Source organism: Xenopus laevis, chromosome 4S (genome assembly GCF_017654675.1).
Source record: "Xenopus laevis strain J_2021 chromosome 4S, Xenopus_laevis_v10.1, whole genome shotgun sequence".
In the NCBI taxonomy this organism is placed as follows: Eukaryota; Metazoa; Chordata; class Amphibia; order Anura; family Pipidae; genus Xenopus; species Xenopus laevis.
In genome coordinates, this window is record NC_054378.1 from 63,460,731 (window position 1) to 63,749,088 (window position 288,358).

The 288,358-nt window shown below is 36.2% G+C and overlaps 1 protein-coding gene across 6 annotated transcripts; it reads right to left on the reverse strand.

Annotated features, from left to right (window-relative positions):
- Positions 1–16,966: 16,966 nt before the first annotated feature.
- LOC108715516 (leucine-rich repeat-containing protein 7) lies at positions 16,967–214,183 on the reverse strand. Of its 6 annotated transcripts, none has more exons than XM_041561335.1 (27): positions 213,512–214,164; positions 166,314–166,414; positions 119,022–119,224; positions 114,802–114,919; positions 110,263–110,341; positions 108,076–108,165; positions 106,835–106,891; positions 87,662–87,725; positions 87,226–87,300; positions 84,030–84,174; positions 82,826–82,898; positions 77,708–77,837; positions 72,720–72,835; positions 66,708–66,777; positions 65,783–65,882; positions 64,040–64,161; positions 56,281–56,481; positions 55,158–55,280; positions 52,784–52,895; positions 51,606–51,771; positions 49,500–51,150; positions 46,797–46,931; positions 40,088–40,204; positions 35,475–35,729; positions 31,016–31,108; positions 28,382–28,456; positions 16,967–18,427 (listed from the first exon to the last, which is right to left on the reverse strand). In XM_041561335.1, exons 2-27 carry the CDS (start codon positions 166,411–166,413, stop codon positions 18,320–18,322), a joined length of 4,578 nt encoding a protein of 1,525 aa, XP_041417269.1. In that variant the 5' UTR covers position 166,414; positions 213,512–214,164; the 3' UTR covers positions 16,967–18,319. The 6 variants fall into 6 exon arrangements, with proteins under 6 accessions (XP_041417269.1, XP_041417268.1, XP_041417270.1 ...); XM_041561334.1 differs by having other exon boundaries at positions 52,784–52,898; XM_041561339.1 differs by having other exon boundaries at positions 18,349–18,427; positions 28,382–28,439; positions 52,784–52,898.
- Between the last annotated feature and the right edge of the window lie 74,175 nt (positions 214,184–288,358).

Consider the following 288,358-nt stretch of genomic DNA (forward strand, 5'->3'; position numbering starts at 1 on the left):
CTAACACCAGTAGCATCCTCGAAGTATCCATCATAGTTAACAATTCCACTATCACCCCCTCTCCCCAGGCCCGGTGCCTTGGGGTTATCCTAGATTCTGCCCTGTCATTCACTCCTCATATCCAGTCACTTATTAAATCTTGTCACTTCCACCTAAAGAACATATCCAAAATACGATCATTTATCACCCAAGACGCTGCCAAAATTCTTATTCACTCTCTTATCATATCGCGTCTAGACTACTGTAACTCTCTTTTAATTGGCCTCCCCCTCCAGAGACTGTCACCTCTCCAGTCCATAATGAACACTGCTGCGAGGCTCATACACCTCAGCAACCGCTCCTCCTCTGCCTCGCCATTCTGTCAATCCCTGCACTGGCTTCCGTTACCTTTCAGAATCAAATTCAAATTAATGACACTGACTTTCAAAGCACTTCATAACTCTGCCCCACCCTACATCTCTGAACTCATCTCTATATACTCACCCACTCGCTTACTACGCTCCTCTACTGACCTGCTACTCAACTCTTCTCTCATTACCTCCTCACATGCTCGCATTCAAGACTTTGCAAGGGCTGCACCCCTCCTCTGGAACGCTCTCCCACGGTCTGTCCGACTTTCTCCCAACCTTTCTACTTTCAAGAAATCTCTGAAAACGCACTTCTTTCGAGAAGCCTACCCTCACTCTGCTTAACTACCAAACGCAATACCACATTTCTCACCCACTCAATTCGATCTTGCCCACTCCCACACCTTGTGTATTACTCCCTTCCCTTTAGACTGTATGCCTATGCATAGGGCCTTCCTCACCTTTTTGTACCTGTATTGATTGTGATGTTTGTTACTCCATATATTCTATGTATGTAATTCATGTGATGTAGTTGTATAATCACATTTACTTTACAGTGCTACGCAATATGTTGGCGCTATATAAATACATGTTAATAATAAAATAATAATACTGCACGCAACAATTTTAGTGACCAGAAATCCCAACCAGTTCTACTATTTTCCAAAATTTTATCCTGGCCCCCACTGACTTTCATGGGTAACACCTAGGGTTGCCACCTTTTCCGGAGAAAAATACCGGCCTTCCTATATATTTATCTTTTTTCCCTATTAATAACATTGGGATCAGCCATCATTTTTACCGGCCAGGCCGGTAAAATACCGCCCAGGTGGCAACCCTAGTTACACCGTCACCAGGTCTGAGGTGGCATAAAACACTGGGCTTCATTTTTGGTGAAAAGTAAAACACAAAACTTTATAAATATCGTCACTTTCCATTTTATTAAGTTTCTTGCATTCTGATTAGGGATGCACCAAATCCAGGTTTCGGTTCGGGATTCGGCCTTTTTCAGCAGGATTCGGATTCAGTCATCAGTTATAAGGAGCTTAGTGATGTAATTTTTGTCAAAAGACTCACTAAAACGTGTGTATTATAATAAAAATAGTACCCCTTGTTGGAAAATATGAGGATATTCCTTGGTGACTAATATCCTTATAATACACAAAAGCCATGAATATCTTGTAAATTATATCCTTATAAACGGTGAGTAGTGATGTCATCAGTTATAAACGGTGAGTAGTGATGTCATTTCTGTCACATGACTCACTAAAATTTGTGTATTATAATTAATAAAGTACCCCCAGTTGTAAAATATGAGGATATTATAAGTTACCTCGGAGTTCCATGACCTGTATAAAAACACTCGGCCTTCGGCCTCGTGTTTTTATATGGTCATGAAACTCCTCGGTAACTTATAATATCCTTATATTTTACAAGAGGGGGTACTTTATTCACTATATATTTTACAGAAGGGGGTACTTTATTCACTATATAATCTACGGTTTGGCGCCCAGAGGTAAATTCCTCTGTCGCCCCCTCCCTCCCACAAGATCACACTAATTTGCATCCTATTCATTAAAATTAAGCAAATTATCTGGCAAACGCCACTTAATTTATGCCACCCTAGGCCCGCCAGTGGTGATTCTTGCCCCTAGGTCACCCGGAGGTAACCGCTGCAATGCCACCCTCTTTCCCCACCACACTTACCTTTGTTGAGTTGGAGGGGGCCCGGCCTATATCCAGGGCCAGATTTACATAGCGGGTGCCCCTAGGTCTGCTGCCGTTCATCGCCACTGCCCCTCTCCTTTATTTGTGCATGTCTGCAAATTTTCTTCATTGGGTCCGGAGCACTGAGGATTGACGCACAGGAATTTTTTAAAAACTTGTTTCCTGCACATCCCCATTGTTTCTGAACCAATGTGGATGTGGTTTGGCGGCGTGCCTCCCCCTAAAATCCTGCTGCACTAGGCCCGAGCCTTGGTGGCCTTTCCACAAATCCGGGTCCGGCTAGGGTTGCCACCTCTTCTGGAAAAAAATACGGGCTTCCTATATATTTATCCTTTTTCCCTATTAATAACATTGGGATCAGCCATCATTTTTACCGGTAAAATACCAGCCAGGGGGCAACCCTATGCCCGGGCTACATCGCTATTGCAAGTGCCCTCTGCACCAGAAGAGAAAGTTCCATTTTTATCAGGAAATTTGGCTGTTAAAGAGATACTGACACCAGAAAATAACTCTTTTTATATCTTTCATAACATTGTATTTGAATGCTATTTATAATTTTGCCATAAAAGTATTCCCCTGATGCTTTTACATTACCTTTTTTACCCCCATGCGTACCCCCACTTGCATTTTTCTCCTGTCTCATGGCAGATGCGCCCCTGAGGCCCTGGTTTTTGTTGCCTTGCCACAAATCTGGGCCTGGTTTTTGTAGAAAAAAAACTAGGGAAAATCACACCCTATACCACTTTTGTACCAACCATTGCAGCAAAGAGAGAAAGCTTTTTACTAACCTATGGCTTTTGTGGATTCTACAGTTTACAATACGCCTATATGCAACTACTTGCTGTAGGTGTTAGCTCAGGTACTTCGCCCTATCCTTTGTGCTAACTTAGTGAGACTGGGACTGCTGCCATCTAGTGTCTCCAATCGGGAATATGTTGGATTGTGTTTTATTTCTATCATTTGATAAACAGGCCATGCGTTCTGCAGCAGCGGGAAGGACGGTTACTAGGGTTGCCACCCGGCCCGTATTTTACGGCCTAGCCGGTAAAATACGGCAATGTAGCTCCTCCTCTGCGGCCATGTTAGGCCATGCGCAATGGCGCAAAATTTAAACACTATTTATTAGGGCTGTGGGACCTTGCCCGTGATAGGATCTGTTTCCTGAGGTTGATTGATTCTTGTTTCGACCCCTGCCTGGCTATTGACTATCCTGAACTTCTGATTCCTGACCATTGCCTGTTATACGACTACCTCTTTTGCTAAAATCCCTTCTGATTGATTACCCGGTTTGACCCTTGCCTGCCTGACTACGCTTATTCTCTGCCTGCCTCGACTCGGCCTGATCTAATATTTTTAAGTTACACGGTTTTCCTGTTAATATTGTTTCTTATAGAGGGGTACAATTTGTTTCAAAATTTTGGAGGGCATTCTGCTCCTTGGTGGGGATTGAGTTGTCATTTTCTACTGCTTATCATCCTCAAACCAATGGTCAAACTGAAAGGGTTAACCAGTCCCTTGAACAATTTTTGAGGTATTATGTGTCTGATAACCAGTCCTCATGGGCTGAACTATTACCCTGGGCAGAATTTTCTTACAATAATGCAACTCATTCTTCAACTGGTGAATTTCCATTCTTTATTGTTAATGGTTTACATCCCAAAGCATTTTCTTTTTCTAGTTCATTGTCCCCTGTACCCTCTGTTAATTCTTCTGTCAAACAGTTGATAGGTCTTGTAGAGAGGCACCCAAATACCAGGTAGGAGACTCTGTGTGGTTGTCTACAAAAAATATTAAGTTAAAGGTCCCTTCTCTCAAGTTGGGTCCCAGGTTTATTGGTCCATAAACCATTACTAAAATAATCAATCCTTCTTCTGTTCGTCTCAAACTACCTGATAATTTCAAAATTTCTAATTCTTTTCATGTGTCTCTTCTGAAACCTGCCACACAGGTGCATCAACAGTCTTTGCCTCCCCCAGTGTTGGTAGAAGGTCAGCCTGAATTTGAAATCCAAGAACTCCTTAACTCTCGCCTTGTGCGGGGTAAGTTATTTAGTCAAATGGAAGGGCTATGGCCCTGAGGAGAATTCTTGAGTTCCTGTTGGTGATATTAGGGCTGACCGTCTCAGGAAGCAATACCATCTGAAGTTTCCTGAGAGACCTGGGGGTCCAGTGGCCTCCCCTAGAGGGGGGGTAATGTGAGAAAAACAACTTACCCTGATGGTCCAGTGGTGCGGCGGGGATGCTCGCCACGCCGCTCCTCCTCTACCGTGCGGCCATGTTAGGCCACGCTGGCATGTTTTCCCCTGCGCCGGTTCCTTAGGGTGCACGTGGTGCGCCTCTTCTCTATTTAAAGGCGCAGGCGCACCGGCGTGATGACGCCAGCACGCAATGGCGCAAAATTTAAACACTATTTAAAGCCCATTAGGGTTGTGGGACCTTGCCCATGATAGGATCGGCTTCCTGAGGTTCCTGAGCTTTAAGCTATATGTTTGCAACCTGATTTTTCTTGTTTCGACCCCTGCATGGCTATTGACTATCCTGAACTTCTGATTCCTGACCATTGCCTTTTATACGACTACCTCTTTTGCTAAAATCCCTTCTGATTGATTACCCGGTTGATTACCCTTACCTGCCTGACTACGCTTATTCGCTGCCTGCCCTGACCCGGCCTGATCTGACTTCGATTTTGTCTTACGCCTTGTATTGTGACCTTCAGCCCAAAGACTCTGCCTTACTGTTGTGCCCCTCTGCTTGTCTAGAACCCTTCGCCTTGCACCTCTCGTTTTAAGACCTGGCGGCATCTGAGTACCTGAGGGCTCCTCTCTGGGCCAAAGGTGGCTGCTACAGGCAAAAGCACGAGCCGAGACCAGGGTGCATCGGTTCTAGATTTAGATATAAATATTAGTGATGATAGCTTGCAGTGTCCGCCTTAGGCTGAATGGACCGATTGCGGCCAATTGGGCCCTGCACCATGGCAAGAGGCAAGGGCATGCTTTTACTTCCTCCCCCACCAATGATCACTTGTGCACACAGTGACAGATCTGCTGGCTCCAATCTGATCACTTTATTCTAAAGCCCACCTCCCGCCTGTGAATGCGAACTTCTTGTGTCCATGCTCGGCTACGTGAAGCAAGACTAAGCAGGCAGCATGAAGAACAGAAAAGCTGCAGTAATCAAATTACTTTCTCACGGATAGTGATTTCAATTTCCCACCCATGCAATTTTTGGGTCCTGTTCAGTAGGGGCAGGAAAGAAAAGATGCCACACCCTTTGACCCGCTCCCACCCTAAACATTTAAGCGTGGAGCAGGAGAGGGGGGATGCATCGGGGTTGCTGCTTTAGGCGGCAGCAGCCCATGGATCGCCACTGCCTACAAATTCTTTTCAGCAAATTATAGTGCATACGCATTCAGGGTGGTTTCCTTGTTTTGGTGCAGTCACCTGATTGTGCTTCTGTAAAAATAAGCCTCCAATACTGCTGTGCAACTCTTTATTTACCACTGACCTACAGGGCGACAGTACACTTTTCACCAAGCTTTTTAAATTTTTTTCGTTATTTGGGCACCCATTGGGGTTAGTCATTTTCCAGGCCCTAAATGGGCAATATACTGTCATATATTTTTATTTTCTATTTGTCTCATGACAGAATTAAGAGTTGAATGTATAATTACATAGTTATATAGTACGTAAGTTTGAAAAAAGACACGTCCATCAAGTTCAACCTTTTAAGTCTATATATAACCTGCCTAACTGCTAGTTGATCCAGAGGAGGGCAAAAAATTCCATTTGAAACCTCTCCACTTTTCTTCTTTCCTGATTCCAAGATGGTCGGACCAGTCCCTGGGTCAACTAGTACTATTAGCTTTCTTTCATAACCTTGTATTCCCTCCCTTGCTAAAAAGCCATCCCACCCCTATCTAATGTATCAATCTGTACCACTGATTCAGAGAGAGAATTCCACATCTTCACCGCTCTCACTGTAAAAAAAACCTTATCATATCACCCTTTAAGCGCTTCTTCTCCAAAGTTAACAACCCCAACTTGGTCAGTCTTTCCTAATAGCTAAGATTTTCCATACCTTTTACCAGCTTATTTGCCCTTCTCTGTACCCTCTGTGTTCTGTTCGAGCTCTGGAGACCAAAACTGTACAGCATATTCTAGATGGGGTCTTACCAGTGCTCTGTACAGTGGAAGAATGACCCCCCTCCTCCCGCAAATCGATGCCCCTTTTTAAACAGCCCTTGATGCTGCTGACTGGCATTGCTTGCTACAGCAAAAAAGATCACATATACTGCTCCCCCTAAGTATGTTCCCCTTTGTAGTCAACCTTGGCTTTTAGAAATCTTGGGTTTATTAAGCACTTTTCTTTTGGTGTATGGCAAAAACTTTCATATCATTACCAACAGATTTCCTGTAGTTCCTGATATACATTATACAAGCATACATATTTGCAAGAATTCTACAGGCCAAAAAATCAAATGTTGATCAGAATATGTTTGTGTTTTTAAATGTGTTTATTGTACCCAGAGAGAGAAATTATTACTTTTTATAAATGCATTAGAGGACATTACAAAGAGCAGGAGATCAACGAACCAGAGTCTATCCCTTTTAGAAATCAACTTTATTTAAAGCATTGTGTAAGTGGTTCTTCACAGTGAGGTTGTAGAATGGCTTACCAGGCAACTGGCTGTGTGTGTCAAATTATTTTATAATTAAAATGATTATAAATCTTAAAATAATTATATATTCTTTCTTGTTTTTGTTTGTTTAAAATGTGTTTGACTATTGTAAGGTAATGTAAGGTATATTATAGTTTTACTGGTACCATAATATTAGACTCCTGGGGGTCTTCCACCATTATAGTTGTGCCTTGTGATTTCCAGCACAGTTGTCCCCAGTAAGAGCAAAAAGAAGTTTGCGGAGGCTTTACTTTAAGTAGTAAACTTGACTGTTGATAAACCACAAACAAGTGCTTTTACAATAAGGTGACTTTTATTTTTTTGTACAATATACTTTTTCTTTTGTATACTTTATTTAAAACACTTGAATACTGAAAAAGGTAGGTACACCAAAGCCGCAAAATGGCTCTGCTATACACTGCACAGCATTGATTTAGTCCCTGTATTTTTTTGTATATACAGAAAGCATCTGCAAAATTCTGCTTAGAGCACAATATACAATTATTGACTGAATAGTCCAGTACATACAATTCAAATAAAAGTTATACACCTTGCCATGTGCAAAATAACAAGAAATTTGATTTCACCGAAGTTTAAAATAAAATCAGTACCCTCTGCACATACAGTGAAGCAGCTTTCAAGTTAAATAACTTTTTTTTTATACTTCGTAAATATGTAATACATTCACATTTTAATAAAGTAGTAAATGATTATTCATTCAGTTTTATTTACACCTATAAGGTAAGTAAAAAACGTACATTTTTCAAAATTAATATAGCATTTTGAACACAAAAGGACAGCTTTTTTTTAAGCTCAAAATCACAATGGCCTTAAGAAAAATACAGCCAGCTCCATCAAGGTTATACAGTTCTTTACATGGTTTTATTAATATATTATATATATTTATATATTATGTATGCATATAAAAGTTTGGCTAATCTCTAATAAAGCTCACTGTGTAATTTATATTGACTACAGCGCTCCCAAGTAGAAAAACAGCAATATATATATATATATATATATATATATATATATATATATATATATATATATATATATATATATATATAATATATATATATATATATAAATAAATGTTCTTTACTGGATATAAGGAGTATTATAACAAAAATAACACTATGGCTACCAATGAACTAAAACACAACAGCTAGGTAATAACATTGTTATAAGCTCCTGTAGCTCCAAATAAAACTGGTAACTGCCATATTAACAGGTTTGTGTGGAAACACAGGCAAGAAATGAAGATCACAGTTACATTAACTGAAGTCGAATCAAACTTTACTCATGTTGAGACTCAAACAGGACCGCTAGCACTGCATCGCATACAACAAAAAAATAGAATCAGATTTGTAATTAAATATTTGTGAATGGAACCGTCACTGCTTGGCTATCTTCTGTGATGGCATTTTTTGCACCTATGCTGAAGTGGCTATTACAATATATATATATATATATATATATATATATATATATATATATATATATATATATATATATATATATATATATATATATATATATATATTTGACATGTAGGTATTGTTGGTTTATCTGCATAAAAAATGCTGATATATATGATAGAAACAATTTATATTGTAAGCTATAAATGTTAGCTCTCTTTTTTTTATTTTCGGATACTGTACAATGCATTTAACTTAATGGCAAGTGCATAATGGGATTATTTTAAACTCAGATTGTCAAAGAGCAGCTTTGGGCCATTTAAAATATATTGCAGCATGCTGCCAAATTCTACACTTTCACGCATACTCCTCATTTATAGAGCCTCTTCCAATCGCATTCTTCCTTTTGTGGTCACTGAAACAGACTAATGGCATTGCAATATTTAGGTATTCTTGTACAGCAAACCTTTTGTGCAGCCAAAGGCTACAGAGAAATATCTTCAGAGCTGCAGACGGAAAATGGCTATGGAACTGTAGATAATACATCATTATATACTTAATCAGCATACATGCCTCTTGAAGGAGAGGCTCATTTCTATAATGAAAGCAACATCAGTATTCTCTCCAAAGACAATGGCAACATTTCATCACCCCTTTGCTTGAATTGCTAGGGTCTGTAACAATAATAGCAAGCCACTTTCAGCAGTTGTAGTCAATGGGAAGCAGTCCATGGAGATTTCCAGCATGCTGATTGCTGTACCTAAGCATTGATGATTAAAGCACACGGTGAATATCTCTAGTGGTGTATGGATATGAAGTTTGACAGTTACCTGTTGAAGCTCTGAGCATGAAAAATAATCTTGCAAATTCATCTGGCAGATTTCCTTCCTGATGTCAAAACTTCGCTTAATTCTAACACTTTAGTCTAGTGAATAAGATGCCTGTTTTGAAGAGCAACAATTTACCCTACACAAGTACATGTTTATCTCATTTCCTTTGCTTCCATAAACAATATGATGTGTGATACCTATCACACAGCAATCAGTAGTACATTTCATTTTGCTCACTTTAGTAAAAAAAAAAAAACTGTGGACATTATTTCATTCATGAAAGATTGTATTCGAAAACAAATAAAACTTATATTACTAGACTGTTAGGTCTGTGGCATACATGTAGAACAGCCAATTTCCTATCTGTTTCAGTGGGAAGTGGTAACAGACATAGTAGGGTGTTTTGATTACTATGATTCTCTATTTGACTACCGTGGAAGTGTGAATGCTTCCATATTTAGCATTGGCGAAACTGTGGACCCATGTCCTATGTGATGTATCTCTGCTGTTGAACAGTAACCTGTGACACGCCATCTGTTGGATACAGATGGCTATCATGCACCACTCGTGTTACTTAGGGTGTTATTTACAGGATTTGTGGAGAGGCCACCAAGGCACGGGCCTAGGGCCCTGGTTATCTATTAAAGACTGAATGCCAAAAAGTCAAAAAGTTTTTTTTTTACTATAAAATACGAATTTTTAGTAGGAAAAAAAAACTTGGAATTTTTGAGACTTATTAAACCTTGTGGATGGAAAATGTCAGAATCTGAAAATCCAGCATCTCAGACCTACTGTGGTTGTATATGAGTCAATGGAAGAGGTCGCTATCCTATTTGGATGTCTCTGTGGTCTGCGCTGGAATTAACCAGAAAATCTGACTTTTTTGGACTTTTCGGGCAGAAATCCTTAAAAATTCGAGTCATTAGGGAAAAAAACTCGAAAAAAATCATACGATACAGATTTTCGCTAGATTTTTCCGTGTTTATTCCCGATCCTATTAAATTGTGATTTTTTTAAATCATAAATAAGGTCCAACTGGGGATTCTAGTTTGGTCAGACTTTTTTTGATGAAAATAAATCAGATAAATTCAGACTTTGATAAATAAGGTGTTTGGTTAACGATTAAACTGTGCCAATACACGTGTTGCTAGTATGGAAATATGTTACATTCAGTTCGTGGAATGGTCACTTCTTTGACACTCCTGCTACTGAACAGTAATGGCTAACCTATAGAATGCCTGCTACTGTGTAGTAATGACTAAAATGTGAAACTCTTGATCTTGCAGAAAACTGGATACCCTGTTACATCTCTGCTGTTGGGGGGGGGGATGGGTATTCTGTAGCACTTCTGTTGGGTAGGGTTAGAGAGTTCTTGATGAACATGTGACTTTTTGTAACATGAATGATTATATCTGAGCCATTTCTGCTATTGAATAGCAATAATTTTCCTGTTCTTCTGGTTACTGAAATATGGTAGCTAACCAGTGACACTGTCATGTAGGCACAAACTAACCTGTGGTATTCCTAAAACTGGATATTATATATTTATGTCTAACCCTTGACGTTCTTGCCCTTTGACAGTAATTGCTACATAATGGTGCTCTCATCAATGGAAAATAGTAGTCCTTCTTTTAGGTCCCACATAAGGACAGGGCCCCCCAAAATTGTAGCAAATTTAAAGATATACAAAAATGCATTCTGTATCACCTGTCTAGAATGGCAAAACAAATTAACTTTAAGGCTAAACTTCTAGCAAATATGCCTTCTCCCCAAATGTCAGTGTAACTGTCCTCTGGACCTCTCTATCTACTGCATTCTGCCCTTGGCTGATCTAATTGAAGTCCATTAATGTAACTGTACTGATTTGTCATTGTTTGATGTCAGAACCATCTGTCTAGAACATCAAAAAGAATTAATTCTAAATCTCTAATTAACCTCCAGGCTGGACTACTAGCAAATAGATATTTCCCTTAATTTCAACCATATTTCTCCATCCACTGCTCTAGGCCTTCTATGGGGCAAGTCCTACAATTTGGGGACCATGGTAATAATGTATAATTTTGTCCTTGTTTGATATAATTGAAATTAATTTAACTGTACTGATATGTTAATTGTTAGTCCTCATTTGATATTCTCTCCATCCTCTTTATACTTTAGCATAGTTGAAACCATAGGCTTAAACAACATAGTAAAAACACACCATTTAAAAGCTTATTTGGGAAAACGCAGTATTTTGCTGTAAGAAAAACAATTGCAAAGTCATTTTCTCTTCTGCTGACATTGTTACCATGGGAACCACTGCAGAACTAAAATAGATGGAGGAATGCAAGAAATTATTACTTTTTTATGTTGAAGCCTGTTTGAAAGCAGTATCTTAATATGAATATTTTATGCGTTACAGGAAAAATGTCATATCTTCCTTATCTAAATTACAAATATGATTCATTAAAATATATATTTTTCTGATTATTATGAAATGAAGATGTTGATGAGCACTTTTCTCTTTACAGGCAGATGTGCTCATTTGGCCTGGCAGTTGAAAGGACAGAAAAACTGGCAACACGTGTTGGGCCAAGCTAACAGGATCAAGAAAGAATCTGATTGGAAATCGTCTCATTTTCATGAGAAGATGTTGGTTGGCTTAGGCAAAACTGGTCATTACTTACAGTATTTGTTAAGGTATGGACATAATTGCCTCATTTATTTGTGTAAATTGACCTACAGTCATATACTTTGCCTTAAAATCTTTGGACTTTGGTGAGAAACCCATTTGATTTTGATACATTTTACTATATTATACCTGAAAGGCCAGGTTTGCTGCTGCTGTATCAAAAATAATGCAGTGCTTTAGAATTTAGTTAGTCCATACTACATTGAAGACAAATGTTATCTGACAATAGCTGGAAGGCTCCAAACTGACACTTTTTATTTAGCATTATTCCAATATGGAGTGCATTGTTCTACATTTATATGTTATTCTTTCTACTTTCTACCTTAACATATCTTCTTGAACCTTGTCCTGTCAAAGCATGGTCAAACCTCATGTCACTACAAACTAGCTGATGATAGTTTAGTAGAATTTGTCTAAATAAGCAGACACTATGGGGCAAATCCACTAACCTGCGGAGTTGCGCTAGCGCAGCCTTCGCCGCTCTTCACCAGGCGAAGTTTCAACAGGGCGCCGCTAATTCACTATAATCCGAAGTTGTGCTCAGGGAGGCGAAAGGTAGCGAAGTTGCGCTATCGTTAATTCGTCAAGTTACGCTAGCAATGCTAATTTGCATACGGCGCCAAGTTAAAGTACAATGAAAGTATATGTTGCAGCATATACATTACACTACACAAGCCTGGGAAAGCTTCATAAAAATGTACTATCTTTTTCAACCTACCACCCTTAAAAAAGGAAAAGACGCCAGCGTTTTTTGGGACTTAGAAAAAATTTCTGCTTTTTTTGAAGCAATCCCTATCTACTCTATTGTACTTCGCCTGGTCTGTGGTGGCGAAGGCAAGTCTGGTGCAAGAGGTAACGTTCAGTAAAATGCTCAAGTTAGGGAATTAGCGTAGTTACGTCCCTTCGCCATAGCACGACTTCGCCTGGCATAAGGGTGAGAAGTAGAGTAGGTCCACTTCGCTAGCGAATTTCGTCAGCACCCATTAGTAAATCGGCAAAGTAACGAAATGACGTCACGCTGTCGAATTTGCGCTAGCGTTAGCCGCTTCACGCTTTAGTAAATTTGCCCCTATCTGTCTATATGTGCCTAGCTTTAGGATCAAGTTAAATAATGATTCTGATTTGACTTACCCAAGGATTTCCCATGATATGCAAAATGAAGTTGATTTTGGTTCTAATCATTCTAAGTGGGTTAGACCTTTACTAGCAACTAGTTGCTGTAATGACATGTACCTTCTGCCTCCCCTGTGCATTTTAATCTAATGCTTCTGTTTGCTGGGCTTAAGTGAAAAATCCAAGTGCCATATCATCAGCACGAGAAGAGCTTTGCTTAAAACGTTAAAGGGCAAAATTGTAATTTTCAATAACCATAAAGCTGCCTTTCGTACTGTATAATAATATTCCCCTTGTGACATTTTCATTCACATTATATAAATGTCTGTCTTCAGTACCTTCTAGCACAATGTAAAGACAAAAGACTGTGTTAGATATGTTTTTATATGTTAAAGGGGCTCCTTGAGCTTTTTTCTTTGTTCATTTTTATTTCAAATGAGTGTGCAGAATAATATTTTCATACTCATATTAAAAAAAGCAACCACAGACAGACAAGTGTACAGGTATAGGATCCATTATCCACAAACCCATTTTCCAGAAATCTCAGAATTATGGAAAGGTGGTCTCCTATAGATTCCATTATAATCAAATAATTCAAATTTTTAAAAATGACTTCCTTTTCCTTGTGATAATGAAACAGTACCTTTTACTTGCCCCCATCTAAAATATAATAAATTTTTACTGGATGCAACACAATCCTATTGGATTTAATTATTGTTTAAGTGATTTTTAGTAGTCATAAGGTATGGAGATCCAAATTATGGATCCATTCTGGATAACAGGTACAACACTGCTTGTTTACAGTATTACAAAAACAGTACTTAAATTTATAAGCTGTAGGCATCTCTATCCTTTTTAAACTTTAGCTAGTCAGACTGGTAGGATCATTATCCATCTGAATTAGCATGGGACCTCAGTGATAAACATGACTCCAAACAGAGTGCACTGTTCTTATGTTGCCTATGGAATTGTTTGCTGCTGCCAAAATAGGGGAAAAGTAGAACTAAAACACAGTAGCTATTTCTAATATAATATATTTTAACTGCAATAAGATCTGAAATAAACATTACCTAGAGACATCAAACTCCCTGTTTTAGGCTAAGGTCACACTGGGCGATTTGGGGAGATTTAGTCGCCTGACGACTAATCGCCTCGTTTTTGCGCCGACCAATCTCCCCAAATGCCTTACCCGTCTTGCGCCGGCTAAAATGAAAAATCTCCAGCGGCATGGCACACGCGTCGCTTCGTATCCTGAAGTCAGCCGAAGTTCCCCCCCCCCGCCAGCGCTAGGACACTTGCACCGGAAGGGACCTCCCAGTGCGACGGCCATGTCAGTAAGAGCGCATGCACATAACACGCTTCTGACTTCATGCACATGTGCATAACGAGCAAGTTGCAACATTCGCTCATAATGCGCATGTGTGTGTCCCAACATGGCTGCTTGAACTGGGAGCTCCCTACTAGTGCGGGTGGCCTAGCACTGGCAGGAGACAATTTAAAAAATCAAACAAAAAAACTACTGTTACCCCCAACCGGAGTGTGGATGTTATTTGCTTGCAACTTCGGTTGGAGATAATATATTTTGCTAACAGGTGCCCTTTAAAAGAAAAATACAGTAAAATATTACTATAATCTAATGCTTTTGAGCTTTGCTTGATACATTAACTGCTAATTCGCCATCAAAACAAGAACTGTAAGAACTGTATACTGTAAGGTGCATGTTAGGTCTCATTTAATTCCCTAGCACCCTACTTAATCTTAGATTTTGTGTGATTTCAGTCATGTGCCCTTTATTACTAACCAAGGCATGCATTAGACCACTAATCAGATAATTTGTTATGTTACTTCTGAAGCAGAGGAAAGTTTAGGATCACAAGACTTGCTATGAGATCTGGTGCTGCTCTCTGGGTAAACATACTGTATTAATTGTTCATGTATAGTTCCTCAAAGAGCTCTTAACCTACAATACGAATCAGTTGCTGGATGTTGTGAGTTTTAGGAAAGTCAGAATTTTTTTTTTTAACAAAATTGATACCTGTGTCAAAGTAGTCAAATACATTTATTTTATATGGGTACTGGTGATTAGCACAATTCTGGGGAAGCACTGAGCACCAATACCCATAGGAACTCCTGATGTAAATCACCCACAGGTAAAATAGTGAGACATAGGGGCAAATTCACTAAGCGCCAAAGCGCCTAACGCTAGCGTCAATTCGCTAGCGTTGGTCATTTTCGTTACTTCGCAAATTCACTAACGAAAGCTGGCGTACATTCGCTAGTGTTACTTCACACCCTTACGCCTGGCGAATTTGCGCAACGGACGTAACTATGCAAATTCACTAACGCGCGCATTGTACTGAACGCTAACTTTTACGCTAGACTTCCTTCGCCAACTCAGACCAGGCGAAGCGCAATAGAGTAGATAGGGATTGCTTCAAAAAAAGTTCAAATTTTTTCTAAGTCCCGAAAAACGCTGGCGTTTTTTCTATATTATGGGTGATAGGCTGAAAAAGATTGAAAAATTTTTTGGGGCTCCCCTCTTTCCCCCCTACATTTCCTAACTCATGGCAACTCAACTATACAGTGGGCACATGTGTAGGGCAAAATAAAAATTTTATTTGATGTTTTGAAGGTTTCCCAGGCATTTGTAGTGCTGCTACATATTCCTCCATTGAAATTTGAATTTGGCGCTGTATGTAAATTAACCATCGCTAGCGTAACTTTGCTTCGCTTAGCGAATCAACGCTAGCGCAACTTCGCAACCTTACGCTACCCCTGACTGCAACTTTGGATTTTAGTGAATTTGCGGAGCGCTAGGGAAACTACGCCTGGCGAAGTGCGGCGAAGTGCGGCGAAGTTACGCCTGGCGCAACTACGAATCTTAGTAAATCGTAGATTAGTAATTCAAATGTGAATACAAATGTTTTTATGTTACTTTTAATGAATATTCAAAATAATATACTAAACTGTAGCTTTGTTTTTCTTTCTAATAGTGCCAGGTTCAAAGTCGAATAATATATTTCAGTTTGTACAACCTATTCAAAACTTAATTCAGTTTGCCAATAGACTTTCTTAAGGTTGATAAACCTGAGTTGTGAACATATATACATATATCCTACTCGGAAGATGGTCTAAATTGGGGACCCAAGAAATTAATAAAGGGCAAAGATAAAAGAATATGTGAAAAATGTTTTAGGAAAAAAAATCTGCTGTAACTGTTTTTGTCCTGCGCACGATTAAACTGTACTTGTCACACCCAATTCTATTTTATATAAATCAACCTTGGCCTTTATTTTCTCATGGGAAGTATATATAAAAATTAGCTAAGCCCAAGGCAATTGTTATTGTCACCTTTTAAGATGGACTGTCAGAAAGCAGAAGCTTAGAAATGTGCAAAAAGTGGTGACAAATGTGTCCAGGCATTTACACCATGTCCATTTCTCATGTTCTTCTTCACCTTCTTAAAGCCAACATGAAAAGCTTTTGAAATAATGAATACAACCAGCATTGGTCTCTGTCTAACTACTACATTGTATCCTTGAATCAGAATCACTTTTATTAAAAAAAAGTTCACATAAGCGTTTAAAAGCATAAATACTGAGGATGAAAAAAGCCAAGAAAACAAACCACATGTCATCAAAAAGCTAACAGTCCTTCTTGACACGTTGCCTTGCCACAACAGAAAAATTTTACAAATGTTATAAATATTGGGTAACTTGATTTTAGCTGTGATAGGAGTTTCACATTCATTGGAGTTCCATTTATATTGGGAAGTAGTCGTATAAACACAGAAGTGACAATGAAGCTACAGTATGAAGCTACAGTATTAGTTTACTGTCAGAGTCACATTTAGTAGATTTCTCTCAGGGGAGGGCTGGCCTGATATAGTAAATGGTAGTGGCTGCGGCTTATCTGGTTGGCAATGTCATATTATCTGGCAACTGACAACCAACAATACACTTTACTGCTCTAAGGGTTAGGCCACACTGGGCGTTTATAGCATGACTCTGTTCCGGCTACAATGAAAAAAACGCTGGCACTAATCACACGCAGCGATTCGTTTTCCGAAGTTGCTAGAAGTTTCTGAGGCAACTTCGGAAAACGAATTGCCGCATGTGATTAGCGGCGGCGTTTTTTCATTTTAGCCGGTGGAGTCAGGGAAGACGTTTGGTGAGATTGGTCGCTGCAAAGACAAGGCGATTAGTCGCCAGGCGACCAAATCTCTCCAAAACGCCCAGTGTGGCCTTACCCTAACACTCCGTACAAGCCAATCACATCTATACCATGAAGTTGCAAATTACATTTCACTATGGCTTAGTAGTGATTGCCAACTCAGAATTTGGTGGAGTGATGTATCAGCATTTTCATCAGTAAAGGTATACACAGTGGGCTTACAAGGATAGCCCATGATATCAGTTGGCTGTAGGTTCCTGAGTGAGGTAACAATCCTAACCCTTTCCAAAACCAGGAACGATTTATTATCTCACTTTGGCACCAGAGTTTTTCCACATCTCTGACCAGTGTACCATAGATTAGAGGGTACTGGTGATTAAGGAAACTTCACTTAACTTATCTACAGGCAATCCAAATTGCTTCTTGCCTGCCACTGACATACGTACATTCAAGCTACAACTGACCTCACCATCCCTGTCTATGTTTAATATCTATGTCTGCTTTACAAAGCTGCAACATATTGCAGAAAACTTTCCAATGAAGGGAAGCCCAATTTGTTACTATTCAGCTGTTCTTGAACAAGAATGGTCTGATGGAGATGCTGGGCTTTGTAGTTCAACAAAAGATTGAAGATCACAGGTTGGATATTCTTGCTATATTCAAAAGAGGTTATGTATATTATCTAAATATACAAAATGGTTATTGCCCCAAAGACAATATATATTTATATTTTCCCATTGCTTTTTCACTTATCAGCCCACATACCCATCCAACTAGCTGAAATTCTTTAAATCTCTGGAAATAATTCAACACATTTATAATTTCATAAGGCATATGTATCTTTTTTTTCTTCTTATATAAAAAGGGATTAAATCAGTATATATATCTACATCTTTAATAAATACTTTCTTATCAATCAAATCCTTAGTTAAGAAAATATGATTCTGTTTTGTAATCATTTTTTTTTAGAAGTCAAAATATGACTTGCAGATCCTACTATGATTTATTTATTTAATATATAAAAGGCATATACAATTTTGAGGCAGTGTTTCATGGCGATTATAATAATTTAATAGCTTCTGTGTGCTTCCATGCTTGAAACCATATGAAATCCACTTTGGGAAGAAAGGTATTTATTTAAAAAACTGCACCAATGTACAGCCTCTGGCTGACAATTATAACTAATACAGACCTATGCGATTTCCAAATGTATTTTGTGAAAGTCAGTAATAACATATATTATACATTTGGCACTAATCTTTGCCATTGATCCAGCAATTGGCAAAATGTTTTCTTATGTATAAATTTAAATTAAGGATAAGAGCTGTCTAAACATATCTTTTACATTTATAAAAATATTTAGACAGTAAGCTCACGTTGAATAACTAGGTCTACTGTGGTCTGAAAATTCTTCAGCAGTGAAACTGCTTTTTCATGCTCCAAATGTACAAAATTGTGTCCGTTGGCCTGCAAAACACAAAAGCAGGGGTGGTTAATCTTTTCATTTTAATTGTTAAATTATTTTCAAGAAATGCCAATAATAATAAATGCCTGCATAACTTGTAGTATGAAATGCAGTGCTACTTATGTGATCTTCTTAGGCGTCTAGGCCCTGATACTCTTCATTATAATCTGCAGAATATAACATAAAATACCACTTTAAGGGACTATAGCAAGTTCTACTAAAGGTTAAGAATGGCGGGGTTTGGAAAATGAAACCAATATTATCAACAATATTTTTAACACTACTTTGTGTACACTCTTTGCCACTCAGTGCCAATTTCTGCACAGTAAACTGGTGGCATCTACGTGAATTCAAGAGAAACCATCACCCATTTAAAGAAAATTTTCAATGTAAAAATTAAACTAGTTATATCGGTAGGCTGTGCAAAATAAATATTTTTATTAGTTAGTAAAAAATGTCATCTATAAAGGCTGGAGTGAAAAAATGTCTACTGTAATAGCCAGTAGTGATGGGCGAATTTGCGAAAAATTCGCGAAACTGCGCCGGCTTCTCATTTTTGACGCCGACGTCCAATTTTTTTGACACCGGCGAATTTTCGCGCCTGTTTCGCAAATTAATTCGCTGGCAGCGAATCGTGCAAATTTGCCGCTAATTTGCGACTGGCGAATAAATTCGCCCATCACTAATAGCCAGGAAACCACTTCTTTCTTTGCAGCTCTCTAACCTTTTATCAGTCAGTGACCAATCAGTGTCTTGAGGCCATATGGGACATAGTTGTTTCTTTGAATCTGACCTGCATGCTAAGAATCAAAAGCAAACTATGGGGCCTATCTATTAAGACTGAAATTTTTCTGGTCAATTTTTTAAGGGGAAAAATCAGAATTTTTAGGGGGAAAGAACTTGAATTTTTTCAGTTATAATGTTCCAAAGCTGCAAAATAACCTAAAATACTCCAGCTAAAACCTGTGAAAGTCATGCAAAAGTCAATGTCAGACGTCCCTTCTACAATTGGAAGATTTTTTTTTGCCTCTGTGATTTGCCTTCGTGATTTTCGAGGGTTCTGGGCTGTTTGACACTTGTTTTCAATTGAAAATCCAAAAGATTTGTGGTTTTTGTGCGACAATTCGAAAAGCTCACAACTTTTTTGCAGATCCGTACAATTGTTGTTCTCTTTTTTTAAATTAAGTCGTATTATGGTTGGGAAGTAAGACAATAACAGGCTTTATGATGCTTTGTGTATAGAGTGTGTTGATTCAGCCTTAAAATTATCTGCTAAATGGGTTTAAGGATTTTCTCTAATATCTAATACACTGTTGGCATCAGGAAGGGAATCTCACAACCCCATATACTTTATCACTGCCCTATATGGTTATATTTACTTATGCGTTAGAGGTCTTTTGGGGGATCAGTTTTAATTAAATTTATGTAATGCTGAGTAACATATGCTTTTCCTTAAACTCAGCTAATATGTTGATAAATACTTTCTGCACCCCCTGAAACCCAGTGTGATTGTGTTGCCACCAATAAGGACTCATGCAGTTTAGTTACCTTCAAGTACAAGGTACTGTTTTATTATTATATTGAAAAAGGAAATCATTTAAACAAATTAAGATTATTGGCTCAAAATGGAGTTCATGGCAGAATGTCTTCCAGAAATTTGGATCTTTCTGGATATTAGGTTTCCAGGTTAAAGATCCCTTATAGTTTCTTTGAAACCATTTTCCTTACTGACTGCCACTGATAGCTGTGATTCTTTGAAACCATCTAGAGTATTGTGATGTTATGAGAGATCCCAATCATATCTGACTTATGACTTTATCTGACTTTATCAGTACTAGTAGAAACAATAGAGTGTCCCGAGATTATAGTGACAAATACCAAGCACCAGATTTGTTTTGTGGTTTGCTTGAAATTAGATGGCAAATTAGGAGGCTATTTAATTGACAATGGAATAATACATTTACTTTGGAAAGCATATATATCTGTAGGCAGTGATGGGCAATGAGATTTATACTTTGTTAGTCTGGAATCATCAAACCAATGCACTTCACCATCAGCCAACCCTCATTCCTTTTTGAGATATCAGTGTTCAATGTGTTTCTACAACAAAATAATGTCTCATCTACTATAGAAAAGAAAAGCAGTTTGGTATGCTTTGCTTCCTAACTCTAATTCTTAATATACCTAGCAAAGATTAGTTACCCTTAGTTTTCTTATAAATACTAATGCACAAATTCACCCACATCATTAAGGGAATGAGGTATTATATAAAAACATATGAATGCAGGAAACGGTGAGTCACACTGATACACCTGCTAAGGTACTTTCAGGAGATTAGTTGCCCGGGGATATTGCAGATTTCTTGCGGGCGTCAAATCTCCTTGTCATTATCTTAAAATAGTCAAGGTAAATTCTAACTAAAGAAATCTTATAAATGTTAATGTAAGATACAGTTACATAATACTGTGTGCATGTACTAGCTTAGGCAATAGGCAACTAAAGATGCACCCATTTTGTCATTATTATTTCACACATATGTGTATTTATACATATGTAAATACAGCAGTTTACATCATGCCTGGGTATTTAGTAATTCAAGTGCTATATTAATTCAATAATTTAAGCATTTCATTTGTACCTGTTGTGTGCCACATTTTCCCAAGCAGCTAAACTTAAAAAGAGAACTAGAGTTTTAATTTTTACCAAAGCATCATCCTTTCCTAGACAGCCAGCTCAATTTCTGGAGTCACTGTTCTAATCCTACTGATTAGATTCTGGTCTCTGTGCTAATCAGTAACTACACGAAAATGCCCACTGGTCAAGCAATACAGGCTCCTGAGGAAGCACTCTTGGTATTTTTCCAGGTTGGAAGTTGGAAGTCTCTTCATGCAGGGGTTAGGTGTCAGATAGTCATTGCCTGTAAGATCCAATATATCTTATAGGGGGGCTCTTTTTGCCTAGATGATGTATTACAGCTCACTTTATTAAAATCCCCAAAATTCCTGTCTCTCTACATGCAGGCTTTGTGCAAAAGGCAGTTATTTTGCTACATTTTGTTTGTACTGGAATCAGTTATTTAAGTGAGCTCTAATACATCTGCTAGGAAAGCAAGCCCCCCCCCATAAGATATATTGGATCTAATTGTCAATGAATATCTAACACCCAACTGCTGCATGAAGACAGAATAAAGAGAAACAGATGCTGATAAACTTGATTATTTCAGAAACAGTAAATAATATTTAATTGATTGTATTTACAACGTTTCTTGTTTCAGTATGATGAAGCTTCTATTAAATTTTCATTTTCACAATAGTTCCCCTAGCACCAAAAACTGAAAGTGTATCAAAGTAATTAAAATATAATGTAGTGTTGCACTGCACTGGTAAAAGCTGTATGTTTGTTTCAGAAAGACTACTAGAGTTTATATAAACCAACTGATATGTAGCTATGGTAAGGTCAGGCGATTGTTACCGCATACATTGTCAAATTGTTCACCCAATAAATTAACCATGAAGAATCATTGGAAAACGAAAATAACAAACAATAGCACTAGCACATATGTGGAATATACTCTCCACTTCTATTTGGATGTTCACATAGAGGCTGAATTTTTCTCTAAAATCATGAACGTCATGAAATTTATTAAAAAATCTGAATTTCAGAAATACGAATGAAAAAAAGGCTGAACGATGCACCAAAAAATATGAATACCTCTAAAACCTCTAAAAATTTGAGTTGCAGACAATAGCTTACAAAAAAAACAAAAACCACTAAAAGTCTGAATTTATTAAAAATGGTCCAATAAGATCAGCACAGTTCCCATTGACTTCTATAGGACCTCAACAATTTCTACTTTACAAATTTTAGTATTAGAGGTATTTACATTCATTGTGAGACAAGTTCTGTAGACAATACACCTCATAAAGTAAAAAGATTACCAAAAGTCAATCCAAATGGCTTAATTACCTAATGCAATACTTACACTTAGGTGTGCTTACAATTGTGCTATCAGGTGCTGTCATACATAGTTAACCTTTGACAAGTCTTATTGTTGCCTTACAGGCTGATGACAGGTAATTTATGTTCAGCTGGCAAAGTAACAGTTTAACATCATTACAATTACTCTTGGCCATTTTTTTTTTTACAATTTTTTTGTAAGTGAAAACAAGAACTGCAGAAATAAGTGTGTTAAAAAAAACTAAATATTTGCAAAGGTTGATGCAGAATTACTATTTATTTCATGAACTTTAAAACATATAAATAAAAAATAGTAACTGTGGCATGGGCAAATGTTTGGACCCCTTAGGAAGTCAGTATATAGTTTCAGCCCCATCAGTTCCTATTGTAGGAATTTTTACTGACTCTTACTTGCATATCACGTCTTGTTCATAGATCTTCAGTCATCTTGCATGAGGGTAATATCTACCCACACATTATCAGTGATGTTACAGTGAGACTGTGAAAGCCATTCCAAACTTTCATTGTGCTTTTTTAAGTAGCTCATGGTGCTTCTGGGGTATGTTTAGGAGCCATTCCAATTGAGCTTCATGACTGACTGTTTCACATCGGTATCCAGAATTTGCTGAGATTTCTTCCCTCTACATGTACAATATTTATTGTGCTACTGGTTGCCACACATCCCAAAGCATTATGGAACCACCCCCTTTGCCACCAGTTGGGAATGTGATTTTTTTTTTATCAAATGCGGCTCCTTTTTTAAAATAAAAGTTTGGTGCTTGTTCATCTGTGACTTCATCAGTCAACAGTATTTATCTACAAAAAGCCTGTGACTTGTCTAGATGCTGTCTTGCATACCTCAGATGTTGACACTTGTTTGTGCAAACAACACTGCATCGTGGAGTGGTACAATACCTGTGCCTGTCAAACCTTCCTGCAGGTCCTTTGTAGTCAAGAGTTTGCCTTTTCCGTCTTGGTCATTACATAAGGGTTGTTGATCTTGCCTTGACTTTCACAGTTCCCCTTAACTGACATTCTTTGATGACATTACAGATAGTGGAAAATATGAGCTGGAGGTGTTTTGCAATCTTTTTGTAGCCTTTCACCTGCTTTGTAGGCATCAGTTCAGCTTCATTTTCAGATCCTCACTCAGTTGCTTAGAGGAGTCCAGGGTTGTTGAGTGACAGCCCAAAGTTTGGGGGGTCAGAGATTTTATTAAGCTCTGCAATTGTCAACAGGTGACCCCTCCTAATAAGGCCGAATTAAGTTATTAGGTCTATTGAAAAACAGTGTTAATCATGGGACAAGTTGAAGGGTGTCTAACATTTTTTGTATATATTATAAGTTTGTGAAATAAATTAAAGTGTACATTAACACTTGCAAATACTGTATGGTTTTTTTTAGCACACTCATTCCTGCAGTAGTTGTTTACTACTTTGTAATTTTGCATGGGGTGCCCAAAATTTTACATTTAATTGTATTATGCTACAAGCAGAAAGAGAGTCACATCGCTGCTAGCTTCAGCCTGAATAACATGCAGAATCCTTTTTGGGTTCTTGAGTTCTTTTGGGTGTGATAGCAGGAATAGGGATTTGGTTGTTGTACTTCCTTGCTTCATGTTTTGGTATCTACTTCATCCATGTTGCTCATGGGTATGCACATGTACTCACAGCAAAACTAGGTCAAGGCCATACTCTAATCATTAGTCTTTGCAAGACAATGTTCCCAGTGGGCAGTAAAATTCAGTTCAAGTATATTTTCAATTTCTCTTTTGTGAGTTTCATTGCATTCCATAGTTAATGCACTGCTGATTTAAACCGTTGGGGATTTTGTGAGCATTAAAACTCAGTGTTTTTCATATATATTTTGAAATGTAAAATGGCTTGCATTAGAATAAGGGAGCACAGGGCTAGTACAATGTATTTTGGCACACAAAATATCCACTGCCTTCCTGTGCCAGCAGCCAGCCAGAGAGAACCACTGCACTGCCAGCATTAACAAATGCAAACCACACCAGCACTGCCACTTCATTCCACTTCATTCCACTTATACCGCCCACCTAGTGAGTAATGTCAGGAGAAGCATATAGCAGTGGATTTGTTTTTATTTAATTTTATTTAATTTTAGTTTTACTTCACTAGATGGAAGTAACTTAAGCTATTTCTACAAAGCCAACCTATGTAGTTACACAAGATATGGTTAAATTGATTTAATTTTCATGTTACAGAACAGGTCTTACATAATATACAAATATATGATAACAGTGAAGTGTAGACTATAGTCTATCCACAAGATGGCAGCCAAATCAACACATTTTTCAAAATAAACCACGTACATTTACACAACAATTCATTTAATTGATCCTATCTCTGTTATCAGTCTCCTATAGGGTTAATGTCACATTTGGCAGAAATGCCCTAAACCACCTATGCTGCTTTTGATTGACTAATCTGAAATCGCCGGTAAGAAATATACCAGCAGAGAAGCAGCTCTGTGTGACATTAGCCAAAAGCTGACATTAATAGAGAAAATCAACTTTTAGCAATAAAAATGGTAAGCCTTGTTTTATTATAGGCCATGCAGCATTAATTGTATAGGGTAGGATCACAACACTTAAGCTGGCCATAGACATACAGATGTGATCGCATGAATCTTTGTTTCGTACGAATCTCGGACCATGTGTGGAGTGTCCCGACATTTTTCGTGCCATGGTGAAAGGTCGTTCAGTCAATCGGACAGGTTAGAAAATTTCTGTCAGCTACCGATAATATCTCTGCATGTATTGCCAATCTGTCTATATCAGTGGGAGACTGTCACCAGCTTTTGTCGGTCATAACTTTCATACAATTGCTATCAGGGCAGAACATCATCTGATCTGTTCTTTTACTACTTTATTTGATCTGAAATGTTAGTTGCAGGTCGGAGATTGGGACGTCCAATTATTCGTCCGATATTGCAGGTATATCTGCACGTCTATGGCCAGTTTAAGGGGTCCATTTACTAACAATCAACTTGTGGTTTTTTTTCACAAATGACAATCATTTTGTGGTTTTCCTATATTTCTAAAAACCTCTAAAAATGTGAGATTTATTAACTGAAAAAAACACAAAAACCTTTAATGCCCGCCAAGTGTTGTCACGAATTGTCCGAAAAACTTAAATTTTTCAAGGTTTTTCAAAGTATTAGTGTTTTTGTTTTGGATCGTTCAGTGCTTTTTTTGTTTTTTACAATTGGAAGTTTTAATAAATTCAATGACAGTCATGCTTTAAAGGAGAAGGAAAGGTTAAAACTAAGTAAGCTTTATCAGAAAGGCCTATATAAATATACCAGTAAACCCCCAAAGTAATGCTGCTCTGAGTCCCCTGTCAAAAGAAACAGCACATTTCTTTCCTTCTATTGTGTACTCATGGGCTTCTGTATCAGACTTCCTGCCTTCAGCTTAAACCTCATTGCCCTGGGCAAGAGCATGCTCAGTTTGCTCCTCTCTCCCCCCCCCTCCCTTCTCTACTGTAATCTGAGCCCAGAGCAGGGAGAGACTCAGGCAGGAAGTGATGTCACACCACATTAATACTGCAGCTCCTATCCTAAACAAACAGAGAGTTTCTAGAGCTTTTTACTCAGGTATGGTAAAACATTCTACAGAATAAATATAGCATTCTAGCTTGCACTATTGCAGCTAATCTATTGGCAATAAAATTCCTCCATAGCTTTCCTTCTCCTTTAAGAGTTTGTGGGTGTAGTTGTGGTTTCAAAAGCCTCTAAAATATGACCTATAATAAATAAGCCTCCACAAACAATGGAATAATTGTTAGAACTAATGTTATATTACTCCAGTGTAAAAAGCTATAGTAACCAATTAGCTCTGATCAAATGCAAGGACTAATGAAAACAACATTCTGGTTATTTATTTTGTTTACCACTTTAAAAAAAATGACACAGAAATCTTTAACACTCTGCTCAGAGATACTGTATTTATATATAGTGCTAATGATTAACAGTAGTCCAGACTAAAGGACATCCATGGATCCATGAAGAATAAATAACACTGTGTGTGTGAGACCTTAAAACAATTATGCAAATAGCTTATTACTTAATAGTTGGTGCACATGAAATGTTTTTCCTTAGGGAATGGTAAGAGGCAGTGCACATATTCATTCAGTCTTTACCCATAGGTACTGAGACCATTGCCCAATGCAGAGAACACAGTTCCAGACCAGTTTTTTGTGCTAAGCATTAGTCTCTTTTCCAGTCTATACACACCCCCAGGGAAATCTAAAATCAATTAAAACGTGCATGCTGAATATATATTGAACCAGATACATAGAGAATGGATCAAAAGGCATATGTGTGAACATACCCCTAGAGCTTAGCCATTGACAGGGTGATTTGATATTTAAAGGATAATAAATAGAACCTAATCCCCACTTAAAGGAAAACTATAGCCCCAAAATGAACGCTTAAGCAACAGATTATATCATATTAAGAGGTATATTAAAGAATCTTACCAAACTGGTCTATATATTTAAATAAATATTGCCCTTTTACATCTCTTGCCTTGAGCCACCATTTTGTGATTGTCTGTGTGCTGCCTCACCTGACTAGAAATACAACAACTCTAACTATAACAAGAAGAAGTGTTGGAGCAAAAGACATAACTCTGTCTGTTAATTGGCTCATGTGACCTAACATGTATGGTTTATTGGTTTTTTGTGTGCACAGTAAATCGTACGATCCCAGGGGGTGGCCCTTATTATTTTAAAATGGCAATTTTCAATTTATGATTAACCAATGGCACATACTACTAGAAAAGTATATTATTATGAAAATGGTTTATTTACATGAAGCAGAGTTTTACATATGAATTGTTTTATGCAATATATTTTTATATAGACCTACATTGTTTTCCTTTAACTGAGTATTGTTAAGTTTCTCAGTAATAATGTTTATGTGGGTACAGATACTGGATCTGTTATCCAGAATGCTAGTGACCTGGGGATTTCCTGATCTTACCCCAATTTAAATCTTCATAACTTAAGTCTGCTAGAAAATCATGTAAACATTAAATAAACCCAATAGGCAGGTTTTGATTCCAATAAGGATTAATTATATCTTAGTTTGGATCTTAGTTTTGCTACTACAGAGAAAAAGGAAAGAATTTTTACAAATTTTGATATTTGGATAAAATGGAGTCTATAGGAGATGGCCTTTCCGTAATTTGGAGCTTTCAGGATAATGGGTTTCCGGATAACAGATGTCATACCTGTACTTAAATTTACTGAGAAGGTCAAACTATACTTTCTCTTGTTTGTGCAGTTGGCAGTGTTGGTCTTTTTTGTTTTTTAAAGGCATACATGAGTAATATACACTATTTCCCACCCAAGTGGATCAGTTTTTAGTATTCACTGCAATAAAGAGTGAGCTAATCTTCCAAGCAGCATGTGTTTTTATATGTTATTTTCATATAACCTTGACACGATTCACTAGAAGTTCTATCAGTCGGGGTTGTTTCCTAGCAACTAACACTCACGAATGTTAATGTTCTGATGGGATTTATAATGCTGAATTTACTAGCAATTAACCCATTCTGGCCTACTGTTTATCTGAGTCCAAACTATCTTGCAGGGGCTGTACATCACATTAATATGCTGTGATTGTCTGAGCTTAAATAGATTACCAATAATCCGTAAAATATGGACTTAAATGCGATACTGAAAGGTCAGTATCCAATGTTTAACTATTTCAGGAATTGCAATGGCAAATTTCTGTATATTTTACAGAACTCTCAAACTACAGACCCGACTCTTTACAGAGCACTTTAAGGAGTCTATTTACTGTACCCTGCCATAGGGAATTACCAGCAACAGCTCAGCTTCCAGTGCTCTGCAAGGAATCAGTTCTGTATCTATTGCAGTTCTGAAAATACAGGGAAATTATATTCCTCCACCAGCTTAGTACATAATTCAGTATGGCTTTATATATTGTTAAAGTAAACAGCTTACCTTTAAAATCTTGTCTCCAGGCTGTAGGACACCGGCCGCTGGTCCATTAGGCTGAACCCTAGTAACAAAGATACCCTATAAGTCAGAATTAACAGAAGTTAGGATCCTTTCACAAGCATTCTAGACTAGCATACCCTCCAATATGCCCCTTAAAAAGATTCTGTACATGGTGTGCTGTGCCTAAATCTATGCAGTCCCACATCGGGTGCATTTTGAAAAGGCTTCAAGGAATACCTGGAGAGAAATCACAAAACTGGAGTACACTGTATCCAGAGTATTAACCCATAACAGCAAGAATGTTTCTTTTACATTAGTCTTGCTGCAGTAACCCAATCATAGCTAATTGCAGGCTGGTTGCTATGGGTTACAACCGTGGGCTAAAGAGATTTCAGCACACCATGCACAGCTTCTTATATTTTTATGGAACTGTACTGATTTAAAGGGGGAATGTTGGAGGGTATGACTAGAGATGTGAATTGATATTCAAGATGGATGGTGCATCCTGAACTGCAGCAGAAGACATTCCAAGAGTATTTTTTATAGAGAAATACTATGTGCTCCTACAAGAAAAGATATTATTGAGTTTTTATTACTAGACAAACACACATTATTCTGTTTTTCTGGTGTATGAAGTAAATACTGCACTTTTTATAAAGGGCTTCTTCAGACCCACATTTCTGCTTGTCCTGCTTTAGCTCATCATTACTGTTGACTAGATTCAAATGCATGGATCAGTACCATAGTACTCATATAGTCAGATCTCTTGGATATTATTCCCGAGAGTCAGGAAAAAGAAGAAGTAAGCAGCAAACTTGTCTTAACTGGATTGTGCTGTATCACATGCTTGAATTAAGGCAGAATTGTGGATCTAAATAAACCCTAACCACCTTACCTGTTTAAACCAGAACACACCTGAATTCACATGCCTGAATTCCATGGCTGCTTAAACACAGGTGGAGCATGGATTTGAGTTGCTTACTAATCAGCTATCTAGCATGTGGAGTCCATCCATGTTTGGGATCAAGTTGCAACTCTCAGGCTGCAAATAAATAGCAGGGATTAACCAGTCCAAGGAAGATCAATTTCCAAATTCAAAAAGCCTGACGTTGAATCTTTTGCATATTATAACATAAACATTACAAACCAGGAATACTGAATATATTAGATATAGGATATTCAAAATATGTATGCCTTGTTTAAATCAGCTTTGTTATGGTAATACCTAGGCCCGGGCCTAGGGTGGCAGGGATCCATGGATGTCCAGGTCTTTTTGCGTTGCTGAGTTCACCAGTGCTTTCTTACTGTTCAGGATGTACCAAACTGTAGATTTTGCCACTCCTAATATTGTAGCAATTTCTCTCTTGGGTTTTTTTCTGTTTTTGCAGCTTAAGAATGGCTTGTTTCACCTGCATGGAGAGCTCCTTTGATCGCATTTTGTCTGTTCACAGCAAAATCCTCCACTCCACATACAAGCACGCCCCCCCTAAATCAACTCCAGGGCTTTTATTTGCTTTTATTTGCTTCATTGATAATGACATAACAAAGGAATTGCCCACCTCTGCCCATGAAATAGCCTTTGAGTCAATTAGTCAATCCAGTTACTTTTGAGCCCCTGAAATGAAGTGATTGTGTTAAAAAAAGGCTTTAGTTCCTCAAATTTTTATGCAATCTTTTTATTAAACCCACTGAATTAAAGTCTTAAAGTCTGCAGTTCAACGGCCTCTGAGTTGTTTCATTTAAAATTCATTGTGGTAATGTACAGAATCACAATTAGAAAAAAAGTTGTCTCTGTCCACATATTTATGGACCTAACTGTATGAGCAGGATTTTTTCTTATATATTTAATTTCTACTCTATAATCTTGAAGGTCCAGAGAATGCCTAGAATGCAACAATTTTTATTGCAACTACCTAACTGCTCAGGACAGAAATAGATAGTTTTGGAGCAACAGACCCACATTGACATTGTGGTATAGGTGGGTGTAGCTATTACAAATGCATCAAAGCCCTGAGGGATTTTGTTGACGCTAATAAGTAGATCTTTAAATTAAGATACTAATGGAGTTTCAGAAGCAAATGAAACAGACCAAAATACTGTACTAGAGCTCAGGTTATGGATTATGTGATTTATTGTCATACGGCAGCAAAGAACAATCCAGGTCAAAATTTCATACCAGAGGCCATGTCTGATAGATATTTGGCCTTAAATTAGTAAGGGCTCAGAACAGACAATTATAGCAATACAAATGTTGATGTAAGGGTAGTTGGCATGATGTAGCAGATATAAAAACATGACGTTCAGAAATGGAATGTGAGAGGTAGTTAAACAGCTAGCAATTTCAAATAAAGGCATAACTGATTATCCAAACAAAGGTTCAATAGAAACATTTTTCTGAAGCCATAAAAGTTTTTAAAGAATTGGCACATCCAGCCCAAAGAAATGTAATTGCATGTGCTTCTATGGGCTTTATATTTGCATGGTAATGCAGAATTTAAAGCATTTAAATATAAAGAATTTAAATCAAGGCTATAGTTATAGTCACTTGGATCCTTTGTATAAACTAGAATCTGTAGAAGAAGTGGCGTAATTCGGGTCCCTCTGAAGGACTTCATGTCTGATTGCAGATTGACTTACCTTGTCAGATGGCTTGAAAGGATTCCCTTGCCCACTTAACCCGCCACTGATGCTAAATCCAAGCCCTGGGTTTTTTTCTATTCTCACACAGTACTATGTAAGAAAACAGAATAAAAACAAATTACATTTATAATGCTGTCTTAAGAAAAATGATTCGGTGTAGCAGGTTTCATCTCTACAGTACTGTAATTAGTGATAATCAAACTAAAAAGGTGTGTGATAAAATACCTTGACATCAAATGAGTATAAGTATAAATACATGTATTATACAAGATTCCAAAGGAAGGGATCACCCTATTTATATAAGTAATTCCTCTTTAAAGTGGACCTGTCACCCCAACATAAAAAGCTGTATAATTAAAGTCCTTTTCAAATTAAACATAAAATCCAATTACTTTTTTTTATTAAAGCATTCATAGCTGTTGTAAACACATTTAAAAATCTTAACTGTCAATCAAATATTGCCTGCCCCTCCTCTATGCCTTAGTAATTGGCATAGAGTAGGGGCAGACAATATTTGATTGACAGCTGAGATTTTCAAATGTTTAAAACATCTATGAATGCTTTAATAAAAAATAGACTTTGGATTTTACGCAACAGCTAGGGGCACATTTACTTAGGGTCGAATATCGAGGGTTAATTAACCCTCGATACTCGACCGTCAAAGTAAAATCCTTCGACTTTGAATATTGAAGTCGAAGGATTTAGCACTATTCGTTCGATCGAACGATCGAAGGAATAATCGTTCGATCGAACGATTAAATCCTTCGTATCGAACGATTCAAAGGATTTTAATCCATCGATCGAAATAAATCCTCCGATCAGAAATTCGCTAGAAAGCCTATGGGGACCTTCACCATAGGCTAACATTGATGCTCGGTAGGTTTTAGGTGGCGAAGTAGTTGGTAGAAGTTTTTTTTTTTAAAGAGACAGTACTTCGACTATCGAATGGTCGAATAGTCGAACGGTTTTTAGTTCAAATCGTTCGATTCGAAGTCGTAGTCGAAGTAGCCAATTCGATGGTCGAAGTAGCCAAAAAAATACTTCGAAATACGAAGTATTTTTTCTTCTATTCCTTCACTCGAGCTAAGTAAATGTGCCCCCTAGTATATGTTGCTGTTTGAAATAAATTATTAGACAGTTTTGCTTACTAAATCTTTTATTCTTTGACCCAGTTCTCAAGTTTTAATAATTTACCTAGATATTTTATATAAATATGCTAGTTATGTAATTATTTTGGTACAAAATGTGCAAAAAAATTCCAAAATGTAGATCTTAATTTTGTATGTTTTGGCAATATGTTCGTCAGCCAGCAGGTGGCACCAACCAATAAGGTTGGCCTCTGGGTGGAGTTCCCCTACAGGAATATATAAAAGGGAGTGTCTGAGCTGGACACTTTCTTTTTTGGCCTATGAAGATCTGGTGGTAGGGCAAGCAGTAAGAAGAACAGTGGGGGCTGTGCCTAGATAGGATTAGGGTAAACAGAAGTTTGGTTTGGAGCTGTACATAGCAAAGATATATCTGGGCCCCAACACAGAGGAAGTAATTGGGTTTACCAGATATGGGTTGCAGATTTACATGTTTAATTTTAGAGACACCAATTTAAGTAAAATGCAGAAATATCTCTACATCTAACATTACAGAATTTATTGTAAAAATCCATGTGCACTTTTAATATGATATATTTTTCAGTTTCCAGAGCTCTGTTCAGAAAAAGCAAATCCAAATATTTAATTACATGTATTTTTAAAGTATTGCACACATTGTTTGGGCACTTTAAAATAAAATGATTGCAGTTAATATCCAATTTAATATCTGCTGGGGAAAAAAAGAAAAAGAGTCTCTATATTTTGGTCCAAAAATAAGTTTGCTATCCTGTCAAATAAAAAAATATATGAAGATATATATCAACATAAAACCGTCACCTTTATTACATTCCCTCTATTACTATCAGTGAGCAATAAAGCTCAAATGATACGTTGGCTGGATTGGGAGGTCTATTGGTTTACAATTACACATGTCCAGCATTCTACTGGACCTAAGGTGATTTATTGTGTTTATAAAAACATCAAATAGGCTGCATAGCTTGAAGCATATGGCATTAAAAATACAAAAGCTATGGAAGGGCTAAGCTATGAAAGAGTAGCTTTAAACACAAACACTTTTTTACTGTATGTTTAATGGGTATAAGAGGGTAAAAAAGGTTTCAGATTAGAAAAAGTTATATGAATCTGGTAACAAATAATTTCATATTCATGCAATAAAAAAAAAGACAAACATAATAATGAATTCTCTAAAGTTAGTTTTGATATATGGCAGGTTTTTCATATGCAGGATAAAGTGCTTTCAAATATAGGCCAATGTGCAAAATGTACAGTTTTAACAAGAAAAAGAGAAAACAGACAGTGGATCTCATTTTAGAAGTGTAATAAATCAAACCAGAGTTGCAGAGATCCATTACACAACCTGGTACTCATTAGTGAAAGGGAAAGCGGAAATATGCTTTTGCTTGCAGTTTTGAGAAAAGTAGTATTAGAATAAGTTAATATGAATATATGTGCAAATATAGACAACATACCTCAATTATCTTGAAGAAACTTTTTATAAGCCAATAAGTTGTAAGAGGTTACCTCTGCAGGCTGATAGGACCTGCTGCTCTAATAGCCATACACACACATTTTTCAAGCTGCCAGAACTGTATGTTTGAGTTCTCCTTCTGAGTAATTTGTCAAATGCTGTTACAATTCCACCACAGTTCACCGGGTAAAAGCTTCCTGATGTGTATTTATAGGGTTACAGCTGATTTTAGAATCTAACAGGCCCACAGAATCAACTACACTGCAGGCCACTAGTGCCAAACCTCACAACAATATGGCTGACCATTCCCAGAAATGATCCATCAATTATCTTGCTACTTGGCCTGTATTTGACCATGTTTCATGCAATCAAGTGTACAATGCAAATGTATGTAGCCTTTTAGAGTAGATTAGAGACTGTCAAAGATACAAACCAAATGCAGAAAGATTGGTTATGTTATTCAAGAGGAGTTGAGTTATATGTGAAGGGGCAGTGTTGGCATAGTGGTGACTTTGGAGGATATGTTTCCAGGGTTATGTTTGAACCGGAGGTAAAATAAACAGAGGGATGTCACATATTTAAGTGCGAGATAACTGAAAAAAAAGTTATATATTCTGGGAATGTTTATTCTTTGCCTCTGATATCCCAGAGAAAGAGTTTTAATTCTCCATCAAGGGAAGACAGAGTGAGGGAAGAATATTGGAATTATACATTTTTGGTACAAATATGGGGGATTCAAAGATATTGTGTCATTTTGATTCATAAACATTTACCAAAGGATTGATACCTGCATATCATTCTAGTCCAACCAAAAACTGCTCAAAAACTGAAAACTGAGCTGAAAAGTCACATGCAATTAAGATTGGATTCACAAAACAAATTTAAATATATATCAGGATTCTTTAAAAGTTAAGGAAAACATACTGCACCAGGTAATTCAACTAAAAGTGTTACTGACATTAAGCTAACCATAATCATATTACAGTTCATAATCACATTAAGGGGGTTATTTATCAAAGGTCGAATTTCGAAGTTATGTGAATTTTTAATTTTTAATATTAACTCTAATAAATTTGAATGTACTCACAACTCGAATAGGAAGTTATTCATGAAAAAACTTGGACGTCTAACATTAAATCGAATAGGAACAACACAAAAATTCTAATTGAATGCAAATCGAGTTTTCCTCTGGAAAAAAACTCGATTTGTCAGGAAGGCTATTAACATCTCAAATGGTTCAATGTACCTCTGCCCTTGACTTCTACATGAATTCGGCAGGTATCGAATGGTTTCCATGGTCAAGGTGTGATAAATTTCACATTCAAATCGAGTTGGTGTTTTTAAATTCGAAATTGTGAATTTTTAGAAAATTAATATTTTCCATTCGAACTTTAGTAAATCTGCCCCTAAAAGTCTAAGCAACTTTGCAATACACATTAATCACAAATTTTCAGTGAATAGCACTTGGATGGTTGTAATATTAAATTTGAGAAAGGCTTTACCCAGTGTATTGTTCATAAACCCTAGAAATAATCAGTAGGCTTTTCTTATATAAAAGAAAAAAAAGTAGCTTTTGCAATTAAACATAATATAAATATTTTTTCAGAACTTTGTTATAGCTTGTACATAGGATATAATTGGTGCATATTTATAACAGCTTGCTGAAGCAGAATTCTTTTACTTTTATCTGTTTTTAGTCATTAATATTTACTCATCTTAGTAAGGAAACTAAGCACAGAGACAGCATTATGTATTTTAAACAGTATTAGTAATTATTGCCCCCATCATTTAATATAAATAAAGTATCATTTATATAAAGCTTATGTATCAATATGCAAACCATAAATAGAATACATGATCATAAAACTGGAAACTTTCCTACCTGCTCAGGGTATCCATCCATACTCCTTTGCCCTTTAGTCTGGATCAAACACCTTCCTGACTGAGGACCTCGCTGAGCAGAAGGGATCTGAATAGGAAGTGGTGACTGGTACTGCTGGATGGTGACTTTATTCATACCACCTTCATAGTGCTGCTGCTCTCTGGATCTATGCTGCAGACTCTGGGATCCCATTAACGTCTGTATATGGCTACCTGCCTGTGGGTAATGTAACCCGTTGGGCAAAGCTTCAGGAAGCTGAAAAGAAGCAATTATTACAACTTATATGTTCGACTAGAAGACAACCTCCTGAAGTTTGCCGCTTATTAGGCCTCTAGAGATTTACTGACAGCCTCTTGAGGCATTCACTGATACCAAAATATAAAATTGCTGGTTCGCTACCTTAACACCACAGTTTGTTTGTGCTAAACGCGCAGTACAAAGTGTTAAAGGAGTATGCATTAGGGATGCACTGAATCCAGGATTCGGTTCGGGATTCAGTCAGGATTCTGCCTTTTTCAGCAGGATTGGGCCGAATCCTTCTGCCCGGTGTAATTATAAAAATATCTGGAACGGTCTAAATCCTAAGACGGACGAATGGCTAGTGTCAGAGGGTTGATATTTGTCACCCCCACCCTCTATGACGCCATAACGCTATATGGCCCAAGGCAGGATGGACTTTAAGAACTAATGGTCTACTGTGGACAATGGTCACGCATATAGCTTATACTAGGCCATACAAACAAAAGATCATCACTCTGTTACTTAAATTCCAGAGTGTTAGCATAACGCCAGTCTGTCTGTTGGGGCCCCTTACTGCTGAAGTGCTGCTCAGATTACTGGAAATACCACAATGGCCTTGGTTAGCCGATAGCTGATTGCGAGGCTGTGGACCGTTGGAGCTAGGCACAGTATGTTACCACATTCCTTTGATAACATGTAAGACTAAGTAAATCATTTAGACATTAATTGTACAAGGAGGAGACAGACTATGTATGGTATTTCCGTGAAACCCTTGTCACACTTATTGTAAAAGCCTTCTGAAAGCTATATAATGCCTGGACCAAGAGGTGTGTCTTTGGTAAGTCCTTGGCTGACATTCTGTGTGTTACTCCAACAGCTTACCCAGACAAAACTGTTATGTTGTATTATGTATGAATAAATTGCCTGACTATTTCTAAAGGTTTTCCTTTACTGAGTTTTGTCTTACACGAGGTCAAAATGGTACTACTAAAAATACCATCACCGGCCGAACCGAATCCGAATCCTAAATTGCATATGCAAATTAGGGACAGGGAGGGAAATTGCGTGACTTTTTGTCAGAAAACAAGGAAGTAAAAAATGTTATTCCCCTTCCTAATTTTTTCCCTTCCATATGCAAATTAGGGTTTGGATTTGGTTCGGTATTTGGCCGAATCTTTCGTGAAGGATTCGGGGGTTCGGCCGAATCCAAAAAAGTGGATTCGGTACATCCCTAGTATGCAAGAGCTTACTTAAAGGGGTTGTTCACCTTTAAATTTTTAGTATGATGTAGAGAGTGATATTCTAAGATGATTTGCAATTGGTTTTCATTTTTTTATTAATTTTTTTGAGTTATTTAGCTCTTTATTCAGCAGCTCTCCAGTTTGCAATTTCAGCAATCTGGATGCTAGGGTCCAAATGACCATAGCATAAATAAGAGTCTGGAATATGAATAGGATAGGAAAGGGACTGAATAGAAAGATGAGTAATAAAAAGTAGCAATAACAATAAATTTGTAGCCTTACAGAGCATTTGTTTTTAGATGGGGTCAGTGACCCCCCATTTGAAAGCTGGAAAAAGTCAGAAGGAGATGGAAAATAATTAAAAAAACTATGCCATTCTATAACATACTAAAAGTTAACTTAAAGGTAAAGCACACACACGCACACACACACACACACAGGGGCTGATTCACTATGGGTCGAATATCGAGGGTTAATTAACCCTCGATATTCGACTAGGAATTGAAATCCTTCGACTTCGAATATCGAAGTCGAAGGATTTAGCGCAAATTCTGCGATCGTACGATCGAAGGCTTATTCCTTCGATCGAACGATTAAATCCTTCGAATTGAACGATTCGAAGGATTTTAATCCAACGATCGAAGGAATATCCTTCGATCAAAAAAACATAGGCAAGCCTATGGGGACCTTCCCCATAGGCTAACATTGACTTCGGTAGCTTTTATCTGCCGAACTAGGGGGTCAAAGTTTTTCTTAAAGAGACAGTACTTCGACTATCGAATGGTCGAATAGTCGAAAGATTTTTACTACGAATCCTTCGATTCGAAGTCGTAGTCATAGTCGAAGGTCGAAGTAGCCCATTCGATGGTCGAAGTAGCCCAAAAAACCTTCGAAATTCGAAGTTTTTTTACTTCGAATCCTTCACTCGAATTTAATGAATCGGCCCCATATATATATATATATATATATATATATATATATATATATATATATATATATACAGTAATAACTGTATATATACAGTAAATTGGCAAATTAAATAAAATTAACAAAACAATATAGATTGTAATGTAAATAAAACCTAGCATTGCCATAAGCACAATTAATGTAATTTCACCAACCTATATAGATCTGCAGGCATAAGGGCAATATGTTCTACCATATCAGCTTTAATGTACTTAAGGATTTGTTTTTTAAATAAATAGCAATGCTATCCAGTCTTCACACTATTCAGCTAAGCATCTGTACTGTATGGAGGTACACCCTGAGGCTTTCTGCAAAGCTATTATTGCAAATGCTTGTAAAGTTTATAGCTTGTGGAGAATTCCTCACTGCATTCTCACAATGCATACCTCCAGCTGAGATCTTATTGTTTGGACCCTCTCTCATCTCACATGTAATTATCTGGCTTGTTCTCAGACAACAAAGAATAGTTTTATCACTGTCATTGTCCTAACTAAGAAATAATAAAGACTTATAATTCATGAATGTCATGAAAAAGTAATAATGCAAACCCCAAGCTGTTAAAGAACTAAGAATGAGAATTGCTTTCTGTAGAAATCCAATCCAATGTAATCCTATTCTTTTCTCACCTGCTGTGCACTATACTAAAATGGCATATTGGACATTGCAGATTAGGCATTAACCAGTCCTGCAAACCTTTAAAACCTAGAGGAAAGAATGAAGAGCAAACATGGCAATTGTAGATTTGAAAAGCCTTGAGAATTTCATGCTCCAAAAGGTTTAGCTTTAATAAAATTATTTAAAAAGCAGTATTTCATGGACTAGCCTTAGCTCTACTCTACCCCTACATAACTAGTTAAGCCAGACTTTGTAGTCACACTAAAGCTGGCAATAGATGCAAAGATCCGATCGTTCGAACTTCCCCATTTCCCGACCTGCCACTAACCATTCAGATCAAATAAAGTAGTAAAAGAACAGATCAGCAGATGTTCTGCCCCTGACAGCAATCGTACGAAAGTTATGTCCGACAAAAGCTGGTGACAGTCTCCCAATGAAAATCGTACGATCGGCAATATATGCAGAGAAATTATCAGCAGCCGACAGAAATCTTTTAACCTGTCCGATCGACCAAACGACCGATCTCCGCCGAATGAAAAATGTCGGGATTCTCCACACACGGTTCGTAAATCGTACAAATCCTCAATTCGTGCGATCGGATCTTTGCGCCTATGGCCATCTTAAAATATGACTTCAAGTCATCTGGTGACACCCCTGCTTCAGGCTCCCTTCACTATTTACAACCCATACCAGATATTTGTGGGGGCGCAGTTGGGGGAAGTATACTTATACTACTTATAATTGCAAAAAAAAAGACCTTCCCTCAGCTGCCTCCAGTAATGTCAAAGGCCGACAACAAATAGCTTGAACTACGCTGTCTAAGGTAAGCCTTTGAAGCACTTCTAGTCAAGGAAATTAAGGGGTTTAAGTCTGAATGCTAAAAAATCTAAAATTTTGAGGTTTTTTTTTTACTATATAATCAGAATTTTTAGTGCAAAAAAAACCTAAAATTTTTGAGATTTATTATAACCTGAGGCTGCAGTCCAAATCCTGAAAATCCACCATCTCAGACCTGCTGAGGTTGTATATAAGTCAATGGGAGAGTTCCCTATCCTATTTGGACGTTTCTGTGGTCTGCTCTGGAATTAGCCAGAAAATTTCAGGATTTTCGGGCAAAAATCCGAAAAATCCTGTTTTTTTTCGTGAAGAGGCCTGAAAAAATCTTAGGATTCTGGAAAAAAACTCTCTCAATTTTATTGAGTATTTCCCCAATCCAATAACATCTGGCTTTTTTAATAATAGATAAGGTCAAATCGTGAAATAAAGTTTGGTCGGACTTTTTTAAAATAAAATATCAGAAAAAATTTGGATTTTGAGAGATGAAATATGCTTTGTTTTTAAACTAGGTAATTACAGGATGGTGTAAAAGATATGGGTAAAATACAATGATCATATTATTGACAGTAAATTATGCCCGGACAGCCCTGATCCTCATTATTTCTAAATACTGTAAATCTGAACAAATCTGTAGAATAATTATGAAAGGAAAAGTCAGCCTATTTATTCTTTTCATTTTAATATGACTGGAATTTAACTTAAAAGCAATAATACCTTTTTAGTGTGATTTTCAGGTGGTACATCTCTTCGACCAAGCGGATAAGGGTTCCATTGACCCAAAGACATGTCTTCCTGTCCATTGTCTAGAATGTTGCTTTGCTGTGATGGTGTCTAAGTTATATAAATAGAACAAAATTAGAATATTTTTTTTCATCTGTTGAACAGTTTATGATTTCTAGCATAAAAATGTCCCTAAACAAATTGTTATCCAATTACTACCATTGATATAATCATAAAGTTAATGTGCATTGCATTTATTGTTTTTTTTCTTGTCGTTATCAATCCTTCAAACCATCCTGATATATACAATGTGGGTAATATGTGAGCCTTATCTCACATGCTCCTGTAAAAAGGTACCTTTAATATGCCTTGTGTCTGTGCCATTAACATAGTCATTGTTTACAGGACATTTCATACTGCAATGAAATGTAATACAGGTATGGGACCTGTTATCCAGAATGCTTCAGACCTTTGGTTTTCCATATAATGGATCTTTCCATAACTTGGATCTTCATTCCTTATGTCTACTAGAAAATTATGTAAATATTAAACACGTCCAATTGGCTGGTTTAGCTTTTAATAAGGATAAGTATCTATCATTTAGAGCATGTTCAAGGTACTGTTTTATTATTACTGATAAAAAAGGAAATAATTTTTACAGTATTATATATAATGGAGTCTATGTGAGACAGCCTTTCCATAATTCGGAACTATCTGGATAACGGGTTTCCGGATAACAGATCCCATACCTGTAGTTAAAATTTGAGTACTTGTATCAAAATTAATGATTTTGTTTTTTTTAGTGTGTATTGATTGTGCATGTATTCTTTCAAATCTTTATTAAATTTGCAAAAGCAGTTATGTTCTTTCCTTTGGTATCTACTCTGTTGGTGCTGCTTTTTAATATGAATTCGCAATCATAATATAGAAGAGGACAGAAGAGAACTACACACTCAAATATTGCACAGAAAATATGCTATTAATTTCAGTTTTCTATTTGTACTTTTTCCTATATAAAAACTGAATAATGCTCATACACAAAAATAACCAAGTTACAGATTTGTAACAGTTGAATTTAACTGAGGGTGTGTATTTTTATAATGCTGTATAATTTCTTTAATGAATTATTAAATGAACACCATATCACAAAACTAAGCTCCATTGGTTTTCCATTTACCTAAACATGCTTTCAAGCATTTTGCTGAATCATGTGCCAATTACAATTAGCAAAGGCATTCATTTTTTATCTTGTTGAGTCATGTGCCAATAACAACTAGCAAAGGCCTTCATTTTGTATTATATTTCTTTGCATTTGCCTTTTGAATGAACTTGTTCTATTGCAGTGACTGGCTATAGCAACCAGTAAGTGGTTTGAATGACAGACTGGATGACGAAAAGGAGAGGACCTGAACAAAAATTAAAATAAGGACAGATATAACAATACAAATCTAGCCTTGATATCCTTCTGCTTTTTGATGCTAGAGTTTGCTATTTATAGTAACCAGATTGCATGTTAAATATGGTTCATGTTCTAGTTCCCTCTGGGGGGGGGGGGGTTGCTAGACAATGTCTGTGGTCAGAATATAAAGGGTGAAAGCAGAGCTAAACATTTTAATATGACATCACTATTTTAATACAGTCCACCCATGAACAAGTGGTGAATTAGGTAATCAGACTTAAAGGAGAAGGAAAGCTACCAAAGCAGTTTATTGCCAATAGACTAGCCACAATAGTGCAAGCTATAACAATATTTTTACTCTGCAAAATGCTTTACCCGACCTGATTAAACAGCTGTAGAAGCTCTCTCATTTTTTTTAAGATAGCAGCTGCCATATTAGCTTGGTGAGACATCACTTCCTGCCTGAGTCTTTCCCTGCTCAATCATAGCTCTGGGCTCAGATTACAGCAGGGAAGATAAGTGGGAGGAGGGAAAAAAGGAGCGGGAGAGTGAGAGAGGAGCAAACTGAGCATGCTCATGCCCAGCCCTGAAGGTTTGTGCTGAAAACAGGAAGTATTATAAAGAAATCCATGTGTACACTATAGAAGGAAAGAAATATGGTGTTTCTTTTGACAGAGGACTCAGCAGCATTACTTTGAGGTTTTACTAGTGTATTTATATAGACCTTTCTGATAAAGCTTACTTAATTCTAGCCTTTACTTCTTTAAATATTAAACACCTCTGCCTTAAAGAACCACAAATTGCATTTCTATATATTTAATTGTAATATTATAAGGTGAATGAATAATTATAATCTGCCACGTTATTAATAAGCAAAATTATATATTTTGAGCATTAGTTCTGCACGCTTCCTTTATTTATTTAGATATAGATATATATTAACCTTTTATCAGCATAACAAGTAACTAAGGGCTTTATTTTGCATCTTACTGCACCTGCTTTTTATGGTGAACTCAACAGGCAATGAATTGATCGATTTTCTAAAGCTTTCCCTTTTATAATAGGTGGTTTTATATTTACTATTCAATTACTACCTAACAAATTTCATTTCAGACAAATTCTGGTAAAGATTAACTGTATGTTTTAATTTTTTTGAATATTGATCATTTTGCTCAGCGTAGAAAACCACATCAAAATACTAAATTCATATTGCACTACAATTAAAGCTGTATTTATAATAAAATGTTTTTTTCCTGTTTCAAGCAAAAGCATGAGTCATTTTAAAATATGAACAGTAAGTTGCAATTTACTTAATGTAGTTTTATGAACAAACAAGCTTATTTTATCGTTATATTTAGAGGCTTATTTATTAAATGTTTAAACCACGACTAAACTCATATCCACCATTGTCATCATATTTATTAAAAGTTCTTTAAAAATGTACAAATGAAGAAAGCGCTGAACAATTGGAAAAAACCCCAGAATACTTCGAAAACCTCTAAAAATTCAAATTATTTTAACAAGTCGTAGCAAACAAAATGTGAAATCCTCTAAAATTCTGATTAGTTTAAAAATGGTCCAATAGGATCAGCACACCTTGCATTAACTTCTACAGAACCTCGACAACTTTTACCTGGAGAAGTAAACAGCCTGTTAGCAAGGAAGTGCCTCCAAAGAGCTACTCCAAAGTAGCTCTCCATCTTCTTCTCTGCTAATTTACTGCAAATGTTCTCTGCCCCTGTCAGTTACTGAGCTTACGGAATGACTCAAAATATACAGTATGTATAGCGCAAAAATCATTCATAATTCATTCACAATGCAAATAGATGTTCACCAACTGAAAAATGTTGCTTTTGCAAACATGTTGCCCCTCACATAACATTAATATAACAATTGTGATTTATATAGCTTGCAAACATTCACAGTCTTTGTACCGTACATACTCGAGTATAATATACCTCGGCTTATACTCGAGTCATATATCTGCAAAAAGAAAAAATGTGCTATCATGTCGGATTTAGAAAGGTAGCGTTCGTATATGTATGTATACTGGGGATCTCCTCCGTAGTTATGCAGAGTATGCAGCTGTACGATCGCTCTGCGACATTTCTGTGCATTTAGCATGTTGAGGCTACGTGGTTGTTCCTAATGGAAAAACCTGTGCATAGTGAAGTACAGACAAGGTCTTCAGCCAGCCCGCACTGGGCTTGTGCTTACAGGATATGCAGCTTTACCATCGCTCTATACAGATAAATCTCGGGTGTGCAGATTTATGAACGCTTTGTACAGCTGAATCCAGGGTTTCGCAAAGTTCAAACTGCAGTGTATTGAATTGAAATAATCAGAGACTGAAAGTGCAGGGAAAGAAACTCCACGAGGCAGATAACCCTCTCCCTGTAAAGAAGGAACAGCAGCCTTCACACGCTGAACATACTGAGCCACAGAAACTGCAGGACCCAGGATTCAGCTGTACAAAGCGATCATAAATCTGCACACCTGAGATTTATCTGTATAGAGCGATCGTAAAGCTGCATATCCTGTAAGTACAAGCCCAGTGCAGGCTGGCTGATGACCATATACAAACGCTACCTTTCTAATTGAATGTGTGTAGATCCAATTGTATCAACCATCCGACTGATACCAACGGTATTACATGATAGCACATTTTTTATTTTTGCAGATATAAAGAAGCGCAAGAGTGCACTGCCATTCTATATCCTATATTTATCCCAAGGGACTAGTGAGTCCCACGATTTAAGTGGGTGCTGCCATACCGATTCCAACAACACAAAGAGCGGAGTCTATCTATACACCAATACTTGAAGAAAGCATTTTAGGTCTTCAGCAGAACACACGCTCCTGCGTAAAGATGAACCACCCCTTTAACCTATCCCTCTAACCCAGCTAAACATACCGTGGAGGTGAGTGTGTGCGGAGTGAACTTGCTGTAACTTTCTCACCCTAGGCTTATACTCGAGTCAATACATTTTCCCAGTTTTTGTAGGTAAAATAAGGTACCTCGGCTTATACTCGGGTCGGCTTATACTCGAGTATATACGGTAATAAAATTTCACAATCATAAACCAATTAACAAAACTGTAGAGGAAGTGTTAAAAGTTTGCAATGCACAATTAAGGTTTACAATGCAATAAAAGCCTAATGAAGAATATTACATTGCAACAGGCCAATTTTTACTTTTGCGAATTTTATTACATAAAAAATAAATGTCACAATATAGGGCTGATTAGTAATTACTACATGGCAGCACAGAAACCAGGGCAACTAGCATCAGAATTTAATAGCCCTGTAGTATCAGTTTATATTAAAGGCCATTATTTACCCAGTATATTGATTTAAAAATAAAGCTTCTTTGTCACTACTATCCCCGCTATTACTTAACAATAGTCTAGCTAAAATATCAGGTTTTAAAATTATTTTTAGAATTTGAGATTTCTAACACTCACATTGCTATAAGTTTTAGCTACACTTGGACAAATAAAAAAATATAGAAATTATAAATGGTGAATGTTCAAGAGAAGACTGAAAGGGAAATGAGTCTCTAGGGAAAGGAAATCAGGCTGAGACAAAACATGTTAGTGACACGTGTGTGTTTGTGCATTAGTTCATTGAGTAGCTGAAGATGACATTTGGCTGCATGGCCTTAATGTACAAAGTCTCATTATAAATGGTAGAACACCAATGCACAAATAACATGTGGTTTCCAGGAAAAATGCACTTATTCAATTATTGAAGCTTAGTGGATTTGCCTGCTTAAGATTTTTCATACTTAAATTAAATCGCTAGCTCAAGGCACTAAAGAACTAAAAATAAATACTAAAATAAAATGTTTTTATATGGTAATCTTATTTATCATCTACTAAACATTAAATGTTTAGATTCAATTTTATTTAAACTTAAACATGACGTTTGTATTCATCAGCACTGTTTTATTTGCTTGTTTTATATTATATTTGTCAGTATTATTTTTGCATTTAATTCATCAAGAAATGTAATTTTTATAAATCCAAACAGTGTAAAATTTTGGAAAAATTTTAAGATTGTCATGTGTTTATATAATAAAAATGTTCATCATCGTCATCACGAGAGATTACTCCCTCCTTCCCAGAATGCATCTTACACATACATACGTACAGTGCAAACAATTGTAAGACTGGGTTAAAACAGTGGATGTTAACATCATAGAAAACAGAGATCGAAATATTGGCACAACAATAATTTGAGATCACACACATTAAGGACATCTAGCTTTTCAAAATGAAAAAGGCAAAACATTAGGGGCGGATTTATCAAAGGTCGAATCTCTAAGTTATGTGTTTTTCTTTAACTCGAATAAATTTGAATTCACTCACAACTCGAATGGGAGGTTACTTATGAAAAAACTCAAACATCTAGGGGCAGATTTATCAAGGGTCAAATTTTGAATAAAAAAAACTTTGAAATTCTAATAAAAAAAGACCAACCGAAATGTATTTAAAAAAAAAATCAAAGTTTTATTTTTGGGTGAATAGGCTGCCCAATTGATTCCAAATAGATTCTAGGAGTTTCCCCATAGGCTAAAACAATCGTCAGGTTTTAGATGGCGAATGGTCAAAGTCGATGTTTTAAAGAGACGATAAAGTACGATATTTCGAATATTCGATTTTTTTATAAAATTTGAATTGAATTTGGACTATTCCCTAGTTGAAGTAAACAAAAAATAGCTCAAAATTTAAAATTAAAAAAAAATGAGCTGGAGAAAAACAGGCTACATTTTAACAGTAAAATGTATTCTGCTTTAAATAAATTACCCATTATGACATCCTTAAAATTTGTTAATTGCTCCAATAATAATTGAAAAGTTAATATTGTCACTAAGGCTACATTCACATAAGGGGCCTGTCAGATTGTGTCTGTATTAATGTAGAGGGAAGACTGGTCAATTGATTGGCCGTGCTGTGGGCACATAACAATCCAGATTGCATGGCAAAAGCATTTAAAATGCCTATGTACAAGAAGCCAAAGTGTTAATTCTATTACAAAAATTAGTAGTAAAAGCAAAAGCTGGTAATTTCATCTGTGGAATTGAAGGTATAATTCCAGCTATATAATAAAGTAATATCAGATACTGTATAAATATGTAAAAAGCCTTGGTTTTCCAAATAGTGACAATTTAAAATGGCTAATGTAAACTTTGCATTAAAAAGCTAAACATACTGTATTTCCACAAGAAATATAACAAGAGGGAATACACAGAACAAAGGCACATTTTTTTGCTTTATCCAACAGTTCTAGCCACATACTTACATTCTGGAGAGGTATGTCTTGAAAGAAAGGTCTAGGTTGCATGGTTAAAGTCATGCTTTTGCCAGCATGCATTGCTGGGAAACTTCCTGAGTGCAGCATGCCAAGATTAATAGTGTTGTGCTTATAAGCAGCATTCTGAATGAAGGAAATAATGGGGTGACAAGGTATGAACACACATGCTAAGCGTACGTGTAAAAATAACAGAAAATAAAAAAAAAACTACACCAACAAGGCTTATTCCACATAGTTTGGTAATGTTGAAGCACACTCTGGTCCTCACATAGGCGTACAATGCTCATACTACAGAAATATGTATTACAAAAGACTTAAACACTTACATAACTCACATAGAGAGATCCATTCTGTTTATTGGCCTAAAAAATCATGATATACTGTACCTTTTAGTACTTAGCTTGATATAGATGTTGATTTATATGTTAAATATTTTTGCCTGACTGAAAATGACAGATGAGAGATGCAACTTTTGAATTCAAAATACTAGAAGCACAAGTTGTCTTTCTTATTTTGGTAAAAATGCATTATAATAATATGTCATATAAAATTCCCTGTAAATGAATTTGTTGATAAGTATTATATGTTTAACAATTCAGATTGGTCTATATAAAAAACTTATTTCAGTATTTTCCAAAGATTGTTGTGCTATCCCTCCCTGCTATTTCCTTATTTATAACATAGTAGGTTTGCTTCTTTTATACTTTAATACTCGACACCCAAACATTGGTATCAATAGTTGTGTAGAATATACCTGAAGTGAGCGATAGCATAGAAAAATTTGTACTAAAAGGGATCTCAACCCCAAAAAATACTTGATGTAAACTCACTCAAAATACATTTTGAAGTCTATTAATTTTCTGTTTTTGGTGTTTTGTTTTTTTTTTTTACAAAAATCCTAGCTGTTAAAGAGAACTAAACCCTAAACATGAATATGGCTAAAATGCCAAATTTTATATAATGAACTTATTGCACCAGCCTAAAGATTCAGCTTCTCAATAGCAGCAATAATCTAGGACTTCAAACTTGTCACAGGGGGTCACCATCTTGGAAAGTGTCTGTGACACTCACATGCTGAGTGGGCTCTGAGCAGATGTTGGGAAGCTAAACGTATGGGTTGTCACAAATTATCAAGCAGAAAATGAGGGTTGTCTGTAATATAAGCTGATGCTATAGGGCTGATTATTAAATTCTCATGCTAGTTGCACTGGTTTCTGTGCTGCCATTTAGTAAGTATCTGTATTAATTACTAATCAACCCTATATTACAACATTTGTATGCTATGTGTAATATATGTTGGGAGTTATACCCTAAGCTCAGTAAGTGACAGCAGCACAGAGCATGTGCAGTGAATCAGCAGAAAAGAAGATGGGAAGCTACTGGGTCATCTTTGGAGGCACAGATCTTCCCTTCTAAAGGCTGTGGTTGCCTTGGGCTGGTACAGAAGCTCAAAACATAAAGTACAACATTTCTAGCTACTTCTTTATTTAAGCTTTAGTTCTCCTATAAGCCACATATATAATAAAAGGCATGTACAGTAAGTTATATTACGTATATAATACATACTCTTAAACAGATGACCTGTAAATGCCATCTGCTAATTAATTGCTACATGTGATTGTCACCTTTAGCAAACTTTTACTACTCAACCCCATACAACTGTTATACTTTGAACAGTACAGTATTGAAGTACTAAAAATGTAAAAACAATGTAGGCTACAATAACACAGAACTACAGATCTTCCTCCAGCTGTGAATGTTTGTGTTTTGCATGCACCGTAGCATAAATGGAGCAGCAGCAAAACATCTACATCTGACATTTTTCTAATGCACATGAGAAAAATATATATAATTCTTTACTGAATATCCAACCAGGGGCTTTTAGTTGGTGAGTAAATAGTTGTTGATCATGGAAATATTAGTTCTACTCCAATAATAGGCTCAAAAATAGGTAAAGTAATGCTAGAAATAGTTAATGGATTTTGGGGGTATTAACAACACAACCTGATATATTATAAGGTACCAGAGCCATACTGTGTTCCCAAAGAGTTCTAACTAAAATACTTGTAGACCCCATTGCAGTTTGGGTGACGTTTATTAATATAAAGTGATTGTGTTGCCATTGCTCAATAACATCAATGCATTGAGTGGGCCCCCAATGTGAGAGTAACACAGGAGTGCCCATACTTTACATCCATAAAAGCATTGTTGGAATTCTGTCCCATGGAAAATATTACTTAAATATTGCTTTATGAGAAAATTAATGAATATTAATGAATATTCAACAAAAAATGCTTTCTTATGTAACCTTAACATAATAAATATCTGAATAAAAAGCATGAAATAGGAGGGTGATTTAGACAAGCTGTTTGTTGGCAGTGTCTTGAGATCTACTGATCACCAGCTAAGGGTCTACTGGTAGATTCCGATCTACCTTTTGGGCACCCATGGTGTAATACAACAGACGCATTTGGTAGGTTTGAACGTGAAGATGTTCATTTACAGACCACAACTAAAGAACCCAGCCTGGACACTGCATATTATAACAAAGGCCTATGCCTCTCTAGCAGCTTTATCTGTCTAACATCATATTATTTGCATATTTTAGTACCTAATTTTTGTACATGGCATACATTTAATTGTGATTAATATAGATATAATAATAGTTATACCAAGAGATTTTTAACATACCCTGTCTAACCTTCTAGCTTCTATATGTCTAAGGAGCTGTTGTCGCCAGTCTGCAGGCATCTTATTGCAGCTTTCTTCTATTTTTCCAGCATTTTGCCTTGACTTTATATCACTGTTTTCAAATGATTTATCACCATAGTTAACCAAATTATAATCAGAAGGAATCTTTTCAAGCAGAGCTGCCATTGTGGGCCTTGCAGAGACGGGTCTTGTTTGAGTAGTTCCATAGGTCTCTGTACTGTAGCTTCTTGCAGATAATGGCCTTCTTTGTGTAAGAGTTTTAACTGGATAACTACTAGTTTGAGTTTTCATTTCTGGGTATATGTTATGATCATCTTCATACCTTCCATTCCTTTTCAAAAACTGTGATTCAGCAACTGACATGCTATTTTGGCGGTCCATAGCCCCTAGAAATGGAGGCCTGCCATATCTGTCGGTCTGTGGAGGTTCATGTGGCTCACTGACTCTCCTATACATTGCCATTTCGGTGGCACTTGCTAAGGAATCTGCCCTTTTCAAAAACCCTGGCCTTGACCCTTGATTTGAAAATTGGGGTGGAACTGAGTCTTCATTGACTGATGGCTGAGAAAAAGAAAAGATCTGCTCCAAAGGTGGATAACCTCGGTAGCCCCTTGGGCTGATCAAATCCTTTGCAATTGTTTTTGTCTGTGCAGCATATTCTGGATTGTATGAAAAAGGTGGAGGTGCTCTTTTTTCTGGCTTTACCTCTACTGCTCCTTGGGGGTTAAAACTTTGGTCAAACTGATATACTTTTTTAGTTATATGCTTTTGCTGATGCCCCCTGCTGCTTCCGTAGCCAAGCAATTCATCATCCAGCATCGGTACTGACTGACTGCGTGACATACTCTGCTCCTGGACCATGCCCAAGTCTTGTCTTTCATGACGTCCTTGCATTACATTTCTTGGGTCATATTGCAGTGGTATGTTATATACTTTCATTGCACCTATGTCTATTTCATCTATGCTTTGTGACTTTTTAAACCGGCCAGTCTTCAAATCCTTCATTAATGGTGCAAGCCTCTCAGTACTTTTGCTCACTGAGTTTTTGGCAGACTCTGGACGACAATGATTATGTGAAAATACATTCCCCATACTCCTACTGGTAGTTGAATCATGAAACTCCCAGGTTGCCCCTGATGAAAATGTATTTGGAGTTTCAAGAGACTGCTGTTTATGTTCTTTCCTTTCGGGCAATGGGCTACTGACAGGGGAGCTTTCTAGTTTAGAAGGAAAAGCAGTCCTGTCTTCAAAAGGACTTGGAGTTCTAGTCCAGTTCTGCCAAGGATTGCTAGAGGACACATCTGATTCTTGGGAATTTCTTTGTGCAGACTGTTCCAGTTCCAGAGGAATACCCACTATTCTGTCTTGTCTAATTAATGGCCTGCGCCCATGGGCAGATGTGCTTCTTGATTTTGCATTTAGCATTGGGTTACTGCTTGGATTCGCTACTGTATTTTCTTCTGCAACAAAACCAGTGTTATCATAGTGTGAGCTATCATTCCAGTTCTCAGTAAAGGAGTCATTAAGTGCTTGTCTATCATTTCGCTGTTGTAAATTCCCAACCGGTGCAGGCTCTCGCTGACTAAGTAATGGCTTTGTTTCAAGAGGCTGTGGAAATGACTGGGTAAGTCTAAAAGAAAAATGTACATAAGTAAAACTCTTTATGATTTAATTAATAAAACAATAAGGTTTTTTAATTGCAATAATTATATAGGAAATCGGTAATTACATTTCAAAACTGGGAAAATTCAGTAAAAAAAAAACTATTTTAGAGGAGGGGCGTTTGAAGAATCTGCCAAATTCAAGGGCCTGTGCTTTTCAGATGGCAGTGAGCTGAGACCCCCTGTGCACCCCTTAGAGTTCTAGCTCTTGCCACTGTGGCATAAGTAAATGACCCCTAGAAGGCTAGATTATTCCAACCAAGAGAAGTTTTGATGATTCGGCAAGCTTTTTTTAATAGATAATATGGTTTTCTGTGATTTTCATAGTTAAAATATTTATGAAGCAGTTCTTAGGATGTTGTTTTGCATATTAGTTAATATGGCATTTGTAATAAATAGATTTTTCTGTAATTCCTTGACTGACCTGTTACCCCACATAGAACTATTTACTGCTTCTTTAGCTGTGATCTGCACTTTGACCCGAGCATTAGATGATCCTGAAGATGCTTGAGAAGGGGAGTAGTCTGAGTAGGTGCCTGAAGAAACACTATTGTGATGATGTTTATCTACCTCTGACTCATCCGTAGATTCTGTGAAAAGTAAAACAATAACTTTGAGTTTTTGGTCCAATGTTTCTCAAATTCAGAATTTATAAGAAAACTTCCTAGATTATTTATTTAGATAAAAAATGGCCGAATATATTTTCTTTTCCTATTTGGCCTACTTAATGTACTTATATTACTTAGGGCCCTGAATTTTCACATAGGAATCAAGTTTAATGAATATTGTACCCTCTATTTTAAAATATAAAGGATATTATTAGTAGGGATGCACCGAATCCACTATTTTGAAAGAGTTGGACGAGTTCCATCAGTAGTAATATGATTTTCTGTCACACGAATTACTGAAAATTGTTTATGAATTCATTATTATTATTTATAAACTGCTACCATGTTTTCTATCTGGAATACATTTTTTTTTGCAAACATCAAAATACTTTATTATATTTTAATGAGTTGCTATAGTAGGTGTTGGTAAATGTACATATTTATATTAAAAAATTTAATATGCTTGAATGATCCAAAAATTTGCCTAAATAGTTTTATACATACAATAGATAACAGGAAAAAAAGGAAAATTGTTCCAAGCTAAAATGGCATTATCATTTGGACAGCAATATTTTACAGCCCAATCCGTAGAAACTATCCCAATAAGAGTTATACGATACTGTAAAATATAACATGTCAACAAATGATTTAGCAGCAGTGCTTACAAAAGGAATTATGAACAAAAAGAAATCATGCATAAGAAATATGCTAAACATACATTTAAGAAAATAAATGTTCTTCTGGAATTCAAATGAATCTCTAGTTTATATGATGAACTTCTCTCTTGCTGCAATTGCACAACAATACATTATAATAAGTATTTTCATTACAATCAAATTGTATTGCTTGGTTTAAAAAATGATGGATAATTTGCAGAATGATGGCAATAATTACAATGGTGCCATGTTTTATTTAATTTCACTTATTATATACTAGATGTTCAGTAAAAGGGTTACAAGTTAGAAATTCATATGGAGACATAAAAAAAGATTACCTTTTTTATCTTTTCCCAACAATACCAGTTTGGGTGGGTATAATGGAGTCTCAATTAAGGATGGACGAAGCTCTGCTATTCTCATCTCATTTGGACGATGCCCAAAAGCTTCCTGCTGGATTACATTCACATTAATAGCACTTTCAGTAGCTAACATTAGCCAACAGCTAGCATATACTGGCATAAAATAACATTACTGACTGTTTTAGTCTATCCAATTAGTTTCTCTAATTGAATGGCCGACTGGATTTTGCTCTCAGGAGTGAAACGCCGCAATCATTTTAACACTATGTACTTTGGTTCTAAAATTAACAACATAGACATGAATACATTTATATCCAGGATGTGCTATTAATACATTACACAGGATGTCACTGCAAAACATTTTAATTTAATGTGACAAAATAATAAAAGTATCTGAAAAAAACTGAAATCATAAATCTAAACGCAATGCTGAAATAAGCCATTATAATCAGGCAGTGGTAGTATGCAATAAGATTTCCATACTTCATCTTTATTTTTAAACGAAAAAATGCAATGTCAATTGTATAAAATGACAAACACATCCATGTCTGCGGGCTTAGAAATAACCTATCCTTCCTGCTGTGACTCTGATGCAAGATAGCATCTTAACTAAAATGTATTGTAAGACTTGTTGCATTATGGCATTATAAATTAAGTGCTATCCTTTTCTGCCATTATCTGTAGGTACTGATCACTGTATAATGCTGTCACCTTTTAATAAAGCCCTAGTGCAGCAGTTGCAGAAAATCAGAGGTAACATTAGGGGGCAATGTTTATTACAACTAGATTTTTTTTCTAGTTGAGTTTTTTACTGAAAAAACCTTAAACTTTTCAAAATTTTCAACATTTATTATGCCCAGAAGCTGCTAAAAGTCAGAATCCTAAAATACTGTTGAATTAGTGTAAAAGTCAATAACAGCTGTCCCTTTAACCATTTGAAGATGTTTTTAACCTTCATGAATTGTGGGAATTATGGCGTGTTTGACGTTGGTTTTCGCTCAGAAACTCGAATAATTCAGTGACAAACTCGAAAAAGTTAATTTTGTTGAATGACAATTCGAATAAGTTGCACGATTTGCTGCACAATTTTTTTTTTTCAGTTTTTTCCCGACCTCTTTGTAAATAAGCTAAATTCATGGATGGGAGTTAGGTCAAGTTTGTTTTTATTAAAAAATGGGAAAAAGTTGAGTTTTAATAAATAACCCCCTTAGAGTTTTTTATGTGAGGAGAGCAGTGACATCTAGTAACTGCTGAATGGAAAGTGAAAGTAATTGTCTGCCCTGTCTCTAAGGAATAGAGTAGGGTCAGACATTATTTGATTGACAGCTGAGATATTTACATGAACTTACAGCAGCTATGAATGCTTTAATAAAAAATAGAAGTTTGATTTCATGTGTAATTTGAAACCTGGATAAATAAGAATCTTCATAGACAAGAATGGTGTATGTTGTTTTCCTGAGATGTGTATTGGCAGAAAGCTGTGTTTTCTTGAAACACTTTTTAAAATGTGAAATAGTTTTGATTCCATTTGGCAATATTTTTCCGGTGTATTCAGTTGTCGTCTATCAACAACTTTGATATCTGTAACAGTGCATCTATTACGTTAAAAGCAGGTCAACAGACGTGCTTACATCCCTTTCACAAATACTGAGGGGGTTATTTATTAAAGTCCATCCGTTTTTTTCTGGTTGGACTTTTAAAGGGGAAAACCACAATTTTTTCATAGAAGAAAAAATCAACGTTTTTGAGATATATTAATTTGTTGTGTTAAAATTTGTTGAATGTCCAAATAACTGGAACTGGAAGTTCACGTAGAAGTCAATGGCAGATGTCCTGATGACATTTTGAAGATATCCTGATCTGTGATGGGTTTTCGTTCAATAATCTGTAGATTTTGTGGTTTTGGGCATCACATCCTAAAATTTTCGTGAAAATAGTGGGGGGAGTCCATGCGGATTTGGTTGTAGTGGTTTTCATAAAATAGTGAGAACATTTTGAATTTTGATAATTATCTCCTAAATGTCCAGTTGACTTTGACTTAATTTTGTTAGATATTGAATGCAGCATCCGTCAATAGCCTATCACCTCAGTGCCCCCAAATGTGGATCAAAGTTTAAAACACTTGACCAATGTGGGTACCTGGGGCTTGGAAATGGACAGAGATGGATAAACACAGATTTTTTTGTGATCAATACTTATAAATAATGCTGCAAATTTAACTATTCAAGGACTGTAATCATTGCAGTTATGTTAAAATAGTTACTACAATAAACATTTTAACAGAATGAATTCACTTTTTTATTAAAACAATGTTTTATAAAATAACTTTGACCCTGGTTAAAATATATACCTCTGGTCTCTCTGAATGTTCCTCTTTTTCCTTCCTTTTTGCAACATCCACAGAAAAGCTACGGATATTGCCAGAGTCTGATATTTGGCTTTTTTGGAACTCTTTATGTTCCCGATTTGATGCCTAAAATTTCAAAACATATGAGTTTAGACCTACCTTATTTTATTTCCTTTATACAAAAAAATTAGCAAATGTTGAAGTTAAGTTAAGACTGTTGTCTGTCAATAATCTGACCTGGACTTGAGGCAGGTAGCATAACCATACAAAGCATTAAAGAGATACTGACATCAGAAAATAAACTTTTTTATTATCTATCATAACATTGTCTTTGAATGCTATTTCTAATTTTGCCATAAAAGTATTTGCCCGATGCTTTTCTTATCCCCATGTTCCTGTATGAGAGTCCGTTAACATTAGAAACTATAACTGACAGGCTGAGAAGGGACAGTCAGGTTGACAAAACAGTCAGGTTTAGGAACTTCAAGTAACAATTACTTACAAAAGCAGAACTGTCAGTGAAAAACTATCAACATGACCTATAGGTAACTTTTAATGTAGATGAATATTTTGAAAAGAAAATGTTTAGTGTCAGTATCACTTTAAGTAAAGATAAACAATTAGCCTTTTTGATTCAAGTATATTTGAGTTTAAAGAATTTTCATACAATTTCCCCCCAAAAAATTAATCCATACTACTAACATCTCATTTTAGTGGGTAACACTCATATACACACATTCTGTATAACATATATATGATACCCGGTAAAATTTAGGAATGCACTGAACCCTACTTTTCTGGGCTTGGTTGAATCCCTGAATCCAGTGGTACAGATTCAGTCAAATACTGAAACATATCCGATGCATGTTTTTTTCAGTTATATTGGGTTCAGATTTGGACAAATCCAGGATTCAGTGCATCCCTAGTAAAAGAGCCTGTGTCAGCATGCTTTGACATCAGAGAGTGGCACCTGCTTAACCTTTTCCAGTGCTTTTGGTGAATATCAAAAGTGTCCACAGCAGGGATTTCTCTGACATACAATTTGAAAACCATGAGTACATTGCGCATTGGAAATTTGAACTTCTTAGAGAGTTTATGTGTATTTGTGTATAAAATGTGAAATCACCTCAGACTTCATGTCCTTTGTCGATACTGGCCATTTATGCTCATATTTTTCCTTGAGATTTTGTTCAGCACTTGGTGTTGGCATGGAATTTTCCAATGACGATCCAAGGCTTCCTTTGACGACCAAATTTTGCACTGATTTAACCATATTTTTTAAATCTTCAGGATATGGTGTTGGATAGCGTTTAAGGTTAATTTCCACCTAAATTAAGACAAGAAAAAAATCTATAGTGATACAGATTAAATATAATGCTGACTTCATACACACTGTCTGTCAAATAAATATTTTGGTGCATATTTCTACTCTTTCAAGCATATAGCTTTCATCTTATTATAGGTCATCTTATTTACACAGTGAACAGACAAACGTTTTCTACCCTCTGAAAAACCCACACAACTTTTCTTTACTTTTAACTCATTGCTCTCCCTTTTCCAACTTCTTCATGTATTATGCTGAGAATGTCAAAAGCAAAATTAAAGCTACAATAAAACCATCCTAGCCACTCATCTCCCTCCCTTTCCATGACCCAGTCTTTTTGTGCTCTTTCTCCCCTGTCACTGGAGAGGAAGTCTAAGAACTTAATGATTTATGATTACTACTTGCCTACTCGATCCCATTCCTTCCAAACCTCTCTGTAATCACATTTGTTGGTGCTTTTGCACTCTCGCACTATATGTCAGATTAAAAATCTTCCTTGAATTTGACATCAGTACTTAGAAAACATGGGGGATCATGTGTTATCACTACTGTCTTGCAGATCCTGAGTTTGATTGTAATCTGACCATAATTCACATGTAGATTGTATGGATTCTAGAAACAGGGTCCAGTATTAGAATTGTTTCTTAAAAATGTTATTGCTCCTCTGCTTAGATCTGTTATAAAGTGGACTTTAAATTTCAAACTACACTGAGATTATGTTGTATGTTATGCTACTAGCAACAGAAAAAAACAAACCGAATGGGTGAATAACATGGCAGAGATTTCTTCCCCTTGCCGCATCCATACATAGTTCATTTAGGTAAAAAAAAAGATATGTCCAACAAGTTCAACTCCAAATGACACCACTCGGCAGGGCATTTCACAACCTCACTGCCCTTACCATGAAGAACCACCTATGCTTCAAATTAAAGTTCTGTTCCACGTAACGGGTGGCCTCTGGTTTGCGGATCTTTTTTTTTACCAGAAAACAGATTCTTCCTTATCTCTCCATATTGACCTCTTACGTGCAGGTCAGATTTAATTGTGCATTTCTGAAGATTGCTTAATTGATATTAAAATCTGAAAGATTTACTGTCCAAATCAACACAACTGATGGAAAGGGAACCCTGCATGCTACATTTTCCTCCAACATACAAATTCACCCAGTAATGTAAAGCGGAATAGACTGTTTGATTAAATTTTACATTACAACATGGGGCATCAGATTTTGTAGCACACCACTAAATTTCTGTCGTTTGCAAATATTTGCCTCGAGATTTTGTGAGAGCGATGTCTGTCTGACTAAAGCCTCTAGTGTGCAGTTCACTAACTAATTTAATATAACTGGTTTCTGGATTTATAAACAATCTGTATTATGAATAATGTGTGTAAAAAATCTTATTTTTGAGTGAGTTGCACCATTTTTCTGAAATAAATAACTTTCTCCTTGATTGTTCGATAGTCGAAGTACTGTCTCTTTAAGAAAAACTTCAACCCCCTACTTCGCCACCTAAAACCTACCGAACCTCAATGTTAGCCTATGGGGAAGGTCCCCATAGGCTTTCTAAGCGTTTTTTGATCGAACGAATTTCGTTCGTTCGATGGATTAAAATCCTTTGAATCATTCGATTCAAAGGATTTAATCGTTCGATCGAACGATTTTTCCTTCTATCATCGATCGAACGAATTGCGGTAAATCCTTCCACTTCGATATTCGAAGTTGAAGGATTTAACTTCGACAGTCGAATATCAAGGGTTAATTAACCCTCGATATTCGACCCTATGTAAATGTGCCCCCCAGAGTATATAAACACCCAGAGTATATTAATGCCTATCAGGTGCTGAAAGTAATATTTATTTACTTTTATAATGTAAATGCAAATTGGGTATCAGGCTGACATTTGACAAAGTTAAAGCAAATTTTATATATTTAAAAAATCACCTAAGCCTATGCAATTTGAATTTTCAAATAAAAACTATTACAAAATAATTTGCTTATAAAGCATGGGTAGAATAATAAAGTATGCTGGTTAACACAGATGCCCAAATATACATATTCTAGGCTCTCAATTGCTTTGTTATTTGTAGGAATACTAAAAGAACTGACACTTTAAAAAGTTTATATCCAAGCACCCTGCACTATACATAGTAATTAACTTGAATCATTACATTTTGCAAGAAACATCAGCATAAAGTTCCTCCTACAGATTTACTCTTGCACTGTTATTTAGAGAACAAACATAAGAACTGAAGTTTGGAATAACTTTCTGCATGAATTATTGTAGAGTTAGCAAATGCATTACAAAACCTTCTGCTCAGCCTTTTTTTTTACCAATGCTTTTCAGTTAAGTTTTTGGGATCTATCACTGAGTTACTTTGCTTGTCCATATGACTTCTATTTACAGTAGGTCATATTTATCAAAGTGTATAAGATATTTTATGCCAAAAATATGGCAGATCTCTTCCTACTCACTGCAAAATGCAAATGCCACTGGTAATGCCGAAGAAGGTAATTATAAAAAATGCATCACCATTAAAATAAATCTAGATGCAGCTCACACCTTTGCGTTTGCTAATAGAGATGCTAGAGGATTCCTCTTATGGAATTCCCATTACAATACACTTCATAAGAGCATACTATCTAGTTGTAGAGTGTTTACATAAGCAATCAGTTAAAAGCAAATAATTCGTTTTTATATGAGAAACCAGAGAAGCCCTGTACCGTCACCGGTAAAAGCTGCATTATTAAAAGGGTGATCGCCATAGATATTTTCAGCTTAGGTGTCAGATATTCTCAACCCGGCATTTTCTCTTCAGATTGCTTTCTCCTCTTGAAATTCCATGAGAGTATGTAACAGCCATTCTTTACTTACTTGACCTCCAATCAATTCTATACAATTTCTCTCTGACAAAAACAATTCCTTTATGACAATAACCTACTTTAACACATTAGTCTTGGAGCCCAAGCAGTGATTCTACAGGAACTACACTTGTTACATTTTCTATTGACCTTAATCCTTCTGCTCATTTTGACAAAGCTGACACTGCACATTTTATCCCTGTACAATATCTCTGACCATATTTTATGTTGCTGAAAATTCTCTCTCTACACTGCATATTTTTTCTGTTTTTTTCATCAATGAATTATTTTAAAGGCAAAGTAAATCCTCAGATAAAATGATGTGTGCATACATTTCTTCCTTAAGCACGTTTGTAATTCATTTTCATTTTTTAAATAAAAGCATTGTACAGTATTTCCTCTTCCAGCTCAATAACTACTGCCAGGATGGCAGCACAGAGGTTAATTCACTGTTCAAGTGGCTTCACCAATTAGGTAGCTCACTGCACAGAAAGCTTTCTATGTTAGCTTATTGCTAACTGTGCCAAGCTCAGAACACAGAGCAGCTTCCATCAGTCTAGCAGTCTGTATTACAGACAAAAACCCAAGTTTGCTGCCAATTTGGGTAATGTCAGTGATCTAATGATAGCCAGTATTATCAGTGTGATACAGCTTCTTCTCATCTCCTTTGTTGATTGTCTTTGTATTATCACAAATAGAAGATCCATTTTCAATGAATAACTCATCTTACAAAAACAAAAATCATTTTCAAATAATAATTCCTCTTTCTTCATTCTGTTGTGCACAAGTAAACATATACTTTTTCTTTTATAAATCAAAGTTTAAAAAGTCTTCTGACTTGACATTACTTTGGATTCTGCCTTTTATGTTTTACATACCCTTTAAATATTTTCTCTGCAAAGCCATTTATACATGAAGTGGTAAAGACATAACTTTATTGCAGCCTTCTGAATATTTATTAAAGATAAGTAAACCTGTTTTATATGGATCATGTAGGCTTACCCCATCCTTAGCTTTTCTCTTCCATCTTTCTTCTTTCATTCAATAATATCCACTTTTTGCAACTAAAACTTTGTTTTCCTCTCCTCTTCTGTGTTCTCATTTTCCTCAGCACTGTATAGTATCCTTACCCTATACCCAGTCTTCCACATCTCACATCATCACAAAATGCCCTCATCCTTCATTATTCCACATATTCTAAGCACACTGTTCCCATCCTTCACCATTCCTATCCATAACTATATATTATAACTAACATATATACTCATATAAATCATGTTGTCACGGTTTTATTTCAGTATTTTTGCTTGTACAAAGAGCACTAATTATCTGCACTAATAATATCATAAGTTCAACATAAAGACTTCAGACGACTGACAGGAAGCCAGATTTTATTTCATTTTAAACACAACCTTTCCCACATGGACATGCCATTCTTTCCCTGCAATAATAAAACCACATCCTGAGCTTTGTGGGTGCAGGGAAACATTTCATTATTTGTCATTACAGCAATTCACAAAGCAGCATAACTGCCAGCTATATCCTTTAAAAGAGCACGCACAGCTTGATCTTAGCAGCCATTTCCTGCAAAGAAAAACTATTTAGAAATTGAATTATTCGATTTATGTTGTGAGATGGCTTATAAAGTACATTTAATACATGGTCAAAAAACATATTCTGAGACAGCATGCTTATGTAAAACAGTTACTGTGTTGTGCACTGATGCCTTATCAAAGGTAGGCTTAAATTCTACTTGTGGCCTTAGTGAGTTCAGCACTTCAGGGGCGCTGGCTCATCCATAATGATTAAAGACAACATATTGGTGTGCCATAAATGCATTCTTCTTCTTCAAAAAGTTGTCATGCTGAAACTCAAGGAGCCCATGGGTTCTCCTCCCAATGACAACTTTTGTATAACTTACTTGTGGCTTTAGACAAATAATTGTTTTCTCTGGCAACGACTGGATTAATTGGTGGCCAAAGAACTCTGTGTACATACATATAATTTAATACATATAAATATGAGAAATATGTATTTAATATAAATGTAATATTAAGAGCATGATAAAAAGTCACTCACACTCCAGCAGTCCCCAGAATCCCAGTATAATAGCAGGTCCCCACTAAGTACCATTAACTACATCAATAGGAACACAAGTTACCATCCACGTTGGCAAACTGCATACAAATTGTGCCAAATGCTTTTGTCTTTAAATTTTGCTGTGTCAATAACTAAATCCAAATGGTGTATTTAATATCCAAATGTTCCAACCATTAGGCCCCTTTAGTCAACTCAAATTAATAATACTTATTATTAAATGACTTATACACACTATGGAAGCATATGTTTGTGGGGGACAGAAGAGCAAATCCTTAATAAAGTGAATATTTCTCTGGATTTTCCCATTCTGTGGCATGTATGTACATTTAATAATGCATTAACTTTACCTGGCCTTAAGTCTGTGTGTATCGGGGGAATAAAGCATGAGCCATAAAATTATATATGTAGAAAAAATTTAAAGCAAGCCAAATAAAGAAAACGGACAATGTAATACTACTTTCCCAGCTGACTAAAATGAGGGGTCTTTTTTCTGGAGAATGCTTTTAAAGCATCCTCCAGCTGAAATAAGTAACCGTGGCCATGGGCAATTACTAATTTTCCTATGTATTAAATTGTTCCTGGTTGGAATGTGATGCTCATTGCAAAGGAACATTTTTCAATTCTTTTTGAACAGTGTCAATGCTCACTTGCATTTCAGCACACTTGCTCTTATAAATGAGCACTATAGTGTGCATTTATAAAGCCAGTAAATCTAGGTACAAATTGCATTTAATTTGCCATCTAATGATATAATAGTTGGGTTACTGAATTTATTAAACTGTGAGTTGTATAACAAAAACTTCAACAATAAATTAAAAATCTGCAAATTGTCTATAGTACATCCTGCTTATGGTTAAATGTACAAAATTTAGAGCAAATTTAGATATAAATTAGCAGCACCCTCATTCACTGACTAATTAGCTAGGAAGTTGGAATGGGTGGAAGTCAGAACACAAAGAGCCAGCAGCATCCCAAATTATTGAATTAAATCATTTTAATGTGGAAAAGGGGCCCAGGGGCATATCTAGAGACCCATATAGCCTGGTATTAGATTAAAATGGTTTACATTTAGCTTTGTAAATGTAGAGTCAATGGGGCTCCTGTAGCACACATTGAAAAGCCACAATAACCTTGTACAGGTATGGGATCCGTTATCCGGAAACCCGTTATCCAGAAAGGTCTGAATTACGGCCCCCCGAACATTCTGGATAACCGGTCCCATACCTGTAGTTAAAACCAGACCCAAGGGTGTACAAATATAGTATAAATGGTGTACAGCCACAGTGCCCACAATTTTCCACCAGCACTAACAGAGACACTATAATGTCCTAGATACACAAATACAGAGCCTATTGCAAATTCTACCAATAATTACACAGACCCTATAGTGTTTTTGTAATATAAATGTTATGCCTTCAGTACCTCAGTAGTACAAATGCAGATGTAGGGAATATTGTCCTATCAATGCAGTATCCAGTATGTACATCACTCAACTGTTCTTTACTTGTTAACACAATTTTCTCTTATATTTCACTGTGTCTTATTTCTTCCCTCCCATGGTTTCCCACGTTTTTAAAAAGGAACTAAATTTCCCCAAACAAATTAAAAGTGAGTATTTTTGAAATGTACATGATTTTTTATTTTACACTGCTAAAAGCATGAATTTGCAATAGGAGCAACCTCTGCTGTTCAGTGTGTTTCTCCATCAACCAAATGAGTCTTATGTTTCTGATACAGTATCTCCTGATGTTTTTCTGTTCATTCCTCTCACACTGTCAGGCTGCTAGATTTGTTAGCCTGTAGGTATTTTCAACATTATTCTCCCCAATACTTACTTGACTGCAAGTGTTTCTGGCAAATGCTTTACAGTCACCTTCTGTCTCTCCATGCCATCATTTATCCTTTGTTTTTAGCTAGCTCCCTGACCCAATTGCCTTTTGTCTCCCTATTAGTTATTGGTGTAAGACATATTTTCTTTAAATGTTCCCGTTCCATAATTTTTTTTTATTCATTCTTAGTTTAAGAACCCCTAATGTGACCTTCAGACATTTTTTTGTTTCCCAAATTTTTAAATCTCACAAAAAAACTACCCCACTGCCTCTATCTTTCTGACATCTTTACATATCTTTATGGGCTGGGTTAACCTCACCCATTGGTCTGCCACTCATGTCCAATGCCTTTCTAAAAATGGGGTGTAACAGAGGCAGTTCTCTTCCCTCAAGATGACTGCTCCTTTAGAGTTGAATTACAATTTCCTCCCGTTCTGTGTCTTTTATGCTCCAATGCAGTAAGCATTGCCATAGCAAATGTGTCATGCATTCCAAGTTGTTACCATCAGTTTGATTATGTTGTTTATGTGACTGATAAAATATTCCTAATTTCTGCAATTTACAATTTTTTTGTTCACCTGGGATAAACCTTGACCTGTTTGCTTTCATTTTTTGGAAATAATGAGAGATAACAGTTTAATGGTTGCTACAAATTGCTAGACTTTGTGCTACATAACCACCTATTTATTGTTAACAATTGTGTATGCGAGATCTATACAGCTGTTCCAAACATATTACAGTGAAGCATGAATTTACTGAACCTGAGGCTTACTTTAAGTTTTCCTGGGGCTTCTTCTTCTTTCTTTTCTTCAAAATCAAACGCCACTGTCATCCGTTGCTGCCGCTGTTCCTCCCAAAGTGTGGGATTGAAACTGTCGCTGTCAGACTGGAAATCTACATTATAAGAGATTGTCACAAAATCACTAAGATCCTTCTCAAATTAAAGACAAAGAAAGTAAGAATTAAGGAAAAAGCTATCAAATTTGGCATTCCTTTCAATTATGTTATTTACCTACTAGTTAAAATGATGTTGCTATCTGTTCAATAAAATGGCTAATTTGGCATGACACATGATAGATGTAAGGATCTGTTTCCATGTAATCCATTTGGCCATTGACTACTTATATATGCTCAAGCCATCGTTGAATATAAACCCTTTACAGAAAAATCTTCTTGGTTTTGGACAAATTTAAATAGGAAGTTGCTTGTTCCAAGGCCAGCAAACTGACATAACTCAGGCCATTCTGCTTATATACAGTTTTACATTTAATCAACAAAAATGTCTGAAAAACCCCTAATAAAAAATTTCAGTTCAGTCATTACTGACTTTAGAGATCCTGTATTACAGTACATAAATACTTATTTTAATTTTTTTAGGCAAAAGTATGACCTGGTATAAACAAAGTCTTTATATAAATATATATGTTATTATTATCTCTTTTTATATTATGATTATATTATAATTTTAATAATATATTTATTAATTTAAAAGCACAAAATGCTAAATGAAAAGCAGTGCTGATCACTTTTTAAATATAATCTTTGATATTTCTGATGCTTTTCAGATAAACCAAAAGGTAGGTCCCATGCCCATTAAGCAGACAATTTATTTTTGATAAAGAACTCTTAGAGGATGCAAACTAAGTTGTTAAGCATTATATATAAAGCTCATTAGCAGGTTTCGGTTTGAGAAAATGTTTCAGAGTCTGTATAAACAATGTATAGTGCAACGTGTTCTGTTTTCTGGCTGCTAATCTGCAGACATGACAAATTCACATTAGTTACAGTCATTATGCATACATTTAATAATATTTCCAAACCTCTCCTAATGGTATTAATAAAAAAAATGTTGTTTGAAAACAGTTGCATACCAAACTGAAAACAACCAATAACAAATCTAATTTCTGATTGGCTGCTATGGGCAACACCACCCATGTGGTGTTTGTTTCCAATGTTAATAAATAAGCCCCAAAGAGTCTGTTATTTTCAGGATAGCTTTGTTCACGTGAACCATGCCCTGATCAAAAGAAATATGTGAGAACTGTAAAGGTCTATAAATCTGGAAAAGAGTATTTTTACCCAGTTTATCAGTCTACAATAGTAATGTTGCTACCTAATGCAATAAAGAAGTAGAGTAATAACAGCAATAACAGCACAGCACTTGCAGAATACCTGAAAAAAACTGTTGACGCAAAAATAAATGCTGTTTCTCTGTTTTGTAACAAATGTTCTGATATTCCTTCTAATTACTGTGTAAAAATGTTTTACAGAGATTATTGCTGCTAAAGGAAGTTAAGCTAGCTACTAAATTCCACACAGTGTTATAACTAGAGTGCACCGGGCACCCCTGCAGAAAAAAAACTTCAGAGGGCCTGGTGCATTGCAATCTCCAACAGTCAACTTCATGCCCCACACGCCTACTACAAACCCCATGTGATAAAATGAGACATGGAAAAGAAATCTTTAAAGTCATAAATACAATAAGGGACAGATATATGACATTTGGCTTTTTTACCTTCATCACCACGTGGTTGTTGGGGGAACATGTAATTTGTTAATACCCTCTGTTTTGTATCTGGGTGAGCTTCGGTTTGAAGAGGAATGAGTGCTTTGGACTGTAAAAAACAAAGTGCAGTTGCAGTGTAATTTATCTTTCAATATTGGAGCCAAACACAATAAATTATCTTATGCACCTCTTTCACCAACTACAAAGTTAAGCAAAGAATAGGTAATATATAATCAAAATAATGGAGGAACGTATAATTATTGTATAGCATATGTTTTTATTTCTAAGCGATCCATTAAAGGCCTAAAAGATGTGCCATGGCTTTGAGGTTTTGTTATGTACTGCTATTTTCTTACGAAAAAGGTTTATGTGGTTTAGTATTAATGCAGGGAAATGGAACAGAAAAAGTTTAATGGCTTATGCCAGGTTTGTGCTCTGTCCAAGTGTCTTTTTTGCCCCCCAGTCCATGTGAATTTGACAAAAATCATGAACTTCAGATTCGTAAGTTTGTTAATTACAATATATTTAAAGCTTACATTATTCAGACTTGGACAAAGGATCTTTTCCTAATGAAGAAAACAATGCCTTAATGTTCCTAATCAACCCCACTTGGCCACTCGCAACACATTTTCTTACCTGAACTTGTGAGTTAGCGAAGTGTTGGAACTAAGGGGAAGCAGGCAGAAGTGGTATGTTCCTAGTACCCCCTCACAATAGCACCCTTGAGGTCATCCTACCCCTAGTTCTGGCCATGGCCATCAACATGTATTTATACTGACAAATGTATTTATGCTGATTAATATTAATTACACTGTACTATTATATTATTAAAGACAAAGACTAAATTAGTCAGATATGAATATTTGCTAATATAGAGCCATAGCCATATAATTGCCTATAGTGATCTCAGTTATATATATTTGTAAGCTATTACCTGATTGTCAGAAAGCCACAGAGCAGCAAGTTCTTTAAGTTTAGTGAAACTGAATGGCAAATTCTTCAACCTGCAAATGAATGCCATAATATGTTACTCGCATAATTCAGAACATTTTATGTGCAGAAAAAAGTCTGCATTTTATACAGAATAATTTACTGTTATACCAAAACCCTACAGATGTACTGAATTCCACAGGGAAAAAACTTTCAGTTTTAGAACAGGTTATATTTAGTGATGGGCAAATTTATTTGCCAGGCATGGATTTGTGGCAAATTTCCGCATTTCCGCAAATGTTTTTGCCAACCTGTGGTGAAAATTTGCCACGGGAAAATTCGCTGCAACAAAAAAAATTGCCGCCAGTCAAAATTGGTGCGTGCATAAAATTTGTTGCACCAAAATTATTCAGACACCCATTGACTTTAATGCATTAAATACGTATAATAAAAAACCCTCCAGTAATGACACACAAAGCAGAGAGTTGCAGTTCAAACACGTTCTCTTTATTGTCATGGCCTTTAGTTAAGCAGCAGCACATTCACAGTGCTCAATCTCCCAGCTTTCCATATGACACTTCCCGTAACTGCACACTGCCGGGGGGCTGAGGGGGACACAAACTCGCAGGCACCCCTCTTGGATCCTGACTGGCTCACTCTCCGGACCTAGCCTTTCCTCTTATGCCCTGGCTTGGGAGATCCCCACTGAGAACACTATGCCCACTCACTCCTTGTTGGGGCCATAGCTGCCCATGCTAGTTACCTTGCTCTCTTACACTTTCTAGAGCAGGGATTCCCAACCTTTTTCATTCAGATGTAAAAACAGTTGGGGAGCAACACAAGCATGAAAATGTTCCTGGGTGGTGCCAAATAAGGCATGTGATTGGCTATTGGTAGTGCCTATGTGGATTGTCAGCCTACAAGAGGTTCTGTTTTGCAGTACATATGGTTTTTATGCAACCAAAACTTGCCTCCAAGCCTGGAATTGAAAAATAATCACCTGCTTTGAGGCCACTGGGAGCAACATCCAAGGGGCTGGGGAGCAACATGTTGCTCCCGAGCTACTGGTTGGGGATCACTGTTCTAGAGTGTACTATTACACCACTAGGCCTCACACTATCTAGGCTTGGTACCTCTTGCAGGAGATGACTCTACTGCAGAGCCCACTGCTCATCTTTCTTCCCATGATGCATCTCTGTTTCACTTCCTGGAATCTTCCCTTTTATAACTTGATATTCTCCACCCTCTGGGGACATTCCCTTACTACTGTTATCTTCTGGCACCCCTTAGTGGCCAACCTGAAGATATATGTATTAACCATTTATTACACATTTGTATTATACATTTAACATTTCACCCTATTACATGGTAATGTGGAATGTGACATCAGCACCATGCAATTGTATCAGCGCTGATGTCTCCAGCATGAGTTTGTATCAGCACTGGCATGAAGGTGACAGAACAATGATGTCAGAGATTCAGAGGTGGTGGGAAGAGACACATGGTGCTATAATGTATTTACATATAACATGAATCATTTTTTGCATACTCAGGGGTCTTTAAAAAAAAAAGCAAAGATCTTTTTGGACCTCTTATTCTCTAAAGTATTCCTTAAGCGCCAAGGCACTTAACTCTTCATGAGTGTGCCACTATATCCTCCACATTCTGCACAGAATGCTATATAGCAACCTTCTGCTTAAGAAACTCTTTCCCCTAAGCAAAATAAACACCACTTACTCCTGATAGTTTTCCTTTCAGTATAACAGTACAGCTAATTTCTCAAGGGAAAGTTGTATTGTATTTAGGGGGATGGGAGACTAAATTGCGATACTGGGTGGAAAGGTGCTCAGTTTCTGCATCAGTTTCCATGGTAATGGACTGAAAAGCTCATGCAGAAACTGCAGATGCTTCCAACCCACGCTATCCTATTCCTTCATACAGGAAGAAAAGCTGCAAAACCAGTGAAGGTTGAAACAAGGTGCCAGTATGATTAGATATGGTGCACAAAAGAGGATAACTACCAGTGAGCAATATCAACTGGCTGTAAAATAAAAGAAAGGTTCAACTTTAAGTTAACCTTTACCATGCTGGAGATGGAAATAACATAAGCCAAAGCTTTCTGCTTTTTGTGGGGGAAGGGACGGGAAACCTGGAGCTGATTTTTTTTACCTTTTTATTCTATTACGCTCCAAATGTTAAAATGCCACCTGACTGTTAGGTTCTGTGCCACAACAATGATTATCAGGCTATTTGTATTGCTATCATTATTTTTATTGCTCCTCTTTCTATTCATGTCCTCTTCCATTCATATTGGCATGTGATGTTGAAACACATGCCTGATTTCAAGGGTTAGCGTGCCTAGCAAATAAATAGTGATGGGCAAATAAATTCACCAGGCATGGATTTGCAGCGAATTTCCACGTTTTACCACCAGCGAATAAATTCGCAAAACTGCAGTGAAAATAATCTGCCATGATGCAGTAAATTCACAGATTTTGCAGTAAATTCACAGATTTTGCAGTAAATTCACAAATTTTGCGGTAAATTCACAAATTTTTCGGCAAAGCAAACCGCCACAGATTCGCCCATCACTATAAATAAATTTAAATTAAACAGAGACCTTAAAAAAGTAATACAAAATAGTACCTGATGCAAAATGTCAGAATGGAATTTCCTGTCCCTACAGTCGTATTTCTTAAAGGATAAGTAAATTTTAAAAAGAAGTGGATGTTAAAGGGGAACTATTGTGAAAATGAAAATGTAATATTGGCTTCCTCGTACTGAAGTCTGAAACTTTCTAAATACAATCAATTAAAAAATTTGCATTGTTTCTGAAATAATCACATTTATATTCACTATCCCTCTCTCAGCATCTGTTTCTCTTGATCCTCTCTTCATGCAGCAGTTGAGTGTCATTGACAGTTAGATCCAATATACTGTATCTTATAGGGGGGTTCCTTTCCTACCAGATGAATTAGAGCTCATTCAAATAACTTATTCCAGTACAAACAAAATCTAAAACTAGGCAAAAGGAGCCCCCCTATAAGATATACTGAATCTGTTAATGAATATCTGACACCCAACTGCTGCATGAAGACAGAATGAAGAGAAACAGATGCTGAAAGAGGGATAGTAAAGATTAACTTGATTATTTTAGAAACAATGCAAAATTTTTAATTGACTGTATTTAGAAACACCGTCGGACTGCCGCAGCCTCAGGGGCCACCCAGCCATAAAGTAATCTGCTATTAAACCACCTTTGCCGCACGTGCGCTCATGTGCATACATTTGGCTGACGCGACCGGGGTCCAGGAGGCAAGGCGGAAGTGCAGCGAGCCTGTGCCGGCCAGTGGGCACCGCGTGTGCGCCCATCAATACCTTCTGCTGGTGCATCCAGGATGTAAGGAGGTAGTGCAGGGAGCGGTCTGGGCCAGCGGGGCCCAAAAGAGCCGGGGCCCACCAGGTTTTTTCCTGGTGTCCCACCGGCCTAGTCCGACCCTGTTTAGAAAGTTTCATAATTCAGTATGCTACAGCTTATATTACATTTACATTTTTTCGCGATAGTTCCCTTTAAATTTATGAAGGTGATATGCTTCGTACTTTTGCAATGTACATTCATTATTTATTTATTTTTAATTCCAAGATACTAAAGGATACATGTACTGTTAACATGAATGAATTTTGTAACAACAGCAACACCTGCTGGTCATTTTCCAACCGGTCTGACCACCAAGCAATCCGAATTAAAATGTACTCCAACTCAGAAGTCAATAGCAGATGTCTCGTTGACATTTTGAAGATATCCTGATCTGTGCTGGGTTTTTTTTCAATAATCCGAAGATTTTGTGGTTTTGAGCACATAATCCCAAAAAGTTATAATTTTCAGCAACAAAAAATTTTACTATTCAGATTTTTTCACGATTTTATCGAGTTTTTTCCCGCACACGAAATTTTCGTAAACATTTATTGATAAATAGTGGGGGGAAGTCTATGGGGATTTGGTCAGATTGGTTTTCAGAAAATAGTGAAAACATTTTGGATTTTGATAAATAACCCCTTAATTAAAATTTTTCCAAGTAACAGTGGCCAAGGTACAATAGAAGTCAATGGGAACTGCGCTGATCCTATTAGACCTTTTTTTAACCATTCAGACTTTTAGAAGTTTTCAGAAGTTTTAGAGATATTTGTATTTTTTAGCGCATACTGTTATTTCATACTTTTTATGCCTTTATACTTTTAATAACTTTAATGGCATTCACAATTTTAGAGATATAGGGGGAATGTAATAATAGTTGCAAAGAGAAAAACTATTGTAATATTCTTCGTTAAATGGTTATTGCAGTGCAAATTATAATTGCACCCTTTTAAGATGTGCTAGAAGGTGCTGTAATCTTTTGGAGCAAACAAAACTTTTTCAGTAAGAACTTTTATTACATTCACTGCTGCCTGGCGCAAACGAAAAATTCACAAACATTCTTCCACTGTCAAAAATTAGTTCCACAAAGGCATACATCCCCTTACCGACTTTAATTACATTCCCCCAATAGAATTTAATTGTGGTCGCAAAATCTTTGATAACCTCTAAAATTCTACCTTTAATAAAAAAGCCTCTACATGTGGTAAATCTTCAAAATATAAATAAAAATATATAATATAATATCAATGTATTGTGAGGATTATTAAAACACTGGACAAGATAATATTTCATGAGAAAAACATATCTTTTCCAAATTTCAAAATGTGCACTTAACTTATATTGCATTCTCCTAGGATAAACCACAAGATTAGATTTTCTCATCAAACTGACTCTGGTCCATTATTTGTGATTTATTTTACTAAATGATTTTGAACCAATAAATAGTTGTGCTTATGTTTGCTTCCTTTGCTAGGAGAGTATAATCACACAAAAAAGCTTATAAACTTATAAACACAGCTCTGTCGAATCACTTTTATGTTTAGCTTGCTGCGCTAAATGTATGATCCTCTATTATTTCAATTAATGACAGTTTGCATGGCTTCATAAGTGCCACGGTCGGCACCCAACACCAGAAAAAATGCCAAGCACCCTGGTCTCGTGCTTCACCTGTAGTGTGACCGCCTTTTGCCTCGGGAGGAGCCCTCAGCTACTTGGATGCCACCAGGACTTAAACTTGAGGTGCAAGGCTAGAGGTTCTGGATAAGCAGAGGGGCACGACTGTTAGCAAAGTCTTTGGGCAGAAGGTCGTGGTACAAGGTGTTAAGCGGAATCGTAGTCGGAACTGGCCGGGTCGAGGCAGGCAGAAAGTGAGCATAAACAAATCAGGCCGGGTCTGGGCAGGCAGAGTTCAAAGCGAGGTCAGGCAGGCAAGGGTCAAAACCGGGAGATCAATCAGAAGGATATAGCAGAAGAGGTAGTCGAAATTCAGGCAATGGATCAGGATACAGAGGTCAGAATCGTCAGGAACAGCAGGGGTCACAACAGATAATCAGAATCAAGCTCAGAATCAAAATAGCAAAAGCTACAGGTACCAGGAACAAACCTATAATGGGCAATGACAATCTGTATAATGGGCCTTTAAATTTTCAAATTTCACGCCATTGCGCGCTGACGTCATCACGCCAGTGCCCATGCGCCAATTGATACAGCAGAGGCTCACCGAGCGCGCCCTTAACAATCCGGCGCAGGAGGAAGCAGATGCGGCGGGCGTCCCAGCCGAGGGGGCGGCAGGCGACCACCAGGGTAAGCCCTTACAATAAGATTCAAATTAAGTTCTCCTTAAATTTCTTAAACTTTACATTTTTAATCACATATGTTACTTAACATTTCCTACAACATTTTGAATGATTGCTTATTAATTTACCAGGGATGTCATTAATATACAAGCAGTTACAAAGGTGTTTGGATCAGTTTTGTACTAACAGTTAAACCTGAGTCATAAATGAAAGGTTCCCTTTGCTGCCCTTCATAGGTGCAGTATAGGGCACTGTAAACAGTCAATTGCTTATCACTGCATTGAAGCCCAGTAATTTTTTATACCTGTTATCGCTCAAGTTTAACACTCTTAATTTTTGCATCTGTCCAATATCTTCAGGAAGAAACTCCAGCTTATTAGTACGAAGTGACATTACTGTGACATTCTTGCAGTTCCCAATCTGAAAAAGCAGAAAAAAAGAATTTTGAATCCTTATGCATCATTCTGCAGATTCCATAAAAGAGTATCAGACCATTAGCAGAACATCCATTTCTCTCTATATTAGGATCACAATATATCATAAGCAGCACATTTTGTGTCCTAGAGTAACGAGTAGGACATTTATGGCTTAATACAGATATAACAAATGGCCCCAGCTATTAGAACCCTTAATAAATCAATAGCTTAAAATAGTTGGGCAGCTATTTAGAAATCTTATTTTCTATATAAATTTTGTATTTATAACATTTTATAACATGAACATGTTTTGGAAGTTATGCTGTTACCAAAAGGTCAACCATGAGCACACCTCCCCTAAGTTACCAAAGAAGGAGTTGTGTTCTTAAATTGTATGGGTGGGTTTGTTGTGAGCTGATTGGACAAATGTTTCAACTAACAGAAAATAGATTTTCATGCTGCAGTATGTAAACAATATAACATTTCTGTATAATAATAAGAATAGTTTTCAGTAATGTGTCTGTTATAGAACGAAAAGAGGAATTGAGATTTTGAAATAAGAAAACAAGTTGTGCTGAAATGTTTTATTTGAATAAAATTTTTATTGGTGGGTTTTTTGTGAACTAAAGCAAGTGTGTATGTACCAGTTTTGTATAGCTACAAGTAAGTAGCTGTTGATCAGTGGATACCAGCATACACAGTAATTGCAAACGTTTCTGAATATTCAGAATTATTGATATTTCAAGAGTATTGAAATATTCTTCCATCTTGTCATTGTGTTGAATAATAAATCTACTAGTCACATGGGACAGTTTTTGATATATGTACAGAATTAATATGGGACCCCTTAAAGGAAAACTATACCCCCAAAATGAATACTTAAGCAACAGATAGTTTATATCAAATTGAATGACATAGTAAAGAATCTTACCAAACTGGAATATATATTTACATAAATATTGCCCTTTTACATCTCTTGCCTTGAACCACCATTTCGTGACTCTATCTGTGCTGCCTCAGAGATCACCTGACCAGAAATACTACAACACTAACTGTAACAGGAAGAAGTGAGGAAGCAAAAGGCAGAACTCTGTCTGTTAATTGGCTCATGTGACCTTACATGTGGGTTGTATGTGTGCACAGTGAATCTTACGATCTCTGGGGGCGGCCCTTATTTTTTAAAATGGCAATTTTCTATTTATGATTACCCAATGGCACATACTACTAAAAAAATATATTATTATGATAATGGTTAATTTACATGAAGCAGGGTTTTACACATGAGCTGTTTTACTCAGTATCTTTAAATAGAGACCTACATTGTTTGGGGGGTGTAGTTTTCCTTTAAATATACAAATAATCATCACACCCTTGTTCAATAGTATTTTTGTATTTTTTGATAGTCAGGTGAAATTCTTCACACCTAGATACCAAAGCCCAAATTCAAGAAGGGGGTGTTGATAGGGATGTGGAGGTGTGCCTAAGTGACCTTAAATTAAAATATTTTGTGTATTTCCTTAAAATTTTTATTAACCGATTAATTCAGTCAGTCGTGGCTTGAGATATTGTTGAGCTTCCTTGTTAAATGTTCTTGATTTTTTGTGCAGTTCAGATATCCCAAATAGTTAAGAAATGCAGTAGCTCCTTCTATTCTGGGTGCATACAACCTCCATATTAATAAGGAAGTTTAACAAACACTCTACCTGTCTGAAAAATGATTTTTAATTTTTGTTATTCTACACAAATTTTAGACTAAGACTGAGTGAGTAAGACTTCAAATGGTATCTTTATAAAGATAAAGGGTCACTTGACTGTTTTATGAAAACAGTCTTGTTGATTCTAGTATGATAGTCAAAGAATTAACTTTCTGAAATATTCTTAAAGGAGTACAAAAGGGTTCAGCACTGGGGGGTTGTTAGCCTCCCCAAGTGATTATAATCATTTACCCGATATCCCAGGTTAGCAGAAAACCACTGGCCTAGGGTTCTTCTTAGCGAGCACCATGTAGTAATCTTCTTCCTGTATCCCTGTATATTCTTTCTTCGTGTGGGTGCACATGCACAGTAGAGTGAAAAGCTGACCTTAAACATACTGTGCATGCAATCTTCCCTGGCCAGTGAAGAAAGAAGTAGGGAAAAAGATGTCTCTGTGGTGCTTGCTAAGTTTTCTGCTAAAAGAGCACTGGCCCAATGCACCCCTCCAGTATGTGGAGTCTGAAAAGTTAAGAATGAAGAATATAGTTCTTGGCTTATAAATAAAACAACCACTAATTGGCCACTTTATTGTATTTATGTATCTGTTATTAATATATGGTTGTTTCCATATTTCTAAATTAGAGGAATCAATTTATTATAAGCAATAATTATTCTTATTTAAACTAAAATGGATTTAAAGTGATTACACTGGCCTATATCCTACATAGCCTATAGAGAGGGGAGTCTAAGCAACAAACAAATACTTAGCAGCATTGTGTTTGAATTTGCACAAGAGGTTGGTATGTGTTGATTCCCTTTCAATTGAGTAGAATAATATTGGAGGCACTAGGCTTTGCTAGGATCTAGCCCTGTTTGTTCACAAACTGAAACACTTGACTCCTTCAACTTCTAGACCTTTTCAGTCAAAAATGGGGAAATCAGTATTTAGGGTATGCCTTAATGTCTCGAAGACTAGACCTTTTGTGAAAGTTTAGTAAGTAGATGACCACAATCTTGTTATCAAAGTTATCAAATTTTGAACTGGAGAATTCAGAATTATTTCGGGAAGTTTTACCTGAACCCCTATTATCAACGCTATGCTGTGAGGAACATTTTCAGGAATATACAGTATGTTTTTGACACATTTATGAGAGGTTACCAGAGTAAATTCATCATATTTGACTGCTCTGCGCAGTTGAAAAACATAATTAAATCCCCAGTTTTTTTCCAGATTTGTTGCAGTGTGAAAGAGAATTTGTTAACTATGAAAGCACTGTTTTTCTTTTAAAAGAGCAGTATGCATCATTAACATTTGACTGATACATCAGCCCTATAGCCTTCAGCTACAGTACATGGGTTCTGCCAAGTTTTTAAAAGCAAGACATTCCCAGAGCACCTATTCTAGTACATTCTAGTAGGCAAAAGCACCGAATATACACAGAATAAAAGTTGGGAGACAGCTTAATACAACTTGAGCAATCAACAATATGGCTCTGACATCTGAGTGACATAACGATTTAAAGGCCAACTTTTTGTCAGGTTGGAAAGTCTATAATAAGGGGAAAAAGTTCCAAGTAAAGCTATGCCAGCTATGTTAAGAATAACAGTTAATTAGCAAGTTTGTGAAAGAAGCAATGAACAAATATATGGGTTGCTTAACAGTTCTAAAATGTTATGAGCATGTGTCATTGAAAAGAAATTAACAATGTGCTTTTTGCAAGATGTAGGATCTCAGTTCGAATTCAACAATGATGAAGTATGTTCTTGAGAGGAAGAGCTGATTTATGAGGTTAGATAAGGAAGATGACAATAGAGAAAAGGGGTGCAGGAATCAGGCATTCACAGGCAATAGTCAAACACAAAAATATCCCAGTGGCTTTAATGACTCTTTCAGAAATGTTTTGATAGATTGCTGGGTAGCAGAATGAGCAATACATCAGACTGATAAATCGCTCACATTTACAAAGCCAATCAGTATTGCATCCCCTATGAAGTTACCTCACTTAACTCTGCTGCTAGTTATTCTCTTTGGGAGTTCTGTCATCACAATTATATCTGGACATTAACCATGTATTTCTCTGATGAATGGTACAGACACTAGCCTGAAATAATACCACCAACATATGTAACGGAATTATCAAACTCTTCATTGCAGACTGGGCAAGTGACCCTTGAAACTCATTCAAAATCTTAGAAACCTATATTATTGCTGTGATCCTAAACAGATTAACAACCTTTGTTTCTGAATTGTAATGATCATTTGTGAAGAGAAAATAAGAAACGGAATAGTTTTTTTTCTCCCAGTGTTGCTAACTTTTGTCAGTTCAGCTAGAGACAAAATACACCTCTACTACTTTGTATTTCCTGCCTGTGAGATACAGAAGAGATGCCATTGTAGAATTGCCTTACATGCTCAAGGAAAACAAAATTATTTTTAAACACTGAACAGTTTGGTAAACTTTCTTGATGGATTGTAGCTCAGATATGGCACACAGAAACTGAGAAAAGTTAGTATTACAAGAAAACATAGCATTGAAGTGTTTAAATCAGGAAATGCATTTCATTTAAACTAAACTGTGTATCCAGCCGAAAGCCATTTTATACATGGGCCTGAAATCAAAGACAAAACTCTGCCCCTGTGAAGCCCCGAGACCATTGACTGAAAAGAAACCATAGGCCAAAAAATGCATTTAGTAAACTCATAAAAAATATATTAATACAATGTTTAATAAGTGCGAGATATGTTTCTTACTTATGTCAAAATGTGTCAAAATTGCTGGCATGAAGTTTTTGTTAAACTCCAACTCACTGCATCCTCTAGCAGCAGAGGGCTAAGCTGTAATTCAACAACATCTGTAGGAATCCAGGTTAAACATTCTCTGTTTCACAGGACTCCCTTTTTTTCAACTCTTTCCCTGCATTGTCCTATTATTGTATTGTGAATTCTACCTACATATCAGTAGATCAATAGCCTCTAGTATAATAAACTAGCTGTTTTTGTCAAAATACGGTCTCCTGATTTAAAAACAGCACTGGAAAAAAGGTTTTTGAACTTCAGATACATTTTGTCTATAGCAAATCCCATTCTTCTTTGCCAACTGGATATCGTGTTGCTTAATGTGTTTTTCCATTCAAACACCCAACCACACATAAAATGCAGTCTTTTGTGTACTCATACTCACTTCCCTGGGCAACTCTGTGAGGAAATTTTCATCAACTGCTAATGTTCGGAGACTATGCAGGTATCCTATAGTGGGCGGCAAAGACTCCAGCTCGTTACAGCTGCAATCAAACTCTTCTAATAAAGATAAACTGAAATTTTAGAAGAAGACTTATTAATCAAAGCACAATTTGTAGCGTGAATTATGCAGTAAAATCTATAACACACACACACAAAGAAAACTGTACCATAAACTGTACAATACAATTTATTTGTAAACACTGATTTGCAAATCTTGCAGATATGTCAGTTTCTCGCGATAAAGCCATTATTCTTTTAGCAGCTAACTCATCAATAAAATCAATAACCAGGACAAGCAGGCAGAAAGAAACAAGGAGGTGTTTAGTATTTGCTATCATTTTAAATTTACATAAACATAAAGAGATGATTGTGCCTCCAAGTTAAGACAGGAATCACAACACACAACTATTATCTACAGCAAACAGTAGGACAAGAGGGCCAGTGATGAGGACTTTACCTGTACTGCCCATAGGAAAGCCAGCTACAAGGCTGGGAGTGGTACATACAACAACAGACACATCGGTGGAATATGCAATGAGATGAAAAGGAGTAAATTAGCCATGACATGTGCATGAAGACAAAAATAACATATATGCATTGTATTGTGTTCCTTATTACACTTACTGGAATAATATATTTATATGCCATGCTACTGAGAACATTTATTGTAACAGTCATGAAAATAAACACTATATAGCCAGAAATATGTGCACACCCCTTAATGGAATTGGCAATTTTAGCCACATGCATCATTGCTTACACCTTAGTGACTGCACTGTACAATAACTTTCCTGTCTATTCTTTCTGCTTTTTGGCAACCGTTTACGGCCCTTTCCTATTACAGCAGTCTAATAAACCCATGCTCAAAGTACAGTCTATCTAAAAATGTACTGACCACCTGTGGTAAGCAATTGGAGCTCCAAGTGCAACTGTGTATCAGGCCTGATCAACCAACATCAGGGCCAAACTTTTTACATATCAATAAATATATCAATAGATTTACATACACAGGGCCAGATTCAGTTCAACTTGATAAAAATATCTCATGAAAACTCATTAGAAGTCTATGGAGAAATTTGGAATTCAATTGGGAGATAAGCTTTCGATTAAATTCAGATGACCAACCCTACATATACTTTGTTTTAGCTTAAAGATGTTGGTTAGGCAAGAATACACATACATCTGGCCATATAATTGCTGGTCACAAGATTTTGCAGTAACTTTTTACTGTATATCAAGAATTTTCAGAAAGAAGCACACTCACTGTAGTGAAACTACAACTTCCAACACTCCCTCACAGCTTTTAGTTGGTTTTGGGTTTGCATTTCAGCAAATATCGAGATGACTACAGGACAGTTATCTATTTCATTTTTCGATTATTAAGCCAATTATCAAGAAAGCTCTAAAATATGGTAAAGTGTTTTCCTATAGTTTAATATTAAAACCATTTTTGACTTTTTTTGCTTTTTGTGTGTAATAAGACAGTTTGTACTTGATGTTATCTAAGCTAGCATAGTAGTATACAATGCTCCACAGTATCTATAAAAACCCCAGGTGCACAGGCATCCTGTATAAGAGACCCCATACCTCTTTAACAATATTATTGTTCATCAAAACTCAACAATAAAAATATATGCATATATTATATAGGGAATAATGTAAACCTTATTGGAAAATATAAAAAAACGAAGCAATATTCTATTACTAACTGCAGAGAATAAAAAGTGTCTATAAAAGACTTGGCACACATTTAGTTAACAAAAAGCCACAGCCTATTCTTATGGTTGTCACTGCTATGATCTCTACAGCTTTCAGGTCTTTGTTGTTTGGTATATGATTTGAAAAAGCTCAAGTGCAGTGTGCAATGTGCAATTCCAGGTGCAATTTTATTAACTTCAGCCATGCATTGACATATGCCTGACTATGGACAACATATTAAAACGAGTACAGTTGTTTGTGTGCTACAATGTCAATTATTTTGAAAATCTAAGCTGTTCAGATATCATCTTTTACAATACTCAGCTTCACAATTATGTCTGTGCTTGGTTCTTTAGTGATATGTTTGTTGCATTTACTTATGTAAACCAGTGTGGGACCCTTGGAGCTACTGGCACTTTTAAGGGCAGGATTTGCAAGGATTTGCAAGGATTTGCAAGCACAGGATTTGCAAGAGCAGGTGGATAAATAGCAGCGCTAAGCGCAACTATGCAATAGTGCATGGAGCAGCATAAGATGTAAGTACCTGTATACAATAGATATGCATGGCTGTAACTGCACTTGCAAGTTGTAAAGGACCCCAATAATAATGTCTACAGTCCTTCCCTTTCCCTTACTTAGTGTTATGGGGTATGTATGATTGCTTACCAGTTTAAATTATTGCCCTATATTCCCACATGTGATAGTCTAAGGCTGTAGCAGCCCCAGCAGATATTAAAGGTAAGGGCCACAGGTTACAGGAGTATAGGAGTTAGATGAGGAGGGAGGCTGACAGCTACTCCCATTCTCTGCCCAAAAGGAGGTCCTACAGATCTTAGTCATTTTTAGTTAATTAATCCCATATACCTGATGAAGAACTGTCAATCATTTTGACATTTTTATTTATTTATACTTGACAGCAAAAACCTTTAAATTCTTAGCAGACTAAGTCCCCTTACATGTGAGCATATTCAGCTTATTACTGTCCACAGAGACTGCGTTTTACACAAGCTGCGCCATGTAGTTTTATAGACAAAATCAATTCTCTGTTTTATTGATCCACTCTAAGAGAAATCTTGTCATTACCATAGCTTTAGGAACCAGGATATAGAATTCAGGAAATTAAATGTTCATTATGCCCATTTAGCATATACCCATTTATAAACTGCATTTTATATGCCATGGCAGAGTGATCAATATTTCTTTTTGAGATAGAATTGTAGGAATTTATGAGGCCCATATGGCAGTCTTAATCTCAGATTATAGAATAAAATAAAGCAGGTACACACATTGAGAATACAAATCTGAAAGTATATGCTCAAGCTTTTAGACTTGATTTCATAAGGACTGACTAAAGCAGCCATCGTGGCAGGAATAGGAAGGACAGGGCAAATAATATGATTATTTTATTTTCTAATTTTTGATGAATATGAATACCTTTTGGTGAAATGATGCATTGCTTGCCAACATACAAATAAGGTATTTCCAGATTGTGTTTTGCAGTTTCTCTGTACTATTGTTTAGTACAATAGCATTGGGAGAGGTTTAATTACAGTTCTAACTAAATAAATCTATTGTGAAACTTATCCACAAATGGCAGCTATGCAGACTTAACTAAAACTAAACTAACTAAAAACATCCGTGTGACATGCTTCATCAAAACTTTAAATTCTGCCTGCAGTGCCACAGCACAACAATAAAATCACTTGTCTGCTTTGACTATTTGCCTATTTTTACTTTTAATTTGATACATGTAAAGCTGTCAACACAGCTAAGCTCCGATTTTTTCTAGTTGGACTTTTAAAGGGGAAAATGAACATTTTTCAAAGAAAAAAACACTCAATTTTATTGGGATTTATTAAAGTCTGATGGTGTTAAAAATCCAATGAAAAAATGACTCCAACTCAGACTCAGTTTAGGCTAATTTGGTGGTTTTCAGAAAAAAGTGAGAAAAGATTGGTAAATAACCTCCTCTGAGTTTCTACATGGATAACCAAGCCTATGATTAAGGGAGTTACTCCTGAAACGCTTTAGGTGTTATATATAATAAAATCCCTACAGAAGTGCCGTCTGTTGCTGAGTTTTTTTGATGTGGATGCAGAGGGGACACTGAGGATTGAGCACCTGGCAAGGGTACAAGGAAGCTGGAACGGTGAACCTGAGCAGTCTCTTTGTTTTTTGTTTCTCACTACAATTTTTTTAAGCTATGCCAACAAATATGCCCAATTTTATAAGTATGTATTATAAATTTTACTATTCATTAATAAAATATAAAATATGCCGTTGTTATGGTTACAACAATTTTGCCTTTATGCATACTACAGAAAGCTTCTTTATTGTGCAAAACACCTACTGCGGTCCTCCTCTTGCTATTTCAAGACACAAACTACTTAAATCTTTTCCTCTATTTTTCAACCTCTTCCCGGCTAACTATTATTTTGCTAGATCTGAACAGTAACTTGGAACTTCCACTTTGTTCTCAACAACAGAAAAGAAAAAAAAATTCTCCCATCCATTCCCTGATTTCTGCTTCCCCATCAGGGGATGTAGAACTGGATTATGATCATCAAATGAAAAAGAATGGACAGGAGAGTATGGAATAGAATGAGGAAAGCATAGAGATAACAGTGAAGGACTTTGAAATAAACATAGAGAATAAAATTTTAAAAGAACAATGTAGCTTTTTATTAAAGTCTGTGGCACAACACATTAAAGAAAGTACCGGTCAATAAAACAAACATATTACAAGCTACACCCAAATAAACCATCTTGCAGTTTTTTTCTAAACCAAACATTTAATTCTTTATCTATAAGATGTTGGTGCTCAGTCTCTAACATATTTTAAATTAGCTATTGTAACACAGAATTCAATGTTATAATGTTGGTGACTTTGCCTAAAAGCTGCATTATGTTCATCCTAATCATTTTTAAGCACTTACAGAACAGCTCATTCAGTGCTTTAGGGTGTTTGTCTAACCACTGGGACACTTCTGGATTCATTTGACATGGAGTCCCAGCACAAAAAATTAAACCAATCTTCTATTGCTCAATGTCAAAGTAGTTTTGAGTAAATTAGACACAGTTTAGTAATTTGTCTAATAAAGCAGTAATAACAGTGCCTTTCAGCCCCCACCTGCACTGTGACTTTGCACATTATGTAGGGACTTATAGATTCAAGGAGAACACTGCCTGGTACAGCGCTGCAACCAGAAACTCAAAGTAAACCCACAAGATAATAAAAAAAAACAAAAAAACTGTTGTTCCTGTTTTGCACAAAATAATAGCAAATGAGAACATCCCTTTACTTTAAACAAATGAATTACTTTCAAAATTGAAAAATGAACAGTAGAATTAATATACTCACTTTCCAATTGTATTTGGTAATGCTACAAGTTGATTGTCATCTACTTTCAGAGTTGTAAGCTTTTTCAAGAAACCTAAAACAATAAAACAGTGGCAGAAATAAGAACTACACAACAGATCATAAAGACATTTCCTACATTTTCCTGAAGAACTGCTTGGATGAGCAGTGAAACGTCTTCAAAAATTATAATAAGTTTTTTTGTATTAGATATACCATGACCTGGATGAATAAAAATCTTTATAATCACATTTTCCTACAGTTAAGCTGGATTGTTAAAGTGTTGAGCCTGGATTTTTTGTGTTGAGTTTACATTTCATATATTGTTCATATTCATTGTAGATTTTCTTTACAAACAAGAATAGAGTTTCCCTGTAATCCCTACTTGTATTCCTACACACATCCTGTTTCTATCTGCTGGAGTCACTGACCATGCCTCTAAATTTGCATCTAAATTTCATTTTGCCTTGAGGCAAGGTAAATAACTTAAAAAAAAACACAAAGAATAAAAAAAATTAAAAAGTAACTCAGTGATATAAATGGGCTTCCCATGCCATACAAAATATAGTTCAAATAAATAACAAGTGTGCAGATAAATTACAGTTCTACTGAGCAACATAAAAAGCTAAAAAACAGAGTTTACCAAACCATTCTAATGTCAGGAATCACTTAAGTAGAAGACATATTAATTGGGCCCAACACCCACTGTATGTCACCCTCAGTCCCTTGCTGCAAAAGACAGAATTGTCTCTACATTAGCACAAGAAGGGGGTATCAGTCATTGCAGAATGTAATGTGTTTGTAAGGTGGAGGACAACACAAATAAAAAAGCTATAGGGCAGGTTCAGAAGCTTCCGATGATCATGCTCTGAAGTGTCCATAACATTAATAGATAGTAGGCCTTTAACATCTCATATGCATATATCTAAGACATTTATCCTCAACTAACATAACAAAAAACAGAAATGACCCCAATCAATAAAACCACATTTCTGTTATATTGTGTAAATTGCAAGTTCATTCCATCAGTCATCGCAGTCATGTAGACATAAGGCATTGAAGGAACTAGTTATGCGTTAAGATCACCTGACAAACTTATTTCTGGAGCGTGTGAATTCATTAATTAAGAACCATTTCTTAATCATTTTTACTCATACACAAAAATATAAGTTTAATGATGTACTGTAGTTCATGCATGTGGACTTACCTATGGAATCAGGTAACTGCTGTAATAAATTAGAGGAAAGCAAGAGATCTTCAAGGGATTCACAGCCAGATATATCTGTGTCTACACTTTCAATCCGATTCTTTGAAATGTCAAGGTATATTAACTGCTTTAACTTTCCTGTAGCCTTGGTGAATAAATTGAACACTGTTAAAATATTATAATTTTGCAATTAATTCAATATAGTTGTACTATTTTCTTTTGACTTTATCCTCATATCTTTATTTCTAATTTACCCTTCTATATTTATTTTATTCAGCTCCCCATTCCTTTTTCTGTTTTTCTTAATAGCCTTTCCAATTTTAGTTGGTACATAACCCAATTAAATGCATAACCATCTTAATTAATTGTGTCTTCACAGAAATGTGCCAATTGAAATTGTTTATAAACAAGAATTTCAAATAAGTTTGAGTTTTGAATGGAATGTGTCAAATGCTAAAACATTTGCGTGTGTGATTTAAAAATTATTTGAATAAAAAAATTAACAGGATTCTTTGTGACTAACTAAAACTATTAGACCCAATGAATATGGCAACTAGTGGCTCCAGATTGAACTTGATCACTGGATAAAACTTGTGCCCATATTCAGCAAGGCAGAGTATTTAACTCTGCAACTTTCTTACTACAAAATGTGGTCATAAATTAATATATATATTCAATATATTGCTATAAAATATTTATTAGAGATTCCTATTATTGTGCTACCACCACAATAGCCAAAATAAATATTGATAAATACTAAATTTATCCATGTATATCTACTTTTAGATAATACTCGATAATTGCATTAAATTAAAATACCAAGAGCAACTGGATATACTGAAATATTGAACAAGGTAGACCTCACTGGAATTGATCATGTAAAAACTGACCTTTTTGTCCTTTTTGTCTATTAACATGAAAATAACGGAACATGAATTTGGCACAATTGTAGAGTGCAATATCATGAGAATAAAAGGGCTGGTTAATTGGGCCTTCATGTACTGTAGCACACTGTTGTATCATTGGTGTGTAGTACTGAAACATGTTATGTGCTCATAACTTTATTTCTGGGACATACTTTTATGTCACTATTATACAGCATCTCTGAAAAACGACAAATTTTTATCTCCTGATTTTGGGTTAGGGCCAAGCTCTATATTTTATACATGTATAATAAAGAATAAATTATAAAGTAATGGGGAAGTTTCAGAAAAACCCCCCCAAAACACTAGAACAATTCAATAGAGAGACCTATTCACTGCAAACAGAGTTTTGTTTAGTTACCATTTGAATTTGAACATTCTATTACATTACAATAAATGTAATCCATTTATTCAGATTAGTTTTGCAGTTTTTGGAAGCACACATGGAATTATTTCACAAGCAGAACAAATCTTTTTTGATTTTGATTAAAGGAAGAAAATGAAGCAGATGACATGAAATGCAAGGATGCTGGCTGGAGTGCAAGTCTACTAATAAGAGGAGCCTACTCTAATTTATGTTAGATGAAGGAAATTAGGACAGGAAATGAATCTCTCACCCAGAGTAGGCAAAGCATAAGATTACATCAGCTCTCTAAAGCATTTTACAAAATGCAATTTAAGTTATAGCAGCCTACATTACCTGCTCTAACATTTGTAGGGGGTTATTTATCAAAATTTCTGATGGTTTAAATAAAAAAAGTCTGACCAAACTAGAATCCACGATATGACCTTATTATCACCAAAAAAAAATAGATGGGAAAAAACGCAACTTTTTTGGATAATCGCACAAAACCGCAACATTTTCAGACGGTCACGTGAAAAATCAGAATTTTTGGGATTTGATGCCAAAAAAGGCTGATTTTCTTGTGAAATCTGTGGGAAAAGCCTGAAATGTTCATTTTATCGTACAAAACCCAGTCTCTCTTTTTTCTTAATCCTGTGTCTCCCACTGGAGCAAAGGGCCTCAACAAATGGGTGCCACCGGTTTCTGTCCTGGGCGATTTTTTCTATCTCAGTCCATGATGTCCCTGCTTTCTTTATTTCCTCTTCCACACTTCGTCTCCAAGTTGTCTTTGGTCTTCCTCTTTTCCTGCTGCCTTGAGGATTCCACTTTAAGGCCTTCTTCTCAATTGATTTATCCTTGTGAAGGGTATCGCCAATCCATCTCCACTTTCTACGTTTGATCTGTAAGTCCACTTGTTGTTCTTGGGTTCTCTCCCACAGCTCTTTATTTGAAATTATATTCGGCCACCAGATGTTTAATATTCTTTGGAGGCAGCGGTTTATAAAAGTTTGGAGGCTTTTTGTTATCTCCACTGTCACCTTCCATGTCTCACATCCATACAGGAGGACAGTCTTCACGTTACTCTGGAATATTCTCAGTTTAGATTTCTTGGAAATATCTTTGGATCTCCAAATTTGATACAGTTGTACAAAGGCTGCATTTGCCTTCTTAATTCGGCTTTTGGTATCAGCACTGGCACCACCATCCATTGTCATCAGGCTACCCAGATACTGGAACTCCGTCACAGTTTCTATGTGTTTCTCATGGACCTGGAACTTCTGGTTGGGGTCTACCTTGCTGTTTAATCACATCTCTTTGGTTTTCTTGCAGTTTATTTTCAGTCCCACCCAGTGCAGACAATAATATCTTCAAATTGAAAATAGGACCTCTGCCATTGACTTCTACAGGACCGCGACAGGTTGAAGATGGTGTATTTTTGGACTCTGACTTTTTGCAACCTCAGGGTATGATAAATCTAGAAAAATTAAAATTTTTACCAATCGGACTTTAATAAATAACCCCCGTAATGTATTGCCTTTATAACTTCCTTTAAATGATAATGAAATATTACATGTAAATCAAAATCAACTATCATCTGTGCTGTAATGAGGGCTGAAAGGGTATAAAGATGAAAACTTGAGATTGCCTATTGTAAATCAATTAGGAAATAACTGAAAATGTATGAATTTTTGGGAAATTTGAACATTTGCAATCATTTTGCATTTCAACTGTCCCTAAGAGATATGCATTGAAACGTTATACATGAGAATTAGAAGTCCAGATTTATAAACCACCGTGTAGGAACAATTTACACTATTTCATATAGGCATGCACACTTCTGTATGAAATTTTGTTTGAACAGCTCCTGAGACAGACAGTAAATGACATACTTAGCACAACACACAAGCTAAGTCAATAATTTGATTACCCCTTGCAGTGTCTGAAGGGAATTGTTGTCTATCCATAATTCCCTTAAATTTTGTATTAATTCCAGGCCTTCCGGCTGAAAGAAAAGTAAAATAAAATCCACTGTCACTGGCAACATTTAGAAGTTTCGGTGTGAAAGATAAAATATGTTTATAATTGGTAAATACATCCAGTAATAAGGAATTGTTTTGTGTATTCTGCAATAAGTGTACAAAGACGCACCTAGGACATTTATAGTAGGTGAGGACTACTCGTCCTATACACTGTAAGGATACAGATACCCATTAACAGTGCTTGTTGAATCCTCTGTAATACATGCATAAATATATATTCACACTTCATATCACATATCCCATCCTTACTCCATCCTTATTTAGTTTTTAAGTGAATAATCTAAACTGATAGCAGCAACAGTAGTAACACATCTGTTTCCTTACCAGTTCTGTAAACTCATTATTGCCTAGATCAAGCCTCTCCAGCTGGGCAAGTTTGCTCATAGACCTGTAACATAATAGAAAAAACTTTTATACTTACATAACCATCAAAGACTTGTGGGCTGTTTGATACTAAATTATTTAAATATAAAACATGAAAAAGATTAATGAGGTACATTAAGCACAGAAAAGCACAGAAAAAGTAACTCATGAGAGGCCAGAATGATGGAAATAATAAGTGCAAAATCGTAATTTGCTATTCCCATGTGAACATTAAATGAAAACAATCGAATATGTTTGCACCAGGTTTAGTAACCCATACAAAACAAATAGCAGATATTTACTGGTTATCTGTTTGAAAGCCAATATTTGATTGGTTACTATTGGCAGATACATTTCCACTACAGTTAAAATCTCAGCAAAATGTAGGTCTTAGTTCAAAAACTGATGGTTATCCACGGCATCTAAGAATCATCCAATAATCATCTATATAATCCTAAATGCAGACAACAATAGGCACAGAGAGAGGGGAAACAAGAAGAGAAAAAGAACTAGTTTGAAGAGCAACATATTTGTGTAAAGTGTAAATATTTGTAAAGAATTCATAAAAATGTCAGATAGTAAATGTTCACGATTCCTTCTGTTTCTATATTCCCATTGTTTTATTCAGGGTAAATCTAAAGAGATTATAATAACAGAGGATATTTATTTTAGTTTTATTTTATTTTACCATAGCTTCTATGATTGTTTTACTGATACCGCTGGTATTTTCAGCCTTGAATAAGACTCCATTGTTCTTTCTGAGCACACTTTTTCTAAACTCCTTTCACAGCCTTTCTGGTTTTTATAACAGCAGACAAAAGGGATATGTGCAGTGTGCAAAGCGCTATTTAATCATGTCAAACCATTGCACTAATAGAGCTTATTAATGTAATGGAGAGTGCACATTGACAGAAGCATCAAATGTCATCAAATTTGAATTTCACTTGTAATACAGCAATGGCATTTCTCAAATTAATTTAAATTTATTAAAAAAAAAACAATTCCCAGTTTTTGATTAAATTGCCTTTTGCTTTAATAATAATATTATATATAGTAATGCTGACTGCAAATCAATCCTATGGAATTTTTAATACTTGACCCTTTCCATCTTGTAGTCACTCATTTATCTATGCTGCATGTAGCCATGTAAACAAGCTTGACTCAGATAGAAGAGCCTTAGAACCTAAGAAACTTATGGGGAATGCAATAAAAGTTGCAAAGAGCAAAACAAATTGCCCAAATAAGAATAAAAATGTGCCTTTCGCAATGTATTATTATGTATTAATGTAATATTCTTCTTTAAACTGTTATTGAATTACAAATGTTAATTGCACATTGCAAATTTTAATTGCACATTGACCACATTTAAGAAGTGCTTGAAAGTGTTGTAATCTTTTGGAGCAAACATAACAACTTTTACAGTAAGAAGTTTTATTACATTCATTGTGCACTGATGCAAATTATGAAATTCACAAACCTTCTTCCACTGTCAGAAGAGGTCACTAAACAGTTTCCGGGTTCGCAAAAGATATTAAATTTGTGCAAAGGAAAATTTGTTTGTGCAAAGGCATCATTTTTTGCATTGCTAATATTTTTTCCATTACTGACTTTTATTACATTCCCCAATAGAATCTATGGTATATAAACGATGGTATTTGCAGGAACTGTAAAGTCTATTTTCAATGGCACTTAGGGTTAAAGGGATTCTGTCAGGATTTCTATGGTGTAGTTTTTATTTCTAAATTACACTGTTTACACTGCAAATACTGTAATTCACTCTACCATGTGGACTTTCATTCCTAACCTAAGTGTATAGGTATGGGAACTGTTATCCGGAAAACCATTATCCAAAAAGCTCAGAATTATGGAAAGGCCATCTCCCATAGACTCCATTTTATTCAAATGATACAAATTTTTAAAAATTATTTCCTTTTTCTCTGTAATAATAAAACAGTACTTTGTACTTAATCTAAACTAAGATATAATCAATCCATATTGGAAGCAAAACTAGTCTCAATGTTTACATGATTATCTAGTAGATCCAAAGTATGCAAAGATCCGTTATTCGGAAAGCCCCAGGTCCTGAGCATTCTGGATAACAGGTCCCATACCTGTATTTTTGTTGTTGTTGTAATATTGTTGTGTAGGCAGCCATCTCAGGTCATTTTGTATGGTCGCTGTCAGAAAGAGCCTATAGTGCACAACTGCTTTCTGACAGGCTATTGTTTCTCCTACTCAATTTAACTGAATGAGGTGGTGATATCATTCCAACTTGCAGTGCAGCAGTAAAGAGTGACTGAAGTTTATCAGAGGATAAGTCACACAATATGTCTAGCCCCATGTCAGATTTCAAAATTAAACATAAAAAAATCTGTTTGCACTTTTCAAAAACGGATTCAGTGCAGAAAACTGCTGAAGCAGCACTATTAACTGATGCATTTTGGAAAAACATGTTTTCCCAGACAGTATCCCTTTAAATATTTTAAAAGCCTTATAGCATAGTGCTCCAAAGATCCCATATTTGGAAAAGAACTCTAGTTTCCAATCATTCTGGCTATTAGATCTCATACATCTACATTAACGGAATAGTAACACCAAATTTTTTTATTCTAATGCCACTATATTTCTAATACAGGTATAGGAGCTGTTATACAGAATGCTCGGGACCTGGAGTTTTTGGGATAAGGGATCTTTCTCTAATTTGGATCTTTATACCTTAAGTCAACTAGAAAATGATGTAAACATTAAATAAACCCATTAGGCTGGTTTTGCTTCCAATAAGGATTAATTGTATCTTGCTGTTTTATTATTACAGAAAAAAGGATATTTTAAAAAATGTGGAGTCTATGGGAGATGGCCTCTCCGTAATTTGGGGTTTTCTGGATAACTTATTTTCCGGAATGCTCAGGGCCTGGGGCTTTCAGGAATAAGGGGTCTTTCCATAATTTGGATCTCCATACCTTAAATCTGCTAAAAATCATTTATCATTAAATAAACCCAGTAGAATTGTTTTTTCTCAAATAAGGATTAATTATATATTAGTTGAAATCAAGTACAAGGTACTGTATTACTACAGAAAAATACGAAATACGATTTAAAATGTTGAATTGTTTAGTTAAATTGGAGCCTGTGGGAGATGACGCAATCCCATTACTGTACCATACTCTTTTCCCCATCTTGTACTGCTTTTCCATGTAAACATAGAAACCCTTCAAACTCCATACTAAGTAAGAATCATAATCCAAAATCACAAACAACCTGCACCTTTTCTCTTTTCTTACAAAAATTAAATAAAAAATGGCATCCCGGTAATGTAAAATGACACACAAAAAACTGGAAATATATGCTGGAACAGTGCATTTTGTGGCTATACAGGTTACAGTTATCTTTTCAATATTTGTGTATTACTATAACATGCCAAAAGTATTATCAATAATAAATCAATAAATCATTACAATCCCAAGTAACTTTTGGCTTCACTGAGGAAATATAGAAAACCCTACATGGAATAGATCAAAACATTTCATGATCAAAAGATAAAAGGCATGAAATGATCACAAAAGCAGTCTATCTGTCAGCGCTGTAACTTTGCACAGTGGTAACTGCGAGTGAGGTGTATTAAAAGGTCAGAAAATTCTATAAAAAAAAAAATAAAAATATATATATATATATATATATATATATATATATATATATATATATATATATATATATATATATATATATATATATATATATAGTCATATGGTACACCGGCACTCACCCTCACTGGATCAAATCCCGGGTGCTCCTCAGAAGGAAATAGATAAATTTTTATTGGAGTATTACAAACTCTCCCACATCAACGCGTTTCGGTTCTCTCTGACGACGGTTCAGAGAGAACCGAAACGCGTTGATGTGGGAGAGTTTGTAATACTCCAATAAAAAGATACCTCTTAATCACTATACCCGTGAGTGCTCCTGACTGCATTTATTTATATATATTATATATATATATATTATATATATATATATATATTATATATATATATATATATATATATATAAATTTGTAGCAGTGAAGTGAAGCTAGCAGAATTTATTTTTAAAAGTTATTTTAAGTCCAGTTGTCAAAAGTCACCTAGCACCAAAATATGGGGTTTCTATGCTTAGCTAAGTTCTATTTTCAATAGTTCAAATGGATCATTGCAATATGGCAATCTACATGTGGTATTTTAATAATGCATTCAGTGCTATAGAATAAACCTTTTCTCCTTTGTAATGAAGGTGAAAAATACAGTATCTTTTAAGTCTTTGTCTGTAAAAAACAGATACATTTCTACAAAGGTTGTGGGTGGCTTTATAAATTTGAATACAACAAATATTTAAGCATTAATATTCTTTTAAATGGGCTATAATTCAAGTTATTATACTTAGGGGTAGATTTATGTAGATTTGACAGTCAGTGTTCAGAAACTACATGTAAGTTGTTGAAATCATGCTTGGTTTTTTTTTGCTTTGGCTCACATCTAATTTTTTTTTCTTTTTAAGGATAAGTAAACCTTTAAAATAAGTGGATGTAAAATGGATGAGGTGAAATTCTAAGTATTTTTGTAATTTACATTCATTATTTTTTTTTTAATTGAAAGATATTAAGGAATTCATGCACTGTTAATATGTATTCATTTTGTTTCAACAGCGCCATCTGCTGGTCGGTTTCTGACCATTCTGACCATCAAGTAGTCAAGGAAGTTGTCAGGAGAAAGAAAGAGGCTGCACTTCTGCTTAAGAAAAAAATTAGAAACCTTTCTAGAATCTTTCTAAGCAGAAGAACATCAGAGCAGCCTCTTTCTTTCTCCTGACAACTTCCTAGACTAGGCTGTTGTCAGCATGGTAGGAAACTGACCAGCAGGTGGCACTGTTGTAACAAAATCAATTCATTTATTCTTTAAAGGAACAGTAACACCAACAAATTAAAGTCTCTTAAACCAATGAAAATGTAATGTACTGTTGTGCTGCACTGGTAAAACGGGTGTGTTTGCATCAGAAACACAACTTTTGTTTATATGAACAAGCTGCTGTGTAGCCATGGGGGCAGCTATTCAAAGCTGAAAAAGTAGAAAAAGCACAGGGTACTCAATAGATAAGTTCTGTAGTATACATTGGGATTCTTTAGAACTTATCTGTTATCTACTGTGTATTCTGTGCTTGAATTGATGCCCCCATGGCTACGCAGCAACTTGTTTAAATAAACTACAGTTGTGTTTCTGAAGCAAACACACAATTTTTACCAACACCCGTTTTAGCAGTACAGCGCAACAGTATATTATACTGTCATTTCTTTAAAACACAATTTTTTGGTGTTAATGTTCCTTTAATATGTTGGAATGAAAAAATTTATATACATTGCAAAAGTGCTTAAAATATCACTCTCATAAGTTTTACAAACATTTATTTTTAAGGTTTACTTATCCTTTAAAGGATAACTAAACTCTAAAACTTAATATGGCTAAAAACGCCATATTTTACATACTGAACCAGCCTAAACTTTCAGCTTCTCAATAGCAGCAATGATCCAGACTTCAAACTTGTCACAGGGGTTACCATCTTGGAAAGTGTCTGCAACACTCACATGCTCAGTGGGCTTGATTAGCTGTTGAGAAGTTAAGCTTAGGGGTCGTTACAAATTATGAAGCAGAAAATGAGGTTGGCCTGTAATATAAGCTGATGCTACAGGGCTGTTTATTACATTCAAATGCTATTTGCACTGGTTTCTGTGCTGCCATGTAGTAATTATCTGTATTAATTGCTAATTAGCCTTATATTGTAACATTTATATTCTATGTGTACTGTATATTGTGCAGGGTTGGACTGGGCCGCCATCCCAGACCTGCTCCCTGCACAAATCTTCCAGCCGTGACCTCCCTTTTTCGGGCAGGTCGTGGCAAATACAGAGCATGCACATGCATGTGCGTTCATGTGTGATCTGGCGGTGGGGCAGCTCAGCAGGGGACCGGAGGGGGGCCCTGTGACAGCACCCCCGGTGGACCCCCAGTCCGACCCTGATATTGTTGGTCGGTCCATAAGCTCAGTAAGTGACAGCAGCAGAGAGCATATGCAGTGAATCAGCAGAAAAGAAGATGGGGCTACTGGGGCATATTTGGAGGCACAGGTCTTTACTGCTAAAGGGCTGTGGTTGCCCTACTTCTTTTGTTAAGCTTTGGTTCTCTATTATTATTATTATTATTATTGCAAGCCAAAGTGAAATTCACTCACAATTTCTGCAATTGTTTGCAGAATGCTGCACCTCAGTTACAGTTATGTTGTGTAGAAATGCAAAGCAGGACTGTATGTTGTAAAATTTAGTTTGCAGTATGCTATTCAGTACTTGAGCCCAAACATGTTCCTTTACAACTTGTTAATGCGCCCATTCAACCTGCTTTGATTATAACATCCAAATGCATTTACACTAGGGGGCCGATTTATTAACATTCAGATTTAAAAAAATTTCACAAATTGTATTGTTTTTCTAAATTTACTATAAGATTCATCATAGCGAAATAAACTTTCTAAATACAGGTAATTAAAAATTCTGTACCGTTTCTGAAATAATCAAGTTCATCTTCACTGTTCCTCTCTCAGCATCTGTTCTCTTCATTCGTAGTGATGGGCGAATTTATTCGTCAGGCGCGAATTTGCGCGATTCGCCGCCAGTGAATAAATTCGCGAAATGCCCGCGAAAATTCGTGGAAAAAATTCGCCGGCGTCAAAAAAATTTTGGCCGTTTCGCGAATTTCGCGCGAATTTTTTGCCGAATCTAAACGGCGCAAATTCGCCCATCACTATTCATTCGCTCTTTATGCAGGAGTTTGGTGTCAGATAATCATGGACAGTTAGATCCAATATATTTTATAGGGGTCTCCTTTTATCTAAATGATGTATTAGATCTCACTCTATTAAAATCACCAGAAATCCTGTCTCTCTACATGCAGAATTTGTGCAAAAGGAAGTTATTTTATTAGATTTTGTTTGTACTGAAATCAGTTATTTGAGTGAGCTCTAATTTATCTGCTAGTAAAGGAAGCCCCCCTATAAGATATATTGGATCTAACTGTCAATGAATATCTAATACCCAACTGCTGCAAGAAGACAGAATAATGAGAAACAGAAGCTGAGAGAAGGATAGTGAACATAAACTTGATTATTTTAGAAACAATGCAGAATATTTAATTGATTGTATTTAGAAAGTTTCTTATTTCAGTATGCTGAAGCTTATATGGGGATTTATTTAATGGTTCGAAATAATAAATACTCTTTTTCCCTCAGCACCATTTGCTATTATAAGCTTGTGAGTTACTAACTTGTGAAAGGTGGACTGCTTCCTTAGATCAAAATATTTTAAGGTGAAATACATTGGCAAAGTGAGGGGGGAAACAAAGGGGAGTGCTTAAAGGAGGAAAAGGTTAAAACTAAGTAAGCTTTATCAGAAAGGTCCACCTAAATATACCAGTAAACCTTTTTCAAAATAAACACCTTCTATTGTGTACACATGGGCTTCTGTATCAGACTTCCTGCCTTCAGCTTATAACTCTTTGCCACGGGCATGAGCATGTGCCATTTGCTCCTCTTCCCCCCCCTTCTCTGCTGAAATCTGAACCCAGAGTTACAAGTGAGCAGGGAGAGACTCAGGCAGGAAGTGATGTCACACCAAGCTAATACTGCAGCTGCTATCCTAAACAAAAAGGTATGGTTTTATTTATGTTTTCAAAAAGTCAAATGTTTTAATTTATTAAGTGCAAAAAGCATGAAGAACTCAGAAGTAAAGTAGTGCCTTCTAAAATATATTTTTTTAACCTCAACTCACATTTTAAAAAAGCACTACACTAGTATCTACTTATTTATTAAAATATCTGAATATAAAAAGCACACATTAATAAAACATGGTGGAACAAATACAAATACAACAACAAAAACCAGAGAACCTCTAAAACCTTGACATAAATAAAGGTTCACAGTTTGATCAGGACACCCCCAATGACTGCTACATGACCTTGCCAGCTTTTAAATGACAAATTCCTGTATTCAAATTCTTTGTGCTTTTTACAATATAATTTTTTTTGTGGTTTATGGTAATTATTCTAAAGAGCCCACAGACAGAGAAAAATTAAGTCCCACATTCTGACACTCTAAAGATTGAAAGGAAGGCAGACTTTAGGGTAACGCTTTTTAACACTGACTTTTTTCAGTTATCCAAAGAATGAAATGCTACTAATTCCAAGAGGCGTCAGAGTCCCTTTATGTGTGGGTGTTGAATGCAAAGTCGTTTTAAATGAAAATATACAAGTGGATGTATTAAAGATGAAAAGAAAAGAAAACAGCTGTAGAGAATATGCTGTAAACCATTACACTTCACGTGCAGAATAAAATTAGGCTATTTTTGAAAATCTAAATCCCATTAAGACCATAAAATGACTCTGTTGATGCAGAGATTCCCAAAAGAAATACCACTTTCATCTTAAATCCTAGTTATCACAAACTACAGGGTGTATATGCATCTGTACTTAAAGGCTGACGTTTAAAATTTTGTGTTCTCTAGCATTTAATATTTAAAGTAAAAAGTAGGGTTGAATGTTGAAATGGTTTGATCTACTGCCACATAACCAGTCATCTTAATGTTTAAGGTATGAATAAGCTTATACCTTTTTGTATTGTCTACAAAAACAATATATATAAATCTACTATAGCTATGTCAATTTGTCATGTATTAATTTGGTTGGTATTGCATTGTTTATCATTTTAGAGACATCAGATTGTAGAAAAATATAAACAACTGCAAACATATTTCTCTAGAGATTGATACAGTTAATAACTTTAATACTTTATTGGATCATAGGTCAATCCTCTAGCAATTAAATAAATCTAAAATGGCCTCATGTTAAAATAAAAAACAAATGGCTATGATGAAAAGTCACTACTGTATCTATAATAAGCCAGCAATTGACCAGATGCAATTAAAGAGAAAAACTTATTTCATGGGTTGTCTAATAAATACTCCATGACACCCCATTCTTTGGGGAAATCAGAAAGTCAATTTGAGCTAGTATAAAAATTCAAGAGTTTAGGCTCAAGGATAGGAGATTCCTGGAGTAATACATCTCTGTGAAAAATAGACAAAAAAGAATATTCAGCCCTAATACTCAGAATGTCAGAAAAATGTGGGAATCAAAACGCAGCATGTACTAAAAGAGTTAAAATGTTACATGAGTCTTCAAGCAGTCTTGACATTACAAGTAACACCTCCTCATGAGTTCCCACTTGATTCGGAAGTTGTGTCTTGGTATAGAATCTAACTATCACAGATGGTGTGAATCTCACCCTGGTTGTAGCTACATACATACCCCTGCAGCATATTGACTAAGGCTGTTCCATTTCTGCCAGTAGTAACTATGTATGCAACCACAATTGACAGTTAAGTTAGTGAATTCCCACCTGGCAGCATGACTACTCGCAATAGTGGAAGCCTTGATTCATCCACAGTTATGCAGTTTACTGACTTTCTAATGGTCTAATTGTGTTCCTCAGACAAAATATCCCATCTTACTCAGGAAATAATTAAATCTTTGGCTTCACCTGGGCATTCAGTCTCCATTCCTCTAACTATTTGACTAAATACCTGTTTTTAGAATAATTAGTATACCTTTGTTAAAATAGTTATTTCAATTGATAATCATACATTCTTATTACTGGTACTAGCATGACAGAGCATTTCAGAGACAGCAGCTTCAATCCATAACGGTGGGCTGGGGGTGATTCCATCATGCCATAAGCTGGAGTAAAAGATTTAAACAAAAAAATGAGGGCAGCTTAGGGGTTTTTTTTTGTCAAAAAATAAATTCCAATCAATTATGTGTTAGAGTATCACTCTAACCTAGTGAAAGGAATGAAAAGTATATATGCCTTGTTGCTCTTTTAAGGTGGGATTTTGTTAAGATCATATTTTCCCTATTATGGTTTTAATTCTAGGGTTTAACAGTTAGTTTTCTAAACAGTTCAGTGTAAAAACAAAAACTGGGTATGTAGATAGGCTGTGCAAAATAAAACATGTTTCTAATATAGTTAGTTAGCCAAAAATGTAATATATAAAGTCTGTAGTGAGCGGATATCTAACTTCCTGCTTTGCAGCTCTGTAACTCTGAGTTAATCAGCGACTATAAGGGGGGCCACATGGAACATAACTATTCAGTGAGTTTGCAATTGATCGTCAGCATGCAGCTCCGATCTGGCCCCCTGAAGTCACTGATTGGTTAATGCCTGGTAACCAATCAGTGGAAACCAAGAAAGCTGCAAAGCAGCAAGTTGTGTTCTGGCTATTGTGTTAGACATCCAGTCACACCAGCCTTTGTACATTACATTTTTGCCAATTTATTCCATTCTTAACACACAGGGGCAATCTCTTTGCACACTGCTATACAATACCATAGAATACACAGAACTTACCTCACATTGATAAGGTTGATATGTTTTAAATGCATGTATAAGTATGTTTAGGTTTGGGGACAGTGGAAAACATATTACCTATACCAGCACAAACTCCTGAGACTTGCTTGGAAAACAATCATCCTCTCCTGGACGTTGCCCACCACGCCCCCCCCCCCCTTAAGCATTGAAAATCCCTAATAAACTAAAAACTCCCTCTTTATAAGCGGAGGTGCTTGAGCAGAAGCTGCCCAGACAAATTGGAAAAAGTCTGGGGCTCATGGTCAGATACACTTGACTCAGTTACACCTCAGGACAATAACCGACTGGATATTAAATGACTGTACTCCAATATGTATTGATTTACACACTACACACACACACTACACACTAGTGATGTGCGGGTCAAGAATTTCCAAGCCACAAATCTGTTATCAACTCTGCCATTATTACTTTCCCTAGTGGAAAACCTTAGTCTTTGGTGTTCAGGTGACTCTGAGGAGTTGTATTGTGTTACTGTAATCAATTTTTGTGTTAATCAGTTGACAGTGCAGGGCCTTTAAAACTACAGGTAGCTATCCCTAGCTTCAATTCCTCTAAGAAGCTCACACAAACTGTAACATGTATCTTGCTAAGGGGCACTGCCTTTAGGAGGGTATATAGTAATTAGGCCAAAAATTCTCTAATTGTGGACATACTGCACTTTCAAGTGTATATTGTGGGCACATCCCTTCAAGATCATATGTTCCATTGTGTTATTCACATTGCCTTGTAAAGAAAAAAAATCACATGAAGAATAACATAACTTATATCATTTCAATGCAGGAAAATTTAGTCTATAAAATATCCTTATACAAATCTAGAGGGAGTTGGGGTAATCATAACTGGCAATATATAACAAACATTTAATTAGTTTAACTATACAATATCAAAATATTTATAGCACTTGCAGGCAAAAGACTGCCCTTGAGGGAAAAAAGAAAATAAATAAATAACTTCGCTATCAATAATTAAAATAATAAAAAATAACAAAATGTTATTTTAAGACAGATTTTTGTTATTAAACTAGCTTTATACTACAGTTATTAATTTTGTGCCAAGAAAAATATTGGTACACGTGGCTTAAGCTCCTAAAACTCATTACATAAAAATGTATGTGCTGTTTCATGCCATCTTCACTTCCTCTACTATCTCCATTTAATAAATGACTAGCACATTTCACTCACACTCTATCAGCAGAACAGAAAACAAAATTCAGTTCACCAGATGACCTTTTTGTGCAAATTGCTTCCTGGAAACTAAAATTCACATAGTAGTTTTTATTGTTCCTCAAGTTCCAAAACGTGTAATGAAAATGGCAAGTGACCTAAGACTTTACACTGAAAATATAATAACCAGCTACATATGCTATCCTTTTTTTAACTCATCTTTATTCACTAAGTGAATTAACTTGGCATTTGAACCAGGATTAAATTAGGGTGGCCACTGTGCGATGCACAGGCAAATATACAGACGCATGCAGAGAAACCAAGATCTACATAAAAGTTTCTAAAGGAACACTATTTGTAGCAACTACAGCCCCAACATACTTTCACAATTAACAGTAAATATTGTGCCACTGAATACCCTGTTCACACATTGCATTCAGCATTGGCATTAGCAGGAAGATAGTAATTCATGTGATGGACCATGATAATTAAACTTACAGCGAGCGACTATGGAAAACGCATTGATGCGTGTGCTTTAGCGCAGGCGACTTTTCATTATAGCCTATTGGAAAACACGCTGAGGCAGTTCGGGAGATTGTCGCTCAGAAGACGAGGCAATTAGTCGCCAGGCGACAAAATCTCCCCAAATCTCTTTGTGTGAACTAACCCGAAAGAGTGGAGCACTGTGTCAGATGCCTGTAGCTTAGCAATGATAAAGAGTTTAAATTCTGCAATGAACAGGAACATTTCACAGCAGGAACAATCAACCAATGTAATATAATAGGTTTAATGGTAGCAGCAACAGTGGTAGCAGCTTATAAACGTTTTTATTTATACTACTGAATATAGCATCCTGCTATGAACACAACTTGTATTGGAACATATCAGTGATCTGATAACTCAAGTGATCCAATTTAACTTTTGGTATGAGAATTGGTTTGTTCTTACCTGAAACAAGATATTAATTTAGCTATCTATTCAGTTGCACAAATGAAGTCATTTCTTAAAATGAGAAAAATGTAATTTGCTGCTCTGAATTGCATTTTTTCCAACAGGTGTTAAAATATGGGATTCTGCACATGAATATGCTGAGCTGTTATATATAATACATACATTCCAAAGATTGGAGGAGAAAAATTGTGGGCATAAAAGAATAAAATGTTAAACGGAAATTTGACTACTGTTGTAATGTAATGAGAAGATGTCTTCTGGGGCATTAACCAGGCATTAGCTGGTTAAGCAATTTCATGTATTACTTTCACTTGATCAGCAGCTACCAAAATGTTTCCCATAGAGAAAGGCTCATAATAGGTATAATACATTACTGATAAATTATCATTATATAGTTGGCACTCTTAGGTATATCCCACAAATAACCATTTTAAATTAACATTGACCTGGAGAGTGAGTACCACCTGCATCAGATTTACTCTGAACTGATAACTACACATTTAAGTTTACATGGAACTGTAGAAAAAACAATGGCAAGAGGTTTTATAGAAACACATTGCTGACATTTTCATTAATAGCAAAAATCAAGAAATCAGCTGTGCTCAAATATTTACTAAGTGAGTAAGTTTCCTGAAGTTGAAATTCCCTTTAAAACAAATTTTGTTCTGCACATGACTCATCCCACACATCCATCTATAAACATACTGTATATGCAGATTGGTTGATTTCTAGTATATCAATTTATTTTTACTTCTTAGTGGGACAGGAATTTTGGATATCTGTCCTGCTAAAAATGGTGGGTTAACATTCCTGTTCAAGTAAGTAGTGAAAGGAGATCAAGAGTAGTCACAAGCTGGCAATGTCCAAATATACATAAATATATAGTAACAGTTATATTGCATAAAATATGTCCATTAAGAAATGCTTTGCAGAGATGGGAGTGAAAATACTTCACTTTCCTTCGCAGAGATTTGACCTCTACACATGTAGGATGAATTAAAACACTGATGCAAGCCAAGCCTGCTCTGCCAATTTCAGTGTCCAACTTCTTTTATAAGCAAATCCCAACAACAATGTTCCTACATCTAATTAAAAGTCTTCCAAGAGATTGAGGAGGAAAATGCTGCTTTAGCCGTAAAGGGAGGACCAGCTTCTTAAAAATACTTTTTGGTTTTGGAATAAGATCTTGGACAGGTAAGTGCCCATGTGCATTTTGCCACAGAGAAAGAGGAAGATAGAGAACTTGTATTATGCTATTAAAAGGAATTAAGATAATAAAAGGGGACCTTTGACAAAAATTGTAATTTAATGTAAGCTTCTGCTCGCTGAAATAAAAACCTTTCCAAATATCGTCAATTAAAAGTTCTGTACCGTTTATGAAATAATCAAGTTAATCTTAAACCTTTCCCTCTGTGCAACCTATCTCTCTTCATTTTCTCTTCATACAGAAGGTGACATCATTTTTTGATTGACATGTGACAATACATCATTGGGGGGGGGGTTGCACCCTTTGCCTATAAGATGTATTAGGGCTTAAACTTTCAAAATAACTGTCTGTGATGGAAATTCTATTCCTCTGCATGCAGGGTATGTGCGAGAGTTAGTTATTTTGTTAGCTTTTGTTTGTGCTGGAGTAAGTTATTTGAGCTAGTTCTAAAAATATCTGCTAAGAAACAGATCCCCCTAATAGACGTATTATACCTACCCGTCAATCAAATTTTGACCCAATCCTCAGCACGAAGAGATCATTATGAATGAAAAGTTGTGGTGTTTGAGATACTGAAGAGTAACTTCATAATTTCTGACACTACAGAATTTTTAATCGATTGTGTTTAGAAAGTGACTGATTTCAGGGAGATGAGACGTATATTACATTTTCATTTATGCACTACATCCCCTTTAAACTAATGGAAGCACTGGAGTCCTGAAATACAAACGGACTATCTTAAAAATCCAAATAAATTAACGACCATGACCCTCTATTTACACAGGTAATTATTGCATCCTTTTCCACTGAAATTAAGACTGAGAACTGTTGTGTTTAAGCTAAATCAAAGTTTCTTACATCTGTAATTAGGGTGGGCTGTTAAAAAGTGTACAACCTATAACTAATGTCTGTAGCTTGGTTTCCTCTTGCTTTAAAGGAGAACTAAAGCTTAACTAAAGAAGTAGGGCAGCAATGTTGCACATTATTTTCTGTGCTTCTGTATCAACCCAAGAAAACCACAGCCCTTTTCCAGTAGAGATTTGTGACTCTAAAGATGCCCCAGTAGCTCCCCATCTTCTTTTCTGCTTATTTACTGCACATGCTCTGTGCTGCTGTCACTTACTGAGCTTAGGGACTGACTCAAAATATACAGTACACATAGAATATAAATGTCACACTTTAAGGATTAGTCATTAATACAGATAATTACTACATGGTGGCACAGAATCCAGTGCAATTAGCATCAGAATTTAATATTCAGCCCTGTAGCCTCATTTTATATTACAGGCCAACCTCATTTTCTGCTTGATAATTTGCAACAACCCCTAAGTTTAGCTTCTCAACAGCTGCTCAGAGCCTACTGAACATGTAAGTGTCACTGACACTTTCCAATATGGTGACCCCCCTGTGACAAGTTTGAAGTCCAGGATCATTGCTGATATTGAGAATCTGCATTTTAAGCCTTATTTATTTATAGGGTTTAGTTCTTCTTTAAAATACTGCCAGGGGTAACTCTTAAACTGATGCACTGCCTGTGGCAATGCTCAACTGTGACAGGCAGAAAGTTTCATTATATGCATAGAGCAATGAGAACAGTACACAAAACACAAAAAACTGCTAATAGTTTAGCAAATATATAGAAAGTTAAAGGTCTAAATTTTTTCTCTAATAGAATATGGTTCTAAAACAGCAAAGTGAAACCCAGAGCCATAATACCCATAAAACTCTCTAATCTTCCCAGCTGCAGTTTATAAATGAGTCCAATAAAAGATTCCTAGCACCTACAGCCAAAGAAGCACTTTTAATCTAATTAAGCAATAAGTAAAATAAACCAATTACAGTATAAATGTAATGGGAAAATGATGGTCCATTTACAGAGTTCATTAATATTTATATATTTTGTAAATGGAAATAACAACTGCAAAATTACTTACGGTATTAATTTAATTGTAAATTCATTGCTATTTCCCTCATCAGACACATCTGGTAGTGCAAACTATTGAACAGAGAGGGATGAAGTAACAGCATTACTAAAACATTTAGTAAAAATGTTAAAATGTTAGCATTTTTGCCAGCAGTAGAAGGCAAAAATAAACTTTTCTGAAGGTATAAATTGTTTGTTAACAATCATTCATATTTCTGTAAGCAAAGTGAAAGCAGAGCAAAACATGTAACTCCCTTTCTATTTAACCCTGTCCTTAACTGTTTCACCCTGTATAATTTCCATAAATCCTTTCAGCCCAAGAAGCACCCGCTTTTAGAACTCATTATGGTTAATGGCAACAGGAAGGTGTATTTGCTGAAACATAAGACATTATGAGGCCTATTTATTAACAGTCTCATTTTAATGGTGTTAGAGGTTTTTGAAACCACAACTAAACTCACTTTCTCTAAAACCAGGAATGTCATGAAATTTATTAAAAGATTCTAACTGAAAACGCATGAAAAGGAAAAGTCACAGAAAATTTTTAAAAAAGGACTGTTTCATATTGTTGCAAAAAAGTCAGCATCAAAACCACTAAAACCATGAAACTTCCAGCTGTAAAAGGAACATCTCCCATTAACTTCTACATGATGTCGACAGGTTTAAGCTGGAGTATTTTCATATCAGTTTTGTCACATAATAAAGTCGCTTTTATTTCCTGCTACTTTTTTGAATTTATGGCGTCAAAAAGCTCAACTCGAGAAAGTCTCGGTTTAACAAATCAGCCCCTAAAGATTGACGTTTTTATTGACATTATGGGACCTATTTATTAAACTGCAACTTTTTCTTGGCTGGCTTTTTGTCACCAAAAACCTGAAAAAGTAATTGGGGAAAAAAGCTCAACTTTGTCTGGATTCATTATGCAACAAATATGCCACTATTCAGAATACGAAAATACTGCATCTAAAACATTTTGAAATCATGTATATGTTCAATGGCAAAGCTTTCTTTGATTCATGTTTTTTTAGATTTTCGAGTGCTTTTGATACTGTTTTGTTGGGGCAAGTTGAAAAAGTTGTGGTTTTTCACAACTTTTCTGCGACTTTTTTCAGTTTGGATCTTCTAATAACTTTCATGACATTTGTAGTTTTAGAGAAACTGCATTTTGTGGCATCAAAAAACCTCTAAACAACTAAAATTCGAACTTTGATAAATGGGCCTCTAGGTATTGACATTTGTTTTTGGCATTTCAAGAGATGTTTTGTAAAATCCCAGCAAAAATGTTTTTGGGTGTATTACAAAATAGTTTTTCTGGTGATGACCAGAATTCTATGAATAGAATTTCATAGCATTTAGGAATATACCAAACCATTTTGCTAATATCTGCCTCAACAGGTATCACATGGATTTCAACAAATCTCATGCACTGCAGTCTAGTGATTAAGATTAGTGATGAGTGAAATTTTTCACCAAGTTTTGCTGTAAAAATGATGCCCTTATACTTCAATGGTACAAAAAAAATGTTGCGCGTCAAAAAAGATTTGTCAGTGTCACATGTCAAAAAATATTTACACCATAGACTTCAATGTATTTTGGCGATTTTTCAAAATTAGTCAGATTCACCAATGACTAATTAAGATTCAATTAGTTCACATAGATTGTATAGGTCACATAGCGTGCGTTTGTGACAGTTCCCTGTTCTACTCATAAAATTGTGGTTTTGCCACATACATATAACTAGTTACCGTAATTGCAGAAGCACTACTTCAGGCATGAGGTGAGTACAAGCCCCTCAGTGGGTTCAAGTTGTAATGCCCTATTGTCTCGAGACCAACCTTATCCAGTAGTGTAGTGTAAGAGATACTAAATAGTAGAAAACTAATAAATGTTGGTTAATTTAACCAAACAGCACAATCTGAGTGTTTCAGTGGCGTATTACACATCCTGTTGGTGGGCATTGTCAGGCCTCCTCATCATCTAAAGTTGAATCATTTCTGATCAATTGTTGTAAACAAAAAACAAGCATTAAACATATTTATGTTGGAGAGGACTATGGCAAAGCTAAGACTGAATGCTTCGCTGAATTACTTATTACAAGAAGCAAGGCGCAGATTGGTCTTCTAGAGATGTTGCCATCAACAAACTGCAAACCTATACGAATCTTACTTGGATCATAACATAATTTGGCACCAGCCAACTCTCTGCTATTAATACTGGGTAAACTCTCCAGAAAAAGAAAAATGGGTGAGACAGGCACTTCATTTACTGATGTTATGTATGCTGTAGGATAGCCTTGCAGGTTATTAGAGATAATTCTGTCTGGAGAAATTCTTTACCCATAAAGTTAAGCAAAATCATAAACCGTATTGTAAAGAAAAGTCAAAATAATATGAAAACAAGCACTCCCCTTGGGAATTTGTGTACAAGTGCTGGAACATCCAACATCTACTGAACCACAGTCTCAGCTGCTTAAAAAAACTTGAAAATAAAATAAAAATGAATGTCAAGAGACAGTAGGTATCTTCTAGAGGGACTTAAAAAAAGGATGAAGAAAAAATGAAAGCACAAAAAGAAGCAAATAAAGGATGGTAAAACATGGTAAGGGGGCATGCACATAAGGGATGGGGGAGGAAGGGCATGCTATGATGAACAAAAACTGTGAAAGAGAACAATTAATATACATATATGAAAAAGAGGCCATCATTTGGGGGTTACCTGTAACTTTAATGAGTAGATATGGTATAGAGAGGTGGTACAAATTATACATATCATTTTTGGAAGAAAGGAAAATAATTAACAGTATAGACACATATGAATTTACAAGGGTGTATTCAATTTTTAAAAAAAGAAAATCAGTATTTTAATTGGTATTTTACTGCAGTGATGGATTAAGTCAAGCTCATCCAACTTTTAGGGGGTTATTTACGAAAATCCAAAAATGTTTTCTTAAAATTACTTTGTCCCAACTCCCGTGCTAATTTTTACAAAATGAAAAATCTGGAGCAGGCAATGACTTGATAAAATTGTAAAACAAATTCAAATTGTTCGATTTTTTTTGATTTGACAAAAACAGATTATTGGACGAAACCAAGGGCAGATCATGGTATCTTCCAATTGTAATCGGGACATCTGCCATTGACCTCTACATGACCTCGGCAGTTTTGAGATAGAGTTATTTTTTATTTGGACTTTTAACAGCCTCGGGGTTTAATACATCTAGAAAAATTCAAAATTTTTTTTCTATGCAACAATTGTGTTTTTCCTCTTTAAACTCAGACCTCAACTTTAATAAATAATCCCCATAGTTTTGCTATGAAGCAACTGCTCTATCAAGACCAGAATTAGCTAAAACTTTACTGTGGTGTATTAAAAATGAAAAAGAAACTTACTTTGGTAATGTTTTCAAATGATTTTCCCTTAATTCCAATATCCGCAATTTGCTGAGCCTAAGAAGAAATTATGCCAACATTAAAAATTAAAAAAATTCAGTTGTGTAAGTTATATATTGCCAATGCATGAACTGACTGACAGGATTTTGTTTTCCTGGTGATTTTAACTTAGTTAGTTGCATACATGAGTGACTAGCTCCCTCAGCTTTCCCTCTATCATCCATTCTCTACAGGTTGTCATGGAAGTAAAATATAATATTGACATACTGGAAGTAATGCACTGCTAAACCTCCTCAGTTCCCAATGTCAGCCATTCGCTACAGATTGTAATGGAAATTAAGAATAATAATTTTGGCAATAATGGAAGCATTGCATGTTGTCTGAAAACTGTTATTGTGTATTGTGGTTTTTGCTGACAATAGCGCAAGGGAAACCAAAGTGCATCCCACTGATGTGACGTAGAAACAACTAACAGTATTAACTGACACTACAAATCACAGCAACAAAACACTCCAAATAACACTGCTTTCTTCTATAAAAGTGTCACTGTAGCTTTCCGAGGTGAAAGAGCTAGAGAGAACTTTAGAAAGATAAAATTAGAAATGTATAAAAAAAAGTGTGGGGAAAAAAGCAGAGGGAGACATGAGGAAGGGGGGGAAGAAGAATTGAAATATCGGCTCGTAGACAGAAGAGAGGAAACAAGAAGAGAATGGGGAGCAACATTTAAATCAGAATAGAGGAAACATTACAATGGAAAGGGGGAGATGGGAAGGAAATGGTAAAAGAAGAAGGAGCAGTTTAAAAGAAAGAAGAAAGCCCAAAACAGACACATCTTGTGAACTGGGGAATTGTACATAATGTATTCAGTGCTTTTAACAATACTGTAGGTTTTTAGGAGGTTTTGTGTGTCCTGATTCAGTTGGAACATTGTGATACAGGGGATGTACAATTTTTTAGTATTGCAACTTTGAGGCAGTTATAGCTACCAGAGGAAATTGGAGGACAAGTATAATTATAGACCTATCCTCACTGTAAATGCAAATCAATAAATTACCATGAAAAAGTGGCTCAAGGCCCTGTGGACTAAACATGAAATCATCATTTTTGGCAAATAGAGTTTTTAATCTTGTGATAGCACAGTAATATATTGGCAAACAAAAAACTGTTTTTTCATGGGATTCCAGAAGAGAAATTGACCGATATTCTTTATTTATGCCACACAGATCATTAATATTTGTTACCTTCCAAAGTTAGCAGGAAGATATTCAAGAAAGGCATCATTAAGGTACAGCTGAGTCAAGTTAAGAAGCTGAGTAAAACCATCGGGGAGCCTGGGAATAAAAACAAGACACATTTTTACAGTGTTCAGTGAAAACTTTACTTCTCAGGTTCAGTTTGTCAAATTATGGATTCTGATGACTTCTGGTATCAAAATACAAGAGAATGAATGAATGTTTCTACATTAACTGTGTTGAAATACTATAGCACTTATTGAAATCAGCTTTACATTTGTTGTGCCAAACTTTAGATCTTAGATAGATAACCTTAAAAATGTACATTTCAGTTTATACAATGCAAGTTTCCTTAGAAATATTTAACAGTGTTTCTTCAGGTATATTTAGTCTGCATATCTTTCATCCTCTAGTTTTTGATCATTTTCATTTATATTATTTACATTTTGGACCATTTGACCAAGAAAATACATTTCCATAGAAAGTACATTTTCTAAAAGCCTCTACTTTTATAAGCCCCACTCTGGATGCTTTTAAGCTTAGAATGTGATTGTTAGTCCTAGGAAAGTTAACAAAATATGTTTTCCCCCAAAATCCATGAATTATAAGACCATTTGTTTCTATGTAGATATTATTAAGGATGTAGCCTCTAATTACCTGATATAGAAATTTTAATATTATACAAAAATACCCAGCAAAAATAAATAAACTTTATACAATTACATTACATTAATAAGCATTTCAAATATGCAGTGCTACAACAATAAAAAGTACAATCTATAAATAAACACTGATAGCTTTATGAGGCAAGCTGTGCCTTAATGAATAGACTGAAGAGATGCTTTTTAATGTTACATAGCAACTTTAGTGCAGCCTGCATTAAATTATCAACAAACCACTAATAAACAAACCCACACTGGATATTCTGACATTTATCTGTGAAGGTGATGCAGTAGCATGTTTAATAAATGCTGTTTATTACAGTGAGCTATTGCTAGAATGGCACTGATTACTTATTATTTTCAGTGCTATTTACACTTAGGGGCCTATTCACTAAGTTCGAGTGAAGGAATAGAATAAAAAATACTTTGAATTTCGAAGTATTTTTTTGGCTACTTCGACCATCGAATTGGCTACTTCGAACTTCGACTACGACTTTGAATCGAACGATTCGAACTAAAAATCGTTTGACTATTCGACCATTCGATAGTCGAAGTACTGTTTCTTTAAGAGAAAACTTCGACCCCCTAGTTCGCCACCTAAAAGCTACCGAAGTCCATGTTAGCCTATGGGGAGGGTCCCCATAGGCTTTCCAAGTTTTTTCTGATCGAAGGATAATCCTTCGATCGATGGATTAAAATCCTGCGAATCGTTCGATTCGAAGGATTTAATTCCTTCGATCGAAGGATTTATTCCTTCGATCGTTCAATCGAACAAATTGCGCAAAATCCTTCGACTTCGATATTCGAAGGAGTTTAATTCGCCAGTCGAATATTGAGGGTTAATTAACCCTCGATATTCGACCCTTAATACATCTGCCCCTAAGTTAATAAAACTCCAAAGCCACAAAGCCCAAATGGATTTTGCTGAAAGAATGAACTAAATATATGGCAGAAATACACATTATCTCCATTTGTGGAAATCAATATTTCAGGTGCTGATAGTTATTATTAGAATACAAAGTCTTATTAAATGCAATGCCGGTTGTATTTAGCTCATGTGACATTAGGGCATTTCTAACAATGTATAAATATATAAGGGGATCATATAATAATCTCTTTAATGTTTTATTTACCAGTAGGCCTTTCCAGCTGAAGCAAGGTCACCCATTCCGATTAGAAGAAAGAAGGTTCCGCCTAAATATTCGGAAGGGGTTTTTGCAGTGAGAGCTGTGAAGATGTGGAAATTCTCTCCCTGAATCAGTTGTACTGGTTGATACATTAGATAGCTTTAAGAAGGGGTTGGCTAGCTTTTTAGCAAGTGTGGAAATACAGGGTTATGGAAGATAGCTCATAGTATAAGTTGATACAGAGACTTTTCCGATTGCCATTTTGGAGTGAGGGAGGAATTTTTCCCCCTCAGGAAAAAGAAGAGGCTTCAAATTGGGGTGTTTGCCTTCCTCTGGATCACCTAGCAGTTAGGCAGGTTAAAATAGAGTTAAAAGATTAAACTATGTTAATTAAAAAAAGGGCTTACTTTGATATGGGATTCACGCTGGCTTCAACTATGGTTAAGCATTTGCAGCATTTGATGTTTTCTGGGAATTCTTGAATTCCTGTAATAAAAAAGCATAATAAACAGCCTATTACAGCCCTTAAATAAAAGTATGTATTACAGTTTTCACAGAGAAATACCACCTTGATTTGTATTTTTTCAAATATAACTGTTCTATACTTACAATACCTTTATTAATTGAAGAGGTCAAAGAAATTGAGGGGGTTATTTATTAAAGTCTGAATGCCAAAAACTCAAAAAACTCTAATTTTTCAAGATTTATTATACCCTGCGGATGTAAAAAGTCAGAATCCGAAAATCCAACATCTCAGACCAAACGAAGTTGTATATGTAAATGGGAGAAGTCCCTATCCTATTTGAAAGTTTCTGTGGTCTGCACTAGAACTAGCCCAAAAATCCAACTGTTTTGTACTTTTCGGGCAAAAATCTAAAAAATTCAGGCTTTTAGGGCCCGAAAACTTGAATCAAATTCGGTTCAAATTTGACTAAACTGAAATTGAAAAAAAAATGTCAGGAAGGCTAGTAACTTGTTCAAATTGGTCCCTGTACATTTCCCATAGTCGAATTTGAATTTGAAAGGGCCAGTGTTTAATAAATCTTGAAACTCCAATCAAAATTTAAATTGAGTTTTGACCATAAAAAAAAAAATAGAAAATTCCAATTTGAATTTTCAATTCGACCCTTAATAAAGCTGCCCCTAAGGTAGTTATTTATCATACACATACTATTTGAGATAGTAAACAAATGGATTGGATTACTTTCGTACACAAAGGAAATATGTATATCTTCACACGAATATTTTCAAATGAAGGTAGCAAGTGTATGCTTGTATGTGGAAGTTTAGTTTTGAGTAAGTAAACATGGAAATATTTGTATTGTATTATGTTATGCTGCCATTTTTTAGATAATATCTGCCAGTTTTGCTTACCCCAACCACAATGAGATATAACCTTAACACCTCTCTGCCTACTATATTTACTGTGGCAAGGTACACGTTTGAGACCGTGTCAGTATAAAATAATAATGAGTTGGACAAGGACTGAACTATTTCTAATTGTGTGAAGTTTTTCACCAATTTAGTATTGAACACTAGGTGCAATGTTGTTTATGTCAATAGAAAGCGATGACAAGCTAAACTGTAGCAGGGTAAAATAGCATAGGAATGATGAACTCATTTTGCATGATTAAACTCAATGAACATGAACCACCTGGCTAACATAAGCCAACAATGTAGCTTGGCTACATAATGTTTTTCATTTTGTGCGCCTCCCCATACCATCCTAGGATATTATTTTAAAGTACATATCCATACAATATCTGCAATGAACTAGCATACCATGAATAATCGCCTCAGACTAAAATTGAGCATATGCTAAAAATAGCCACATTAAAATTTACACTGCATCGTCGGTAGTTAAAGAAATATGAGATCATGAGGAAGAACAAAGGGACATATGAATCATGTTTTATGACAGATCCAAATATGAACAGAAGATAGTACTATACACCCTATCCTCCTTTAATCATTAAAGCTTTGATATTTTAGGTCCTACATTGATTTATACTACAATATATACCTCTTCTCTTTGGATCTTTAGCTTTAGCTTAGATTAGATCAATTGGCTAATTAAACGTGGGTCTCTTCTTAATTACCATAAAGCAATTTGGTATTTCATTGATTTAACTTCTAAAGTGTCACAACTGAAGCAAGTTTTTAAAATTTGCCAGCCTCTGTGTTTGCTCTGTAACGTCTTTAAGGTAAAGAAGTATTGTGTCACTCCATGATATACTGTAACCCTCTCAGCATTTTTCTTCATACAATCTCATCCCAAGAGTCCAGCTTCCTAAATGCCTCCCAAGTGAGAGTTGTAGTTTGTTCAAGGCAGTCGCATATCTGTGTCTTGGTGTCTTTGCTTTTAAGATGAAGAGGAATGGAAAAACCAGGGGACATGAATGGAAATTAAGAAACTCAGATATGGCTGTGAATATCTTGTAAACCTTAAATTAGTTTTGCACTTTATATGGACATTTTTTTGCAACTGGTTATGTCTTGTGGGCTGTGTATTTTCAAGCAGCTAGTACCTCCGCTATTCAATTTGCATTTCTGTTTTCTCTACCACAGTACTTATTCTCCTATTATCTTGCTAGGTCTTATCAGAATGTTTTGGAGTAATTTTGACTGTTAGGAAGATACTCCAGCATACAGGAATTGTACGGAATGGATTTGGAGCTAAAGTTCCCACTAACTCTCAATGTATGTAAAATATTTTGAGAATAAGCACCCTTTTTCTCTCACTGTATAATGTATTTATGATGTTGAGTTTCATCTAATTGTGCATTAGCCATAGCACTCTTCATTTGATATTATCTTTAACAGAAGGGGTGAGAGGAAGTGTTTGACCTCTGCTGGTTTTCCTGGTCAGCAGTAACAGTCAACCCACCTTTTCCATGTGCTGTACCACTTAAAGGAGAGTTTAACCGTTAACTAAAAAAAAACCCTACCCCCATGGACCTTCTATCAGTTCAGGCAGCTAAATCGGTCATTAGAGGTGTCAAGGAGAGCTGCTACCTTGCTACAAGGCTCACCTGGCAACAGGGGCTCATCTGGCCCCTCCGCCACCAGAAACCGCAGCAGATGCTGCCGCCCCCCGTGTTCTTACCGTTTTACACCTGAGGGGGTTCAGGGGGGTCCACAAGGGCTGAAGAGAGGGCCAGTACGCTGGTGCAGAGAGCCTAACTGTGCTCTCTGTGCTAGAAGAGCCGAATTTCCGGTTTGAAAATTGGAAATTCGGCTCTTAAAGTACCAGGAGCGGCATTTTTGCCACCCCTGGTACCTAGTGGGGCACTGCTGCCTGAGGTAACAGCCTCAACTCGCCTCATTGGCGAAGCACCCCTGCCTGGCAAGAATGGGAAGGTAGTTATTGATAACAATTTGCAAGACAGCAGTAAAAGGACTGCAGATCAAGACATCAATTCAGGGCACAGTCAATCAAGACACAATTCTTGGAAAGAACTAGAATAGCTGTCTGTCTTAAAGGGGAACTATCGCAAAAATGAAAATTTAATTTAAGCTTCATCATACTGATAAGAAACTTTGTAAATACAATCAATTAAATATTCTGCATTGTTTCTGAAATAATCAAGTTTATCTTCACTATCCCTCTCTCAGCATCTGTTTCTCTTCATTCTGTGTTCTTGCAGAAATTACAAATTCTGTACCATTTCTGAAATAATCAAGTTTATCTTCACGATCCATCTCTCAGAATCTGTTTCTATTCATTCTTTCTACATGCAGGCGTTGAGTGTCTAACAATCATTGACTGTTAGATCCAATATATCTTATGGGGGGCTCCTTTTGCTTAGAAGATATATTAGAGCTCACTCAAATAACTGATTAAAGTACAAACAAAATCTAACAGATCCTGCATGTAGAGAGACATGATGAAATTTTAATAGAGTGAGCTCTAATGAATCTTCTAGGCAACATTTCTTTGCATGAAGAAAGAATAAATAGAAACAGATGCTGAGAGATGGATAGTGAAGATAAACTTGATTATTTCAGAAATGGTACAGAATTCTTATTCAGTATGCTGAAGCGTATATTAAATTTTTATTTTCGTGATAGTTCCCCTTTGATATTAAAGGTAAATATAATAAATGCATTTGATTTGGTCTTTAAGGAAAAAAAAGTATAGTACTATTCTTAAGCAGTACTATTAACTGAGGTATTTTGAAGACATGACAGTAATCCTTAAAGAGTTCTGAAATTTTAGCAAAAAAAAATAAAATTACATATATGTTTACAGTGTACATAGTTTTGTTTTTAATGTACCCAGCTTGCAGTGAAGTGGTCCATTAAATAAGTAAATAATTAGAACTGTAGCATGTGATATGTGCTATTTGTTTCTAAGTCTCTTACAGTTGTAACAAGTTTCTGGAACACATGTAATTAACCCCTTGCCCCTAAATTGCCTATGAGATCACAAGAATGCCTATTCCTTCACAATGTTACTCAGAAGCATGCACAAGATGCACATCAAGGTTACTTTGATACATTGCTCAGCAGCATCTGTGGAATATTAGCAACTATTGTATCAAATCAAACAGCTGGCATTAATGAAACTTAGGGATTCTGCTCAGCAAGAACAAAGATAAGAAATGTATTGACTAAATGTATCAATTTAGAACAGTCAGAGATTAAGTGACCCCCCCCAAGCTGCTTTAGAAGGTGAAAATGTTACTTTACACTTCAATATTAGAAAAAAAGGTCAAAAATAGAAAATAATTGGAAAAAAATCTTTGTTTATGGTGAACAACCTGAAACCAACTGAACTGAAAAAAAGTGTCTGAAGGCATACAAACCCCTTAAAGCTAAGATCTACAGTATATAAACAGGTCAAATATGCTGCTTAGTCATCTAATGAATTTCTAAACTCATAGAAAATGGTTCCTAGAAAAGCATTTTCCTTGCAATTCCTTGTTGAATCAGGTATCACTTACCATTCTTACTGATATCCAACTCTTTCAGATTCACTAAACTTGCAATAGTCGTTGGCAGATTTGAAAGATCATTGTCTTGTATACTCAGCTTCCGAAGAGCCTGGCAACTGAACAATTGCTGTCAAGAAAAAGCGAGATTAACTAAAAATGTTGAAAATGTTAACCATGAAAGTCTATGACACACAGGCATCCTGACCACTGCTTGTCATCCAGCAAAAAACAGCAGTTATTCAAAAAAAGCCTGTGTCCATCTGTCACTGCTTGTAATGTTAATCTATGAAAAGTGCCCTGTCTGTCAGAAAGTACAGTGACAGATTCTACACACAAAATTTTCTTTTTTTTTTCTGTTGGATGGTGGCAGCCGTCAAAATGCCTGAGAGTTGTAAAACAGAATGCAATGTGTATTTTAGAATAGAAACAAAATACATTCAGTATCGCTACTGTGAACCTATACAGGTTACTAGGATCTGGTGAGGCACCTTTGACTTTAAATACCCCAGCATGCCCCCAAACTGATGGTACCGCACAGGTGCCATTAACTAACTCTTGGAGATATGCTAAGATATAATTTCATGCTGCTTTTATAAACAGCACTGAAATGCTGTTGTTATCACTTGCAATTTCATGCACAAATGAATTTCAGAAACCAATTACAGCATGATCAGAATAAACAGAATTTCTAGACTCTAACGTTAATATTTACCTGGAATGGTATTGGGCTTTCAGCTTTGCCTATAAATAATTATAACTTTCTGGCTTGGCTGAAGAAGGCATGAAATTGTATTATACTCATCTCTCTTTTCCAGGTTTCATAAGGTAAAATGGTATTTGAGTTTAGTATCAAATATCTAATGAGTTTGAAAACAAATGTATGTGATCTTTTATCATTAACATTATCACATTAGAATACCCTCAATGTATTTTTTAAAAAAACAATATCTGATGATCTATTCTTAGAATATGATTCTCTGTGGATATTAATAATATAACACACAGACAAGATTTCTATCTTCGTATTGGCATACTTACAGGGGATTGCCTTGCTACAATATGCACCATATGTTCATTAATTTGGTAGTAGAGGTGCTCACCCAGCCTGTTTATATTATGAATAAACCACTGCCCTAAAATCAGAAATACTATTGTAGGGGGGCAAAGGTTGTGCTAACTTTATTTGAGGTAGTCCACTGGTAGGACTTTGGCCAGCTTATTGTTGGGCCTGTTTTACTGTTGAGAGAGGGAGCCGTTTCCCTGGGAGTTCAGTATTTTGTCAGGGTTCCCTAGATTTTAAAAAGAGTAGCAACCACATGTTCTCTTTAGACTCTATTCACTAGAAGAGGTGGTGTGCTAAAGAGTCTGGAGTGTAGATAGGCTTCAATAGGTGAATTATGTGCCAGGAAAGATTTGTAATAGCTTGCCTGTAACTGGCAGGATATGGGTAGTTAGTAGAGCAGCCAGATGCTCTAACGAGGAGGCCAGGAGAGGTTAGTAACCTGCTCAGGCAAGAAAATTCCTGTAGTAATACTCGATAGTAAGCTTTGCCTAGCACTGGGGACTAGTTCCCTGATCTGTGAGTACTACTTCTGGGGTGTTGTGAACACTACAGCTGTGATTGTGTAAGCGTACCATCTAAGAAATTAAAGTGCATTTATGAGCATTTATGATATGAGTGATGATTGTACTATCCAACCAGAACCAACTAATAGTGCTGTTATTACTGCCATTTAAAGAATCCTTCTGCCAGAGTAAAAACAAAATGGCCTGGGTAAGGTATAAATACCATATGTTTCCTTTTAGTAATACTGTATGTTACTAATATTTAAGCATATTTTAATAAAGTGAACAAAGGACTGTTTAAGATGGTGCATCTTTCCTTTATTTTATCTCCAGGGATGTGGCTGATTATAATTAGCATCTTTTTTTTCATCCCACAAGCCTAGACATAGCAACACATACTATGGGGCAAATTCATCAAGGGTCGAATATCGAGGGTTAATTAACCCTCGATATTCAACTGGAAAATGACAATCCTTCGACTTCGAATATCGAAGTCAAAGGATTTTGCGCAAATAGTTTGATCGTACGATCGAAGGAATAATCGGTCGATCGAACGATTAAATCCTTCGAATCTAACGATTTGAAGGATTTTAATCCAACGATCGAAGGATTATCCTTCAACCAAAGAGACTTAGCCAAGCTTATGTGGACCTTCCCCATAGGCTAACATTGGGTTCGGTAGCTTTTAGGTGGCGAACTAGGGGGTCGAAGTTTTTTCTTAAAGAGACAGTACTTCGACTATCGAATGGTCGAATGGTCGAATAGTCGAACGATTTGTAGTTCGAATCCTTCAATTTGAAGTCGTAGTCGAAGGTCGAAGTAGCCCATTCGATGTTCGAAGTAGCCAAAAAAACACTTCGAAATTCAAAGTATTTTTTCTTCTATTCCTTCACTCGAAGTTAATGAATTGGCCCCTGTGTGTAGTATAATAATGTTTTTTTTTTTTCAGCCAAACTATTTCAGCCAAACTATTTCCTTCCAGCCTTGTAATACATAATTTAGTTTTCAGCAAGATGTTCTCATCTGTATAGCTGGGTAACACTATTACACAGAAGACATGAAGCACATTAATGACTTTCCAGATGATGCTACAAACATTCTGTTTATTCATCACAGCAGAAGGATAATAGTTTGTCTCTAAACCCAGGCAGGTGTATTTCTATTACACTTCTGTCCTGATTAGAATGAATTTGCCTCTCTACATGCATCCTTGGTTCAGTTTATTATGGGCCAGAGAACATAAACAATGACAAATAGATCTAACTAGACATTTTCTGGCTCATGTAATCACAAAACACCGTCTATTACCATAAGAAAATACAGTCTGGGGCATGACTAAGGACTTAAAATGTGTATTCCTAAAACAATACTTTAAGGTTTATATGATTATATTTGTAGATACTAAATAAAACACCGTATTTAAAGTGACCCTGACATCTGAAATACATGTGCACCATTATACACCATTTTAGTACACAAAAAATCTGCTTATATGTTATGGTTTTCACTTTCTCTGGTTGTTGTTTCTAAGAGCAATTATCAAGAAAATAATTAGTGGACTGATGCATCAAAGGAGATGTTGGCTGGGTTGGCAGCTAGAGCTTCCCACTCGTAGCAGCCAGTATTGAATTTGTTGTACTGTAGTTTGGTGGATTTGTAGCAGTTTCACTAAACCATAAAAATGCCATATTTTATATACTGAACTTATTGCACCAGCCTAAAGTTTCAGCTTCTCAATAGAAGCAATGATCCAGGACTTCAAACTTGTCACAGGGGGTCACCATCTTGGAAAGTGTCTGCGACACTCACATGCTCAGTGGGCTCTGAGCAGCTGTTGAGAAGTTAATCTTAAGGGTTGTCGCAAATTACCAAGCAGAAAATGAGGTTTGTCTGTAATATGAGCTGATGCTACAAGGCTGATTATTAAATTATCATTCTATTTGCACTGCTTTCTGTGCTGCCATGTAGTTAATATCTGTATTAATTACTAATCAGCTGTATACTGTGACAATTATATTATATGTGTACTGTATATTTTGAGTTTGTCCCTAAACTCAGTAAGTGACAGCAGCACAGAGCATGTGCAGTGAATCAGCAGAAAAAAATATGGGTAGCTACTGGGGCATCTTTGGAGACACAGATCTTCACTGCTAAACGACTGTTGTTGCCTTGGGCTGGTACAGAAGCCCAGAACATAAGGTACAACATTTCTAGCCTTCTTCTTTAGTTAAGCTTTAGTCCATTAAGGTGCCTACTTGGTGGATGGTAGAGTGATTATGTGCCATCTTCTTCTCTTTGGTAATCTTCAGGAAGTAAGTGCCATATCTACGCATGCACAGATGGAGCAATTTTTTTGCCTCGCGAAAACTGTGCATGCGCCGAAACGCACTAAAATTGGCAAATCGCCGGTCTCATGCCGAAGATTATCGAAGTGGCTGAAAATGGTGCCCTTGAATTATGTTGGACAGAAACTGCACCTAGAGGTGAGTACAGATTTAGGGGCATTTGCCGAGTGTAACACTTAGGCTGGGGGGAGGAGGGAGAGGGGGTCTATGTAAGGTAGGGGGGTAGGGGTTTTTTAACTTTAGGGTTTAGTTCTTTAGTTAAAGGCATTGTTCTGCCATAAGTTGTATTTTGGATATTGAAATGTACATAAAACTAACCTTAGGTAACTCTTCAATTTGATTAGCATCAAGATAAAGCTCTTCTAATGTTCTTTCCAAACTGAACACCTCCTTTGGCACCTGCTGAAGGCTGCAGTGGGAATAATCCAAAACTGATATTATCTCCTCTTCACCCCGAAAACACCTACAGGGGACCAGCCTCCCAATTATTTTCCTCTTAGTTGTCATCTCCAGGCACTGCACTGAATAAGAGAAAAGAGAAATATTTTACTCCTTAATCAGTTATATTCAATTGAACATGAAGGCCATATTGAATACACATATTGATTACACATATTCCACTGCCCTTTAATTTTCCAAATAGAAATACAAACAGGCAAAAGGTGTTAAAAAGAAGGTGCATGGTTATCATATTAATTTGTATATAGGGAGTTTGCTTCCCCCAAGCATGCCAATGAAGGAGGAACCTGCACCCATGGCATCAGCCCATGCAAACTTCTTTCTTCACCTTGTGCCAGATTAAAAAACCTACACACCACCCACACTGTATGTAGTGCCACCAATTTCTGGAACTTCATACACATTTAGACATGTTTTCAGGTTTTTTTTTAAATATGACAAACAAGAAGGTTGGATAATTATGGACCAAGTTATACTATTTTTGTCTTTGAATAATGTGTGATATTCAGAGCAAAAAAAATGACTTACATGGCCCAAATACCCATGGTAATAAAATAACCCATGTAAAGTATTTATGCCACATGCCAATAATGAATATATCACTGACAAGAGATGGATCCACATTGCCTTACGCATTTCTGGAAAAAATCCCTTAATCATAGCCTGTGGTTAAGGTAATTTTTTCCCGATATGCGTAAGGCAATGTGGGTCCATTGTTGGAATAAATACTCCTTATTCATTTTAGCTGGAGTGCCGCCTATCTGTTTTCATATATCACCTTTTAAGCTACTACTATACAAATATTTAAGGTGTTTAATGTGGTGGTCAAACAACATATCATGAGAGCAGATCACCTTGTTTCTTTGCTCAAGTCCAGAACTAGTGGTAGGCAGAAGAGGCACTTGCCTAGGGCGCAAAGATAGAGGGGCACCAGGCACATACCTCTTCTGCCGATTTCCCCTAGTTCGAACCTTTGTGTCCCCCATCTGTGGCAGCAATACCTCTATTATTGCCACGTGAGGCCTCACCTTAATGTTCTCTTCCGTGCACGTACACACGTAGAAGGAGGGGGTTGCCTAGGGCGCCTGCCTGGCACTGTCTTTGCTACCTTTCTTATGGCCTTAAAACATATATTTATATGTATATTCTGTATATGTAGTTTCTTTTTACTCAATATACAATATACAGATAACATGAACAAACACAACTATCCCATCAGGGACAAAGCATGGTTCTTAAGTTTGTATTGAAACAGCCAAGCATTCAATAAACAAAGCTGCTTAAGATTATCCAGGTATTTTACACCGATATATATAGTTAAGTGCCCCCATACCCCCCCCACCCCCCACCAGCCAAGTCAGTTTGCCCTTACTGGCACCTGGAAATGTATTCAGCCGAGTGTCAATAACATGTATTGAGCCTGCAAGTGGGGTGTTTACTATCATTCCTAAGAGCAAGAGAGTGGATGTGCACATGTATGTTCTATTGATCTTACCTTAAGCAATTATGGCACCTGGGTAAAGCAATACTTTTGCTCATTTCTATACACTTGTAATAGATGTAAATTAGCAGGAAGACAGAACTACAAGTGCTTCCTTAGAAACGTCAACCTAATCATAGTTACTTGCCTTAATGAAAATAACCCTCAAGCAATCATTTGAACTACTTCTACCTGTAGGATGCACGAGGATGTCTCTAGCGATATGTCACTGCTAGCAAAAGCATTAAACAGAAAAATTACATGACTCACGTGCTGACTCTTTTAGAGGAAATCTTTGTATCATTTCAATGGGAGCAGGTGCACAATCTATATTTATTTAGGACTGTAAGAAAAGAAGGTTAACTATCATCCTTGGGCTCTGTTCTCATTTCTGTACTGAACAAGCTTGTGCTTTTAAAGATTTAAATTGCAGTCATCTTTTGCCTATTTCCTGCCTTTATTAATAGCTAGAATGAAAAGTGGCACAAGTACAGGGGTGAACTATAGAACATAGGTGCATAAAGTGCATAGTGAGAGCCTCGGGGAAGGGTAGACACAGCCACAATTGCAAAGCAGAAAGAGAAATTGGTTATTAGGTTCAAAGAAATGCAAACACTATAGCAATGGCGTAATGCATAAAAACACGAAGTGCATAAAAATTAACATTGAAACAAAAAGGTCATTTTGTTAGCCAAAAAATTCTGGTGCTGCCTTTCAATATTTTGGCTGGCCTTTCAATACATAAGATAAAATCTGATTTGGTGGGAAAAATGTGTTGAGCTTCCTCAACTGACAAGGGCAGTGTCAAGCATATGGGGAAGTACCCCACCAAAGTTATCCCTTAACGCACCCCCCTTTTTTCCTGTATTCCATTCATAGCCCCCTTTCTCCTTCGAGGACACTGTAATGACATACATTTTGGGATTGAAAAGGCTACAGCTTTTAATTACAGTTTTAAAATGCAGATACAAAATAACATATCGATTTTAGAAAAACAACTGGTTAACAAACTATTAACCTGAGGAAAACATTGTTTGCAATGAATGCTTGCAAAGAATAAACTATTGTACACCCTCCTGGTCTACCTGACAGCCCCTCAACCTCATGAGATCAGATGGGCAAGTGAAACAAGACAACCAATTTTAACACCCTATTGCAGGACCCATGTCAGCCAAGAGCCTGCACCACTACCAGTTAGCTATTTAGCCATAACAATCCCTGGCCATAGGCCCCCAAGGCAAGCATTCCAATGCCAGCTGTGACAGAATAAAAGTCCTAAACACTTCAGTTATTTGTTACACATGGACACACCAATTAGCTAAGGATGGGTGGTTGGAACATGGCTTCAATCCCACAGAATAGAGTTGAGCTCCCCATCTGACTCTCCTACCTCGATTCGCCCCCTCCTCCTCCAACCCTACATCACTTCCTCTGTGCTCTTCCTAGTCCTGTCACTATACTCCTTCCTCTATGCTGCACTCTAGTCCAGAGTTCCTATTCCTGTGAAACTAGGTGGGAAATTGTGCAAAGGGAATATCAAATTTGCAGCAAGTCATATTTTTTTTTTGTGTTTACTGTCAAAATAACACTACTTAGGCAGCCTTTTTTAACAGCATGCACAGTAAAGGTCATAGCCAAAGGACCCTATCCAGGTTATTTATTTAATGAGACATGGAAAATATTTTGTTAAAAGAACGATAAAATAATACAAGGACTAATTTCATCTTATATACTGACCACACAATGTTATTAATTAAATGAGGTATTCGTATTGAATATCGAATTCCCACTCTGCTTGATTTTAGGTGCACATGGTGTTTTTCACACATGTTCACAAGTTTTTACATTCATGAAAATGTTTTTTTTTCTGATGTATGAAAGCACTTTTGTAATTCCAGTCATGCATTTTTACCAAAAATTTTAAGGAGGTTATAGAAATTTTATCCTAGGAGCATTGCTAATGAAAGAACCTCAACTTGTACATAAATTCTCCCAATGGACTCATGGGAAATTCAGTTTTCATGAGAATATTTTTTTTCTACTTTTAAAATTAGAATTTTTTTTTCTTAGATAGTACAGTACATGCCTGAAAGTGAAATGCCTGTTTCCCAGTTTACACCTGGCACAAATACATGGAAAGACCACAAGATCAAGATCTGCTAGATGTAAGATACGTCAAGATGAAAAAAGTCTCTGGTTTGATAAATCAGCCGCTTAATGCTGAGACTATATAATATGTTACAGTCTTAATATTTACTGAACAATGCAATTTAATCCAAAACTATGCCCCAGCCAGTGCACGAGTAATTATAGGGCTAGAGGCAAATACAATTATACATCCAGTGAATCAGAGGAATCTGAGAGATAGCAAGATCTGAATGATTATAGAATAAGGCCCAGATGTATGGTTACCACATTCCAAGTTAATACATGTTGTTAAGTATTTTACTGGGAAGAAATGCCATTCAGCAGAGATTTCATTTTGTAATCAAACATGTCCCTGTTGTAGAATTTAATTTGGCAGGTATCAGTAAAGTAATTCATAAACAAACGCATGCAATGAAGCATACACAAATTGTACAGAGACAGTAAAAAAATAAGCAAATGAAGCATTTACCATTTATATAGGTAATTAGGAGTTATTACTGCCATTGGCAGATGTATGTGAGGCATGATAAAGTAGATGTTTTTTCAGATAATGCCAAGACAAGAGATGTATACTTTTTTCATGATCCTATCAAGTTGGATAAGTATATTGTAAATGGCCAAATGAAAGGGTAGCTTGTAATATTCTCTATACCCCAAGACATTAAGAACAACATTTGTGTACCTTTTGGGGCAGGACAAGAAATATCTTGAAAATGCAGCTGGTTTCCAGGATCAAACTTTGAACTACTGGAGGAGCCAAATCACAGGATCCCAAAGTTGCCTTTTCAAAAGGATTGCACACTCAGTTTACAAAAATTATATGATATATTTATTACATGGAAAAAAAGAAAAATTTACAAAGAATACAAAATCAAAGGTAAGCCCAACAAGTTTCGACCATATTGGTCTTCCTCAAGGACACAAATAACAAAATAACAAAAAAGAAAAAGGCATTTTTCTTTTTGTTTGTTAGTTTGTTTGTTTTTTTGTTATTTGTGCCCATGAAGAAGACCAATATGGCCGAAACGTATTGGGCTTACATTTGGTTTTGTATTCTTTGTAATTTTTTCTTTTTTTCTTTTTTTTTTGCAATCCTTTCCTGGTTAGTTACATGTTAGATTTGGAAACCCACATTGGGAGTCTCCCTATGGATTAGCACCTCGCACTATATTTTTAAGGGTGTGCTCTCTCTTCTTCTCTAATTTCTAGACAATTTAAGCCTTGTCTCAATATTTCTTTGGAAACCAGAATCTACCAGGGCTCCTCCCTGGAGAGTCGCCACAGAAGCCACAGCCTTCTTAGCCAGAATGGAGCCACCAGCATAATTCTCATTTTGTCTTATGTACTCCAGAACCTCCAGAATCAGAATTATTTAAGGAAAGGCATAGTACTGTAGGAATCCATAGGGTTAAGTTCCCCTATGGCCCTAAAAGTAATGCATGGTGGGAAATTCCCTGCCTGGCCAGTTCAGTGCTGGACCTAAATTGGATAAGGGAGGAGTAGTGAGTCCCTTTGTCCCTAATGCAGTGTGTCCTTGCAGATTCCTGGCTTGGCCATAAGATGTCACTGTTGCGAAACATCTTCATATAGCTGAACAGCCATGAACTCAGTCAGTCTACTTCCTAATTTCATTCCAGTCAGAAGTGCAGGAATTCAGCTAAGATGTAAGGGGCCTAAGGAATTTGAGTGGTCCTGAGGGACTTGAGGTATGGGGCCCAAGCTTGGTGAGCTCAGCTGTGGAGGGGATAACAAGCCCCCCGACAAGAGATGCCTGTAGATGGATGACAGTAAAAGGGGCTTTTTTGAGCTTGAACTGCGGATAGTGTTGGAAGCTGTGCTCCAAAGATTAAAGCAAGTTTTGTGTGCTGGGATTAGGAAAGCTTGGGAGCCCAGTCTGAGGATTGAATCACTGAGGATGTCTGTGTGAGCCTCGAGTCTGCCTGAGGGAGGGTAGTGACAGGCTCCAGTGTGTCCCCTCTTTGAGAAAACAGGCATTGTTCCTATGCCTGCTACGTGGGATCTGCTGCCACTATCCAAAGGAGAGATATAGGGGGCAGGTAGCGCTACCTGGGGTAAAGAGCTCTTGGGACTGTGTGTCCACCAGAAGTGGAGTGTGGCACTGTGTTCTGGGAAGAGACTGTGCCAGGAGTTGAAAGACCACATGAGTACCCCAGGGCAGGATTTATGGTGTATTGTATAAATGTTGTATGGTGTATTGTATAAATGTATTTTACTTGCATTTTGCCTTTTCTTCTTATATAAAGTTCTATTTGTTTTACTGCAATGGTGCGATTAATCATTTGTTCCTAGTGGGGCAATCCGGTGGTGTATCTTCAGAGCCCACTAGGTGGAGGCTTGGTCATAGAGAGAAATTCCCAGTACCCTTTCATTTAGCAAAGGGGATTCAGGACCTGTGAATGGCAATAAATTAATTGTGTATATCCTATTGCACAAGGGGGTGGCCAAGATGGGGTTACAATACTTGATTGTCAGATAAGTATATTAGCCTTAGCTGGCTGAAATATTGGTTCAACCTACTGCAGCAATGACAGGCTCCTAGATACACCATATATTACATTCTGTCTAGGGATGGGCGTTTTTTTTTTGCCTTGTTTTTGCAAAAATGACACCCATAAACCTGTATGGTGTCCTGCGTCAAAAAAAAAAAGACTTGCGTCAAAAAAATTTCGCAGCGCAAACATTTTCTTTGATGCCCATAGACTTTAATGGGCATCTGCATCATTTCGCCGGCAGCAAATTTTGGTCGAAACAAAATGGATCAAATTCGCCTAAAGTGTCTTGAGAAATGACCCTTCAGTTGATCCTGAAAAATCTGAACTGTCTCCCCTGATGCTGAAACTGACCTGAGAATCCTGCAGTTGCTAGGTCCCTCAACTATCTGGTTCTCCAACTTCGCGTCCAAACCTGATTCTAAAGAGTACGTGGTTAGGACAGTCCAGTGCTTTTTAAAAAAGGAAGCATCAGAGAGATTGGACTTGCTGATCCACCAGTTCAGCCCCTCTTTAAGACACTTCACTCTATCAATGAGATTAGCTGAACATCATCTTTCAAATGGGGTTCCCACTCATGTGCCACTGAGCTCATCTGATCAGACCTATGGCCACCATCATTGAGTCCAACATCATTACGGGAACTTTACCCGAAGGCCTGCTAAACAACAGATGAATCAATTTCAACATCATCTCCAATGACAGGGTTACAGAACCCTAAATTGTATATAAGCTCCCCAAAACCAATTCTAGATGAAGAAGTTAACAGTTTTTCCCACAGTTTATCTTGCAAACACGATCTTACAGAATGGAAATGACCATGTCTGTATTCTGGATAGCTTTATCCCTGGACCTGGACAATTCAGGTTTGGCACTTCACACCTCTTTATTGGATTTTTAATCCAAGGAAGAGCAGTTTGGAAACTTTCACCACGGGAGCATCCCGTCATTTACTATCCCTTAAATGGATAGAGCTTATTGAATTGATTGTAAGTAAATTAAGAGTGAACCATAATTCTATAAATTCTACCACTCTGAGCCTTCCTGCTGGTAAAAGACTGTTCTGCAGAAGGCTCTTCTAAATCCAAAACACCTCTAATTGTTTTGATCAAATGATGAACTAGGGCCATATGAATGCAGAGGCGATTATCATCAGATTCCTTCTTTGACTCAGCTGAGAACAACAGAGTGGGGCAGGCTCAGCTCTTTGTCCAAATCTGAATCAGAAAATAGACCACCAGTAAAGGTACTGCCTTTAAGCACCTCAGAAAAATTAGAAAGTCCCACTGAATTAAAAAGAAAGAAAAAAAACCCATAAGGACAAACATAATCTCTTCACAAATTGAAATTAGGGAAATTGTTTTATTTCTTTGATTAAGGTATTAGGGGAGGGGATTAACCCATTTGTTAGGATGACATGGAGGGACAGAAAAACAGGTTTTCACAAAAAAATAGTATATTAGCAATACAATGCTTTTCACAGTGACTCCAGTATAATCCTTTTTCTTGTAAGCTACAACAAAAGCTTCATTCCCCACTCGTTGAATCAATGCTTAGACTTAAAGAGTTCTTTCAGCCACTCTGAGTAATTAAGCAGTGATTGGCCAGTGTACCAACGGGACATTGGGGACAATCTGTTTATGGATGGCACTAGCTGCTATAGCGTGGCAGAGATGCCACGTTTACATGAAAAGAGCTGGGGAACATCATATAGCTAATTATTTCAAAATAAAGGACCACATTTCGTTTGATGAAAGTTATGCTGGTATGGCCCAATGAAAATGGCAAATTGTAACAATAAAACATTCTATGAAAAACAATAAGCTAAATTTCAACTATCCCTTTATATTTAAATAAGTGCATGTTTTTTTCCAGGGACTTTCCAAATCAATAACATACTGCTTTTGATCTTCAATTCAAATAGGAATTACCTGAATTTGACTGCTCAGTACAAACAAAATGGCACATTTAAAAAGCCAAAAGGGCATTATAAATGTGCAAATTCATTAAAACAGAGTTTTTGGCTCTCTTTGAAGGTTTAAATCAGTGACATTATAGAACAGATTTATCTAAAAATCGAGTTGGCATTTTATCTCCATTTGAGAAAATTACAAATGTGAAAAAAGGCAAATACGAAAACATGAATGTGAATATACAGGTCAGTATTTTCTGAATAGTAGAAATACACTGGCACACACGGCAATTCAAACAGGGAAATCCCTTGTGTCTTTATTTGCAGAGAAGCAACGTTTCGGGGTGGTACCCCTTTGTCAAGCATAAAAATTGTGAAAAGTGAGCAAACATTTAACAACCCACAGGCAACGTGATTGGTTAATTACCACTGTGTGCGAAAGAGAGCTTACACAAAAGTCCAAACCTATCGCCACCTACTGGTGACCACTATAATAATAAGGCTATACTGACTGAAGGCCTGGGTGTGCGAGCCGACATTTCTATCTTGATCAGTATTTTCTGAAACCTTGAATAGTTGGAAATGGCACAATATGCAATTTTTTGTGCTTATAGAAAAGAGAAAAAGTTGTGTGTGCTTTTTTTCTCAAACTCAAAAATGAGTGAATAGGCCTCTATCTGTCTATGTGCTATGTATGCACTTCCTGTATAGACAGTTAAGCCTGGGGTTGCTCACTCTCTTTCAGAGAACTGTTGAGCCAAAAACCAAAAGTTGAGCCAAAAGTACATTTTAAAGTAGATTTCCTTCAACCAATGAGTCCCTTATTTGATCAAGAAAATTGCTAGTCACAGCTAGCTGCCTGAAAAGTTACACAATGATTTTTTTAACAGCTACATTTATGTTCTATTGACAGGAAATTGTTATTGCTATTTCGTGCTGGAAAATGACACAACTACAAAGTTTTATAAGCATTAATATACAGTATCAGTTATATTGTTACTGAAAGGAAACTTGCCGTAGCCAAGAATATAAACTATTTACTGTATCCTGAAAAATGTAAACAGCAAATCTGCAGAAACATTAGTTCTGGTATTCACGGTACGGTATTTATATCTAATTCCACAAAGTATGGAACTTGGGGAATGTGAACCCCACTGTACAATCGGTATCATTTTCCAAGTCAGAAACTCATCAATCAGTAAACGGGTCATAGGTAGCAGTGATGAGAAAATTTTTTCGCCAGGTTTTGCCAAAAAACTACGCCCATAGACTCCAATGTGTGAAAAAAATTGCCATATTTCAAAAAATTGTCGCCCATAGACTACAATGCATTTGGCAAATTTGTCGCCACTGCGAATTTTCAGTGAAGCAAAACGGGTCAGATTCGCTCATCACTAATAGAAATCATTTAAACAGAGATCCCAAGGTAAAAACAGCAACACCAAAATGTGCATATTCCATCAATTCTATAGGGCACAAATATTATTGTTACTGTGCGTGTGTGGCCGTATAATTTTTTTTTTAAAGGGGTGGGTCACCTTTATGTTAACTTTTAGCATGTTATACAATGGCTAGTTCTGAGCAACTTTTTAATTGTCTTCATTTTTTCTTTTGTATAGTTTGCCCTTTTCTTCTGATTCTTTCCAGCTTTCAAATGGGGGTCACTGACAATGGGAAAAATAATGTTTACTGATCAGATACAGGAACTAAGATTTACTTATGTGTATGTATTTATTATACAAACGCAAAATTAATGCAGTACACAGTATTAAAATCCATGCAAAAGTCCATGCAAATGACTGCATTCTGAAGGAAAGGAATGATCCTAAGATAAAATGAAATGCTTTTGAACTGAAAGCCAACATCTAAGGCAAGTGGGTAGAGTGATGGCTGAGGAGCATATAGAGATACACAATAGCACAGGACAGATATTGATTAGGATACATAAACACACTGAATGAATTGCAGCAGCAGGCACATTCTAAACATGCTATTATTTTTTTTATGTGTTTTACATTTTGTTTGTGATAGTATCTTCTGCCTCATTGCTAACATGGTAGCAGAAAATATTGATAAAACAATGTAAATGATGTCTTCAGGCAGGTGATAAAGCACTAAGCCAATTGTCCCCACTGTTATCATGAAAATGTGTAAAAAGACATGTTTTGCCTTTAATTTCTCCATAGTGTGAGATGTAAGCTGCAAGGGAGATGTAACTAAACAGAGAAGGGTTTCTCTGTTTAAAGGATTTTGCTGACTGTTACCTGGAAGCTATAGTATTCTGGAAGGAACAGATGAGATAGATAGTCCATTAGAATGGTCCAGTTTGCATACTGGAGATCACTTTCCACAGGATGGCTGTCCTGAGAGTGTTAGTCTCTCTGAGCAGGGTACAGAACAGGAGAGGTTATCTGTCTGTGTTAAGAACTTCCAGAGGAAGAGCGAGACTTTATCAGGTGACTGTAAGTCAAAAGTGATTGAGGAGAGCTGGAAGCCAGGCCAGAGGCTGGTGAGCTGATATCCCAGGAGGGGAGAGTTTACAGGGCTTAGTGAGAAACCCAGAATATTCAAGAGTGTGGAAGCCACCCTGTATGATGACAACCCCAGTGGGGATAAGTTGTTATTGCATGCTGTTGAAACACTAATGAACTGTGTTTTTGTTACCGTTCTGTTGTGCCAAAATAAACCTGTGTTTTTGCCTGAAGACCCTGAGTCCCTGTCAATATGTTCCTGATCCTACACTTACCTGCCTACGATAGCTAATTTAGTGTGCAGCTTATCACAATTTCTTGTCATTTATTGTATTTTTATTAAGTATTGTTACGCTTTGTAATAAAATATAAACTGTCATCAAAGATTGAATACTAGGTTGATGTACTAATAATCTCGAATTTTTTTCAATATTACACAAATGTCACCAGAAAAACTTGAATTTATCAGACTATCAAAGAAAAACAAGCTGTAAAAGGGTAAAAAACATGTTCCAGTTGTTAAAGGGGCCATCTGCCATTGACTTCTACAAGATTTCAACAAGTTTTAGCTTGCGTATTTTCTGATTTGAATGCCAGCTTCCCCTTTAAAAACTCGACCTGAAAAAATTAAGGGTAAATAAACAGACCCCCAAATGTGTTGCTATTTAATACGCACCAATGTTGCTGTCATTTAGACGTTTTATAAAGGGACCTAGATCAAATAGCTGTAATTCACCTGGTGGTGGGAACCTTCATTCTCTACATTACAGCACACAGGAAAAGGTGCTGAGATTCTCAAGTATTAACCTAGGCAATAATATGTCAAGAACGTCCAATGTTTGTGGACTAGAAACCTGCTGCTCACATATATCAAATAAGTTAGCATTACTTTGTGATTAATATCTTTAAATACATCATTATGAGGTTAATACAGTAGGGATACCCCTACTTCAGGAATACTAACTTGTCTTTCAGTGGTTTTATAGAGATGCAGTAATGTGCAAACATTTCATTTTTTCCAGTGTTTTAAAAACCATTTTGAAAACCTATAACCCCCCCCCCCAGAAATGCAGGACTTCATCATATTGTCTCCTCTGTTCAATCTCTAATATATGCTAAAGTAAGGTTACCAGATTAATCAGGGACCTGTCAAGGAAACTGACTATATTACTATGAGACTTTACAAGATGTTGGGAAAGAAGAACTCAAAATACATTTACACATATCATTAAAACCAAGTATGTTTTAGGTACTTAGGCAAATGCAATAGTGCATTGTTGTTTATGTACTGTTCAAGTTTACAGAGTTCAGTAAATTGGTAATTTAGAGCAGAGTAAATGAAAATCGAATCATAATAAATTCCTCTATGTATTCATTAAATGTAGTATAATTGCTGATATAAGTGATATATATATATTCAAATTTGATTTTTATATGGTTAAACAGGTTTCTTTTTCAGATGCTTCTTTAAAAATGTATTGCAGTTCAAATATTTATAGAGGATGTGGTTTTTTTCAAGGCCTTTGCTTTTTGTAGGAAAGCTATTACTACTGTTGCCTACAGAGAGCTTTAGTCACTGGTAAAAACTCCCCCTATACCACTGCCATAAAAAAAGCTGTATAATTCCCATACCCAGTCTTACAAAACAAAGGAAAAAAATACATTCTCATCTGAAATAACCTTTTAATCCAGTTCCTTTCAAAAACAGAAGCACACATTCAGAAGGAAAAGTCTTTTTTTTCCGATTTCTTTTAAAACCCATATCGTTTGTGCTTTATTTAAAGAAATATTCGAGCTAATGCTTTATTACAAAGCACATATGTAGAAGTAGGATTAAATAACAGAACTATGGAAGTGTATTAAAGGAGAAGGAAAGTCATCTTGCACTTGGGGGTGCCAAAGGTTAGTCACTCCCTAGTGATTGTATTTACTTACTTGAAACCCCAAGTTGGTGCTCAGCAGAAAACTGCACAGGTCAAGGGTTCTTCCAGTGAGCACCACGGAGCGATCCTCATCCGTCTTCCTCTTTCTTTGCGTGGCTGCGCATGCGCAGTAGAGCTGAAGGCCAAACTTTAACTAAAAAACTCTGCTATTTTATTCTACTGCGCATGTGTCTGCCCCCGGGAAATTTGAAGAAAGAAGAAGGAATAACCCCGGGCCGGTGCAGTTTTCTGGCCCGGGGTTCAGGTAAGTAAATACATTCACTTGGGGGTGCCTAACATTTGGCACCCCCAAGTGCAAGACTACTTTCCTTCTCCTTTAATCTCTTAGAATTTGCTACATGACTTCCCAAGGCAATTTTTGTAAAAAAAATCTGCCAGCAATTGAATAATTTCCTACTAGTACAGATGTGCATCACACTGGTGCCATGTCTGGTCTCTCATGATAAGATTTTACTAAGTGCCTACTACTGCACATACATCCGAGGCAAGTTTGCAAGTGAGGTGGACCTAATGGAAATGTCTGAAACCTGCTGCCTTTGTCTACTACTCATACAACTCATCCCCCTATTCCATCACTTTATTTTTCCAGCTGTAAATATATTTTGCCCATGCATATATGGCTAACTTTCCAGAATTTTTTATATTCCTTCACTGATTATGTTGTCTTTCCTAATCTTTTATAACCTTTGAGTTAATTCTACAAAACAATATACAATATTAAATGATTTGCTATAATATTACTATACATTTCCATTTCCATACAGCAAAAAGTGCTACAAGTGTACATAAAGTGGAGGCCACAGGATATAGTTAACAGTTGACAAAATAAAAACCCACTAGCCCCATTCCCCTGAAAATTTCACAAATCCACAGATAAATGTGAATTGGAAAAAATTAGCAAAATACATTGAAGTCAAAAATTGTTTATTTTGTGCAAAATGCATTGGAGTCATAGGGCTTTTTTGCAACTTTTATCATGCATTATCTTTTGTAATCAATGGGCATTTGTCTCACATGTTTTTTTAATTGTAAAATTTAGTAGCGGTTTTCTAAAGAAATTGCAGATGACAAAGCACAATTTTGCCCCAAATTCATGCCTGCTGCAGAATTTCCCTTATGATTAAAAATTTCACTCATTTTTGACTGAATTTGACTGAATTTTTGTTGAATTTGTAAAAATGAACAACATATAAATCAGCAAGAGCAAGAAACATGTTTTATCTTAATAGAAAATGAAGGCATTTTAAAGTGCATTCTTTCTATGAGGCTAGGGAGGGCAATTTAAATTGACCTTATCCTGCCCTACTCTGTCTTGATATAATAAATTACAGTTCCCTACAAAGGAAGGGAATTGTTTTCTCAGTTTCCTGAGAAGCAGCCTATATATCAATATGAGCAAGATACAGAAACTTTAGAAATTATTTGTTTATGCTAAAGCATGTTTTGTGTAGTACATGGTTCTACTTTAGATTTAGTATCCTTTTAAATAAGTGTTGTTGTTTTTTCAGATTATTTTACATTTACACCATAACAGAACATAAACAATTAACAATAACGATGAATGAACTAATCTGGGAACTGCACTTTAATGCAAAAACATAATTACTTTTTTCTGTGTTATATAAATATATGTTGTCTCAAGCTCTTGTTTTTTTATACCATATGTAAATACTTTTCAATCACATAATTTCTCATGTTTAACATATTGGGGCAGAATTATCAAAATGTGAGAATAGAGCTCAACATAAAAATATCATTCACTTTCTATTCCATCCCATGGGATTATTAGAATTTAATTTATGAAATGGTGAACTCTCACCCATTGATAGATACAATACTACATATCCCATAGGAATGAAAAAAAAGTGAGTGAATTCTGTGGTGAGCTTGAATTTAACATTTTGATAAATCTGTCCACTGTGAAAATAGAGTCCTTATTAAAATGTATTTAAGCATGTTCTTACTTCCTCCTTAAAATTCTCTGCTTGAGCTGCATGACCTTGTGTTATGAAATTAATCACAAAGTTTTAATGTATATAAATGATTCTCACAGATGCTTAAAACAGGGAAACTGCAAGTAATGGAACTGGGAGTAGTTTTAATAAAGTTCAACAGAAACATTAACAATGGGTATATGACTATGAAGATTTTCATTCATCCAGGTCATGGTATATCTAATATAAATAATTAAAAAAAACATCAGTTCATGCAACTCTCACAAGTAACACCTGTTTCTAGGAGTTGCTTGACACATTGGATAATCCTATCACAGTAACTACACAGAATCAACACCTCTGTGAGTTTCAGATGTCACCTCTCTGAAGAGTTACAATGTGACATTGTGATTGGATTAGTGGAAGAGTTTATATGACGAAACTTCCCACACTAGTCAGTTGAACTGAAGGAGCTGCTCGGATGAGTGGTGAAACGTCTTCAATGATTACTCAGCAAGTCCAGTTGTTTTTTGAATTACTTATATTTGATATTAACAATAGGTATATCATGGTGAATACATAACCTGGCAATGTTGCTTGGGGTTAAGCATGAATGTAAAGGTGCTGGCCATGAATATCCTAAACTGAAGTTAGTCAGATTTCCATGGGAGTAGAGTGAAGATGTTTGTAGTTGGACATAGCAATGGGGGTGCTAGTGAAGGACTTCAGATGGGGGGGTTATAGTAAATAAAAGTTGTTGGGTAATACTTGATTCAAAACGTTATATAGCAGATCTAGTACCAAATATTACACCACAGCATGTTCCATTAAGAAAATTAAAATGATAAAACATTAGACACCCCTTACTAAAATCTACGTTGACTTCTGATAGCCTTATAAATTACTGTAGGGGCTAAATGACCTACAGTACTGTATATTCAGAGAGTGATTGAAATGTTATGTTTATATATGTCTCAAGTTTACTTTCTTACAAACATAATGGTATTTGGATTATTTGTCTGCACCAGAATTACAGTGTTACCTCTTCACTTTTATATTTACCCTCTTTAGTGCAAACTAGATGAACACTCTCCTGACGACTCTGTATAATCTCTCTTTCAATTTAAGTGCTCACAGTTTCTCAACTAGCCCATCTCCTGCCTTGAAATATAAGCAACAGGAAAAAATCTTTGCTAACTGTAACTTAATGTGGACATGAATGTAGTGCAGTTCTAAATGTTTCCATCAAGGTTATACTTCCTTCAGTGTTGCCATGGATCACATTTTATTCATCATACTCCAGAATAGTGTTTTTAATTTTTACAACATAATAATACTCAAATAGAAAATTGAATCTTTATTGTCTTTTTCAGAATTCGACCAAACTTCAGTATATTAATAGATCAGTGATCAACTTATGATGAACTATTGAGGAAAGCATGACATTTTATCTGACAGCTATTTAGCTACACACCTTTGCACCAACTTGTCTCAATAACTTTCTAACTATGTCTAATTAAGACTTATTTTCTTGCTGCTTAAAAATTTAATAACTGGATAATCTAACTAGAAATTTGTAGGACATGTTTCCGTGTGTTAAATAATATGCATATGGCTTTAGAACATTATTCTTTGAGCATGTTTCCCTCGTGATTAATATGCCCTAGTTTTTAAGGCAATTATATTGATGCTTCTATTATACTAATGTTCTGTTTTCACATGCACTGGATTTTTAAGCACTAAAGGATTTTGGAATGTCATTAAAAAATCCACATTGCTGTAAAAAGTCAATTTATGTCCAATTATGCAGTTTCAGAACATAATAAATAACTGTGACAAAATGGAAAATTGTTTTGTATAAGTTGATTGTTAGTCATGGTTTGCTATTTTACCTACAAAATCACTGAACAGCAGAAGCACTTCTTGTAACCTAATTATCTAATGTTTGCACCTTAATTATAGTTATTTTAAATATGCAAAAAATATGCAAAAAATCAACTACTTGTGTGCTGCTTCATACTTCCAATTATTATTGTCCCTCAGAAAAGCTCCTGTGCAATAATCCATTTTTCCTGATCAAGAACACCAGTGTAGTGTAATTGCTCAGAATCTTTTCCAACAGTGATGTTGTGTGATGGGTAGGAAAAAACGTGCTTTTAAGGCATTCAAGTTAGCTGGGAAAGCCGAATCATTTATAAGGTACAAGGAGGCCAATAAATCATGCAAAGAAGCTATAAGGCAAGCTAAAATTGATATGGAAAATGATATTGCAGCAAGCAGTAAAAAGAATCCAAAATTATTTTTTAAATATGTTAATAGTAAAAAAATTAAGCAGGAAGGGGTGGGACCTTTACTATTAGAGGGGGGTCAGCTGGTTGATGAAAACAAAATAAAAGCGCAGATTCTGAACTCATATTTTTCATCTGTCTACACAAATGAGGAACCAGTTAATGAAGGTTTCCTTCTTAATAGTCCCAATTCTAGTAATACAACTAATGATGCATGGTTCACACATGATGAAATTCAAAAGAGACTAGAACATGTTAAGATTAACAAAGGTCCAGGGCCAAATGGTATTCATCCCAGGGTACTTGGCAAGCTTAGCTCTGTGATTGCCAAACCTCTTTACTTAATTTTTCAGGATTCACTGAGATCTGGCATAGTGCAGAGAGACTGGCAAATTGCTAATGTGGTGCCTCTATTCAAAAAAGGATCCCGTTCTCAGCCTCAAAACTGTAGGCCAGTTAGTCTGATGTTAGTGGTAGGAAAGCTTTTTGAAGGGTTAATAAAGGATCAGATACTGGACTTCATAGCAAATAACAATACTATGATTTTTTACCATCATGGTTTTATGCAAAATAGATCTTGCCAGACTAACTTAATTTATTAGGTAAGTAGGGACCTCGATTCTGGGATGGCAGTGGATGTGATTTACTTAGACTTTGCTAAAGCATTTGATACAGTGCCACACAAAAGGTTACTGGTTAAATTAAGGAATGTTGGCCTGGAACATAGTATTTGTACCTGGATAGAGAACTGGCTAAAAGATAGACTACAAAGAGTGGTGGTAAATGGAACATTTTCTAATTGGACCAGTGTTGTTAGTGGAGTACCGCAGGGCTCTGTACTAGGTCCCTTGCTTTTCAACTTGTTTATTAATGATCTGGAGGTGGGCATTGAAAGTACTGTTTCTATTTTTTGCAGATGATACTAAATTGTGCAGAACTATAGGTTCCATGCAGGATGCTGCCACTTTGCAGAGTGATCTGTCTATGTTGGAAAACTAGGCAGCAAACTGGAAAATGAGGTTCAATGTTGATAAATGCAAGGTTATGCACTTTGGCAAAAATAATATAAATGCAAGTTATACACTAAATGGCAGTGTGTTGGGAGTTTCCTTAAATTAGAAGGATCTAGGGTTTTTTGTAGATAACAAGTTGTCTAATTCTGGGCAGTGTCATTCTGTGGCAACTAAAGCAAATAAAGTTCTGTCTTGCATAAAAAAGGGAATTAACTCAAGAGATGAAAACATAATTATGCCTCTTTATAGGTCCCTGGTGAGGCCTCATCTGGAGTATGTAGTGCAGTTTTGGACTCCAGTCCTTAAGAGGGATATAAATGAGCTGGAGAGAGTGCAGAGACATTCAAATAAATTAGTTAGAGGGATGGAAGACTTAAATTATGAGGGTAGACTATCACGGCTGGGGTTGTTTTCTCTGGAAAAAAGGCGCTTGCGAGGGGACATGATTACACTTTACAAGTACATTAGAGGACATTATAGACAAATAGCAGGGGACCTTTTTACCCATTAAGTAGATCACCGTACCAGAGGCCACCCATTTAGACTAAAAGAAAAGAACTTTCATTTGAAGCAACGTAGGGGGTTCTTCACAGTCAGGACAGTGAGGTTGTGGAATGCACTGCCGGGTGATGTTGTGATGGCTGATTCAGTTAATGCCTTTAAGAATGGCTTGGATGATTTTTTGGATAGACATAATATCAAAGGCTATTGTGATACTAAACTCTATAGTTAGTATAGGTATGGGTATATAGAATTTATGTGAAAGAAGGGAGGGGTGTGTGTATGGATGCTGGGTTTTCATTTGGAGGGGTTGAACTTGATGGACTTTGTCTTTTTTCAACCCAATTTAACTATGTAACTATGTAACTACGATGCATGAGCCAGTTATCTAAATTGTTCCTTTAACCAAACAAACTAAAATCAGTGTTAAGTCTATTGATGTCTATGGACAGTCTACAACATTTCTATGGACAGTGTACAACTTTGTTTTATCCTTTGTTTTATTTTCATGTTGCCACTTGTTAAAAAAATCAAAATACATTATTTTTATTTTCAGAGAAGCAGTGAAGTGAATCAAATGAGATTGTGCAGATTGTAAAATAAATATCAATCCTGTTTACTTTCTTCAATGAAAATATATTACAATCAAAAGAAAAGTAAACAAAGTTACATATTTAATATTAAGTAATTAGTAACAGCAAAAAATTATTAATCTCTCTATATCTCTCTTTCCCTGTATAACTAATTTCTTGAAACGTCTTCAAGAAAAAAACACTCCAAGTCCATTTGATTTGACTCATTTCTACAGATATAACATGACCTGAATGAATGAGAATCTTCACAAACACACCATATGTATCTGCCTGTAACCATGTGTCATTAGATAAACAGGTATATATACAAGTCAATTGGGGAGGGGCATTTTGGTGCTGTCTCTTTGGGCTACTTTAAAACATGGGGTTCAAAAACATTGTCTCTGCGCAATTACCCTTGTTAGTCTAATGCAGTTTGTTTTTGAATACCATGGTAAATGTTGTTCTTGATTATCACAATTCCCACTAAATACAAATAGTTCCTCTAAATACACACATAAATTCCTGTAGTTTTGTCTCAGCAAAAGTCTTTCACAAAACGCCAAAAAATGCTTTGAGTGCAATAAGCCTAAAATCCAAGTATGGTGTATAAATCCTGTCATTATATACCTACAGTAGAACCCCCATTTAACTTTTTCCAAGGTACCAGAAAAATTGATAAAAAATCCATGAAAATGGAAAATTAGGTGAGACCACAGATAAATGCAGGAAAACCAGGGGGTGTAAAGTTGAGATTTCAATGTAGTCCACTTCTGTAGTATATCATCTAAAATAAAGCTCAATTTTTAGAGATCTTGATCAAAAGTCCTCATGAAATTTCCTTCAGAATTGGATTTATGGTCAGATTAGTGCTATTTTACGTGTGTGATTAAATTGTGTCACAAAAGGCTACCCGTCTGCAAATTTTTTTTATTGGCCTAAATCTTGCAAAGTGATATTCATTCTCATGCATTGCAGGTCTATGGGACATCATAACATTATTCTGATTGCTAAGGGTCTTATCTATAAATACCACCAAAAAAAGGTTGCAAATTGACCCTATAGTCTTTCCATCTCATTATGGCCCCTTGGATTGTGGTTATTCATCCTGTGCCATCTCTTCAATGACTTCATCTGTACTGATTTATAATATGCCAAGAGACCAGGATCACCTTAGGTACGCAACATTTTGACAAGACTAACAACAATAGCGAGAGTTCTATTATGGAATGCAGGGCTGCCACAAAAAGCAAGGACAGCTGTGCAATACCATTTTTCTTTTTTTTCCTCTGTAACAAAATGTATGACAAAAAAATAATAAGAAAAAATGTATAACTATTAATATTACTTGACCGATTTGCAGAAACATAACCTTTTGTTTAATACCTTCTTTTCCTGCTACAGCTGAAAGGAATGGCACTGAGTTCCTTAATTACTATAACACCCATAATCCATATACTTTTTAAAAATAGCAAGTTGCAATGAAAAGTACAGAAATGTATTTTCTTCTCAAATCTGACAATATAAGCTTCTGCTATTTACTGTTGATCACAGCATGCCTATGTTTTAAAACCAAAGGTAACATTTCCCCAAGGACAAGTTGAGTTTGAAGACTTGAATTGCAGTTTACGTCAATAGCACATTAACAAAATAGAAGGGGTTATATGTGCTCTTTTATATTGTTCAATGTTTTTATTTTTTTTATACCATTTCTTTTTGCTTTCAAGTATCCAATCACATATGGGGTGCCGTTTATCCTAAATACATTCTGTATACATAATTATCCCTAGCACACAGAATGAATGTTTTTCATGGTATATAAGTATTTGTGACCATATATAGAGATAAACAAATATACTGTACAAAAGACTTATTTCTAATAAAGAATGAGAACAAACTCTGGTTTGTGCACAAAAGTATGTCATTATATTACAGACTCCATTCTGTACATTTGTATAATCAATCTGTCTCACAAATGTACCATTCATGTAACTTACAGAATGAATTATATAAAAAAAAACTTGGACAGAATATATAATAGTGTAACTAACTAATCTATGCCAAGATAGATTTGAATGACAAAATAGATATTTATGACAGAAAGCAAGATTTTATAGTACAGGATTCATTCTTTCAACAAAATTAAAACATTAAAAAGCAGGACAGCGCCCATAGTGTCATTTGCCTTTATTTTTTAAAGGTTTTAAAACTTCTGCACTTACATAAGTAAAACTTCTGAGCGCATATCATACAAGCCAGTCTTATAGTGCAGATCATGGAGGTGAACCTTTGCAATACAAAGAGAAGGGTTCTGCCGGCGTCTCCCTCTCCCGTATGTTCCACCTGTACATCCACTCACTGCTGAGACCGGAAGTGATATCACACTTGACACGTTTCGCTGAGGTTAGCTTCTTTTTTCTTTACAAAAAAAGGAATATCCTGGAGTTGATATTGATATGCTGTTTGGAAATCAGGAATCTTGTAAGTTGCCAATCCCACCAGAGAGTGGAGAAGCCACATGCGGATTTTTACTGATTGAAGAAAACACCATTGCACCTTATTTTAATTCATTTTACCTTTTGAAGCAAGCACTAAAAGCACTTTCTTTGACTTAATTATAATTTTATTTTGGAGATAGCACCTTGTAGAAATCACTATAGCACTAAAAAACACAAGAAAAATCTGTGCATAGACTTTCTATGGTTCAAGGCCCACACAGATTAGTGTTGTAACACTTTGGTGATTGCACTAAATATTAACAATATTGCACTAGGTTCTGTTATTTGTTTTTTTCCATAGCCTGTGGTGCTGATATTTAATTGTATCTTGATAGGACGATTTAAATGCCTAGTGCCACCCTACTGTTGCACCCTTGGCATGAGCCTCTTCTATGTACTCCTAGTTCAGGCCCTTACTGTATGTCAAGATCCACCCCATGCTTTTGTGGCTCTTCACATGTTCAAATAAATACTACGTTATTTATTTTTTAGCGCTGTCTACTATGGAATAGTTTGCATCTTCTTAGAGCTGCACCAAAAGCAGCATTCATCTATCTATCTATTTGGGAGATAGAATGTAAGATAGAGGGCATTCAATGCAATGCATGTTGTTATCCAAAGAATGAATACTGTGCTGACATAGAAACATCGGGCTCTAATGATACAGTTATAATAGATACCCAGCATATGTATTAGATCACTGCATATCATGCCCTACATGTCCTAGAATTTATAGATAAACTTTCTTATAGTCAAGGTCTTACTTGACCTTGACAAAAGTTAATTATAAAAAGTGATGACTTTCAATGCTGTGATAAATATGCAATAAGTAGTATTTCATCTTTATGAGTGTATGAAATGTCTATATCTATAAAAAAAAGAGAGATTTTAATGGCTATTTCAGCTAAACCCAATGAAATATTCTTTTTGCTGTTGTAGTGAATTCAATTGGGCGTGACACACAACTAAAAGGTTACATTATTTATACATATATACATATTCTAAAGCTTTTTTTACTCAATAAGGAAGGTGCTCTTTTATATAGAGGTAAACAGTGATCCTATCATTAGCAAAAATAGTTTACTACTCTTCGAAAGAAATACTCTTTTGCTGTTCCCCTGTTAATTGTAAATGGGATAACTGATCCTAAAAAGAGTTGGTCAGTTGGCTATTTTTCTTACAATGGTTCCTTCTCTGCAGACCACACTTTGGTTCTGTACTCTGAAGCTTTATCTTGAGTTCCTCTGCAACCCCCAACTTAGATTAGCTAGGGTACTGTTAGCAAAAGTAATTTTTGAAGGGCTGCAAGGGCATCTATTATTTTACAAAAGGATTTGTAAATTGGTTGTTGTTAGGTTGATCCATTGAAGCAAAGGCAACAAATTATGTCTTACATATTGGTAGTTGTTCATGCATACTTGTTGCTCTACACTACATCCTATATAGAAAGCATATGACAAGAACTCACTGTCTTCGGGAAAAATGACTGCAATTAGCTGAGACTGCTGGAAAATTTTAATATATTTAATAAAAAAGTCTTCCTTTTATCTGAAATAACATGGGTTGTTCTTTGGAATGCACCATTTATAGACAAGATATACAAACATTATCAAAAGACTTGAGTTCTGACGATTAAAGCCTAAAAAATATTATTATTAATATAATATTATTTAATAGTGTTTTATGTTTAATGAAACTCCTGTTAGCTAGGCCAAAGCATAGATTATGCTTAACACACACACCCATATATATATATATATATATATATATATATATATATATATATATATATATATATATATATATATATATATATATATATACTCATATCCGTTGCTCAACCCCAATAATATGGCCTACATATTCATCATGATTATTGGCCCAAAACTGAAAAACCACAACATCAACCAAATCACTTGTGTGAACCAGCCCCAGTCAATGGCACATAGTCTTGCATTACACCCTTTAAAGAACAGATCAGTCTAATAGATATTAATATTTTGCTTGCTTGTTTACTTGTAAGGACAAAGTGAACTGTTTCAAATGAATACTGACAGTAGACACATCATTCCAGACCTGTCAAGTTATAAAACATGATAGTAACTGTGACCAAGATTAACAAATTACAATAATATTTGGAATAGAATACTCAGTATATAATAAGGTAAACTGACTTAATATCTCAATAAACCAAATAAAATATTATTTTCTTTTGATTATCTTTCTTGTTACATTAAATGCCTTTTTTAGCACTCCACAGGGACATATATCTTGATTGTTCAGTGTGTGAAAAGGAGCTGTTTAATTGCTGTCGACTTTTGATCATGTGTGTGAATTATCACCACTACAAGTGTTAAACGTAATGAAATCATTGTATTGTACAAGAGTCAAAAACAAAAATGGAGAAGTGGTACGTGGGACTCGGTACTTTGGGGCTTTTCTATATATTTAAAAAAGAGAGTGGGGTCAGTATACATACTACATTTCTTGCTCTCTTCTCAACTAACATAGTGGTTTATATATAAAATGATGAATGATTTGCTAAGCTTCTTAAGTATGTCACTCCTTATAATACCACCTTTTCAAGTCAGTGGCTTGAGCAAAATGATTTATTTCTGTCTTCCCTGAGAATACCAAACATGCTTCCATTATGTGTATGATGACTCTTGCAATTTATTGCTTTTTAACTTGATCTGGAGCAGAAATAAAAGTCATACATTTACTGTGAAATTCTTTATAATATCCCTATTTATAGAGGAAGTTTTATATATATATATATATATATATATATATATATATATATATATATATATATATATGTTCAAGCTTTCCTTCAGTCCATATACATGTACAGGTATGGGACCTATTATCAAGAATGCTCGGGACCTGGGGTTTTCCCATAATTAGGAGTTTTCTGAATGGGTTTCCAGATAACGAATCCCATACCTGTATATAGTTTGGATCATTTTTTTAAAGTGACATTATTTTTTGATCTGCTTTCAGATTTTATCTCCAGCATACGTCAGTTTAAATAGGCAACTTTGAAATTGCTGTCTATTTTTGGAAAGATTTATAAATGTCTCAGCACTGATTCTGTTTTTGCCATCAATCATATATCAAATACAGCAGGAAAATGATGTTACAGAAAGGAATATAATTACACCCTTTGACTTTTGATCCATGAAATAAGTCAGATATAGCACGTGTCACTTTTTTCTGGCAGCATTAGAAGTTAACTACTGTGTCAATATTTTTTATGTTTTTGGTACATACACAATAGTGCTCATGGGGAGGCCGATTGACTAATTTTCGAGGTCGAGAAAAAAACATTAAAAAAACCTAACAAAGCTCACCAAACTTTTTTTTCCTCAAACTCTTGCTTAAGAAAAAAAGGCGACAATAGATTCTGGCTTGTGTTTTTTCTCAGTGATAGGTTTATTTTAATGAGGCTTACATTTTTTTTGAATGACCTGGGAAAATATAGTCGTTAGAAATTATTCCCATTTGACTTCTATATTTAACCTTGCCAGCTTTTTGGTGACTTTCTTAAGTCTTTTTCATTAATAACCCCAGACTATTTGTGGATTCAGAAAATACTTGCACATGATTTTACTGTCCACATTTTTTTTAATCATGGAAAGAACGATAGTTATGATAAATCTGCTCCTTACTGTAAGTGGCCAGTGCTGATGTGCACAATAAACAATCAAATATCTAACTGTGGTTCAGTCTAATACTGATCGAGTAGAAAATCCCATCAGCTAAGTAATGGATAAGGCCATGAATGTTATCTCCTGTTTGTACCTGCTCCTTATAGGATTTTATTTTGATCAGTAATTGGGTTGGCCAGATTTTGCCCACCACTTTGTGGAGTCAAACTGAGCCAAACTGAGATTTTCTCAGTAGGACATGAGTATAAACAGCCGTATACCAATTTGTAATGCATCAAATTATATACATATGGAATCATAATCTAATTATTACAATGCAGGCCAGTTAAGCCTTATCAGATTCCTACTTTTTGATCAATGTTCAGGCTACAAGAACTATTGTATTAACAAATAAATAAATAAATAATCCTTCCGACAAAAGCAAAAAAAAACACAAAAAATGTATGTGCAACTACCATGAGTTTATTGTTGCTGCTCCACTGATAGTTGTGATCCTTAGAAATCACAATTTGCACATGAAGGGGGTTATTTACTAAACGGCAAATGCAGAAAATCACGAAAAATTCTTAATTTTTTTTATAAAATTGAAGTTTTAAAAAATCACACATTTTCAGAATTTTTAAACCCCGAGGATGAAAAAGTCTCCGGCATCTCAGACCTGTCTAGGTTGCATAAAAGTCAATGGGAGAAGTCGCAAGGATTTTTTAATGTGCACTGGGTTTCATGCAATACCCCAAAGTTTTCAGAGTTGTTTGGTAAAGATCAGATTTTTTTGTGTGAAAAATCTGAAAAAAATCTTTAAAATCATATAAAAATCCCACAAAATTGTGAAAATCAGATTTTTCCAGCAAAGCAAATTTTTGGGAAAATGTAATAAAAAATATGTGTAAAGAAAGCAGAAAATATTGAGATAAATTCAAACTTTGATAAATAACCCCCAAAATATTAATAGGAGGTTTTTGCCATAATCAATTAAAAACTATGTCCCTAAAGGTTGTTTCTCCTTAGTATCAATGTCTACTCTCCAGCTAAGTGCATGTAAATTGGATTCAAATTACATTCAGGCGTCACCCTCAAAATGGAAAGAGAACATTCTGTTCACTTGCAGACCTAAAAAAAACTACAATTATTTAGAAGCAGTTAACCAAATAGCTCAGTCTTAAACAAAACCTAAGCTTTTAGAAATATTGCTTATGTTTTGTAGAGCACTATAAAATTTACTTCTGAATTACACATTTCTGTAAAATGCATTATCTTCACTCTTTCCATACCTCCCAACTGTCCCTTTTTCGGAGGGACAGTCCCTCTTTTGACAGCTCAACCTGCAGTCCCTCATTTGTACTGGAAAGTCCCTCTTTTCTATGCACTGAACAGCCAGAAAAAGAAACAAAGTTTCTCACTTAATTGGCTTTTAGCAGAGAGCCCAGAACAGCTAACAGGTGCAAATAAGATACTTTGTAACAATTTTGAGACACAAAAACACAGTTTAGATAAGGAGAAATATTTTCAAACTTTCATAACCTGCCAAATTTTGTAAAACAAACATGGTAATTAGGGGGTGTGGCCAAAAAAATTGCTGCGCTACGTGCGGAAAAAACATTTTTGTCCCTCTTTTTACTTCCAAAATGTTGGGAGGTATGCTCTTTCTCTATAGCATTGTACAGAGACTTTCAGTCCAGTAATGCTGGCCAAAATCATGTTGATTTTCAGGATTATTTAACCACTGAATATTATCTGATAGAATGACCTATAGGTAGATTGTTAAAAGGCCAAATTATCTGCAGGCTAATTGCTCTGATTGCCATACAAAAGAGTGGGCCCTGTATGGAGCATTGGATTATAGATAGTCCTGGCATTGTATTATAGTAGTGGTAAGCTGACTGCGAGATCTGCAATTTCCATGTAATTACTGCGCATGCAGTTATTCTTTAAGACTACTTATCAATGTTTTAGTTACTGGCATCATCTTCAATGCCTCGCCCATTTTCCTACAGCTGCACCTGCGAAAGTGAAAGTAAGATGGAAGCACCAAAACATTGTCCATGACACACACTGTTTGCATAGTATCATTTGAAATAAAATATTTTAATAGATGGAATGTTGTTCCCCACTGAAATGTCAGTGTTCTTGCCTCTGTTTTGTTGCATGTAGACTTTTGACAATTGACAATCGGGCAGTCAGAGGCTTAAAACACCCTGCAGCAGCCACAGTACAGAAGTCAGAGAGTGTGGATGTGTTTGTTTCGATATATATAAAACATGAGCATAACAATATGGAATAAGCATAAGGAGATACAATCAGTACACCTTAAAGGATAACCACAATGCAGTGTTCACATTAATATTACAAATATTACACACCACATGTTTAAAAAAAAATTGTTTTTCACCTCTCTGTTTTACTATAAAGATTGCTTCAATAAATCTGAGGTTCTCCCCTTGCTTATCATGTCTTGACAAAATGTCTAGGTCGAGATAGAGCAGTGTGTTGCTTCATAATGAAGCCATATAATCAGTGATAATGTCCACAGCTGTTCCAACATAGGTCAATTGACACATGTCAATAGACCACAAATCTGGACTTGGTAAAAATTATCTATAATAAAAGTTTGTAAACAGTAGAAGTGTACATTTAATGGTGTTAGATAAATTCCTATTTCAACAGCCTGTCCAAGTGACCTGCTTGCTTCAAAAGCAATCTCCCTCTTTGCAATGAAGCTTTACAATTACAAATTGGAATAGCCTACGGTCTAAGATGAGAACACCATTTTCAATCTGTTACCTGAGTTGCCATCAGTCATTTCAAAGGACACAAAATTATCCTGGAATTTGTCATCATTAGGTTTAAGGGTGATTTTGTAGCTTTCAGCCATCTGCTAGCTCAATAAAGGGCCCCTAATGTAGAATACTATCTCCAATAAGTTTGTAATCAGTTATACACATTATAGTAGGTGCAAAATTAAAGAGAACTGATACAACACCAATTAAAATGAGGTTTTGATTGCTTGTGTATTTCATTTATATGCTCACATTATTATTCTCTGTCTCGCTGATAGAAGTGGCTTTGTTGTGCATAGTAACAGCATTTAGAATGCCATAGCTAATATTGGCATACAGAAAAATGCATGCAAGTCTTATAGTTGCTCATATGTAACTTATGTAAGGACTGCCATTATCATTTTTGTGGGTTTGTAAGAGACGGAGAGCACCATTAATTACTACCTTAGGAGATATCTGTTACTGTTTTTTGCACATTGATAAGGATTTATACATAGAAGGACTACACATGATTATCTTACCAAACCTACAGCATTCCTAGTCATTTCATCTTTGCTGAAAATTTCAAGAGCTTAATATAAATAATTTAGACATTTGATTGAATCCAAATTAGGGGCGGGAGGGAAATCACATTACTTTTTTGTCACAAAACCAGTAAAAAATATTTTCCCCTTCCCAACTCTAATTTACATATGTAAATTAGCATTCGGATTCGGTTTGGTACTCGGGCCAATCTTTTGCGAAGGATCCGGGGGGTTCGGACGAATCCAAAATAGTGGATTCAGTGCATCCCTAGAACAGACCATACGATAATGCATATTAGACTTTTGTGGTATGTGATTCAATTTGTAAAGCATGTATTGGGTTTTACAGTCCATTCCCTATTTTAGTTTTAATTTCAGAAATATTCAGGTGAGACCAAGTGCATTCTTTGTTTTCCATACAAAATAAAAAAAGCTCTGGTTTGCATATTGCAAAACAATTCCACATCAGAGGTGCGGTGTAATTTACACCAACATTTTACACTTTAATGGACCTGTCAATGTCCCTTAGATTGAATTGGAATTGCACGTGTGGTAAGGAATTTAGAATGTAAGCTCCGTTGTGACAGGAACCCATGTAATGAATGATGAACAAAGAGCTGAGTGATAATTCATTCTTATTAAAAGTATAATATTTTCACTATTTATATCTGGGATATAGAATTAGTGGATGTCAGATGGCCTTGTCTGTCCACTTTTACACACCAAGGGTAAGAAGAATTTCACTGGCACACAGGAGTTGCAGTAGCAGGGCAAGCCCTTGCAATTTTATTATGGAGTAGTGCAAAGTTTCGGGGTCACGCCCCTTTGTGAAGCATAGTGTGGACATGTGCAGACATAATTTAAAGAGTGTTCAATTAACAAATTAGCATATTTAACAAACTTTGCAGTGAAAAAAATTTGCATTGAAAATTTTTTTTTCGTATCAAAATACCATTTAAAATGCAATGTTAAGGTGAAAAAATATGCATCCAAGTACCAATTAACAATACAATGCTAAAAGGTTCATAGTGAAAAATACAGTTAAAAAGGACAATGCTAAAAATTATTTCAGTAAAAAAAATGTTAGTCCTTTATTTTGACTTCACCTTTGGGAGTGTGTGGTGTGCGGCTTCTCCAAAGTTCACTTGCACTTTTACACACCACCAGTTATTTTAAATAAATCTGTACTTATCTTAAGAAACATATGGTTTCTTCAGAACATGCACAACACAATCTCCTGCTTATCTCTAGTGTTCTTCTGATGCTTTAAACCCTATGGGGCATGTTATTGACAAATGAAATGCTTCACAGTGACTTGCCTCTGGTTTCAGAAGTGATAGCAAGAGCTAGATAGAAAGCAGTGGAACATATTGTCACAGAGCTTGATCCAGCATCTCCCACTCAATGACATATTCAAATTTGCTTGTATTTTACATTTCATTCTGTTTATGAATGTCAATGCAATGTTACCGTAACTGGTGCAATGCATCCAGCTTCTAATCAGAAATCATCTTGGACACAGTACTAAAAAAATAAATGATGCCGAAAACAAAAAGGAAAATTTAAGGTTAATGCATTGTAATATTAGGCAGATACAGCTAGCATTGAAAGGCATTTGTTCTCTAGTAAGTCTGTAGTTCGCAGAGGGGCTAAAACATATGGTATCCCAAAACCCAAAGCAAACCCTAAGGTTCCAGTCTCAGCTCACACTTCTGCTTATAGGAGCAGCCTTTGGTTTCGGGAGAGAACAAAGGGGGAAGCTCTGGGCAAGTGAGGGAACCGTAATGTATACAGAAACGATGGGGAACATGGAGCATGGTCAAGGGACAGGTCGGGTCAATACCAAACAGATTCAGGGTACAGGCAGCCAAATGGCAAGGGTCAAGGTAAGGCAGTGGTCAATTAACAGTATTAGACAACACCCAGGAACTATGTAACATAGAACTATACTGGGCAATGACAGAGCAGATCACCTGTGGCCAGATTGGCAACAGGTAAAACAAGCCATGCTTACTAAAAATTGCTAAGCATAGCCATAGGAGTGAACCACATACAGCAGTGGTAAAGCAGACAAAACAGAATCACCAGGTCCCTGGTTCAACTCCAGGCAGGATATTACAAGGGCATCTGCATTACAAAGATAAACCTGTTGTTACTTATTTAGCAGAACAAGTTGATCACTATGCACTGAATATGTCCAAAGGACTGATTTATCAAGGTTTGCTACAGATCTAATCACCTGTAGCAACCAGTAATCTGGTAGCATTTACTGGTTACTTGTTAATAAACATACATCCCTTTAATGGCAAAGGTCATTCTATTAAGCTCAAACAATGCTTCAATCACTTAGCTTGGGAAATGAAGGGGCCAAGATTGGTGCAATCCCATAGCCCAAACTGGCTTAATATGTGTAGGTGGTAAATAATTCTGGTTGTGAATAGATGTGCACTGGATGGTTGTAATTACACAACTTTTATTAAGTTAACACCTCTTTTTGGGCTAGAATTCTATTACACATTATTAAAAATTAATGTACATCTTTATAAATATGTGATGTTACACAGCATGCCACAGCATGTATATTGTATTTTAGTGCCACTTTAAACAGCTATACATCCACCTTCAAACACACCTTGAACGTTCTCCATGAGCAATTAAAATTCACAAAGAAATACTTGTCTAATGAAAAATATTACATTGAAAATCTGTATTCTTAATCATGCAAATTGTTTTTGTTTATGATTTGTATTACATTCCCCTCAAATATAAAAAAAAAATGTTATACAGGACAGGCCTGGAATCTATACACACCACCCTTATTTAAGGGATTCAGAAGGCCTCATTGGTTGAGCATGCTGCATGTATTCATTATGTATACTAGGAAGGTAGCCTTTCTGCATACATATGGTGAAACTTATTTCAAAATTTGGTTATTAAAGGGTTATAAAGTACTAAATTCTTAATCCCAGTAACACTATTTTTCATCCTTAGATCTATATTTTCTGCCTTTACATTTATCACACTTTTTGTCAATGGTGTGAGTTCCAAATATACACCGTGATTTAACTACTGTTAAATTAACAAACATGTTTATGTCACATTATTTCAGACTTCAGACATGTTTATTTGTCGCTGTAAGAAATAAAGAAGAGGTCCTTGTATCTCAGTGAAAAAAATTGAAGCCAGTGCTAATTCATTCCATTCAGGTCCAAGTGCCCTAACTACAGCTATTTATGACCAATAAAAGTGTTTAAGGTTGACAATTAATAACAGCAATCATTAGAATTGCCTGTAACTCACCAGCCTGTGTGGCTATATGATATAGGCATTCCATTTTTACATTAGCCAAAGGACAACGGCTTACAGAGAATTAACTGCCTACATTTTTACTGCAGGACATGGTGCCATTTTTTAAATGTGATAAAGCTATGAGAAATGTATGTCTTCATTTAATTAAACATAATTAATTTGCATGCAACATAAAATGTGTTTAATATATCCACATGTAGCAAGCTTATACTTCTCCAATAACAGGCCTTGCAAGATTCTTCTTGTTATTTTCTCACTGCTATCTCCACAGCATCCTCACAAGACATGGAACGTAAATACAGATAATAATTAATCTACAAATACTATCTTTTTTAAGACTGGATGATATACATTATTACCAATACATTTTAAATAATATTCTCCAGGTATGTTTTTTTAACTCATAAAAATGATGAACACGCATTTTGTAATTGTAGAAGAAAAGATCTGGAACAGTGCAAACTGTACTTTCAACAAATCCTTTCCATGCACATGCCAATATTCTGCCATTTTAATGTATTACTCTCTAAGGGACAACCCATATAATAGGAGAGGAAAATGACATATCTATTAAAAGAATAACATTCCCAGGAATGTGTTAAGGTCAGTGCAGAAAGGCCTTTGCCCTGGGGATCTAGAATCACATGGAGCTGTCATAGACCAAAAAAAAAATTACAGTTGAGAGATATTTAAGACTTGTGTGTGTTTATTCTGAACTCTATAGACTATACATACACTGCCAGCACCATACAAGTTGTTCCTATATTATATTCTCCTGCAACTACATAAAAATATCTGCTGTGCTCCAGTGGGATTATATAGCAATTCAACTGACTCTAAAGCTAAAATGTATACTGATTAGTTACAATTATCACAAAGGCAGTAGCCTAGAGCAACCAACCAGCTTTGATTGGTCAAAAGCAGATTAGTATAATATGACATTTACTACTGTAAGTTACTACATAATGCAATTTAACACTCTGTTAATAAATTATACGAAGGTAATGATTTTGCTGTATGGTAGAGGGCCATTATTTTGTGCATTGTTTCTACTATAAAATATTTTAGAAACATTGTGCGTGCATGTTCATAATGATAAAGCATCAGGTGCTAGTGTAGTCAAAGGGTTATTGTTGTTTTTTTTTTTGCTTTTTAATATTTCAATGTAATTATCATGCTATCCTAGTCAAGGTCAGCCTATAGTTCCTAGAATCATCAGAATACACAAAGACCCATATAAAACATACCATACAAGTAATACAAAAGTGTATAAACAATTGCATAAATAATGGACTGTACTTTCATGAATAAATTATTTTCCAAGCTGAGCCTAGAATATTTCTATATGTAACCACATTTACACAGTTTTCACATTATGACTCACTAACTGTTGAAAAAGATTTTTCATTCTTTGCTGCACATGCACATTTTTGAGTTTATTTTAGGCAATTAGGGTATTTTATTGGTAGAGTGGCTATAAGAAAAATATTTCAAAATATTTTATAGTTATGATTCAGAGCTATACAATACAGTTAATAATCTGCTAGGTGCTTAAAAATAAAATATGTAGCTAGTAATAGAAGGAATAATTCATTTGTAAACGTTCTGTAGACATTATTAAAACTAAAATATGGAATCTTATATAACTCATGTTCTTTTATGAAACAAGTTAAAGGTAACTTAATAAAAATGTGATTTATTTTGACAAATTCTCACAGAAGTAATTAAAGCAAACTACTAGCTTCATTATCTCAAAATTTTTAATTTATATATGCCAAGAAGTAATTTGTTCCAGTAACCTACATCAACCATCAGATGTTTGTATTCATTTTTATAACTATATAGGATCATATAAACAGCTGGATAGTTGTTATAGGTGTCTAAACCAGGATAATCATGCCCCTGTTGCTACAAAAGACCAATATATTACTCAACAAACATGGGGAATTCTAAAAAACGAGCCAAACCTTTGCAAAATCCACATGATGAAGTACTTGCTAAGATTACAGAATGATTGTTATACAGCAAACCAGTGTATTAAAAAAAAAACATTTGCACTTAAAGGTGAAAATGGAATAGCTTAGGAACATCTAAAACAAAAAGGAATACTGCATAGAACAGGGAACAAGATTAATAGTGTTGCTTAGAATGAAATGTTGTTGTTGTTGACAAGTTATTTGAACACAAATAACTAGTGGTGGGAAAATGTGACTCATTTTGATCAAATTAGCGAAACTGAGAAAATTTGCCAAAATGCATTGAAGTCACAAATTGACGGTGACAAATTTTTGATGCCCAGCAAGTTTTTCACCCATTAGAGTCTATGGGTGTCATTTTCATAGCAAAACTTGGCAAAAACTTTCGCTCATCACTACAAATAACCTGTTGTGTCTTCTTTTTGCTTATTTTGTATTTTCTATGTTAGGTTTGTACAGTGCCTGTGCAAGCTATACTACATTTCCCATATAGGCAATATGCTGTCCGGGTGAAACCTTCCAAATTAGGAAATCCAGACAGGACATTGAAAATAATGATATGGCCATCAGCCAATTGCTGATCACATGTCATCAGTACTGCCCCTGACATCACCGGTCCCACCCTGATGTCACGGTACAGCCCCCATCTTGCCTCCAACGTCATCAACCAGCCCCCCTGCCCGTTTTCTGACCCCAGAAAAGTTGGCAACCCTAGATTTAGATGTTATGCAAATCTGTGTTTTGTAGCATCTGAGTACATGCTGTATGTAAATATGCCAGTATGACAAGCATCCTCTCTGACTATCCAATTTTATATTTAGGGATGTCCAACTTATGGCTCTGTAGTTGTTCATAATTTTTGCATATATCACCTAATACCAGTGGAATGTCTAGCTAACAGGAGTTGGGGTGAATTTTGAATACTCCTGTTTTCTATAGCCTCTGCAAAAATATTAAATCTTTTCTTTCAACCTTTTTAGTAATAACATCGTTAATTTCGATGTGTCATGTGGCAGTAATAAAAAAACAGGACCATCTGTGATCTGACATTTGCATAAACTAGTGTAGGCTACAGATTGTTGGATTCTCACAACTCCTTCATTAATATATCCCCTGGTGACAAAATTATTTGCTTTAAAATTTGACCATGCTTTGATGTAGATTGCGAAGCTGCACAAATTAATCTTTTAACATAACACAAGAGGAACAAAAGTCTCTGTTATCTAGTTTTTTTAACAAAATCCACAGGATATTTGTCATAAAATCAAATTTTTAAAATTTAAATTAAATAAATTTAAAAAAAACTAATTATACCTAAGTTATATGTCAACATACCATATTTTATGTTAGAGTAAATCTAGTTTTGAAACCCATCTTTCCTTGGAGTGATTAATAAAGGCGCTCCAACCAGAAAAGTGTACCTTGGGCTGCTGTAGCACCATTAACATAGCAACAGAGGTCATGGCTTGTAAATGGGGCATCACAACTAATGACAGGTATGATTGGTGCAACTAACAATGGCAGAAGTGGCCCATTTTGCACCATTTACTATGCAAGAAATCAATGAAAAAGAATTCAAGCAAAACAGCACCAAAAGTTTCCTTAACTTAATAGCAATACCGTACATTTTTAATGGCATTGGTCATTTAAAGGAATTATTCAGTGTAAAAATAAAAACTGGGTAAATAGATAGGCTGTGCAAAATAAAAAATGTTTCTTATATAGTTAGCCAAAAATGTAATGTATAAAGGCTGGAGAGACTGGATGTCTAACATAATAGCCAGAATCCAACTTCCTGCTTTTCAGCTCTCTTGGTTTACACTGACAGGTTGAGACTTGAAGGAGGGGCTACAACATATCTGTTGCTTTTGAATCTGAGCTGAATGCTGAGAATCAATTGCAAACTCACTAAACAGAAATGTACCATCAGTGTCGGACTGGGACACCAGGGGCCCACCAAAAACCTTGAGACCAGGGGCCCACTCAAAGTATTATTTTCTTCCTTTCCTTGCTCAACCTCTATTTTCCTAGACTCTTTTCTTTACATACTATAACCTATTATTTCATCTATTTAGCCTCTTTATTCTCATAAAAATAGGGAATAGCCATGAAATAGGCCAAATGTTTAGAAGCAGGAGGGCCCACTGACACCTTGGCCCACCGGGAGTTTTCCTGGTATCCCGGTGGGCCAGTCCGACACTGTGTACCATGTGGCCCCCCTTCAAGTCGCTGACTAACTCAGAGCTATAGAGCTGAAAAGCAGGAAGTAGTGTTCTGGCTATTATGTTACACATCCAGTTACTCCAGCCTTTATACATTACATTTTGCCTAACTAACTATATTAGAAACATTTTTTATTTTGCACAGCCTATCTATTTAACCAGTTTTTATTTTCACATTGAACTGTTCCTTTAATGTCCAGCATTTTCCCATATTTCCTAAAAGGAAGTACAAATTCAACTTCCCTATCCATCTATCCATTCCTGCTGTAAATGGACAATCCATGAAAGGGACACAGAGAAGTCATTATGAGAGTGGAACATATTCTGAGCATTGCATCTTCAGTGCATTTTCTCCTTGCAGAAGGTAATTTAAAACAACAGCTGAAGATCTTAGTGAGAACTGTCAAGCATGACAGCCAACATAACACGCACCATAAATTGTGAGAATTAGAGTTTCTCTAATGATCAAACATACTGTGTTACATACAGAACATATACTGACAATAATAGCAGTAATACATAAACATAATGCCTGTACCATGTGTTCATTCCACACAAACCTGTCCTTTTTCTTTTAAGTCCTATTTGTTAGATTTTTTTCCCATTATAACACAGTATCCTTGGAGTGAGAGCAAATCACTGTACCTTGTTCATATCATATTTAAATAAAGGGCTACCATGCCCCAAATTAAAATAAGGGCTACCATGGTAATAGGTAATCCTAGAGTGCTACTATTTTGCCACTTTGGCACCCTTTGTTAGAATCACCTCTTCTTTTATAACCCATTTCTCGGCTGTACATAAAAATGGGGTAAAAACCAGTATACATATACTCATACCAGTGTGCAGCTCCAGGAAACCCTCACGAGTGGATCAATACACAGATGAGCAATTGTAACAAATCCAACTGTACTACTCTGCATGCCAGGAAAATCATTGTTGAAAGCCATTGATTTGTAGGAGGTTATTTTCAACTTAGATACTAATGTATTCAAATCCAGGCTTGAGTATCCTCAAGGATTTCCAGAAGTTCAAATTTTATCACAGTTAATAAACACTTTTCTGACAGTTCATCAGAATGCTTTCTATTACTTTCTATTGCTTTGATCAAATGAACACCATATGGGGAAATAGAGCTATGGGCATCCCCACAAAACACTGTTTCAATTATTGATTTGGAAATTATTTGTATTTTTGTACCAAACCATTAAAAAGCCTTTGATTTGGAGGAAAACTGAAAAAAGCTTATTGCTATTTATGAAATAAAACTTGTTTATTACATGTATTAGTCATTGTCTTTGTGTTGCCCACAGATGTCTGCACCATTATTGTCAGTGCTGCTATTTGTCTTCAAGTGTCAGGCTACTTTATCATCCATGACCAGGATAGGATATTATTTTTGACTATCAGTTACCTGACAAACTGCTAAAGAGCCAACAATAAATTGTCCTAGTGAAGATGCTGTCACGTACAATAATAACATAATTATGCTTGACATAGCAAAAAGAAATTAGACGGTATAACATTTCCATCATACTTCCCATATTTCAATATTATTCCGACACAATTTAAGAATAATACAGTATCTTAGAACTGCTTGCAACTGCAAACGTGCACATGTTTGCTTCTGTAGAAATAAGAAAGACCCAGACTCAACAAACAAATGTAAAAAGCAGTTAATTGCCAATAAATAGAGCAACAACTAGGGGCAGATTTATCAAGGGTTTGAATAGTCATAATTCAAATTGGAATTTGCAAATGTCAAAATTCACGCATTCAAATTTGAATCCCTTTATTCAAATGTAAATTAGAATGTGAGATTTATCAAACCGTGACCATGGAAACAGTCGTAATTAGAATATTCGCCACTTCAAATATGCTGAGTTCATTTCCAAGTCAATGGCAGAGGTCCGTCGAGCCATTGAGAGATGTTAATAGACATTCGAGGTTTTTTTTGGAGAAAAACTCGATTCGTACAAATCGAATACGAATCGAATATGATTACAATTTTCAGAACCATCTAACCGAATATTAGACATTCGAATATTTAATAACCTCCCAGTCGAATGATGAGTATAATTGAATTTAAAAAAATTCACATGCATTGTAAATAAATAATGGGCCTCTTAACATGCAATTTGATAGATTTATACTGGAAAAGTTTTGGCCTAGTAATTGTGCAGAATTTTAGAATGTAAACATTGATGCTATTTAAATATACATATGTTCAATTATCCCTTGCTTTGCTGAAAAAAAAATAAGAACCAGGTTGTTGGGCTTTTGGATAAGATTTATAAAGTAGTTTACCTTAAACTATTAAGTAATGATTCTGCAAGACTACCAGCATTACTACATCTCCAATTTTATACAATATTTACTGTAAATATGTATGAGAAAATCTTCTTTGAAATTCTACATAAACTTTCATGCTCTTATATTTTATCACTAAGAGGGAGCTCACTTAACATATCCTATTTGTGTAATAACCCATTTAAAAAAATACTGTAATATATATATATATATATATATATATATATATATATATATATATATATATATATATATATATATATATATGTATATATATATATATATATATATATATATATATATATATATATATATATATATATATATATATGTATATATATATATATATAAAGCAAAACCAACAGGACACTTATGTCATGTCCAAGTGTGTCTGTAGTATGACTGCACCACTTTGCTTAATTGCCCTTATATAACAAATAATAATAATATAAAACATAACTTTCTTTAGTTTCTTTAAAAAAATTGGGTTAAAATGATTGTCTCCCATAGCCCCATGTGTGGGCATATACTAATGGGACAAACATGGCTGCAATTACAATGGGTTGCAGAGTCCCAAGATAAGAGAGCTGTGCAAGAGCAGCTGTCACTATCTTGTGACAGGAAAGGTTTGAATTCATGTAGGACAACATATTTATGTAGGTAAGTAATTATTTTTGACTGGGGGGTGATCAAAATGTGAGCTTAGAGCTCATCTCAGAAAAACTCACCCACTTTCTATTCATTCCTATGGGATTTTGTAAATGTATTTATCAATAGGTAAAAGTTAGATAGATACTTCTAAAAATCCCAAAGGAATGAGTAGAAAGTGGGTGAGTTTTTCTGTGGTGTGTTCTAAGCTCACATTTTGATAAACCAATTTTAGGGGATGATTTATCAAGGTTCAAATTTCAATTTAGGACACAATTATATTTTTCCACCAAAAACTCATAAATTGGAATTATATTTTCAATAGGTAAAAGTTAGATAGATAATTCTAAAAATCCCAAAGGAATGAGTAGAAAGTGGGTGAGTTTTTCTGTGGTGTGTTCTAAGCTCACATTTTGATAAACCAATCTTAGGGGATGATTTATCAAGGTTCAAATTTCAATTTAGGACACAATTATATTTTTCCACCAAAAACTCATAAATTGGAATTATATTTTCCAAAACCTTAAATGTATGGTATTTATTAAGCAGATAAAAATCAAAAACTTGAATGTAAAAAATCTGAACCTAAAAGCTGGCAAGTTCATGTAGAATTCAATGGGAATTGTCCTAGACAAAATTTCAAGACAATCTTTTTTTCATTTGAGTTTTTCGAGTTTCTAAACAAATTTTAAATATTTGTAATCAATACTTTTTTGGATATGCCCTAACCCTGCAGCCAATAATTTTAATACAATGCAGTAACACACAAAAATCCTCCTTAAAATCACTCACCCTTTAACTGGGTGGGTCCAGGTGCAAATGCCCCGGACCAGTCGCTTAAATTGTTACTATAAGCATTCAAGTCAGGTTACTCACCGCTCCAAGACTCTGGCTCGGGTGCGACGCCCCGAACCCGTAGCCTCTGGTTTTTGAAAGTGCACGCAGCTGTTTCGAAGTGATTGTCGGCTAGACCTCACAAATTTTAAGCCTATACTCCAAACATTTGAGGTATGTTCGAGTTTTTTCATTACTGTGTTCAAATCACTTTTTTATAAATAAGCAAACATTTGCGTTTTTTAAATTGTGAGTTTATTCAAAGTACAAAAAAAATTCTGAACCTCACAAATTCAAAATAGGCCTTCCTAATGTAACCTAATCTAAATTTCTCACTATTTTCTTAAAACCACTTCGACCAAACTCCAGTACACATTTTTTACCGTATTTACAGTGCAATAAATTTACTTGAAAAAAAATCTGATGTGGCAAGAGACAAAATCCTGAAAAAATCAGAATTGTACATTTTTTTCAAATTTGACACCCAAAAACTCAGATTTTTTCGCCTGAAAACAAATTAATAAGATTATTGTATAAAACCCAGTGCAGATCATGATATCTTCCAATAGTAAAAGGGACATCTGCCATTGACTTCTACATGACCGGTTTGAGATGGAGTACTTTTTTATTCTGACTTTTAGCAGCCTCTGGGTTTAATAAATTATGAAAAAGTTTTTTCTCTCAAAAAAATGGTGTTTTCCCGATTAAAACTCTGACCAGAAAAAAAATCTGAATTTAATAATAACCTCCTTAATGTTATATGTTATAAAGAAACATTTGTTTATAAATGTTATCAGCTCTTGGATCCTTGTGTTCTTTCATTGTTAGAATAGACATAAAACAGTGTCTTGCCACATCTACCATAGAGGGCATTTGTCAATATTTGGATGTAATCTATATGTTTCATGTGTACACCTATCTATTGTACAGAACTGCAGCATATGTTGTGAATTTAGAAATATTTATTTATAATAATAATGTTAAATTAAAAATATTAAGGATATAAACATTATGGTCACAGTACCCTAACACCGCATAGTATGTGCTGTATCATGTGGTACAGATGGAGGTGACTTAGCTTTAACAGCACAAACCTCATCAACATGAAAAAGCAAGCATGTCTGGAAAATACTAAAAGAGTTTATCATGTATAATGTGCCAAATTATTTAATGGTGAAACACCAGATCAACACTGGGATCTAAAGTTTCTCGTACTTTGAATTAAAATATGAATTACCTAAGTATTTTCTTAACTAAATGCAAAAAAAAAACCATATTGCTGCTGGATAAGGAAGCTTGTAAGAGAAAAAAACAAGATGGTTGTTATGTGCTCTTTTCATTGATTTTGTTTCATTACTGCCTTATTTATGTTTATGCTCTTCTGTTTTTCTTTTGAGCTCCTTATCATTGATTGTGTTTCCTATTTCTTTCTTATTGACAAGAGCATCTGTCAGCATACTGAATATTATACAAAAAAACCATAATGAAAAGCTTTTGCAGCTTGTACACATTTCTTTGGCAGTGGTCTGCTTTACTGTGCTTGCTGTATATTCCAGGATTGTAGGAATAAGTTATTTTAGATAATGTCTATATTGTATGTAATGTATATATTGTATAATTGCACTATATGGAGTAAAAAGCTATTTTCATTCACATACACATATAGCTCACCATCCCTTTCCATAAGCATTCTTGTAAAAAAAAGTATTGTGAATTTTTATTTTTAAATTAAATAAAAAACTAGAATGGCTTTATGCTAGCTATATTAAATATCAAGTATTTTGTAATGTCTTACTATAATAAAATACATAACTAAATAAAATTCAACATAAATATATTTGTTATAGCAGAAAATCAATTTATCATATTGCATAAATGTATAGTGTATTGTTATTTTATGCAATTTCAAATGCATACTTTATTATAATATAAATGATATTATGACTTTGCATAAAGTTAATATTCCAAACTACAGCAACTGGGTAATTCAATGGTGCTAAAAGCTGACCGAAGTGCTAAATAGTCTGCATAATTTTCGCCATGAGAAATATCCAGTCCATATAAAAAAAACCTTTACTTATGATAAACACATGGAAATATGAAATGTACCTCACTTTGTGATCCAGACAGCAGGAATAACGTCTTATTTTGGCCATACACAAATTAAGGGGCAGATACAGTGTTGCATTAGAGCTCACACAGTAAAATTCTGTTTTTTCATTCATTCATTCCTTTGGGATTTTAGATGTATATTTATCAGTGGGTGAGACTTCACAATTTGATGAATACACATCTAAAAATCCCTTAGTAATGATAATTATATACATATAACTTCATATATATGTATGTATAAATTACATATCAGTACCATACATCATTATTTCATTATTCTGGTGATATCAAAAGGTTTTCATTTTTAACTGGTGCTGAGGAAAAATTGGCTCTGTGCGTGCACCTCCAGGATATTCAGAGAAGTACAATTTAAAGGCAGAAGGAGGCACCACGGGATCTACAGTAAATAACCTGAACTTTTTCACCTGTTCCTTTGATTCACAGCCAGTTGGAAACCTGGCTCAGTCCTTCTTTACCTAGAGGTGCAAAACATCAATTATTTATTCTGGAAGGGTGTCAGTTGGCTCTATGGTATTGAATGGCATTTACCCAGAAGCTATATCAACATGGTAATAATCACGGTCTTCAAAACCTTCACAAGACTGCAAAGTCCATGGTTATAGACAATTAAACTGCTTGGATTTTAGTTGGAGTTTTTGGAAAAAGAGAACCATTTAAACAAACCACCTGGCTATTGAGTCATTTAGTGCTGAACTGCGCTGATGAAAACTAGTATTATTACATATGAAATTACTGAGTACAAATAACTGAAACAAATCTTGGTGTTAAGAGCAAGACCAACCTAATAAAGCTCAATAAACTCAAAAACATTGGCTGTGCTGCTTTATCTTTATAACAAAGGGGACATATTTATTAAATCCCTGTGTGATTAAAGTGTACTGTAAAAATATTTGTTGACATTTGCTCCATGTATATATTTGTCCCTGCCATGTATTTGAGGAATTTAAGGTGATAAGTTCTTGAAGTAGGACCAGGCGTGTCTCCAACATATATAACCTCTATCTCAGTTTTTAAATACTGTATATTGCCATTTTTTGAAATAATTTTTTATTATTTTTATATTAGGCTGATTATAATAGAAACATTGAAATAGATTTACCATTTGAGTGCATTAAATAAATAAATTCTAGCTCTGTACTGTAACTGAACTGTACTGAATTTTGGATTATTTTGGATTATATCCTTAAGAGGGATATAAATGAGCTGGAGAGAGTGCAGAGACGTGTAACCAAAATGGTTGGAGGGATGGAAGATTTAAATTATAGGGGTAGACTTTTAAGGTTGGGGTTGTTTTCTCTGGAAAAAAGGTGATTGCGAGGGGACATGATTACACTTTACAAGTATATTAGAGGCCACCTGGACATTATAGACAAATAGCAGGGGGCCTTTTTACCCATAAAGTGGATCACCGTACCAGAGGCCACCCCTTCAGACTAGAACAAAATAACTTTCTTTTGAAGCAACGTAGGTGGTTCTTCACAGTCAGGACAGTGAGGTTGTGGAATGTACTTCCGGATGATGTTGATTCTGTTAATGCCTTTAAGAATGGCTTGGATGATTTTTTGGACAGACATAATATCAAAGGCTATTGTGATACTAAATTCAATAGTTAGTATAGAAATGGGTATATATAATTTATGTGAGGGAATGGAGGGGGGTGTGGTATGGATGCTGGGTTTTATTTGAAGAGGTTGAACTTGATGTCTTTTTTTAACCCGATTTAACTATGTAACTATGTCCTTCTTTATTACATAAACAAAAAAACCTTAAAAATAAAATCATGCATAGTCTTTACAAAAGAGTTTAATGGGGGAATGTAATAAAAGTCGCAAAGAGAAAAACAATTTGCACAAAAAAGAATAAAAATTTGCATTTTGCAATGTAATATTCTTCCTTAAGATGTTATTGCATTGCAAATTTTAATTGCGTATTGTGAATTTTACATGCACACTTTTAAGAAGTGCTTGAAGGTGTCGTATTTCTTTGAAGCAAACATAACTACTTTTTCACTGGAGCAAACTATATAATTCTCAAACCTTCTTCCGCTGTCGGAAGTGGTCGGTAAACAGTTTTACGGTTCACAAAAGCTATATTAAATGTGCACAAAGGAAACTGACTTTAATTACATAAGATTTTACTGTGTTCATTATTATTTAGTGCACATAACTGACAATTGCATGTGCTATATGTTTGCTCATCTTCCAAAGTATCCAGCTATGGTTTATCTTCAGTTCCTCATCTGATGCACCATGAACCTGCCAACATGCTACATTGGCAAAGGACTTTTTTAAACAGATCAGATCCTGTGACAGAATCAGAAGATGGTCTTTTCACAACCCAAACCAAACTGGCATACAGTAGAGAGAGAGAGAAAAAAACTGTGACTTTACAGGACAGGCTTGTCTACACATTTATCAATGTTCTACACCATCTAGGTTATTGATGTTAGTTATTGTCTTTTAATAATGGCTGTCAAAATTGCACAATTTTCACATACACAAGGCAAAATCAATAATGCCACTTCCATGCTGTCCTTTATGTTTTTTTGAAAAGAAAAGTTAGGTGCATTAAAGTCTACATTTGGATAGTGATGTGATTTGACCATGTTTTTTCTGTATTATAACAGATTCACATATGCATAGAGAGAAAAATATTCCTGTTTTATTTAACTTATTGGCTTATGATGTTTAGAATACTTCTGTAATATGTTGAATTATTTAATCAGATACAGATGGACTAAGACTTTGTTGTGGGCATTTATAAGTGGCAAAAACACTCACAGAGATTCACATTGCAATATGATTATTAAATTGCAAATTTATAATTGCACATAACACAGGTTTTTGTTGTGCAAAAAAAGTTGTATTTTTTTATTTTAGTAGGAAGTTAACATACACTAAGCACTGGTGCACAGCATAAAACAAAATACAGATACACATATCTACCTAGACTCATATTTGTTACTTTGTAACATTACCAGTATTACCTTATATTTAATAGTTGTAAATAAATAGTTGTGAGTGAGATTAACAACTGTTACAAAGTTTTTAAGTATCCTCCTCTCTTAAACAAGGGATGTTTTAATATATGTGTATCTGTATTTCTTAGTATTTCTAAATGTTTAGTATTGATGTATTTTGAGTTATGCTATTGGATGCATTGTGATGATGACAAGGATGACATGTCAGCCAATTAACTTTTCCCGCCATCATGGATATTTAATGCATTTTTCATTGTCTTTGAGAAAGGCCTCGGAGAGGCTGAAACGTTAGTCTTTTGTTAATAAAACATTATTTAATTTTTAAGTCCTGAGAGTGCGGACCTTCTTTATTGAATAATTATTTCAAAAATTTGGGACACTGCACCCAGGCAAGTTGAACCTAGTGACGAGAGTGCTGACTCCCCCAAAGTTCTTGTATATATATATATATATATATATATATATATATATATATATATATATATATATATATATATATATATATATATATATATTTATTTATTTTTTAAATCCTGACATCTAACAGCAAAACTCTTACCTGAAACTTACCCAATAAGCACACAGGGTAACATAAATATCTGCAATATGTCCAAACCATACCCTTTCAATTGTGGAACGTTAATGAGAAACCAAACCAAAGCTTTTCCATGGGGGAATATTAATGATAGTGAAGGTAACATACTGAAGGCAATATCCTTGTGAAGTTGTGCTAAAAGTATGTGTACATCTAGTATAGATTTTATAATGCTTTGCTTCCAATGCTACCATTTCAAGACAGGCTGTAAAGAGTATATACTGTATGTCTCATTGCGTAAAACATAATCATGGACAACTAAAGATCTGCTACAAATCTCTCAGTGTGTTTTCATAGTTCCTGTAATCTAATCAAAACATAAATAAAAAAATGAGAAATCTACCTATACTCCTTATATACATACAATAAGTTAATACAATAAATGCAACATATTTTCTGAACAATTACAGTATCTGTGAAAATCATATCCATCCATATAAAGCCACTACCTAGTGACTACACACTAGACTATTTAGATAAAATATGCACAGCTAGGTATTACAGAAGATAATATGAATTCAATTATGTAAGTTAGTTCAATTTAGTAGTGCTGAACTGGAAAAATATGAATATAACAGCAATGACAATAAACAAAATGTTTACCCATCTAAGAAGGGGGAGGGCAGGGGCTTGAGCAAAACTCCCCTATATATAGGGGGAAAAACAGTTGCCTTTTAATGGAAATAGTTTAAATTAAGTTAAATTAACCATTATGACAAGGAAGAGTTGCAAATGAGACCATCTGGCCACATCAGATTTAATACAGGTAATTTATTCTAAGGAATGGAATCTGAACATGAATGGAAAATCAATTTACAACACTATTATAGATATAAAAAAAATACAAATTTTTCTGTTCCACAGATATTTATTTCTAGTTAACAAAAATGTATCATATTTTCAACAGAATTTCAATTTGCCAAGCTTGATACACTTAGGGGCAGATTTATCAAGGGTCGAAGTGAAAATTCGATGTAAAAAAAATTCGACTTTCGAGCTATTTTTGTGTACTTCGACTATCGAATAGGCCAAAATTTGATTTGAGTTTGAAAAAAATTTGACTATTTGAATATCAAAATTTATGTACTGTCTCTTTAAAACTTCGACTTCAACCATTTGCCATCTATAACCTGCCGAATTGCTGTTTTAGCCTATGGGGGACCTCCTAGAACCTATTTGGAGTCATTTGGACCACAGCCAAAGTTTTTTGAGGCAAATACGAATCGAATGCGATTGAATGCGCTAAAACTATGTTTCAAACGATTTGAATACAGCCTATTCAACCGAAGGTAAAAACTTGTTTTTTTAAATAAATTTCAATTGGTCTTTTTTTATTCGAATTTTGAAGTTATGGGAGTTTAAATAAACTCCCATTACTTCGAAATTCAACCCTTGATAAATCTTTCCCTTACTGTAAGCAATTAATGTATATATATATATATATATATATATATATATATATATATATATATATATATATATATATATATATATATATATATATATATATATATATATATATATATATATAGAAATGCTTTGGCTGTCCACACTCGATCTCCAGTAGAGCAGAGGTGCACGATCAATGTTCATAATATGCAGTAGTAATGGATCAGCACACTCATTTTAGAAGTGACTAAAGTGTTTTTATTGGTAACACAGCATTGTTATCCGACGTTTCGTGTTACCAATAGAAACACTTTAGTCACTTCTAAAATGAGTGTGCTGATCCATTACTACTGTATATATATATATATATATATATATATATATATATATATATATATATATATATATATATATATATATATATATATATATATATATATAAGTTAAGCCTTCAAAGCTTGTTGATTGTATCAAACTTATGGGAACAATTGCAGAGGGATCATTCTAACTTACACTCTTCTTCAGGTTGTTTCTTCAAAGGAGCAAGCATCTCCTGTACTCCTGCATTTCCCTGGTATGGTGCAGAGTCTTTACACATTCTTAGGTTCTCCATTCTAAAAGAGATGCACAATCATTGAGAGGAATGTACCAAAAAAATTAGACTGCACTACAAAAAATTATTTTTGTTCGTCCAAATATCTAAAAATACACACCCTGGGGAAAAGTATTCAATTCTGGAATAACATTGGCAGAATAGAGTTCACACATAAATAAAACAGCAGAAGTGGACCTTTCCAGTCTTCATCAAAATTTGTCTTCAATGTAAAAAAAAAATCAAAGCCACTGGAATTTCAATCAAAGTATCATCAGTAGCATAAATAATCTGCACAAAACAACATAAAACACCTAACAATTAGGGATGTAGCGAACTGTTCGCCGGCGAACTTCGACCGTTCGCGTCCGCCGAATGTTCGCGAACGTCGCGCGACGTTCGCATTTTGAGTTCGCGTTCGATTCGAATACAAATCGTTCGACCATTCGACCATTCGAATTCCTTCGACCGCTAAAAATCGAACGATTTCCATTCGTTCGAACGATTGTAAGCATTCGAATGAATGAAAAGCATTCGATCGAATGCTTCGATCGTTCGATTCGAATGAAAATCGTTCGATCAAACGATTAAAATCCTTCGATCGTTCGATTCGAACGATTTTAGCGGGTGTTCGACGTTCCCGAACTGTTCGCGAACGTTCGCATTTTTTGCCGGTGTTCGCGAACGGCGTTCGCGGACACCAAATCGGCAGTTCGCTACATCCCTACTAACAATCCCCAAATGTGACCAATGGGTGTCCAGAATGAAAGCTTCTTTTGAGCTACATAGAAAACAAAGAGCATTGACATTTTTTATAAAAGGGAGACTTGAATAGTCATTTATTTTAAAAATTAACAGAACGAGAAAAGGAAAACGAATTACAGTCTACACATACAGTATAAACAGCAAATAAAATTTTAAAATACTAACATAACGTATTATTAGATGTAAACTGTTCAAACATCTTATTTAGTTATAAGGACAGGATATCATATCATGTAATATGAATGCCCTACTTACTGCTTATACATTTAAATAAGTGACCTGAGTAATTATAATATATATATATATATATATATATATATATATATATATATATATATATATATAGACACACACACACAGGGGCAGATGTATCAAGGGTCGAATTTCGAGGGGCTAAATCCCTCGAAATAGGGGAATAGAATCGAATAGTCTAATGGGCGAATATTTGCCCGGCGAATAGTCGATCGATCGAATATTCGATCGAAGGATTTTCATTCGATCGAATGCCTTTTTATTTGATCAAAAACTTATAAAAAAGCCTATGGCACTTTCCCATAGGCTTTTAAAGCAATTCGGTAGGTTTAATCTGGTGAAGTAGGCAGTCGAATGATTTTTAAGAGACAGTATTTCGCCTATCGAATGGGCGATTAGTCGCAGCGTTTTTTCGCTCGATCTATTCGAATCATTCTACTCAGACGAATTTAGGCCAATTCGATAGTCGAGTTTTTTTCCCTCTATTCATTCACCCGAGCTGTGCCCCACAATGTGCACTTTATCAAGTGTAACAAAAACATAACGTGCAGAATTTCACAGCATATTGTTTATGCTATTTGAGTGCTGTCCTCCATTTCTAAGATTCAAGCTTACTGTTCGGGATATCGGTGACCCAATAGGGGAATGTTGCACTCCTGCATTGGGATTGAATAGCAGTGCGTTTGGAGATCCTACAATTCCTGGTGTTCAAGTGTGTGTTTATATACAAAGCTCTTCCTATTTCAAAAAATGGCACCAAACATGACATCGTGCATATCAAATTTGACATGCATGACATCATGTTTGGCGCCATTTTTTAGAAATGGGAAGAGCTTTGTATATAAACACACACTTGAACACTTGTATTCTATCCTTGATAAAGGCCCAAATGAGGGCCGAAACATTGGATGTATATATAAATATATATATATACAGACACACAGGTATGGGCTCCGTTATCCGGAAACCCGTTATCCAGAAAGCTCAGAATGATCGACTCCATTTTATCCAAATAATCCAAATATTAAAAAACAATTTCCTTTTTCTTTGTAATGATAAAAAAGTACCTTGTACTTGATCCAAACTAAGATATAATTAATCCTTATTAGAAAAACAACCAGTTTGGATGATGTTCTAGTAGACTTAAGATATGAAGATCCAAATTACGGAGAGATCTGTTATCCGGAAATACCTTCACACATATGAAGAGTTCCCTTACTAAACCAGGCCACTTGTGGACTGCCAGTAAGAAAACACATAAGTTTGGGTCACCCCTGTACTCACGATTCTTCTGGGGGATTGCTCAGCCTCTTGGCTTTTTTCTCAAGTTCTCACTCGGACTCAGTCAGACTGATTCTCTGGTACTTGGTCTTGGCTCTCTCTGCACCTTGCAGTGGCAGGCAGCACCCCCTCCCCTCTTGGAGTTCCTTACTGTGCCCTTCTCTCTTCCTTACAGCCTCTCTAGAATTAAATACCTTTCCACAGGACAGCCTTCCAGTGGAAAGTGAGCGCTAATCCTTGAGCTGGACTACTGGATCGGAGTACCTGGCTTGCCTGTTACTTCCAGAATACTTCAGCTTCCAGAACCTGGGCACCAAAGCCTTTAAACAAAGCACCTTTCTTGGAGCGTATTTCTCCCACTATGGAGAACTTAAAGGAAAACACACCTTTTCCCACATAATTTTGGTCAGCGCCGATTCTGGGGCTGCTGCCGCCTGAGGCAGCAGCCCAGATGCCACCCCCCTCCTCTCCCGCTCCGCGCTTAAAAATTAGCATCGGAGCGGGTTTCAGGGGGCAGTATCGCTAGTGCATTGAGTGCAATAGCGCTCTTTGCACTAGCGGAGCTGAATTTCCGGGTTAAAACCTGGAAGTCCGGCTCTTAAAGTTACAAGAGGCGGCTTTTTGCCGCCTCTTGTAACTGGCCGCTCGCTGCCCGCCTGAGGCAAGGGTTTCACCTTGCCTCATGGCAGAAGTGGCCCTGATTTTAGTCACTCAACCACAAAATATAGTTGTTATTAGATGTATAAAACAGTTGTTTTAATGTTATCTTATGTTCTTAAACTACATTGCAGAAGGTTTTATATATGCCTCTAAAAATAAATGTTTATATGCTAAAGTACATTCTTCTGCTTTTATTACAACCGATCTGATGACAGCATCTAAAATTCACATTTTAAACCAACTGGGACATTCATTATTATTCTGGGCATTATTTTTACAGCAAATTCAGAAGAAACTACATTAAGTTTATGCATAGTATTAGATGTCTACTTGGCTTTATTACTATGTATCTTATAAATTATTTATGTTTAATAACTGACTGTTCTCACTAGGTGACTAGATACTTAAAGGAAAAAAGCTGTTTGATGCACTGAAGAAAGAAAGAGAAGGCTGTTCTATCTATTACCCTCTTCTTTAATCAACACTACGTAAAGCATACATTTTTAAAAAATTACTTTTTTCATCTGCTGTATATCAAGTGCAATAAGATGTCTTCACATTAGTACATTACATAATATGTCCTAAATAATATGCTGCATTGCTGCAATGTCTTACTCAAACCACTTTGCCCTAGTTTTTATATGTCACATGATAAATGCTTTAGAAGAATGGCAAAGCCTGATTCCATTATTATATATTTGCAGAAAATGTTTAGATATGTTGGTTAACCACACAGCATATTTAAGGGTTAGTTCTCAACATAATAATTACTGAGCTTTTACACAAATACAGCAAAACCAAAGAGCTCCTGGTTTTCCAGTGGTTAAAATTAAAATTAAAATTGACTGTTCTTTGAATATTAATACTGGGCTTGATTGTGGCCCTTCAATGAAATCAGTTGTTAACTGTCATCATATAAGAAAACAAAGATGGGAAGCTTCATGTCCTGGAAGATATCTTATGCTATGCCATGGTCTATGTAAACGTGGTATTTCCAAAAATAGAAGTACGGCATTTTGTAAGTTTTACATTAATGGACAGATTTGATCCTGTAATTATTTCCTATACTACAGGTATGGGACCTGTAATCCGAAATGCTCGGGAACTGGGGTTTTCCAGATAACAGATCTTTATGTAATTTGGATCTTCATACCTTAAGTCTACTAGAACATCATGTAAATATTTAATAAACCCAATAAACTGGTTTTGCTCCAATTAGGATTAATTAAATCTTAGTTTGGATCATGTACCAGGTTCCGTTTTATTATTATAGAGAAAAAGGAAATTATTTGTAGAAATTTGTATTATTTGATTATAATGGAGTCTATGGGAGACAGCCTTTCTGTAATTCAGAGCTTTCTGGATAAATGGGTTTCCGGGTATACGGATCCCATACCTGTATTTGCATTCAAAATACAAACAGCACAATGTTAAACTATATTTTGACGAATGTGGGGTTTCTGTTTAGGTATAGAACATGATCTGCATTATATTATGTACATAATAAAACTAAACTTTAGCTATTGTATTACTTCATTTGATTTATATCTTGGTCTCTTTCAAAAGTTAATTTCAGGTTTTAACCTCAATTTAATATTTTAAAACAATAAACAATTCATTCAACATTTATTTTAAAACATTTTGCACTAACAGTATGGAATTTAAAGTATCTGTAAATTCATATACCACATATTTTTACTATATTTACAGTTAGATTCCCAAACTATACAGTGTGATAGAGAACCTTGCGATGAATTGCAATCCTCCCTCTCCCTCAGTTGGGAAGGGAGAATAACAATAAAGTCAAACTTTGAAATGATAGATACTCTATATAGATTTAATTTATAACAATAAGTTGTACATCAATAAACTAAAAAAGTTGATAATCAGCCTACTCAAAAGTTAACAAACGTTTACTGCTTATAGAATATCTATTCATTAGAAAGTGATCACCATCAATTAAAATAATTAAAGTTTATTGATGTAATAAATAATTTTAAAATATCAATACTTCATCTGGAGTGCGCAGGAACAAAAAATGAATAGCGTAGGGGCCGAATTACTAACATTCGGATTTCTATTTTTTTCATGAATCATATTTTTTCTCTAAAAATTTGGTTTATTTCTCTCACTAAAACGTTAAAAATTAGGAATTTATTAAGGGGTAGATCTATCAAAGGTCGAGGTGAATTTTCGATTGGAAAAAATTCGAACTTCGAGCTATGTTTGGTGTACTTTGACTAGAGAATAGTCCAAATTCGAATTGGATTTGAAAAAATGTAGAAAATCAGAATATGGAAATTTATCATGTACTGTCTCTTTAAAAATTTGACTTCAACCATCCGCCATCCAAAACCTGCCGAATTGCTGTTTTAGCCGATGGGGGACCTTCTACAACCTATGTGGAGTCAATTGGTGGACTTTGAAAAATCAAAGGTTTTTTTGGAAAAAACTCTGAATCGAACGAACTCTGAATTCTGAAGTACCCCATGTCATGTGACTTGTGCCTGCACTTTAGGAGAGAAATGCTTTCTGGTAGGCTGCTGTTTTTCCTTCTCAATGTAACTGAATGGGTTTTTACTATTGAGTGTTGTTCTTCAATCTACCAGGCAGCTGTTATCTTGTGTTAGGGAGCTGTTATCTGGTTACCTTATCATTGTTCTTTTGTTTGGCTGCTGGGGGGTGGAAGGGAGGGGGGTGATATCACTCCAACTTGCAGTACAGCAGTAAAGAGTGATTGAAGTTTATCAGAGCGCAAGTCACATGACTTGGGGCAGCTGGGAAATTGACAATATGTCTAGCCCCATGTCAGATTTCAAAATTGAATATAAAAAAATTTGTTTGCTCTTTTGAGAAATGGATTTCAGTGCAGAATTCTGCTGGAGCAGCACTATTAATTGATTCATTTTGAAAAAAATTTTTTTTCCCATGACAGTATCCCTTTAAACCTGCCGAATTGCAGTTTAGCCTATGGGGGGAACCTCCTATAACCTATATGAGCCGTTGGCTACTTTTTTAGAAGTCGAAGGATTTCATTGTGCGATCGAACAATTTTAATTTTAAGTAAATAACCTTCAACCTCTATCGTACTACCCCTATTCGATGGTCGAATTTCAACGTTTTTTCACTTCGAAATTTGACCCTTGATAAATCTGCACCTTTATATCTGTTTAAATTGTTCTGTTTTTGTTGGTTGTCATTTTTGCATTAGATTATATCAATGCAAAAAGTAACATTTGTACACAATATTTTTAAACAATGGAACAGAATACCATCTTCGACCAAGTATCATAAAAAAAGAAGAATATCCAAAATGATGCAGTCCATTTGAATATTTCACATGGGGGGTTGTGAATATTATATTGTTCTTGTTTTATATATTATAACCTTATTGTATCCAATACTGCATACATAAAAACTTGAACTGAAAATATACTTTTTTATCTTCATTATCATACATATGTTTTTCCTGAAGCACACAAATTCTACTTGTGATGTTCCTATCAACCTGCCTGCAACAGCTTGTTGTGCATATCTGAATTTTTATTGTGTGAAATGTTTGTGTAAGTATCCTTTTGTGTGAATGTACAGTGTGTGCCTTTTTTTAGGATCTGTATAGATATGCTTTGATTGTGTCTACAGCTTTTTAAATGTACTTTTTTATTTTTTTAAGTTTTTATTTTAAAATTTTCAACACATAAAACATAGACACTTGTATGTATACACAGAGCTTCACATTCTCCTGAATATCTAATATTACACAGAGTGTAATATTAGAACCGCAGGGAAAGTCATTAACATTTTAACATATTACTAAGCAAGCAAGCAAAATACCTCAGGACTATTTGTATCCGGGTTTAATATCCAGAGTAACCAAATGTCAATAAATTTGTCTTGACATCCCGAGCTATGTATGTTTCCTTGTAAAATGGCAAAGCAGCATTAACCAGCGCTTTCCAAGCCTCTATGGTAGGTGCCAGTGGTCTGTTCCATTTGTTTCATTTTTTTGGCATAGTACAAAAGAGTTTGAAGGAACACTCTGCCTTCCTTGGCAAAGTCATGTCCAGTAGATAACCCCAGTAGTGCAGCTGTTGGAGAAAGTTCGACTTGAAGCACCATGACTTTAGAGATAAAAGCAAAAACCTGTGTCCAGTATCCTTGAATTGCAACACAGGACCATGTCATGTGGAACCAATTTCCAGTTTCTGAACCACATCTAGGGCAGGTTTTAGACCAATCCGGGTTTACCAAGTTGAGCCTCTCTGGTGTCATGTAAATGCGATGAAGAAATTTAATTTGTATCAGTTTGTCCTTGGCTGATACCAAGGGCAGTAGCAGATGTTGTAGCACAATCGCCCAATCATTTTCTGTTAGTGTAGGTATGTCCAAGCTCCATTTGGCCTGGCAGGGTAGAAGCCTTTGGTTATTTGGGAGCATAAGGACCTGATATATGGTTGAGAGAGGCTTAGGCATGGTCTCAAGCTGGAGCTAAGTTTCAAGCACAGTCACCTCCACTTTAAGACCTCTTGCAGTGAATTGGCTTATCGCTGCATGATGGAGCTGGTAATTAGTGATGGGCGAATTTGCGGTGTTTCGCTTCGCCGGTAAATTCGCGAATTTCGCGCGAAATTCGCAAAACGGCGAAAAATCCACAAAACTGTGCCGCCCACTCTTTAACAGGAAGCCGACTATAGTGTACCCCGGTTCTAGTGTCAATTTGAGGATCCGCCACAGCGTTAAAATCTCCCATTAAAATTACTGGCCTTGATGCCATTTCTGCTGTCAAGGCTGTGATCTGTGTCAAGATATCTATATAAGCCATGGGGGGGTTATATAAACTGATGCCAGTGTAAAGGGTAGTCCGGCAATTGAAGCATGAACCATGACATACCTCCTACATGGATCTTGCTTAAGGGAGTGTAGTTGAAAACTTACATTCTTACGCACAGTACTACCGTTCCACCAAATATTCTGAAGAGAGCTCAATAGGATCAAGCAAGTCCTTTAGGAGACCCTCTATGAAGGTGGTGGGGATCTGGCCTACTGCCCCCTTTGGGAGGCCCAGTATACGGACATTGTTGCGTCTATTGCGTTTTTCTGCATCCTCAGCCCGTTGCGAGAGGTGGGCTACTTGGCGCTGAAGATCTTGTACAGCAGCCTGGTTTTGGTGTGCAACGTCTTCCACTTCACCCAGACATCTCTCTGCTTCAGCAACACGGTCTCTAAACTTCTCCATGTCCCCTCTAAGCAGGGAGATGTCCGTCTGCAGTTTCAGCTTGAGATCATCCATTTTCAGAGACAGCGTCGTTTTTGACTCTCTGATGGCCTCCAGCACAGCCGCCAACTCAGCCGACATATCAGTAGGTTGTTGCTTGTCTGGATTAGCTTTGCCGGCCTTCGTAGATTGCATGGCTGCGCCTGCAGCACCTGTGGCCAGTTCCAAAATGGCGTTGTCACAGGAGATCTGCGGTGTGTTCTGGATGTGATAAGGTGACCCTGACTCATGATCAGCCCGCAGGACCTCCGTTAGTCGGTATAATCTATACGATATTCCGGTATTAGCAGGAACAGAGCTCCACTAAAACACGTCTGTTCCCTTTACCTACATAGCCACGCCCCCCAAATGTACCTTTATATGGTCTAGTAACTATCTCCTTTAGAATCATTAAGTTCTGTTATACACTGCTTGCCTGGCAACCACATCATAATCACAGTATTGACTGGACATCAGGGAAAATAACTTGTTGACCTTTTTGTCAGTCATTCCTACTTCTTGTCCTTGACCCTCCATTTCTCTCTGTGCTACTACCTTAAACTTTTGCTACTTACTTTTAAAAATCATCTGCATAACTGATGTCATTACTGACATCTTTTATGAACGTTAAATTAAAAATTCTTCTTCCCTACATGCTTTAAATATTGTAGTTCCTAAGGGAGAACAAATTTCCCTTCAGTTCAGGCAACTTAAACCATGAAATCTTTGGATTTCAGAATCATGTCTGCATCTGCCAGTGGGATAAATAGAGGACCACATTAATATTGCAATGGCCATGAAAAATGTCTCCCTGCAATGCACATGCTATCTTCCAAGCACTTAACAAATTCATCAAAATTTCCTCTGGTTATTGCATTAGTTAGACAATAACATAATTTACTCCTCTTCTGAAGCATACATTAAGGGGCATATTTATCAAGGGTCGAATTTCGAGTTTATGGGAGTTATTCTGAAAAAAAAGGACCAATTGAAATCTATTAAAAAATTAGATTTGGACTAACAAGTACATTATGCATTTGTAATTATCAAGCGCTATCCTAAATTTTGCCTTTCATAACATTTAAAAAGCAATGGCTTTATTGCGTGAATTAATCAATTTCTGTACCATTGTTTTTAAAATGAGGACAACTTATTAGAACTTCTTACCTGTGCCAAGTTTGCACAAAACAATCATGTCTTTTTAATTCATTTTATATTAATTACACTTATGAACTCCCCTGTTGTTTTAAATTATTTTGTAACTATTATGATGAGCAAAGATAATACTAACAATTAACAAACTATCACCTTCACTTTTGTATTCAGAAACAATAACATGGGTAGGTATTACAAACCAATAGCAGCTGCTAGTAGAAATAGAAAATATATGTCTTTTTACTAATGGCAATAGAATATATGTGCCATAGGAGAAAATCAAACCCACCTGTAGCCAGATACATAAAAGTAAGGACATAGGCTTTTATTAAGGGGAAGATTTATCAAAGGTCGAGGTGAATTTTTGAATGAAAGAAATTCAAATTTCGAGTTATTTTTGTGTACCTCGACTAGGGAATAGTCCAAATTTGATTTGAATTTGCAAAAAATTAAAAAAATGTACTGTCTCTTTAAAAATTCGAATTCGACCATTCGCCATCTAAAACCTGCCAAATTGTTGTTTGAGCCTATGGGGGACCTCCTAGAACCTATTTGGAGTCAATTGGTGGACTTTGAAAAATCTAAGTTTTTTGGGAAAAACTTAGAATCGAATTAGATCGAATATGCTATTAATTTGATTCGTACGATTCAAATTCAGCTGAATACGGACCTATTCGATCAAAAATGGACCTATTCGACCAAAAAATAACTTTGACTTAATTTCGGTTAGTCTTTTTGAATTCGAATTTCGACCCTTGGTAAATATGCCCCTTAGTATTAGACTTGTCACAGAATAGGCAGATTTGGAGGCCTATTTATTAAAGGGCAAATTTTTGTGGTTTTAGAAACCACAACTAAACTTACTTTCTGTAAAAACACAAATGTTATGAAATTTATTTAAAAATCCGAATTTTAAAAGTGCGAATGGAAAAAAACTATTACTACCAAACAAAAAATCAGAAAAACGCAGCTCCCATTAACTTCTATAGCACCTCGACAACTTTTACCTGCCAAATTTTTTGAGGTTTATGTGGTTTTTACACTTAATAAATCTTGAATTTTTAGAGCTTTTCAGAAATATAGAAAAACTTGATTGTTAGTAAATCAACTCCATAGAAGTGGGATCAATTCATCTTATAATAAATTAGAATAATAGAAATAGCATTAAAAAATAGAAAGGAATGTAGTGTATCCTGGATATCCTGTACAAAGATGTTTTAAATACAGACTTTACAATACAAAAATGACTTAAATGACTTTTTAATATAATGGGCAAGACAATTATTATTACAATAAGATACTAAAATAATTATTATAAAAAAAAAGTATCCTTCTAACTAATATGTTTGTATTTTTAAATAATTTACTGCATTATGTTACATGCTGGTTAAAAGACACAGTAAAAAAAAATAAAAAATCCTTGTATTTGAATTTGTCTACTTTTGTAATCCATGGTTAGAAAATGAAGTATCCCCATGGGACTCCATGATGAAGTGCTTCAGCAGTGCCAATGAAATCATTTACATACTTCTTTGAGACTTGGGGTCTGGCAAAGCAGCTTTGAAAATGCTTGCCAATATCAGAAAGCAGCTGTACTACAGATCACAGAACCACAAACAAGCTTGCAGCTGAACTCAAAGCTAAACAAGAAAGACTTGCAAATGAATTGAATGTCTGTTTCACTTCTTGTTTACTTGTGTTACTAAGAATGGTATTTCTCCTTTATTTGTAACACCACTGAGGCAAATAAAATTGCATGAATATACAAAAATGCTGGCATTTTTGAAGATAATTTAGCTCACCATTGAAAGGAAAAATGTTCAAACAGTTCTCAGTTCAATATATAAAATGAAATCAGCTGAAAGGCCAAGGTTAATACAACTTCTCTAAAACATACATTTTCATAACATTAAATTATAATTTTTACCTTCAAAGGTGCCCTGAATATACCAGTGTAGAGTACTTCCACTAAATACAAGAGCACCAACATACTGTATGTCAATCTAATATGTATTATAATAAACTATATCTATTATACCCATATCTGCCTATATGCAAGACAAAACCCCATCACTGGTACCAAGTATCTAATTTTACTAATATTTTAACATAAAAAATTATTGTGAAGATGTGTGACACACTAGCCTGTTTTATATATTGTATTTTAGCCTTGTTGGCTTAATTTATGTACAGTATGCCTGGTGTTAGAAGCATTGGGTTGGAAGAGATATAGTGATTACCGACAAACATATCAATTTGCAGGATTATATCCTTTTTTTTTAATTCAAGCCCCCCCCCAGATATTAAGTCATTTTACTCATACTTCTTAGGAATACAGGAACTCAGTCTTTGTTCATATATAAATCTTCTATCCAGTCCCACAGAGCGCTCCAGAAAAAGGAATCTGTTAAGTTCCTTGATCAGATGTAAATTTGTCGCTGCCATGATAAAACGTAACCTATGGTTTCCCTCTATTTTTGTGGTCACCCATATGTATTTTCCCCAATGCTTGGACAACAGAAAATATCATTTTAATATGCAATTTTATAATATAGCCACCCACTAAATCAATTACGTTTCATGAAACCATTAATTAGATTCCATGTTTAATCATACAAAAATGTGTCTTTTGCTGCCCTTGCAGTATTCCCAGATTAAATATAACTTTTTTTTAAAGATTAGTAAAATATACAATCAATTATGGAACAAACTTAAAATATCTATGTGCTCGGCTCACTGATTAGTTTGGGTATTTTATTCTCTACAATCAGTAACTATAGTACCAGACTTGACTGTTTTCTCATTCTCTCCAGTTGTATAATCACTGGAAGATTAACAAAATGCTATGTGGGTAGTTAACCATGTCTTTCTAATCCAGGACCATACTAAAAACCACAGTATTATTTTAATGGGTGTCGGCACACCCTATCCCTGACATAGATAATCCCATTCACTACAACGTGGCGCATCTTTATTTTAAAGATAATTCTCATTTTTTCAGGGGCACTGCTCCTGGCTGACTCCCGAGATTTTCTCACCTGTCTGCCAGACTGAAACAAACTGTGAGCAAAATCCTAATCTTCATTTATTATATCTGCAAGAAGTCATCAACTGAAACTACCTTTGTAATTTTTCCAGAGTCAAGATTCAAGATCTAACCTTCTGAATTTTTTGAATTTGGTCATAGCTGCCCCTGAGGTTAAGCATATCCAGAGAAAGAAACTAAGTTTATAGCCATATCATTATAAATATGTGATGTGAATAATTGCTCAGTGCATCACCCCAGTGATGTTAACAAACACAGCTTGTCTTTGTGTTTATATTGTGACCACTGTAAAAATGAAGGAATGTAATGCAATATAATGACAACTAAGAGTTTGTAATTTACTGCAAGGGAAATAGAAAAGTTATTATGTTCTGCAAGGGTAAAATGCTGACTAAAACAGTTTTATCAGCATTAGTAGATTTTTTCACCTCTGTTAATAATGTGACTTTGACAGTCACTATAAACACCAGCTTTCAGTCCACTGTCCTGTCCTGTTTGCTGAAGGGCAATTAACATTTTATATTTTGAGTTATAGTGTTTAGAAAAATGATTTGCTGGTGAAGAAATGCTTTAGGCATTCTACATTAAAAATAAAAACAGTTGACCTGATAAAGACAGACCATGCAATTTGCTTTGGCCTCATCTGTAACCCTACAATGTCCAATCCAAATAGGCACATACTGACTCCCGATTTAATTCCATCATATACAGAAATCATGAAATAGAGCACTGCCATGCTGACAAGGTTTGCTCCTTGTGAAACTCGGCACCTACTTAGAGTTCTGAAAATCTGCGCTCATTGCCTGTAATCAGATTAACCATCATTGTCCAAATTTGCTGTTTCAGCCTGTTCCATTAAACCTGTCACTGTATGGTTTTATGGGCCTTGTTACAAACTTCCAACGCACAGTTTAATCTGACATTTTAACATTCAATACATGGAGGAAATTTATAGTTCAGCTGAATGTTTCTGGCACACAAGATCTTGAATTTAAGATTTGAGATTAAAAGCATTGACCTGTTAAAGCAAGGACCGTTAATTTCACAATGACACAAAGTGAAACAGCATGTTATGCCTGACAAATGTGGTTTAGAAGTCACTTAATCCATAATTTTTGGAGAAGAGTATCTGTTGTTTATTCCGAATGTCCAACAGAGACCAGCATAAAATAAATCATTAAATAAATTATTAAAAAGTTTTTCAAACTTAATTTTTCTTATATCCCTTCTGTGTGTGATTTTAGTGATTGTTGTGTATCAGTTCAAATAGTACAATACATTTTCCATGCAACTTAATTGATATTTTTTTGGGATTTTAATAAAACCTACAAGACAACAAGAACATTATATAAATTATATATGAACTATAGAGGAAAAAGGAGGCTAAATTAATCCTCTTAAAATTTGTGACCAGTTTACACTGTAAAAGAAAGGGTTCATCTTTTTTTTTTCTTATCAGTGACTTTTCAGTGGCCAATGAACTAAATAGGGATGCACCGAATCCAGGATTCGGTTCGGGATTAGGCCAGGATTCGGCCTTTTTCAGCAGGATTCGGATTCGGCCGAATCCTTCTGCCCAGCCGAACCGAATCCGAATCCTAATTTGCATATGCAAATTAGGGGCGGGAGGGAAATTGCATGACTTTTTGTCAGAAAACAAGGAAGTAAAAAATGTTTTCCCCTTCCCACCACTAATTTGCATATGCAAATTAGGGTTCGGATTCGGTTCGGTATTCGGCCGAATCTTTCACGAAGGATTCGGGGGTTCGGCCGAATCCAAAAAAGTGGATTCGGTGCATCCCTAGAACTAAAATTCCCAGTATATAAAAGTAGATAATGGTGGTTGTAGTACAGGAAAAGCTCCAGAGAATTTATGTAGAACATTTTGGGGATTTACAGTAAAACCTAAAATTGAAATACCTTTTTCCCCTCATATTACAGTGTTTCTTGTAATGCATTTCCTAGGTTTTATCTTTTCCCAGTTTTACACCTTTTTTTCTGGTCCCCTGAAAAATGTTAAATGGGGGTGCCACTGTAACCAGTATTCCATTGTAAACATTATTACATTTAATAAGCTACATTGCTTATATTGGGGAGATTATTTGCCTACCTGGAAAGCAGGGTGTTTTACATTTTGGGCAGATTTACACTTTTCCTGGTTTTGTTAATTTTCAATTATTTAAATAATTTATCTGAGCTCTGTGGTTAGTAAAGAATATAGGGGATCAAGGCACTGAATCTCCACAGGGAATAAGGGCGAAGCAGTCTTTGTTCTCTTGACCTCTTCCTTACATTCCCACCTACAAAACCCCTGTAGTAGGCTTAGTTATACAGACTATGATATACTGGTGACTGAGTATTGGAGGCAAATGCAAGTAAATGGGGTGAAAATGTAGTTAAATAGTTAAGATAACATAGTAGGAAGAGACAAGCAGCATCCAAAAAAGATGCAGAAAAGAGTATGTAGAATATATTAAGAAATATCAAGGTGGAGAAAGAGGAATACAATACAAAAAAGTAGTGTAGAAAGCAAAATCAATGGGAAAGGACAAGAGTAGCTAAAAATAGAAAAAGAAGTAGCCCATTCGATGGTCGAAGTAGCCAAAAAAAACATTCGAAATTCAAAGTTTTTTTTATTCTATTCCTTCACTCGAGCTAAGTAAATGGGTCCCGTAATCTTTTGACCCACCTTTTGGTAAATCACAACTAAAATAAATCTGTCTTTGTGCAGTGAATGTAATAAAACTTCTTACTGAAAAAGTTGTTATGTCTGCTCCAAAACGCAGTTAATTCAAGGACAGACAGGGCTAACCAGTGCTCAGCATATGCGATTCTTTTGGGGGAATGTAATAAAAGTCCGTAATGGAAAACATATTCGCAATGCAAAAAGTTATACCTCTGTGCAAACAAATTTGCCTTTGCGAGAATATAATATAGCTTTTGCGAACCCGGAAACTGTTTAGTGACCACTTCCAACAGTGGAAGAAGGTTTGCGAATTTTATAGTTTGCATAATTGTGCAGGGAATGTAATAAAACTTCTTAATGTAAAAGTTATGTCTGCTCCAAAAGATTACAACATCTTCAAGCGCCTCTTACAAGTGGGCAATGAAGTGTATTCGATTGCAAAATGAGATTTTTATTCTTATTTATGCTAATTGTTTTGCTCTTTGCAACTTTTATTACATTCCCCCATTTATGTTTAAGCAAATGCTAGATATTATGATATAACTATAGTTATCAGAACACGACTATAAAGCAATGTTCTAGGTTTCTAACATATAGAGGCACATATATCAAGGGTCGAATTTCGATTTTTTGTGTGTTTGCTTAAACTTCCATAAATTTGAAATTCGACTACTCGATATTTATTAATAAAATCAATTTTTTTTAAATCAAATGAATTTAAGCGACCTGGTAACTCGGATAGAATTTAATTCAAATTAAAAAACTTGATCCCTTGACCTCTCCTGCTGAAACACTAATTTGGCAGGTTTTAGGTGGCGAATAGTCAATTTGAGGGCAAGAGTATGATAAATCTCGAAATTCAAATTCAAATTAAAACTCAAATCGAGTTTGGATAATTCACAGATCGAATTTGAGAATCTTGACCAAAAATTTTTTTTAAAAATTTGAATTAGAATTTTCACTTTAACCCTTAATAAAACTAGCCATTACTGTAAGAAAGTATTGAAATGCTTTTGAGTCTACATTAAGGGCTGATTTACTAACATTCGGGTTTTTTTTTAATTTGCTGAATCAAACTTCCTAACACTCAAAATTGTGTATTTAACGAATTACTCTAAAATCATTTCTCTAAATATGTGTAAAAACAACATAAAACTCTAACACAAAACTTCTCCATCTAAATGCTGGAAAAGTCACATAGAAGTCAATGGGAGCTGTCCTTTGCAAGTTGTAAAATCTGAGTTTGCTTTGAGCTTTTAGAGTTTTTGTGGGACTTTTCATTTTTACTCACACAAAAGTTCTTTACAAAAACCTCAAAATCCTAATTTTTTGTTTCTTATCCAGATTTGTTAAGCATTGTATTCGTTTGTGCTTTTAATATTCCAATTTTTTCATAAATAAGTAGACATTTGTGCTTTTTTAAAATGTGGACTAACCACTAAAACTACATGAATTTGAATTTTGATAGGTAGGCCCCTCTATCTTAAGAAATTGGTTTAATACATGAACTAAAGCATGTTATGTTTGCAAATACATGGATACAAGATAAATGGCAAAGATACAACTTGCATACTCTAACATACTCTTCCTCATATTCAGAAAAATAATCAAAAAAGCTGTTTTGCTTGTGAAGCAACCTGAAACTGCTATCAGTCTATAGCGAACCATAACCAGTAACATTTGAGTATTGTTTTGTAGAAGTAACTGTGCTTTTTGATTAGTACTGTTCTCCCTGTTGAGAGAGAATAAAATTCTGTGTATGCAGATTCCCGTGAGCACCCCTAACTTGGATAAATTCTGTTCTCAAGTTAGCCTAGGTCAGTAGTACCCTGGCCTTGAGGACAGGGCCACCAGTTTGACTGTAAGAGCAGATCTTTTTTTCCTGTGCTGTGGAGTGATATCTCTATGCTCTCCCACCGGTAACTCCCTTTCACTCCAGTACTCATAGGTGTCATACTCATGTCATACGTTCTCATATACAAGTCTATAAAACCCCTGTGATTTCTTTGTTCGGGGTTCAGACTCTTTGTGAGCTCAGAATCCACAGAACTTGTGTCAAATAAATGTTGTCTTTCACCTCAAATGATGCAGTTTCCTGAATTTCCACAACACTATTCAAAATTATTCAAACTTCTATGTAACAGTTTGTTATGAAGTTTAAAGTATCCTATAGATATCATGTCACAAAAATACTATAAACTCCAGTACTGGAGCAGGACAAGTGGAAGACCTGTCATTCGTAAATATGCTAACTACACAACTGAAAAACCTAATGAACTAAATAAACCATGTATGAATACAATAACTGAACCAGTTTAGAAGAAGCTGCTATATAGCCCAAACATAAAACAGGCTATTTAGCTTCATAACGCTACTAACAAGTTATATTAGTATATTTAGTATATTTTCTCTATCTCCTCCCATGACACTGTTCATGCAGTATGTTAAATAAAAGCCAAAACAGATTATATATATATATATATATATATATATATATATATATATATATATATAGCATTGTTTATGCATTAACATAATGAGAAAATATGAATCTTACATTGACTAAAAATTGTCCTAAAAGCTGCACGTGTACAGGTAACAATCATATCCTCCAAATGTTTCTACATGACAGAACAGGATACGAGTAATGAAAGGCTAGAAGAGGCTTGGTCTCCACTGAAAGAGAGAATGTGCCAACTATCATTAATCATTAAAGGCTCCTGGGGAGCACAATCTATAAATAATTTCTCCTTGTACAAAAGCCATCCTTATGCATTATCAACTGTAGTCTATATAAAGTCAAATTTGAAGAAAATGTCAAACTTTATGCTTATGCTCATATTAATGGCAAACATCCAAATGTATAAAGAACTGATTTGAAATCTAGGGTGAAATTAATTTAATATAACATTTATACCTGTAATAGAAATAATATATAAATAATATATTATTTAATATTATTATATAAACAGATCATGAGCAGAGCACAACTATGTACCAGACAGCTGAAAAACCAAGTGAAAGAGCAGTAAAGGCCCCTTAGAACTCTCACAATTGAGTCCTGGCCATAAGTAAATGACCCTGAATGAGTTTACTAACCCTGGGCACAAAAATCTGCATAAGCACTTAGTATGGTATTTTAGCACAAAACAGTAAAAAATAAAATTACCTTAAATTTTACTATACACTTCAGGGTATGGGCCGCTCTTGCATACTTCTGTAGTTTACAGTACTGGCACGTCAGTACATCTATTGCACCTTCAGCCCTAAAGAAGTATGCAAGAGCAATGCATCACTACGTGCCCTGGACATAGAGGCGGGGCAGACAATTACTTTCCATTCAGCACTTCCTAGAAATCGCTGCTCTCCCCACATTCCCCCATTCTCTTCACAGTTAAATTGTGTAACCAGTGCATGGGGAAGGACATCAGGTCCCCCATTCTAGTGCACAAACAAGATTCTGAGATGATGCAAGGCTTGTCTTAATAACAGTGTCCACAAAATGGCTCCTGCCTGCTTGCTATAATTATGAATTCCCAGACTGGAGGAAACAAGATTCAAATAATTTATATAGGGGCCCACTACTAAGGGTCGAAGTGAATTTTCGAATTAAAAAACTTTGAATTTCGATGTAATTTTTGGGTACTTTGACAATCGAATAGGCCAAATTCAACTTCGACTTTGATTCGAATTAAAAATACTTCGACCATCGAATAGGCCAAATTCAACTTCGACTTCGATTCGAATTAAAAATACTTTACAAATTCGACCATTCGAAAATCGAAGTACTGTCTCTTTAAAAAACTTCGACTTCGACACTTCGCCACCTTAAACCTGCCAAATTGCTATGTTAGCCTCTGGGGACCTCCTAGAACCTATAGCCAGTATTTGGCTAAGTTTTGAGAAGGATTTTTTTGTAAAATCGTACGATCGTACGATGAAAGAGTTGTAGAACTAATCAAATGTTTTCAGCTCTCCTATCAAATGAAAGACCAATAAGATTCAACAACTCAGCTCAAATCTTTACTATAATTCACCCTTTAACCATAACAATAATCTAATAACAAAAGAAAGTCATGCTCAGAAGAGAGAAAATAAAATGAGAATATAATTGACAGAATGTAAGATGGGCATTATAGTACTTACAGTATATTGTGCTAGCAGATTAGACAGAGAAGCAGAGAGGTATAGGTTTCCTCCTAGCCTTATGTGTGAGTGATATGCATTGTATAGAAATACACAGGCACTCAAGGTGAATAACGTGCAGGGTTACCCCTTGCTGTTTATTTTGTGCGAACGTGCAACGTTTCGGGGCAAGCCCCTTTGTCATGCTTGACAAAGGGGCTTGCCCCGAAACGTTGCACGTTCGCACGAAATAAACAGCAAGGGGTAACCCTGCATGTTATTCGCCTTGAGTGCCTGTGTATTTCTATACAATTGTCCTGTTTGGGGGTTGCCGTACCCTCGTACATTGTGCACCAGGCTATCTGAGGAAAGGAGAGAGTGTGCTCAGCTTTACCTTGTTCCAGTGAGTGATATGCATGCAATCAAACAATTCACAGCTGACTTTCACAAATATGTGTGACTTAAAGAAGATATAGCTAATTTTGTCTATCCAACTCTTATTTTTCTCACATTTATGAACAGTCTGATTGACTAACACCTAGTATTTAACAGCTGGTTCTAGAATTATCCCACAATTTGTCACAGTGTGCTAATTCAAAAATCTTGTTAGATTCTTTAAACAACATTGATAAATACATTATTGAAGGGTACCCTTCTACACAAAGCATGCAGTAGATGGTTGGATCAGTCTGAATCCATCCTCAAATCTTTGTCAACACTAAAAACATATTTATTAAGACTCTTTCCTTTAATACTTTAAGCAACACTTGGCAATTTAAAGAAATTACTAAGGACTTGTATTGCATTATTAATCAGCATCTAGGTCAAAAATACATGTTTAAAATCATAGTAAACATTAAATAACCCTAAAAATGTATTGCAATTCGTATTGCCTTTTAATTCTTATTGCCCCCTCCATTATAGTTCCCCTTTTTCATCAGGGTAATTCTCTGCACATAAAATTTCCGTTGACCATCTGAAAGGAAGTGAAAAGGAACTGCAGCTCTTCTAATTGTTTAGACAGTCACTCTTAATGAATGGAACAATACAAAGGTGCTCTACCGGACAATTGGTTGGCATACTGTATGAGTCAGGCTGCATAAAGCCTTAAAACTTAAGCACAACCCATTTTTTCTTTCAAGAAAAAATTTCCTTGTTCCTAGAAAACCTAATTTTCTTTTCATTTTTTTAACTTAAGTTTTTTGAAAAGTAAACATAGTGTCAAGCAACTTTGAAATATACAATATTTAAAGAATATGCAGACTTTTCATGATTTTAAATGGTTTGGAACAGTTCCCTATGCCTAGCCCCCTGCTCTCCTTCTGATCTTTCTGACTACTTTGCTGAGCTAGCTGACTACTGTTACTTTGTGTCAACAGCCATCTGTCCTTAGACTGCATCCTCCAAACCCCACAATTCCCTGCACACGTTATTTTAATAAGGAACAGAACATCATAGTGCAATGCATTGTGGGTTATGTAGTTCCTGTATGCTGTCTGTAAGCTGTGGATAAGTTGTTACAAATGTTGTAACATCAGTGTTTTAGTCCCTCCTTCCCTGCCAGGATTTCAAATCATGCAGAAAGAGAAGAACTGTTAAACAGCTGGATTTCAGCATAGAAAATGGTATTTATTTATACTTTTTGAAGAAACATGTAACTATAATGGGTATATTATGGGTTTCTGTGTTATGTGGGCATCTTTATCAAATTTTTGTTTGGAAGCCGGAGTTCCCCTTTAAAGACATGGGTTACAATTAACACTGTATATTTTGAATACCATCTTGCATTGTACTGTATGTAGGTAGAAAATATAATTAATTTTATTAGTATTTCTTGAGATGGTTTGATGGACCAAATTTACACCAGAGGTCTTGAGCTCATTAAAGGGACCTGTCAACAAGATATAAAACACTGTATAACAAAAGTCCTTTGCAAATTGAACATGAAACCCAAATTATTTTTTAATTAAAACATCCATACCTGTTATAAGCTTGTTAGAACCTGTTATAAACCCTCATTTCTTTCACTTTCCATTCTGCACTTTTTAGATGTTACTGCATTCTGTACATCACCTCTCCCTCCTCACTATCTAATTATCCAGCCAGTGCATGGGCATGGGCATCAGGTGCCCCATTCTGGTGCATAAACAAGATTTGGCATATTGTAAATCTTGCCCTGGCTGCTTGATGTGTTTGTAAATTCAAAGACGAAAAGAAACAAGATTGAAATAATTTATATGGTGTATGTAAAGTTTATTTTGCTTGACTCACATAATAAAATAGGATTTGGAATGATTTGTAAGGTGGCAGAACCCCTTTAAAAATAAATTCTTAATCCCAATCAAAAGCTCAGATCTAGACATATTACCTAAATATTACATTTTATCTGAAATAAGAAAAGTAGCTATATAAAGCAATGGATTACATGTTGTCTTTTGGTTCCCTCCTTAAAACATTATTACAAGGCAGCACAGTTTTCTCAGCTTATCCAATGACATGCGTAACAAATATTTTGAAAACATCACAAAAATTATTGTGTCTGAAGGTATTCCTCATAATATGTATCTCTTACTATAGATAAAACCAGTATATGAAATTGAAGCTGTATACGAAGGCCAAACCATTTAGTATTTTCTTTAAAGCTTGGAACTGTTTGTAGCATTTTGGTAGCTCTCACATATCTAGACAGTAAAAAGGATGATTGTTGATTTCTTTGAAAACATCTGTTGTCTCATGATAACTTGAATATATACTGTATGTATATATAGATAGATAGATCGATAGATAGATAGATAGATAGATAGATAGATGCACTTTCAGCCATAGCTGACTTCCCTGCCATACAGCAACACCATAGCCAACCAATGGGTATGCTTTAAAATCATATATTATTGAACTCCGTATTTGTTACCTTAGAATTGTATGCAAAGTAAATGGTACAGGTCTTTGCTATTGATAGAAAACTGCTTATAGTTGTGGTACGTTTCTTAAAAAGATATTTTCATGGGAAAACATGTTGTTTTCAAAATGTATTAGTTAATAGTGCTGCTCCAGCAGACTTCTGCACTAAAATCCATTTTTCAAATGAGCAAATGTTTTTTTTTATTTAATTTTGAAATCTGACATGGGGATAGACATATTGTTAGTTTCCCAGGTGCCCCTTGTTATGTGACTTGTGCTTGGATAAACTTCGGTCACTCTTTACTGATGCACTGCAAGTTGGAGTGATATCACCCCCTCCCTCTCCCCAGCAGAACAATGGGTAGGTAACCAGATAACAGGCCCCTTGGAGATATAAGAACAGTACTCAATGGTAAAAATGAATGTCCCACTGTGACTCCTTCAGTTACATTGAGTAGGAGAAACAATAGTCTGTCAGAAAGCAGTTCTATAGTGCAGCACTGGCTCTTTCTGAAAGCACATGACCAGGCAAAATGTTTTTTTTTTATATTAAGTCCGAATTCATCTCAATACTTTCTGCTACAAACTCCAGTCAAATCTGCTCAGGTTTTTTACACTTATTGATTTATTTATTTTTTGAAAATTTCCTCTGCGGAAAAAAAAAATCAGATTTTCACGATTGTTTCTGATTTTTCCATCCGATTTACGTGATTTTTTAGGAATTTTCACCCAAACCCCGAAAACTTTGGGGTATTGCATGAAATCAAGCACACATCACTAAATCATTTGGACTTTTCCCATTGACTTATATGCAACCTCGACAGGTCTGAGATGGCGGATTTTCAGATTAGGACTTTTCCATCCAAATAAATTCCGAAAAATTCGTTATTTTTCTGATTTTATTTAAAAAATCCAGAATTTTTCATGATTTTTGCATTCAGAGTTTAGTAAATAACCCCTTAGTGTAGGTCTCACGAACAATGAGGGGCCTTGAAGTGGAACGTGAGCTTACATATTCTGGCCAAAGTGTGTTTCTAACACCTCAATTTTGAAATAAATATTTTGACAGGCAAACCGTGCACTGATTTTCTTTTTCTAAAATTACCTGAAATGGCTGCCTACACACCAATGTGACAACTAAAAAACATACACTTGTTGGGTTAGGAATAAAATTTTACATGGTATAGCGAATCATTTGCAGTGTAAACAGTGTAACTGAGAGATAAAAACTACAAATCATGACAGAATTCCTTTAAATGTTTACTATTACTCACTAAATAGTAAATTAAAGACAACATGCCAATTTCAGTCATTTAGCCATTGGTTACATTACTGCTTCCATTGGAGGCATAATAGGTGACTGTTGTTTTTATGGACTTGGGAACATGACAAGAGAATATACGTACGTAATGTACAGAGTACAGGATTAAAAGGTATTTCGGTAGGAGAACATATTACTCCAAAGCAAATTACCTCCTGGGCCTCCCTGCAGCCGCAGGGTCTGCTTCCTCTATACTTACGTCCCTGATTACAAGGCTTATAGTTACGTTTCAATAATTCATAACTATACTGGCAGTTAAACTGGACATGCATAGGACAATAATATATACAAACTTGACCATTCTTCATTGGGTCTGCAGCTTTTTGACCTGTCAAAAACAAATGCCTCAGACAGTTATCAAGGGGGTAAGCTGCAAAAATCAAGGCAAAATCCATGTTTTGTCCAACAAACCAAGTAAATGGTCAAGAATATTAAAGAGTGATTTTAATGATCATGGGTAAAACAAGAAAAGGCAGTGCACTGAATTTACCGTAATTTTTTGGAATATACTTGGTTGTTTTGTTAGCAATATATTGAAAAGATGATATCACATCTGAATCGCATCTGAGAAAAGAAAGCAAGCGAAACCAGAAACTGGGGCAGGTCACTGTTCAAACGTGATTAAATCGAGTTAGAGGCAAAATGTAATGAATCTTTTCAACAAACTTCACAAGTTTTTTGTTAAATATTTCCAAATTAACCAGGGTTGGACTGGGCAGGCAGGACACAGAGAAAAAAAGCTGATCCTTGCCGGCACTCCACCAGGCCGCTGATCTCCCTCCCCCGATGAGCTGACGGTTGGCTTAATTTACACACAGTTGGGGGAGGGCAGGTGGCGGTGGCCGGTGTGGGGGCGCACTGGGACCCCTTGGAGGTGCAGGGGCCCCTGGGGTGGCAGCCCCGGTGGACCCTGCACCCACCAGTTCAACCCTGAAATTAACTGTATAATTTTTTTTATGGATTTTTGAATACACTTCCAGTTCTAACATATCTATATTTACATATATAATTAACATAAAGTACAAATTTCCATAAAATAAAAACAGCTTTGCAAAAAAAGTTGGTATTTCACTATAGTTCACAGAAAAGATGTATTAGATGCAGCATTGCTATACTGTATTTCAGCTTCTAATTTTGGGATATAATTGGTTTCATTGAGCATCTGTGTTTAAAGCACAAAATGAGGCGGTACCTTGCTGTACCTCTCCACCTGGTATATAGCAAAACTCTTATGATTGTATGGGGGTCATTTATAGAATAGCTGGCAAGGGATAAATGCTCTGAAGCACTAAACTAATTAGTCCAATGGCAATAACCACAGCTGCTGATGCTTTTTAATATGTGTGGTGATGTTAATATTTACTTTAGCTGCTCATGCACAACAAAAACATTTATTTATTAAATTCCTGGCTTGGGATATTAAATATTGTTATTAAATATTGTATTAATTTCTGCATTAGAATATCAAATTCTCACTGCAAGATTTTTTTGTTTGTTTAAGGGTATTTATTTCTGCCTAACCTTCTTATGATCATTCCAAACCACCTCAATAGAGTCTGAACTTGATAAGTCTGTTTTCAGACAATAGATGGTATAGTGTACTTAATGTTCTTATCCTGTTGCATGATCTGGTTTCAAACAAGGTTTAGCTCATACACTGATGCTCTATGCTTCTAAAATATGTGAAGAATACTAGCATAAAGTTCATAAAGTTCAAAATGACCTCAATGATTTTGATACATCCAGGCCCTTAACTGGAAAAAAAGTCAAATTCTTTACATCTCTACCACTAGACTTGATGGTTGGTATGAAATTATTATGGCAATGTATAGTACTTATTTGGATACCATGTTGACAAAAGCCTGTTGATGCCAGGGTGTAGTTCTATGTGTTTTCTGAACTGTATCCATGTACTGTAACTAACACATCTGTTACTTACTATGCTGAAACAATGAGCCTTTATGTTAGCAATGCCGGACAACTCTGCCACACAACAGAGGGTTAAATATAAGTAAGTAATTGCTGTACTTTATGCATGTAATTAACCTATATTAGCAATATGGCCCTACCATATTCAAACATGCATCTACAGTATAATTATTATTGGCATCATTTAATGATATTCTATGACATACAAAGTGATAACTAAGCCCTATATGATTAAAAACATAAAGTATTTAGTAATATAAATCTCATTCTTCGTATAACTGAGAAATGAATATAGTGGGGATTAGCCCATGTATTAAAAACTGAGCACCACCAGCCCAAACTTCTAGTTCTGGAAATCTTTTGAAAAACCTCTGCAACAGGCCAGACTATTTCTACACCACAACACCATTGCTATTGGTAGTGATTATAGAAACTTATATATTATATAGTAAGTGATAGCAAAATAACATTTTATCTAGAACAAATGCCTGCAGATATTGTAGGAATACAAATAACCAACCAGCATTTTCAATTAAGCTGCATCACAATTGTTCAGTTATATTATGTGTTCAAGCTATATTGATTTTTGTTAATGCTACACTACTGCAAAACAATACTACCTCAACTGCTGAGACAAAACCAAATACATGTTATCCGATAGAGCTTATTTTGTATAGTTATCACAGATTGTTTCCCTTTTAATTGGAGTTGCATAAATGACCAAAACAAGAGAACCAGAACAGAGGTTTGCTGACAAGTCAAACAGGTGTCTTTTGTATTCATTATAAATAGAAATTGCGTTTTTAAACAAATTAATGAGCTATTATGTAGTCACTATCAGGACTATAGATTTTCACTGCTGCAGTGTTCTTTAAGCAATGTGTTCATAAATGACTTCATTATGCTTTATACTAAATAATGTATGAATTTATGTATTTATGTATAAATGTTTTTATAAATTGCTACTTGGATACGCAGCACTGTACAATTTTATAATGCAGCAAATAATACACAGGGATAACAAGTATTATAATGATAATATTATAATAATGTAACTAATGAGAAAAAAACTTTTTTAGCAATCCCCCCCCCCAAAAAAAAAGCATTTTAATTGAAGACATAATTTCCTCATTGGTTTACAAATCAGAAGAAATTCTGGGAAGAAGACACAGGATGAAGTATACATTTTGTACTTATTTCGATATCCTGAAGACTGAACCTTTTCAGTGGTATTTAAAGCACAGCCACAGCAGTATGCTGATCAAATTCCCCCAGAACTAGTTTCATATTTATTGGGGCTCATTAGCAGGGTTCATTTAATCAGCATATGCAGAGCCAGGGAAGTGAATCCACAAGAAAAGTAGTTTGAGGTTATAGTATCCTCATTTGTATGCAAAGCATAAGGAATTTAAAAAAAATAATTAACAGTGGGTGCAACTACTAGCAAAATAGTACGTCTGGTCGTTTTTTAAAACACTGGCTGAAAGCTGTGACTGTACCACAGAATTTTGTTATGGACTTTGCCTATTGATTTTATTTCATTTGTTTTGTGTGTGTTCTTTTAATAGATTTGACAGTGTGATTTGTCAATTTGAGCTCCCTCCTTGGGTATGATGTGGCACCTTCCGCTCTGTGTAATTTTCCTTTTTGGTGAAGTTGATTCCCAGGTGCTTGATTTAGCTGTTTGGCTGATTGTCCCGTACTGCAAGAAGCAATTCAATGAGAAAAATGTATATCACTATTAATCACATGCAAACTGAACTGAAGCTCATGAGAAAAAAAACTAAATTAGGAGATTTTTTTTTCTTTTCAAATAGAATCTTGATCATACATTTGCACTCAATAAACTATAAAAGAATGTTTCACATTGATTTGAATTTTGAATTGAACTTGTTATTGGATGTAGAATTTGCAGTAATTTGATTTGGAAAATAAGTGAATCCCTTCAGAAGCATTTTTGCTAAATTTACAAAAAAAACTGTAAAACTGTTGTAGGGATGTGAAAATCTTAGACACCCTTACACTTTACAGACAGGCACATCCCTAGTAATATGGACACCTCAATGGGTCCTTATGGGGACCTTGTGCTTATGTAACCCCTGCAGTTCACACAGTGTACTCTAGAGGCACTGTGCCAGAGTATAAAAGGTTTGGGAACCATGTGCTCTGGGTCCATTGCTTTAGCCCAACCAAGCAGGCTGGAAGGGAATGGGTAGTGCTGACCCTAGGCGCCTTGGCCCTAGTAATTAGACAGCTATACTCGTTTTATAGATCGCTCTAGGAGTGATAGAGAGGTTATTTAGTTGAGCAGCTCAAAGCTCCGCCGAGGAGATTAGAGGGATTAAGATCCCAGGGTATTACTGACCCAGAGTAAGGAACCAAGTGTTGAGATAGGGATGTCAGGAGTTCCCCTAGTCTGCCACTGGAAGATATCCTGAAAACTGGGCAATACCCATCACATGCTGTCAACTTACTCTCTGCTGTATATTCCCTAGCCTGTGGGGATTCAGCCTATACGTGCTTTGAGTATATGCTTCCTTTATGCTGCTGTGTATGTTCTATACTCCATTGTGGATCAATGTGCTAAATGATCTATGTGCTATTGTTCAATAAATACTGTTCTTTGTTCAACTGTTAAAGAACTACTGGCGCCCATCATTGTGCTATCGCATCAGGTTACAGTTACACTACACCCTTGCCTCCACCCCGCTGCGAGGGCTTACCCCTGAGAAAGAGAGCTCATCGGTGGTCTCAGCCCACCAAGGAAAGTAGCTTAAACTGCCCTAGCACAAGTCAGTTTACTGTAGCGCTACACTGTGATTAACTATAAAAGCATGTTTCACATTTATTTGAATTTTGAATTTAATTGTTATTGGATGTAGAATTTGCAGTAATTTAATTTGGAACATAAGTGAATCCCTTCAGAAGCATTTTTGCTAGATTTGCAAAAAAAACTGTAAACATTGACTACATCATACTGTATATTCTAATGTGGTATATATAGGATAATATCATGTATGTATAAGGTGTGGGCTACACTTTTCTATGGAAATTCATTGGACCCTGCTCCTCTTTTATTATTTGCACTTGAATATTATGAATAAGGTTTTAGATCTGGTGGTAAATAACACTTAGAATGCAATGTCAATGTAAATGTAAATAACACATAGCAATACAGGTAACCAAAGTGTCATCATGGCATATTATACTCACTACCAGTTTGTTGGCTTTAATATTTAAAAATCAAGACTGTAAACTACACCTATAATCCTTACTTAAGGTTGTAGAATTAACAACATTAATTTAAATATCAGTTAACCCTGCTCAAGTGTTTTCATTACTCTACCTGCACTTTCACTAGAAAGAACACTCTATCCAAAACAATAAAAACTATCCTATAATGATATATTAAGGGTTTTATGGTTCTTTTGTTGAAAATAACAACAAAATGAAGTGCTCAAAAAGTTTTCTGGACTTTCACACCTGCCTGTTTAGTATCTTATTCTAGAATGAATATAATATGGATTTTGTCCTTCCTTGCAGCTTTTATTGTATCAGCTCTGCTGGGAAAACTTTACATTAGAAACTGTTGGTGGAATGTGCATCTATTCTGCCACAAGAGCATAAAAATTTGAGTTTGAAATTAAACCTCTAAATTATCTAAGCTCAGGTGGCAGTCAATGACATTGGGTGACCAAGCCTTGCTTGCAGTCAGTGTTCCAGTCCTTCCGACAGGTGTTCATTTGGGAGGGATTCATTTGGGCTGCAGTCAGGGCTCTGCATAAGGGCATTATCATGTTGAAAGTGGAAAAGATCTTCCCCAAACTATTTCCATATAGTAGGAAGCACAAAGTTGTCAAATAAAACAGGCCAGAGACAATTTGAACCATGGCAGTCAGCTTTAAAATTGTGGAAATGTGATCTTAGAAGGGTTGTCTGGATACTGTTGGCTATTGATTTGATTTAGGCTAGTCTGATTTACAAAGGCAAGTGAATATTTCCAAAATAAGAATAAAAAACAGATAAGTGCTCTGATGAGTTATGAATCTAAATAATGCCCATATGCTTTAAAAACGTTAACAAAAAAAATTCAAACAAAGCTACACACATACAGATAATAATGCTTTCAAGACATTTGTTTGACATGGCTCATGATGTCTCACCATGTTACAGCATTTAAATTGATCAATATCTCGTGTTCTTCCATAGGTTTTAATATTTGTCATGGGTGTGTGTTGTAATGTGTCACATAAGCTTTGTGAAGTTTTAACAAAGTTTGCTCTATCTGCATGCACAGACCACTGTTTAAAGATATGCATGTGTTGAGCCCAGTTTAAAAGAAGTACATGGCTATAAAAGAAACATGGCAGTATAACTCATCAGTTTCCCAAGCTTGAACAATACAATACATTTTAAAGATTATTTCATCCATTGCTCTGATGTCAAAAGAAAGAGTCCCAAACTAAGCAAAAATAAAAATATAAAAGTTTTACTAAACTACTTGCAATGATAAATAGAAGATAATGATAGATGTTATATATTTTTTGACATTCCCTTTAAGTGTTTGCCGTACAAAATAGGGCAGAAGAACTTTACGTTATCTTTAACCTCCTTAAGGGGTCAGTGGACACAAAAAGAGAGAGACACCTCAGGTAACTAGAGATACAGTACAGAGGCTGCCAATGGTACTTGGCCAGCAGCACTGCTGGTCAAGTACCATGTAATTGCTGTTTCAGCTGCAGCATGTAATGGTTTTTTTTTCTCAGCAAAAAATAGCAAGGCTAATTCCCTCAACTGCAATATCTGTTTGTCCCTTTCCTGCTACATTCTTCTTTTATTCTGTTCTATTGGATATACACTCTTGCAATGGTCCTAAAGAAACATTATATGATCAAGTCCGTTCCACTTGGAACTAGGGCAAGTAAGAAACCTATCTATGGCTTACTGTACTGGTACGAATTTATCCTATATTAGTATAATAGTCCAAGAGTGCTCATTTATGAGTACATCAATAAACTCTGTAAATTGTTAGTCTTTAAGTGTTGCTACTGCATAACATAGACTGTGAGTATTCTAAAGAAAGAGATACAAAATCTGGCCATACACAATTACCCTCAGAAGCAATACAGAATTCTAAATTAAGAGTTGCTACTGCAAGTAATTTTTCCATAGAGGTAATTATACAAAATATTACACTGCTATCTTTGCTAGACAGGCAGTTAGTGTATGTGTGTGCTGCACCTTGGTGAGTAAACAACCCACATCATGTATTTTAATACCTGCTGTAACTAGGATGCCTGAAACAGAATTTAATATTTTAAATCTTATTAAACAGAAATTAATGTTTTTAAATCATGTATTATGTTTTCAAATTATACACACACACACACATATATATATATTTATTTTTTTCTCCTTGGCAAAGCACTATTATGTTTGTGTTGTATTAAATAATACTGCTAGAGATCAGGTTACACCACATCACCACTGCAGCAAGGTATCACAAAATATGTTCACTGAGCCTAGTGCATCTTCCCTTCCTAAAGGATTGTCAGATATATTACTGGAAAGCAAAATACTCATGTGTTGCACCAAGCTGCCATTTCAGTAAATTATACCAACCTTCCTTATATTTAATTCTGAAAATTATTCAGAATTATGTCCTGACCAAAATTTGTGTATGCTTCTGTATACACAACTCGGCTCGAGTTTAGGAGCTGAAATGTTGAAATAAACCACTGAATTTTTCACAAAAGTCCTGTAAGTGTGGTTCCTTCCTTTTTGTACTTTTACATTAATTTATAACCAGCACCCAGGCAGTTGATCAAAGTTTATCCTTTGATTGTGTGTGCTCCAGCCCAAACATATATATATATATATAAGTATGGGACCTGTTATCCAGAATACTCGGAACCTGGGGTTTTCCAGATATCGGCTATTTCCATAATTTGGATCTTCATACCTTAAGTCTACTAGAAAATCATATAAACAACCCAAAAGGCTGGTTTTGCTTCCAATAAGGATCAATTATATCTTAGTTTGGGTCATGTACGATTTACTGTTTTATTATTAAAAAGGAAAGGAAAAAGGAAAAGTTCACTCTATTTTATAAACAAATAAAATATACCTTTATAATACTATGGGGCCCATTTACTAAGGGTCAAAGTGAATTTTCGAATTAAAAAACTTTGAATTTCGAAGTAATTTTTGGGTACTCCGATCATCGAATAGGCCAAATTCGACTTCGACTTGAAACTACTTCACAAATTCGACCATTCGAAAATCGAAGTACTGTCTCTTTAAAAAACTTCGACACTTCACCACCTTAAACTTGCCGAATTGCTATTTTAGCCTATGGGGACCTCCTAGAACCCATAGCCAGTATTTGGCTAAGTTTTGAGAAGTCGAAGGATTTTTTTATACAATCGTATGATTAAATCGTTCGATTCGAAGTACGATCGGAGTGCGATCGTACGATATTAAAAATCCTTCGACTTCGACATCATATGTCGGACAAGCCTATTCGGTGCTCGAATTTCTACGTTTTTTTTTTTCACTTCAAAATTCGACCCTTGATTAAGGTGGCCATAGACTCCAAGATCCGCTCGTTTGGCGACATCTTTCCCCGATATGCCATTAACTGCATGGCTATATCGAGGGTAATTCGAACGTTCGGCCGTATGGCCCGATCGATATCGTGGCCAGATATTGATCGGGAAGACCCGTCGGAAGCCCCCATACACAGGCAGATAAGCTGTCAAATCGGTCCAAACGACCGATATCGGCAGCTTTATCTGCCCGTGTATGGCCACCTTTAATCTGCCCCTATATGTCTAGAATCTCATATATATAGAATATCTTACCTAGGCCAGGCTGGGAGGGAGTTTGCATATTTTCTGCTTATGTTTACTTCTTAGCTAATTGCAAATTGTGTCCAGCTGATGTTACATTGGCTAATTGCTAAGAAACATATAATTTCAGTCCCAAACTAATCAACTTGCTGACTGAACCAGGCCATGAATTAGAACTTGCTGTCCTTTTTTCTGATTAAAATATACAGTGATTTCTCAACAATGCTATCTTTATCTACTAAATACTTTGAGATTGTGGGAGACTGTGAGCACAATGCATTCTTTACCATGAGCTAGTCCTTAACCCTTAGAGTGGTGGCACATGCTAAGACTCGGGGAGATTTAGTCGCCCAGTGACAAATTGCCTCTTCTTCAGGTGACTAATCTCCCCAAAAAGCCTTTCCGCCAGCTAGAATATAAATCGCTGGCGGGATGGCACTCAGAGCGATTCATTTTCCGAAGTCGCCCAAAGTTGTCTCACAAGAAATATCACGGGGAGATTATTCGCCCGAAGAAGAGGGATGTGTCATCTAGTCATCTAAAACAGTATTACTTGAAATAGGGATCATTTAAAAATGCCAAGGACAAACTTTGCCTTCCTGTAGTCACTCTCTTTAATATGTCTGCTCTCTCTTATATGTGACACTGCCTACTTCTACAATACACCGGTATATGTGTATACCTGCTGTTAAATACTACAGGCAATTCATTGGAAGCTTTTACAAAGGACTGACAAATAGAATGCTGCACTTATATTGGTTCTAGAGATAGAAAAGTATGCAAAACATAAATATGATAATTTTAAGTGAAATGGGTATTCTTATTGTAGTAATCAGTTTGTGTGGACATTTTGGTTAAGGGCATTCCTGCTGTTTTGCCAAAGTCTTATGATTCATATTCCAGTTCCTGTTTCATTCTTCCTAGCTAAGCTGAGAGCAAGCATGAAGCAGGCCAGATCTACCTGCCATGTTCTAATAAATGTACCAAAATTACTGTGCATGTCTGGCTGTTTTACCTGAACTGACAAAGCAGAATCATTTAATCCACTATTGATTATAATAAGCCTATTATTCCCTCACTAACGTCTGACAAACTCTCAAAGTCAGTAATTAGCTTTGTATATGATTGTTAGGTTCCAATGTCTCCTCCTAGCTGTAATCTTGCAACTGGTAGCTTTTAGCAGTCTCTCGATAATGTGCTTAGCTATAGTTTAACTACTACATAATAAGCTTGGCCAGAGATGTAGGACTGATCAAGTGCACACACATTCTGTATAGTACAATGTGTAGGCCTTATGAGCAGTCTCCTAGTTTAACTGTAGTTTAACTACTACATAATTGATGTAGCAATACAATTCAGCCACTCATGAGAATTATGTGCAACCAAAAGTGGTCATATATATGCAGTGTCAATTTTAGGGGGATAGTAATTTATGTATATAGCAATAGAAAGCTACACAATGCTTTACATTAATTTATAACTAACAGGAGTCTTATGATGCTGCCCCACTTACCTGCCCTGTGTTTACCTTTCACATCAGAGTGGGTCGAGGGGGTGGCACAACACTAGTACAGAGAACACACCTGCGCACATGTGACATGCATGTCACATATCAGAAATGACAACTCCCAGAATTAGTAAATAGCAATTGGGTCTTATTTGTGCCAAATCTGAACTGCGCAGCTTCATGCCCAGCGGCACTGCAGGTGCATATCATACAATAATAGAAATAGAAAAATAGTATTTTCAGAATTCAGGATTTTGCAACAAGACTGTGCTGCTGAATTAGATCCTCCAGTAGGTCACTCAGCTGCATTACTGAGCACATATTCCAGATTAATCTATATGACAAATTCACCCATGGGTAGGCTCTGCTCACTCACAAACTGTTTCGCTGCTTTTGACAAAGCTGCCATAGTGATTAAATGGAAGTTATGCAGTAGTTAAACTACAGCCATGTGACTATAAAACTGCTTATAAGGCCTACACCTAGGGCCCACGATCAGGCTGACATTCCCAACCAAGCTGGGCATATTGGGGCAAGATCTTCTCCTTTGGCGACCTCTCCACTCCAGAGACTCACACACAGTTTGTATAATACAATTTTAGGAAAAGGTTTAATGAATGTATTTGTAAAAGTAGCTTAGAATTATATTTTCTTTAATTACATACAAGTTCTTGGGGGTTTACATCCCCTCTAACACATCAGTATATGGATTACCCTACGAAACAATTTGAATGCAAGTCAATAATCTAATGATAAATAAGATTTCTTGGAGAAATCACAAAGGTAACTCTTCATTTGCCAAGCAAAACGATTAACAGCATTAAAGAGCTTCCAAAATATTAGTTTCCATGGATTTAGTCTTCATTTTTCTTTATTTGTTTTTTTTAAGTGTTTCAAATGACTGTAAATTAAAGTAAAATGGAGCTCCATTATGAACGCTCTTCAATGTCAGGCTGTTTTTTTTAGTGCACTACAAAGTAATAAGACAGTTGCCATGGTAAATAAATGTATTTTTATCGCGTCCAGTAGAAAGATCAAGAATAAGCCCTTTCATGTGGAACTCCATTGTACAGTGTGTACTTTATTCTCTCATACATTAACAATGTTATGTGGATCCTATGTGCAGTTCATTTTATTTGATTTCAAACAAGCCACTAAAGTAGGCCTTACACTTGCATGCTGGCTTGATTTGCTGGCTTGGAAGTAAAATACACAAACATGTTAGCAATGGAGTTATTGGAGCTGAAACAACAGGGATGTCCAACCAGCCACTATCTAGCATACTGTATGTACTATACAATATGGTGTAATGGATGATTGAAAGGCCATTATGAAGCATTGGAATGGATTTTGTTGTTTGAGTAATGTTACATCTACCAGCACAATATAAGGATAAATGACAGACATAAAAACATTAGCCAGACACAGTCCATAAGTAGGGGTAGGCAGATCAGGCACATGCCTAGGGTGCAAAGCTGGCGGGTGTTAGGCACATACCTTACCTGCCTTCTACCTCTAGTCCACTCCTCTCTTTCCTTGGCGTTTTGCAGTTCCACGTTGAAGTGCATGAGTGTTAATTCACGCCTGCATGCACGTTGATGCACGCAAGCGTCAATCTGCGCATGCGCACTAGCATTGATTTGCGCATGTACATTCCTAGTCGGCACCATGACAGGCCAGGTTGCCTAGGGTGCCTGACGGGTCTGGCCCAGCTCTGGGCAGACATATTCATCTTATTTAACTTGGCTTTAACATGCATGCATTTTTGTTCCAGTCAGCATAATTAAGGTCTAAGGGGAACTATGTCAAAAATGAAAATTGAATATAAGCTTCATTATACTTAAGACATTTTCTAAATACAATGAATAAAAAATTCGGTACCGTTTCTGAAATATTCAAGTACTTCGTCACTATCCCCATGTCAGATTTGTTTGTTTGTGCTGGAATCAATTATAGCTCTGCTAGAAAAGTAAATCCCCCTATTAGAAATGTCAATCAAAATCTGACACCCGACTAGTGCACGAAGAGACAACGAAGTGAGACAGATGCTGATATGGAATTAATGAAGAGTATCTTGAACATTTCCGTAACGGTAAAGACTTTTTGATTGATTATTTTAGCAAGTTTCCTATTTTATTGTGATGAGGCTTATATTAAATTTTTATTATTGCAATAGATCCCCTTTAAGCTAGAGTTTAGTTCACACAACTATTACCTTTGTTGATATTACCAAAAATATGGTAAAATGGATGGCTACTAATTCTATTAAAGCTTGCTATAAAATAACCCAGTCCTCTGTGAGCACTAAAATGTGACATGAATAGAATGCACCTTCATCTGCTTTGCTCTTACTCTTCTTGGCTATAATGTGCAGTTCCTACATAGTTTTACTAGTCCCTATGGTGATCAGTACAGCGTTTAGTGCTAATACAGACTATGAAATGATATGTTATATAAACAGTCAGCGTTAAGATTGAATTAAGGAGGAAATACTGTATTTACAAAATAAAATAACACCATCCTAGTCAGTATCTTTAATAAGAATCTACAGCAGTTTGAATGGATGGGTATAGTGTACCAACAACGTACGATAAATTGTGATGTTTCAAAATTCTGAAAATGACACCAAATGGAAATTGTTTTGGAGCAGTCAACCAAATATTTATGATACATTCTGAATGTGAGAATATTTTTTTGCAACTACTCTTGCATGAACTGTAAATGTAGGAAGTGGTGGTAAGACATAGGAATGGAAATCAGTATACAAAGGATTTATTTCACTACACAAAAATTGATTACTTTATTGGTGATACTTTCAATGGCTATGTCAAAATAGAAAAGCAAATACATCTGCTTAGTTAGAGCAAGCTGGGCAGGCTTCTTTGCTATGTGTGCTAGAAAAAGTATTTTGTGCACACATTTAAAACTTGTGTGCGCAGTTTTTCAAAATACTGTGTGCTAGGGTCAGAATTGATACAACATTTTGCGTTTTCACACAAAATTCTTTGTGTGTGCTGGCCTCAAAATGTGTGTGTGCCCACAAAATGCACACCTTAGACGGAACGTTGTTGCCGTAACCTGTAACTGTTTCTAAGTCCAGCATACAACATTAACAAAGAGAATCGCTAATTCTTTGTCTAACCCATAGTTTTACCAACTGCTATTTTTTAAACACTTGGACTAACCTATATTTTGGAGTATTCTAGCTGCTACAAGCAATATACAATTGTTCTTTGCATATAGAAAAGAGGTAAAAAGCATACCAAAATCAAGGCTTTCTCTGGTTGCTTGAATATGTGATTATACACATGTATTTCTACAGATGCTGACTTGTATAGAGACTGTGTCATTTGCAAACTGTGACACAGAAATAAAGGAGTTTGTTTATAATGGACAAGGGTAAGTATTAAAGGGGTGGCTCACCTTTACATTAACTTTTAGTATGTTAAAGAATGGTCAATTCTAAGTTACTTTTCATTTGGACTTCATTATGTATTTTTTATGTTTTTAAATGACTTGCCTTTTTCTTCTGACCCCATCTGAAAATAAATGTATTGTAAGTTCTACTTTTTATTACTCACCTTTCTATTCAGGCCCTCTCCTATTCTTATTCCAGTATTTTGTTCAAATCTATGCATGGTTGCTAGGGTAATTTGGACCCTAGCAACCAGATTGCAAAAATTGTAAACTGGACAGCTGCTGAATAAAAAGCTAAATAACTCAAAAATTAAAACCAATTGCAAATTGTATCAGAAAATCACTCTCTACATGACACTATGGGGGTTATTTATCAAGGTCAGAATTTATCTCAATATCAGCTGCTACAAACTCCGATCTAACCCGCTCGGGTTTTAAACGCTTATTTATTATTACATTTTCCCGAAAAATTGCTTTGCAGGAAAAGCTCTGATTTTCACGATTTTTTCGTGAATTTTCCCCGAAATACCTGAATTTTTGAGTTTTCCCCCGAAAGCTCTGAAAACATTGTGAAATTGCCTGAAACCCCAGACACAACCAAAAATCAATGGGACTGTTCTCATGGACTTTTATGCAACCTCGACAGGTTTGAGATGCCGTGTTTTTATATTCGGGCTTTTTAGCCCTCGGGGTTTAATAAATTCCGACAAATTTGTGATTTTTTGCAGTTGTTCTCATGCTTAGAGTTCAAAGGGGGGCACTAGATCCAACCACACAATTTGTATTGTTCTGTTTGACTTTCTAGCACTCTATAAGCTGCTTGATTGTAATTTCCCTAGATGATTATTAAAGTGCAAATCTAACTATTTAACCAGCAATGAAACAAAACCTGCAATTAAAGGTGACATTAAATCTAATATCGTGAGGATGTTAAGAGGAAAGAAAATCCAGAGAACCATCAACGGACAAAGAAATCATTTTCATATCGTTTCCGTCCTGAAAGCCTGATTTCCCTAGGTTTATTCATAGCACTGTTCTACTGTGTACAATAAATTAGAATCACTCTGATAATCACTACTTAGCCTTTTGCACAATCACTTTTATGCAAATTCCTTTCTCCCAGATGAATTGAAAAAATGTCATATATTTAATGATGGTTTTTAGGAATAGTCAATGAATGCCTGGAAGGAGCGTGTCAGATGGCAGTATATGTACCCTTCCTCCTGTTATTACATTGCAAAGATCATCACACCTCTTTTTTGTTTAATAAAAGACTTGCTATTACTTCTCATGTTATTAGCATTTCAATATTAGGAATGTGCTGTTACCAGCTGTGATACAGATTACAATGTATAAGAATTAAAATACTTAAATATGTCGTACAGTTCTAATATTTTCAGTTCTTTAAATAGGTGCTCTTGTAGTGCAACGTGCATTCATAAAGAAATATTTGGTGAAGAAGCAACAAATGGGAAGTGGGTTTGCACAGATAAAGCAGGGATTAATGCTATGCTTTATCTAAAGGAGACCTGAACTCCTGCAGAGACAAATGTCCCCATGCACTGCTCTCCATTGTGCCCCCTCCTTGCAAAGAGTCTATTATTTTACAGGACATGCCCCACTGTCCCTTACCTTTGCCTTACAACCATCAGTGAGCATCAGATACAGTACATTTACTAAACACAAAAAATTGAATGTAAGTGCAAAGCGCAAACACAAAAGGAAATTGTGGGCACTATGGGTAGGTGTTAATTACAGAGCTCTCTTGTGGTGTGCTTGTTCTTTGTACCTTGTGCTCTACTGAACGCATATAATCAGAGAAGGTTGAACTGGTGCATTGGTGCTATGGCCAAGTTGTAGTGTGCATGGGAGTACACCTTTAATAGTTTTTAGGTGCAGGCAAAATATTGCTCTCTGTTGCGCTTTGATTTTGCCTTTGTAAATCAGCCTTCCATAGCATTAAGTTAGCACTAAATCCCATGAAGCAGCACCATCAGGCACAAGAAAACATTACATATGTGTTACGATAATCTGTGCTTGTCTTCTAAGACAACCGTACTGCCCCCAGCCAAATTTGTACTTTGTATTTTTGTGCATGCACATCTATTACTAGCATGAGTGCAGTGCAGTTGCCACGGGAGATAAGCACAGCCTCTACCTGTCCCCAATGCATTCAATAAATAAAATTTAAAAAAAACAACTGCCTGTGTTTGTACCAACAAATTAACCTCAAAAACTGAGCTATTAATGCTGTTATTGCTGGGACATTTTTAACAAGGGGCTTATTTTCCTTGTAGACATAGTTTGCAAAACAGGCCTATCCCAAGGTAAAAGGGGCAGACAGTCTTACACTATATCAAAAGAAGAGGTAGAATTATTGTATATTAGACACTGATGGTGTAGATAGTATGAGGTCTTTCCTATTCACAAGTTATACATTCAAACAGAGTTTTCCTATTACGAGATACATTGCAAGTCTCTAATAAATAGCCATAACCCACAAGTAACAGAAGTGTCAATCGGGCGCAAGTAGTATTTTTATAGAAATTGAACCTCATTGCATTTCTTTTGACAATATATTGTATAATTAAAATACAGGAAACTGGTAACTACTTCAATAGTCTTTACAATGCAGTTCCTTAAATTGTTATTGAAAGGACTGATAAATCAAGAGTAGTACCAATACTAGATTCATGAAGACCGCATTTTCTGTGTATAATTTTCACACAGAACACAGTAATCATAGCTCATTTCTCATGGAATCTCCTTACACAATCCCTGCCACGTACTTAAAGAGGTTGAGGTTATACCAAGAATGACTTGGTAGTTACAGCCTACTGGGTTCATACAGTATGTTTGTCTTTAAAGCAGAAAACTTGTAATATTTTTGTCAATGTATCATACAATTCTACTCATCCTGGTAGAGATGAAAATAGTTTGGTGAACTGCAATATAGAAAACCAAGGGGCAATCAACTGTTTAAATAGTAGGATTATTATGTTTTTTCTAAATAAAGCAGATTTGGATACAAAAATGTACACATTCATTTTTAAAAAATATGTTACATTTACTTTTTTCCTAATTGTTGCAAAAGTCATTTAAATTGCCCTTACTGCTGCCTTAATATCCTATACTGATATCTTGATTATCTTGAGATAGCCAACACCTAAAGCATTAAAAACACTTTTAGATGTTTTTTTTTAAAAGCTAGTGAGTTGACCGTAAACTGTAGTGAATGTTCTGCATTACCTATACAAGAAAGTGCTTGCTATCTTTTGTATTGCATTGAATAGGTACTGTCCATGCAAGCAAAGAGAAAGTAAATAACACTTTTTTCTGTTTAGTTAGAGATATATTAGTTCTGATGTAAAGAACAAGAACTCAGCAAAGACACAGCAGGAGTGATTTATGGAGCCACTAGAAAGCACAGTTCTGACCCAATTACATGTGTAATAGCCATGTTAACCCTGTCATGTGCAGGGATATCTCTATCTCAGCAATAAAGCAGTATACAAGATTGATGATTTACTTATTTCCCTTGTGTCAGTGATCTGGGTGCAGCCTCTGAAATAGATTTTACTATTGCTCTGCGCTATTTCAATGTTAAAAGCAAATGTTACCCTATTTGGTTTTACCGTGTCAGCTTATGATATATCTTGGGCTTCTCAGCATGAAAGGCCACATTATTTTTTCAAAATCATTAACAGGCAATTATAATGCCCCCTAAATCTAGATTTACTTCAGCTTTACATTATACATGTACCTAACACAATTAATAATTACAGACAGATTTATCAAGGGTCAAAGTGAAAATTTGAATTTAAAAAATTTCAATTTCGAGCTATTTATTGTGTACTTTGACTTGGGAATAGTCCAAATTCGGTATAATTCGATATAATTTGATTATAATTCAATAATAAATTATCGCTGTTTTTTTTTATTCGAATTTTGACGTTTTTTTATTTGAAATTCAACCCTTGATAAATCTGCCCCTCTGTGTTAACAGAGTACCCTATGGCAATGTGTACTGTTGTATTTGGAATGTTTCTGGATAATGGGTTTCTACATATTAAACCCCTTACTTGTACAGGTATGGGACCTGTTATCCAGAATGCTCGGGACCTGGGGTTTTCCGGATAATGGATCTTTCCGTAATTTGGGTCTTCATGCCTTAAGTCTACTAGAAATTAATTTAAACATTAAATAAACCCAATAGGCTAGTTTTGCTTCCAATAAGGATTAATTATATCTTAGTTTGGATCATGTACAAGCTACTGTTTTATTATTACAGAGAAAAAGGAAATCATTTTTAAAAATTTGGATTATTTGGATAAAATGGAGTCTATAGGAGACAGCCATTCCGTAATTTGGAGCTTTCTGGATATCGGGTTTCTGGATAAGGGATCCTATACCTGTACTACCAGTTTGCTTCTTTTAAATTCAATGGTTTAAGTGTAAGAAGTGAATTCTGCCACAAAGAGAACCGCTTGTTTTGTAGTTAATAAAAAATGTAGCTATGATAATCTAAACATATCGTCTACAATATAAAGAAATAACCTAGTAACAACAAATGCTACATTTTTGTAGAAATCACCTCCACAAAAAGAAAATGATGATGCCAAAAGAACTGTTTATATAAGTGATTTTCTATATTTCATCAACATGACAGCACAGAGGTATTTAAAATGCCGTTATTGCAGTTTCAGCGCATTACACAGTAGCAACATTTCAAGCCCACTTGATTACAGTTTAATTAAAATGTAGTGAGTTTTTAAGCACACTGAGAACTGTGCACTAGAAGATTTTAGAATCTGAGGTGTTTGGACTTGAGTATATCAGTGTTCCTTACATGTGGTCAGTGGATTGATGTGGACCTGCTGGCTATTGCAAGTGATCTGCAAAAAAAATCCCATCAAAGAAATGGATGCTTAAAAAACGGATTTTTTACATTTGAATATTGCATATAGTAAATATGCAATCACAAAACTGCACATATCACACTGCATTTAGGGGCACATTCCCCAGTACTCTGAATATCCATTGCATGCACCACATGTTTTGGGCTTGCTTCTATCTCAGTACAATCAGCCCAAAATCAGCAATTTTTTTCAAATTGTTGCATGTCCCTAATATGGGGCCTCCTTGCTTCTGTTTAATCACTGGGTGGGTACTTAACTATCCCGTTAGCACTAGCACATCACAAAAGCTACAAAAGCCAAGTGAACAAGTGTGACTAACAGGGTGGAAAATGTTTTACAATCATACCACAACATTTAGGGAGGAAGAGACCTTGAATATATTGTTGAGTACAATTTGTTTACGGATACATGAATCATCCATTCATGTTCATAAACTCACTGAAATGTGATGGAAGAAAATATTTGTGGGCACAGACCTTTAAAGTAGATAACAGCTACCAGCAAATGATTCATTACCACTGTTTGTTTCTGTTTAAAATCCATGTTCCCTCTAAAAAAACAATTAATACCATAGAAATAACCAATTATTCCATTATAAAAACCGACATATATGCCTTGCCTAGCACACGGTTTTTTGGCTCACACATATAAAGTTCATTCATGGGCTTTGATTGTTGAGAACTCAACTGGCTGTAAATTGTTAAACAAAGGACAAGCAGCAGATCTAATTGTTAAGGTAACAGGTCTGGACTGAAGCACTAGAACACAGGGGGTACCCTTGGTGGGCCCTTGTAGGGAGTCTATTGTGCCCTGGCAGTTTCCCTAACATCAGTATCTATTTAAAATAATCTGGTACATTGCTGACAGGTTTGTATATTTACATAGATAAAGTCTGTCTCAATCCTGTACCCAAAACATCCAATCAACATTTAGCTTTGCTCTGGTCTACTGGACTTGGAATAGCATTTAGACCATATAAATTGGAAATATTTACATTTCTTATTTTTGAGGTTACTTTTACTTCTGGAAGCAAGTAAGACAGGACCTATCAAATCAAATGAGCTTCTTTAATGCTAAATTCCCATATGTAATAAAAGGCATTAAGATTGCTCAAAAGCAGTAACCCATGGCAACCAATACAATGTTTGCTTTCAAAAAGGTGATCAGTAAAGGCTTCCTGCAAATTGGTTGTTATGGGTTACTGCACCTGTGCAAACTTAGTGCCTTGTATTACATAAGCCCCAAAGGGTCTTCAGCCTAATATTTCATTTTTAAAAGAGTCTCTTAAGGTTTTACATTCTGACACATACACACACACTGGGCATGTATAAATCCCCTTGACAATAATTAGTTTCCTTTACTTTATTTACTAATTAAGTATGACTGTTAATAACTTTAAGTTTCTGATGTAATTTATACTGATTCCTAAGAATGCACATTGATTCCATCACATAAGTATACATATACAAATATATATCTCAAAGCATAAAAACAGCAATACTACAAAGAGAGAAACTGTCATAAAAATGTAAAAGAAATTGAAGAATGTGATCTATTATTTCTATATCACAAGACATTATAGCATCATACTGTGGCTGACAGTGAATTTCCTATTTCTAAAAAAACATAAGAAATCAGTTACCATCCACAGTATGCAAAATGCAGGTTTTTTTTTTTACCAACAATGCAGAATTCCCCCACCCCCACAATTGCGATATCATTTTGCCTGACACAATTGTTGCTGCATTAGAAATGAACACAGATGTGTTTGCACTTTGACATAAATCTGACACAAACTTGCCAACATTTTCAGCACTCTATTCTTTTGGCACATCTGTGCCTATTGATGCAGGGCACTAAGGGGACCCTGGACCTACTGTCTGGTTTGGTGGTGGTGGTAGCCCTAAACACAACTATTACACAATGTTGACACAAATACCTTTAATGGATAGAGTGTTTACATGTAACTGCAGGGAAATCTATGCAACTGTGCTTGCAGTTGTAAGTGACGCTTATAGTAATGGAAAGCAAATAACAACAGCCTCAAGATACCGATACAATTGGGAGACTTTAGTAAAAGTTACAAAGATTGCTCACTGCCTATTGATTGTTTGCTAAAGGTGAATATCCCTGGGTAACACTATACAATAAACTCATGACTAAACTTAGTTAGTCAGCAATCAAAGAACAGAGGCAGCAATGGACTGGGGTGTCCAGAACCCGCCACTTTGTGACCTTAAGGACCCCCCTCCCAACATCCACACAGAAAACTAACACACATCCCCCCCATGGCACAACACTCCCCCTGGCAATCCCACCCCCTACAACAATTTGCTTTTACCTTCTTCTTCCCTTGCTATGATTGGGGGAGAGGAGGTAGGGAAGGGTTTCCAGTGTCCAGGGTTTGGCTGGACCCATGAGGTCCTGTCCCACCAGGTTTTTTTCCTGGTGTCCAACCAGCCGAGCCGCACCCTCAGAGGGCTCACTTACAAACATAGGTGCCAACCTGCCCAAGAGCAGGGGCCTGTAGCAACCAGTCAGGACTTTACTTTCATCTTCTAAGTTGGTTTACTCTTTTTGCACTGCACTAATTATGCTTGCAAGTCAGCGTCTTAGTCCCAAATGTCTCACTTAAATTTAAAATGTATAAAAAGTTTTGTTAAGACATCCAGACATTATACAGACATACACCACAACTACAGTAGATGCAGGTCGTGTATGTATTTTTAGCTTTGTGATTCCACAATCTTTGCTATGCTGAAAAACAACAATAAAGACATAATCAGTACTGTTTGGTTTATAAGGAGCAAAACAGAGAACTTTAATAGTTATATCATAAAAATTGTCCACCATTCACCATTTCAGCCAAAGCACTGCAGAAAAAGCACCACTGAGAAATCATTCTTGCAGTGAGACATACATACTCTGTGTTACTTTCCATGTGTCTCAGGGTCACTTTAGCTATAACCATGGGTACATTGTTATGGTTATTATTCTGTAGCACTGGGAACTTGATGTAATCAAACTATCTATAATGGTTTGAAATGTTAATGTGTTGCCTAGAAACATTCCAATGGCATGAAAATAGAGCTGCAAAGTAAACAACTGAGATACAGTATATTGTGTAATCAATAACTACAGTAATCACCTAGAGCCTTTTTATCCAGTCATTTAGTACTATACAACACGCAGAATAAGATATTTTATAAATAAATATTGACAAAAGGCAGCCTGTCACACAGTAGGAGGAAGCCTGGATACCACTTCTAATCCACTGATTAGAAAGAATATGTCTATTTCTCCATTCAGATCTCCAAATCAGGACATAACGAAACATACTGATTAGATTAAAAAATGTCATGCTCTAATGTTATTCAATGGGTCTACTATAAAATAAAATATCGAATTATTACCCTTTTTAACATTTACACATTCCTGAATATTAGATGAACACAATAAAACATATTTTTTCCATATACAGTACTTCCTTCAATTACTGGGTCAAATGATAAAATCCAAAATGTAATAATGTTTCTTCATACATTGTCATTAATACCTTTTTAATATATTTTTTTTAATATATTTTTTGTGGACAGGGTTCCACAAATCCCCATTCAGTTCTATATCTACTGTATAGTGAGACATGAAAATGTGGGTGACTGCAGCATGTGGAGTGCAGGATTGATCACTTAGGCTCTGCATGCGCATTGATTGCCTAAATCCGTATTCCATATATAGAAACACAGGCCCAATGGGATTTGGGCAGAAGCACATCTTTCTACCACAGAAGCAAAAGGATGGTAAGGAGGGGGGCAGACTCAGAGAAATGAGCTCTCATTTGGTGCTCACTATATAGGTTCTTTAAATAGAAAATGCATTCCCGTGGTAGTTCCTTATTAGCTGTATAGCAGTTACCATCAGTCAGTTGTCAAAGGCATGGGAACCAGACAGAATCTCCTTCAGATTAACTAAAACAAGCATACTGCAATAGAGCCCAACCTAGGTAAGCAACAAAGAAAGGGAAAAATCCAAGCGTTCTTGCCTAAATCTCTGTAGAATCAAGGAGGTTACAAAATCTGACAAGAGCCAGTTGAGCAGAGGGAAATACTATAAACAGTTACAGCACTGAACATTATTAGCAATACTGCCATTTAAAAAAAGTTCATCTATTTCTATGTTTAATGATCAGCCGGCTGAAGAGCGGCATGGCAATGAGTAAGACATTAAACACATGGTCAGTAAGTCATGTAGTAGCATACACCAGTTCTGACCGCCCTCTCCTCTCTGCTAAACTCTAGCCAGAAAGGTTACTATACGCACACTCCAACATTAGTATATGGCAGTGATACCCAACCTGTGGCCCTCCATCTAAACTGCATTTACCAGCACACCGGGGTACCCAAAAGGTGTTTAAGACTGCTGGGAAATGCATCCAAGCAACAGCTGGAAGGATGCAGCTTAGACATTCTTTACCTTTCCTAAATGCATTCTCACAGCCCTTCTTATACCTCCAGAAACAATGGCAATCTGCAGACAGCTTCTACTCACAAACCATAAAATGGAATACAAATCAAACATGTTAGGGAAAAATAGCAACAGAATTACAATTCACAATGCCACATTCAGTGCTTTATCAAGTGCTTTTGTGCTGTGTGGAGTGCAAATTAGGACCATTGCCATATGGCATTTTGCCACCTTTCATTGGAGGGGGTGAGTAATGTCAGTTTAGAGCTTACCTTAACTGTAGCTAGGCGGCAGGCACCCTGCTGTCAGGTGTATTGCTATTTCCATATATCTGAATGAGTATTGCTACAACATATCCAACAGTAACCATAAATAAGCAATATGCAAATATTCATCGTTAATAACACATAGACCCTAGAAAAACCTGCAGCATAGTCATTGCTTTGCACTTCTCTACATTACATGGGAAGAACCTTTCTGCAAGGAAATGGGGGGGGGGGTCCAGTCAGCAGCCCCCAGCGCTGGGCTAGAAATAGTCGCGTCTGGCTGGGCAGAGTAACTTGGCTGGAGAGCTCACAATACTCACATTGGAGGGACGGTAAATTGCCCATTAGGCTCCAGCGAAGCTTTGCAGGCGCTATTCCTGAAGTCTCCGGTGCGGGAAGAAAGGGAATTAACGGCAACAGCAGCGGCAGTAGCTCATGGCGGTGCCTAGAAGATGCCCTTCAGGTGGATGGGATGCCCCCTGTAAGGCTGCCAAGAGGAGCTGTCTGCACGTAAGGGCTCACACAAAGTCCACTAAAAGGCATATCACCAATCCATTCCAGTCACAGACATAAGGGCCAATTTGCCAGCGCGTTATTTAGATAGCACACGTGATAATCGCCTCTAGTCCGGGTCTGCTTGGCACGATGTGCAGGAGGCAACACACATGTGAATCCAAAGCGTCTCGGCTCATCCTTGCCTCCCTCCATACAGGTGCATCATCACTCAATAATCGCACCCTGCGGGGATCCAACTCGCAGTCCTACTATTGGCAACACAGAGAAGCGCGAGAGAGGTGCACCAACCTAATCAATAGACCACAACTGTCCAGCTAAAAGGCTACAACATGGCCCCGCCTCCCTACTCGTGTTTGTTGCACCGGGCAGCTCACGCTCATTAAAAGCCCGTGGAAGCGGCACAACTCGCGGAGCTGAACAAGTGCGCTTGAGTCTGCCCAGCAAAGCGTCAGTGTCGGGAAAGCCTTGTGGGCGTGGTTTGGTCATGTGCACGAGCGGGTAGGGCTGCACGGTCATAACACATAAACGCAACGGGAGTCGCTGTTCCAGGTGCTGAAACGCTTTCCTGCTCTAATGAACATATGTCAGTTGCTCCCTGACTTCCTTCTAGGGCCATTCGTTCTTCAGGGTCCCATAGGCCACAACAAGGTTAGAACATAGGAAATCTTTAGGATTTCAACAGTCCGCAGTAGTAAGAACATGCAGTATAAGACAGCAAATAAGTGCTCCTAAAGCTCACCCTAATTGAGCCTTTGCCTGAACCACTGCTCCAGATCGGACCCAAGGAGAGAACGCCCTCAATCATAGGGGTATATTTATCAAAGAGTGAAGTTAGAGATCTCCACAGTCTGCAAAGGTGAAATACCGCCTCTCTCCTTTTATTTCTATGGGATTTTTAAAGGCGTATTTATCAAAGGGTGATTTGATCACCATTTGATAAATACACCTTTAAAAATCCCATAGAAATGAATAGGGAGAGGCGGTATTTCACTCTAGCAGACTGTGGTGATCGGTGGCGTCTTTGATAAATATACCCCTGAGAATCTATTAGGGTAGGTTGCAGCGTTGATCCGACGCGACACGACTGTCGGATGCAGATGCTGCACGCTGCTCTGTATCCGACAGTCATGTCGCGTCAGATCAACGCTGCAACAATTCTATCTCTTACCTTGTTTCTGTCGTATGCATGCATCTGACAGTCGTGTTGCGTTGAATCAACACTGCGCCAATTATATCTCTTACCCTATTTCGGTCGCATGCGACTTGACACAGCACATCGCTCGCGTAGTCCTACCCTTAGATGTGAAACCTTCCAGTAGTAACCTATATAAGTTCACTGTTTAAAACAATCCACAAGGCTGCTGTGCTGTTCACACACACACACACACACTGAGGTTTGCCTATGAGTTGTTACATTAAAATTAGAGTGCACACAGTGCCTTTTTATTTAACTGTAAAAAAAAGTTAAAAAAAAGAGTAAAAATACACCACACAACTTTGTCTGATCGCCAGGCAATGCCACGTAAAAAACACATATTTATCAAGCAGGGCATTGCCAGTGTAACATTTGCATTCTAAAGTGTAAAATTTAAAAAGATCTGTATAAAATGGCAATGCCTCGCCATTTTTAATGCTAGAAATTACTTGCCAACTAAATTTTTCCCACTGACTTAAATGTGTTACACCATAAAAATAATGGCCTAAAATAACACCCACTGGCCTCACTTGTAAAGACCGAATTAAAAGAATGTACCTCTTACGCATCCACTCCTATTGTTTTTGTGTGTAAATTATTTTATTTTTGTTTGTAAACCTTTCTTATAGTTGAATTATATCATGCTGTGGCATATTTCTTAACCCAATCATAAACAATATTCCTACTGTACCTATACTATAGAGCACTAAGCAATCTGTTTGTAACCATCAGCATCCACCCAAACTGGACTATTCACACCCTCCTAGTGTAGGGAAGCTGCTAAGCAAACTTTCATTTCCTTGTCCAGCTCCCTGACCAAGTTATATATCATTGTAAACAATCATATACTGTAGCCTGTGCACAACCTGGCATTGTTGCATGTATTTGTTAGAATACTCATTTATTTATTTGTTAATGCCCATTATATGATAGACATATAGTGGTACAATACTACAGAACATAGGGCTAAAGCAGTCTTTATAGTGCTTCTCTAATTGTTTATTACAAATGTATAATATTAGCTTTCAGAACCATTTACCTTGATTGTAGGGTAGGGGTATCCTAAGCCCCATCTCTTTTGCCTTCATGGAATTTGCTTTAAAATAATAAATCATATTCGCTTACCAGGGAATAGCACCACCACATGGGGTTAATATAGGGGCATTTTCATGGTTACTTATTTATTATTACTCACCATCCTACCAAAAAAATATGGAGAGAGGATTACTTGTAATGCATTGTATTGTACATTGATCAACAACCTTTTGATGGATATATTATTTTTTGGACAGTACTTGCCATAGAATAAGAATAAGAGAATGTGGCATTACAACCCTGAGCAACCTGTTAACTTTAACAGCTGAATTTCATTAAAACATCCATACTTGTTATAAAGGTGTTTCAATATAGGAGTTGTCAATCAAATATTACATGTCCTGCCTCTATTCCTAGATGTCACAGCCCTCCTCACATTTCCCCTTCCCTCCTCACACTCTGTAAATGTGTAGGGCACTGAGCATGTGCATTAGGTCCCCCATTCTGATGCATACACAAGATTTTGGGGTGATACACAATTTGTCTTAGTAACAAATTGCCAAAAATGTCTCTTGCCTGCTGACTGTGATTATGTTATTCCAAGACTGCAGGAAACAAAATTAAAAAAATAAATATAATGTAAGTATAGTTTATTTTACTCAACTAACAATAAAAAACAATATTGAATTATTTCTTAAGGTGACAGGGAAATGTTTTACTCTGCACTGAAGAATCTTCCCAATTCACCCACTTAGAGTTTGTTTCATTACATTGTATTTACAATGCAGACCTAAAAAATTAAATATTAATGTATTGATTCCATAAATACTTAATAGAATGTTATGACTTCCGAATTAAATTCTGACTTAATATAAATTAATCTAATTTATATGTGAAAATTAAGTTCTGCAACACTCACATGCTCAGTTGGCTCTGAGCAGTTGTTGTGTTATTTTGTAAACTCACACTGATTAAAACTTCAGACTTTTATTCAGAGAGCTTGTAGTACCAGCAGTTGAGCTTCATGGCTGGAGGTAAACACACATGGATCTCCTGAAACAGCCTCCTGAACTGAGCTTGTTTAGTAACAAGCATAACTGAAGCCCTCTAGTGGCTGGAGTTAAACACACTACAGCTGTTGAGAAGTTAAGCTTAGGGGTTGTCGCAGAAAAGTAGGATTGTCTGTAATATAAGCTGAAGCTACAAGGCTGATTACTAAATTCTGATGCTAGTTGCACTTGTTTCTGTGCTGCCATGTAGTAGTTATCTGTATTAGTTACTAATCAGACTTATAATATGACATTTCTGTTCTGTACTGTATATTGTGAGTCAGTCCCTAAGCTTAGTAACTGACAGCAGCACAGAGCATGTGCAGTTAATCACACAAGATTGCCCAGGTGTAGTAGCCCATAGCAACCAATATAAGCAACCAAGATATTCGCTTTTAAACAGTAAATGCTGCCTCCGGATTGCTTGCTATGAATTACTGCGCCTGGGCAAATGGGGGGCATTTAAGATTGCTTATGCTTTTTGGCACAAACAATCTTTAATTAAACCCCATGTGAGTTTCCTAACTCTCATTGAGGACAATTCGCTAGTGGACGAGACCATGGCTAGCGTTCATTCGCACCCTATCGCCAGACGACTTTTTGCTCTGGCGAACGGTCATTATTCCACAAATTCACTGGGATGCTAAGAATTTTGCTTAACGTTACCTGTTTTGCCAGAGTTTACTTCACCACCTCAGACCAGGCGAACTGATAAAACAAAGCTACATTTTCCTCAATCTTATATCAGTGACATCATATCCTGTATGCCGAAAATGCATTAAAGTTGTAAAAAACGCTGCTGACTTTTCTTTTTTTAAAGCTGGATTGCCTTTAAAATTCCAAACTAATAAAGATTTATGTGTGAGCAATTTTTTAAAACTAATTTGAGGGGCATGCCACATTTGTTTAAGGGTGGGCTCATGTCTAGGGCATTAAAGGATCTCTGCTGTTTTTATTATGGTTCACTGGAAATGTGTTTAAAAAAGTGGCCACTTCAAGCATTTGCATCAACATCACTATTAAAGATGTCCATACGACTTTTAGGTACAAATGAAGTTATTCAAATGGACCTAAGCACAAGAGTGCTAGTGAAGTTTCGCTAGGCAGAAATTAACGCTAGCGAAAATTTGTTATGAAATGCTCACACTGCCGGAGTAACGCTAGCAAACATTAGCCAGTGTTTGGCTGCTGAGATGCAAATTTTAGTGAATTAGCTTAGTTGTAATGAATTTGCGCCTGGCGAAGTGGCGTGGAGTGTGGCAAATTGGTCGCTGGTGAAAATTTGCTTGTTAGTGATTTTGCCCCACTGAGTTTCATGCAGAAAAAGCTTAGCAATCTTTACCTTTCCCTGAACTGGCTTTTTTAGCGAAGACAATTTTTGGTAGCCTTTAGGCACGAGCAATCTTAGAAAGTCCCCTAAGTGTTTTTTATTACACAACCTCTTTAATCTGGTGCAGGTCTTTGGGGGGCAGTGCGCCCTGAAGTGTAACATATTAAAGGTTCATTCAAACATATGAGGGAAAGATGATATTGAAAATGTTATAAGATGATGTTAACGCAGTCTTACAGGTTTACTCACTTTTTGTTTGAAATTGGCAGCAAAAAGCACCAAATTAAAGGAACAGTAACAACAAAAAATAAAAGTGTTTTAAAGTAATGAATATATAATACAGTGTTGCCCTGCACTGATAAAACTGCTGAGTTTGCTTAAGAAACACTACTATTGTTTATATAAATAAACTGCTGTGTAGCAATGGGGGCAGCTATTCAAAGGAGAAAAAGCTCAAGTTACACAGCAGATAACAGATAAACTCTGTAGAACACAATGGTGTTATCTGTTATCCATTAGTTAACCTGTGCCATATAGCCGTTTTTCAATTTCCGCCATTGCTCCACAGCAGCTTGTTTACATGAACTATAGTAGTGTTTCTGAAGCAAACACATCAGTTTTACTAGTGCAGGGTAACATTACATGATATTTTCATTACTTTAAAACACTTTCATTTTTTGGTGTTACTGTTCCTTTAAGCTCAAACTCTCTACTGATGTACTGATTTAGGACCCAGTGGCTAGGCTTATTCAAAGACCCTGTAAAAACAAACCTACTAGAAGTATAGAAAGAGCCTGTCAGGACCTGAGACTTTTCCATGGCACAGCAGTCAGATTCAATGCATTTGCTCGCTAGCTTTAAGCTTGAGCAGCCTCTCTCGCCTCCACACTGAGCTGCCCACACAGACTGACGTCACAGGCTCTGGCTGTCCTCTGCTGCTGTGTTGCTAACAGTCCTACTTTGCTTCATTCTCACTACATTTAACTATAGGATTTTTTTTTCTGGGGTTACTCTTCATTCTTCTCCTGGTCCCCGGGTCATATTCAGCATGATCCCTTCCATGGTTCTCTGGAAACAGTGCCATTCGGACAAAAGTGCCTTGGTGACACAGCATTTTGCGGTGCAGCCTTTATTAACCCTTATCTGCAGTAAATAAAATAAAAAAGAATGGTTCAAAATAACATTATGCTTCGAAAAAATATTTCTGGAAACTGCCAGTCTTGCTTTCATATTGTGGATGATTGATGGCTGCATCAATATAAACTCTGGGATCAATATTATATTTGTGTTTTGGAAACCATAGAAAATTACATTCTGTGTCTCATCTTGCAAAGAACTGTTCAGTTTTACTTTGTCTTAAAGTGTCTTAAGTATGTTGAACTGCAGTCCTCAACATTTTGTTGAACCACATGCCTTACATGCTGGGGGCACCATTACTGAGTGCTTTACTAAAATATATACTTCCTTGAATCCCATTAAATGCTTTGTTCTTAATTTAAAATACATCAATGCCACTTAGCTACATAAATACCTGGGGCTGTCTACACCTTTCTATTTGACTGATTTTGTTAGCATGCAACATGTCCAAACCCTGGCTTTTTTTATGACATTTTTATAAGCTGTATGGATTAGATGAATTGACATAGACAAGAATTTCCCAACTGAATGGAGAAAACAAGAGAGCAGAAGGCAAGTTAAAGAGATAGAGGTTCTTTCACAGCAGAAGAGAAAGGAGAAATGTAAGTTTAGAAGAGAGCAGAAGGGTGGTCAAAGAGAGAGAAGATGAAGGGAAACAGAGCAAAACAGAATGGTACTCGTTTGAAATTTCTCACATACTATTCCATTTGTACCTAAGGAGACACTATACCTAGAGCATAACCACTTCTTCCGTGTTGTGTGTTCCCTGTGATATAGTTTTGGCAGTGGTGGTTTAATGAGATGTGAGACCCCTAGGCAACACTTTCCACAGGCCCCCCTTCTAGGCTACTCCCACTCCAAAAAGATTATAAATATACAACAATGAAAAAGGGTCAAGAGTGCACTTAGAGGCACACGGGGCCTATCATTTTGCTTTTTTTTTCAAATATTATTTGTAGTTTTTTTTTTATTTCTTTTTATCTGTGCTGTTGGGCCTGGGTCTGCTGGTAATGGGTGCAAGGTACTTGCTGGTAGAAGATTAGGCAGCCAGACAAGACAAGCTGCATATGTGGCATGCACCCAAGCTCTCTAAGTTCCAGGCCCAGCAGCTCAGATAAAAATAAAGTTTTTAAAGAAATATAATAATTGGCTGTAACCTTATCATTAATCTACCCTGAGTTTTGAGGACCTTCTGGGGAAAGTAATACATTTTTGTAGAAATTGTTTGCTTTTTCCACCCATAAATATTAATCCTAGCTTCCTATATATATTAATCCTAAATAATGAGGAGAATATTACTCTTCCTCTTCTCTATCATAATTAGAGACAACATCCACTATATAAGTTCAGGTTGGTCTAATTTGTCATTATACAGTAACTACCACTCTTTGCTCACAGGTTGGGCTGTTTTTGGGGTGTCGGCACATAGAGTATCTTCATTGAGAGGCAAGGATGAATGCCTAAAATTAAGCTCTCTAACGCCAGGTGAATTTGTGCTCTGGCGAATGGACGTAACCTACAAATTCACTAAGATGCAGAATTTACTGAACGTTACCTATTGCGCCAGACTTGCCTTCACCACCTCAGACCAGGCGAAGTACAATAGAGTATATAGGAGTTACTAAAAGAATAGTTGAAAATGTTTCGAAGTCACAAAAAACGCTAGCGTCTTTAACCTTTTTTAAGGGTAATAGGCTGCGTAAATTTTTTTGGGGGCATCCGGCTTCCCAACCACATTTCCTAACATATGGCATATAAACTATACACTGGGCTCATGTGTAGGGCAATATAACAACTCTATTTTCTTTTATTAAGGTTTCCCGGGCTTGTGTCATGTAATGTATTTGCTGCAACATATACGTCCATTGAACTTTAACTTCCCGCCGTATGCAAATTAGCCAACGCTATCGCAACTTCGCTTCACTTGGCGTAGTAACGGTAACGCAACTTTGGCAGCGTTCAGCACCCTGGACGCAACTTTGGATTTTTGTGAATTAGCGTCGTCCTGGCGAATCTACGCCTGGCAAATCTACGCCTGGCAAAGTGTGAGAGGTTAGTGAATTTGCCCCTATATCTTTTCAAAATGAAAGTGTTAGGAACTCTGTAATACGTCCTTGAGCCCGATACTGGATGAATCTTTGATGTAAATAGATGTTACCAGGCCCCACAGCAAATTATATTTCAGGCTCCCAAAATGTTTAGAGATTGACATTTTTACCAATATTTATTGAAACTGTAAATGAATTAGGGTCTCATAGGGCCCCTATACCTCCTATGCCCCCCCTGCAGTTGCAGGGTCTGCTTCCTCTATAGTTACGCCACTGCTATGTTACTATGCTACTATGTTACAACGGGTGCCTAATGTATATCAGAAGAAAAAAAGCATTGCCAATATGGAACATTCAGATGGTACCATGGTATAATCTAAGGTCACATAATGAAAGTGTATTCACTCTGTCTTTAAATCTACATAAACCACAATGCTGATAATTCATATTATAATTGGTTAGGGGTTAGCTGATGTCTGTGCAAGTAAACCACTGACAGCTTCACCACTTCTTCTGGCTCCTGCTTTATTCAGCCAGAAGGCAGAACTGTGACAGATCTACAGTATTTATTCACATAATGCAGAGTCTATGTACAACCAAGAAACCAAAATGTATTTCAGTGTACCACATAACAAGAATAGTTTAACCTGTAACCAGTATGTCCTTGATATTTGTGTTCAGATTATCCCACAGAGTTAACTGTGAAACATAGGCACAAAGTGAAACACATTTTCCATTTTAATTTTTTCTGTAAATTCTCCCTTAGACGTGTGTATTTCTTTGTGCATCTCATTATTTACATTACAACAGCTGTTCGTGTGATTGATCTGGACAAGTTCTAAAATGAACCTACATTCGCTATTGGGTAATTGAATGGTAGAACAGAAAATGGAACAGAATCTTACAAAATATGAATGCATGTGTGCCAGATTCATAAACACATACAAGATTAATAAGCAAGAGGAGCCCAGAGCTCATACAAAATTTATGCTGCGTGTAGTTCTTGTTTCTGTTTATTTATTTTTTTCCGCAGAATACTACTGTAGGGTCACATACAACAATTTGTCAGTATTTTACAGATGATAGTTTATAAATGACTGTAGCATATGTCTTCGTACTATATGGTGAAACTGTCAAATTCTGTGAAGTCCTTGAAGGATGGACAAATTCTGTGATGCAAATCTAAATGCTACATAAACTTAAATAATATTATATATTTTTTACTTACTTTTTTTTTTATTACATTATATAAATATATATATACGATAATGCAGATGATACCCCGCACTCCTTCACAATATGCCGTTTTCCGGGTGCTTGGTCAAAATAGTATATAAATAATTGTGAAGAGGACCAGCACTCCGTTTCCAAAACTCAATAATTTATTGTAATATCACAGTGCCTCCAACATTTCGGCCCACTTTGGGGCCTTTATCAAGGATATATATATATATATATATATATATACATTTATAAACATATACATTTCCAGTGTGCTGTGATTATGAATAAATTGACTTGCACTGTAGGATTATATTAGCTTTTAAACCACTAAATCCATTAAAATGGCAGTTGCGTATACCCCAAATTTTATCCTGACTGCCTTCTCTTTACATTGCTGGTTTACATTTGAGGTTTCTATTCTCTGAGTACAGGTACGGGATCCGTTATCCGGAAACCCATTATCTAAAAAGCCCAGAATTACAGAAAGGCTGTCTCCCATAGACTCCATTTTAATCAAATAATTAGAATTTTTAAAAGTGAGTTAATTTTTCTCTGAAATAATAAAAAGTACCTATTCTAAGATAGAATTAATAATGAATTTGAGGCAAAGCAATCCTATTGGGTTTATTTAATACTTAAATGATTTTTTGGTAGATTTAAAGGGGTTGTTCACCTTTGAGATTACTTTTAGAATGATGTAGAGAGTGATATTCTGAGACAATTTGCACATGGTTGTAATTTTTTTATTTGTGGTTTTTTAGTTATTTCACTTTTTATTCAGCAGCTCTTCAATTTGCATCTTAACCAATATGGTAACTAGGGTCAAATATGCCCTAGCAACCATGCATTGATTTGAACAAGAGACTGGAATATGAATTTGTGTTTTTTTAGTTATTTAGCTTTTTATTCAGCAGCTCTTCAATTTGCATCTTAACCAATCTGGTAACTAGGGTCGAATTTACCCAAGCAACCATGCATTGATTTGAATAAGAGACTGGAATATGAATAGGAGATGGCCTGAATAGAAGGATTAGTAATAAAAAGTAACAATAACAATACATTTGTAGCCTTACAGAGCATTTGTTTTTTATAAGGGAGTCAGCGACGCCCATTTGAAGGCTGCAAAGAGTCACAAGAAAAAGGCAATTAACTATAAAAGTACTAAAAATAAACAAATGAAAAGTTGAAATTGGCCATTCTATAACATAATAAAAGTTACTTAAAGTGGAACCACCCCTTTAAGGCATAGAGATCCAAATTATGGACAGATCCCTTATCCGGAAACCCGGTGCAGAGATCTGAGGCTAGCACCTTCTATCTAGAGATGGGGGGGAGGCATTTACAGTAAGCAGGAGGTGCAGGCCCTTTGGCAGGTAGTAATGACAGGTCTTGCCTGCACTTAGTGACACTGTGCTCAGTAGTTCACCTTCAATTGCTTACAGTGGTTTTATTTTGTGTTCTGATCTTTGTTCATGCCTTTTTCTAGCCTATAATGTAAAATTTTACATGGTTGATTTGGGATACCAACTCTGCTGACCAGAAAGTACATTCATCCTCATGCTAATTAATTTTTATTGATAAAGGGGAAATTTGCCTTATATTAACCTTTGCTAGTTTGCAGTCAGTGACATTCTAATAAATTTTTATTTTAAATTTATTTTAGCTTTTTAATTATTTAGCTTTTTGAACAGCTATCCAGTTTCGTATTTTGGCAGTTATCTGGTTGCTAGCATTCATTTTGCTAGAGTAACTGGGCAGAAGTAATGCAATTAAGAATAACAATAACATTGTAGCCTCACAGTGCAATAGTTTTTGCCTGTCATGGTCATTTACCCTAGTTTGAACCAAAAGAACCAAGAAAAAAATCAATAAGTTAATAAAAAATAAGGATCAATAGAAAAGCTGCTAAGTAAAGAGCATTCTATAACAGACATATAGAGTTCTAGAAAAAAATGGAGTTATGTAATAAAAGGTTTGCTACATGTATAAAAACTTATAGCAACCAATCAGCACAGCAGATAGTATAACTGGCCATCCGTGTAAAACCAAACACCTTATTGGTAGCTATGCACCTAGGTATACTTTGTGCCTTTTCTTTTACATACAGTATGAGTGTAAAAGAACACTTCAAAAGCGAACTTTTTAATAAACCTTTTAATATTTTCTATTATATACCTCATAGTCAGGGCCGGATTAATGCACAGGCTACCCTAAACTATAGTTTAGGGACCCAATGTGATCAGGGTCCTATTTCTATTTACCAGGTCAAGGAGAAGAAGGCAGGCAAGGTGTGTGTATATCCAGTCAATAGATGCCTAGATCTGCAAGCAACCAGACCCAGCAGTCCAGTCCCAGCAGACCAACACAGGGGGCCCGGTGTGAATGTAGCCTAGGGCCCCGCATGTCATTAATCTGCCACTGCTCATAGTAAACTGTAACTGTGGTTTATTTTTAAGGAAAGCCCTGGAGCTATAAACAAAGGGGCTGCATGACAAGGGATCCGAATGACCAGCAATGATGATACTGGTTTATGTTTAAAGATTGGCAGAATCAGATGTAGCTGGGATTGGGTGAGAAGGAATAAATTAAGGCACGGGAAAGCCAGACTGGGGACGAAGAAAGGGAGGGATATGATGTCAGGGGAAGAAGTTCACTTCCTTATCTTCTGAGCAGGTAGAAACGTTCCACCCTCCTCCTTTTTGCATATTTTGTGAAATGTTTTCTTCTTTATTAATAACTGAATGTGAATGTTTTCCTGCATGCACCGTTATATTGTGGTTTCTGTATGGTTATACAGTATAAATGTGAGAGTCTGCATGGTATTATTCATGTTAAATGAATGTCAAATGCTGGATCCAGGGAATGTTTCCGATCACCATTGGGGTCAGGAAGGAATTTTTTCCCTCTTGAGCCATAATTGGCACTGGCTTCAGGACGGGTTTTTTTTTGCCTTCGTCTGGATCAAAACAGTGGATATATGATAATTATTTGTCACAGCAGCGGTAGGACCTTGCCAGAGTACTGCACAGGAAATTTTAGAAGAGGGAGAAAGGTTCTCTCCTGTGACTGCACAGTGGGTTGATTGATACAGATGCTACTACTGCTTGTGCTAGGTGACAGCCTGCTTGAATTTCCTATCATCGACACACTGCAGATTCCAGACTGACAGCAGGGCTGCTGAACTTCTCTCATGGTGGGAGATGCAGCTCCTGCTAGAAGCAGAATTTGGGGCCATCCTCTCTGTAGGTAGAGGTAGCCTAATACTCAGTGGTGGATATAATGACATAGTGCTGATCTCAAATGGCAACTATGAAAGTAAAACTCAAGTCTTCACTGAGGAACAGCAGAGCATAGTAACAATCTCTTTCTGGCTTTTGAATATTGTCTTGGGTTTAATGGGAAGGTCATATTTATTTGATTAAATGTCACTAAATGCTGTGGTGATTTTTACCTCATTTCTGGCTCCTGGTGTTTCATTAAGGAATGTAACAATGGGGGTCAGTGGGATGGCTCAAGGCAAAGGGTCAAGGAGTCCCCTTGTCAAGCAATTGGCATATCCCAGTTCCTTACCGCCATGTGGAATAGGAGGAAATATAACTGCGTATATCTGTAGGACCCTGTAATCGTAATCTGTGGCAGATTTTTTGAAAATTGGTTCATCATGAAACACAAAGTCCTACTGTTATGATAGGTCATATCAAGGCCTGCAGTTACTTCCAGGAAGGAAAATGAAGAGCGGTGTTCTTATCGGTGCACAGATTAGTGCTCATTTAGAAAGGGTCTGGCTGAGCTAGTCACCTCACAAAGGATACAGAGCAAGTGTCAACAGGAGCAAGGAAGCCCTGAACTTTTGCTAACTCCTACCAAAGTGGTAAACATTCCCTTTAATACCTGCTATAACAGGACCCAGGTATAGCCTGGCTGCCATGTATCCAGGTTTAGCCATGTCTGAATGAAGTGCAAGTTATGGGATAGGCAGGGGGTGGAAAGAGAGGGGGGGTTCTAGTTTAGGTAACTACCAAAAATTTAAGTCAAGTAAAGGCAGTGAATGTGGTTGGTGCAAAAAGGAGGTGACCAGGGCCGGGCCAGGACGGTCAGGTGCCCTAGGCAACCCGGTCTGCCAGCCCCGCCCCACGCGCGTGTGCGGATGCGCATGTGATGGAGAGGGGTGACCGACGGAGGGGAGGGGTGAGCGGCGGAGGGAGGGACAGTGATAGAGGGGATGGTTTCGGAAATGAAGGGGAGTAACTGAGACGTGTGGACTAGGGGTAGGCAGAAGACAATTTTAGAGGTAGCTGCCCAGCACCCCCCTATTATTGCGCCCTAGGCAGCTGTTTTTTTCTGCCTACCCCTAGTTCCCTGGAGGTGACTATGAGAAGAACAGAGAGACAACAAGAAATATATAGAGACACAGACATACATTGATGTAGATGGAGTCAAAGGCTTTGAAGATTTTTATAAGAATTTTTTAAATGATCCTTTTCTTTTTTTTTTAGTTTGAAATATTTTATTTGATTTTTACTTTAAACCATACAAATCAAATTGATACAGAACATATGCAGCTTAGGAAAGATACTGCAAACAATATATTAGCCTGTTAATATTGACATATTTAACAGAAATTAATATCAATACAGAGATAGAGAAAAGACAATATCAAAAACTAACTAACTAAAACTAACTAAACTAACTAAACTAACTAAGCCAGTGTGATCCTTTTCTTGACCTGGAGCCATAATTAAAAATATTACCAGTGGAAGAGCAGCTTTTGCCTTAAGGGAAAGTGAGAGAGGGATTTAACCACTGACTGAATGAGGGCAGGTAGGAGTCCAGGAGGCTGTGATAGGTTAAAATCATGGATGAGCATTTTATTATATGTTTTAAATATAAAGGCTTTGATTTTAGCATTAGTAAGAAGGAAAAGTCAGTTTTGTCAGTCAGCAGGGTTAAGAGCTTGTCACCAGTAGTAGTTCAAATATCAAATTGCACAGAGGTCAGAACATTATGGTGTGACTAAAGTTAGTAATAGATGTTCCAGCAGCAACAGAAGGGGATAAGGGCAATAGAAAAAATATATACAACTTTACAACTATGGACATCATTATTTTTCAGGGTCATGCTAATCTATTTTGTATAGTTGACATTACTGATATTTGAATATATATGAGTTTTTGTTTGAGAAAGGACATGGAGTCATGGACAATGTTAGAAATTATTTATCATTTTAAAGTGAATAATTGCTAAGTCCCAAGATTCAAAGTATTCAGAGTCTGGATTGCTGATGGTGGATTCCACTTACTGTCTCAGGCTTCCCCAAGTAAGAAAGTAAGAAAGAGCTGAATTTATAGGGTAGGTAGTCAGAATATGCAGAGTGATAGCTTTATTATATACTTTGCTATAGTTACCCATCATTGTATCAAGCCCATTGACTTCAATGTATTTTGCATGAAGAAAATGCACATTGACTTCAATGAGTTTAGAAAATTTTCAATGTCCAGTGAATTTTGCAGGGTTTCACTAATTTTCCAGTGAAGCAAAATGCAACAGATTTTTTCATCTCATTAATAATATATAAATAATATGTAAGAAATATAATTATAAGTAATATACTACTGTTAGTTATGGAGTCATTTTAGAATTTTTTAAGGCAAGGGGGCTCATTATTAAACAGTGGGCAAATTTGTTCCTGGGCAGTAACCCATAGCAACCAATCAGATGATTGCTTTCAGTGCTCAACCTGCAGCTGGCTGAAAAAAGCTAATCACTGATTGTTTATAAATGAGCCCCTAGATGTTTAAGCAATGCTTTGCACAAATAACATTGCTACAGTGAACATAGCATGTCACCTTTTCCCATTTTATTTAGGTGACAGTGATAACCCTGCTACTGATATAGCTAAAGGATATTTTTCTGACATTTGAACATTTATTTGTATTTGTCTTCAGATATAGGCCTGAAGAGTAGATTTAGATAAGGAGCACTTATATCTAAGTATGTTTCAGACAGCTACATTTATAATGATGTTTGCATGTCATTATTCCAAGCTAATTTAGTGCAAGGCCAGTAATGCTGTAATCTAACATATTGGCTATGTTTAGTGTAATTGATGGTGCTAATTGAGCAATTTTTAGCTATGCTGAGCATCAAAAGAGATTGGCTTGTGTAATGACTGTAGAGTCTATTTGAAGCAATTTTATGCAACTATGAGAAAGAAAGAAAGAAAGAAAGAAAGAAAGAAAGACAAAACGCCACCAAGTTTAAAAATCAATTGTGAACAAAATATTGGAGCAAATGATATCTTTATATGTTGAAATAAGAATAATATTAATACCTACTCCATTCCAGCCTATCTCAAGGTCTTACTTTCTAGACCCAAGAGCTAAGTCAATATGTCGGATGCAAGAAGACAGTTAAGCATGTAATTTTAAAGTAAACCATAGCCATCTGTAGATAGCAGCAGGTGAAGGGGAAAGACTTAAAAAATAAGACCTCTAGTCTAGTGCAAAACGATTTATAGTCCAAATTGCTTGGTAGGAGCTAAACATACCACTGTTGTCTGTCCCTGCCTTGTTACGCTAGTTTTTCTTAAGTATCAACTGAGTGATAATATGGTTTTCTATTTCGGCAATAGTTCCATTAACATTTCGGACTGGATGATTTGTTGTTGGTGGATTTTCCTGCCTGGCATGAAAATGTGTCAAATATTTAGTCACCAAAAACAAATACAGATCTTTAACAGAGTTTGGAACAATTCCCTGAACACAATTTTCTCCACTTAGACATCATGACCAGAAGGTTTATTGAAAAATGAAAAGATTGCATCAATCATGAACAAAATATTGGCGCATTTAGTTGTCCAGAGCTTTAAAGTCACTTGATGGTTTCAGATTCCTATGAAGTATTCAGTCAAACCCAAGTCCTGCAAAAAGAGCAAGAAACATCTCAAAACCCGAACTAAATCTTGGATTTAGAACATCCTTAATAATTTGATCCCCACTTTCTACTTTAGTTTATTTTGTAGCAGTCGGCAACAATTTTCCTCTGAGTTATTAAGTTCTAATGTAATGTCAAACAACGCACAGATGTGTCCTTTTAAACAGCAGACCAACAATTGCTACCTGATCATTGGTTGATTTGGGTGACTCGACCAATCCTCATGCTAGCACTTGTCTGATATACACATTTTCTAAGTAAAATATATTAAAGCATATTTCACTTTTGTTTTTAGGGGTAAGTATAATTACATTCATATTCTATCCAAAACATCACAACAGAATTTAGAATGCTGATACAGCTCACTTTCTTGAAAATACATTTTTTTTCCTTTGTATCAAATCAGACACTTTGAGGAGGGAGCCTCTAAAGATGTCAAAAAGTATCACAGATGCAAATTTGTTCATGGCTGCTTTAGACAAGCACTATACATATTTATAAAAAAAACAATTTGCATTTCAAATAGAAAAATGATTTTAGCCAAGAAAAGAAAACTAGTTTGCTGCACTTCTTTGCATTTTCAGTAGCTGCAAGGTGTTTGCAAAGATCCTCATGTCAGTTCCTTGTAAATATAGCCACAATACATGAGTCTTGTCTGAGTCGCTCTTAACTGCACATTTTGAGTGGGCATTATTCCAATAAATGATATCTTTATTTGTTGAAATAAGAATAATCTTAATTCCTACTCCACTCCAGCCCATCTCAATGTCTTACTTTCTAGACCCAAGAGCCAAGTCAATATGTCTGATGCAAGAAGACAGTTAAACATGTAATTTTAAAGTAAATCTAGGAACTGATTTTAGGTATAATTTGTATTGTGAATTCATGTTTCAAATGAAATACCCAACCAAAAGTAATAGCATTGTATATGAGGATCATATTGTTTTCTTCTTTGGAGATAAACACTAGACTTGAGGGCTTATTTTTTAAGTGGATGAAGGCGAAAGCCTATAAAAGTGCAAACTCCATAATGGACCTTGTTCCCCTTTGTTCCCCTTTTTTGCACCCATTGCTTTCAGGTGCTCCGGCACCTAGTTAGAGATTTGGTTCATGGAGAGCATACATTTTCAGGCCTAGATAGCACTCCATTAGCATTTAAAAAGTTAGACTTACTTATTACACCTGATGATAGACTACAGAGATTTCCCACCAAAAAGGGATCAATGAAAAATATCCCACTAGGATTGTTTTTGTGCAATAAAGATTAATTATGTCTTAGTTGGGACCAAGTACAAGATACTTACTAGAAAAAAAGGAAATAATTTTTCAAAAAGTTAATTATTTGATTAAAATAGTCTATGGCATATGGCCTTCCCAAATTCTGAACTTTCTGGGTTTCCAGATAACGGGTCCCATACCTGTATATTGAGGCAAAGTCAATTTTCTTAGAAGTCTGTTGACACCCAAAATGGTTCAGGACACATCAAAATGGTTATTAGGAGTAAAAGCTGATAACCCTCACTTGAATAGTATTTAAAGAGCATAAAAACATGTTCAACATTTAAAATAGTCTTGTTCTTTGTTTGGCATTCAACCTGAGTTTTGTCTCTGTCTTGCTTGTCTAGTGTGGTCCCAAAAGAAAACTGTGTAATCTAATGCAGGACTCCTTCTAAAGTTTTGTGGAGAGAAAGGCTCAGACTACTAGAAACAGAAATATTTTTCTTTTCTTTAAAATACACCTTTGTCTGTGCCATAAATAAACAATATTGATATTTTTATGTTTCTTAATAAGCTATGTCTCTTGCAGTCACTAACATTCTGTTTCAGATTATCAAGACAACATTTTATTTCATGATCTAATCACAGGAAATCAACTGATTTCTTACAGGAGCTCAAAGGGTCTGTGATTTGTTCTCTTGCAACAAGTAGATTTATGCAGTGGCATTTCAAAACTGCTTTTATAGAAATCAAAAGATATAATCTAGCACATTTATTGTTGGCACACTATGTGGAAACCCTCAAGGCTTACTCAAAGATCAGGTTGACATGCTCTAAACTCTTTGTATATGTCTCCTATAAAATGTACTATTCAGTCAGCATTCATACATACAGTTTCTTCAGACATGGCTTATACAGTACATAGGCATGATTACAGGATACAGCATGTTTAGGATCCTTTTATTATATTTTCTCAGTAGTAAATACCAAGTAAATACATCACTGAATATTTATTTGGTTTAGTAGATACTTTATATATATCACAACATTATGTTTAATGCTTAAGTGGATGAATGGCTGACTTATAGTAATAAACTGCACCATTTTCATTATTAAAGCTATTTCCAAATTACAAATTTAACATTTCTTCTGCAATTTAACCACCCAGTATTCTAAATATGACCATATATACATCCAGATATATTAATTTTATAGTACCTGGCTTCTGGGCATTTATCAGTAGTTTACAGTGCATTAAGCACATTTAGTTTCCATGCTACAATGCAGAGGAGTGTCAGCCCATGGTAAGAGGAAATAGACTACAATCAGTGGCAGGTGCCTAACCATTTTGCATCACCTAGTTACTCTATCTTTCCTTCTCCTTTAAGAAAACAATGACTTTATTTTATGTCATATTTGGACTGACCTCAACAATTGACAGAAAAAAATTATGGGATTATATAAAAAAAAAGTAAACAAGAAATAGATTTATCAAAATTTTAAATTTCAAGGTTTTTTTTATAAATGTATAATTTTTTTATATAAATTTATAAATTGAACCCTAAGTTTGCCCTGATGTAGGAACCAAGTAGCAGCAGGTAGCATTTATTTGGCATCATCTTATTAGTTGCCATGGGTTAATACACATAAACAGACTAGTGCCTTTTATTACATATAGGGGTTAGATTGCACCATACAAAGGGCAACCAAAGCTTCATCATCTAACTACATATCAATATGTTGTCAAATTACAAGAACTCATGCTTTAAAAAAATCAAAGGCAAAAAAAATTGTCTACAGCCCCAATAGTATTGACAAGAGACACCTTTCTACAAGAATGGGGTAGACATCTTCCATTGTAAAGCAAATTTGTCACACACATGGGTAGATTGTCTCAGCAGTAAAGTTATTGGTTGTGATTCTGTAAAAATGGTCTTTGGACCATAATGTTTTCCCAATAATAATCAACAGTTGGGGTTTTCCTTGACAGAGCTGATGGCTACCAGGTAAAAGGTCAGATGCCAAACAATTTGTTTAGAAAATCAGTCTACATTATCAAAACCTTCTTTTCTATCAGTCCATAAACTGCACAAATAATCCCTCCCAATGAAAAATATTTAGATGCAAACTTGTATTATTTTTTTTTCTGATTACACTAACAACTAACACGAGGAGGGTGGGAAAATACAGAGGTATAAAGATAGGGCTATATAAGATTCCCTTATTGAACTGCCAGTAAGCACTAAATAAATATGGTGCTAGTTTTGCCTACACATACTTTATATCTACTGTATTAAAAGAATCTTTTAATTGGCATGTCTGTTGATCTTATATTTCTGTCATTCTTTTCATTTACACTCTCTAGTTTAATGTTATGATTTAGACTCCCTAATTTTAACATTATTAAATACTATTAAACATTTTGTGCAATGCTCTGTGGGAAAATGTATAAGATTTGTGTTAATGATTTACTTAATAAATACAGATGCTTCATTAAATATAGTCATCAATAAAGATTCACAGGTATTCACATATTTAATATGACCAATACAAATAGCAACATATCAATGCAAATAACATTGCAAAGCAAACAGACAACTGTCACTGAGCATCTTTTTGAACAAATCTACAAATCTGTGATCTATTTCTATTCTAGCATATTCCACTTGCACTTGAGTTTGAAATGAGCCCTTATCTGTTCATTAATCTGCATCCCTACTCTATTAGAACTAGAATGTTAAAGTGAATGTAAAAGTCCTAAATGTTGTAGAAAAAATATCCGTTGTTTTGCAGAACCATCAGTTATGGTAGCATGGCATATTATAAATGTAGCATATTATCATCAGTGCACACTTCATTTGCCATTATTACTGTATGATATATTTTGCTGTCTAGTTAACTTGATGAACTGTAACATATTTACTGAAATAATTTTCTCTCAAATACATGAGAAGCTGCTCTGAAACTCTGGCCTTATATAAACCAATACAATATTTATAGTAATTTAGGTCATCAGATGTCATACATATATGCCAACTTATTTGCACAGACTATCATTTAGTAGAGCCAGATGGGTCAGATTTCTCAGGGATCTGTGCTTAATGGTGCTTTGATTACGCATTGTACAGCAAAAGATGTGGCATGCGCTGCAGTGAGGTTGCTCCAATGATCAAATTAAATTCCTTTTCAGTAGTGATGGGTGGATTGTCGAGCATAAAAATTGTCGCGCATCAAAAATATTCAGACACCCATTGACTTTAATGCATTTGGACAACTAGTGTATAAAAATCGTAGCTTGCGTCAAAATTGACGTTCACGTCATAATTAACGTTCACATCAAAATTGTCGTGCATCAAAATTGTTGTGCATCAAAATTGTCGTGCGTCAAAATTGTTGTGCATCAAAATTATTTTGACGCCCATAGGCATTTCACAATTTTTTTCGCTGTTTCACTAATTTTTCGGAGCAGCAAAATGGGACAGATTTGCCCATCACTACTTTTAAGACCTGTTATATCATAACAACTTTACGTACTGACAAAATACTTATTTAGAAGATCTACTGTGCTACCAAGGCCATTCAACAACCATGTTAATTTGATGAGTTGTGAAACCATATAATTGGAATCCTCTCAGACTTTTTTAATGTCCATATTTCATATCAAATCCAATAACCTTTCTTTTATATCATAATCACCTATAGAATTGAATACAGGAAGTCACCTAATGCCTACAGTAAATGGCCATCACAGCCATCCAAAAATGACTTATGAAGCATGATCTGACATAATTGAAGGCATCCACAAAAGGCCAGCAATAGCTTTATAAACCATAAGCTACAGAGAAACACATTAGTGCATTCATTTAGCTAGAACTAACTGCTGGGGAAAAGTTGAGACGTAAATGAGCCCTATTGTCTGTTTTTAGCATGTACAGAAATGCTCCATGAAACTATGCCAGTATTACACTACACTATTTTGTATACAGTAACAGAAACATTCTATGTGGAAGAACTTTGAAATATAGCATTACCACACATGTATTCATTGAAATAGGGTATTTTATTTAATAATGCATGTTTGTATTACTGGTCCATTAGTAATGTGTTTTATGCCCCTGTTTTCATGTAATTTGTGGTTTTCTTTGTGTACAAATCAGTGATGTAACTAGATATAACTGGGTCCTACAGCAAATAATTTTTTAGGTCCCTAAAATGTGTATAGGTTGACCTATTTTACTAATATTTATTGAAATTGTATATTAATTAAGGCCTCATGGGGCCCCTATACATCTTGCCCCCCCAGCGGCCACAGGGTCTGCTTTCTCTGTACTTACTCCCCTGGTACAAATGCCAAGTCCAAATGAAATATTTCAACGAAATACAAATGACCGAGTATTCCATTTTCACTCTCTATACACAGATACATTTTATGTCAAGAACATGAAAGCTATATAAAATCCTATATAAAAAAAGCTGTAGGTCACAGGTTATACAATGAAAGCCCTTCATACATATAACATGTTATTTGATAGAAAATGTGCCACATCTATACGTAATGTTTTAGAGTGCCTGACTTGATGGACAGGATATATTTTAGTCTTGTGTGTGCTGGCATATCCTAAACATCAGTTAAATAAATAAAAAATCCCAAAATGATCATTTGCTCTGTGCAGAAAATTCCATTACTCGTATACAAGATAAATATGATCATTTTGTAAACATTTGTAATTAAAGCAGCACAATGGACAGGAAGTTGGAGAGTATGTGCTGGAGATGTTACATAGCTTTATATTTACATCTTAATTCATCCAAAAAACACAAATTCCTGCTGTTATAATAATATCTGAGCTACAAATAAATGATTCCGACTTGAGATACGGTTTGACTGAGTTACACATAATGAGGTTTGCAAATGAATCTACCTTAGATATTTTAATTCTCCACTTGGTAAGGTGCTACTATGAGAAATGAGACTTACTAGAATTATTACTGTAAAATACCTCTTGTTCTGGACAGCTGTAGGTACAGCTACAGATTTAATAAACTTAGTTAAACTGAGGTTATGAATAATGATAGTTTGAAGGTGAAACAGTACCTAGTTGGGTTGAGAGGTAAGTGTGAGGAATAACAAGATAGCAGATAAAGTCATTACAGGCAGCAGGCTATGGATCAGGGCGGGGAACAGATAGGCAGAGGCAAAGGCAGACCAGCAGGCAGAAAATAGGAACAATGCTTAGTGAGGAAGAAAAAGCTCAAAGACACATAGGGGCAAATGCATTTAAATTTGAGATTGAGTTTTTCTGCCATATGAGAAAAAACACAAAAAATAGCACAATAGCCAATATGCTTGAGTGTCATTTATTTTAAACTTGAATAGTGGTGATTAATTATAGGGGAAAAAAATGAACTTTTTAATGAAAATGTTCACGTTTATTTAAAATTAGTGAGGCAGAAAAAGCTCGAGGATACATAGGGGCAAATGCATTTAAATTTGTGATAGATAACTTTTCATGTAGATTAATATTTTGAAAAGAAATTTTTTAGAGTCAGTATCACTTTAAATAGTGGTGATTAATTATAGGAAAAAAATTGACATTTTATTGAAAATTTTACTGCCGATTCCTGTGTTAAAAATTTAGGATTTGGCCAAATCCCAAAAACAAGGATTCGGTGCATCCTTTGCAAATGTTATTCAAAATATCACCTCTATGTGCTCTTTAGCCTGTAACAGTTCCCACACATAGATCAGTTTCAGCTTCACACCAGTCAATAGACGGATGCTTGAGACTTTGGATGGAATTCTTGCATCCTTGAGTTTTTCCTTTTCATTTACAGTCGCCTTTTCATTAGGAAGTCTTCTTGCCAACTCCATCACTGTATATGTATGTTATGGAGTCATTTTCAATAGTAATAAAGAACAGTGTATGCTTGAGAAATATAAGAAATTACAATTCTTTACAATTTACTTACAATTTGTTTTGTTTGCTATAGGATGCAGTATCCATGGTAACATTCTGCAGTAGTAGATGATTCTTTTTTTTAAAATGGCAAGGTATTCTGCTACTGTACCCAAATTATTTTTCCTTCCTATTTAAAACAATGTAGTAAACAGCTAGCCTAATTAAGATCCCCATTTTTTCTGCATTATATGGCTATAGTTAATACATAGTTTGTACAGAATATTTAAATGAATAAATAGACTGTGTGATGTCAGGCTTTGCTGGTGTTTTTTTCTCGAAACCGTTATTGTCACAGTATGTATTCTCTTTGGCACAATTATTTACTAGATGTTAACTGATTTTCAAACAGGCTGACAAAGGAAAAAAATTTCAATTTAATAACCTCAGGGAACTTTAAATCCCTGCTGCAAAACATAATATTTGTTACCACCTGACTACTTTCCATTGCAGATGGTTTATATTCTAGCATTAATTAAAAACACCGCAGTTCGCAAATAATGCATTTACGCATTTTCCATATAACAAAATAGTCATTTAATTGCATGAGAGAAGTTGTAAGAGTCTCTCTTGCATCACAGCTTAAAGCACCCAGTAAAGAAAATTTAAAGCCACTCCCATGTTATCTTTGAAGTGTGGATATTACAGCTCTAGGAAATGGATGTAATATTTCCCCTAAATGGGAATGGGCTTAAATGATTAAAAAAAAAAATTCTTAAAATTTACAATGGCAAGGAAACCATTAATGAGTCTAAATCTATTACTACCATGTCAGGCCATGTGTATTGACGAACATGTTATAATGAAGGTAGGAGGTATAAATAATGTAAAATATTAACAGCCTATTGTTCATCATTATCATTATTACAATGATATCTGCAACATATTCTGCAAGGATCCTCTGCAGGTGTCATGGAGGTAATCTGCAGTCTAGCTCTAGTGCACACACTGGGTACTCACTACATTTCTAACAAAAATGAAACTGCTGGGAATGGACCCCCCTTTTAACCACTTAAGAATCTGCCTCACAGTGTTAATATATCTGGGGCAAAGGTGCATGGTTTTAGAATTCTCAACACTGAATATAATGAGTTTCCAGCCTCTCACTTTAAACAATGTTGCATCATCTGCAAACATGGGTACAAGTTTCATTTGTAAAACATCTGCAATATCATTATTAAGAAATATGAACTGAAAAATGACTGGGTCCAGTAATAATCACTGGCATTTCCCTTGCCACTCTAATACAATATGTGTAAACTCAATTTATAGTCCTCTTGTACAAGAAAAGAAGATACATTGCAGGCGCATAAGTAGAAAATATATGGACATGGGTCCTTGTCAGGACTATTGGGGATTGAATCCCTGGTCTGCAGGTTGACTGGACAGTGCATTCTCATGCTGAGCCACTGGAGGCAGTTGGAGCTCACACCTCGAACTGTCAGTGTAGATTACTGCTATTCCATGTCTCCACCCCTAATCTCATTGAAGCCAGGTGTCGGTGATCTTATCATCAAGGCTCTATATAAGCCATTACCTTTCTGCCATCCATTGCTGGATCATTGATTTATTTCTGTGTTCTAGTCGCCTTGTGCCAGTGTTCCTGAAATTACCCAGTTCCTGATTCCTGACTTGTCCTGCTTGTTCCTCTGACCTGTTTATTCCTTGTACCTGCTACATCCTTGATCTGATCTCCTGGTTTGACCCTTCGCCTGTTTCACGGACTTGCATTGTTTGCCGCCTGCCACTGATCTCTTGCCTGTTCCTAGGACTTGTATCGCCTGCCGCCCGCCTATGAACTCTTGCCTGTGTACACGGACTTGCATCAGCCTGCCCCAACCTTTGGTTTGTTATAGTTCTCATTTTACTTCTTATTATTTGTCTTCCGTTTCACCAGCACCAATTGTTTATAGTTTACCATTAAACTTCATTCTGAGCACACTTCCATTTCCTGGTTATTCTAACACCAAACATGGTGTCACCATGTTACCATGCATTTCGGCTCCTACCTGCCAACCACACACTGTTGGTAGATCCTGACAGAATGATCCAGCCTAATTACAAGGAGCCTGATGGTAACTGCTGTGCTGTTTCAGATACTGCTGAACTACAACTCTCTGCCAAGTGGCTTGCCTCAGTGAAAAAGTATGAAGGGGAAAAGGACACGTTTGATGAATTTCTTCTTGTATGTAAAAGGTTTGCGACTGTCTCTTTTTTCAAGCAAGCACCTGAGTGCATGAAAAGCAGGCTAATTATATTATTTCTTTTGGGAGGTAAAGTCTTAGAGTGGGCTGAGTCTTGCATAGATGAAGAGGCTTTTTTTCTGCAGGATCCCATTCTGTTTCTCACTTTGTTAAAGGCATATTCTACAGGGGATCTCTGGCCAGTATCGCCTGATATTTTCAAATCTACTACAATTGCCTCCTCAACTTCTTCATTTCCAACTTTTTCTACATCTGAAATTACTTTGCAATCCTCCTGTTCTGATGTTTTCTCTGATGGAGGCAATTTAGAAAATATTTCTGATGAAGAATGGGAAGATCTGGACTCAGATGGGGATGAAATACAAACTGCATTTACTACTAAGTTCAAGGGCCGTTCAATCACCCAGTTACCATCAATACCTGTGCCTCCTGCCCCTAGGCCCACTGTTCAACCTTCAGTTCCTGCTCCAGGACCAGCTGATATTCAACAGATTTTTCTGGTTCCAGTCCTCCGGCAGCTTGGTCCTTCCCCAGCTTTCCCACGAATTGAGCCTCTACATGCTCTCGTCCAGCCTGTTCCAGCCTGTGTGCCCGCAGTCCAGTCTCAGGCTCCAGTACCAGCGGTCCAGTCTCCTGCTTCTATGCCGACTTCCCAGCCACTCCTGGTTCCTGTGCCAGTGGTCCCGTCTGCAGCTCCTGTGCCAGTGGTCCCGTCTGCAGCTCCTGTGCCAGTGGTCCCGTCTGCAGCTCCTGTGCCAGTGGTCCCGTCTGCAGCTCCTGTGCCAGTGGTCCCGTCTGCAGCTCCTGTGCCAGTGGTCCCGTCTGCAGCTCCTGTGCCAGTAGTCCCGTCTGCAGCTCCTGTGCCAGTGGTCCCGTCTGCAGCTCCTGTGCCAGTGGTCCCGTCTGCAGCTCCTGTGCCAGTGGTCCCGTCTGCAGCTCCTGTGCCAGTGGTCCCGTCTGCAGCTCCAGTGCCAGTGGTTCCGTTTGCAGCTCCTGTGCCAGTACTTCAGCTTCCAGCCTCCGAGCCAGCAGCCTTGCCGCTTCCAGCCTCCGAGCCAGCAGCCTTGCCGCTTCCAGCCTCCGAGCCAGCAGCCTTGCCGCTTCCAGCCTCCGAGCCAGCAGCCTTGCCGCTTCCAGCCTCCGAGCCAGCAGCCTTGCCGCTTCCAGCCTCCGAGCCAGCAGCCTTACCGCTTCCAGCCTCCGAGCCAGCAGCCTTGCCGGCTTCAGTCTGTGAGGGCCTGTGTACTGTGGCCTCTGGGCCCAAGGACAAATCCATTTCTAGACCTGTCGTACCTACTACGAGATCTGATAGTTCTGGTGCTCCAGAGTCTACCAGTCTTGTTGCTGTTCATGATGGTCTTTCTGTTGTCCTGGGCAAGCCATCATCTGTAAATGGTGCCTCTGCTGGTCAGTCACCTGTAATGGGTGCCTTTGCTGGTCCGCCACCTGTAATGGGTGCCTTTGCTGGTCCGCCACCTGTAATGGGTGCCTTTGCTGGTCCGCCACCTGTAATGGGTGCCTCTGCTGGTCCGCCACCTGTAATGGGTGCCTCTGCTGGTCCGCCACCTGTAATGGGTGCCTCTGCTGGTCCGCCACCTGTAATGGGTGCCTCTGCTGGTCCGCCACCTGTAATGGGTGCCTCTGCTGGTCCGCCACCTGTAATGGGTGCCTCTGCTGGTCCGCCACCTGTAATGGGTGCCTCTGCTGGTCCGCCACCTGTAATGGGTGCCTCTGCTGGTCCGCCACCTGTAATGGGTGCCTTGGCTGACTCCTCTAATCTGGCTCCTGACCCTGGCGACTCCTCCGATGTGGCTCCTGACCCTGGCGACTCCTCTGATCTGACTTCCGTCCCTGGCGACTCCTCTAATCTGACTCCTGACCCTGGCGACTCCTCCGATGTGGCTCCTGACCCTGGCGACTCCTCTGATCTGGCTCCTGACCCTGGCGACTCCTCTGATCTGGCTCCTGACCCTGGCGACTCCTCTGATCCGGTTTCTGACCCTGGCGACTCCACCGATTTAGTTTCTGACCCAGCCAAGGTTCCTGTCCTGGCTTCTGACTCAGCCGAGGTTCCTGTATTGACTCAAAACTATAGCAATGTTTCCGTTTTGACTCTAGACTCTTCCGATCTGGTTTCTGACACTGGCAGCTCTTCAACCTCTGTCCTTGGCAACTCTTCAGTTCTGGCCCTCAACCCTGGTGACTTGCCTGCATGGGCTCTTGAGTTTAGTGGCACTCCTGATCCTGGTGGTTCTCCGGTTCCAGATGTGGCTCCAGGTAGTACTTCAGTGTTGGTTCCTGTCCCTGGCAGCTTCTCTACCCTGACTCCTGATCTTGGCGGTTTTCTCCCTGTTAAAAAATTTTTTGACTTTAGTATCACCCGGAGGGTGATACTTGAAGGGGGGGTAATGTCAGGACTATTGGGGATTGAATCCCTGGTCTGCAGGTTGACTGGACAGTGCATTCTCATGCTGAGCCACTGGAGGCAGTTGGAGCTCACACCTCGAACTGTCAGTGTAGATTACTGCTATTCCATGTCTCCACCCCTAATCTCATTGAAGCCAGGTGTCGGTGATCTTATCATCAAGGCTCTATATAAGCCATTACCTTTCTGCCAGCCATTGCTGGATCATTGATTTATTTCTGTGTTCTAGTCGCCTTGTGCCAGTGTTCCTGAAATTACCCAGTCCCTGATTCCTGACTTGTCCTGCTTGTTCCTCTGACCTGTTTATTCCTTGTACCTGCTACATCCTTGATCTGATCTCCTGGTTTGACCCTTCGCCTGTTTCACGGATTTGCATTGTTTGCCGCCTGCCACTGATCTCTTGCCTGTTCCTAGGACTTGTATCGCCTGCCGCCCGCCTATGAACTCTTGCCTGTGTACACGGACTTGCATCAGCCTGTTCTCATTTTACTTCTTATTATTTGTCTTCCGTTTCACCAGCACCAATTGTTTATAGTTTACCATTAAACTTCATTCTGAGCACACTTCCATTTCCTGGTTATTCGAACACCAAACATGGTGTCTCCATGTTACCATGCATTTCGGCTCCTACCTGCCAACCACACACTGTTGGTAGATCCTGACAGGTCCTTGTGTATTAATGTTTATCAATGCACATTTCCTGGTCCCTTGTCATATAAGTAATAAGCCCCAAATAAGTAATATTTACAAAGCTAATGGCGGGGGAGGACTAAGCCCTATGTTTGAAAACAAAGCCCAGGTCGGGAGACCTTTATTTCAGGTAATGCTTTTTTGCTGGGAGGCTTTAGCATTTGATATTATGACCAGAGGTAAATAGTTAGGGACCACCATATTGCTTTTACCTTGACGTGGTATGGTGGCTTATCAATCTTATGATCATAATTTTGTAACTAAAAAACCCCTGTCTTTGTAAATACATGCATCTGCATAGATTACTTATATGACAGGGGACCAGGGAATTAGCATTGATCAATTTTTCTTCTTTTTCTCTATGTCTATGATTTTGCAAGTGTACATTGTTACTGGTATAATACTATCATTAAACATTTTTATATTGTTTGTACTGAGGCCTTAACATATTTTCGTCAGATAGCCACAATATGTAGTCTTGATGGTTTGTTCAGCCATGGTATGTGGAAACAAATATTTCAGCACAGATATTATATCACTTTTACTGGTCATATTATTTGTACTGAAAAAGAAACCCTTTCGCCAGTTATGCTCCATTACTACTTTCATCCCTCAAGTATGTGTATTTATATAGTATTTATCTGCAGTCAAGCATGCCAAATAAGCCTTTTATATCTTAATAACCACATTTTACAGCAAAAAAATGTGTTTTCATATATGTCTTTATATGCATAACCTAAAATACAGAACACTTCAGGGATGGCTGCCAGTCATGCGGTAACCTGTTTTATTATAGATCATTTCTTTAGTGTTCTGCTTGATAATCCTAATAAAAGTATATTTCAGTATTACTAATATAAAGACTCATAAATATGTAGGTATTTCTGTGGTTTAGGCGGCACAGAAATATAAAATGGAGCAATGCTTGAAAGAAAGGGTCAATTTATGCAGCAGAAGTAATTGAACTGTATATATTCAAAACTGAAACCATATCTCCTAGATTTACATGGTTACATAATCAATTTTCTTTTCACCTAGTGATAAAAGAAACTTTCAAAATGTGACAGCATGCCAGGTTATAAGATAAGTCCCTCCAGGCTATCAAGCATCACATTAAGTATATGCTACAAAGCTGTGGATAACGTAAATAATGCAGTGTCACTGGTCTATGTTTAACATGTTGCAAAAATCAAATTACTATTTCAGTACAACCATAATTATTACAAATATGTTTCCTTAGTCAACTAAATTTATTTTATTGCTTTGGTAATTGAATACGTATCACACACATAAATATCTAAGACCGTGCTAGAATCCTATTTGTTATGACATTTTGCAAGTGTTGTAATTTTTCAGGTGAACTAGTCTTTGCTCTAAGTTAATATAGGTTTGCCAAGATATACAGTATGCAGTCATGTTTTGATTTCTTCAAATTCTTATTATATTTCTAATGCTATTTAGACTGTGGTGCTGTTGTGACCTAGTACACCACCTTGGACCTCAGCATACTGTTGCTATACCACTCTCAACCACAACTCAAAGCAACTCTCATTAGAGAATGCATTACAGGGGATTTCTTTACTCATTTGGGCCCTTGCTAAGTGGTGGAGGATGGGTACTGTAGTTAAACAATAATGCTCTCATGCAGAACAGAATCAATTGAACAGGTAGTTTATTGAACATCTAGCCTCAATGACATCGACAATGATGACATGTTATACTATAAAAACATTATGCAGATGAACATTTCAGTTAACAATGTAAAAGCAGCATACTCATTCCTAAAGTGCTCTAATGAGGTAGAAGACAACCCAAAATGAGTAGAGTTTAACACACAAGTTTATCTCATTCAGATGCTGGGGTATACACAGTTAATGCCACCAAGAAGAAAAGAGTGAACCTGGGTCTCTTTCCACTGTGGACTGTACACTAGGCAAGTACAGCCTGGGGGAGTATTATACTCACTAATTTTCATAGTTAGGGCACAGACCTGGGATGTTTTATAACAAGGTCTAAACTATAACTTGCATGCAAATGTTCATTCACAAGGTCCTGGTACCTGACTTTAATACCTTTCTTCTACTTCTACGTTTTCTGTAGCATCTGGCCCCTCGGCACTCCCACCTGCTACTCAGAAGGAGCACAAAGAGCCTTGCACAAGGAATCCCCACTTCTTTACATGGAATGTATTATGTTGGGCAATAAAGTAATGTCACATTTTGAGCTGCTGAAATGTAAAAATGATCACAGTTGTAGAGACAAAAAGGTTAATTATACCAGCACCACAATGGCCTCTTGCATTACAATTTTTGCCATGTAGAGTTTGTCACAAAAAGTTTTTGCCATGAAAAGGCAAAGTGCAAATTGAATCTGATACAAAGAGTTGTATAAAACAAATACATTCCCCCTGAGAGCACAACATAGGATTATGTGCTCCTTCTAGAGGGATGAGTTCAGAAATACAAATACCAAAACCAAAGTACACATTGAATTTTCTATTTTATCCAAATCTCTCTGAAACAAAACAGCGTCATTGATGTAATTACCTTCCAATGCGCTGTAATAGCTGTATAGGCTGAAACTATTTTTAAACAAGGGAAACGGTGGCCATGGAACAGAAACTGAAAAGTAAAATCGATTTCCTCATTTTCTTCTGTCTTTGAGGCAGTTTTGTTTAATAATCCATTGGAGACAGTATACAGCATAATTCTTCAGCAAAGCCTAAATGCTGTCTCACTACATTTCCCCATTCCAGGTTTTCTTTCAATTACACACAGAAACCAATTAGCTGACTTTACCAGCTCTTCATTAAAACACTGGATGTGTGATATTATGGACAGAAGGTATATTTGTTTTGCTTTATACAAATGGAGGTGAAATTCGTATAAGTACAACAATTCCTGATCGTTTGGGCACTATGCATGTGATATGTTATCAGTGTACTTGACACTTAGATTTTCTAGGAGTGTTATTCTTAAGATTACAATTAGTTGCATATAACTTTTGATGATAGATGATTTGATATTGTTCTAGAATTAGATGTAAGGCTGTAGCTCTATGCATGCTAGGACAGTTGATATGTATCACTTGGGATAAGAGATGTTTCCATAATTTGGATCTACATAACTTATGTCTAAAAAAAAATAATTACAAAGTAAAAAAGCACAAAGTACTGTTTTATTATTATAGAAAAAAAGAAATAATTTTTTATAAAAAGGGAATTATTTGATTAAAATGGAGTCTATGGGGCAGATTCACCCTAGGGGGCGACTTGTCACCAGTGACCAATTCGCACACATTGCACCACTTTGCCAGCCACAAATTCGATACCACTACGCTAATTCACTAATATGCAAAGTTACGTCCTGGGTGCCGACCGCTGACGACTTTTCGCTAGCGTTACTTTGGCAGTGCGAGCATTTCATAGCAAAGATGCACTATCGTTCATTTGTGCCTATCGAAAGTTCGCTAGTGATCTTGCACTTAGGTCAATTTGCATACGGCGGGTAATTTAAAGTTGTATGGAGATCTTTATTATAAATGTTGGTGCAAATGCTTGAAGTTACCACTTTTTATTACACATATCCAGGGAACCTTAATAAAGACAAGAGAGTTAATATAATGCCCTGCACATGAGCCCACTGTAAAATTAATGTTCCATATGTTATAAAATGTGTGTGGTTACCCAAAAAAGTTTGAGTTAGGACTTTTGCAGCCAATCCCGATAGAGTGAGAATGCTGGCGACAGTCCCATTCGCTAGCGAATTGGCACCTGCGCCTGTTAGTGAATTGGTGATGTCTCTGCAGGTGGCAACTCTGGCGAAAAATCACTAGCATTAGCCACTTTGCCCTTTATTGAATCTGCCCCCATGAGAGATTCACTTCCGGTAATTCTGAACAAGAATAGGAATGACTGTGTGAAAAACCTTTGGCAAGTATGGTAACTGTGGGAAATGCATATCACTTTACAGCAATTCATTATAATACACATTTGCACTTTAATATGCAAAAGAATGACATGTGAAATGTGAAAAGGGCACACCAATTCATATAGCTAAGCAGCAGCATGTGCATCCTGCAGTTTTTCATTCTCCTGCAGTACATATGACCTAGATGAAATTCTAATTCAAAATGTTAGTAGTACTAGGTAGAATGTTTTTCTGTGCTTGTTCCTCATATACATAATAGGGTGCAGATAGGGTGATTGAATGTCCACTTTTTTAGTGAAGGTAGTTTGGCCACTACATCCACTGCTCATAGAATGCCATATCAAAAAGAAGAGTGCCTCAAAGGTTAGGAACAAGGTCCAAATACTGGAATCAGGCAAAGTCATATATAGAAGATTTAGCTGGGATAACTAATGAAGTCAGGATTGAGCAAAACATTTCAGCTCCAGGAGAGCTGCTTTACTGCATTGCATGAATTAAGGACTCAGTGTTGTAAAAAAATATTGATAAACCTTTTTCACGCTGTCCTATTTCCCGCAAGCGGGTTCAGCAGTAAATTATCAGGAAAGCATAAATGTTGAATCTAGGGTGCTGGTGCTCTGTAACATGATTGGTAGCAGGGGCCTAACTACAGAGGAAGCAGCCCCTGGGGCTGCAGGAGGGCCCCATGAGGCCCTAATTCATATATTTAATTTCAATAAATATTGGTAAAACAGGTCAACCTCTAGACATTTTGCGGGCCTGTAAAATAATTTGCTGTGGGGGCCAGAAATATTTAATTACGCCACTGATTGCTAGCACTGCATATGTTGTGGTCTATAGCAGGTAATAAGTGTTATTCTAATAATATACAATACATGTAGAAGTGCAAAAGCCACTAATCATATGTTTCTGCTACTGGTCTTTGCAACTTTTCTGCCTACATTAAGGTGTTATCTAAGGAAATACAGAAAGAGGTATGAAACTACCTGAAAATATGAACTTCCTCTTAAATCAATGCCTTTCAATAGTGATGGGCGAATTTATTCTCCAGGTGTGAATTCGCAGTGAATTTGCGCGTTTCGCCGACATCGAATAAATTCGCGAAACGCCCGCGAAAATTCGAGGCAAAAATTCGCCGGCGTCAAATTTTTTTTTTCGAAAAAACGGGCGCCAGCGTCAAAAAAAGAGACGCCGGCGCCGTTTTGTGAATTCGCCCATCACTACTCAACAAAGTAGGTAATTTTCCTTAGGAACAACCTGCTACAATGAATAGATATTACAGAATTACAATTCCTGCTACATCATATTCATTGCTCACTATGTAGCAGGGAATTAACTGAAGTCAACAAAACTTGTAGACACAGATGTTAAAACAGGCATCTGGTACATATTAGAGTGCATATAGCGTTGTCATTTGTTAGAATGATGGCTTCATCTCCACAGAAGGACTTCTATTCATTCATTTTATTGGGTCATCAAATCATTGCATTAGTTAAAAATGCATCAAATATTTCAACCGAAAAGAAATCAGGTGAAGGCAGAATTGGGTTTTAAGAACAGATGCCCTCAAAGACGAACAACTCTAGCATTTTTTAGTAGTTTAATTATTTAGATTTTTTCAATATTTTTTTTCAATAAATAAATACTGTATCATATATAAGTTTGGCACAACACAGGACTTAGCAAGTGGCACATTTGTTCAAGGTACATATGATATGGAAGTGACTAGGGGGACATGTATAAACAAATACTGTATGAATGGCTTGGTGTTCTGTGGTGTATAAATGCAATTTGCAAACTACTACCTTTTTTGTATTTGATTAACATTTATATGAACACACTCAAATATAAAAAAAATCACAATAACTGTGAATATTATGCTTGTTCAAGATGAAGAACCACCTGTGCTGCTTTAAATGAAAAGTTTATATGAAAGGTGGCCTCTTGTTCTTTCCAGAAAATGGAAAAAAGTCCCCACCCCTTAAAGGACCAGTAACATTAAAAAATGAAATAGTTTTAAAGTAATAAAAATATAATACAGTGATGGTTGGGAAAAGGCTTTATATTTTTATGAATTGTTTTAACTTTAAAGTGGCTTTCATGCACTAAAACATTCAGGTAGCTTTAATGCATGGAGATCTAGGGAACAGGCACAGAGGGCTGGAGGGGGTAAAGGTAACTGTATGAATTTCTTCTTGATGTAGCCACCGGAATCCAATGATGTCATCTCTTTCGGATATGTTATGCTTGCAACATTGCACCTCACTGCTTTGTAATATAAAGCAGCTGCTCCTACCATGGTTCTGTGGTGCCAATATAATATTTAAAAAATGCCCATCCACATCCAATGAAGGGATGGCAGAAAAAAACAAGCACTCCGCTGTTCTATAAAAATATCTATATCCATACAGAATGATATACTCAGCATTACTGGTGGTTCTCTTAGGATTGACATCCTTTTTTCTGCTTTTCTAACAATATTTTATTTTTCCTACAGTAAGTATTAGCGGAATATTCTCATTTGTTTCTTAACTACATGATCATGAGATCAGCTCTGAATTTCCCTCTCTCTTTTATCCTTTTACAAACAGGTCCCGTCATCTGGCGGGGGGACATTGCAACACTGTCGCGGTTCCACGATTTGATTAATGGTATTCATTCCAGACGGCTCATGATTATTCTATCCATTTTTAGATGTATTGATATTGAAAGAATCTGGTAAAGGTCTTTCTATGCATCTCTATTGTAAACCAACAGACTGCAACCAACTGTTGCATTATGGTAGTTTCAATCCCACAGATGTAAAGCGGTCAATACCTGTGAGCTAATTTTTCAGGGTTCAAAGGTTGGTGAGTGAACCAGAAGTTAGGAAACAACAGATGGATATGATGGAAAACAAGCTAAGAGTCAGAGGATATCTCAAGGGAGCGTTGGATACAGCACGCCAAAGGGTTACACTAGCGGTGGGGAAAGAAGGTAGGGTGAAGAGGCCACGAATTCCCTTTGTAACACGTTGGGATTGGCGTATCCAGGAGTAGAGGAATTTCAGTAGTTTCCCCTGATCTCGCTTAGGAAGGGCCATACTTTCGGCTCTCAATTGGTGACATCTGACATAAGGGTGCAAGAAATAGTTGGACAAACCTTTTTGGGGCCATGGAGCCAGGGAATGTTTCCTTGCCTTTCATGTTCCCAATGTAATTTTGTGATGAAGCGTGAATCATTCACACACCCGAGATCTGGGGCTAAATATCACATCAGGTGTTAGCACACCTGATCCACAAAATGGTGGTATATGTCCTGGTCTGCTGAGTGGTCTCCTCTATGTGGGGGAGACCAAGCTGCAGATCAGGACACATATCTCTCAACATCGGTCCACTATTAGACAGGGCAATATGAAATTGCCTGTTTGAGACACTGCATTGAACATGGACACAATGAGAATCAAATTAAATTTCTGGTATTGGAAATGGTCCTTGTACCAAGGAGAGGGGGTGACAGGGAACGCTTATTGCGTAAGCGGGAAGTCTGGTGGATAAATAAGTTAAACATATTAACACCACATGGATTGAACAGGGATTATGATTTATATGTATATTTATGAATACATTCCACTGTTATCCATTGATTAAATTTTCCATTTCTCCATTTACTCTTAGAGAATCCTTGAATTTGAGTAGATTTGATATAAAGGATGGAAGTTTGGTGGTTGCTAAGGAACCGGGCTATAGTGACAGTGATGTGCAGTTCCTGGGTGTGGATTCACTTCCTGTTTGACACATGTATAAGTGTATTACTCAATGCTTGTTAAATCATTTTATCTGGCGTGATAAAGGAGATGGGGTAATGTAACTGTTTATGGACTTCAGATAATACATTGATGTTGCATATGTTTTTATGCATATGCATATGCATATTGTGTTGTTTTTTAAATTTTCTATTAATTATACCACTATATATATATATACTGCATATAAATTATATCCTGTATTCCCAAATGCCATATTGCCAAATCAAAGACTATTTGTTTTGGCCTCATAAATGTCACTATATTTTTAAATCCTTCTTTTTTTTTTTTTTCTGCCAGAAAAAATGTTGAAATAGTATTATCTTTTATAGAATGTGGTAGATTAAAGGGGACCCGTCACCCAAAAAAATTATTCAAAATCCTATTTTATCAGATTAGTCAAGCAAAATGAACTTTAATTACACTATATAAATTATTTGAATCTTGTTTCCTTCAGTCTGGGATTTCAAAATTATAGCAAGCAGGCAGCAGCCATTTTGTGCACACTGTTATTAAGGCAAGTCTTGTGTCATCTCAGAATTTTGTTTGTGCACCAGAATGGGGGACCCAATGTCCATCCCCATGCCCTGGCCACACAGTTATATGGTAAAGAGAATAGGGGAATGTGTGGAGAGCAGTGACATCTAGGAAGTGCTGAATTGAAAGTGAAAGTAATTGTCTGCCCCGCCTCTATGCCACGGGCATAGAGGAGGCGCAGACAATATTTGATTGACAGCTGAGATTTGTAAATGAGCTTACAACAGCTATGAATGCTTAAATAAAAAATAGAAATTGGATTTCATGTTTAATTTGAAAAGGACTTTTATTATACAGATTTTTGTGTCTGGGTGACAGGTCCACTTTAATTAAAGACATGCACGGCTTCTCACTTAAAATATTTATTTGTGCAATTTAACCACAGCAAAATTGCATATCAACACGTTTTACAAACACACCACAGTGCAGTGTCCTCCCCCCAGTCTGCCTACCTTGTATTAGCCACACCCTCCTGAAGCGTTTCACGCTATTGGGCGCTTCTTCAGAGGAGGTACCGGTCATGTCAGTTAAATAACTGTGAATTTGTTTTATACAGGTTCCGGGGCTACCGATATAGTTATCATCATTAACCCTTACCACTCAGCTTGTAACATATTCTATATCTGGTAGACAAGGGAAGAGACTGGAGAGTTGTTTTTACAAAAAAGCATTATTTTCCTTAAAGTGTTTTATCTTATATTTTATAATAAATTGAGGAAGTTCAACATATATATTAATTCTCCCACTGTGAAACCAATGTAACTATCCACCCAAGAAAACTTTAGGATTCTAGAGTCCATTAAGATTAGTCTGGAAAAGGGTTGAGAAATCATGGGATCTTGTTCTTCAGACTTAGAGAAGGTTCTTGTTCTATAATATGTAATCTAGATATTATATTGTATATCAGTTGTTTTGACCCCGACCATTGTTAGCTTACCATTCAGTCCCACAGCTCAGGTAGTGGGCTGGATGTACTCGTTTATGTGTTTCTAAATGTTTGGTTTATGGGGTGTACATTTATGAATTCACTTGGATCTCTCTTCTCTATTATTTGCTCCACAGTGACCAAACGGCAATTACATTACACCAGGGCAATTTGAAATCAAGCTAATTTATGACCATGTACAGTAAGCATTAGTAAATTGATTCATTGTTATTGCTGCGTTGGGACCTTTTACATAATTTCTGTGGCAGTGCTGGGGTTATCACAAATTTTTCGAAGTATCAGTTTTGAAGAAACCTTGGTAATCATAAAGAAAAAAGAACTCAATTTTTTTCTGGAACATTTATCATCATAGTGTTTGATACTGTCCAAATACAAGTGTATTTAACTGGTATGAGTCTATTATTCCTGGGCACAAAATAACAGCACAATCTCAGAATCTCCTTCAGTCAGTCATCTTCTGCTGCAAACCCATTTTACTAATTTCCAAAGTTTGGCTTTTAATATTTAAATCCATTACATTAAATAGTAGCAGACTCTTAGACCTATGCTTCTTTGTGTTTAATATAACTAGATCCATGTCATCTTTATTTTGGAGCTTTATTCAAAACGACATTTTGTGATTTATTTGTAACAATTGTTTTGATATTTGATAACTAATGTGCAACCATAGTGACAAGTAAGATCATTTCCTTTGGGCAAACAATATTTTAATATGTCACATTTGAATGAAAATAAATAAATAACTATACAGTATAGCGGTGAAGACTATGCGTGACTACAACATCTTCTCCTGTGTTTTTTTTTTTTAGACTAAGCAAAATTGTTATACAGTTTAACAGTACTCACTACACGCTCACCAGATTACCATGGAAACTAGAATCTCAGATCAACATGAAAGGCGCAGAGTGAATCTGTTTGGCTATGCGGCAATAAAGATCTGAGATTTCTGCACCTCACTAAAAGGCTAAGTATCTTCTTTTGAATATCATTATCTATTAATTTTTCATATCTGAGATTTTGAACTTAGACTTTTTCATGACCCTTTCTACTTAGTCATGTGCAAAAATTATTTTATTATCAATTTTATTATATTCTCAGATATACCATGGAATTAAATAATATTCATTAGTTATTAATAGACATATCGAACAATGCAGGTTAAAATCTTGTAGGGATACTGAATCTATAATAAAATATATATATATAAATGACTGGATGAAATCTTTTAATACTTTTAATACTTGTAATACCTGTAATAATGTCAAAGTAATATGTCAAGGAGTTCAAAGATTGCTCAAATGTTACATGAATTATTGTAAGAACACAGCATTACTAAAATGATATCATGATATTGCAGTCACTGTTATTCTTTCATATAACCAACAGAGGGCGCTGTGTGATATTGCAGTCACTGTTATTCTTTCATATAACCAACAGAGGGCGCTGTGTGATATTGCAGTCACTGTTAATCTTTCATATAACCAACAGAGGGCGCACTGTTATTCTTTCATATAACCAACAGAGGGTGCTGTGTGATATTGCAGTCACTGTTATTCTTTCATATAACCAACAGAGGGTGCTGTGTGATATTGCAGTCACTGTTATTCTTTCATATAACCAACAGAGGGCGCTGTGTGATATTGCAGTCACTGTTAATCTTTCATATAACCAACAGAGGGCGCACTGTTATTCTTTCATATAACCAACAGAGGGTGCTGTGTGATATTGCAGTCACTGTTATTCTTTCATATAACCAACAGAGGGTGCTGTGTGATATTGCAGTCTCTCCCCAAGCGAACTGTTGGTATAGGAATGATTAAAAGTGACTGCAATCTCAGCTCAGCCCACTGACTTGAGTATACTCCGAGGTAGACTTTTTCAGCACATTTTGGATGCTGAAAAACTCGGCTTATACTCGAGTATATACGGTATTTGTGAAAACCAAGCGTAGCGAATGGAAGAGGAGTAGCATCCCATATGCCTCACTACAACTGTCACTGCACCTTATATTTGAACAGGGTAGAGTAGAGGAGGTAATGGCATCATTGTATAGGGTAGGTTAATGGCTCTGGAATCAGAAATCTCTTTCACTTCTAACTCATCCCCTATTTTGACAGGAAACTGGCTGAGGAGGAGACAAAGTTTTTGGAATGACTCTCTTAGCAAGAGCCGCATGAGTTCGAAATAATACAAAATAGTATAGTACAAAATAGATCATCAGTGAAGATGACATTTACTTAAACTCAAAATGTTCTCATTATCTGATTAAATCAAATTTTAATAAATGTTTTACCTTATCTATCAATAAAATAACTCGAAAAATATGGTGCGGGAAAAGACTTGTTAAAATTGTGAAAAAAATCAGATCGTACAAACTCTGAATTTTTCATATTATTTTCGCTGAAAACCACAAATTATTTGGATTATCATACCAAACCCAGCACTGATCATGATATCCAGAAAAGTTCAGGTTTTAGTAAATAACCCCTAAAAGTATGCTGTAAAAGGCAATATTTGTCGTAACAGGCTTTAACATCGACTCATCACCTTTAGATATTCATATCACATTTCACGTCTCTAAGCTGACTGCACTGAATCCATTTTATTTTAAAGGAGAACTAAAGCTTAACTAAAGAAGTAGGCTAGAAATGTTGTGATAAACATTTTTAAAAACGCTGGCATTTTTTTCATATTTTAAAGTGGGATTGTCTTTAGTTGTTGTCTTTAGTTGTAACTATTAAAAATGTTTATTCTAACTTTTTTTTTTACCACGTGAGGGGCATGCCACATTTGTTTTAGGGTGGGCTCATGTCTAGGGCATTAAAGGATCTCTTTTGTCTTTATTTTGCTTCCTTGTTCATTTGAAACAATAAGTGGCCACTTCAAGCATTTGCACCAACATCTCTAATAAAGACGTCTATATATGACCTATATGTACCCACCCTATTTAAATTGACCTAAGCGTAAGTGTACTAACAAAGTTTCACTAGGCAGAATGAATGTTACGGAAAGTTTGCTATGAAATACTCGCTCTAACAAACTTTGCCAGCGTTCGGCTGCCCAGATGCAACTTTGCAATTTAGTGAATTAGCATAGTGGTAGCGAATTTGTTCCTGGTGAAGTGATGCAAAAAGCCTTTCACAGGAGAAAATTCGCCCTTTAGTGAATTTTCCCCATAGAATATAAATGTCACAATATAAGGCTGATAAGTATTTAATACAGATAATTACTACATGACAGCACAGAAACAAGTACAACTAGCATCAGAATTTAATAATCAGCCCTGTAAGCATCAACTTTTATTACAGACAAACCTCTTTTTCTGTTTGATAATTTGTGACAACTCCTAAACTTCTCAACAGCTGATCAGAGCCCACTGAGCATGTGCGTGTCGCAGATACTTTCCAAGATGGTGACCCCCTGTGACAAGTTTGAAGTCCTGGATCATTGCTGCTATTAAGAAGCTGAAACTTTAGGCTGGTGCAATAAGTTCAATATATACAATATGACATTTTTAACCGTATTCATTTTTAGGGTTTAGTTCTCCTTCTCCAGTTTACATTATGTGAAGCCCAGCAGTGTGAATATGTCATATTCATTTTCAATAATAAATGAGAAATGTGTATGCTGGCCAAAGCATTGTTAGGAAAATAATATTTTTTAGCCAGGTCATGAGTGAAAGCACAATTGCTGCTGCATTGGTGCAGAGTATTTCTTCATGCTAAAATAAAACAACCTGGTAAATGATCTCTACTAGTGATGGGCAAATCTGTCCCATTTCGATTGGCCGAAAAATTTGCGAACGGCAAAAAATTCACGAAACGCATTGAAGTCTATGGGCGTCAAAATAATTTTGACACAAGCAACAATTTTTGTACCCACTACTATTTCGTCCAAATGCATTAAAGTCAATGGGCATCGGAATAATTTTGACCCGCGTCAATTTTTATGCAAATGACATCTTTATGCGCATGACAATTTTGACGCAAAACCTTTTTTTTGCAGAAAAGTTTCAGCACAGTTTCACGACAATATTTGCCGGTGGAAAAACGCCGAAATTTGCCGCAAATTCATGCCTGACAATTTTTTTCGCCTATCCCTGATCTCTACCTAAAGGATACAGAAAAGGATTTGGTTGCACAGAAGGCACCTAATAGGCTCCTATCTCCCCAGTAGGTTCAATGTATAAACAGCTAAAAGTCAGTGCTGAATCTTTTTGCGCCAGCGCACTCCGGATCCCACACACAGACCGCCGAAGTCAGGAGTTATAGCTAAAAGGTATAAACTTTATTTGAACATTAGGTATATGTAAAAGAGTCCGAGGTCTGACGCGTTTCGTGTCTACGCACTTCCTCAGAGACCTCAAAAAAAGTCAGTGCTGAACATATTCATCTTTCAGGGGGTAGTTGGGTTGGTCTTGGCATTAAAATAGGGTATTTCTTTAAATATTTTCTGTTTTGGGTGGTTCTGTGGGCTGTTGGCTTCTTGCCAATGAATGTAGAAGGAAGGACTGAGGTGATTCTCCACCCTAAGCATAACACATTTTAGCACTAGAGTTATTTACCTTGCCTGCAACACGCATTAAGCAGAAAACTTTTGTCCTGGATGTTGCTATTAAAATGTTTCATATACTTCTTAAGGCAGACTTCCCTGACCTACTGTACATTTATAGACTTTAAACATTATATGGGCCGCTAATAACTACTTCAACCAGATCCCTTAAGAACAGCATTTAAAGTAATAGACAGTAAAGTAAAAGATCTATTTACACAAAAACACTGATATGAAAAGGTTTTTATTTCCTCCTCCATAAAAATGAATTTTCTGCCTTGAGATTAAAAGGCTGTTTCTGAATGTGCTAGTTTTTCAGACATCAGCTTCACAATAGCACATTTCCCTGCAATTAGTAGTGTTGCTGAAGATGCATCTTGCACAAAGAGTCTAAAAACAAATGTTTTATAATGCAGCCACAATGGGGTTTCATCTGTATCCGTTACAATTGCAGCAGAATTTAACTTAAGGGGACAGTTAATTACAGTATATTTGCATTTTGCCATTTTATTTCAAACTCATAATGTTCTTACAGTCTTACCGTATATACTCGTGTATAAGCCGACCCGAGTATAAGCCGAGGTACCTAATTTTACCTACAAAAACGTGTAAAACGTATTGACTCGAGTATAAGCCGAGGTAGACTTTTTCAGCACATTTTGGCTAACACTCAATTGAACCTCTCCCTAGTTGCTAAGGTAATTTGGACCCTAGCAACAAGATAGCTGCTGAAATTCCAAACTGGAGAGCTGCTGAAACATAAATTTTAAAACTACCAATAATAAAACATGAAAACCAATTGCAAACGGTCTCAGAACATCACTCTCTACATCATACAAAAAGTTAACTCAAAGTTGAGCAACCCCTAATATGATATCACTAATATGATATCTACATTGATATTTTGTCCCCAAGTGAGAATCATTCATGCTAAGCTGCACAGAGACCCAGTCAGTCCCAGTAACACTGGCTTACTGCTGTGGCTGTTAAAGGGTTATGGCAGGCCATTTCTCCAGACTCTCATTACTCTGAAAATATCCCCAGCAACCCATGAGAGAGTATATGTACAGAAGGGAGGCTGTTAATGGGTTATTTCCCATGAGATGGGGCATTCCTATAGCCATGGCTGCCAAATGAACTCCACAGCTGAAAGGCTACAGAAAGAATGTACAGTCCGCTACATGAAAGGAAGATTTCCTACAAATGCTCTCACCTGTGTCCGCTGCTGTGGCAAGACCGAGCACCAAGCACACCAACAAACGCACGCAATGCTCCAGCTCCATGTTAGAACTCACGGTAATGCTCTGCTGCCTGTAGCTCGTAGAAATTATGTTTTTTTGCTTTGTGCACCAGCCTGCGCAATTATTTGGCCACAGCGGATCTCTAGAGTTCCCACAGGCGCCGCAGGACAGCGGAGGTGGGGGCCTGCAGTAGGAGGAACTACGCCTGTCGCCTCTGATGACGTCACTGTGAGTGAGCGGTAGGTGCCGGGGAGATGCGGGCGGGTAGGAAGTGAATGGTGTGCGCACGCAGGAGCGTATGTTCTTCAGAAGCTCAGCCATTCGTCACTGACTCAAGTATAAGCCGAGGTAGACTTTTTCAGCACATTTTGTGGCTTATACGCGAGTATATATGGTAATAGCCTTTCATATGTGCATAGATTTAGTCTGACTCTTTTGAAGAACTTGGACCAGTGAACGCCTCTCTTGTTGCCCTTTTGTTTTGTTTACTACAGCACAGCCTTTTAATTACAGTCACCCACAACTGAGGCATAATTTACCAATGCAGACATTTGCACTTTGATTGTATGAATGAGGGTGCAAAATCTGGTGCAGCAATACTCACAATGTCAGACATAGGGTGTGCAATTAACTACTGTAACTACTGTAAATACAAGTCAGTTGTCTGTGTTGATGCAACATGCAAAGTCCTGGAAGATATAACTCTTCTTGGCAGGTATTAATTCCAGAGCACACTGGCAATATGTTGGATCACAGGCAACAATGCAGATGCAGCTACCAATGTAGTACAAGTCGCAAGTATACAGGAACGTGTATTGGGCTGCTATTTTACATAAGGAACACCATTGCCAGGACACCTGACCCCAACTGGGTCATTTAACACAGCAAGTGCAGTGTGTAAAGTGCAATACCATGTGCAAGTTGCCATGCTTTTTTGTCCACAATGCAGGTTTACCCCATAATTCCAATATATTTGTGGCTGTAAGGAGATGTGCCTGATGTCAATGTGACTGATGCTGTAAAATCCACACAGTTGTACTTGCACAAATTGCATGATTACATTGATTCATTGATTAATTGATTACATTCAAAATCTTTGGTGTCATGACGTTGTCACCTGATTCTTTGGGCACAAGTATGTTGCATTTATTATGCCAAAGTGCAAATAATGGTTGTAATTACCTTTCATTAATGGCACATGATTCCTGCAACATGTGCACTTTTTTGCATGTTGCCGCATCTAGGGAAAAAACTAAACTGGAAAAACATGATTGCCTTACCTTTACCACAGTTGGATGGGAAATTTGATGCAAGATACATGCAGGCTAAAGAAAAATTACTATACTTAAGCAGAGGCAATACTGAGAAATTCCATGAAATCTGGGACTGAGATTATACCCTGTAGATAGTCCATATTTCTATCTCTTACCTGTAATACCCAATTTTTGCTTGCCCATGTCCATTGCTGTACTTGGCATTGTTTGTTCATCAATAAACACCCAACCAAAAAATAAAATACTAACTTAATAAAAGGCTCAAAAAGACAAACACATCTAGTCAAGGTCTTAGCAGGAAGCAATCATAATTGAGCATAATGGTTGCAATTAGAATTGAAACATGCAGGAATTATCAAAGTCTGATCTTAGGCACTGCTCAGGGCAGAAAAAAGGATTTTTAAAGCAATTACAGTATAAAGAGAAATGTGTTTATGTTTAAATTTAAATCCTATTTTAGTTAATTTGAACAACTCAAGGGGCATTGGAGTACAGGAGGATTAATGTATTGTCTAATAAAGGGGCATTTTAATGTACTTGGAACTGGAAATGCTAATGTATTATGGTTGGGTTTCACTAAATTGCAGATTGCAGTTGCTGTTTTATTGTATCTAAGGCATTATGGCTGACATAGCCTTTGGGTTTTGAGTCATAGATTTTCATTTAGGTTATGTGGAACAACTGTGTTATTTTCAATAAATAGGCAATAATTAGCCTGTTAGAGGACATGCCATAATCGAACAGATCGACTTTGCAATTAGAAAATAAATTTAGGCTTGCTAATCCTGCTTGTTTTTGATATTTATTGTGACATTTTTGGTCTCTTGTTCTGACAAATAATGTTCATTGCTAATGGCTTCTGAAGTTGAATTAAATACGACTTGGAGAGTTCAATAGGGATAATTAACAGTTTATATGGTAATTAAAGCAGGATGAGAATTTTATTACTATATATTCTACTAAGCAAAATGGTGAATGGGGTCCAACATTCAAGTTTTCGTATACTTTGGTTAAGTTTCCTTAAAAAGTTGAGAAGGAGTTGCAGTGTATTCCTAAATATTTAATATAGTGATCTAACCATTCCAATATGTATTTAGTTTTTTAGCATGTAAGTGGGGAATGTAATAAAAGTCACAAAGAGCAAAACAATAAGAATAAAAATCCACATCTCGCAATGTAACATAATGTTCCTAAAACTGTTATTGCATTGCAAATATTAATTGTTCACTCTTAAGAAGTGCTTGAAGGTGTCGTAATCTTTTGGAGCAAACATAATGATTTTTTCAGTAAGAAGTTTTATTACATTTATTGTGCAATGACGCAAACCATAAAATTCGCAAATGGTCTTCCACTGTTGGAAGTGGTCGCTAAACAGTTTGTGGGTTCACAAAAGCTATATTAAATTTGCGCAAAGCAAAATTTGTCCGCGCAAAGGCATAACTTTTCGCATTGCGAATAGTTTTTCCATTACCGACTTTTATTACATTCCCCCGTTAGTGACTATATTGTCTTAAGTCCTGCTTATAATAGAAAACAATCCCATATTAGTCATAACAGTGGTAGCCAAACTTTTTCAGCTCAACTTCTACTTAAAGTTTTAATCTTTGGTCCGAGTCCCCCTTCCCCACTTACTGTAGCTCATGAAATAAATACAGATATAGGAAACAGTTTATAGGAATCAATTATGTAGCACTGTTCCAACAATATGTAGGACATGCATGTTTAGTCCAAATATAACCTAAACTGACCTTAAAGTTGAGTTTTCTGTTTTACCTCAGAAGACTGCCCAGTTCTCTAACCGTCTTGGCCTCCGGACTGGAATCTACATTTTCCCCAATGCAGTCTGTGCTATTAGCCTTAGCTGCACAAAGTAATACTGTGGGGCAGATTTATATATGGTCGAATATTGAGCGTTAATTAACCCTCGATATTCGACTGCCGAATGCAAATCCTTCGACTTCAAATATCGAAGTTGAAGGATTTACCGCAATTAGTTTGATCGAACGAAAAATCGTTTCATCGAACGATTAAATCCTTTCGAAGGATTTAATCAATCGAGCGAACGATTTTTCTACGACCAAAAAAACATTAGAAAGCCTATGGGGACCTACCCCATAGGCTAACATTGCACCTCGGTAGGTTTTAGGTGGCGAAGTAGGGGGTCGAAGTTTTTTTTAAAGAGACAGTACTTCGACTATCGAATGGTTGAACGATTTTTAGTTTGAATCGTTCTATTCGAAGTCGAAGTCGTAGTAGAAGGTCGAAGTAGCCAATTCGATGGTCGAAGTAGCCAAAAAAAACATTCGAAATTCGAAGTTTTTTTTATTCTATTCCTTCACTCGAGCAAAGTAAATGTGCCCATGTGTGTTAAATCCAAAGCCAAATAAAGATTATGTTCTGTTAAGAGCTAATATAATTTAGTAGCTGTGTTTCTGTATTCCTATTTCTGCAAAGATGTAGTGCAGGAGTGGCTACGTGTAACATTTGTTGTGGTCGAATTATCTAGTGGTTACTTAGCTACTTGTGTGAGACCTCAGAGGTTAACTTGTTAAAATAAGTGCCTCGCAGGCCACACAGAGTGCTGCAGAGACCACTATAATTACTGACACATTGAGGAAGCCAATAACTACAGGGTGCTAATTACTCCCTACTCTGGCTGAGGGATGGCTTCAAGCCTTAAGCAAGGTCAGGTGGACAGACATTTGTCACATGGTGCACTTCTTCTACTAGTAGAACAATCCAAGAAACACTCACACACCCTGGCCTTCCCGAAAAGTAGAGACCCCTGGTGCACAGCAAAATGGAGGAAACGGCAACCTCACTATCCAATGGCGACAAGAATTCACCGGCACACAGGTAATGCAAGCAGGTTATACCTTGCTAAGTGTTTATTGCAGCATGCAACGTTTCGGGGTTACCTCCTTTATCAAACCTTATCAATGCTTGATAAAGGGGGTAACCCCGAAACGTTGCATGCTGCAATAAACACTTAGCAAGGTATAACCTGCTTGCATTACCTGAGTGCCGGTGAATTCTTGTCGACACTTCTTCTACTACAAATGATCAAATCGGGGACTGTATTATCTAATGTATGTCCTAAATTGGCCATTAACTTCACTCCTCCTTGGAATGCTATCATGCTATTGAATTGTTTGTAGTGGGATAGTGTGCTACTCATCAATAAGGAATACCCCAGTTTCTTCAATACATGAGGAGGCTGGGATCTATGCTCATGTAACAGGCATTCTCAACCCATAAGCCATAATATGGTATATTTTTCAGGCAAGAGAACTTAGAGGTCAGGGATATGATTTTCTAGTAATTTTAATCATCAATTAGCAGTACGTGATGTTATTGTTCTTCCAGGTTGCACAGATATAGCTGGGCTGATGGTTCCATAAAAGTCCACAGGCTTTAATGAGAGAAATGTTGGTCTCTGGGCATCCCTTTCATAAAGGCTGGCTTAAAGTTCCAATAACAGGTTAGATCCATCTTGCCAGGGGGTTCTTCATCTAGTGACTCCCAAAAAACTACCCAGTCACTCACAACCCCCTTGGAATATGTACTTTATATATTGACTTCCCCCACCCATAAGAAAGAGGGTGTTATTTCATTGCCCCAATCACCATTCTGGAACCGAAACGCATGACAGGAAATTCACAGTAGGGGATGAGATTCCTATATTGAAAAGTGTTAAATTCAGCAGACAGAATGGCAGCCGAGCCGCTAAGGCCTATCACAAGATCGCTACCCAAATCACAGTATAATGCAACACTTAATATCCTGTAACACATGACACTAAATCACCTACATGGAATAAAGTTATACTGAGAATACAATATATTAGGAATAGCAAACAAGCCCATGACAGCATGTTATTGCAGAATTTTAACCATTTTAAGGGGAACTATTATTCATGGGGTTAAAGTCATCCCTGTTCTTGCTGTATTATTCTTCCTACAGAAGGCTGTAAGAAGGTAACTTGTAAGATTTACTCCAAACATATATGTAAAGGTAGTCCTTCTTTTGAACAACCATTATTTAAAGGAAAACTATACCCCCCAAACAATGTAGGTCTCTATTAAAAGATACTGAGTAAAACAGCTCATGTGTAAAACCCTGCTTCATGTAAATGAACCATTATCATAATAATATACTTTTTTAGTAGTATGTGCCATTGGGTGATCATAAATAGAAAATTGCCATTTTAAAAAATAAGGGCCGCCCCCTGAGATCTTAAGATTCACTGTGTACACATACAAACCACATGTAAGATCACATGAGCCAATTAACAGACAGAGTTCTGCCTTTTGCTTCCTCACTTCTTCCTGTTACAGTTAGTGTTGTAGTATTTCTGGTCAGGTGATCTCTGAGGCAGCACAGATAGAGTCACGAAATGGTGGTTCAAGGCAAGAGATGTAAAAGGGCAATATATATGTAAATATATATTCCAGTTTGGTAAGATTCTTTAATATGTCATTCAATTTGATATAAACTATCTGTTGCTTAAGTATTCATTTTGGGGGTATAGTTTTCCTTTAAGTGAAGAACAAGGAATTCCATTAATGCATTTAGGTATTCATCAAAGCAGGCTAAACACACACATTGGCGCTCACCATAGGTTGCTAGGAGCATGTTGGGGCACAAATACATAAATTAGTCCAAACAGTCCCACGTACCTAATAGTCTAATAGTGCCAGTGCATGCTCAATTTTGATCCATGTTGTGCTTAATATTTGTAAATGAGCCCTATAACATGTTTCTTTAAGTCAGTCAGTGCCTGTAAGGGAGACTAAATTTCTCTGAGATATTATAATAGAGAAAGTCCTTTGTAACATTGTTCCCCTGTAGCTTTCTGTGATTTGCACAGTTCTGCCACTTGCAACCTGCTGCCTCTCTTTCAAGCATTTATGTATTTTGCTTGTCATTATGTCTTCCTGCATGCCTGTGCTGGCTGCCAGCCTAAAAGTGACAAAACACTAGAGAAAACATTCAGCAAAACAAATAAACAAACAAACAAACAGAGAACAACTATTACAGCTTTTTATCAAGCCAACCCCTGGGTTAAAGGGGAACTCCAGCTTCCAAACCAAAATTTGATAAAGAGACTCAAATAACAGAGAAAGCCCTAATATACCCATCACAGTTACCTGTTTCTTCAAAAAGTATGAATAAATGTCATTTTCAATGTGAAATCCAGTTGTTTAACAGTTCTTCTCTTTCTGCATCATTTGAAATCCTGGCAAGGAAGGAGAGACTAAAACACTGATGTTACAAATTGTAACAATTTCTCCACAGTTTACAGACAGCATGCAGGAACTACATAACCCACAATGCATTGCACTGTGATGTTCCATTCCTTATAGAAATCACATGTATGGAACGCATTTCAGAAGAACACAAGCTCCTGCCTCTTATTTTAATCACTGATCCGAAGAGGCTGCAGTCACACATCCGTGCTGCCCACATATGCTGTTGTAATCTCCCCCTTCGTGGCTCATTCCTTAGCCCTCCCTCCAATATTCAACATTTTTAAAAATGATTTACTTTTTCTCTGTATTAATAGAACAGCAGCTTGTACTTGATCCAAACTAAGATATAATGAATCCTTATTGGAAGCAAAACCAGCCTATTGGGTTTATTAAATTTTTATATGATTTTCTAGTAAACTTAAGGTGTGAAGATCCACATTATGGAAAGATCTTTTATATGGAAAACCCCCAAGTCCAGGCATTCTGGATAACAGGTCCCATACCTATACTAGTCTTTTATATTGTTTTGCTTTATTGTGACCTCCTGTCTGAGAGCAAAATCAGCTTTCTCTTAAGGATATTAGTAAGTAGTAATGTTCCTTAGACTCAAATTTGTAGTTTCAGTAATCTCTGTTAATATATTAAGAATGTTTTTTAGCTTGACAGGGGATGATTGTCCTTTTTTGCCTGGTGCAGTTTCATGGCCTGTGGCAAAAATTTTAAAAAAAAGTTCATAGAATTTCAGCAGAAAAAAATGTGATCTGTTACGCCAGAAAAAACAGAGATGTCATTTTAAACTGCCCATTGCCTTTCACATCAACCAATGGAATTGAAGCCCTTGTGAACCCTTCCCCCATCTATCTGGCAAGCTGTCTGAGAACGTACAACATAGGAGCACTGTATGGAAGAACAACTGTAGAATGGTGGAAGGAACTTCTCTAACAAGGTAGGGCAATGTATATGCTATTACAGAGCTAAAAACACCTTAAACGAGAACCAAAGGAGAACCAAACCCTTTACGTTAAAATCCCCTACCCCTTACCTCCCTGCTCTCCCCTAGCCTAGGTGTTGCCCTTGGTAAATGCCCCTAACTCTTTACTTTCCCCTGAAGATTCAGTGCATCAGAGTTCACGGGCGCCATCTTTTTCTCTTCGGTAATCTTCAGGTCTTCTTCCAGCGCTTTGGCAATTTCATCACTTTCGTCACATATGCAGTTGTCAGAAACCAGAAGACTGTTCCAACTGCGCATGAGCCGATACGGCTCTTACTTCATGAAGATTACCGAAGATTTGCTGAAGCGTCAGAACAAGACTCGAAGATTACCGAAGAGAAGAAGATGGTGCCCGTGAACTCCAATGCGCTGAATCTGCAACAAGGGGTAAGTAAAGAGTTAGGGCATTTACCGAGGGTAACACCTAGGCTGGGGGGAGCAGGGAGGTGGTCTATGTAGGGTAGGGGACTTTAATATAAAGGGTTTGGTTCTCTTTTAACTGCAATGTAATTTTTCTTTTCCATAGACTCTAATGCATTTCAGCTCAATTTCATGAATTTTCCAACAAGTCAGTTTCACTCATCGCTAAAGCTAAAGATCTAAACTTGAGGTACCTGCAACGCTCAGACTACAAATATGCTTCATTTACTCATTCTGGACTCATTCTGCCTCTCAGAACAGACTAATTAATAAAAAAATTTAAGTCCAGTATCTAAATCAGGAATGAAGTTGTCAGAAGAATAAACTTACAAAATGATCTTAAAAATAAATAGCTTAATTAAGCAACAACTAGTCAGGATGTAAATGTTAATTGAGCAATTATTTCTCCATCTCTTTAACTGGTAAACCAAATGTTGTCATGTTATACATAAATGCACTTTTCTTAAACAACTAAATAAAAAAACATACACTAACATTTCCTTGTCTGATTCTGCACATTTTATAGTATATGTGGACTCATTTAACATGTTGGGAGCAAGGTGCAAAGCAGCCTATTTTTTATATGGTACACATTCTGCTATGGATTGCTCCCTTTATCCTGTTAGTTTGCTCTTCAAGTCTGTACCAAAAAGCATGCACCTAGCTTTACATGTGGTGCCACCTGTGTTTGGCCAAACACTTCAGAGAGGGCTGGTGGTAGCCAGCATGTGGTGCTCTTGCATGGGGTTATGACAAATAATGATCTTGCACAGCGCACAAAGTAAAATGTCAGTCCTTTAGACAGTTACTGTATTGATGATAATAATAAAATATTTTCTTCTGCCTTTTGTACAACCCTACACTTGTTATGTGTTATTTTAATTTTACATTTTTTATACTGAAAATGTCTTGTTTAGTGCAGAGAAAGTAATTGCACTCTTGCACAAAATACACAACACACATTTCACATAACACAAAAACCCCATATAGCAGTAAAGCAGTATCCCACGTAATAAACTTTACTTGTTCCAGACCCATATTCTTTAATTTCTTCTATGTGGAACTGTATGAAAAGCTTTAGCAAAGTCCAAGTAGATCACATCCACTGCTATTGCTATTGAGATGAGCGTCCTATTCACCTTCTCATAAAAGACAGTTAAATGAGTCTGGCAAAGATCTGTTGCTCATAAAACCATGCTGGCACAAACTCGGGGAGGCAAGTTTTTTAAAGGATGAATTTTGAATTCATGTGAGTGAATTATTATTTGCAATGAAGTCAAGTATCTTAATCCCTTATTACCACTTTGAAAAGTTTTCCTACCAATGATATCAAACTAACCAGCCTATCAATTTTGAGGCTGAGAACAGGATCCCTTTTTGAATAGCAGCACCACATTAGCAATTCACCAGTCTCTCTGCACCATGCCAGACCTCAATAAATCCTGACAAATTAAGTAAAGAGGTTTAGCAATCACAGAGCTAGGAGTGCTTAGTGCCCTGGGATGAATACCATCCAGTCCTGGACCTTTGTTTATCTTAACATGTTGTAGTCTCTTTTGAGTGAAGGTTTAATCAGCACAGTACTGGTGAGAAAGCTGTGTGCTTTTATAACTGTGGATATGTAATTGTAAGGATTGCTTACCCTGCTGGTCTAGTGGCTGGCAGGGACGCCCACTGCGTTTCCTTCTGTCTCCATTGCCGGTTCCTCTGGGGTGTGCGCCGCACTTCCGGGTTTTACGTGCCGGCATGATGACCTAATCAAGCTTGCCATGAAATTCAAAAGGTATTTAAAGGGACTTTGGAATTTAAGTAGTTGTCCTTTGTTAGGTCTAACATGTTTAGTTCTTGGGTGCTTTCTATGTGAAATCCATTGTGTATCCTGGCATTGACCCTTGCCTGCCTGACTATTCCAAACTCTCCGATCCTGATCCTTGCCTGCTTGTCTGACAATTCTGAATTACATAGTTACATAGTTAAATTGGGTTGAAAAAAGACAAAGTCCATCAAGTTCAACCCCTCCAAATGAAAACCCAGCATCCATACACACACCCCTCCCTACTTTTAATTAAAATTCTATATACCTATACTAACTATAGAGTTTAGTATCACAATAGTCTTTGATATTATGTCTGTCCAAAAAATCATCCAAGCCATTCTTAAAGGCATTAACTGAATCAGCCATCACAACATCACCCGGCAGTGCATTCCACAACCTCACTGTCCTGACTGTGAAGAACCCTCTACGTTGCTTCAAATGAAAGTTCTTTTCTTCTAGTCTAAAGGGGTGGCCTCTGGTACGGTGATCCTCTTTATGGGTAAAAGGTCCCCTGCCATTTGTCTATACTGTCCTCTAATGTACTTGTAAAGTGTAATCATGTCCCCTCGCAAGCGCCTTTTTTCCAGAGAAAACAACCCCAACCTTGACAGTCTACCCTCATAATTTAAGTCTTCCGTCCCTCTAACCAATTTAGTTGCACGTCTCTGCACTCTCTCCAGCTCATTTATATCCCTCTTAAGGACCGGAGTCCAAAACTGAACTGCATACTCCAGATGAGGCCTTACCAGGGACCTATAAAGAGGCATAATTATGTTTTCATCCCTTGAGTTAATGCCCTTTTTTATGCAAGACAGAACTTTATTTGCTTTAGTAGCCACAGAATGACACTGCCCAGAATTAGACAACGTGTTATCTACAAAGACCCCTAGATCCTTTTCATTTAAGGAAACTCCCAACACATTGCCATTTAGTGTATAACTTGCATTTATATTATTTTTGCCAAAGTGCATAACCTTGCATTTATCAACATTGAACCTCATTTTCCAGTTTGCTGCCCAGTTTTCCAGTTTAGACAAATCACTTTGCAAAGTGGCAGCATCCTGCATGGAACCTATAGTTCTGCACAATTTAGTATCATCTGCAAAAATAGAAACAGTACTTTCAATGCCCACCTCCAGGTCATTAATAAACAAGTTGAAAAGCAAGGGACCTAGTACAGAGCCCTGCGGTACTCCACTAACAACACTGGTCCAATTAGAAAATGTTCCATTTACCACCACTCTTTGTAGTCTATCTTTTAGCCAGTTCTCTATCCAGGTACAAATACTATGTTCCAGGCCAACATTCCTTAATTTAACCAGTAACCTTTTGTGTGGCACTGTATCAAATGCTTTAGCAAAGTCTAAGTAAATCACATCCACTGCCATCCCAGAATCGAGGTCTCTACTTACATTCTCGTAAAAAGAAATTAAGTTAGTCTGGCAAGATCTATTACGCATAAAACCATGCTGGCACAAACTCATTATATAGTATAATATAGTATTATGATTTGCTATGAAGTCCAGTATCTTATCCTTTATTAACCCTTCGAAAAGCTTTCCTACCACTGACGTCAGACTAACTGTCCTATAGTTTTGAGGCTGAGAACGGGATCCTTTTTTGAATAGAGGCACCACATTAGCAATTCGCCAGTCTCTCGGCACTATGCCAGATCTCAATGAATCCTGAAAAATTAAGTAAAGAGGTTTGGCAATCACAGAGCTAAGCTCGCTAATTACCCTGGGATGAATACCATCTGGCCCTGGACCTTTGTTAATCTTAACATGTTCAAGTCTCTTTTGAATTTCTTCATGTGTGAACCATGCATCATTAGTTGTATTACTAGAATTGGGAGTGTTAAGAAGGAAACCTTCACTTACTGGTTCCTCATTTGTGTAGACAGATGAAAAATATGAGTTCAGAATCTGCGCTTTTATTTTGTTTTCATCAACCATCTGACCCCCCTCTGATAGTAAGGGTCCCACCCCTTCCTGCTTCATTTTTTTACTATTAACATATTTAAAAATAATTTTGGATTTTTTTTACTGCTTGCTGCAATATCCTTTTCTATAGCAATTTTAGCTTGCCTTATAGCTTCTTTGCATGATTTATTGGCCTCCTTGTACCTTATAAATGTTTCGGCTGTACCAGCTAACTTGAAAGCCTTAAAAGCATGTCTTTTCTTACCCACCTCAACACCAACGCTTCTATTGAACCAAAAAGGTTTTGCTTTGCAACGACGTTCCTTGCTTACAAGTGGAATATACTGACAAGTATATTTATTAAGCAGCATTTTAAAGACTTCCCATTTTTGTTCTGTGTTTAACCCTGTGAAAAGCATTTCCCACTTAATATGTTGCAGAGATGCCCTTATACTGTCAAAGTTTGCACGTCTGAAATTTAGTGTTTTAGTTACTCCCTTATAGAATTGCTTCTGCAACAGAATCTCAAAGGAGACCATGTTATGATCACTATTCCCTAAATGCTCACCCACACAAATGTTAGAGATGAGTTCAGTATTGTTAGTTATTACAAGGTCCAAAAGAGAGTTATTCCTAGTAGGTTCTTGAACGAATAAAAAGTTGTCATTCAGCATATTTACAAACCTACTAGCTTTTTCTGTCTTAGCAACCCCATTACCCCAGTCAATGTCTGGATAATTGAAGTCACCCATAGCAACAACTTGACCCAGCTGTAAAGCCGCTTGTATCTGCAAGAGTAGCTGGGCTTCAAACTCGACACTTATACGAGGTGGTTTATAGCATACACCAATGATAATTCTTTTTGTTACCTTTTGCCCAGTCAAAATCTCTACCCAGAGTGATTCTACACCCTCACCAGTGCCAGCTATTGTTATTTCTTTAGTGCATGGCTTTAATTCAGGCTTTACATACAAACACACTCCTCCACCCTTTTTAATCCCTCTGTCCCTCCTAAAAAGGGTGTAACCATTTAAATTCACAATCCAGTCACATGTTTCATCCCACCAGGTCTCAGTGATACCAATTATATCATAATTTTTAGAGCATGCAATTAATTCTAGGTCTCCCATTTTACATACAGCGGAGGTTACTACTTTTACTTTTGAAATGTGCATTACTTAGTGAAGAATTATAACTTAAGTTAGTATCATTCTGTTTTCCTTGTAACAGAGGGACCTCCTTAGCTGGTAAACTGTATGCCCCCCCTCACTCCTCCCCCATGACCCCTTACTAACCCCACTGCCCCGTCTACACTAGCTTCCCCATAATCCTTTATCTCACCCACCCCCCCCTTGCCTAGTTTAAACACTCCTCCAACCTCTTAGCCATTCTTTCCCCTAGCACCGCGGACCCCCTTCCATTGAGGTGCAAACCGTCACGGCTGTATAGGTTGAACCCCAACGAAAAGTCAGCCCAGTGCTCTAGGAACCCAAACCCTTCCTTCCTGCACCAAGACTTGAGCCACGCATTTAGCTCCCTAAACTCCCGCTGTTTTCCTAAACTTGCACGTGGCACAGGCAAAATTTCAGAAAAGATGACATTGGAAGACCTTTCCTTGATCTTAGAGCCTAGATCCCTGAAATCATTCTTTAAGGTCTTCCATCTACCATTTATTTTGTCATTAGTACCGATATGCACTAAGACAGCTGGGTCATGCCCAGCCCCACCCATAATAATTTGTCTATCCGATCAACCACATGCCGAACCCTGGCACCAGGTAGACAGCAAACTGTTCGGTTGTAGCGATCCGGACGACAAATTACCCTATCCACTTTCCTAATAATTGAGTCCCCTACAACCACAATCTGCTTAGGCCTGACTCTACTCTCCTCCCCACCACTACTAGAGAAACTGGTCTCCCGGCTGTTAGAGAGATCAGCCCCATCTAGAATTGCCAATCCAGAGTTCATACTCCCATCATCTTCACACAATCTGGCAAATTTGTTGCGATGTATAATCTCCAGATCAGCCTCCATTTTCCTTTTGCCCACCTTAGATTTTCTAACTGTCACCCAGCTAGCTGCCTCAATATCCTGCTGCTGTTCTGTTCCCCCCAAACTATCTGACCTTGTTTGAACTCTGCCTGTACTGACGATATTCTGTTTGATTCCCCTGAGTTCTGTTGCCTTCCGTCCTAAATCCTTGGTAAAATAATCGTGCCCCTTCACTCATCCAGAACTCTTGCTTGGCTGCTACAGGCTGAAGCAGAGCTGAGAGGAGGGAGCCCAGCACCTGTTGTGGATTTAGGGTGCCAATCGTAACAGTAATACAAATTCTGGATGTGATAGAAAACATTTCCCTAAATATTTTGACAGTTCAAAGCTATAGGGCAACTATCATTCATATTTTTGGCAGCTATTTTTTGTAGTGAATGTGGGTATAATGAAAAGCACCTAAAGCTTAATGTTCTGGCAGGGAAAGATAAATCAATTTTTAAAAAAAAATTCTTATCATCTTAGGTGACAAGGACATGTTAAAAGTACAGCTTTCAAAAGTACTTGACAGGTAAAACAAGAAAATTGCAGAAAGCAGAACGGATAATCCAGGGATCGTTTGTGAAGAAAAAATCAACTCTTTATTTTAACATTATGATTTTTTTCTAATCAGATTTTATAATAACATGTTGTAAGCTTGCAGGACCCATAACAGACACTTTCTTCTTTTTATGGCAAACTCTTCAGACATAGGGATGATCATTTCAGAATAGAAACACAAATCATAAAATTAACTCCTGCCCACTGGGTGCTATTGTCACACACTTTAAGAGTTCCTTCAATAAAATTGGCCTCCTGGCTTAATTCAGATGATCGGTTTCTAAACCACTTGGTCAGTCTCAATCCGTCAGATGCTTCCTCTGCTCTTGCAGTGGCAGCTAGGACCCCCAGCTAGTTTGTTCACAGACAGATATTCTTCTTGCTCTGTGCCCTTCTCAGAGAGACTTTCCAAACATCTTCACTACCATTAAATACAGTACCTTTCCACAGGTCAGCCTTCCTGCAGAAAGTGAGCTCTTCATATATATAAACTGGACCACTGGAAATCTTTAAACAGAGAACACATTTTCTGTTTAGCAACTTCTGCTTTGAAGCAATCTCCCAATGTGAAATGGAAAACATGCTTTTTTCCCCATATTCCTTTAGTTGCTCTATCACAAAGAAATTCTATGACCACATCATTTTTTAAATAATTACATCTGCATTTTATAATTGCCCACAGTTCAAGATATTCTGCCCTTTTGTATATTTTAGCTGTATTGTATCTATATGCACAGCATACCATGTTTCTGACAGTTTTTCAACATTAAAATGTGAAGGGCAATATACCTAAATACATTTCTGTTATTTTTGTTTTTCTTATTGACCCAAAAAAATTTTTTTATACTTTATCACTTCTTTTCTACTTTATTTATTTTTATATGACAACTCACTCTTTATGGATTTCATTACATTTATGCATACTGTAGATAAATGGTAACAGACTTTGCTTTGCAGATTTAAATATTTCCTGTTTCTTTCCAACATGTTGTTATTTTTATATTACAATAGCATAATCTGTATCTTAATTGTTCATCAGACCAGCACTATTTTAAACAAAGTTCCATATAAAACATGAACAAAGTATCATGTTGTATTCAAATGGTTACAAAATATCTCTAGAGCACTACTTACATACAGGAAGGGTAACTCCATGTCCAAGGAACACTCTACATCCATGTAGAAGCTCAATAAAGCCAGACAAAAGTATTTGTTTCCAGACTTTTTACGTTTTAGCACACATTTTGCTAGAACTCCCTTAGCTAATTTGGTATAGATAACATATGAGCCCACATATGCAGGGGTCTTTTTATAATGTAACAGAAAAGAGCCCGAATTTTTCAGCACTTACTGATATGAAACAGGAAGGAACAATTATTTGGCACTAGTGATGGGCGAATTTGCGCGAAACGGCGCCGGCGTCTCATTTTTGACACCAGCGCCCATTTCATGAATTTATTCACTGGCGGCGAATCTCGCAAATTCGCTGCGAATTCGCGCCTGGCAAATAAATTCGCCCATCACTATTTGGCACCTTTTGCTCCTTATCTAAACCCAATTTAACTAGAAGACAGAAGTAGATGTAGTAAACCAAAATGAACATACATTTTAATAAAGAATTAACTAAACACTATAAATAGAGAAACACAAATTAAAATCAAATAGAATACACTAGGCTATTGTTTATTACACTGTCTATACCGCTAAATGGTTTCAGTTCACAGTGATGCCTCTGAGCCATTATATTATATAGTATTATCACATAAAGCTTAGATAAGAGAGCTTTCAAACAAGATGGATTTTGACAAAAAAAGAAACAGATGGTTTTCACAATCAGAGTTAGAAACTGCTCTAGAGAAGCTAATGTATAACATCTATTAATATTTGCTTATTACAAATGCCAAGGTAAAAAAGGTCAGTGTACCATGAAGTTGTGTAAAGGCTTTTGAATGTTACAGTTCACTCTTAAACATTTAAAATGTAATCTCTCACATCCCGGTAATATTTACTGGTTTCACTTTAATCATTTGGTACTGTGCTCATTACGATTCTACTTCCTAATTGTTTGCATGGCTTTATGAATGCATGCTGACATTACAGAGATTTATATCAACAAACTGTCCAGGGGAATAATGGCATAGACTTATGGAATCTGGTTACATGGTAGTAGTCCACGGTACGAAGAATCAACACCTTGTGCTGACCATGCCCTAGTGATGCCTTATCAATGCCACTGAGGCCATGATACCTCCTGACTTCTCACAATGGGTATACAGTAAATTTTTGTAATTGTAGAAAGGAGAGAATAAGGAACCCCACTTGACCTTTTATGAAATAAGATAGTCACTCCACAAATAATGTTATTCGTCTATTAATCGCTAATAACTTAGGAACAAGAAATCAATTATCAGATGACCACTAATTAGTCCAACTCTCAGGTATATAAAGTGCCGGTGCTTAAATTTAATAACTAAGGTGCAGTACAAGAATGTCAATAAATTAATTGATGAATAATTCTAATTAATAAACAATGATCACATGATTCAATTAGAGCACCAATTCATTTAAGAATTCATCATTAAGCTATATAAATAATTAGTACCAAAAAATCTAAAGTGCCGTGCAATACTTAAATCCAATTAGAGCACCAGTTCATTTAAGATTGAATAAATAATTTATACCACAGATCTAAAGTGCTGTGCAATGCTTAATAAATTCCACCCCAGCACTAATTCACTGAGAATTCATCAATAGGCTAAATACTAATTAAATAATACCAAAGAAAATAAAGTGCTGTGCAATACTTAATAAATAGATAAGATTCCAAAAGTGATATATAAAGAAAACAGAAAATTATATAAAGAATGGGGGTGCTGTCCCCAAAGCAGCTGCCTAGAAATTTCTATCCCTGGGACACCACAAAGCTGGAGAAGGTAGGGTAACTATGACTGTGGTCTCTTGATTTACACTTGCCCTAAGCTGTAAAGAGCTAAGTTAACCTGAAAAACCACAAATCATCGGCCCCTTGGAGTAATACATAAAGAGAGAATTGAAGAAAAAGGTTGAACTGAACAAGGAGGCACCAAAACGCCACCTCTACACAAACTTAACTGAACCAGAATTCTTATTTTTAAAAAAACAAGTCAAATATGGTATAAGTAAAATCAAAGAGAGCACCCAAACGCTAACGCATGTTTCACTACAATAGCTTTCTCAAGGCGAAAGGTAAGTACGTTTTTGCTTAGGCTAGGCTAAAATTACAGTCTTCAAAGCATCTTCAAAGAATCTTTGGAGAAGTAAAGAAATCCTAAGGAAATCAAAGGCAGGTCCCTACCTGCCTATTTTTGAATACAAATGGTCATTATCATTTAAATAAATGGCATATTGATGCTGCCCACTGTGATGAAGGTGCTTCACATCTAATAAATCAATATCCCCTGATAGTTTACTATGCATAGATAAAATATCAGCATATTATTAATTGCTATTTTTATACAACCTTCAAACGTCAGTATCTGACCTCTCTGCTTTGTAATAAGATTGGTCGCAGAGCTGATTCATTCAACGGTGTATCTGTTACAATTCATTTAATTCCTGCCCTCATTCATCTCAGTGGATATTAGTGCACTGTGTTTAGCATTCCTGTCTGGTACTCTGGTTTGTCAAGTTTCTCCTCAATATTTCAGCATCTGAAGGTACATACGTGTATATAATTCCTGGCTTGTTTATAAATTGTATTTGATCTTTATTCAAGGTCTTTATAAAAAGCAGTGACTATGAAACAAAAGACATTTTAAATGTAAAGCTGTGTGGCCTTTCAAACACCTAATTAAATCCTTCAATCTCTTGCATTAATACCTACGGTACAGGGCTTTTTTTTAAAATATTTTTCTAGGGTAATTGTTAAAATGTTTTATTGATTTTAGCAGAAAGGTACATATAAAAAATCCCTCTGAGGGACTCATGCTGGCTTGTCTAAGAGTAGAATAGTTCTACAAAAGTCCCATATTGAGAAAGAACAATTGAGAAAGAATGGCTTTATTTGGAAAGCAGTCTGAACATAACTGAAAGTCTCAATTTCCCAAACTCCTCACAATGAATGTAATTGCTTACTTGTGTTGAAGGAAATGCAGCAGCATTTGTATGCCAGTTTGCATCCCACATAGAGCACAGAATTTGAAACAAGAAACCCACTTTGAGATGTTAGAAAGAATATATAGTGTACAGTTAACATCAGAGTAACAGCTTGAAAAGCACATGCTGCTTAGCAAACACCAACAATGATGAAGGAAGTCTAAAGGAAATTGCTGAATTGTGGGCAAAAATCATGTTGATTTGCCTTCATTTTAATAAATTGTACTTGTGTTCATAAATGAGTATGGTATATACATCAGAGTAGCCATTTGAACATATATAACAATAGAGCCCACTCTTTCTATAGTATGTAAATGGTAGATTTTAAACATGTAGGCTATATGCAGGAAAGAAGCACACTAACATGTACTGGCGTATGCCTTTAATCTGCCTCTTAAAATACATTTAGGCCTTTACACCTTCTAAGCTCTACCATTGCCTCACATTATTTAGTCATTTAGTAGCTTTTTATGTAACTTGTTTGCATTTGCTAGACTCTTTCTGTGTTCAAGGTTATAATCAAATGATTTGAACTGACTCCCCCCATAGCTGAACACCTACATGTAGATAAATGAGGTTACAAGTCTAGAATAACATTTATGGAAAAGTAAAATGTATTAAAACCATTACTTGGGAACACATATGTGGAATTTATGTACAATATATACAATATAAAATGTGTAGAGAAAAGTATTTCTCTGTATTTCATATTTCATGTGGCATTTTTTTTCTAATAAACAATTCAGCAAATTGAGAATAGCAATGCATTATCTAAAATACAGCTCAATCATGTAAAACAGAGCAAAGAGAAAATAACCTGCCTTTTCTATAATGATTAACTATGGATGCAACAAGAGTCAAGAGTAAAAAATACCCATCAATTGAACTGCTTCAAATAACCTGACACCAAGTATAGAAAGTGGATTCTCTCATAATAAACACATCTACAAGATAACTGAAATAGTGCAAAAGTGATTAACCTTTAAGGGTATCAGGTGCCATCACCAGAGATCTCTCTCTTTTAAAAGAGGTAGTTATTATCACATATCAAACCGGACTTTACTAAAATCCTAAGAGATATTCAGAACAGTTTCAGAGAAAAAACCTGGAATGAGCATTTACTTTCTTTACTTCAGGTAAAGAATCTGGGCAAGTTTACTAAATACATAATTTTTATGAGGAGGGGGAGAAGAGGGGTAATGTCAATGTAATTATATGGATTTAGTTATAAATGTATTTATATATGTGTGCATTAGAGCATTTACATGGCAGAAAGTAGTTCCTGTTAGTTAGAAAAAGGTGACCCTGTGACTACAAAATCAATTTTGAAGTTCAATGTACTATAGTTATTGCAGGTTTATGTTTCTCATGCTGTCTAGTTGATCAACCAATTATTATGTATTCTGCTGGGATGAGTAAACATGCTATGAGTTTAGTGGTGCCATCCTTTCTTTACCTCTAACATAATGGAAAACATCAAGTCTGCTAGAGGCCTGAAGATGGAAACTACTGAAAGATCGATGTGGTCATGAATACCTGGACAGAAGAAAATCTCATGGAGGTTTGAAATACGGTACATTCAAACGTATGTCCATTGCATGACAAATTACATAAATATTGTGGTGTAGATGCACTGCATATACTGTATACTTTTTATGAAATAATTTATGTGCTCACATTTTATAATAAATAAAATATAGATGTCAGGGCTCCCTCTTCCAGGCTGTGTGCAAGTTTCCATGCATATGCAAAAAAACTGTGTGAGTTTGTGATGCCAGTATTGCTTCCTAAAAAAAATACAGTTTGTTCCTAGTAGATGAGAGGCTTTCTTTTCCATCATAGCATCCTTGTATGATGATTTCCAGTGGCCAGCTCCTGATGAAACAGCTATTTATTTATTGGTGCAAGGGGAAATTCCTGCAGAATATTATGCTGGATGGATGAGTTAGCCAGAATTAGTGTGTCTGCAAACTTCAGAGACTTAATCCAGCTATCCATACAGATTGATCATTGTTTTAGAGAGAGAGAATATTTGACTCAAGTTTCTTGGATTACTCCTAAAGCACCATAACCAATTCATTCTTCATACTCTTCAGCCCACTCTGAACCAATGCAAAGTGGTCTGTTTCACATTGGAACTTTTAAGGGGAAAACACCTCAGCATTTGCCCATTCTATACTGTGGTCCAGCTGACCATCTTCTCAATACCAGCCCAGGTGGGAAGTAAAGACTTAGGGCTATATATTGCAACCTGACGGAAAGTTACTCAAGTTTTTTGGAAATCAGTTTCTTTTACATGAGTATGTGGGCTTTCTTCATGATTTAATCTTTTCAAGCTTTTTTTTCAATTCACTGCTTTTTTCATCAGTTCTTCTAGTTTTTTAAAAAAATAATTAAAAAAACCACAGAATTCTCATTTGAGTTTGAACACCTGGATGACTGAAGTAGCAGAATCAGTAGCTATGATATATTTCGATTATCTGTCAATTTAGAACCAATTTCACTGATCATGTTATTACACAAATCTTCCATCCAATCAATCATGGGTCTCATTTCATCAAAAGAATGCCTTAGAGAGCTATAGCCAGCAATTGCTGACCCTGCTTTGTCTTTTTTAAGGACATAGAAATTGCAAGAAATAGTTTCATAACTTTCATTTTTAATGCTACATTTTCACTTTAGATAACTGTACTATTTTTAATTCTAATAAGTCAGTTGTTTTCCATTTCTTCATACTGTTTCTTCACACTATCCCTGGAATTTATAAAATTTAAAACCAGACTAAAGGTGGTGATATTGGTCCTTTAGACCAATTTAGCAGCTTATCTGCCCATGTATGGGGCATTCCGACGGGCCTCCCTGATCAATATCTGGCCAAAAATTGCCCTGATATCAATCCTCATCATGTTGTCATTGATGTAATCTGATCGTTTGGCCCTAGGGCGGAACATTATGATTACCCCGATATAGCCCTGCTTTTGGTGGGCATATCAGGGAAAGATCTGCTTGTTTGGCAAGGTAGTGTATGGCCACCCTAAGATCTTCTATGGAAGAAATGTACAATTACTTACCAAGTGACCTGGTGTAAACTTCCACCTTTGAGGCAAACTAGCCTTTTGGACACTGAATGAGATACTCTGGATGACACAACATATAAAACATAGACTTCTCCATAGACATCTATTTTCTATTAAAAATTCAAATCATTCACTGTTCCATCTCAGTGTATTGCTGTAGCTGAGTAATACAGCACAAAAGACTGCTTGCCTAATCTCTGGATGGGTGGGCCCCTTTTTAAGTGCGCAAATGCTCTAATATTTTCTTGCATGTCTCTATGTGAACCACTAATTAAATTCTATAACATGGGACGTACAAGTAGTAAAAGAAGTTCGCATTTATTTTACATCCTATGCAATGTCACTTTTGCCTAAATGAGTGGAGCTATTACTACATACATACTACTGCCATACAACTTGACTATAAACTGGACCCACAACAATGTTTTTGTAGTTGAAATTGACATGTATGTTGGATCTGACAGATGAGCAAATACTTTGGCACCTATTCACATACGCTGTTTTCTGTGTAGCTGTACACAGAGTTTAGCACACAGGCTTCTGGGTGTGCCATCTAGATGCATTTTGTGCAAATAAGTGACCATACTGAATAGGAAAAAAGTATGATACGACCTTGCAGATCCTGAGTCCCGTCTAAAGTCCCATCTTGTATATACAGTATATGATACATCTTTTTTTAGACATTTCCTGTATTGAGCTATTTGAAAAGTCAAAATGTGAAGCTGAATGACATTTCCAATCCTTTGAGAATCAGTATACTGTATATATACATATCATATCCAGTGTATAATTTAGTAATGTACAGTATATTCCTTATATGCTTCCCAGCATAAGGAATTGAAACATGATATTTTCTCCTCATTGCAGTGTCTCTCTCTGTGACAGATGAGGCACATATATGTCAGCCAACATTGACCTATTTAGTTACACATCAAGATATTGGCATTTAACGGAAATAGAGTTGTAGTGGCGTGTACTCCAGAAGAATGGAAAAATGTTTAACAAAAGGTAAAGCAAGCAACTTAAAAACAAACAAAACAATCACAGGCAAATGTAGTATGACCCATTCTGTATAAAAATGCCAGAGTAAGCATTTGAATACCTCCAAAAGACCTAAATTTTAACTCTAAGATGCCTGTGATTTTTGTGCACATTAATTTATCACAACCAATGTGGTGTATTCATATAGAGAATGAGAATGGTATGTTGATCTATCATTTTATATTTTCTTTCCTAGGGAGTGTGGTTGGCATGTTCCGTCTGTTTATTAAATTATGGTTAAATCTTTAATACAGTATATTACCAATACACTATTTCATTCCCTTATGAACTGTTTTTATTGTTGAGCAGCAATGTCACCACAGAGTACCAAACAAAGGAAACACATCAAAGCTTTACCTTATCAGTGAGATAGGTCTGTCACATTGATAGTACTGTGAAAGGCAATTTGTGAAAGTCATTCCAACATCAGTGAGGCCAGCGCATTGCTTTTCAGACAGCATATTTTATCCAGGTAAAAAGTGCCTGTGAGCACCTACGTTGCTCTGACTGCATTAGTGCAACATTTTGGCACAGTTTCCGTGCTTTATATTTGTAATGTAATATTTTCTTTTTAATTGTGCACACTGCAATGTTGCACTACATGTTCCAAATACTTTGGGCCCGGTTGTACAGGTATTATAAAGAATACCATGCAGACAGGCCTTGGATATGCTGGCAAACAAATTAATAAGTGAAAACAATATGCAAAGAGAACCCTGCACTTACTTCCCACTAAATGTTCGTGTTAAGTACATCATTCCCTTTTGCTTAAGAACTTTGTAAACTGCCCCTTGTGCCTTATGCACAATACCAAGTGCAACAGTGTCTTGCACACGTGTACATACAGAAGTAGCATGTGCTTTATGTATGGTTCTTTAAAGGCTGCAGTTCCATACCCATTTTAACACCTAGTGCTTCAATAATAAATTCTTAATGACCCCTAAAATGCTTGCATTCTTAAATAAACTACTTAAATAATTTTGGTACCTAGTTAATAAGAAATAAATGTATAAATTACATTAATCTTAACAGCCTACTACATTTCATGTATTTTGATATTTATTCCTAAAGAGGATGTATTATTTATAGTTAGATGAAGCATAATAATGTTAGTTAAGCATTGCATTTTATTGGGTATTTCTTTTGTTTTTGAATACAACAAGCATTTGATTAATTAAATGTATTTTTGAAGATAACCCATGAATAATAACTATGCACTAGGCATTAAATCTTTTTGTTAGATAAGCAACAAGATAATTGTAATCTCTTTATTCACTACTGTATGTTCTATAATAACCAGTGTAAATCAATGGAAGTACTACCTTATTTACAACCACATTTATAGCATGTATAGTAAGTTAACCCCGTCTATGCCCCCAGTGTCTAGCATCATCCAGAAACTCTTCAGATAACATGGCAAAAATATCTCTGAATGCTCTTCAATAATTCTTACAAAACTAAATAGTGAACTGGGGACCATAAGTGAGTCCATAAAAGGCAGAATGCTATTGGAAGGTAACTTAGTGTTCTCACATCATCACAAGAACTCTCTTTTCTATAGGGTCATCTACAGCTTGTTCAGTGCACATTCACATCATTTGCTGTGACACAACACATCTGTTTTGACGCATTTTTTCAAAGTTTAAAGGATGCTGAAACACCTGCACCAATGCATTGTTATATCTTCTTGTGACCTAGATTTTGCTTTTTGGAATTGCTTGTTGCAGAACTTGGATTCTGTCTCTTGCTGCCTGAACCAACCTCTGTTTTAACTCATATTAACTCATATTTCTTTGTATGCAGCTTCCCTTTGAACTTTCTTCAGGACCTGCTTTCGTTTACTCCCTGTAATACAGTGCAGACCTGTTCTCATCTTTGGACGCTTCTTTGATAGTGGCAATTTGTATGAGAAAATGTATCTGCTCTTGCTCCCTTTTATGGAATGAATGATGTCATCTATTTTTTCAGTACACCTCCTGCTCCTGTTCTTTTTGATTGTCACCGAGAGGCTGAGGATCAAGTTATCGTTGACTCTTGCAGGTCCAGAGGCAACAGCAATACTTCAGTGACTGAAAGGTCTTTGGTCCTTAGAAACAATCTTGGGTTGATGCTAAATATATGCATGATACCTACACTATTCAACCTTTATTTGTTTCTTCTTGAATTTAATATGCCCTATGCCAGATTATGGGAATACAAAAAGACACACAAATTCCCAGATCCCAGACTAACTGGTTTTAAGACTTAGCTTCTATCTTTGCTTTGGGCCTTCTATAGGGACTAGCATCACATTTTGGGAATCTCTGCCCCAGACCAAAGAAATATCTTTTAAAAAGTGTTTGTTATTTTTTTAAAATATTAAACAATGATGATTATAAGGGCAATGGCACAAGGGATGTTTAGTTGCCCACTATAAATCTTGGCTACTGGGGGCAACAGAATGTCTCTTGTTTTCGTACCACGGGCTAAAATAAGAATCACTGGTGGGATAGAGTTGCTGTTGTTAAAGTGACTGATGACTTATTTTGCAATGTTACACAAAATTAGGACAAAAATGTATTAGTTACATGTAAACTAGATTAAGGGGTTATATATCAAAATCCAAATCCGCACAGACTTCCCCCCCTCTATTTAGCAATACATTTTCACGAAAATTTCTTATGCAGGAAAAGAATCGATAAAATCGTGAAAAAAATCTGAATCATATGATTTTTTCAAATTTGTCGCCAAAAACTGCAACTTTTTCAGATTTGACACTGGAAACCTTCAACTTTTTCAGATTTAATTCCTGAAACCATGAAATCTTCAGATTATTGTATAAAACCCAGCGCAGATCAAGATATCTTTAAAATGTCAATGGGGCATCTGCCATTGACTTCTAATTGAACTCGGCAGGTTCTGATTTTAACACCATCTGGGTTTAATAAATCTTGAAAAATTAGAGGGGTTTTTTTCCTACTAAAAATAGTTTTTCCCCTTTAAAAACTGCACCCCAGAAAAAATCTGACTTTAATAAATAACCCCTTTAGTGTGTTTATAGTGAGTTACAAATGGTACTACACTTTCAAGGAAAAGAAAACAGAGTAACTTAAACTGCAACGATTGTATCATGGGAGATAATTTCATCTGTCAAAAAGGAGCTTATATTTTACATGAAAAGGATTAATGGATAGGTGGCTGAATCATAACAGTAGAAGACTCAAAGCTCTGGTTTTACTAAGTCACAAAATTAGGACAAAGAATTAAAAAAAAACCTGCAACCCTACTACTATTAGCACAGATTTGTTTCATACAATTCAGTCACCTTTCCAGATATATAGATATTGTTTTGCATTGCAAAGAAATAGTGGATCGTTATTGATATCAGTTCCAGAAAGTGTTTGTGTGACTCAGTAACCCAAAATGGTGCACAACAAGCATGTAAATGAATTTAAGTGAGATTTGAGTGTTTATGGCAATTATCAACACTTGTAAATGAAGTCCAAGCACAACGTAAAACATGACAAAAGCCTAAAATCCCAAATCTTAATAAACAACATATTGCGGATGCAAAATGTGAGAACTGAGCACAGATCAGTTTAGTTAAAGCCATCTGTTTTGTACACACATTTTTTCACAGGAAAGATTAAGATGCTTTTACTATTGTCCTGTAGTTATTCTACTGCATTTAACAAAACAAATATATGTTACCTTAATATTAAAGCCTTCTTACAAGTGACATTAACATTTTCCCAGTTTTATAACAGTTTCATAGCAATGAGGCTGTGACCACAAAATTCATACAGACAAATATAAGAGGTCCTCTGCACTCAACCCATTATCAATTATTCTGTCCTAAGACACAACAAAACATAGCTATATATTTGGTGGGGCACATTTATTTGCAAATGGTTGTATTGCCCATGCTTTTTCCTGAATATTGTACTGCTGTGCCCATCTTTCCGTTTTGTGCAAATTGCCCATAAATTTTCGCAAATGGCTCGCAAATGAGATGGATGTATGCATGAGTGTGCCCACTGGCAATAATTTCTAAAGTTCACGCAGTGCATATTTTTTTGCAAATGGTTGTATTGCCCATGCTTTTTTCTAAATGCTAAAATATTGTACTGCTGTGCCCGTTTTTCCGGTTTCGTGAAAGGCTTGCAAATGAGACAGGTTTTGTGTGAGTACATCCCCTGTGTGAGGTTGTCGTGCCAAAATAGCGTTGACAGTAACTGAATTCACAATTTGCAAAACTGTTTTGCGAATATTTTCTCCACCACCAAATTTGTGGCATAATTCAAACACAATGGGGGTCATATATAAAGTTTGTGCAGTGCATATTTATTCACAAATGGTTGTACTGCACATGCTTTTTCCTGAATGCTAATGTATTGCACTGCTTTGCCCGTCTTTCCGTTTTTTGTGAATTCACATTGTGAATAAATTTTGCAAATGAGATGGGTGTTTGCGTGAGTGCGAGGTTGTATGCGAAAATAGCGTTGGCAGTAACTTGAATTCACAATTTGCAAAACTGTTTTGCGAATATTTTCTCCGCCACCAAAGTTGTGGCGTAATTCAAATGCCATTTGCAATTTTTAAAATATTTAAAAAGCTTTTATAGACTTTCGCATTGTGAAAAAATATTCACAATTCTGTTTGCACACTTTTATTCAGCTTTATAAATAAATATTCACTGCCCGAACCAATCTGCCCTGCACAAAGTTTATTTACAGATGTCGACAGCACCAGCCATAGATTACGCTGTTTAAAATGCCTTTATTGAGACATGGGTTTCTGGCCCCAATACACTTGGCAACGTTTCAGACCGCCATCTGTCTTTTATCAGCTTTATAAATATTCACTGCCCGAACCAATCTGCCCTGCACAAAGTTTATAAATGAGTCCCACTGTGCAAAGTTGTTGTGCGCGAAAATAGCATCGACAGTAACTTAATTTCACAATTTGTGAAACTGTTTTGCAAATATTTATTCCACCACCAAAGTCATGGCGTAATTCAAATGCATAGTATATGTATATATATTCGCAATTTGCGATTTCTACCACATTTCAAAAGCTCTTATGGACTTTTGCAGTGCGAAAAAAATTTGCAATTCTGTTTACACTCTTATCCAGCTTTATAAATATGTTCACTGTGCGAACCAATCTGCCCTGTGCAAACTTTATAAATGTCAGATTTTTTTAAAGTAAGGCTTTATTAAATAAATCCACATAGGAGTCTGAAAGAATTATGCAGAATAGGCTACAACGGTAAGCCATATACTCGCATCTAGGAGACTGCCTCAGAAAAGAGGTAGCTATTATATCAGACCCCTACACCTAAGATCTAGTTTAATAAAATGAAAAAACAGGAACCATAAGAGAAAGAGGGATTCTACCTGAACCTGAAGGATTTCTGACCTTTTAAGGGTCTATTTCTGTTAGCAGTCAAGTCTGCTAATCCCTAGTAAAAACTTCTCTGCTCACAAGTGAAAATCCATGTTGATTAGATGCTAATAGTTCCTAATGCAAATTATTTGAGGGTTCAATCTAGAGGTAGCTATAGTTCCACACATATAACCCATCCTGGCTTATAAGGAACAAGAAGATTTCTTATGATTCTGAATATCACAAGATACAGTATTGAGATACAGAGATTTGAGGTAGAAAATTGATTCTGCTCTCTGGCAGTTATGTTTCATGTATGATACATATATTCATTCATGTGTTTTCCATAAAGTATAATGCACTTAATAAACTGTGTGACTACTGTAGAATCCTTTAGCTCTGTTTATAGGGATAAACCCCCTGGGAACACTGTCAGTTTTATCTGATCAGCATCTCTATCACATATTAAGGTTTGCATCAAATGATATTCAGTTTTGTATGCTGCTTGTTTGCTGCAGTTAGATCAAGATACCTCATCACGAAATGCCATTTTTCTAGGTCAGCACTTCTGTGGCAATAAAAATGGAATTCTTCAGTAAAGGACATAACAGAAGAACTATAATAATGCAGATACAGAATGTTTTCCAGCATGCAATCAAGGAAAACCAAATGTTACCTAACTTTATGAAGTAATCATTTATTTCAGATAGAATTGCAGATAGAATTTTCAGATAGTCCTGTCTTAAAGGGATTATGTCATAGGAAAAATGTTTTTTCAAAACACATCAGTGCTGCTCCAGCAGAATTCTGCACTGAAATCTGTTTCTCAAAAGAGCACGCAGATTTTTTTATATTTAATGTTGAAAACTGACATGGGGCTAGACATATTGTCAGTTTCTCAGCTGCCCCCAGTCATGTGTCTTGTGCTCTGATAAACTTCAGTCACTCTTTACTGCTGTACTGCAAGTTGGAGTGATACCTGAAATATGAAAATTTAAATTATAGAGTAAATTATTTGCAGTGTAAACAGTGTAATTTAGAAATAAAAGCTAAATCATAAAAATCATGACAGAATCCCTTTAAGCTTGGTCAGAATAAAATAAAACTATGTTATGCAGGTATAGGATCTCTTATCAGGAAATGTGTTATCCAGAACGTTCTAAATTACAGGTAGGCCATCTTCCATAGACCCAATTTTAAGCAAATAATTGAACATTTTTTCAAATGATTTCCTTTCTCAGTAACGGTACCTTGCATGTGATCACAACTAAGAATGAATTAAACTATATTGGTGGCAAAACAATCCTGTTGGTGGCAAAACAATCCTGTTGGGTTTATTTAATGTTTGAAATATTTTGCAGTAGGCTTACCGGTGAGGTTCACCTCAGACCATATTCTACATTTGAATAGCCCCTGTGAGAAAAAACATTTTTGTAAATCATCTTTATTATTTTAAATGTACTGTTTTGAAGCTAAAGAGCTGATAAGCCATAGATCAACCCTTCTATAGTTCTCTCTTCTGTGCTCTCAGCTCTCTGTAGGGGATTTCCCAGCCACACTGAACTGGCTCTGGGTATGCTTCCTTCTCCTGTTTCATTTCCATATCTTTGATGGGATTGGCTGGCAAGATTTAGCATATGCGATCAGTGAAATGCAAATGAAGCACGAGAGGGGAGGTAACCAGAGTAGTCAGTCAGCTTCTAGATTCCTAGCTGAGAGGCAGCGCAGAGCCCAGGAGAGAATATTTTAGCAGCAGCGATCCACAGCTTATATTGTTTGTAGCTTTAAAACTATCAATTTAAAATAATAAAGATAAATCACAAAGATATTTCTTCTAACAGGGGCTATTCAAATTTAGACTATGTTCTGAAGGTGAACCTCCCTTTTAAGGTATGGTGAACCAAATTATGGAAAGATCCCTTATCCAGAAAACATGAGGTTGGATAATAGAAAATAGGTTCTATACCATACCAAATATTATTTTTATAATACTCACAGTAAAAAAATGTAATATCAGCTTTCCGAAGGGATTAGATGCTAAGTAAGGTAAGTAAACTACATCTATGGAAAACAAAAGAATTACACTCAATAAAAAGAAGCAAAAAAAGAAGCACAAACAATATTAGTAATAATCCCTATTTAGACCTTTAGGAAACAAAGGACCAGATTCAAATCAATGACAAAAACTTGTTTTATGGTTTATCACATGAAAACTCGCGGGTGAGATTCGACTTAAGGAGGAAAACTTTTCTCCTATTTTAGATCCAATTTTTTCCCCATAGACTTCAACTGAGTTTTTAAATGTGATAAACAGGGAGATACGTTTTTCTCATTGAATTGCATCTGGCATTGTGGGAAAATCTGGAGCTGAAGTATATATGGCATTACCAAATGCTTTTTCTCATTAAATTGAATCTGGTTCATGTGTTCTAGATCCATTTGTATCTGCCTGTTTCCAATAGCAACAGTACGTTACATATGTTTTGCCCCCACATGCCCATAGGTAATGCAGAAAGCTTTGAAATTACACAGAAATATATTTTGGGACCTCTGTGCACAGGAGGGATTTCTTCACCCCAAACCACCCTGAGGTGGCCGCTGTAATGCTGCCCCCTCCTCCCCACTTTTACCTTTGTTGAGTTGGTAAGGGCCGCTAGTGCAATTTCACTCTCTGCACTAAAAGAGCAGAATTTCCTCATGGCAGGTGCACCCTTGTCTGTACATGAAGCAAAAGCACATTTCTACCTTGCCCTGAAAGAAGGCAGTTACCAGAAGAAAGAAAAAAATACTTATCCTCTTCTTTTAATATTTCTATTTTACCCTCACTGAAAATCATGTTCAAGGGGCTACTAACATTTGAATTTTTATTATTCTCAAAAATTTGTGTTTTTTTTTATCTCTTTAAAACTCTAAAAATGTGAGATTTATTAAGGGGCAGATTTATCAAGGGTCGAAGTGAAAATTCAAAGTAAAAAAATTAGAATTTCAAGCTATTTTTGTGTACTACGACTATTGAGCAGGCCAGAATTTGAAAAAAAATTGACTATTCAAATATCGAAATTTATCATGTACTATCTCTTTAAAACTTCGACTTTGACCATTCGCCATCTATACCCTGCCAAATTGCTGTTTTAGTCTATCGGGGACTTCCTATTTTTTTGAAAGTCTGGATTATTTAGAGAGGCCTTTCTGTAAATCCAGATAACAGATCCTATACCTGTACTGCTGTCAAAAGAAATGCTCTTTAAAAATAATATCATTAAATGACTGCATATCGGAAAGTTGTTTAGTGTTGCATTTCCTTTTATTGTTCAAAAAGTGATTTTTCAA

Excerpts from the sequence above, each read along its gene's own strand:
- LOC108715516 (XM_041561334.1), bottom strand. The coding sequence starts at position 166,413 with ATGGAGAACCTAAGAATGTGTAAAGACTCTGCACCATACCAGGGAAAT. Across the intron at positions 35,730-40,087 it reads CTGAAAATCACACTAAAAAG|CTTCCTGAAGCTTTGCCCAA; the intron begins GTATTATTGCTT and ends GCTTCTTTTCAG. Across the intron at positions 31,109-35,474 it reads TGGATGGATACCCTGAGCAG|TACTGTGTGAGAATAGAAAA; the intron begins GTAGGAAAGTTT and ends TTTCTTACATAG.